At 51.0% G+C, this 287,431-nt stretch overlaps 3 protein-coding genes and 2 long non-coding RNA genes across 7 annotated transcripts; 2 read left to right on the top strand and 3 right to left on the bottom strand.

Annotated features, from left to right (window-relative positions):
• Positions 1-17,980: 17,980 nt before the first annotated feature.
• Positions 17,981-18,964, top strand: LOC137214458 (uncharacterized). Its single transcript, XR_010938918.1, has 3 exons — positions 17,981-18,463; positions 18,580-18,677; positions 18,773-18,964. It is a non-coding gene; the product is annotated as an uncharacterized lncRNA (long non-coding RNA).
• A 7,452-nt stretch (positions 18,965-26,416) lies between these two features.
• On the bottom strand, positions 26,417-29,021 carry CEBPA (CCAAT enhancer binding protein alpha). The gene has a single exon (XM_067718073.1). It carries the CDS (start codon positions 28,887-28,889, stop codon positions 27,813-27,815), a length of 1,077 nt encoding a protein of 358 aa, XP_067574174.1. The 5' UTR covers positions 28,890-29,021; the 3' UTR covers positions 26,417-27,812.
• A 39,961-nt stretch (positions 29,022-68,982) lies between these two features.
• LOC137214669 (uncharacterized) lies at positions 68,983-97,170 on the bottom strand. The gene is made up of 3 exons (XR_010938980.1): positions 97,009-97,170; positions 96,534-96,666; positions 68,983-70,746 (listed from the first exon to the last, which is right to left on the bottom strand). It is a non-coding gene; the product is annotated as an uncharacterized lncRNA (long non-coding RNA).
• A 171-nt stretch (positions 97,171-97,341) lies between these two features.
• On the top strand, positions 97,342-107,039 carry CEBPG (CCAAT enhancer binding protein gamma). Of its 3 annotated transcripts, none has more exons than XM_067720952.1 (2): positions 97,342-97,508; positions 103,500-107,039. In XM_067720952.1, exon 2 carries the CDS (start codon positions 103,589-103,591, stop codon positions 104,036-104,038), a length of 450 nt encoding a protein of 149 aa, XP_067577053.1. In that variant the 5' UTR covers positions 97,342-97,508; positions 103,500-103,588; the 3' UTR covers positions 104,039-107,039. The 3 variants fall into 3 exon arrangements, with proteins under 3 accessions (XP_067577053.1, XP_067577055.1, XP_067577054.1); XM_067720954.1 differs by lacking the exon at positions 97,342-97,508 and adding an exon at positions 97,755-97,973; XM_067720953.1 differs by lacking the exon at positions 97,342-97,508 and adding an exon at positions 97,999-98,286.
• Positions 107,040-110,003: 2,964 nt separating this feature from the next.
• Positions 110,004-224,554, bottom strand: PEPD (peptidase D). Its single transcript, XM_067720967.1, has 15 exons — positions 224,458-224,554; positions 215,845-216,028; positions 213,780-213,907; positions 206,079-206,142; positions 200,262-200,309; positions 198,768-198,829; positions 190,221-190,265; positions 179,930-180,005; positions 178,976-179,022; positions 134,320-134,388; positions 132,793-132,870; positions 122,533-122,681; positions 114,471-114,655; positions 110,944-111,135; positions 110,004-110,486 (listed from the first exon to the last, which is right to left on the bottom strand). Exons 1-15 carry the CDS (start codon positions 224,472-224,474, stop codon positions 110,349-110,351), a joined length of 1,482 nt encoding a protein of 493 aa, XP_067577068.1. The 5' UTR covers positions 224,475-224,554; the 3' UTR covers positions 110,004-110,348.
• Between the last annotated feature and the right edge of the window lie 62,877 nt (positions 224,555-287,431).

The raw sequence follows: 287,431 nt of genomic DNA, 5'->3' as shown, positions 1-287,431 counted from the left end.
TCTGGGTGAGCAGGTTCGGGGGGCACCGTCTCTTCCCAGCCGCATCCTGCATGCTGGGGGTGTAGCCTCCCCGCCACGTAAAGCTGAGCTGTGTCCTGCCAAGTCCCTGAGCTCACCCTCGGGAGGCACAGGGCGAGGCAGTGGGCTTGCCGCCCCCAGGGAGTCCTTGGGTGTGCCTAAGGTGAGGGGTGGGGCATGGTCATGCACAGGGAGGGTGCCCAGGGCAGTCCTCAAGTTGCCACCTTGGGACCACCCTGACCCACTGAGGATGTGAGATCATGCTCACCTTGTGAACACCCTGGGCCGGGGGTGGGGCGTCGGGGTGAACGTGGGCAGCACTGCTGAGAGGCCGGGCTAGCGTCCACTTCCCTGATCATCCAGCTGACCGGGGATGGAGCGGAGGATTCAAATGCTTCCTCCCAGGGGCTGGGGCAGGGGTCAAGGTCAGGACAGTGCCACTCCACCAGAGCTTCTGCTCCGGCATTTCCTGAGCACTAGCTACAGGCCAGGGGTCCCCTTCACTGTCTGATGACCAGTACTGTCACTTACAGATGAGCAGGCTGAGGCCGTGTGGTCAGGAGGCTGGGGCTCCAGGACCCAAAGCTGGTGACCGCACTACAGGGATGCACACCAGACTCAGGGCCTGGCCACCTCCCTCCCTGGGGACGGCTCCACAGGGAGGTAGCAAGGGGAACTCAAGAGCCCAGGGTCACCCGGTTCCACTCCTCGGCACCTGGCTTGTGTTCCCCTGAAAACTGAAAGGAGGCGTAGAACAAACACTCAATGACTGTTTACACTGAGGCCTCCAGGCCATAATTAAGACTCCGGGGATCGGGCCTTTATCGGCCAGGTACAGCCTCCGAAGGGGAAAAATCCCGGAGCATCTAGTGAAGGAAAGTTGGACGGGTTGGAAGACTTTCTTAAACCGTGAAGAATGGGCTTTTGTTGCCAGCTCCCCTCTTGTGGCAGCCTGCCTGGTCCCTGGACTCTTGCCAGGGGAAGGACCAGGCGGCCCCAGCCCTGGCAGCCCACAACCTGCTGGGCTGAGCCCCTCGGCCCCGACCACCAGCTGGCTCCTCCTTTTCCACTGGCACCGCTGGCTGTGGGCAGGGCCCCAGGTGTGGGGTCCTAAGGATGCCCTTCCCCTGCCCTCAAGGCCCCACCTCACCCTGCCACATCCTGACATCCGCCTTTGGTGGGCACTGCTGCCAGCCTGGAGCCAAACCCAGGTGGGGGTGGGGTGGGACCGGCGATGAGGGGTGACCTCTGATGGACCAAAGCCCTGCATTACCTGGCTCCATGCCACCTCCATCGGGTCTCGGCCTGCCCCTCTCTCAGCCTCTGCACCTTTGCTAAAGCTGTTCCTTCCACCCAGAACGCTTTTCCCTGTTCCTTTTCCCCTAGCAAATGTCTACTTATATTTTAGGACGTAGCCTGGGCATCACTCCCCCGGGAGCCTTCTCTGCACTCCAGGCCAGGTTCCCTGACCCTCCTCTGTATCCACTCCCGGCTAAATGGTCGGTCTCCACACCCCCGGGTATGTGTCCCTTGAGGGCAGGTCTTGCGTGTCAGGCCAGCTAACTAAGTGCTTAGTTTCTTAAAGGGAAAAAATAAAAAGAAGAGTGAGCAGGGGGCAGCCGTGTCACCCAGTGACAGACTGTAAACCCTGGAGTCCTCACGGCCGTTCTCTGACGGAAGAGCCTTCGTGCCACGGTACAGAGAGGGAAGCTGAGAGCTGGGAGCAGAGGTGATTTGCCCGCAGCCAGCCGGGTGGTGGGTGGAGAGTCTAGGGCAGCGAGCAGCGAACACTCTTTGTAAAAGGCCAGGCAGCACATTTTTTGGGCTTTGTGGGCCCCTCGGTTGCAGTGGCAACTTTTCTGCTGCCACCGCAGGGTAACAGCAGCCACAGACGGGGCACACGCGAAAGGGCGTGTCTGTGCGTCAGTAAAACTTTATTTACGGATTTCATATCATTTTCATGTGTAACGAAATGTGATTCTTCTGTTGATTTTTTTCTAGCCATTAAAAAATGTAAAAAGTCATTTGCTCACAGGCTGTGTAAAAACTGGCGGCAAGCCTGATTCAGGCTGGGGGCTGTGGTTGACTGATCCTTGGTCCAGGGTGAGAACAAAACTCTGCCCTCTCTGAGCCCGGCCTGGTCAGTGGTCCCTTGGGGCCCCCATTCAAACACGGTATGTGCTCAACAAATGGAGGGAACAAACGAATGAGAGAGCTAACTAACCAACTAACCAGTTAACTAAGCCCTTATCTCCTGGGTTCAGAGTAACCCCCTTCTCATCTCTGGGCTTCTCTAGACCTGACTGATCCCTTGTCCCCTGACCTATCCCACTCTCCTCTTGCCCAACCGCCATCTTTCTGCCCTCTGGCCAGGCCTGTCATCAACCTTCAAGCTGCCCGAGGTGGTGAAGAGAAGCCTAGGAAGTGCCCAGGGACTTCTAACGGGCACTCACCACTGCCAGGCTAAGGGTGCCGCCTGGCAGAGGAGCTCAGGGTGGCTCTGTGTGGTGGGGAGAGGGCTTTGGGGCTGAGACGGGGTTTGGCTGTACCCTGGGGGTAGGGCAGTGTTGTCCGGGCAGGCAGAGGACACACTCCAGACAAAGGTTCCAGGGGTAAGAGCTGTCAGAATGCATGAGCCATAGTAAATCCAGGGGAGTTGATCCTCTCTGTACAGGGCTGGGAGCAGCCAGGGCAGAGCCTAGTCCCATCAGGGGCCTAGGGCGCGGGCCCCAATCCCAGTCCTAGCCCTGACCCACTCGGCTGGGTCTGCCCATGTGGTGTGAGTGAACCAGGAGGCCCCCCCAGGAGACCCAACATGCCTGTTGTAGACCTGTCCCCACACCTGACACATGACCCTTTCTATTTCAGACTCATGAGTTTGGGTTCAGTATTGCCCCGTCTCGGTCATTTATTCACTCAACAAACATTGGTGCGCCTCCCACCGACTACCTGCCGGACAGACCCCCTTCGGGATTCAAAAAATACAGACAAGGTCCTTGTTTCATGGGACTGACATTCCAGCAGGAAGACAGATAATGGACAAGCAAGTAAGGCCAAGAACAGGGCCATTTCTAAGAGCACGAGGAACTGGGAGTACAGCATAGCAGGACAATGTTACTGGGCAGTGACTGGGGCCTGCTTCAGGAGGGCTTCCCTGGGGCAGGGGCAGTAGATCCCAAACCTGATTGAGGAAAAGGGCCAGCCAAGCAAAGGCCCAGAAGGAACCACAGTACAAAGTCCCGGACAGGAGCAAGCTGCTTGGGGGACAGCCCAGAAGGAGGGGCAGAGTGACAAGCGTGGGACAGAGAGGTGGCCTGGCCACGCAGGACCTTACAGGACACTGTGGGGAGGGCAGCAGATATAAGGGCCTGGAGAGCTTTGGGGAAGCCAGGCCAGGAACATGATCAGATTGACATTTGCAAAGATCTGAGGGTGGGAACTGCGGACAGGACACCTGTCCCCAAGTGTGCTGGGAGGCTGGTGTGTGGACGGGAGTCTGGGTCCTACAGGGGAGTCAAGGGCTGGGTCTCGTGCCGGAGCAGGCGCAGAAGCCTGGGCGAGACGTGGGCGGTGGGCAGGCCCTGAGACTCCGCTCTTGGCCTGGCTCTGGCGTTGGTTTGGCGTGCCGCAGCCAGGGAGCCGTGTACGGGCACGTCCCAGGGCTGCCCGCCTGCCACCCCAGAGACAGGAGCCTTGGGTAGGCTCTCAGCACTGCGGAGTGAGGCGCGTGGCAGGGCAGCAGAGGCCTCCCTGCGGAAGCCAGCCCAGAGGACCTAGATCTCCTGCACCCTCACCAGGCTGTTGTCCATCTGTCCAACCACTCCGTAACAAGGGCCCACTGTGCACCAGACACAGCCCCATCCCAGGATCTGTCTAGCCAGGCAGACCTGCAGGAAGTGAGCGTCTGGTCTGATGGGATGGGTGCCCTCTCCCACAGCAGGGTCTTGGGCACCTCCAACCCCAGCCCAGTCCCAGCTGAGGGGTGTCAGCTGCTGCCTCTCCTTCTCCCAGTCCGCATTTCGCCAGTGGTGCCAGGACATCCAGGACAGCATCTGGCCCCAAAGACAGAGCCCTGTGTGAGGTTCAGGTACTCAGTCCTGGTCTCAAACTTCCTAGGCTGCCAGGCGTGGGCTCCTGGTGGCTGGTGTCTTCAAGGGAGGGCACCAAACGGTGTGGAGGCCACCGGGCAAGCAGAGCAGAGTGCTGTGTGTGGGTCTGCGTCTGTGTGTGTGTGCACGGGTTTGGGGGCAGGAAGGCCCGTGTGTGCGTGTGTCTGTGTGTACACGTGTGAATCTGAGGGTATGCGTGTGCGTGCAGGTGAATGGTGAGGATGCACGGGTGCTTCTGTATCTGTGTGTGTGTATCTGTGTGCGTGTGTGTGTCTGTGTGTGCGTGTGAGACTATAAGTGGTGCGGGGGCTACGAGTGTGTGTGCATGGCGTCTTCGTGTATACGTGTGACTGTGAGCTCATGAGGAGGGCCTGTGTGCACCCGTGTGCATATCTTTGTGAGTGTCAGTGTGTGTGTGTGTGGTCTGCACTCCTGGGGCTGGTGTGGCTCAAGCCGCGTCCCGAGGCCTGTTTTCCTTCTCCCCCGCCCTCCTTCTCCGCGAGTGTTGACTCAGGGAGGGAACGGCAGCCTTAGTTCAGGATTTCCTGGTTGGGCAGAAGTGGTGTCTTGAAAAGGGAACAATTGTATCCCGAAGTGGATGCTGAAGGGTTTGGGCTGTGCAGTGCTCCGTGGGGCCCAAGGCCGCACACCCTCCTGGACTGGCTTTCCAGAGGCAGCTATAGAAACGCTATGCCCCTGAGTGGACCTGTAGGACTTGCCCTAAAACCCTTCCCAATGCTCCGCGGATGCATGGGAGCCTCACAGGCTGTGGGCTCTGGGCCTGGATGCCCCCTTTACAGCCTGCAGGGGAGGATGGCACAGTGTGAGCGAAGGGTGCCTCCAACACCCCCAGGCTCTGGCTGTCCTAGGTGCCCCGCCAGGCTGGGCCAGGATATCTGGTTCCCTGGCCCATTTATCCCTCCACTGGCCCCATCCACCAAAGGCTCATTCATTTTTCATAAAAATGAAAAACTTCTAAGGCGGATTGTCTCAGTCTAGGAGTGAGTGGAAAGCCCCAGGAGAGCTCTGCCGTGCGGGGGCCTCTCTGAAGCATTGCCTCTCTCAGGGGCTCCAGGAGCTTTGGGCCCGCTGGACGCTCCTGAGAAATGCAGAGTCCTGGGCTGCGGACCTGCTGAGTCAGCCCCTGGGCTTCAACAGGCTTCCCTCCAGGTGCTGCTGTCACCTTGCAAGAGAAGCATTGGGTGGTGACCCGGCCCTGTCACCCCAGTCCCCCTGGTGAGACCTGTCTCTTGGGTGGGATGAGGGCAAGGCCACCCGGGGCCAGGAGGCTGAGAGGGTGGGCTCTGGGAGGCCTGGCTGGAGCCAGAGAGGTGGGCAGCCAGCCCTGCCCCTGCACTCACTCCCTTCTCCACGCCCCGTGCGAGGGCCTGAGTGGGGATTTGTGGCTCAAAAGCTGCTAATTCGGCTATAGCTCCTCTGTCAGCACCTACTCCCTGGAGAGGGAAGAAGCCTCCCCAGGGCACAGGGAGCCACCTGCCCTGGCTCATTTGGGACACTGATACTAGGAACTCAGCTGTCCCTGCGCAGGGTCAACACAAGCGACGGTCCAGGAGAACCTCCAGCTCAGTCCTCGGGTGCCCTTCCCCCTCAGATACTGCCACCAAATCTGTCCCCTGCAAGAAAAACAGGCTTCACTCTGGCCTGAGCTGGGGAGGAGGGTGTCAGAGTTGCCGGAGGCTGCAGAGGCAGTGCCTTTTGAGGCTGAGGGGCGGGGAACGCTCCAGGGCCCCCCTTGCACAGGGTGGCAGCAGGGAGCTGGGGGGCGGTGGGGGTGCCTGGGCTCCCGTCTCCGGCCTCTACCACACCGGGCAGCCACGAGCCAGGTGGCCGTTAATAATTAACCCTGGGCCTGGGCCTTGACCTCGTGGGCCTCTGAGTAAACAGGCCTTTCTGGCCAAGCGTCCTCAGCCTGCTGGAGCCCGCTGGGCCCCTCATGGCCTCTCCACCCCTTGACCTCTTCTGACCTCGTGGGCCAGGCCCACCCCCACCCCCCGCCCTCTTCAGCTGCAAGCTGGAGCAGAAGCCAGTGGTCTGGATGCCTGGGCCTCTCTGACCCCCACCCCAGATCGGCCTACTACCTTTTCCTGCCCCAGCGCTTTGCACATTGCCCCCCCACGCCCCTGGCCTTTGAGGTGAGGGCCTCTTCTTGGACTAGGGTTTGCTGATGGAGTGTCTCAGCCCCTGCATCAGCACTGCTAGGACCTGTTGAGCCCAGAGCCCCCAGCACAGCCTCCAGCCCATCAATGCTGACCTTCTGTGATGTGATTCGTGTGGACACTGACGTTTGGGACCTGCATCCCAGGTCTGACCGGTTGGTCTGGGATGGACATCACAGGCCGGTAAATCAGAATCTCCCAGGCGGGCAACATGCAGCTTGGGCTGCATTGAACACCCCCGTGTAGACAGTCAGGATCAGCTGTCCAAAGGCTGCTGTTCTAGTTCCAGCTTTGCGCTGTGTGACCCTGACCCTCTGGGCCTCAGTTTCCCCATGTGCACTACAAGAAATGGCACAGAAATCCAAGGCTTGCCAGCTCCAGGATCTTAGACTGCATTCTGTCTTGGAGGGAGACCTAGGGCAGGAACAGTGCATGCCCCACCCTGCCCCAGGTCATCACTCGTGGACAGAGTCATCTGGGCCAACTGTGTTCCTAGCTGCCATCAAATACTTTCTTCCTCTAGAGCAGCCCTGGTGCTCCTCTGGGGAACCAGCCCTCTCCTTCTCTCAGACCACGTGGCTCAGGCAGGGCTGCTGCAGCCCAGGCCTCTGGAAGTGGGACACATGTCCGGGGCCTGCCCAGTGGGTGTCAGCCCTGAGACTTCTGCTGGAAATACTGGGAAAAACCATTTTCTTTTTCTTAGGTGGCAAAGCAGAGGAATGTAAGCCTAGAGGCTGTCCTGCTGGGAGCCTGCCAGAAGGTGGAGGAGCACGACGGGTAGTAGGGCTGCGAGAGGGGTACGGATTTGCACAGCTGAAGGCCCGCTGTGCCTGAAGCAGGTACCGTCCGGGGCTCTTCCATCACAAGAGCTGATCAATTTCTTTCCTGCTCAAAGCAATGCAGAGTGGGTTTCTTCCCTGATTTGCACATTCTCACACCTGACTCAGACCATGCAGGGAAGATGCCACAAACACACACTAGCTTCAGGTACACACACTGCTAAACTTCTGCGTAGAAAATGTGAATGCAGACCAGGTCCAGTGAGGGAACCAGCCTGGCTGTAGTGAGGGGGTTGAGGGAGGAATTAGTGAGCATGAAGGAAGGGTTGGGCCAGGCCAGGTAGTGACAGGCAGAGACCTTGGTACCCGGGCTCTTGGGAGCCACTGGAAGTTCTGGGTGAGGGGATGTGGTCTGGGTGAGGCTGACAGGCTGGAGCTCACCAACAAGGGAACGAATGTGAACGTTTGTGCTTGTGTGTCTGTGTGTGCCACACTGATCTTTGCATGCAACAAACATTCTGGGGCTCAGTCCAGGAGCCTTTGAGAGGAGCCAGAGGCCTGGAGCTGACTCTGCACGTGAGTGGGTCAGAGGCCTCTGGTAAGTCAGGCCCCTCCACCTGTGGCTGTGTGGTTCCTGGGAGCCCAAGAACCACTTGAGTGGGGGGAGCCCAGGGAGAAGGGGCTGCGTCTTCTGCTCCACAGGGTGGGAAGGACATCTGGGAGGGCCTCTGGAGGGTTGCCCCAGGGCCGCCAAGGACGGCTGCCTCATGGGGCTGGGCTCAGAGAGAGGCCTTGTTCTGGTGCTTGGCCAACCCCAAGACTCTGCGCAGTCGAGAGCCTTAGAGGCAGAGGGCTTCAGAAACATGGTACACACCACACACACACACACACACACACACACACACACACACACACGATAACACACAGATGACACTCACAGATGATGGCCATCTAGTGTGAGCCCTGGGGTGGGGAAGGTGGGGGGCCTCTGTGTGGACGGGAGCAGGGTCTATAAACGGGGAGCCCCACCTCCAGGGCTCCTGCCTGACTCCTGGGCTCCTGCCTGGAGAAAGCCTCTGTACTAGTAGTGGGACCCCCTGGACAGGGGACCTCTCCCAGCTGCTCCTCTGATGCTCTTTCTCTGTTCCTCTCCCTTTCCCTGCCTTGGCCGTGGCCTCTTTCAGCCCCTTCCCCATTTTCAGCTCTCCTCTGTCTATTGCTCTCACGTTCTGCTGCCCGGAAGGGGGCACCCAGGGGAGGGGCTGAGCCTGGAGCTGGGGCTCAGGCCCCTTGGTCACTCCGCGCAGCTCTCATCTTCACGCTGCTCCCTGCCCTGCTTCCTTGCTCTGGCCAGAGTGTCTTGCCCTTTGTCCTGGAACTGCCAGCACCCAAGGGGGCCGATAGCCTCGCCTCCTCCCCCCAGCCTTTGCGGCCCCTGCTCCTCTCCCGGGAGGCTGGCCAGCAGGCTGGACCGTGGGGAGGCCACAGAGCCAGGACACGTGTCCTGGCCCCAGGCAGAACCCGAGCCCTGGCCGCAGAGCCACACCGGCCAGGCCCAACTCTGTTGCCTGAAGTTCCCGGAGCAAGTAGAGGGCAAGGCTCCTCCGCTGGGTAGTGTGGACCCCCGACCCACCCCAGCTCGGAGCAGGAGTCCCCGTGAAGCAAGATGTGGGATGGCCCCCAGCAGAATCGAGGTCCAGCCAGCAATAGCCCTGTCATCCCCCTCAGTGGGACCTCAGGGAAGAGCCTTCCCTGGAAGGGCAAATGAGAAACAGGGATCCTCTCACAGCTGTGGATCTAGCCAGGGTGGGAGCTGACACAGGGGTGTCCATTGGGAGGATGGATGGGGAGGAGTGTCTTCCAGCCTGGGCAGTCACTGTCCTGGGGGCCCTTATTGTGCTCAGTGCTGTCATTCAGTCCAGAGCCTGCTGGTGCCCACCTCCAGGAAGCCCACCTGGGCTGAACCAGAAGTGGGAGGACCCCCGATCACCCGGCCTTCTTCCTCATCAAGCACCCAGACCAGCACATGTCCTCATCACGCTCCTTAGGCTAGAAGTCGCAGGAACAGGGCTGAGTCCTCCACTCTTGGAAGACCTAATCTGCCACCCCGCTTTCTTGGGCCTCAGGGCTGGGCTGGACACTGGGAGCCAGGGCTGCACTGGAGATGTCCCAACTTGACATCTCAGAATCCAGGGCAAGGCCCAGCTTCTGATCGCCAATGGGCTGGCGTCTGAGCAGGGCCTCTACAGAGAAACCCTCAGCCCTTGCTGGGCCCAGAGCTGCAAGTTTCTGCGGCAGATGAGCCCAGATAGTGTCAGGAGGTGCCAGGGGTTGGAGAAAGGGCAGGTGGGGGCAGTGATCAGTGTCTACCATGGCTGCCTGGGTTTGCACCTGGCTGTGCTTTTCCCTCTAGGAGTCTCAGCTAATAACTGGAGTGGGTTGTGAGGTAACGTGCATATGTGCCCAGCCTGCTGCGTTGGAACAAACTGAGCCTTCAATCAGCGTAGCCAGTTAGCCTCGTTCACGTCAACAGGCTCAGAGGGCTGAGAATCCAAGTCATTTCTGCACACCTGGGCAAGGCCTGCCACCAGGCAAAGGGAAACAATCGTGACTAAACCTCCCCTTCCTGGTCCCCAGTCTCCTCCAGGCACAAACATGTACTTGTGCGCGCAAGTGTGCGCGCACACACACATACACACACGCGTGTGCACGCACGCACACACACACATGCGCATGCACGCACACACACACATACATGCGCGTGCACGCACGCACACACATACACACCTGGCTTCACTCCCCAGGACCCAACCACCTGCTGGAAAACCAAAAGCTGCCTTTTCAAAATAATGATTAAGAATCAGCATTGACTATTCAAATCGAAACTCCCCAAGCCCCTCTCTGGGGTATCAGCTCCTCTGGAGCCTGTGGGTAAAAAGCTCTTACCATAGTGGAAAAAGTAGTGTGCTGAAACAGATATCTTCCTCAATTTAGCTGAGTCATTTTCTTATGGTTAAGGAAGTCCAGGTCGCCTCTGGCCCTTCCCCTGATGCCCATGGCCCAGCCAGCCTGGGGGACCCCAATTCACACTCCCCCCATGCCTGCTCCCAGCTAACCCCAAGGTCCTCCCAGCAGAGCCCTTGACGGTAGGATACCCCAGCCCACCTGCTGCTTCCCACAGCCGCTTTCCGCTCCTAGGTGGGAGTCCAGAGCCCTGGAGAACCAGGAACCCAGTTCACATCCCACTGTGGACTGTGGGCTCCAGTGGAGTGAGAAGTGAGCAGCTCTCGGGGGGCTGTGCTCTGCGCGCTCACTGGCCCATCGTCTTGGGCCCCAGGGAGGTTTGCTGCAGCCAGGAGGTGGGGCCTCTGTCTCACCCTGGATCTGAGGCGCCTGAGCCCGTGGGCTGAGATGCCCGGCCCAGGAGAGGCAGGGTCCTGCCCAGCTTGGGCTCTCAGTTCAATGGAAGCTCGTGATGGTTGGTGCCCCTGCCTGGCCACAGGCTACTGCCCCTCCCTTGGAGACCTTAGGAAGCTTCCAGAGGCCGTCCTCTGGGAAGGTGGAGGGATGGCGTGGGCAGCCACCTGAGTGCTGTGTGGAGGGCCTTGAATGCTCCAGTTGCCTGGAAGGAAGGGGAGGCCGGCTCTACGGGCTGGGTGTTCTCTAGGTGTGTGTGTGCCACGTGCCAGAAACCAGGGGCCTCCTGGGATGGCCCTCCGACCGAGCCCTGCGCTTCCGACCGGGGTGCTCTTCCGGGGCTGTCTGGGATTCAGCAGGAGATGTGAGGCTGCTCCCTTGTCTGCCCTCAGGCCTCCCTCAGCTGCCGCGGGTCACATGCTCTCCTTGGCTCCTCTTCCTGCCGAGAAATGGGGATGCCGCTGCCCCCGGTTCAGGATTGTTGGGAAATGAAAGGAACGGCAGAGTGAGAGGGAGTCAAGAGACCAAGCCCCAGGGTGTGTGGGGGGTCATCGAAAGCCCTGATGTACCTGGGGGAACGGAGGACACCTATACTTCACTCGCAGGGTCCCAGGGGCGGTGAGACTCAGCACCGCTCTTTGCTGGCCTGGGGAGGAGCAGTGTGGCCCTGAGGGCTGGGGCGAAGCCCAGCTGGGTGTCTGAGGTCACCTCGGGGGCAACCCTTAGGCGAGAGTAGCAGGGTGGGGAGGAACCAGCCAGGCATTACCTGTGTCCCGGGAACTCTGGAGAGACTGCAAGGCTTGGAGCGGGTGTGGGGGCCCACGCGGGACCCCAAACCAGAAGGATCAGGGGCATTGCGGCAGATGCCGGGGAGGCCCACCTCCCTGGAGGGCCCCTTGGCCCGTCTCCATGCCCAGCAGGCATCCGCTGGCCTGGCCCTGGGGGCTGTGTGGACCAGAGTCATCCCACACCCACTTGGACTGGGTCCTCCTGAGGCTCTGGCGGCCAGCGTTTGGGAAATTAGGTGAGGGGGGTCTGGGACGAGGGTGAGGAAGGGAACAATTTATGTCTAAAAGTCATCCTGAAATTTTCAACATATTTTTTATTTTTCAAAACAAAAGCTCTACACGTGCTGGGGGGTGGGGGTTGAACCTCGCTTTGTGGGAAATGAGTCAGACGGCCATAAAATGTGTTTTTCTGAGCCGAGGGGATTATTTTACATCTTGTGGCACGAAGACACTGAGAGGAAGCCCTCCTCCTTGTCCCTGGCAGGGCTCCCCACTTGCCAGCCTGGGCCACAGTGCCGCCCTCCCTTCCTGAGCTGGGGGCTCTCACCCTACCAGAAGAGATGGGTGCTGTGCTGCTTCTGACGGCCTCTGCCTCTGCCTCCCTGACCTCACCGTTCATTCTATTCGGCAGGACGGAGGCTGGGGAGGGAGGCAGCCTCATGGTGGGTACCGGCTTCCCCATTTATAGTTAGAGAATCTGGATGAAGTCCAGTGGACCTCGGCAGCCTCCTACCTCTCCTCCCATGGACAGGCTGGTGTGGGGCCATCCCTGGAGCAGCTGAGAAACTTACAAAAGCATCTGCAGGCCACTGGTACCCAGTGAAAGGCTTTCCTTCCCCACCATCAAGCAGCATCCGTGAGTACAGGTGACAAGGAGTGTGAGGGCTCACCTGTTCCTCTGGAGGTTCTTCCTAAAGCCAGAAGGGCAGGAGTCCTCTCCTAACCTCCCCTACGTAGCCAGCACCCCCATCCCCCTACCATACTCCTTCCCCCTCCCCCAGCTCTTGTCCTAGGGATCAGGAGGCAGAATTCCCACCCCAGGGCTGGAGGCCTCAGAAGGGCTAAGATCAAGGTATTGCAGGGGCCCACGGGGGACAGGAGCCAGTGACCCCAGAGGCCTCGGGTTATACCTCTCAGCCTCTCATCTCCCCCCCCAGGTAGGTATTGGGTGGGAGCAGTACGGGAGGGCTTCTGCCTGGAGCCCCTCTGAAGTCTCTCTTGGGACAGCTGTCCATTGCCCCGTGTGTCCCTAGCAGCCCCGCCTCCATGGGCTAGAGTCACAGATCTCAGGGATAGCCTGGAGCCCAGAGGACCTGTGTTGCCTGTGGGGAGAGGTTGCTGGTAGCCTGAGGTGGGGCAGAAGTAAGGAAGGGATCTGGGGCCTGAATCACAGCAGCTGTTGCCAGAAACCCCCCACTTGCCTCCACCAGGGTGGTGAACTTGCTTTTTCTTTGGAAGTGAGGAGTCACCCTGAGTCATCTTCACTCTCCACGGGCTCTATTTCTTTCAGGGACACCGGTACAGTGGACACCAGCTGTTTTGCCTGCCTCATTTTCTCTCATTCCAGCCCAAACACCTGGATTTCCTTGGAGGCCCTCCCTCTCCCCCCTCTCATTCCTTGCAGTATGAGTGAGGCTGGCTCCGCCTCCCAAAGGGTTTATGGCAGGGGTAAGAACATGACTCAGGATTGGCCAGTTAGTGTCTTCCATCCTCCTGGAGATAGTAGCTGTTCAGTGAGGAGCCTATGGTCCAAGAGAATCTAGTTCCAGGATTTTTGATGGAACTATTCAAAAACTGGAACTTCCCTGGTGGCGCAGTGGTTAAGAATCCTCCTGCCAATGCAGGGGACACGGGTTCAATCCCTGGTCCGGGAAGATCCCACATGCCGCAGAGCAACTAAGCCCGTGCGCCACAACTACTGAGCCCACAGCTACTGAAGCCCACGCGCCCTAGAGCCCTCACGCCGCAACTACTGAGCCTGCGTGCTGCAACTACTGAAGCCCGTGTGCCTAGAGCCTGCGCACCGCAACAAAGAGTAGCCCCCACTCGCCACAACTAGAGAAAGCCCACGTGCTGCAACGAAGACCCAACACAGCCAAAAATTTAAAGAAAAAGAAACTGAAGCTCGATTCTGGGATGCTGGGTGTCTGTTTGGAGGCCTTGGGTCACTGGGAACCTCTAACAGGAGACTGAAGGCAGCACAGAGGATGGTAAACCAGGAAATGGCACGAGAGAGGACTCTTGATGACATAGTCAGGCTGCTGGATCCAGCTGTGCCTGAAGACACGTCTGGCCAAGTTTTGTCCTCCTCACTGCACTTGGCCCTATGCCTGGGTCCCTGGCACAGAGGCAGGATTTGGGGTGAGATGTGCCAGTGTCATATGCTCCTTTCTCCTTAGATCACTCAAGCTAGGATTCTGCGAGCATTTGGAAGCCTGTTACCTAGAGCTAAGGACCAGCCTGGAGTGAGGGCCCGGTCAGAGCAACCAGCACACAGCTAGGCCCGCCAACCATGGAAGCCTAGGTATGTGGGTGAGAGGGGAGTCAAGGGCAACCCATACTGCAAGTGGCTCCCCACGGAGACCACCCTCAGGGGTAAATTTGGGAGCAGACTTCACGGGAAGTAGCTTATGATTTTCCAATTACTAAATTTAGAAATTTTGGCTTCATCTTTCTATCTGTCCAACGGGCACCTTGACTTGTCAAGGGCACTGAGAGTGGAGAGTTAGTTAATTTTATTAGACACGTGTCGGCATTTCTAACAGTGGAATGTAAGCTCCATGAGGGCAGAAGTTCTGCTAAGCGTAGCTCATTGCTGTGCCCTGGAGCCGAGGAGGGTAACTCAGTAAATATTTGGTGAATGAAGGAAAAAGTCTGGACCCTGTCCCTCCCATGCTTAAAATCCTCTGATGACTTCCCATTGTCATTAAAATACGAAAAATCTAGATTTCTTTGCCCTACCCTATAAGTAGGGTGACTGTGTCATTTATTGAATAAGCAGGGGTACTTTGTGAGTCAAAGGGGATGCTATAAACAGTTATGCTGGGACAGGGGAGTAAGCTAGGGCTGCTTCATGTCATCTGGGACGTGGGGCTGCCCCACTCCAAGGCCACCAGAGGGGTGGTCTCTGCCCAGCTCTCCGGCCTCATCTTCTGCCCCTCCCCCTCATCTGGCTCGATGACCCTCCCCTGGACCTTTGCTCTGTTTCTCTACCTGGAGAAGTCCTCTGAGTGCCTGGATCTTTCTCGTTACCTTGGTCTCCCCTGAACACTGCCTCCCCGGGGGACCTTCCCTGACCCGCCCTCCCCCCCCCACCTCCACCCAGGCAACCTCTGCCATGAGGATGCGTTTTGTTTTTCTCGCCTTCCCCTCGGCTCTGTGCCCGAGTGCCCAGCACAGAGGCCGGCGGGGAAGGGGCAGGAATGAACCCAGGGTGTCTGGGAGCCCATTTCTCAACATCTGTCAACCTCTGAGTAGAGGCTCACATCCCCAGCACACATCTCCAAAGTGAAAGTGAAGGGAAGGAGCTTCAACCCTGGAGCGAGGCGAGGCGGGTGGAAGCAGGAGACAGAGGGGAGGGAGGGAAAGAGCAGGGAGAGGGGGTGTGGGTTCTTCCGGAACTGCACTCAGCACTGGGCCCATCACATCCACCCCAGAAATCAGATGCACTTTGACCCCCGCCGCTCGGACACTTTTTTTTAAGAAGTGTCTGGAACCTGACTGCGACTGCAGATTGGAAAGCAACGCCTCTGGAGCTCCCAGCGGCCAAACAGAAGACACCAGATATGTTTATGATTTTCCTAATTACCTCTGTCCTCTCTGATACTGGGGCTCTATAAAATTGTCACAGCCGTGGTTGTCACTGGGCTCTGGCTCACCCTGCGCGCACGCGGGTGTTTGTTTATGGAACACAGATGGCGGCAGGGCCTTCATGTGGCTCGGACACTACCCCTTTGGCTGCCACGAGGGACTGGCCCCTCTCCAGGATTCCCAGACAGATTTGCTTCTCCAGATTCTTTAAAGCAAAAAAAACCTGAGTATTGATGGTCACTCAAGGGTCCTTGGCAGAGAACCAGACTCAGTCTGGATGCTTCCAATAGAGGGATGTTAACAAAGGGACCATTCGTGGAGTGTGAGCCGGGTCGAGGGAATCAAGGAGGGACGTCAAGGTCCCCAGAGACTAGCCACAGCAGCAGTGGTCACCAGCCTAGGGCTCCAGGGGTGAGGCGAGGAGTTCATGCTTCCAGAGCCCCATGAGAGCTGGACCCATGGAGGGCAGAGCACAGGCTTACCCGAGGGGGGCTGTAGTCTTGTGGACAGGCAGATGGGGTGCTGAAGCCGAAAGAGAGCAGAGATAAAACGCCCCAATCTCTCCCTTCTTCCTCCCTCTGATCTCCGGCTGGTACCTACCATTGGCCAAACCCAACAGGAAGCCAGAGGCCCGGGAGGTCCTCAGTGTGGCCCACACAGGCCAGGCTCCCAGGGCAGAGAGGAGGTGTCGCGTGGACCCGAGAGCAAATGAAGAATACCCAGCGGGATCCGGGAAGACATCCTGGGACAGCTCTGAGGTCAAACTGGGTGGAAATCCTTCTTCTCTTATCCCCGAAACATCTCTCGAATCCGTCCACCTCTGTGCTGCAAAGCCCCTTCGCTGGCCTGACTGATGCCCTTTCACATCCCCCACACTTCAGCAGAGGGTTGGTAATAAGCAAGCCTGACCTTGACGTTCTCCACGGCTCTTATTGCACTTGGCATATTGACCAAAGTCTGAAGCCCTGCTTGTGAGAGACTGATCGTCTGACCCAGCTGCCTTCTGGCCTCACCTCTCATCCTCCGCCCACCGTGCCAGGTACAGTGGCCACATTGGGTGTTCTTCAGTACCTAGAATGTCATGCTCCTTCCTACTGCTGCGATCTGTATATGCTGTTCCCTCTGCCTGGATTCTCTCGATCCAGCCCCCGACTGCTTATAAATCCCACCGATTCTTCCGATCTCAGCTTAAAAATCCTATCCCTCGGGGATGACTTCCCTGAGCCCACGAAGCGAGCAAGGGCTCCTTCTCATCACCCCTGAGCTTCCGTACTTCACAATCCTCATCACAGCTGTAATTAACTAACCAGTTGAGTAACTCTCTGTTTATTGTCTGTCTCCCTAGAGGGACGGTGAGCACCACAAAAGCCCCCTCTGTCTGTCTGGTTTGCTGATCTGCCCAGCACAGTGCCGGGCACACACTAGGCACCTCACCAATGCTTGCTGAGTGACTGACAGAGAACTTCCAGCTTCCAGTAATGAACGGCAGGCTAAATGATTTGGGCCCATCCTCGCACTGAAAACAACTGAAAATGCTGGATAACATTTTTTAAAACATTCGAAGCACTGAAGAGTCGGCAGTACCAAAGGGAATTGTCAGGCCTGACTTGGGGGGAACAGGAATCCGGACAGGTAAGCAAGAGGAAAAGCCACTTGTTTTCCTTGAGGCGTTGTCTGATACCAACAAATTTGAATTTCATTTTGACGGCCTCATGAAATGAGAGAGACAGAAATCAAACCTCAGGGCTCACACAGGTGGGGCCATGTAACAAGACACCATCCCACATTGATGTGGAACTCCAAAGTGCTACACCCTCAGGATATGGGTGAACCAGAAGTAGACCAGCCCTCACATGATCTTGCAATCTAAGCCTCATCTCCTAGGTGGGCTATCCTCAAAGGTGGGTTAAGGTGGTCCTGAGCTAGTGGTGTTCCTCGATGTTTGGTGATAAATCAAAAATTTTTCTTGCAAACAATTTTTTCTAAAACAATGACCTAAACATAGTCAAAGATCAGACTCACAAGAAAATAAGGCACTAGAGCAAAACCTAGAAGAATCAACAGAAAACAGAAATAGACCCTTACGACGCAAATTATTAACTATGAAAGAACTGTGCATATCACGTTTAAAGAAATATGACATGTTTAAAAGTAATTGCAGGGAATGGGAATCTACGAAAAGTAACATAGCATATCTGCAAAAGAATCAAGTTGATCTCTAGATGTGAAAGCTACAATAACCAAAATTAAGAACTCCATGGACAGGTTTAATAGCTGAGGAAACACAGCTGAGAAGAGAATTAGGAAATTATAAGAGAAGTCAGAAGAAATTATCACAAATGTAGCACACAGAGACAAAAAGAAGACACGATGGAAGAGATCATATGAGATAAAGAGGAAGAGAAGGTATAACATGTGATTAATATTGTCCCTGATGGAGAGGAGAGAGGAAATGGAGCAGAAGCAATGTTTTAAGGATTAATGGGTAAGAATTTTCTGGAACCAATGAATGAATGTATGAGGGATGCACTGAACCATCTGATGGTTAGTTGTGCTTTGGTAACACAGCTCCGTGTTTCAGGCAACCCAGAGTTCAAAGGATACTGATGAGAGATACTGGACCCAGTGTGCTCTTGGCCAAGGGCCATGATGTTGTACAATGCCAAGTTCAATAGAGCAAAAGACACAAGAAACAGGTGAAAAATCAACCTTTGCCTTTCCCCTGCCCCTACAGCTCACCCCTGCCTTCTTAGCAACTATTTGGGCAGCCCTGAGATGACCACAGCTGCAGCCTCCTGTTCCTTCTTCCCTCTTGCAGACCTTGCTGACCAGTCACTGGGAGATAGCAGAACGCCATTCCCTAGGGTCCCTCCACAGTCAACGGGGGGTGCAGTGGCATGGGTGGGTGGGTGTCCTACCCTGATTCGGTACAGACGGTGACCTCCTCTTCCTAGATTCTATGTGTCTTCTCTCCCCTGACCCTGGTCTCCTTGTGGCTGGGCTCCCATCTCAGCCCTCAGGGGTGCTCGACGGAGACTTACTGACTCACTGGCTGATATGGTCTGATCCCGGCTGGGGTGGGGGGATCTGAAAGAGGAGGTGATGCTGGAGTGTCCCGCCATAGCTGAAGAAATCTTGATGATGCCATCGCCACCTGAGGGTCCTTCAACCCCAGGCCCCAAGATAAACCAAGGAGCACTGACGTCCCTGATTGAACAGCCCGCCAGCATCACCTACAACCCGAATGGCAAGGATCTAGAAGCTGGGCTCCAGAGGCAGGAGGAGCAACACCCAACCCTCGATCTTGCAGCCCTCTGGCTTCCAAGCCTGAGCTCTCTTGGGCAGGAAAGAGACCTGGCTGGCAGGTGGGTAGTTTGTTTCTGACTCACCCTCCCCTCTCCGCTGCCAGGTGGCCCAGTCCTGGTCCTCCTTCGTGTGACTCGTCCTGGGATCAGGTTCTTGTGGTTGCTCTGTTCTGCAGGGACACCCATTCATCATCTTGCTTCTGGGAATCTCGGCACACCTCTCAGACACGCTCAAACGGAGAGGCTGCCAAACCTGGGATTGGTCACACAGCAGGTGTGCGGTGAGGCGAGGGCACTTATGGTCTCACGCCTCCGGTGGGTGGGGATGCAGACCCAGCCCTTGCGTAACCATTCCCCCACTCCCAGCAGCAGGTCCCTTCAAACCGCTGTGCTGTGGGGGCGGCCATCCTGAGGCTTGTCTCATGCCGAAAGCAGAAAGAGATCTCTCAGGCCATGATGAGTGAAGACGGGGGATGGGTCGTGCGGGCCCCCTAACCTGGCTCTGCAATGTCTCTGGCATGCCATTCCAATTTCTGAAATTCTCAAAGATGTTCCAAACAACGTGCAGTTGATTTAATTTCAAAAATTAAAAACTCAAGTAAATTAAGTTGAGGAATGTTGGGTGGAGGCAGGGGAGGGGGAGGGTGGCATGGAATACAGCCAGTAAGGAGAGTCTTAGGAACACATGAGCGTTTCACTCCCCTGGATGGATCTGGGGTTGGAGAGGGTGAAACTCTCCCACTGGATGCGGAGTGTAGGGGCCCAGGTGCAGATCCTGCCCCTGCCCTGGTCTCATCCCTGGTCCTGGCAGACTGGGCTCCTTGGCGAGCACCTGGGCCTCCGGGGAGCCTGGGGTGCAGCCCGGTTGGCGAGTAGAGAACAGGAGAGAGCTGTTCTCCTTTCTAGCTCGGTTCGCACACACCCTGGGCAGTGCTGCCCCACATAATTACATAAACGGCACGTCACTCAGGACGCTCATCTTGCCTCTGACACAATTCGGGCTCGGAGCCCTTGTCCCCAGCTCCCCTCGGTTCAGGGGCCTGGCTCATTACTCACGTGCCTCTCCCTCTGCCAGAAGAGATGCTCCTCAAATAGAGGTCGGGCCGTGGTGCGCTTCAGAATTGCTCTCGGGAGGACCCTTCACCCCTCCTGGGCCTGAAGGCGCCTCCAGCCCAAGGCTCAGAATTGGCGTCGAGGTTGTATGCTCACGGCTCACACCTGTACCTGTGCCCACACCCCATGGCCACCCTCTCCCCAGGGAGTTGCCCCAGACCGGACCTGCCCTCTCTCCTTTCCAGGACCAAGCCCAGCTGACCCGGCTGTGGACGACCCATCCCTGACAGGTGGCATTCCCTTCCCTCCCTCTTCCCGTGGTGGGGGTGTCCCAGAGGAAGGCTACCTTCCTTCCTCACCTGCGGGGCTTGCTTGTCAACCCAAATTACCCTCGTGGTGGCGTTCCCAGCAGCCAAGGGAGAAGCAGGGTAGGTTCCAGAGCTCTTTCCTACTGGTGGCCCCAGCTCTGGGGAAGGCTTCCTCACCCCTCCAGGACCCCAGGGGCTGCCTTGGTCGTGTGTGAGCTCAGCCAGGCCGCCCCACAGGGCAGAGGCCAGCCTCCCTCCTCACTTCCTGGGCTCGAGCTGGGTTGGCAAATGGGAACCAGCTGGTTGGCCAAGCGCTGCTATGACCCAGCGGGGAACCGAGGGAGACAAGGGGGGGTTGCCGACAGACGCACAAGTGTACCTTCCACTCCCATCCACCAGTAATGGGGGAGGCAGGGCCACCCTAGTCGCTGAGGTCCCAGCCTCCCAAATGGAGAGGAGTTAGTGGGGAGGCCCAGCGGAGCAGGACGGGGTGTCTTTCAGGCTCTGAGGAGGCTGATGCCCCCCAGGTGTGAGAATGCTTGTCCTCACTGACCAGGACTCATCCCCTGGGATTCTGCACTGGTATCAAGAATCTTTTACTGCGACAAGCGCAAGGGGCGTTCTTGCCTGCTCTGTGAGAGCAGTGGAGGAGGGTTTGCCCCCCGGCTCAGCCTTCAAGGTCACTGGCAAGAGGGTTGTGCACCCAGGAGGAACTTGTTAAGTGTTTCCTAAGCAAGTGGAAGGTATCCTGGAAAAAAGAAAAATCTAAGCAACGGTAAAAGGACTTCGGTAACTTGGTTGTTCTGGGTACGAGGATTTTGCCCTAAATTATCCAGACGACCGTCTCCTTCCAGGAGAGTTTTCAGGGGCTGGGCGTGGCCTCTGTGCCCACTTTGCCTCCTGCCCTAACACACAGCGATGGCAATCTCCTTAGACTGAGCCAAGCGTCTCACAAGCTTTGCCTGTTTACCTTTCACAACAACCGGATGATGTGGGGCTAGTTTTGCATATGTTTTGCATAAAAGGAAACGGAAGCCCAGAGAAACGAAGAGACTTGGTGAGGGCCCCACAGACAGTAAGAGGCAAAGCCAGGAGCTGGTTGGTGCCGGAGCCACAGGCACACCTCCCGTGGCCCGTTCCGATCACAGGATGGGAGAAAGAGGAAACTTCTATTTATCACGCGTGAACAAATTGCTTTCCTCTAGCACCCAGCTCAGCGGTGGGTGCATCGTGCCAGGACAACTGGGCTGGATGCCCCTGCTCAACGAGGACCATTGACCTACTATGTGCCAGGGCTGTGCAGAAGAGCAGTGTGGTCTTCAGCCCACACTCACTGTTACTGGCCCCAGGCGAGTGGCACTTGCAAGGCTCAATTAGACGTATAGTTAAGCAGTACACGCTCCAGTGTCTTCCAATTGTCCTAGGATAAATCCTTTGTCCTGTGGACTCCTGGGTTAAGGCCAATTGAACTGCTGCCAGGTAAGGCTTATTCCCTATAAATCAGTGGGAATGTGGTCACACGAATTTTAACTATCAGATTAAAATCAAATTAGTGGGAAAATTTGGAACAAATTGACTTCAAGTACAGTGAATGAGTCTATTTTTAAAACGTTGCCGCACCAGGCAAAACAGTGAAGCAAACACATTTCCTGACAGCGCGTAGACACCGTGGTGTTCGGAGTGTTTTGTCATGCTGAGTCACTGTAATTGCTCCAGCAAAGCTGAGGAATCAAATAAAACGTGTTTGCAAATTGTAAATCACTTGAGGAGGCTACTTCAGACGGGTCCGAACTTGACTTTGAAGGCCACAGTGGCTCCCTTTGGGGTAGGCACCCCAGCCCTGACACCCCCCCATCCACGTTCTCTGGGTAGGGACTGTGCTGTCGCATCCAGCCGAGATGACTGCCCAGCGTGCCTGCGAGAAGGGCCGCCATAAATCAGCCACGTTTCCTCACCAGCCAGAGCGGCTCAGATTCCTGGGGGGCACCGGGGACAGGGGAGAGCGCTTAGGTTGGCTGGGGGAAGGGACGGACTCGCTAAGGCTTCCTTGTCTGGGTGGGGTGGGACCAGGGGCTGCTCAGGAAGGACAGGCTTGCTTTCTGGTGAAAGTCTGGCTGTCATCGCCAAGAAGCAGAATTATTTTCGTATCCAAGAGGGCTTGGGACTGGCCCCGCTTGTTCCCTTTCAACCCTGTCCTGGTCGTCGGGTGACATGTCCTGGCCCTAGGCCACCTGATGTTCCTGGTCCCTGATGTTCCCACTCTCGGGCCTGTCTGTCAAAAATGACTTTGCCAGTCATCCTATAGAGACACAAAAGGGGAGACACAAAGGCTGATAGACCTTTACAGCAGAAACGCTGTGGCCCCAGCTGCCCGGCGTCTCTGAGCAGCCCCGGCAGGCTTGGGGCGCATTGCACTGCCTCGTCCTCCTCTCCCCCGTCTCCCTGGAATCCCAGCTTCTCCCTGTACCCTCCCCACGAGCATGACCATCTCGTTGGGGCCTGGCTAGACCTGGTGGTAAGCTAATCACTCAGAGGTGTTGGGGATTATCTAGAACTGGATAAATTACCTTTCTTAGGATTCCTGCATTTAAAAATTAACTTTGTAGAAGCAGCAGCTCCCCTAAAGAGGGCCGTCACAGTGGAGCCTTAGCTCCGGTGCCCTTGTGTTGCCTCCCAGCCCTCAAGCCCCTGCTTGGTGGACCTCAGGCCAACCCCACAGACCCCTGCATGAAGAGGAGAGCGTGTGAATGTTTTTTAAAGGAGAGAGATGAGTTGCAGAGAGATCTGTGCTTTCAGACACACGTGTTGAAGACCTGCTGTGGGCCAGACACTGGACGTCCACTGGGGCCAAATTCAGCCAGAGGCCAAGAAAGGCAGGATCCCAGGCGAGTCCACGTGATTGACTCCCGGAGCTCATGGTGACCTTGGGGAGAACAGTTTCCAGTGGGGGTGAGGGTGAAGGTGAGGGTGGAGGGTGGGGACAGGGAAGGAGAAGATGAAGTTCAGAAAGCGGCTCTTTGGGTATGTAAGAAACAAAGGATGTTTGTAAAACACAAACTCCCATCCCAACTTGATGGATATAAGAAAACCACACCTTTAAGTCCGCGCTGGGTGGGGCTCCAAACCATGGTGTGAAAAACGGGGCTATGGAAGACTCTGTCTTGGCTCTGCCTAGAAGAGGCTTCAGAGCAGCAGAAGGTTCTTTTCCTGTGGTTCTCATTCAGCCCCTTCTGTGTCCCACAAGGCCGCCAGGCGGTATGGACCCCTGCTCCCCTAGCAACCATGCCAGCTTCTGAGAGCTCATCTGGTCCTGCCAGAGCTGCCTGCCATTCTGTAATCTAAGGGGAGCCCCTGGGGTTCAGGCCCCACTGAGGTCCCCAACCCCAGTGGGGAACCCACTGTCCTCAGGTATGGGCAGTAGGTTTGGACACAGCTAATGAAGAGAAAGTGCAGCTTTGGGAGACATGCACCTGGGGAGGTCTGTTTCAGATGGGTGGGGTCAGAAGGCTAGAAAACTAAATACAAATAAAAGTGAAGAGAAGCAAAGCTCTTGGGTGCCAGAATGGGGCTGGCCGAGGCTGTGGCTGCCTGGGTAATGGGTTCCACATTTGTCTGGCTCCGTCTACAGTGCCCAGGATCCAGGATGCACCGTGGGCCTTTGAGGGGCTAGAGGGGACAGCCCAACTGTGGCCAGACCTAGACATACATGCTTTTTGTGATGGCCTCATCCCTGGTTAGCCACAACGTGGCTGAGACCTTGCTTTAAGCTCACGCTCCAGCACCCCAGCCTCCCCCCGCCCCCGCCCACAGCCCCTGGGTCCCTGCTGGCCTGCACAGATTGTTTGCGTTATTAATGCCGTTTTCCCAGAGATTCCATCTGGCTTTTTAATTGCTCTGGGATGGGGCTAGGATGCTTTGATAGTGAATTGGTATCTTTCCTGTGTCTCTGCTTACGTCAAATCCTCCATCCACAGACAGGGGTATGGGGGAGGGGGAGAAGCAGGGATGTCCAGAGAAGGGAGAGAGCACAAGTCTCTCACAGAGACAAGAAATCTTTCAAAGGTGCTTGTGGTTTAGTTTCGTTTAAAGAACAGAAGAGTAAAGCCTTGCCCTTCCCGCCAGCGTAGGAAAGAAAGAAACGGGATATCGCCTCTGCCCAGGCAAGGATGCTGCCCCGTGTCTGTGGAAGGCCTGAGGGTGCCTGGAAGGTGAGGTTTCATGGCCGAGCAAGGTCCGGGTTTCTGCTCCCCCTTGACCTGTTCCGTGAGTGGCTTCCTGCTTCCTCCCCCCCCCCCCCAGCCCCCGCCGCACTGCCCCCTCTCCTCCCATGAGGAGCTCTTGGAGGAGGCCGGGCAGGTTCCTGCCTGGGAAGGAGGGGGCGGAAGACCTGGGAGGGGCAGACACTCCTCATCAGTCCCAATGGCTCATCACAGGTGTCAGGGCCAAACCCCATGTTCACAGATTCCCAGGAGATCCAAGAGATAAGGGTGACATCGTGACACTGCTCAACCATTAGGAGGCATCTGGTGCAAAGGGGCGCCTCCCTCTCTCCCTTCTGCCCTTGCTCCTTCCCTGGAGGCTGGCTCTCCTGAACAGTGCTTTCAGGGGACAATGGGCTCGAGTGGCCTACTGAGGACGTGAGGTCCCTGTTGCCTCCCATGGGAGAGTACAAGAGAGAGGCATCCAGGCATGTTGGACTTGGTCCGTGGCCAGGTCTTGGTCAAAGCTGCTGCCTCCAGGAAGCCTTCCTTGGTGGCCTCTACTCACACTTTGAACTTCCCCTTATTGCCCTGTCACCCTTGAAGCTCATCTTGGGCCCACAAGGTTGTGCATTTCCCCTGGTACACAGTAGGCGTCCAATAAATGCTTGGTGTGTGTTCGGTGCCCTGCACTTGAAGTGGGTCTTCATGAAGGCTGCAGTCAGGAGGGGAACCGTGGGGGGCCCTTCAGGAAGCAGTGAGGGGTGAGGAGCCACCCACTTGGGGACCCCTCTGACTGGGCACAGAGCACGTGCTGGGCAGGTTCACCCCATGCTGCCCTCTCCCCGCAAGCAGGCTTCTCTGTCTACTGGGGACCCCACTGGCCCCATCCCTTTCCTGGGGCTGACTTGTCCCCAACAAAGCCTGCCTTGGACCTCAGGATCTGCGGCAGGAGCGTTGCCCTTTTGTGAGCTGACGGCTTTGAAAGAGGAAACCCCTGGAGGTGGGATAGTGGGACACGAGGGGGAGGAGTGAGGGCAAGAGGGGTGCCCCTCCCCCACTTGTCTTGGGATCTGTTCTGGGGGCAAAGGGGGAAGCCGAGGCTTGGCCCCCTCAAACAAGAAAAACTGGAATTAGCACTGAACTCAGAGAGGGTTTGCTGGGGCCTAGCAAGCTGTGGCCTGCCCCAGGCCTCTAGGCAGGCGGTGGGGCTCTGCGTCCTTGGTTCCCAGGCGGCGGGGCAGGCTGCCGCCTCCTCACCAGGGCTCGCGGCCCTTCTTCCGCCGAGGGCGGCCATGGGTGTGGAGGAGGCAGGACACCGGACGGGGAGACAGAGGGCGGCCGAGGGGGTGGGGGAGTGGGGCGGGAAGGGGGCAAGTCACCCGGCTAACCACACAGGCAAAAACTTTCAGAATTTGAAAAGAATGTGTAATTTCTTGAAACGGTCACAGCCCACATTGGCGTATACTGTCAGCTGCTCAAGTGAACGCTCTGCAGGGGAAAACAGAAGGTAAAGGGTTTTGCCTTTTACCCTCAGAGAGGGTCAACTCTGAAAGCCCTGCCAGCCTCCTGGGCTACCTCCCCCCAAGGCCCTGGTTTTTCAGGCCTAAGGGCGTGCCCTCCCTTGGTTGGCCATCACCGCTGCTAAGGGGCTTCCGGGTGCCTGTCCTCACGGGGCAGTCATTGGAGTGGGGGGCTTGGTCCAGGGTGGGCACAGTGGGGAGGCACTTGCTGGGGCTGGCTCCTTGCCGGGCAGTAGGTGAGGAAGGGCCGGACATCCGGCGCAGGCCTGCGGTGGGTCCCCCTTCTTGGGTGGGCTGGGGCAGGGCAGGTGAGGAAGGCCGGGTGGAGGGCTCCCTTCAGGGCCCCGCTGGGACAGGCTGCAGCCACGTGGGCCGGAGCTAGTGGGGAGGGGTGGACGGTCCTACCGCGTGTGGCCTCTACCTGCCCGCCCACGGCCCCGCCAGAGGGCTGGGGCAAAGGAAGGTGTGAGCGGCGCTGCTCCTGAGCTGGAGCTGTCAGTGATCTGGAAGTAAGTGTGGTCAAAGGGCCCCTGGAGCCTGGAACCCTGAGGCAGGCCTGCCCGAGTCCCAGAGAGGCCGTGGCAGCTTCAGGCAGAGGGCCCCCCCTTCGAGTCCCTCTCCTCCTCCCAGGGGCCGATGAGAGGCCACACCAAGGCCCCGTGACACCCCACACGCCCCTCCCCCTGCCACACACCCAGAGACTCTTCAGGCCTCGGCCTTCTCTGCTCGGAGCCTCGTCCTCCTTTGGGCATTTATTTGCCTTGCTTGGGAGAAGTCACCCCTTTAACGTAGAGAGGGGCTCAGGATGGGTGGAGAGCTAATGAGAGTCAGGCTCGCAGCCAGAGAACATGCTGTGATCATTTACAAATGTGACCTGGCCCACAGAAAACCCTGGAAGTAGCTTTTCTGGTTTTAAAAAGACACCAAAACTGACTTTGATATGTTTATATTATAGATATAATACATAAAACATCTAGCATGAAACTCTATGTTCTCCCCAAAGAAGAGAACCAAGCCAGCCTTCCCTGCTCCCAGGCCCAGCGATCTGATCTGTGAGTGCTGGCTGAGGACGCCTCCCTTCCAGACCGGGAGCCAGGGCCTCTGCGGGGGACAAAGCTGTGGGCAGCCCGGGCTGGAGGGGACCGAGGCCCACAGCCACCCCCAGGGAAAGCTGAGGGGAAAGCGGAGGCCCACCTCACCTCTTCGGTTCCCCTGGGAGCAAAAGCAATCCCAAAACCAAAAGGCAAGAGAGCCGCAGACCCTCCCTGCAGCGGCTGACGGAGAGTCTCATTTTGGCAAGTATCTGAGCAAAACCAAAACAAAACAAAAACCAAATAAAATGGTGGTTTAGCATAGACGTGCACATGCACATTGCACAAGGCACCGCTGGGACACAGAGAGGCCAGATACAAGTGTTGATATCGGCTGATAAAGCAAAATATTTGGAAAGCTTCTCATAACTTCGGTCCCTCTGGGATGGACTGATTGTGCTTCATGTTTGTATGGCAACGCTGGCGACATACAGTACAGACAAGGCTGATGGTCCCAGTGTCCCTTCACCACCCCCCTGCTAACCCCTAGACCAGATCTCTAGGTCCCCCTCTCCCACCAGGCCACCACTCCCATGAACACACATCCTCATACCTAACCCACGACCTGGCTTTCTGATCTGACTGGGGGCGGGAGGCTCCCACTGGTCACCCGGTGACGCCCATCTCGGTGAGTTCTGCCCAGAAGAGCCCAGCCTGTTGCAGGCTGGGAGTTTAGAGGCAAGGAACTAGGGACCCTCCACCTTCATGTAGAACTAGGGGAACAACCTTAGGTTCAAAGCCCCAAGTCCCTGTGTTTCCTCCCCTCCAAGGATAGGCGCTCAGGAGCGGCTGGGGACGGCTTATCGGGATCTCTGCTCCCTGAACCTTCCTCCTGCCGGGGGTTGGGGGGGGCCTGCACCCCTTCTTCTCTCGCGAGGTCAGGAACCCTCCAAATAAAATGACAAGGCACATATTTGCTCCCCCTACTCGGTAGGAATCGGAGCCGTGAGTTTGCGTTTCCAAGGCACAGGGTTATTCCTTTAATACTAGAGTTGCCGGGCTCCCGGCTCTGCCCCACGGCGCTTCTCCTCTCTGTCTGACCCCTCATCTTAGACGCACCGTGTCGGGCGCAGAGGAAGGCCAGGGGTACGCGCGGCAGGCCAGGCTCTCAGGCTGCACCGGAATCTCCTAGTCCTGGCTTGCGCGGCTCGGGCAGTCTTGAGATCCGGCGACCCGAAACCACTCCCTGGGTCCCAGCCAGCGGCCGGCCCAGGGCGGTCCCGCCGCCGCGCGCCTCACGCGCAGTTGCCCATGGCCTTGACCAGGGAGCTCTCAGGCAGCTGGCGGAAGATGCCCCGCAGCGTGTCCAGTTCGCGGCTCAGTTGTTCCACCCGCTTGCGCAGGCGGTCATTGTCACTGGTCAGCTCCAGCACCTTCTGCTGCGTCTCCACGTTGCGCTGCTTGGCCTTGTCCCGGCTCTTGCGCACCGCGATGTTGTTGCGCTCGCGCCGCACCCGGTACTCGTTGCTGTTCTTGTCCACGGACTTCTTGCCTTTGCCCGCGCCGCCGCCGCCGCCGCCGCCGCCGCCCGCGCGGATGTCTGGGTGCCCGACGGCCAGCCCCTTGAGCGCACCGCCGGGGCCTGGCAGGCCAGCGGCGCCGAGCGCGGGCGCTGGGTGCGGGCTGGGCACGGGCGTGGGCGGCGGCGTGGGGTGGCCGGGCTGCAGGTGCATGGTGGTCTGGCCGCAGTGCGCGATCTGGAACTGCAGGTGCGGGGCGGCCAGGTGAGCGGGCGGCGGGTGTGAGTGCTGTGGTGGCGGCGGCGGCGGAGGCTGGTAGGGAAAGAGGCCGGCCAGCGCCAGCTGCTTCGCCTCGTCCTCCTCGCGCGGCTCCTGCTTGATCACCAGCGGCCGTAGAGCCGGCGCCCCGACGCGCTCGTACAGGGGTTCCAGCCTGCCGTCCAGGTAGCCGGCCGCCGAGCAGCCGTAGCCGGGCGGGGGGCCGTGCGCCCCTCCGGGCATGACGGCGCCGCCGGGGCCCACGGGGGCGCCCGGGTAGTCAAAGTCGCCGCCGCCTCCTGCGGGGGCCGCGGCCGCCTTGGCCTTCTCCTGCTGCCGGCTGTGCTGGAACAGGTCGGCCAGGAACTCGTCGTTGAAGGCGGCCGGGTCGATGTAGGCGCTGATGTCGATGGACGTCTCGTGTTCGCAGATGCCGCCCAGCGGCTCCGGGGCGGCAGGTGGGGCTGGGGGCTGCGCGGGACCCGCGCCCCGGAGAAAGCCGAAAGCGGCGCTGCTGGGCGCGTGCGGGGGGCTCTGGAGGTGGCTGCTCATCGGGGGCCGCGGCTCCGCCTCGTAGAAGTCGGCCGACTCCATGGGGGAGCTAAAGTCCTCCCGGCATGGCGAGCCTCGGCGGCCTCCAGCCTGCGCGGGGCGCCGCTGCTGCCGCCGCCCACCCGGAGGCCCTACTCGCTCGCGCCCGCTCAGCTCCCGGTCGCGAATGGCCAGGCCCGCGCGGGCCCAGCATTTATACCGGGTTGGTGGTCGCCCTCTAGTGTCCAAACCCGCCGTGGACCTTCGGCGACGACGGAGCAGCACCTCCTGGGTCTTAGCGCCTGCGGTCTTCAGAGGGCGGCGAGTGAGGCTAGAGCGCAGCGCTGGCGGGGAGGGGCTGCGGTGCAACGCCCACTACCTCCTGCGCCGCCAGCCTAACCACGACCGGCGCGCGGTGCCCCACCCTCGGCAGAGTTGTCGTCCCCGCGCACACGTGGTCGGTGGCAGGGCCCCCTCCTCTAGCCTCCGCAGGGCACCCAACTCCAGCAAACGGTCGGGGAGTCCGGGAGCACCCAGGCGCCGCGCAGGGGGGTGGGATTGGTTGGGGGGGGTGGGGTGGGCAAGTCTTCGTCTCTGAGCTTCTCTGGCGCAGACTCGCTTTAAAAGCTAGAACTAGTCCTGTCCGGGTCCGGGCTCTCCGGAAGGCGGCGGCGTAGAGAAGGGGTGGGGGGCAGCTTGGGACGTGCGGCCCAGCGGACACTGCCTCGTGGAGAGGCCGAGGGCAGAGGCCCGGAGCGCGGGGATTTTGCGACTCTCTCTGATCTCCAGGGTCCTCACCGACTCCGCGCAAAAGTACCTCTCCCCCGCTCCGCCCCTCCCAGTACTCCGGGGTCCCACGGCCCCGTAGTGCAGGGCGCTAGGACCCCGCGGGGAGCGGAGGGAAGGAGAGGCGGCCGCGGCCGGGCTGAGGACCCGGCTGGTCCACCCGCCTGGGCTGGAAAACCTTTTCTTTTTGATTACTTCTCCTAGCTGGAGCTCTAGGTGTTGCTACGTGCACGGAGTTGGCGCTGCTACCCGGCGCGGGGCCGCCAACTTTTTCCTGCGGGACGGGCCGAACTGGATTCCCCGGCTGGGGTGCCGGGGCGAGGGGGGACGTACAGAGGGAGGAGGCGAATTTGACTCCCAGACGGGGATCCCGAAGCGGGGCCGGCGGTCAACGGCGCTGGAATCCACAGCCTTCTCCCCTACGCCCCATTCAGGTGCTCTCCAAGGCGGGAGCAGGGGTGTGGAGGGAGCCGGGGCCTGCTAGTCTCTGCGGCCCAGGGTCCGAGCACCTAATGAGAGAACCCTGCAGGGTGGTTCGCGGGGCGCTGGGTCCCCGGAATCCTGGGGAACAAGGCGGTCCGGCCCCGGTGACCCCTGGGCGCCACGCCGCCTCCGCACTCGCTGCTGCCGGAGGAAGGGGTTCAAGGCAGCGCTTTCCCCAGCCACGTGGCGCCTCGCGCGTTCTGCTTCGGGATCGCGGGGACAGCCGTCTCCCAAGGGGCCTCGTGGGCCCGCAAGTCGCTCACGCCTGTACCCCCTATTGCCCCTTACGGACTAAGTGCCCTGAAGCCCAATGCCACCTGGTTGCTGTTTGGAAGTTTGCCTGCTTGAGAATCGCCGGGCTGCGCTGGTCAAGACCCCTCCCGGACAGCGGCCTTCAAAAGGCTGGCAAGACGCCACAACCGGCCCAGGAGCCCTCAAGGAGGCGCAGCGTAAAAGCAAGGCCCGGGGAGCCTGAGCTTCCACTGTGGTCACATTAAAGAAGCAACGTCGTCTGGGGGAACGCCTACTGTGCTTTAATCAAGTTCCTATTCAACGTATTCCCGATGATTAATGGCTCAACGGCTTCATGCTTTGGTCCAGAGCTTGATGGTTTTGGACTGGAGTAGAAGTAGATACATTAAATAAATAGCCCGTGTGAGCTGGGGAGCTACTCTCTGGGCCCGGGTGTAGGGCCATTTATACACCATGCACCTGTGGACACCCGGAGGGAAACCCAAAAACATGGCATTGGGATTTGCATTTTTGCTGCAGTGCTAAAAATAACGGTCTGCTCCAGTGCGGGAACAAAGAAAGGGCTACGGAAAGTGACCTGTTCTAGCGTGTACACCTGCTCTCCTGCGCAGGCAGCAGGAAGGTCTCCTCTTAGGATCCGAGGAAACCGCAGAGGCTCCTGGGGCTGGGGAAATATTGGAATAAGGCCTTGTCCAGCCTGCAGCTGCAGGTCCTCCCATAGCAGAAGCGGAAAGCTCCCCACGAGGCCAGCTCTGTGCAAGGTGCCTAGTGCCCAGAGGTGAGTGAGAAGTGGCCCCTGCCTTCTCAGAGCTCTGGGCACAGCTGGGGAGACAGACAGGTTATCACACAAAATCTGCTGAGAGAAAAGGGCCTCCTCACAGAGGAGGTGATGCTGAAGGAGCAGGAAATGGAACTGGGTAGAGGCACGGAGTCCATTAATTCATCAAATGTCTGTTAGGAGACACAAATGCGGATGAAGGATGAATGTGCTGTGACAAAGGGATGTCCTGCTCTAGCAAATATGGCTTTGGAGGAGGGTGTAACCAACTTCGTCTGAGGAGGTGCTATGGGCTAAATTGTGTCCTCCTCAAATTCATATGTTGAAGCCATGACCCCTAACGTAACTATATTTGGAGATGGAGTTTTCAGGAGGTAATTAAGGTTCAATAAAGTCAGAAGGATGGGGTCCTAATCTGATTAGGATTGGTGGGCTTATAGGAAGAGGACAAGAGGGAGATTCTCTCTCCCTCTGCCCCATGCGAGGACATAGGGAGAAGGTGGCATCCGCAAGCCAGGAAGGGCGCCCTCACAAGAACCTGACCATGCTGGCACCCTGATCTCAGACTTCCAGCCTCCAGAACTGCGAGAAAACTCATTTCTGTTGTTTAAGCGCCCAGTCTGTGGCATTTTGTTATGGCAGCTTGAGCTGACTGAGATAGGAGGTTGGAGAGGGCTTCGTGCAGGAGTGGACCTTTGAGCCCCAGCTTGAAGGATGAGCAGGAATTGGCTAGAAGGATAGGTGCAGTTTGCAGAATGGCAGGTGCAAAGGTGGAGCAGCGGCAAGGGCAAGACATGTTCTGGTAACAAAGGACAAGGCGTTTGACGGGCTGGAGCGCAGGGATTGCTGAGGAGGGGCCTAGATAAGGCTGGATCCACAGACAGGGTTTGATTCATGGCCAAGGCGGCTCCAGGTGAAGGAGAGAGAGCCTCTCAGTCTTTTGCCATCCAGCTTTTAGCAGGGGAGTGCTGTGATCCAATCTGGGTTCCTGAAAGGCCACTCTGGTAGGGGCTGGAGAGGGGAGGGTGGATCAGATGAGAAGCAGTGGAGGCCTGAGGCCCCAGGATGGGGGACAGAGGGCAGGGATGGGTTTGAGTGAGATGTCAGGGCTCGGGAGTCTGGGTGGGCGCTGAATGCCTGGCTTCTGGCTGGGGTCACCATCCCCCAACATATGTGATGCAGGGAAAATAGAGGGTCCCCTCCAAGCCCCTGGGGGTCATGGGGTCTCACCACCCACAGGACACCCCCTGCGTGATTTGCGATTCTGGAGGAGAGGACCATGACCCAAGAACAGCCGCCAGGATCCACCTCCACAGTCTAGTCTTTCCTTTGAGGTCCAAGCGAACACCTTGGGGTGAGGAGGAAGCGGTTTAGAGGGCAAGTAGTGGGTTTGTGTGTGGGCTGCGCAGGGGTGAGGGAGAGTCCTGGGGCCCTCTAAGCCGTGAAACAAGAATGGGCTGCAGAACCTGGGAGAGACCCCAGGGCTGGTGGAGCCACTTTCCCTGGGAGGTGCCCACGGCTGGAAGGGGGCTGTGGCCTGATAGGACACGTGGGCAGCCAGCGTTTGGCTGGGATCACTTGGGAGGAAAATGGCTCTGTGGCTCACGCTCGGTTGAGACAGAGGCAGTAAAAAAAAGGAGCTCGTAAATCTGACCACCTTTACGATCCTGATCCTCCTGCTTCATCTTAATTGACGGTACTTGGCCGTGCTTGAGGGAACAGAGGGAGAGCTTTCTCATAAGCCCTGGCCTCAGTGCGCTCGGCAGGGGGGCATGGGGCAGGGACCCCCAGCTCTGAGGCCACCAGCTCAGCCGGCCTGACTTCTGCCATCGCATGAGTCCGGGGAGAGGAGAAGGCGTGCTCTGGCTCTACTTTTTTTTTTTTTACATCTTTATTGGAGTATAATTGCTTTACAATGGTGTGTTCGTTTCTGCTTTATAACAAAGTGAATCTTTTTGACGAAGGAGAAAATCAGCCACAGAAGTGAAAATGCATTTCGTTGGTGTGAATTATGCCCCAGACAGCTCAGGAGAGAAGGCTGCTGAGCCCGGCGCGGCAGGCCCGGTGGGGAGCGAGTGGGCGGGAGCCCTCCCCTCCGTGAACTGTGGTCCTGAGTTTGGGGTGCTCCGGAATGGAGCCTAGTTCCAGAGTCGTTCACAGTGTTAACCATTCTGAGAAGACAGAGCGAGGAAGTTTCTATTTGACTTTGATTCAACCTTCCTAATGCAACGCATCCAAGAGATTAGTACCTACGTTTGAAAATCAATTGAATTCTGAAGAGCAAAGCTGGAAGGAACCCTTCTGATTTAGTTTCTAACTTTATCTACAGCTAAATGGATGTAGGATTGGTCACTCCAAAGCAGGACTAGTTAAGGTAATTAATAAGGGCAGATTAAGATAAATGACAAGTATTATATGTTCAGTTTGCCCTCTGGCTAATATAGGATATCTAATAGTGATTCAATAGAATACTCGCAGAGACCTTCCTAAAACTTAGACAAACAAAACGAAACACCGGTTACTTTTTGTCAGTACAAATGCACTGGCTAGTGAGTTTTATACTAATTCGTCTTATGCTTTAGGTATTGACAGGTAAAGCATATGAACTCAGTGGACACTCAGCCAGGAGTCTAGTGTTTCTTACAAACAGATTCTGGGTACTTGGAGAAGACATTCTTATTACCCTGAGATTACGTGTTCTATCTCACAGGAGGTCCGGTGGTGTGTGGGATTCCTCAGACCTGTTAAAACCCCTACTTCAACATTCGCTAGGGTGACCTTGGGAAAGTTATTGAATTTCTCTGAGCCTTTGTTTTCTTTTCTGTAAATTGGGGGCAATAATTCACTGGAGTGCATTCTCAGCTTGTTCTAGGACAAAGCACTGAGAAGGCACATGGAATGTTACAAGGCATAATTAATTCTGTCACCGTGAGCTAGAAGTGATTTAACTGATAGGAAAGATGACTATATATGTATATGTATGTAACCATATGAAATCACAACCATGAATACTTAGGTCCATAAAGAATCCACACTGTCAGATTCAGCTGTTTCCAGTTTTCTCTCCGTTTTCACCTACTCTAGTGTGTATGGGGTTTGTTATGTTTTCTCTTTGTGCGCTCGCAGCTGCTGGCAGATAAGCGGTGGCAGGCAGCAATGATTTTAGAAAGAGAAAAGTTGAGTCAAAATGAAAGGTTCAGAAAGTTCCATCCATTATCTTAATTTTCCTTAGCGAATTGGGAAAAGTCCTTTAGGTTGGTAAACCCCTTTGGTAGATAACGGATCCCAGCACTAGCCATTGAGCATTTGGGGAACACTGCAGAAAGCAAGGTGCAGTGGATGTGGGTGGGCCCAGCACCCCATATTTTTGTGGGATCCGGAACAAGATTACAAGTGGCAGCCTCCATACTGTCTGTTTAAACATTAAAAGTTATCAATCCAATAAGAAACTTAGATAAAATATGTCTACCTTTCTGACTTGACAAATAAAGCTTCATAACGTCCTAGAAGGCCGGATTTATATTTAGAAATGGACTCTGGGACACGGCGGTGCCGGCAGAGCAAGCCACCCCCTTCTCTTCCCACCCCTTGTGCCATCCCCCACCAGGAGGTCCTTAGTCAGCGGGGTGTAGATTCCCAGCACAGGACTCCAGCGTTACCCATACTCCCTGAAAATTGCCCTCCTCCCGTCACCCTTGATCTAGGGGTGTGCATACTGCCAAGTGCCTGGAAAAGCGGCCCGTGAGGGCCCAGGCAGCTGGCCCTGGGCTGTTTGGGCAGGAAATTCCTTGGCCTGTAGGGTCCTCACACAGAGGGAAGGGAGAAGCCAGAGGAGGGCACGAGTGGGTCCCTCTAATGTCGGGGGTCCAGCTTGAGGGTCCCTCTCAGGGGCCCCCATACCTGAGTTGAAGGATGATATGGGAGATCCACCAGGCAGGGTCTCAGCACCCTGGTGGGGCAGGCACCCATGCAGTGCAAACAGGAGGGTGTGATGCCACTGCTTCTGGCCTTGTCTGGAGGCCCCAGGCCCTGCTTCTGTGCGAGGACATGTCAGTCAGCAGTAATCCCAAAGCTGTATCCCAGTTCATGGCTTCTCTCCATCTCACTGCAGACATCCTGGTCCCACACACTCTCACCTGGACCACACAGCAGGCCTCTAAGCGTCTCGTCGCTGCCCTTCTTGCTCCTTGCCCCCCAGCTCTCCCCCACGGAGCAGCCTAAGTTACCCTTTAAACATGCAGTTGGGTCATGACACTCACCTGCTTCACCCTCCCGTGACCGCCCGTCGCGTGTGGAAGAGGACGTGCAGCATCTCGGCCTGACCCCAAGGCCCTGCAAGGCTTGGCCCTCACCTCTCCTTACACCTCAGACCCTCCCTGGCTGCCCACTGGGCTCCCAGCCTCGGGGCACTGCATTCTGCTCTGCCGGCGCCCTGGAATGATCTTCCCAGATGTTGGCAAGACTCCTTCCTTCCCGTCATTTGAGCCTCACCTTCTCCAAGAGGTTCCTCTCAGGTACGCGTTGCACACGAGCCACCTCTCCCATCACTCATTAGGCCATTGTGCGTTTTACTTATCCTCCTGGAAAATGGTCTTGTTTACTCATTTGACTTGTTCCCTGTCTGGCTCCCCCCACTTAGAATGCCAGCTCCACAAAGACTGGACCTTGTCTGTCCTGTTCTGCCTACTTCCAGAGCTAGAACAGGCCCTGGCATATGGTGGCGCCTCAAATATTTGTTGAATGAACACAGAATGGATTCTATTCAGGAAAACTGCTACCCGGCCACCCTCCCAGAACTCAGTTTGTTCCCAAAGCCTAGGAGGGCAGCTCAAGGGTGGGCCCGAAGGATGCTGGGGAAGACCCGACCCCCCTAGGTCAGGGCTGCCCAGGGCAGACCCATCTGGAGCCTCCTGAAGCTCTGCCAGACAAGACTGCCGGGGCTTGGAGTTTGCTTAGTGCCTCTGAGCTGACTCGGAGGAAGCCTCCCTCAGGCACATGCAGCCCCCCGGGGTCAGGCTGAGCAGAAAGTTGGGAGGAAAAAGGGCTCTTTTCTCTGGAGAGATGCAGCCAGGCCAGGACACAAGGCCTGGTGAGCGGACGCCTCCTGCATCGGAGTCGTTTGTGTAGCGCAAACTTTTCAGCCCTGCAAGACGACCCTGGAGCTCTCCCTCCACCTTGGCTCCAGAGCACCTGCTATCTGTAGGGCAATTCTGGGAGGGGGCCCCAGGAGAGCAAGACAGTCCTTGGAGGTGACTGGACATCAGATCCACCTGGGAGAACAGGCCGGCCTCCTGCAGGCCCACGCAGGAGGCAGGGGCTGATCCAGGGTGCAGACCAGACAACCCCACTTCTCGAGGAACGGGGTGAGGCTCCTTGGAGCCTACTTCCGTGCACCCACCATTTTGACCCCCTTCTTTCTCTTTGCTGATTCCAAGGACTTATGCAAAGTGCATCTTAAAAAACAAAACCCCTTAAATTAGGTGAGAAGACAAATCTTTTGAAAATCAAAATGAGTTTTTAGGTGCTGGCTCGTGAAGACCTCAGTTGGAGCCCTTTTTCCTTGGGATTAGACGCAGCAGCCCCTTCCAGTCTAAGCACCCCCAAGTATGTATAAAACGTCCCCCAGGTGCAGACGTCGGAGCTACAGGAGGAATGATTTGCATACAGTGAGCTATTTGATAGGTCTCCACAGGCCTTATCTGTTCTAGCCAATTAGCTGGGGCTGGATTACTCCCAAAGGAAGCCCTATCTGTGGTGATATACTGTCAACTTACAGGGTTAAAAAACTGATTTTCAAAAGTTACCATTCTTGACATCCAAGATTAATCCTTAACTGAAAAAAAATCAAGTTACAGAACAGCATGTAGCGTCCACTTTTTGAGGAAAAAATTATTTAAATACATATTGTTGGTGTATGGAAAGCAGTTAGGAGGAATACACACCAAACTGTTAACAGGGGGGCTGCCTTGGTAGGAAGAGAGAGAACTTGTACTTTTAAATTTACACACTTATGTATATTGGACTTTTAAAAACAGATGAGTATATATTTATGGCTTTTATAAACTATAAAAATATTTTGTCACGTACATTTTATACTTTTATAATTTTTATAGTTTTATAAACTATAAAATGTTTTAAAGTCAACTTTAATTTACTCTGCAAACATGTAATGCCATAATAGATAGCATAGTTTTGTAAATTACTTCAAAATGCTTTTTAATGAGCATACTTTCCAAATAAAAAAAATCTGGAAACATGCTCTAAGAATGAATTGTTCCTGATTTATGAATTTGCTCATCTGAAGAACCACACCTAGTTATAGACACAGAATCACATCTAGTTCTACATTTAACAAGTCATCTTTACTTTTTTTTTTTTGCTGATAATTCATTTCAACTTTTATTCTTTTTTTTAACTTTTTTTTTTTATTGGAGTATAGTTAATTAGCAATGCTGTGATAGTTTCAGGTGTACAGCAAGGTGATTCAGTTATACATAGACATTCTGTTTCAAATTCTTTTCCCATTTAGGTTGTTACATAATAAGGTCATCTTTACTTAAAATGAGGAAAGCTCATTTATTTTAGAAATTATAATATATATTTTATATATAAAGAACTTCTACAAATCAATATGAAAAAGAATCACATTCCAAAGGAAAATAGGCATGGTCAGGGAGTTTATTAAAAAAAAAAAGAAAAAAAACAGTAAGTGCAAATGGATTTTAAACATGTTTAAAAGTGCTAATACTCTGAATAAAAGGTATACATTAAAACGACACCAGTTGGATAGGTGTAATGTGCTGTACTGATAAATGGGTAGGGCAAACAGGTAGGATTGTATATTGATTAATACAATCTCTTTGGAGGCCAAGTTAGCAACGCCTATCTAATTTGAAAGTGTTATTAACCTTTCACCTAGTAATCCCACTTACAGAAATTTAATCTCATGAACTCTCATATGTGCACAAAGAGGTACATACATGGGTATTGACCGAAACATTGCTTAGAGTCGTGAAAGACTAGAAACAATGGAATGTCTGTCTATTAATATAAGACTGGTTAAATAACCATGGGATAGCTGGTTAATGATCCTCTGTATCTCTGTTAAGAAGAAGGAAAATCTGTCTATGAACACATAGAGCTCTGATATATTCATTCATATATACATATGTGTAAAATACACTTGCACACGTGTGTATATGAATATATATTATACATATACACCCAGTGCAGTAAATGTGCTTCCATTAGTGTAAAAAGAGGGAGGGTCTACATGTATGCTGTCTTTGTCTAGAACATCTCAGCAAGGGAGCATAAGCAGGGAAACTAGAGAGGAAATTGCAAATGGGTGAGAATTTTTATTATACATAAAGATATATAAAAGAATTAAACAATAATTAAATAATAAGGAATTGGGATTGCTCCAAAAATCCCAAAACATATGACTGCTGAATAGACCCTGACAACGCTAGCCTTGGGATAATGAGACAGGGATTTAGTTTAGTTTTCATATACTTGAACAGGAATAAATGACCATAAAAGCCCAAACAATACTTTATTTTCATTTTTGTCACCAAGAAAATCTATAAACCAGTCAGTTACAGTAAAACTCTTTTATTCAACATGAGCCCATTTCCCCCAACTATGGATCTGAGTTTCCTGTCCATATTGATTTAGCAGTTCAGGGACTGCAGGCGGGCAGGGTTATCCCTTCCATCCCTCCAACTGGTTTCGTCTCTACCATTTTCAGTCAAAATTCCAAAGGTCACTTGAAAAGCACATAACACACTAAGCTTTCCAGACACTCCCTTTTGGCTAGATAACCCTCCAAGGCCCAGATCCCAACGTAGAGTCCCAGGAACCAGGGCAGCACTGTTATAAATCATTGTCTACTTGGCCAAAAATTGGAGGTGACACTGAACAAATTGAAAGTTTCAACAAGTATATCTTTAGAATGCAATTTTTATTATAATAACTAGAAAATCTAGCTTACATTCCAAATGCCGTCATTTTATCATAGTCAAGGTGCAATAACAGTTAAACGAAAACCAGCATGAGTCATGCTCGCATAAAACCGTCTACTTGCAGAGTTTGGCTTTTCTCTAAACGGGGAAAACTCAAAGTCAGGCAGCATAGAAAGGGGTTGTTCGGGCCTCTTGCTGGGAGAAATTATTTTAAGAAAAGCAGGTCACACGGAATTTGCCCAATGGCTCACTGACACGGAATGTGCACATCCGTTGAACTCTTTGGTTGCCCAGCCTCCTTCGTGGCTGGGATGAGGCACGAGAGGAAGGATCTGACAACACACACGCTGGTGAGAGCCGTCAGGGCATCAGTGAAAGGTATAAGGAGCAGGTGCTCCTCGGCTTCACTCTGCGGAGGGCGGCCAAGAGACAGCCAGTGTCCGGGTGCTGTGGGCATTGTAAGCAGCTGCACTTAAAGCTGGCCCCCATACCGGACCCTCGGGCCCTCCTAGAGATGTTGCCAACTACCCAACATCCTCTTGAACTCTTCTTGGACTTCATTCTTGTTAACTAGGGTGGATTCTGTTGGTTATGCCCAACTGGGATAAGCCTCTGACTTGGATGACTAGCAAGGACTGGGCCAAGATCAAAGTCATAGATGACTCCTTCCACCTTCGTCCTCGAGCTATGGCCTTGGTCCTGAAAACTTGCCCTCATAGCCAGGGTAAGCTGTGTCTTTTAGCCAGATTGAGAAAGAAGACGGGCTGTAGAGTGAGCAGCCCTTTTGAATGCCACTCATGCGCAGTGGCTTTGATAAGCGGCTTAATCTCTCCTGCTAAATTTTCTCATCTGTAAAACAGGGATAACAAAGCCATCTTCCCCATAGAGTAGTTGTGAGAATTAAATAAAATAACCCATGAATTTAATAGTGCTTAAATAAATGTTGAGGATTAGCTGTCCCAGTAAGGAAATAAAATAAGACTAAAGTGTGGGGAGTTAGAAAATCATATTATATGGGATAAAAATAACAATCCCTTTAACAGTGAGATCAGGGATTCCTAGCCATTTTTTTCTGACCATAGACTTCTTTACAATCAATCAACAAAATCCAATGATATCCAACTATAAACTCTAAACAAAATCTAAACATTGGCTATCTGAAAATGATGGAGAATGAAATGAAAATGAAACAATGAAATGAAAAAATGAAAATGAAAAAAGCAGGCAGACGCTGGAAAGAAGCTGACACTTGGAAGAAAACCATAATTCAAAAAGAGTCATGTACCAAAATGTTCATTGCAGCTCTATTTACAATAGCCCGGAGATGGAAACAACCTAAGTGTCCATCATCAGATGAATGGATAAAGAAGATGTGGCACATATATACAACGGAATATTACTCAGCCATAAAAAGAAACGAAATTGAGCTATTTGTAATGAGGTGGATAGACCTAGAGTCTGTCCTACAGAGTGAAGTAAGTCAGAAAGAGAAAGACAAATACCGTATGCTAACACATATATATGGAATTTAAGAGAAAAAAAAATGTCATGAAGAACCTAGGGGTAAGACAGGAATAAAGACACAGACCTACTAGAGAATGGACTTGAGGATATGGGGAGGGGGAAGGGTAAGCTATGACAAAGTGAGAGAGTGTCATGGACATATATACACTACCAAACGTAAGGTAGATAGCTAGTGGGAAGCAGCCACATAGCACAGGGAGATCAGCTCAGTGCTTTGTGACCACCTAGAGGGGTGGGATAGGGAGGGTGGGAGGGAGGGAGACGCAAGAGGGAAGAGATGTGGGAACATATGTATATGTATAACTGATTCACTTTGTTATAAAGCAGAAACTAACACACAATTTTAAAGCAATTATACTCCAATAAAGATGTAAAAAAAAAAAAAAAAGGACTTCACAAAGTTTCTTTCTTTTTAAGTAACATTTAGCCTGAAGGCAGGCCCCAGCGTATGCATATAAGACAGGTAAAAGTCTGACAGAAAAACCTGAATTATTATTGGTTTGATGAACCAGAGGACGCTGTTTAGGGCAACCACAGTTCCTGGAGAGTGAGGAGAGGGGAACCCAAAAAAGGAGAGAGGGAGCACAAATCTCTGGTTGACACCTAAGCGGCAAATAGATGGGGCAGACACCAAGCAGCCAGCTAAGGCTAAGAAAATTGCACTTAAACTTGAGCTGCTACCCACCACAGGGGAGAGACAAAATTTACAGTTTGAATTCAGTCAAGTTAACTACAAGCTAAAATCTAAACCAATTTTCTTCAGAGAAACATAACAGAATCCAGAGACTCTACAATGCATCATTCATAACACCAGGATACAATCAAAATTCCCTGATATACCAAAAAACAAGAAAACACAACAATCTAAGAAAAAACATAGCCAGTGAAGACCAACTCCAAGATGATTCAGATACTAGAATAGCAGACAAGGATTTAAAAGCAGCTATTACAACTATGTCAAAGGACATAAATAAATGTATTTGCCATAAATAAAAGAGTAGAAAATCTCAGCAGAATAGTAACTATAAAAAAGAACAAACTGGAAATTCTCAAAATATCTCAGAAAAGTCAACATCACAAATGAAAATTTCAATATCATATATAATATCACTGGGTGGCTTTAAGAGCAGAAGAAAGATTACAGAAGACTTAGTAAAGTTGAAGGTAGATCAATAGAAATTATCCATTCTGAAGGACATACACATTAAAAAAAAATGAGCAGCACTTCGAGGACGTGTGGGGCAATGTCAAAATGTCTAACATACGTGTAACTGGTGTCCTAGAAGGAAAAGAGGAAAAATGGGACAGAAAATGCTTGAAAAAAGAATTTTAAGAAATGGCTACATTTGGTAAAGGTGTAAATCTATAGATTCAAAAAGCTCAGGATACTCCCAAGCAGGATTTTAAAAACAACAGCAACAGCACACCTGGAGACATTATAGTCAAATTTCTGAAAATGAAATAAAGATAAAATCTTGAAAGTAGTCAGAGATAACAACACATTGTTATCTCTGTGTACAGGGGGACAAAGTCTCAAATAACCTGAGACTTCTTTCAGAAACAAAGGAGGTCAGAAGACTGGCACCACATCTTTAAAGTACAGGGGGGAAAAAACCCTGTCATTCCAGGATTCTATACTTAGTGATTATATCCTGCAAGAATAAAGGTGAAAAACAGATTTTTAGACTAAAGGAAATCTAAGAGAATATGTCAGCAGCAGACCAGCACTACGGGAAATGCTAAAGGAAGTTCTTCAGACAGAAGGAAAATGAAACAAGATAAACACTCAAATCTACAGGATGGAATGAAGATCATTGAGAATGGTAAATAGGTGGATAACTATAAAAGATTATTTTGTCATCTTAATTTCTTTAAAATACAAATAATTGTTTAAATAAAAATTATAACATTGTATTATGGGGTTTATGATGTATGTGGATGTAATAATTTTAACAACTATGCATGAAGGACGGGGGATGTAAATGGACCTACATGGTTGCAACCTTTCTACATTTCATGTGAAGTGGTATAATATTAACTCTGAGAAGATTGTGAAAAGTTAGGGATGTATTTTATAACTTTAGAGCAGAGATGGAGAAGGAAGCATGGTTTTGAAAGATACATAGGAAGCAGTATAGTGAGAATTTGGCAACTCCGGATCTAGATGATGACACACACTGATATTTGTTAACTCCCACAAGCTGAGTCTCATGAAACCACTCGATGAAGTGCTACTTTATTCTTATTTCTCATAGAATAATAATAACACCATAACAAGATCTACTATTTTAAAAGTTCATTTTATTCAGTGCAATCCCTAACAGAATCTCAGCTGGTTCCTTGTAGGAATTGATGCACTGATCATTAAATTCACATGAAACTCAAGGAACACAATAGCCAAAATAATCTTGAAAAGAAGAACAATGTTTAGAGCACTTACACACTTTGATTTCAAAACTTACCACGAAGCAAAAGTAACCAAGATAGTGTGGTACTGGCAGAAGATAGATGTATAGATCAATAGAAGAGAATTGAGAGTCCAAAAATAAACCCATATCTCTGTGGTAAATCAATTTTTTAATAATGGTGCCAAGACCATTCAGTGGGGAAAGAATAGTCTCTTCAACAAATGGTGCTGGGACAACTGGATATCTATGCAAAAAAAATGAAATTGGACCCCTATCTCACACCGTATACACGAATTAACTCAAAATGGATCAAAGACCTAGATGTAAGAGCAAAAACTATAAAACTCTTAGAAGATACCATACGGGTAAATCTTTGTGACCTTGGATAAGGAAATAGTTTCTTAGATATGACACCAAAAGCACAAGCAACAAAAGATTAACAAATTCAACTTCATCAGTACTAACAAAATTTAACAAAAAATTAACAAATTTGACTTCATCAGAATTAAAAATTTTGTGTTTCAAATGACACTATTAAGAAAGTGAAAAGACAATCTATACAATGGGAGAAAATGTGTGCAAATCATACATCCGATAAAGGATCTGTATCTGGAATATATGAAGAACTCTTACAACTCAACAATAAAAGTAATCTAATTTTATTAATTAGATTAATAATTAATGGGTTAATTAAATGTTATTCAGATCAAGCATTTCTCCAAAGAAGATATACAAAGGGCCAAAAAGTACATGAAAAGATGTTCTACTTCGTTAGTCATCAGGGAATACAAATCGAAACCACAATGAGATATTACATCACATCCACTAGTAATCAAAAAGGCAAATAATTTAAGTGTTTGTGAGTATGTGGAGAAATCGGAACCTTCATACGCTGTTGGTAGGAGTGTAAAATGGTGCAGCCACTTTGGAAAAGTTTGTCAGTTACTCAAATAATTGCACATAGGTATACCATCTGACCCAGCAATTCCACACCTGCATATATACCTAAGAGAAATGAAAATATATGTCCACACAGAAACTTGTACATGAATATTTTATAGTAGCATTATTGCTAATAGCCAAAAGGTGGAACCAACCTAAATGCCCACCACCTGTTGAATGGATAAACTAAACAAGGTACATATATCCATCCAATGGAATATTATTTGGCTATAAAAAGGAATGAAGTATTGATACATACTACAACATGGGTAAACCTTGAAAACATTATACTCAGTGAAAGAAGCCAGTTACAAAAGATGACATATTATGTGATTCCATATATATGAAGTGTCCAGAAAAGGCAATTCTACAGAGAGAGAAAATGGATTAATGGTTGCCTAGGACTGGGGGGGATGGGAGGACTGGAGAACGGGTGATAACTGAAGGCTTTTTTTAAAAAAAAATGTTTATTGGAGTATAGTTGCTCTACAATGTTGTGTTAGTTTCTACTGTATAGCAAAGTGAATCAGCTATATGTATACATTTATCCCCTATTTTTTGGATTTCCTTTCCATTTAGGTCACCGCACAGCATTGAGTAGAGTTCCTTGTGCTACACAGTAGTTCTCATTAGTTATCTATTTTATACATAGTATAAATAGTGTATTGTCAATCCCCATCTCCCAATTCATCCCACCTCCCCCTTCCCCTCTTGGTGTTCATACGTTTGTTCTCTACGTCTGTGTCTCTATTTCTGCTTTGCCAATAAGATAATCTATACCATTTTTCTAGATTCCAAATATATGCGTTAATATACGATATGCTTTTCTCTTTCTGACTTACTTCACTCTGTATGACAGACTCTAGGTCCATCCACGTCTCTACAAATGACCCCATTTCATTCCTTTTTATGGCTAAGTAATACTGCATTCTATATATGTACCACATTTTCTTTATCCATTCCTCTATTGATGGACATTTAGGTTCCTTCCATGTCCTGGCTATTGTAAACAGCTAAAGGCTTTTTTTGAGGGTGAAGAAAATGTTCTGATTACAATGATGGTTGCACAACTCTGTGAATATACTAAAAACCATTAAATTGTACACTTTAAGTGGGTGAACTGTGTGGTATGGGAATTATGTCTCAGTAAAACGGTTACCAAAAACTATACATATATCGATACAAAACAATTTTTAAAGTTCATTTTGTTTTGAATTTTTAAAGTTATATAGTTTATGTATGTATATTTTATGTTTAAGAAATCCAAAATATATCAGGGTATAGAGGAAAATAATTTCATTTACCTTCTTATTCTAAACTTTTTTTTTTTTTTTCCTGTACGCGGGCCTCTCACTGCTGTGTCCTCTCCCACTGCAGAGCACAGGCTCTGGACGCGCAGGCCCAGCGGCCATGGCTCACAGGCCCAGCCGCTCCGCGGCAGGTGGGATCCTCCCGGACCGGGGCATGAACCCGTGTCCCCTGCATCGGCAGGCGGACTCTCAATCACTGCGCCACCAGGGAAGCCCCAACCTTCTTATTCTAAACTTTTAATCCTACTTTTAATCCTGAGAGGAAGCCACTGTTATCAGTTTAATACAAATCTTTCTTCACACTTTTCTTTGTGTTTGCATAAGCATTGGGTTGGCCAAAAGGTTCCTTCATTGTTTTTCCCATAAGATGGCTCTAGTAGCACTTTAACTTCATCGAAACAATTTTGTTAGGTTGTATGGTGACAGCTGTCATATCAGTGTGCCTTTAAAAAACGACGTATCAAGATTAGTGAATTTTTGTGTAGTCATTTTAATATTGAAGATGGAAGAAAAAAAGCAACGTTTTCGGCATATTATGCTTTATTATTTCAAGGGAGGTCGAAATGCAGCAGAAACACGAAAAAGATTCGTTCAGTGTATGGAGAAGATGCTGTGACCCAATCGAACATGTCAAAAGTGGTTTGCGAAGTTTTGTGCTGAAGATTTCTCGCTGGACGAAGCTCCACGGTTGGGTAGACCAGTTGAAGTTGATAGTGATTAAATAGAGACATTAATTGAGAACAGTCAACTTTACACCACGCGGGAGATAGCTGACATACTCAAACTATCCAACTCAAGTGCTGAAAATCATTTGCACCAGCTTGGTTATGTTAATCGCGTTGATGTTTGGGTTCCACATAAGTTAAGCAAAGAAAACCTCCTTGACCGTATTTCCGCATGAGATTCTCTACCTAAACGTAATGAAAACGTTCCGTTTTTAAAACAAATTGTGATGGGTGATGAAAAGTGGATACTGTACAATAAGGTGGAACGGAAGAGATCATGGGGCAAGCGAAATGAACCACCACCAACCACACCAAAGGCTGGTCTTCATCCGAGGAAGATCATGTAATGTGTATGGTGGGATTGGAAGGGAGTCCTCTACTGTGAGCTCCTCTATTGTGAAAACCAAATGATTAATTCCAACAAGTACTGCTCCCAATTAGACCAACTGAAAGCAGCACTCCACGAAAAGCGTCCAGAGTTAGTCAACAGAAAACGCATAATCTTCCATCAGGATAACGCAAGACTGCCTGTTTCTTTCATGACCAGGCAAAAACTGTTACAGCTTGGCTGAGAATTTCTGATTTATCCACCATACTCACCAGACATTGCACCTTTGAATTTCCATTTATTTCAGTCTTTACAAAATTCTCTTAATGGAAAAAATTTCAATTCCCTGGAAGACTGTAAAAGGCACCTAGAACAGTTCTTTGCTCAGAAAGATAAAAAGTTTTGGGAAGATGGAATTATGAAGTTGCCTGAAAAACAGCAGAAGGTAGTGGAACAAAAGGGTGAATATGTTGTTCAATAAGGTTCTTGGTGAAAATGAAAAATGTGTCTTTTGTTTTTATTTAAAAACCAAAGGCACTTTTTGGCCAACCCAATATGAACATAAGTTGTAGATATATAATTTAGTTCTGTAATTTAAAAAATAAGAGGGCTCATGCTGTATGTATTCTTCTGCTGCTTGCTTTTTTCAGTTAACGTTGTTTTGGAAATCCTTCCATATTATTATGTATAGATGTTCCTCTTTAAAAGTTCTGCATAGTATTCACATCATATTGCATTAGTAAAGATTATGTAGGCTGAATATTTGATAGTGAAATTGTTGGGTCAAATGGTGTGGGCTTTACAGTTTAACAAATACTGTGAATTGTCCCCCGAAAGGGTGTACAATTTCACACACCCAACAATAGTGAATACATATACCCTTCCCTACACCCATGCAAACAATGTATGTTATTAATATTTTAAAATTTTGTTTGTTTGATATCTCATTGTTTTAACTTCTCTTTTCTTGGTTACTTATAAGGTTAGTTGAATATGAAATTCCCTAACATTTTCACCCTGAATTATTTTTCTTAGGATATCCGGTATATTTGTTACATCCCTTTTTAGAGTTTTAAAATTCTCTCTGTTTATCCTTTTATATTGATTTTTACTTTGTTTTGTCCATGTCTCCTGTAAATAGCAAATAGCTAGGTTTTCTTGATTGTAATTCTAACAGAATTTACCTGATCTGAGAGCTGGAAAAAAAGGAAACTTGCAAAACCCAAAGAGTTTGTTATTGACAAATCGCTAAGACTAATGTTATTTAAAAGTCTGTCTGTATAGCTGTATATTAACTTTGTTTAGTATATCATCATGTTTTGCTGTAGAATTGAAGTTTTAAAATTTGTTTATATAGTACATTCTTGGTTTTATCATGAAGAATTCCACTTGGTTATTATGATGGGTTTAAAACTTGCCCACAAACTCTTTGACCCTTCTCTCAAAAAGGGTGGACCCTAATTCTCCTCCCCTGGAATATTAGCTGGCCTTAGTGACTCACCTCCAACAAACAGATTGAAGTGATGCTGTGTGACTTCCAGCTTCCCCTGGCTCCTTTTCTCGTGGGATGCTTGCGCTTGGAGCCCAGCCACCATGTGGTGAGGAAGCCCAGGCTACATGGAGAGGAAATGAGGCCCCCAGTCAACAGCCAGCACCAGCTGCCAGACATGTGAGTGAAAAGTTTTTGACACTTTCAACTGAGGCCCCAAACGTCGGGAGAAAAGACAGGCCACCTCCCTCCACTGCACCCTGCCCCAATTCCTGCTACGTAGAGTCCACAAGCAAAAGAAATAGTTGTTTTATACCACTACACTTTGGGTAATTATACAGCCATGGTAAGTAGTACATTTATTAATAAAGATAGTCTTAGAGGTATTCCTCAGCACCTTCCAACTGGGGTGGAAAAGAGAAGATAACCTCGCTCAGAAATTTTATTATGTTTCTCTAATAACTCATTCCTCAATTCCTCAGTGAGATATGTTCAGCACCCTTTATACCATCTTCTTTGGGGTTTTCTATTTCTGAATACAATTATTTCTTTTCTCTTGCCTTTCTTCCCTTCCCCCCTTTTTAAGAATCTTTTATTTTCCTTGAATTAATAGGTTTTTGTTGTTGTTTTTCCATTCTTTCCTTCTGGGGATTAGAATATATAGACAGTATACATCTTCTATTCTTTTTAGGATTATGATTACATTTAACACACATTTTCCTTCAATAACTAGAGGTAATCAGTATCTATTTCCTCCTCTGAATGAGATGAAGAACTTAGCGGACTTTCACTTCCCTCCTCTCTCTCTTCACCCCACCTCTCATGTTTATAATCAGCTGAACTTGAGTTTCAGACTGCCTTCAGACTGCCTTAAAAAAAACGGGCAGCAGTAAGTTATACTTAATTATAAGCACACCCTTTACCCCCGTTCTTTGCTCATCATTGTTTTTAATATCACATATATCTCTCATGGATTCATTTTCTGACTTGCTGGGAAATTTTCAGGGATGTGTCTATGAGTGTAAACTTTATGAATCTTTGGATGATTGAAAATATCTTTATTTTGTCCTTTCCATTTGAAAGCTTGTTTGACTTGGTATAGAGCTCTGGGTTCAAAAATTAAACTTCTCTTGGAACTATCTATCTGTTGTTCCAGTGTTTTCTAGCATCCAGTGTTGCCAACGAGAGAGATACGATGCTCATAGGATTATCATTCCCTTTTGCGTGATCTGGTTCTCTCTCTCTCTCTCTGTTTTGGAAATTTTCTCTTTATTTTTGGTATTCTGAAATTTCATGAGATGGGCTTTGTCTTCACTCTTCTTAGCAATCTAAGAACTGGTTTCTTTCCTTCACTCTGTAAATATTTCTCTCTCTCCATTCCCCTCCTGCTTCCCTTCCTGCCAGCATCCCTCCCTCAACTCCCACCGGACAGGACCCCTCTCACCTTCCTACCATCTAATCTACAGGCTTCTCACATCTGCATCTTCTCCTTCACCTCCTTCTATTGTGCCAAGGGAGGTGGCCTCCTCCTGCCCTAAGTCAAGCCCTTTCCCCGTGCTCTGGACCCGTTCCTCTCACATTCTCAGTATCCCACCCCCATCTCATTCAGCACACCCTTTCTTCACACCTCCCTATTTCTCACTCTTTATTCACAACGGAGCTTCCTGACAGAGTTGTCTCTCTATGCCATCTCTACTTCCTCACCTTTTATGAATTTTCCAACTCATTCCGATATAGTCACCACGCTCCCACACACTTACTGAAACTGCTTTTAGTAAGGTGTCTTCTGGGCTCCAAGATCCAATAGTCTCCTTTATCGGCACCTCCTTTAAATACCATCTGTTGAATTTTTGCTGCTTATTTCCAAGTTTGTGTCTCCAACCCAGACACCAAGTCTGAGCTCCATCCTCCAACATCTCACCTCTCCATCTGACTGTTTCACAGGTGGCTCAGAGTTGACAAGTCTAAGACTGAATCTTGTTTTCCTTCTGAACTCCCCTCCCAATCAGATCCTCCTATCCAGTGATTTAAGCCAGAATCCCAGGAGTTAAATCTCTACATCTCCATCTCACCACTCCGTGTCCGATCTCTTAGCATAATCTATTGACAATGTTAACCCTTCATTATGGCTCAAAATGTGTCTATCAACCTCTCCGTTACCCACAGCCAGTACCCTAGTCCAAACCACCACTGTCTCTCACCTGGACCACAATCATATCCTCCTAACTGGGCTCCTTGCTTCGAGTCCTGCTCTCTTAGTGCATGTTCCACCCAGCAGCTACAAGCATCCTTTCAAAAACATAATCCAGCTCACACCTTCCTTTTGCACTTAAAATAAATCTTACAAGGCCCTGCATGACCCAGCTCCTGCTTCATCTCTCCAGTCACGTTCCTCAGTCCCATCCCCCACACCTTCATTCATTCAGGGGCTCTGGCCTTTCACACCAACAAAGACACTTAGGCATCACTCTATTTTGAAGGGAATTAGCCCATTCAGGAGGAGGTGAACGGTGGGGCGAGGTGCCCAAGGAAGCAGCAGATTGGATGCATTCTCCTGTGCCATGACAAATGACATTTCATCTTCTGACTCAGGACTAGGGGTGAGGAGGGGCTGAGAGATCTGTAATGGGGAAGCACTTGCAGTACACATGGCCGATGCAGGGTTAAAATCTTCAGTACACGAAGACCCACACTTTGGGAGGAAAAATAATCCAATAGAAAAATAGAGAAGGTATTTAATAGGCTTTTCAGAGGAAGAGAAATTCAAATAATGAATAAACATGTGAAGAAACTGAGGTACCTTTTTTTTTTTTTTTTTTTTTTTTTTTGCGGTACGCGGGCCTCTCACTGTTGTGGCCTCTCCCGTTTCGGAGCACAGGCTCCGGAGGCGCAGGCTCAGCAGCCATGGCTCACGGGCCTAGCCGCTCCGTGGCATGTGGGATCTTCCCGGACCGGGGCACGAACCCGTGTCCCCTGCATCGGCAGGCGGACTCTCAACCACTGCGCCACCAGGGAAGCCCAACTGAGGTACCTTTTTAAATGAAAAAAACCACTCATCAGATTGGCAAAAATGAAAGAGTGGCTGGTAAGAATACGTGAAATCAGACAGTCTGGTACATTGCTGGTAGAAATGTGAATTGGAGCAATGCTTTGGGGAAATGATCGGGCAATGTTACTAACAAAATAGAAGATTATTCCCTATATCATGTTAAGTAAAATAAGAAGATTCAAAATTCTATCAACATTACTGTAAGTCTGTAAACATGGACTAAGCGTATAGACAAGGACTAGAGGATATCATGGATGTACACAAACCCATGAGACTGTGGGGAATTTTTGCCTTGAATTTTTGTTGTTAAAATAATGTTTTGTCTGGGACTTCCCTGGTGGCACAGTGGTTAAGAATCTGCCTACCAATGCAGGGGGCACGGGTTCGATCCTTGGCCCAGGAAGATCCCATATGCTGCAAAGCAACTAAGCCTGTGCACGGCAACTACTGAGCCTGCGCTCTAGAGCCCGCGAGTCACAACTACTGAGGCTGTGCGTGCCACAACTACTGAGCCCGCGTGCCACAACTACTGAAGCCCGCATGCCTAGAGCCCATGCTCTGCAACAAGAGAAGCCACCACAATGAGAGGAACCCGTGCACTGCAACGAAGGGTAGCCCCCGCTCGCCACAACTACAGAAAGCCCGCGGGCAGCGACGAAGACCCAACGCAGCCATAAATAAATTAATTAATTAATTAATTTTAAAAAATAATAATACTGTCTTGTCAATATTGTAACTTATAAAAAACACATATGGTGAATCCGGGAAGCAGTGATTGTTTATGGGTTGGAGGTTAATTTGCCTTGAAGTTCATTTAAAAGTTTTCAGGCTACTCCTTGGGAAACCAGGAGCTGACGACGGGTTGGTGCTTGACCAGCTGTAGAGCAGTGGATGGTGTGGCAGCCTTGAGGCCTGGGAGTGCTGGATGGATGGAGGCTGGAGACTAGAGGTGAGCCGGGAAGTTGCTGCCACAGGCTATAGATAAGCCTGGGGAGAGGATCAGGTCTGGGGCAGAGGAGAATGAGGCAGGTTCAGAAAGCAAGTCAGAAGGAGAAACCACCTACCGGGTAAGTGAAGGGGAGGAGGTGTGAAGGTGATTCCAAAGGGCAGGAGGGGTGGCAGGGCAGCCACTCAGCTGCGGAGGGAAAGCTGTGGTATCAGGGGAATTTTTCAAAGAGGTGGAGTGGGAGGGGAGGAAGAGTATGAGTTGGATTTCAGGCATGCTGTATTTGAACTTTGAGAGTTTTCTGAAATAATTGGGAATAGGGAAATGTGAAAATGACAAAGTTTAAAATATATATATATACATATACATATATATATATATATATATATATATATATACACATATATATATATCTCAAAGAAGCCAGGGACTGAACATTCTTCTGTTACTGGATTGATCTGTAGAAAGATTGAACTTTCCCTCCAATAAGACACACTTCTTTCAGTAGAGGGAGTTCCAAAAATAGTACTTCCTCACTTTCTGGTGAAACCATTCCTCATTTTGTATAGCTTTATCTTAATATTTTTTTTGGTCTAATATTGAACTCAGATTCTCCTTTTTAAGTCTTTGCCATATTGCTAGTATATTTTCCATTTTTAAAGCATCCCTTTTCTTAAAAAAAATTCCCTTGTTGGTTTTGCCCATGTTTGTAAACAGCGGACACTGATGACCCAAACTACCCCTTGGAGCTTTCGTCTTTGCTCTGGACCAATTCCGCCATTCTTTTAATAACTTTGGTTCCTCTTTGGGCCCTGCCAGCCTTTTCTCTACATACTTGTGGTAGAAAACAGCCCTAACTAAGCACAGTTTTCTGGGTGTGGCTCTACTGTACTTCCCTCATCTGGGCAGTCATGGCTCCTGCCAGCTCTTTCAGGTTCTCTGGCACTAGGTGGTCTGTGACCTTCTCTTCTCTGGCACTAGCTGGTCAGTACCCTCTGCCACAGGTTATAGATCTACATTTTCCAAATCAGATGTGAGCATTAAAACATCCCAGCTCACCTCTTAGGATGGCTATAATAATTTTTAAAAGGAAAATATTAAGTGTTCTTGAGGATGTGGAGAAGTTGGAACACTCATGCATTGCTGGTGGGAAAGAAAAATGGTGCAGCTGTTGTGAAAAGCAGTATGGCGGTTCCTCAAAAACTTAAAAATAGAATTACCATATGATCCAGAAATTCCACTTTAAGGTATATAACTGAAAGAATTGAAAGCAGGGTCTCAAAGAGATTGTTCTACACCCAGGTTTACAGCAACATTATTCACAATAGCCAAAAGGTGGAAACAACCCAAGAATCCATCAATGGATGAATGGATAACAATGTGGATGAATGTGGTATTTCCGTACGATGGAATATTATTCAGCCTTAAAAAAGAAGGTAATTCTGAGACATGTTATAACCTGGATGAACCTTGAGGGCATTATGCTAAGGGAAATAAGCCAGTCATAAAAAGACAAATGATGTATGATTCCACCTATAGGAGTTACATAATAATAGAGGACTCAGATTTATACAAACAGAAAGTAGAATGGTGGTTGCCAGGGGCTGGGAGGAGGAGGGAGTAGGGAGTTATTAATGGGTATAGAGTTTCAGTTTTGCAAGATGAAAGAGTTCTGGAGATCGATTGCACACATCGTGAATGTACTTAACACTTCCAAACTGTACACTTAAAAATGGTAATTTTACATTATGTGTATTTTACCAAAATAAAAAAATTTGGGAGGAAAAAGGTCAGAAAGAGAAAAAGAAGTAGTGGAGCTAGGATCCAAATCCAGGTCATCTGATGACAGTGCCTGCTCTTAACACTAGGCTACGCTAGTCCTGCAGGTAAGGGGACCCACAGGCCTTAGAAGGCAGATTATCTGTCACCCGCTCTCGCCAGAACATGCCCCTCGGAGGTCTCATTTCCCCAACCCAAGCAGTTTATCAGTGGATTCCTTATATGTACATTCAGAGCACCTTCCCCTGCCCCGCCCCTGCCTGGAGGTGTTTGTCTTCTCATGATTGGTGCCCCAGCAGCCAGCTGGCTGGGCCAATCAGATTTAAGAAAAGGAGCACATCCTCTAACACATATTAAAGTTGAAGCTTTGCAAGTGGCTAGCACGCAGCCTTGGTACCCACTCCAAGGAGTTCACTCATCTTTATTATTTTGTGTTTGTTTGGCTCCCTGATGTCAGTATAAGTTCACCTGTATCTGGGGAACCCTTGTTCCATGCCTGAGCTCACAAAAGCTTTTCTATGTGGACCAAGAATTCTGTATTTTCATTCTTTTACCTAATACGCTCTGTGAAGGTAGAACTTTGTCTTGTACGTCCCATAATATTGCCACCATCTCATACATGAGAGGCATTTAAAAAAGGACAACTTTTAGAAATTTTCAAACTTCACAAAAGTAGAGAAAAGAGTACAGTGAACACCTGTGTACTCATCCCTCTACATTGACATGTTGCCATTCTCATTAACTAATAAGCATGTAATAAATATATAGTGAGATAATAACATTAAATGGATATTGTCCCAAAATTGAGAATTTTAAATTAGATGTAAAGGAAGAACTTCTTGGGAGAACTTCTTGGCAGGTACACTCAGTTTTTAAATAGGTGACATTATGGGATACACTATTTCCGCTTAGCTAAGCCAGATTTCACCTTTCTGAGATCATTTATACCTGATTCTGCCCAATGATAATAAACAGATGGGCTAAATTACCTCTAATGTATTTTCTCGTGTTAAGTCGGAATGCAGCAGGGTCTTTGTTTACAAGCAACAGAAACTGAGTCTGGTTAACTTGAACCAAACAATCTGTTGAAAGGATTTGGAGAAGCTCATGGAATCCAAGGAAAAAATAGAATAACCTTGTAAGGGAGACCATCCAGGACAACTCCAGGGCTCCAGAGAGCAAGAACTAACTGACCATCTATTCTGGGTGCAGCTGCTGTTGAGGTGAATCAGCTCCCACCACTCTCTGACCTTGTCACTCCTGTCACCATTCGGATTCCCAACAGATGACATCAGTTGCACTAGCCTGGGTCATGTGGCCATGCATACATTCAACCAATTACTATGACTCCAATTTGGCCAGGCCAGGCTGGTACCCCAAAGAAGAAACTTGTACTAATACCAAAAGAATAAAGAAGGAATAACAAGGATGAGCAGAGTCTACCCCGAAGTCCCAATAGCACTTCTGGGCACACCTTCCAGCTCAGCATCTTGTGAATTAATTTGTCTTATGCAGCTTCAGATATGGCTTTAATTTTTTTTAAATGTTAGGTAGTTTTAAACTAACCCCTAAAATACTAACACCCTCTGTGATATTGCCTCTCTGTCCACCCAGACCTTTTGGAGAATGAACAATGTCCAAAAGAGTAAAAATCCACTCCATCCATTTTTACCCCAACTTCGGTTTATTTATATAATTGGTAAATGTTTGTATTCTATATGCAAATAACTTTAGTTTGGCAAATCAAGTTATATTTTCCTATTACTTTACTAATAATATCAAAGTTTTGTCATCCTCATGTTTGACTGTTCTTTAGTAAGTGGTGGACATGACAATGGGATTCTCTTTATGACTTAAGTGATGCTCTGTTCAAAGACTACTCTTGTATGAGATCCTAAAATGAATACTTAGTAAAGAAAATTTCTGTAAAGTGAAACATTCTTCTCGCTCTTTTTCCAAAAAAAAGTATTTGTTTGAGCTTCATTCATTTTTAAAAGAACACTTGTAAATAGATATTTTAGGGACAGGAGGTAGAAAAAACTGAATTAGCAGAATAATTATAAAAAATTTCCATTTTCCTTTTCTATGTCATTACTCAATTTAACTTTAGTCCTCTGGTTTCTGAACTCAGAAGGTCTTTAAGTCAAACATTTGTGGACTGGATTAAACACTTCCAATTATGATAAACCTGCATTTACCCCATCAATTAAAATTGGAATTGTTGCAAAGAAGATTCCAGGTTGCTGGTAGAATCTGTTGTTCAGAATCCCCTTGTGTTGTTTCTTTTCCTTTTTGTGCCTTTTTTCCTTTGCTTATAGACATTTGCTTTCAAAGTTTTTCCAAATCTTCTTGTTGTAGACATTCTCAGGGAACATCTGCTCTATTCTCCTGGCTTCAGACAAGGCATCTAAACTCACTCTGATCCTTCATTACTTTATTCAGCACTATCTAGGTTCAGTATTTCCAGGATGGACTAGACTTGACCCATCATCCAAAAAAGAATACACCGAAATGCACAGAATTACAGGGTTAGTTCCATGAAGGGTAAGAATATTGTGCCACTGGTGAGAACTATGGATTCTGGGGGGATGAGGTACTGAGTTCCTTACCCACCTTAGAATCTCTAGACAAATGGATAATTTTATCAACACATTATTTTATTCTTTACGTTTTCCATGAGCTAGCTTCTCCCGTTGTGCCTCCCACCCATTGGCTGATAAAACCTGGTTCTTTTGGTTGATGCATGCATTCAGAAACACAGGCTTGGGCCATTTTAGACCAGTGGTGTCCTATAGAAATGGAACACGAGGCACATATGTAATTTAAAATTTCCTGATAGCTACATTTAAAAAGTTAAAAGAGAGGCTTCCCTGGTGGCGCAGTGGTTGAGAGTCTGTCTGCCGATGCAGGGGACGCGGGTTCGTGCCCCGGTCCGGGAAGATCCCACATGCCGCGGAGCGGCTGGGCCCGTGAGCCATGGCCGCTGAGCCTGTGCGTCCGGAGCCTGTGCTCCGCAACGGGAGAGGCCACGGCAGTGAGAGGCCCGCGTACCACAAAAAAAAAAAAAAATTAAAAAGCTATCGTGAATTTGACAGGGTAAATTTGCCATTACCTATCCAAATGTAGAACACGTACCCTCTGACCCACACATTTCCACTTCTAGACATCTATTCTACAGAAACACACAATTATACACATACACAGAGAGCATAGCAATTATATATGTTCAATGATATTCATTGCAGCCTTGTTTGTAAAAGCAAAATATTGGAAATGCTGTAAATGTCCATTAATAAGTGTTCTAATAAGTTATGATGTCTCCTTTACCACAAAACACTGTAGAGCTGTTAAAAGAAATGAAGTAGATCTATATACAATAACATGGAAGTATGTCCAGGATGTGTTGCTAATTGAAAATACAGAGAGTTGCAGAACAGCATGTTCTCACTTAAAAAATTGAAAACACACATGTGCAAACACGCACACACACAACCCAAATTAGCTCAGTGATTACTCATGTGCAAGTAAGAGTTGGGGGAAAGAGGTAGAAAGGACAGCGAACTTTCACTCTTTGCTTTAAATCTTTCTGTATTATAATAATATTTCAACAGGCATGTACCGTCTCTGTAAAGCTCCTACGTGTGCCCTGAAGGAGAACCTTAACTCCTGCAGCTGCAGGGCTGAGATTGCTGAAAATCAAACACAGAATCTCATCCTGTGATTGGCTGAATTACAACACAAGCTGAACTCGCAGCCTGCACTTATGGCAAGGGGAGATCCCTACCGTCAGTTGACAGAGGAAGAGAAGACTTGGGCCTGGTTTATAGATGGTTCTGCACGATATGCAGGTACCACCTGAAACTGGACAGCTGCAGTGCTACAGCACCTCTCTGAGCCATCCTTGAAGGAGCAGTTTTCCCGGTGGGCAGAACTTTTAGCTGTGCACCTGGTTCATTTTGCTTGGAACGGTTAGATGTGCGATTCTACTGATTCATGAGCTGTGGCCAATGGTTTAGCTGTATGGGCAGGAACTTGGAAGGAACATAATTGGAAAATCGGTGACAAGGACATTTGGGAAAGAGGTGTGTGGATAGACCTCTCTAATGGGTAAAAAATGTGAAGATATTTTTATCCCATGTGGATGTTCACCAAAGAATGACCTCAGAGGAGATTTTAATAATCAAGTGGATAGGATGACTGGTTCTATGGATACCAGTCAGCCTCTGGAGACCCCTAGCCACTCCTTGCCGTCACCCAATGGGCTCTTGAACAAAGTAGTCACGGTGGCAGGGATGGAGTTCTGCATGGGCTCAGTGACATGGGCTTCCACTCACCAAGGCCAGACTAGCTACTGCCACCACTGACTGCCCAATCTGCTAGGAGACCAACACTCAGTCCTGGGTATGGCACTATTCCCTGGGGTGATCAGCCAGCTACCTGATGGCAGGTTGATTGCACTGAACTGCTTCCATCATATAAGGGGCGATGTTTTGTTCTTACTAAAATAGACACTGTCTCTGGAAATGGATTTTCATCCCCTGCACACGATGCTTCGGCCCAAACTACTATCTGTGGACTAACAGAATATCTTATTCATCATTCACACAGCACTGCTTCTGATCTAGGAACTCACTTCACAGCAAAAGCAGTGTGGCAATGGGCCCATGCTCATGGATTTCACTGGTCTTACCGTGTTTCCCACCATCCTGAAGCAGCTGGTTTGATAGAATGGTGGAACGGCCTTTTGAAGACTCAATTACAGCACTAGCTAGGTGGCAATATCTTACGATGTTGGGGCAAGGTTCTCAAGGGTGTAAATGCTTTGAATCAACATCCAAAATATGGTGCTGTTTCCCCCATAGCCCGGATTCACAGGTCCAGGAATCAAGGAGAGGAAATGGGAGTGGCACCACTCACTATTACCCCTGGTGACCCACTAGCAAAATGTTTGTCTCCTGCTCCTGCAAGTGTATGCTCTGCTGGCCGAGACGTCTTAGTTCCATGGGAGGAATGCTTCTACCAGGAGACACAACAATGATTCCACCTGGTCGTTTTGGACTCCTCATGTCTCTGAATCAACAGGCAAAGAAAGGAATGACTGCACTTGTGTTGACTGGGGTGATCAATCCTGACTACCAAGGGGACATTGGACTGCTACTCCACAGCAGAGGTAAGGAAGAAATGTCTGGAATACAGGAGATCCCTTAAGGCATCTCTTAGTATTACCATGACCTGTGATCAAGGTCAATGGAAAACTACAACAACCAAATCAGGTCGGACTACTAATGGCCCAGACCCTTCAGGAATAAAATGTTTGGGTCACCCGACCAGCTAAAGAACCATGCCCAGCTGAGGTGCTTGCCAAAAGCAGAAGGAATACAAAAAGGGCAGCAGAGGAAGGTAGTTATAAATACCAGCTACTGCCACATGGCCAGTGCAGAAATGAGGACTGTAATTATCATGAGTATTTCCTCCTTATTTTAAATCATATTTTAAGCTAAAGGTTATCAAGGAGAAGAGCAAACATCACTCAAGGACTTTACCTCCTCTTCTGGGGAAGGAGGTTTTTAGTTTTTTGTGTGTTTGTAGTTGTATGCAGAATTGTTGTATCATATAAGGTGGAACTATGACCTTGTTATTGTCTTTATTTGGAGCTAAAGTATGGTTTAAGAGATCCTTGTGGGTGCCAAGTTGACAAGGGGTGTACTTGTGGTTGTTAATTTTATGTGTATGAGGAGAGAGAAAAAATGGGAAATACAGAAAATAATGTAAAAGACATGTGAAAAATGTTCAACATCATATACTTGGGGTCCCAGAACAAGAGGAAAGAGAGAAATGAATCCCAAGCTAGATATATACAAAGAAAGCCACAGCTAGGTACATCATAGTGAAGATGTTAAATTTAAAACAAAGAGAAATCTTAAAAGTATCTAGAGAAAAAAGGCTAATTCTCTCCAAAAGAAACAATGAAATTGATAGCTGAGTGTTTTATAGAAAGGATAGAAGGCAGAAGAAAACTGAATAAGATCTTTAATGTGCTGAAAGAAAATAATGGCCAGCCTGGAATTCCAGATCCAGAGAAAATACGCTTCAGAAATGACGGTAAAATGAAGAAATGTTTAGACAAAGAATAACACTTAGAGAGAATTAGTTGCTTGTATACTCACTCTAGAAGAAATGCTAAAAGGAGTTATTCAAGCATAAGAAAAATTATTCCAGAGTTAAGGGCAGAAATTCAGGAAGGATTAAAGAGTGGCAGAAAGAGAAAATGTGTGTGTAAATCTAAGTGAATACTGATTGCATAAAACAAAAATAATGACTTACGGGGACTTCCCTGGTGGTCCAGTGGTTAAGACTCTGCGCTTCCATTGCAAGGGGGCACAGGTTTGATCCCCGGTCGGGGAACTAAGATCCCACATGCCATGCTGTGTGGCAAAGAAACCCACCAAAATAACGTCTTATGAATCTTATAGACACACAGAATAAAAGAATATATGACAGCAATATCACAAATGGTGGAAAGGGAGTTTACCACAGCAGCCCCTGAAACAAAGATCTGAGTTCAAATCACTTATTTGGGGAGTTAACCCAGATAATATCAGTATGGGACTGGTGAAGTGAGGTCGGGTAAGGAGAGAACCAATGAAGCGTGTATAATCTAGCAAAGCATCACCAGGGGCAACTGGAGCTTAATCCTGCTTGGAAACTGTGGGACCAGAGGAGACCAGGCACCTCAGAGTTACGCCCACCTGAAGGGCAAAGAAGCTGGGGTATTTATTACCATTTCTGATCAGTAATTCGTTGAGGACTGCTCTTCAGGGAGTTTTAAATTTCTAGGCACTTCTAGTCTGCTTGGCACTCAGCATCCAAAGAAGCCCTCAGGCCAAGTTGGGTCACAGATGTTGGGAGTTGTCAGTTGTGCCAACATGCATGGAAATGGTGCCAAAGGGGTTTAGGTGGGGCACAGAAAGCATCCACTACTGGTAAAAAAAGGGAGTTAAAAAATTAAAAATTTAGTTTTAATCATCCAGGAAGAAATAAATGTACTAATTTACATTAGGCTCTAATAAATAGAAGATGCATATTGTAATCTCCAGATTTTAAAGAGTAAAATAATGTGGATTTGACAAGTTAGTAGAGGGAGAAAAAGGATTGATAAAAATGACCTGTTAATCCAAAAATGTTAAAAAGTTGAAAAAATGAACATAGGAGAATGGAAAGAATTGAAAACAAATACTAAGATGGTAGATTTTAATCTTGATGTATCATTAATTGTGCAAATGTAAAATGATGAAATATTCCAATTAAAAGACAAAGATTAGCAGATTAAGTAATAAAGCACAATACAACTAAATGTTGCTTACAATACACTTTCAATATAGGATACAGAACAACTGAAAATAAAAAGATGGGAAATATAGACAGCACAAACATCAACCAAAACAGAGTGGGTGCAGCTATATAAATGTCAGACAAAATATATGTTAAGATGGGCTTCCCTGGTGGCGCAGTGGTTGAGAGTCCACCTGCCGATGCAGGGGACGTGGGTTCGTGCCCCAGTCCGGGAAGATCCCACATGCCGCGGGGCGGCTGGGCCCGTGAGCCGTGGCTGCTGGGCCTGCGCGTCCGGAGCCTGTGCTCCGCAACGGGAGAGGCCACAACAGAGAGAGGCCCGCGTACTGCAAAAAAAAAAAAAAAAAATATATATATATATATATATATATATATATATATATATATATGTTAAGACAGGAAGCATTACTAGGTCTAAAGAAGGATAATGAGAAAGGAGTCAATCACCAAGAAGATATGACAATTTAAATTTATATGCATCTAATAACACAGCCTCACTATGTATAAGGCAAATGAGCAGAACTAAAAGGTGAAAGAGACAAATTCACATTCATCGTGAGAAATGTTTAGTGCATCTCTCTCAGTAACTGATAGGATGCACAGAACCAATAAGGATATATAAGATGTAAACAAAAATAACAAACTTAATCCAATTAACACATACAAATATTGCTCCCAACAACTGCAGAGTACACATTCTTTTCAAGAATACTATAACATTCACCAAAATTGGCCAGATTTGGGGCCATAAAGCAAATCTGGACAAATTTTAAAGAACTAAAATCATACAGAATATGTTTTCTTATTATAATATAATTAAGCTAGAAATCAATAATTAAAAAACAAAAAAAAAAAAACAAAAAACAGCCCAAATCCCCAGTTCCAGAAATTAAGAAACACTTTCAAAAATCTAATGAGTGAAAGAAGAAATTGCAATAAAAGTTAGAAAATATTTTGAACTGAATGATAATCAAAATATGACCATGAAAGTATTGGATGCAGATAAAACTGTTTTTTATACCTTAAACGTTTATGTTAAAAAGAAGGCTGAGGGAATTCCCTGGTGGTCTAGTGGTTAGGGCTGGACTTTCACTGCCATGGGCCCACGGTTTGATGCCTAGTCAGGGAACTAAGATCCCGCAAGCTGTGCGGTGTGGCCAAAAAAAAGAAAGAAAAAAAGAAATAGTAAATACCTGAATAAATATTTTTAAAAAGAATATTAAAAAAATAAAAACGTTTTAAAAAAACAAAAAAAGAAAAGAAGGATGAAAATCCACAATGTAAGTATCCATTTCAAATACTAGAAAAAGAACAGCAAGTATATAAACCCAAAGAAAGTGGAAGGAAGGAAAAAATAAAGATTAGAATAGAAACCAGTGAAATTAAAAACAAATGTATATTAAAGAAACGAAGACAAAAATTAGTTCTTTGAAAAGAGTATTGAAATCTATAAACTCCTAGTGAGACTTATCAGAAAAGAGAGAAAAATCACAAATTACCATTATAAGACCGACAAAGAGGATGTCACAGACAATCTTCAGACATTGAAAAGACAAGAAGAGGGCTTCCCTGGTGGCGCAGTGGTTGAGAGTCCACCTGCCGATACAGGGGACGCGGGTTCGTGCCCCGGTCCGGGAAGATCCCACATGCCGCGGAGCGGCTGGGCCCGTGAGCCATGGCCGCTGAGCCTGCGCGTCCAGAGCCTGTGCTCCGCGACGGGAGAGGCCACAAAAGTGAGAGGCCAGCATACCGCAAGATAAGAAGATAAAAATTTTTATGCCAATGAAATTTAGAAAAAAACCCCCACAACCTACCAAAAGTGACAAAAGCAGAAACAGAAAAATCTGAATAAACTTACATCTATTTAATAAATTGAATCCATGATTAAAACCATCCCACAAAGAAAACTCCAAGTCCAGATGGCTTCACTAGTGAATTTTGCTAACCATTCAAGGAGAATAAATATTTATTTTTCGGGGACTACTTAAAGAGGGAGCACTTCCCAACTTGTTTTATGAGGACAAAATAACCTTGATCCTAGAACTGACAAGGATATTATAAGAAAAGTATAAGCCAATCTCTCCCATGAATTTAGATGTAAAAATCCTAAACAAAACATTATTAAACTAAATCCAGCATTATACTATACAAAGACCAAGAAATAAAAGATTGGTTTAATCAACTGATATAATTTCACACAATCACTAAAGGAGAAACTCATGGGATCATATCAATAGATGCGGAAGAATCGTATAATAAAATTCAATACACTCTTTGTAAAGATTCTTAGCAAACTAATAAAAACATGGAAACATCCTTTTGCAGGGTATCTAAAAATACCTGCAGAAAAGTGAAATACTGAAATCACCATCAGAAATTGGTAACGAGAAGAATACAGATCTTCTTCAACTTATAATGAGATTACATCCTAATAAACCCATTGTAAGTTGAAAATATCATAAGTTGAAAATGCATTTAAAATACCAAACCTACCATCGAAGCTTAGCTGAGCCGACCTAAAACATGCTCAGAACACTTATATTAGCCTACAGTTGGGCAAAATCATCTAACAAAAAGCCTATTTTATAATAAAATGTGGAGTATCTCATGTAATTTATTGAACACTTGTACTGAAAGTGAAAAACAGAATGATTGTATGGGTACGGAATGGTTGTAAGTGTATTGGTTGTTTATCCTTGTGATTGCATGGCTGACAGGGATGACCCTTGGATTGCACTGATGCTGCCTGCCCAGCATGACAAAAGAATGTCTAACCACACGTCGCCAGCCTGGGAAAAGATCAAAATTCAAACTACGGTTTCTGCTGAATGCATATCCCTTTCACACTTTCATAAGGTAGAAACATCGTAAGTGGAGCCATGGTAAGTCAGGGACCATCTGTGTAATGGCTATCACCACTTATATTCAACATTGTGCTAGAGGGCCTAAGCAATGCAAAAAAAGCAAGAAAAGCAAACAAAAGGCGTAAGGATTAAAAAGGAAGAAATAAAACTGCTATTATTTACAAACAATATGATCGTATTCACAGGAAACCCAAAGAATCACGGATAAATTGTTAAGATCAATAAATAAGTGTGACAAGGTTATGGGATGTGAAATCAACAAACAAAATTTAATTATGGGACTTCCCTTATCGTCCAGTGGGTAGAACTCTGTACTTCCAATGCAGGGGGCTGGATTCAGTCCCTGGTCCAGGAACTAGATCCCGCATGCATGCCGCAACTAAGAAGTCTGCATGCTGTAACTAAGAAGCCGGTATGCCGCAAGTACAGATCCCGCATGCTGCAACTAAGACCCAGCACAGCCTAAATAAATAATATTTTTGAAAAAAGAATTTCAAAAATTAGTTATATTTCTATGTTCAGCAACAGACAATTAGACAATAAAATTGTAAAAGACAAGTGACATTTATAATAGTATAAAATAGCCAATAATTAGGTATATATCAAATGAAAGGTATAGAAGACTTCTGCAGTGACAGTAAAAAGTCATTATTGAGATAAAAAAAATATCTAAGTCAATGTAGGGATATGCCATGTTCATGAACTGGAACACTCAATTTTGTAAATGTCAATTCTCTCCAAATTCAAAGCAGTCCAAATAAAACTCCCAGCAGATGTATAGAAACTTGGCAAGCTGATTCTAAATTTATGTAATACAAAGTGCTAAAAATAGCAGAGACAGCCTGGAAGAAGAATGAATGAATTTGGAGGATTTATTCTGCCAGACGTTAAGACTTACCATAATGTTAAAATAATGTGACAGTGTGATATTAGCACAAAGATAGACCAATGAACAGAACAGAGAGTCTGGAAATAAATCCACACACATATAGATACTTAATTTATTATAAAGATGCAAATGCAGAACAGTAAGGAAAGGATGGCTTTTTCAATAAATGGTGCTAGATCAGTTGGATATCTTCAGGGGGAAAAAAATGAATCTTGACCACTACCTCAGATCATTCATAAAAATGAAGTCCTGGACTTCCCTGGTGGCACAGTGGTTAAGAATCCGCCTGCCAATGCAGAGGACACGGTTTCGAGCCCTGCTCCGGGAAGATCCCACATGCCGCAGAGCAACTAAGCCTGTGCGCCACAACTACTGAGCCTGCATGCTGCAGCTACTGAAGCCTGCGTGCCTACAGCCCGTGCTCCACAACAAGACAAGCTGCCGCAATGAGAAGCCTGAGCACTGCAACAAAGAGTAGCTCCCACTCGCTGCAACTAGAGAAAGCCCGTGCGCAGCAACGAAAACCCAACGCGGCCAAAAAAAAAAAAAAAAAAAAAAAATCCACGTGCTGTAGATCTTAAAAAAAAAAAAAAGAATTCCTCTCATATCAGTGATCTAGATGTGAAAGTTAGACAATGCTTCTAGGAGAAAATACAGGAGAAAATCTACATTACCATGAGGTAAAGCTTTTTAAAATAGAACATAAAATATAAAGAAAAAGATTGATAAATTAGATTACATTAAAATTATGAACTTCTGCTCATCAAAAGACATTACTAAAAGAATAATAAGACAAGCCACAGAATGGGAGATGACATTTGCTGACATATGTCTGACAAAGGACTTAAACACAGAATGTGAAAGAACTCTTACAAATCAAAAAAGACATCCCAATAGAAGACTTGAATTGGCAGTTCACCAAAGAGGATCTCCAAATGGTCAATAAACATAGAAGAATTTGCTCTATTTCATGAGGTCTCAGGGAGATGCAAATTAATAGAACAATGAACGATCAGTACACCCTCCAACCAGAATGGCTAAAACGAAAATGATTGATAATACCACGTGTTGGTGAAGGTGTGGAAGGGAGTCCTTTGGTTTGCTGGGGCTGCTGTAACAAAGTACCAGAGACTGGGTGGATTAAACAACAGCAATTCATTTCCTCACAATCCTGGAGGCTAGAAGTCCAAGATCAAGGTGTCAGCAGAGTTGGTTTCTTCTGAAGGCCTCTCTCCTTGGCTCGTGGGTGACCATCTTCTCCCTGTGTCTTCACATGGTCCTTCCTCTGTGTGTATCTGTGTCCTAATTTCCTCTTCTTCTAAGGACAGCAGTCATTGGACAAATAGGCCACCCTGATGACCTTATTTAATTACCTTTTTAAAGACCCTATATCCAAATACAGTCACATTCTAAAGTGCTGGGAGTTAGGACCTCAACATATGACTTTTAGGAAGATATAATTCAGCCCGTAACCTGGAGCAACTGGACCTCTCATATACTGGAAATATAAATCGACGTAACTGCTTTGGAAAATGGTTGGACAACATGTACTGAAGTGGAGCAGACATGCATCCTGTGCCCCAGGGATGATTCATTTCTAGGTGGATATACAACAGAAACACAGACATTTGTACATCAAAAGACATGTACAAGAATGTTTATGGAGACCTTCATAACCGCTTCAACTGGAAACAAACCAAATATCCCCAGTGGATAAGTGGATAGATAAATGTTGGTATATTCATGCAATAGAATTCTATAGAAAAATGATCTATTGCTACTCCCAACATAGCTGAATCTCATGAACATAATGTCGAGTGAATGGAGCCAGATATGAAAACGTACATTCTGTACAATCTATAGAATTGCATTAACTTCAAGTTCAGAACTAGGCAAACTACTGCATGGTGCTGGAAGAAGTAGGTTAGTGACTGGGGGTAGGGAACCACGAGGGGGCTTCTGTCCCTTGATCTGCGTCTTCACTTTGTGCAACTTTCCTCAGTATCTCAGTTCATTAAAGAAAGCGAAGCACCTCAGGCCAGCCTGATACTGGTCTGCAATTGATTTTTTTTTTAATATTTATTTATTGATTGATTGATTGCTGTGTTGGGTCTTCATTTCTGTGCGAGGGCTTTCTCTAGTTGCGGCAAGTGGGGGCCACTCTTCATCACGGTGCACGGGCCTCTCACTATCGCGGCCTCTCTTGTTGTGGAGCACAGGCTCCAGACGCGCAGGCTCGGTAATTGTGGCTCACGGGCCCAGTTGCTCTGCAGCATGTGGGATCTTCCCAGACCAGGGCTTGAACCCGTGTCCCCTGCACTGGCAGGCAGGCTCTCAACCACTGCGCCACCAGGGAAGCCCTGCAATTGATTTTTAAATCACCACCTCGGCCAGGAAATTGCGATGTCCCTATTGTCTGTCCATGCCAGGTAGGAGGTAACAAATAACAAATGGGCGTTATTCTCTCCGAGCTGCTGACTGCATTTGTAACACAGCTCCTCAGCAACAGTTTGGAAAACTTCTCGCTAAAGACTACAGTTCCCATGGTCAAAAGAACATTACATTGACTATTCTTAGAAAGAGGAGCTTAGATAAGGGACTGCTTTTTATTATGGAATTCAGAAGGGATTCAGAAGAGAAAACAACTTGCTTAAACAGAACAAGAAGAGAGTCCAGCAAATTTACCCAGACACTGTCTTGATCCCAGAAGGATCAAAAATGAATTTTCAGCACAGGTCCCTCTTAAGGACTTCGTTTCTTCGTTCCCAACTGATTATTTAGCTGAACTGGGGCATTCGTTGTCCCAAAGCTAGCTGAGTTTGCAGTGACCATTCCCAAACCCCTCTCTTCTCCTCTCTCTGCCTGGATACCATGGAGACCAGTAATCAAAAGCAAGGTTTCCCCTCCTCTTCCATATCCCATGGGGCAGAGCACTCAGAGCTGCAGGTTTGGATTCCTCTAGTTTAGATGTAACAGAAAAAAAAATTGAGCTAACTGGAGAGTTACCCTTCGAACTCTGAAGATTTGGCATCTGTGTACTTCACGTGGTTCTGGGAGAACTCTGTACCAAAACCAGAATTTTTTTTTATGATAGTCTCAGTTTTATGAATATCCCAGTAATTGCAGGTGGGGATTTCCTCCTACCCTGGTGACTCGCTGGCCCAGTGCCACGACCCTTTTGCTCTTCTAGGCTCAGGAGGACAAAATCCTGGCTCAAGGGAGCTTTTGGAAATAGGTGTGGTGGTTACTAAACCCATATACAACAGGACACACTCTATTCCCAGGTGTATCCCACTCACTCTTGTTTGGACCTGTTTTGGATCGATAGGCCCCTTTAAAAAAAATAATTCACTAAGTATGAAATTTGAGTGGGTTTCACTTAAATTTCAAATCAGAAAAATATTTCCCTGCAGGAACAAATGTCTTGTTAAGCGAAAGGAACTTACTTTTTTCCCCAGCATACATCTGGCTGCCTCTCTGAGCACATATCCTATATATAATGCTTGAAAAGAAGGGTGGGGAGGAGGGGCAGAGACATTTTCCAAAAGAATGACTGTGATTACATCTACCATACAATGTCCTAAGAGAAAAAAAAAAAAAAACCAAACCTGTCAGTTTTCAGAGTAATGGGACACCTGTAGAAAACCATTCTAGATCATTTTGTTCTCACGGCACATTTTGGGGGCTTTGATTCTCTTGGACTCTCTAAGTCTACTCCCACGTGGGGCACCTCACCCAAGCCACCCTATTTAGATGCACTCAATCCTATGCCCAGTCCTCCTTACACTCCTCCACTGCCCTCTCCTCCACTTTCCCCCCACCTTTTAATATAGTGTTCAGTTTAACTCTGTTTTCTGTCTATTGTTGGTGGTCTGTCTCCCCCTGCTAGAAGGTGACACCAGGAAGGCAGGGATCTCCCTCTGGTTTGTTCCCCAGTGCATACTAAATGCTGGGGACCATCCCCTGCACACAGTGAGCACTCAATAGTTGTTGACAATTTGAAAATTCAGCACCTTAATTAACCAGGTGCCAAGCCTTTTCACCTTCTTGCCCCAAATCACACTACAATTTTTGATTAAAACGTCTTTGCTGGTATCCCAAAAGATACTGCAACATATTTTCCAGACAGAATTGGGTTGCACTATCTCTTTTCATCATACCATTTTAAAGCCAATTATGAATGAATGCTAATCTTCTAATATCAAGGTCTAAAACTCCTGGAAATTAAAAAAAAGTATGTATGTCACACACACATACTCTATGATGTAAAGCAAATTGGGGGTTAATCGAAGATTCTCTAAAGGAGAACTTAAAGACAAAACATATTTGTCCTTAATCAAGGCATGAAGTGTCTGTTTAAGGAACAGCACATGAAAAGTCCATATCTAATTACAATTGTTAAAACTTGTATGTTGGATGCCTGGTATGTGCCAGATGTTTTGCCTATATTGCCTCTAATTTTCCCAACAAGCTTTTAAGGTAGGTATTATCATCCACATCCATAGATGAGGAAACTGAGGCCCAGAAAGGAGAAATAACTGGCTCAAGGTCACACGGATCTCAGATGAGAACATGGGCTTACTCAACCCCACAGACACTGTGCTAGTTCTCCAGAAAACAGCGTAATGTGACTTTATGAGATACTCACATATGTCATTGGTTTCAATATTCTTAGTCAACACATATGTTTCGAGTAATTGTTATGTTCATAGCACTGTGTCAGCTTCCTTGGAGATTGCTGTAAGAAGCTTGCCATCTCGCTGGGAGATACTCATGAAACCCGGGCAGAGGATGTGACGTGATGAGTGGGATCCACGCAGGTGCTGTGGCAGCGCTGAAGTGGAAGAAGCCCTCCTGGGCTGGGCTCCTAGAGCCCAAGCACAGGCTGGCCCTCTGCCTTCTCAGTCAGGTCGGGGCTGCTGTCTGGATCTGGCTGCCCAGCTGCTATCCGGACTCATAGTGTACCTCATTTCTCAGCAGAAGTGACCTTTCCCCTACCGCGTGATCTCAGCACAGGGGTAACTATAGGTTGCTGCCTCACTCGCATTCCAGCCTCTGTGGAAGCTGGAGAGGCAAATGCTTCCTCTCTCCAATGATGGGGGGAAGTGGGGAGGCATGGGACCCACACTCGGCCAATTGCAGGCCAGTTGCCCGTGACCTTGGATCTTTTATAAACTTAATTTATTTATTTTAATATTTTTTGGCTGCTACGAGTGACATGCAGGATCTTAGTTCCCCGACCAGGGATCGAACCTGCGCTCCCTGCAGTGGAAGCGGAGTCTGAACCACTGGACCACCAGGGAAGTCTCCTTTTATATTTGCCGTGACCTTGGATCTTGAGTGAATGACGCAAGGATGGCGGACCATCTGCTGGCAGTAAAGACTGTGGTGGACAGAGGCCAGACTGAAGCAGCCACATCCTGATTGGGCTGCTCCAGGGATGAGGAAGTGACACATTTCCCTGAGAGCAGGTTTGTCTCCCATCAGGTCTGAGCGCCCACGAGAGCTTCCCGTAAACCTTCCAGTAGTTGATACAGTCCTAAATTTATTGTCCAATGTTTACCGGAAAAAATATCTTTTACTTTACCCTTTACCCCTGCATTTCACATTGATGGATATATAGTTCATGAAAAAAAAAAAAAAACCAAAACACTAAAAACAAACTTTCTAGGGACAATCATCACTGAATCAGAAAGTGAAATCTGCTTTTAGGAAATTGTTGTTTACCTGCTCCGATGCTTTCTCCACAGCCTGAAGAGTGTCTGATGCTTACCTAATGAAGTTGAGAAATTCAGTGCTTTCTTCATTCCTCTGAAGTTACCTAAAGCTTAGTAATCACACAAGAAGCCACCAGGAGTCGTGGAGTCACGGGAGACGTCGGGCCATCCAGGTAGAGGGGGCTTTGGCTGAGGTGTGGAGGAGGGTGATGCCAGAGCACTGGATGCCCTGCTGGTTTTGCTCTGTGGGATGATGCAGGGAGAGGCTTCTCTGTATTTTGGCTCAGAACACTGGCAAGATCTCAGCTGCAAAACCACAGCACCATGCCTGGTCCTGAAACGACGAAAGAATTAAGCCTAGGATAACCCACTTACTGGGTGAATGCTGAACCTCTCAGCACTGTTCATTATCTTCCACAGTGCGACTGGCTAATTCACAGAGTATATTTTTAGAGCACACCTGTCCCTTTAAACTCTCTTCCATAGTTACGGTGCAGAACTGGAACTTGAATTCACCAAAGCCAATTATTCCAGTTCCTTTTTCTTTTCAACTCGGAGTTTTTCATTTAAAAGTTGTCATGGGAAAATAACTCAATAAATCCCTTTAAGTATAGGGAACTAGGGCAATTACTGACATTTTAAAGAATTATTGAAACATTTTAAAGCTTTTTGATTTATGTTCTAAAGGACATAAGTAATCCTTTTTTCGTTTTGGAAGGGCTTCAGTTAATTTCAAGAACAGACACTGGCCCACAGACTGTTCAAATCTAATTAATTATCTGGCTGTGCCCACAACAGTCATACCTTCAAAACATTGTGGTTGTAGCTAATCATCTGAGATTCTCCCACACTGAAATAATTGCACACACCCTTTTGGCCCATGACAGATATATGTACGGGGTGAATTACAAGAAGGGAAGGTGCACTCCCAGAGGGAGATCAAGTTATGTGTGTTTATTAGTGACTCATCAATTTAGTCATGCATTAAATATTCAATACCTGATGTAAAACATTTGAAATCCTGAGGTAGTTCCCTGAAGCGAAACTACACAAGTCAGGTTAACCAATCACATTAGCAGCTTTGTACCAGAAATTAAATTAGAAAATCCCACAGCTGGGAAGAGCCATGGGGGAAGGATCCCAGGGATGGTGTGGCTCAGAAATCCATGGGTGAACAAACCCGCCAAGTCTGGGTGGTGAGTTTCTTTCAGTTTACGATCAACAGGAAGCTGAGGGCCAGTCACCTTCGGCCACTAGAGACAATAACCCTTGCCCAGTGGCATTCACTTGGAGTTGAGTTACTGCCTCATGTGTACATCCAAAAATGAACAGAGAGTTTATGATTCATTCTCGCATTTAACCTAAAAACTTTACTTTTCCACACACTGATAAACTTTAACACATAGGAGAAAAGAAAAAAATACTTGACCCTGAAACTTCTCTTGGAAAAGCTATTTAGGTTACCTGTAGTGAAGCAAAAGATCAAATGTGGCAGCCACACGTCAATCATTGCTGAGACCAAACCCTTTCTATTTCCCCATATAAAGACGTATTATACCACGTTTTAAAGAAATACCACAAGTCTTATCAGAGTCACAGTTGAGTAGTGGTATGTAGGTCTACAGTGCAAATACAAAAATAAGTGCTAGAGCAGGCCATGACATGCCACGTGCCCCATCAGATGCGTGTTTTCTTTCACACAGAAGTTTGGAATTCACCACTCCAGGGAAAAAAGACTGCTTGTCAGTCCGAAGCCTGGACACCGATCCTGGGGACCAGTTCAATGATAACGTTCATGTGTGACTCAAGTGGTTTCTAAAAGGCAAGAGAGCATCCCTCTGGGGCTCAGGTACTGTTGCCCTGTTTCCTACAGGTATCAGCTATGATCAAGAGAAGCTGGTTTCTTCGGAGGAGGACGCCCTGTGTGAGGTAAGAGAGAGGTGCGTGGCTGAGCTAAGGTGTATTAACAGAAAAGCTGGACCGAGCAGGCCAAAAGATGGACTTCCGCACAGTTTTCATTGATGATTCAAGGGAAATCGGCGTTTGGACCTGAATGTCTGAGAATTACTGCAGTTCTGTCAGCAGGGTCTGTGACTTGTCTAGGGCTAATCTTCCGTTTTCCAGTGCCCTATATGCCAGACAAAACTGAAGTTGGCATTGTGTGCCCCAGACGAAGAGGGCTCTTCCAGCACCAGCTCCATCTCTGAGTTGCTCCACTAGTTCCACAATGCCCCCAGCTTTTTGCCTTCACCTTTTCAGCCACCAGAAAAAGAAATTCATGCTAAGGAACCAATTGCTGGTGAAAGATTAATTTGTGTGTGTGTGTGGCAGGGGCTGAGGGTGGGTGCTCATTATTCTAGGAAAAATAGTACCAAAAAAAAAGGGAATTGTAGTGAATCCATTTAAAACAGGAGCCAAAATTTCACATGACAGGGAAGAAAAGATATGATTAGGGCTTTGCCTTGAAAATTAAACAAGCATTACAAAAAGTTTTATTTTATATTTCAGAAAATGGGTTATAATTGCAGTCATGAACAGTTCTTACAATGAACAAAGAATGAGTCAGGTGGTGCTGGGGGAGGTTCTGTTTATGATGTGTGCTGACACTCTGTGGATTTCCCTTTAGACTGTCACAGTGTGAGGACAAAGAAGGTGACTTTATTAATTATCCCAAGAGACTCCCTTTGCTACTTAACTCATTCTCTTTCATGTCGGTACACTTTATCCATTGATTTCCCTTCCTCAGTTGTTAACCTGTCTCAATCATGCCCCATCCACCTCTGACAATGGCTTTGCTTGTGATACAAACAATCAATATGACTTACACAGACTGTTTGAAATCTGGCCGCTTTGTTTTTCTCTCAATTTCACTTCGTGGTAGATCTGTTGTATGTATATCCCATTCCATTGCCAAGAAGACACTGACCCCTCAAAATGGTAACATGAAAGGCAAAATGGCTCCCTTGTTGGGTCAGGAGATGTGTAAGTGAGGGTTTATTTTAACCATGGCCAACCCTTTTACCATGGCCATTTATATTTCCATGTTATGATTACTTCAGATTCCCTGAGCAACTTCATAAATATCAAAGTTCAGATAAAGAAATCCCCCTTCTACTTCTCAGAACCGAATGATCGCCCCTTTATTCTTTTCCAATAATACAAGCCTTTAAAACTGTGAATTTTCCCGAGTAACTAGATCTATATTCTCAAAATTTAATATGTACTTTTCTATAATTATTTTCTAAGCATAAGTGAAATTGCCATTTTTATTATATCCAAAGATATGTTACATCCAAAAGGTTCTTAAAGACTGTTTGATTTTGATTTATAAGTTTGATTATTGTGTTGATCCTTTTTATTTATCATTTAGTTTTATTGCATTGTGGACACTGGAAGTTCTGTTTTTGGGGAATATATTCACATTTCTTTTATTGCCTAATGTAAATTTGTGTGTGTGTGTGTGAGTGTGTGTGTGTGTGTGTGTGAATATTCCATGGGCATTTGGAAAGAATGCATGTTCTTTGGCCAATTGATATATTTTATCTATTAGTTCAGAGTTATATGTTATTATTCAGATCTTCCATGTCTTTTTAAAATACATTTATTGAGGTATAATTAACATACCATACAATTTACTGACTTAAGGTATACAATTCAGTGTTTTTTGGTATACTCACAGAGTTGTACAAAAATTACCATATTCTAATTTTAGCCTAATTTATCAAAATCAACTTCAGATTTGTAATGATTCAGTTCTAGTTAAATATAGAAACCTTACTCTTAAAAAGCTCCACTCCATCTCCTCTTTATGCAATTATTGTTATAAATGTTATGTCTTTTGTTGACCTAAGATAGACTGCTAGATATTTCTTCAGCAAAGATGAGTTTATTTGAGATCAACAGAGAATTGCAATTCGGGGTCTGCAGCCATGGCGAGCCACATGCAAGTCCTCACACAGCAAGGAAAGAAGAACATCTTTATAGAGGGGAAAAGGAAGTTGGGAGTGCTCTAGTAAACAGAGAGTCCATGCCTCTTCATTGGCTGAGTCCTTGCCAGGAAAGAAGAGGAGTCTTTGTCCTTCCTGTTGGGCTCTGCTATTGTCACAGGGCATGAGAGCTCCCCCTTCTGGTCTATCGACACTATTTAATTGAGGTTTCTGATTATTAATTTTTTACACTTTATATGTTAAAACCCAACAATACATTATTATAATTAACTTTATGTAGTATCATATATTTTAAAGGAACAGAGAAGAAAGGTAAGCAAGTATATATTTATAGAGCTGTTATATTACCTCCTTACCCTTTCTTTTCTATTCATTTATTACTACAGATTTGGGTTGTCACCTTGTATGTTGCCTTACCCCAGTATACTTTGCTACCACCTTCCTTCTAGGTAATGTTATTGTCAAATATATTGTATGTCTGTATGTTATAAACCCAACAATACAATTATATTCACATTGTTTTATAATTCAGTTTAGGGAACACAGGAGAAGAAATATACAATTATGTATTGTTTTGAAATTACTACATAATTACCTTTACCAGCACTCTCTGAGTGTGTGTGTGTGTTTGTGTATTCAAATTACTGTCTGGGGTCACTTGCTCTCTGCCTGAATATTTCTTGTCATACAAGCGTGCTATCAGTAAATTCTCTCAGGTTTTGTTTATCTGGGAATGTCTTTCTTTTGTCTTCATTTTTTTAGAGATAATTTTACTGGGTATAAGATTCGTGTTTGACAATATTTTACTGTCAGCACTTTGAATATATCATCTCAGGCTGAGATGCTCTCCATTGTTTCTTATGAAAAGTCTGCTGTTAATCTTACTAGGGAGTCTGTGTGTGATGAGTTGTTTTCTTTTGCTGCTTTCATGATTTTATCTTTGTCTTAAAACATTTTAACTATGATATGTGTGAGTGTGAATCTCTTTCTTTATCATACTTGGAGTTGGTTAAGCTTCTTGGCATACACACACATATAATGGTGTGTCACATTTTTCTGAGGCTCTGTTAGTTTTTCTTCTTTATTTTATTTTATTTTTTACTCTGTACTTCTGATAGGATAATCAATACTGACCTATCTTCAATTTCACTGATTTTATTTCTGCCAGTGGAAATCTTTTGTTGAGCCTCTCTAGTGAAGTTTTTATTTTAATTATTTTACTTTTCAGCTCCAGAATTTCTCTGTTGCTGTTTAAGTAATTTTATCTGTTTGTTGATGTTCTCTATTTGATGAGACAATGTTATCCTTTCCTTTAATTCTTTACGTATGGCTTCTTTTCATTCTTTGAACATATTTATAATGGCTGTTTTGGAGTTTTTGTCTGCTATTTCACCATGGGGGTCCCTTCAATTCCATGCATTTTTCCTTGGCCTGTCAAAGAATAAAGGTATATTAAACTATCCCACTGAAAATGTGGTTTTGTACATTTTCACCTTTTGTTTTTAACTTTTAACTCTATAAAATTTAATGCTGTTACTATAGTAAGCACATAAAAGGTTTTTTTCTGCTATAGGGTTATTGAGTATTAAGCAGCTACAAATTAATATTTGTAAAATATGAGTTATAAATAACTATTGATATAACAAATATCAGAGTATGTACCCATCAAATTTAAGAAAAATAACATTATCACCAATTTTTCACTTTGTATTTTGAAGAATGATTTTGGAGAATTTATATTACTAGATGTAAAAACTTATCATTTTACCCTAATATGACAGTGTATTAGCACAAGGGCAGACAAACAGACTAATGGAACAGAACAGAGAGTCTGGAAATAAATCAGCACACATGTGGACACAATATATGATAAATGTGACAAATGTAGAGCAGTAGATTTGAGTTGTGGAAACTCATATATTAACCCTGTGTATATTATATAGTTACAAATATTTCCCCCTAGTTTGTACCTTATCTTTTAAACTTTTAGTTTAAACTTTTTCTTTTTTCTTTTCTTCCTTTTTTTTTTATTACACAGGGTTTTTTGGAGGTTTTTTTTTAGTTTTTTAATTTGTATGTCATCAAATCTGTTGATATTTTCTTCTTTGGAGTCTAGGTCTCATGAATTATTTAGGAAAACTTCTGCAATCCAGGCTCATAAAAAATATTTTCCTCCAATGATTTAGAAAGGTGTGTGTATATATATATATATATATATATATATATATATATTTTTTAGACCCTCAATTCATCCAGAACTTCCTTTCATGTATAGTGTGTGGTAGGCATCTAACAAATAGCCCCTGTCACTTTCCTATTTGTTGACTGATCCTTTCTTTTCCCAGTAATTTAAAGGGCCACCTTTTTCATCTCCTAAATTTCTGTCTCAGCTTTGGGGTTCTTTGTCTAACCTTGGGCCAATATCACATTGTTTTAATAGCTATAAATTAATAGTCTATTTTGATTTCTGGTAAGACAAGTATCTATCTCTTCAGTATTTTTTCCCAAACCTGTAGTGAATTCAGAGGGCACCCTTTAAGGTCTTCTGAGTCTAGATGCACAGGCTGAAATCAGGCAGAGCACCCAGATAAGGTTCTAGAGAAACATCTTTGGTGCTGTGCTCCATAGAAACAAACATAAAACACACTGAACAGAATTACGATCTTCAGCTTCTACTGGGCCCCATGCTGCTCTGAAGTCTCATTTTTCCAGAATCAATTCTCTGTCCTGTTCTTCTTAGCTTCAATTTTACACTTAAACCATCCCTCCTCCATTTACTCCTCCAGGATGTACTTCCCTTCTTTGTTACAAAATAAAAACAAACCATAATATGGGGTATTAAAATGGAGAGAGAGAGTCCTGCCCTCTTCCTCCCAAGCTCTGTTAAGTGAGATCTGGTCCCATCCCCTCCCATCCCCTTAGGGAATAGCTCCTTTCTGCCCTGTGTTTCAACATGCCTATCCCTCTCACCCTAACACACACACACACACACACACACACACACACACACACTCTTTCACTTCAGATTTCCTTGCAGCTGTCGTACTATCTCCTCTTGTTCAAAACCGCATTTCTAGAACAAGTTGTGTAAACTCATCATTTCTTCTCCTCCCACTCATTCCTCATTCTACTCAAAGGTCACCTGTCACTTCCTTATTGTTTAATCTTTGCTCATATTTCTGCCTCTGGTCTTGTTCTCCTTCAATCTGTTTCTCACTGTAGCAGCCAGAATAATCCTTTTAAGATGCCAATTTGAACACACGATTCCCCTCCTTAAAAAGCTTTCATGACTTCTTATTGATCTCAAGAAAAGATCCAAACTCTTTGAGGAGGCCTCCATTTTCCGTCTCCTCGGCCCTCTCCAGCCCTAAACTCTGGTCACACCATGTTTCTCACTGTCCCTGACTTCCTCACTGTGGCTTCACCTGGTCTTTCCTTCTGAACCTCTGCGTGGCTAATGCATACTTACCTTCATTACTCCAGCGTGAAGATGGGAAGGCTTTCCTGACCACCACTCCAAGACCAGAGGAAGCGCCCCTTCTTGGTGTTTCCCTAGCAGCTGGTACTTATCCCTATTATGTGGAGCCCATATCACACTGTTTGTTTTTCTCTGTCTCCAACTAGGCTGAAAGCTCTTGAGAGCAGGGATCATTTCTTAATCATCATCTAGCCCCAACATTAGGTAAAGTGCCTAGCACATAGCACATGGACTATAGATATTGAAATGAATGAATAAATAGCTCCTCTATTAGCTTGAGAGTTCAGCATCATCTGTTTTTTTTTAAAGTAAAGATGTTTTTTTTTTAAAGTAAAGATACTTTAAAGTAAAGTAAAGATCAAACAACAGTTCCTCTTTGCCTCTTACCCCCAGCTCCTGGTAACCACCCTTCTACTTCCCATATCTACGAATTTGGCTACTTTAGATACCTCATATAATGGGATTGTATAGTATTTGTCCTTTTGTGACTGGCTATTTTCACTTAGCCTAATGTCTTCAGGGTTTATACATGTATGAAGAGGGAACACTTCTGAACTCATTCTATGAGGCCACCATCACCCTGATACCAAAATGAGACAAAGATATCACAAAAAAAGAAAATTATAGGCCAATATCACTGATGAACATAGATGCAAAAATCCTCAACAAAATACTAGCAAACCAAATCCAAAATACATTAAAAGGTTCATATACCATAATCAAGTGGCATTTATCCCAGGATGCAAGACTTTTTCAATATCTGCAAATCAATCAGTGTGATACACCACATTAACAAATTGAAGAATAAAAAACATATGATCATATCAATAGATGCAGAAAAAACTTGATAAAATTCAACATCCATTTATGATTAAAAAAAAAAAAACTCTTCAGAAAGTGGGCATAGAGGAAACATACTTCAACATAAAAAAGGCCATATATGACAAACCCATAGCTAACATCATACTCAATGGTGAAAAGCTGAAAACATTACCTCAAGAGCAGCAACAAGACAAGGATGCCCACTCTCACCACTTTTATTCAACATGGTTTTGGAAGTCCTAGCCACAGCAATCAGAGAAGAAAAAGAAATAAAAGGAATCCAAATCGCAAAGGAAGAAGTAAAACTGTCACTGTTTGCAGATGTCATGATACTATACATAGAAATTCCTAAAGATGCCACCAGAAAACTACTAGAGGTCATCAGTGAATTTGGTAAAGTTGCAGGATACAAAATTAACATACAGAAATCTGTTGCATTTCTATACACTAACAATGAAATAGCAGAAAGAAATTAAGGAAACAATTCCATTCACCATCACATCAAAAAGAATAAAATATCTAGGAATAAACTTATTTAAAGAGGCAAAAGACGTGTACTCTGAAAACTATAAGACACTGATGAAAGAAATTGAAGATGACACAAACAGATGGAAAGATATAACATGTTCTTGGATTGGAAGAATCAATATTGTTAATATGACCATACTACCCAAGGCAATCTACAGACTGAATGCAATCCCTATCAAAATACCAATGGCATTTTTCACAGAACTAAAACAAGTAATTTTAAAATTTGTATGGAAACACAAAAGACCCCAAATAGCCAAAACAATCTTCAGAAAGAAGACCAGAGATGGAGGAATCATACTCCCTGACCTCAGACTATGCTACAAAGCTACAGTAAGCAAAACAGTATGGTGCTGGCACAAAAACACATTGATCAATGGAACAGGATAGAAAGCCCAGAAATAAACCCACACACTTATGGTCAATTAATCTACAACAAAAGAGGCAAGATTGTATAACGGAGAAACAACAGTCTCTTCAATAAGTGGTGCTGGGAAAACTGAAAAGCTACATGTAAAAGAATGAAATTAGAACATGTTCTAACAACATACACAAAAATAAACTCAAAATGGCTTAAAGACCTGAATGTAAGACCAGATACTATAAAACCCCTAGAGGAAAACTTAGGCAGAACACTCTTTGACATAAATTGAAGCAATGCTTTTTTGGATCTGTCTCCTAAAGTAAAGGAAATAAAAGCAAAAATAAACAAATGAGATCTAATTAAACTTAAAAGTTTTTGCACAGCAAAGGAAACCACTGACAGAATGAAAAGAAACCTACTGAATGAGAGAAAATATTTGCAAATGATATGACTGATAAGGGATTAACATCCAGTATATATAAACAGAAACAGCTCATACAACTCAACATCAAAAACAAAAAACCCAACCTAAAAATAGGCAGAAGGTTTGGGAGCTTCAAGATGGTGGAAGAGTAAGTCATGGAGATCACCTTCCTCCCCACAAATACATCAGAAATACATCTACATGTGGAACAACTCCTACAGAACACCTACTGAATGCTGGTAGAAGACCTCAGACCTCCCAAAAGGCAAGAAACTCCCCAAGTACCTGCGTAGGGCAGAAGAAAAAAGAAAAAACAGAGACAAAAGAATAGGGACAGGACCTGTGCCTCTGGGAGGGAGCTGTGAAGGAGGAAAAGTTTCCACACACTAGGAAACGCCTTCACTGGCGGAGACGGGGTGGGGGGGGGGGGGCGGGGGGCGGGGGGGTGCGGTTGGCGGCGGGAGCTTCAGAGCCATGGAGGAGAGCGCAGCAACAGAGTTGCAGACGGCAAAGCAGAGAGATTCCACACAGAAGATCTGTGCTGACCAGCACTCACCAGCCCAAGAGGCTTGTCTGCTCACCCGCCGGCTGGGATGGGTGGGGGCTGGGAGCTGAGGCTTGGGCTTCGGAGGTCAGATCCCAGGGAGAGGACTGGGTTTGGCTGCGTGAACACAGCCTGAAGGGGGCTAGTGCCCCACAGCTAGCTGGGAGGGAGTCTGGGAAAAAGTCTGGACCTGCCTAAGAGGCAAGAGACCATTGTTTCAGGGTGCGCGAGGAGAGGGGATTCAGACAACCACCTAAACGAGCTCCAGAGATGGGCGCAAGCCACGGCTATCAGCGCGGACACCAGAGACAGGCATGAAATGCTAAGGCTGCTGCTGCAGCCACCAAGAAGCCTGTGTGCAAGCACAGGTCACTATCCACACCTCCCCTCCCGGGAGCCTGTGCAGCCCCCACTCCCAGGGTCCCGTGAACCAGGGACAACTTGCCCAGGAGAACACACGGTGCGCCTCAGGCTGTTGCAATGTCATGCCGGCCTCTGCCACCACAGTCTCGCCCCACATTCTGTACCCCTCCCTCCCCGCCCCCCCCCCCCAGCCTGAGTGAGCCAGAGCCCCCTAATTAGCTGCTACTTTAACTCCATCCTGTCTGGCAGGGGGCGGGGTGGGGGGGAAGATGGCCTCAGGCGACCTACACACAGAGATGGAGTCAAATCCAAAGCGGAAGCCCAGGACCTGTGAGAACAAAGAAGAGAAAGGGAAATCTCTCCCAGCAGCCTTAGGAGCAGCAGATTAAATCTCCACAAACAACTTGATGTACCCTGCATCTGTGGAATACATGAATAGACAATGAATCATCCCAAAATTGAGGCGGTGGACTTTGGGAGCAACGATATATATATATTTTTCCTTTTTCCCTTTTTGTGAGTGTGTATGTGTATGCCTCTTTGCATGATTTTGTCTGTATAGCTTTGCTTTTACAATTTGTCCTAGGGTTCTGTCTGTCCATTGTTTTTTTGTTTCTTTTTTTAGTATAGATTTTAGTGCTTGTTATCATTGATGGATTTGTTTTTTGGTTTGGTTGCTCTCTTCTTTCCTTTCCTTTTATTATTACTTTTTAATTTTTTTATTTTTAATAATTATTTTTTACTTTAATAACTTTATTTTGTTTTATTTATTTTTCTTTCTTTCTTTTTTTTTCTCCCTTTTATTCTGAGCCGTGTGGCTGACAGGGTCTTGGTGCTCCTGCCGGGTGTCAGGCCTGTGCCTCTAAGGTGGGAGAGCTGAGTTCAGGACATTGGTCCACCAGAGACCTGCCAGCTCCACATAATATCAAACAGCGAAAGCTCTCCCAGAGATCTTCATCTCAATGCTAAGACTCAGCTCCACTCAATGACCAGCAAGCTACAGTGCTGACACCCTATGCCAAACAACTAGCAAGACAGGAACACAACCTCACCCATTAGCACAGATGCTGCCTAAAATCATAATAAGGTCACAGACACCGCAGACACACCAATGGTTGTGGCCCTGTCCACCAGAAAGACAAGACCCAGCCTCATCCACCAGAACACAGGCACCAGTCCCCTCCACCAGGAAGCCTACCCAACCCACTGAACCAACCTTAGCCACTGGGGGCAGACTCCAAAAACAACAGGAACTACGAACCTGCAGGCTGTGAAGAGGAGACCCCAAACACAGTAAGTTAAGCAAAATGAGAAGACAGAGAAACACACAGCAGATGAAGGAGCAAGGTAAAAACCTACCAGACCAAATAAATGAAGAGGAAATAGTCAGTCTACCTCAAAAAGAATTCAGAACAATGATAGTAAAGATGATCCAAAATCTAGGAAATAGAATGGAGAAAATACAAGAAACGTTTAAAAAGGACCTAGAAGAACTAAAGAGCAAACAAACAATGATGAACAACACAATAAATGAAATTAAAAATTCTCTAGAAGGAATCAATAGCAGAATAACTGAGGCAGAAGAACGGATAAGTGACCTGGAAGATAAAATAGGGGTAATAACTACTGCAGAGCAGAATAAAGAAAAAAGAATGAAAAGAATTGAGGACAGTCTCAGAGACCTCTGGAACAACATTAAATGCACCAACATTAGAATTATAGGGGTCCCAGAAGAAGAAGAGAAAAAGAAAGGGACTGAGAAAATATTTGAAGAGATTATAGTTGAAAGCTTCCCTAATACGGGAAAGGAAATAGTTAATCAAGTCCAGGAAGCATAGAGAGTCCCATACAGGATAAATCCAAGGAGAAACGTGCCAAGACACATATTAATCAAACTATCAAAAATTAAATACAAAGAAAAAATATTAAAAGCAGCAAGGGGAAAACAACAAATAACATACAAGGGAATCCCCATAAGGTTAACAGCTGATCTTTCAGCAGAAACTCTGCAAGCCAGAAGGGAGTGACAGGACATATTTAAAGTGATGAAAGGGAAAAACCTACAACCAACATTACTCTACCCTGCAAGGATCTCATTCAGATTCGACAGAGAAATTAAAACCTTTACAAACAAGCAAAAGCTAAGAGAATTCAGCACCACCAAACCAGCTTTACAACAAATGCTAAAGGAACTTCTATAGGCAGGAAACACAAGAGGAGAAAAAGACCTACAATAACAAACCCAAAACTATTAAGAAAATGGTATTAGGAACATACATATCAATAATTACCTTAAATGTAAATGGATTAAATGCTCCAAACAAAAGACATAGAATGGCTGAATGGATACAAAAACAATACCCGTATATATGCTGTGTGCAAGACACCCACTTCAGACCTAGGGACACATACAGACTGAAAGTGAGGGGATGGAAAAGAATATTCCATGCAAATGGAAATTAAAAGAAAGCTGGAGTAGCAATTCTCATATCAGACAAAATAGACTTTAAAATAAAGACTATTACAAGAGACAAAGAAGAACACGACATAATGATCAAGGGATCAATCCAAGAAGAAGATATAACAATTGTAAATATTTACGCACCCAACATAGGAGCATTGCCTCAATACGTGAGGCAAATGCTAACAGCCATAAAAGGGGAAATCGACAGTAACACAATCATAGTAGGGGACTTTAATAACACCCCACTTTCACCCATGGACAGATCATCCAAAATGAAAATAAATAAGGAAACACAAGCTATAAATGATACATTCAACAAGACGGACTTAATTGATATTTATAATTGATATTTATAGGACATTTATAGGACATTCCATCCAAAAACAACAGAATACACTTTCTTCTAAAGTGCCCCTGTAACATTCTCCAGGATAGATCATTTCTTGGGTCATAAAAACATTCTCCAGGATAGATCATTTCTTGGGTCATAAATCAAGCCTTGGTAAATTTAAGAAAATTGAAATTGTATCAAGTATATTTTCTGACAACAATGTTATGAGACTAGACATCAATTACACGAAAAATATCTGTAAAAAATACAAACACATGGAGGCTAAAAAATACACTACTTAATAACCAAAAGATCACTGAAGAAATCAAAGAGGACATCAACAAATATCTAGAAACAAATGACAATGAAAACACGATGACCCAAAACCTATGGGTTGCAGCAAAAGCAGTTCTAAGAGGGAAGTTTATAGCAATACAATCCTACCTCAAGAAACAAGAAACAACTCAAATAAACCATCTAAACTTATACCTAAAGCAATTAGAGAAAGAAGAACAAAAAAACCCTAAAGTTAGCAGAAGGAAAGAAATCATAAAAATCAAATCAGAAATAAATGAAAAAGAAATGAAGGAAACAATAGCAAAGATCAATAAAACTAAAAGCTGGTTCTTTGAGAAGATAAACAAAATTGATAAACCATTAGCCAGACTCATCAAGAAAAAAAGGGAGAAGACTCAAATCAATAGAATTAGAAATGAAAAAGGAGAAGTAACAACTGACACTGCAGAAATACAAAGGATCATGAGAGATTACTACAAGCAACTATATGCCAATAAAATGGACAACCTGGAAGAAATAGACAAATTCTTAGAAAAGCACAACCTTCCAAGACTGAACCAGGAAGAAATAGAAAATATAAGCAGACCAATCACAAGCACTGAAATTGAGACTGTGATTAAAAATCTTCCAAAAACAACAGCCCAGGACCAGATGGCTTCAAGGCGAATTCTAACAAACGTTTAGAGAAGAGCTAACACCTGTCCTTCTCAAACTCTTCCAAAATATAGCAGAGGGAGGAACACTCCCAAACTCATTCTATGAGGCCACCATCACCCTGATACCAAAACCAGACAAAGATGTCACAAAGAAAGGAAAGTACAGGCCAATATCACTGATGAACATAGATGCAAAAATCCTCAACAAAATACTAGCAAGCAGAATCCAACAGCACAATAAAGGGATCATACACCATGATCAAGTGGGGTTTATCCCAGGAATGCAAGGATTCTTCAATATACACAAATCAATCAACGTGATAAACCATATTAACAAACTGAAGGATAAAAACCATATGATCATCTCAATAGATGCAGGAAAAGCTTTTGACAAAATTCAACACCGATTTATGATAAAAACCCTCCAGAAAGTAGGCATAGAGGGAACTTACCTCAACACAATAAAGGCCATATATGACAAGCCCACAGCCAACATTGTTCTCAATGGTGAAAAACTGAAACCATTTCCACCAAGATCAGGAACAAGACAAGGCTGTCCACTCTCACCACTATTATTCAACTTAGTTTTGGAAGTTTTAGCCACAGCGATCAGAGAAGAAAAGAAATAAAAGGAATCCAAATTGGAAAAGAAGAAGTAAAGCTGTCACTGTTTGCAGATGACATGATACTATACATAGCGAATCCTAAAGACGCTACCAGAAAACGACTAGAGCTAATCAATGAATTTGGTAAAGTAGCAAGATACAAAATTAACTCACAGGAATCTCTTGCATTCCTATATATTAATGATGAAAAAGCTGAAAGAGAAATTAGGGAAACACTCCCATTTACCAGTGCAACAAAAAGAATAAAATACCTAGGAATAAACCTACCTAAGGAGACAAAAGACCTGTATGCAGTAAACTATAGGACACTGACGAAAGAAATTAAAGATGATACAAATAGATAGAGAGATATACCATGTTCTTAGATTGGAAGAATCAACATTGTGAAAATGACTATATGACCCAAAGCAATCTACAAATTCAGTGTAATCCCTATCAAACTACCAATGGCATTTTCCACAGAACTAGAATGAAAAATTTCACAACTTGTATGGAAACACAAAAGACCCTGAATAGCCAAAGCAATCTTGGGAAAGAAAAATGTAGCTGGAGGAATCAGGTTCCCAGACTTCAGACTATACTACAAAGCTACAGTAATCAAGACAGTATGGTACTGGCACAAAAACAAAAAAATAGATCAATGGAATAGGATAGAAAGCCGAGAGATAAATCCACACACATATGGTCACCTTATTTTTGATAAAGGAGGCAAGAATATACAATGGAGAAAAGACAGCCTCTTCAATAAGTGGTGCTGGGAAAACCGGACAGCTACATGTAAAAGAATGAAATTAGAACACTCCTTAGCAACATACACAAAAATAAACTGAAAATGGATTAAAGACTTAAATGTAAGGCCAGACACTATAAAACTCTTAGAGGAAAACATAGGCAGAACACTCTATGATATAATTCACAGCAAAATCCTTTTTGACCCACCTCCTAGAGAAATGGAAATAAAAATAAACAAATGGGATCTAATGAAACTTAAAAACTTTTGCACAGCAAAGGAAACCATAAACAAGACAAAAAGACAACCCTCAATGGGAGAAAATATTTGCAAATGAAGCAACTGACAAACGATTAATCTCCAAAATTTACAAGCAGCTCATGCAGCTCAATATCAAAAAAACAAACAACCCAATCCAAAACCAGGCAGAAGACCTAAATAGACATTTCTCCAAAGAAGATATACAGATTGCTAACAAACACATGAAAGGATGCTCAACATCATTAATCATTAGAGAAATGCAAATTAAAACTACAATGAGGTATCACCTCACACCAGTCAGAATGGCCATCATCAAAAAATCTACAAACAATAAATGCTGGAGAGGGTGTGGAGAAAAGGGAACCCTCTCCCACTGTTGGTGGGAATGTAAATTGATACAGCCACTATGGAGAAGAGTATGGAGGTTCCTTAAAAAACTAAAAATAGAATTACTGTATGACACAGCAATCCCACTACTGGGCATATACCCTGAGAGAACCATAATTCAAAAAAAGTCATGTACCACAATGTTCATTGCAGCTCTATTTACAATAGCCAGGACATGGAAGCACCCTAAGTGTCCATCGACAGATGAATGGATAAAGAAGCTGTGGTATATATACATATATATATATATATATATATATATATATATACACACACACACACACAATGGAATTCTACTCAGCCATTAAAAAAAGGAAGTTTTAAAAAAAAAAAAAAGAAAAAAAAAAAAAAGGAAGTTTTGCCATTTGCAGCAACATGGATGAACTTGGAGGGCATTATCCTAAGTGAAATAAGTCAGACAGAGAAAGACAAATACTGCATGATATCACTTATGTGGAATCTAAAAAATATAAAAAACTAGTGAATATAACAAAACAGAAGCAGACTCACAGATATAGAGAACAAACTAGTGGTTACCAGGGGGGAGGGGGGAGGGGCAATGTAGGGGTGGGAGAATAGGAGGTACAAACTTTTGGATGTAAGATAGGCTCAAGGATGTACTGTACAACACAGAGGATATACTCAATATTTTGTAGTAACTGTAAGTGGAAAGTAACCTTTAAAAATTGTATAAAAATTTTTTTTAATTAAAATAAAGTTTCATGCATGTAGCATGTTAGAGTATTTCCTTCCGTTTTGAGGCTGTCTAGTATTCCATTGTATGTATATACCACTTTTTGTTTGTCCATTCATCCACTTATGGACGTTTGTGTTGCCTCCATACATCAGTGATTTTTTATGATTTTCTACAGTATTTATAATTCTGTTTTTTCACAAGTTTCTGAACCTACAACATTCAAATTCTAGATAATATATGCAAGTATATGCTTTATAGAAATAAAAAGAGCTTTATTAAATATAAGCTTTTGTTACTACTATAAAGTTATTCACACTTTTTCTAATAAAAAAACTCATCATTAAAATGTATACATTTTAATATGTATTTCATTGTATAAATCCTCATTAAAAATAAGAAACACTTATGTAAGATTTGGTATCAGTCTAATTTATACAGAAGAATGGATCCAATAAGACTGATCTTTGTAAGTCAATTTTTAAACTTAGAAGTATAAAAATCTTGAGAGTCATGAATACATTAATGAATGAACATTCATTTAGAATATATATATATTATATATATATATTCCAAAGCTGTGTGTATATCTTTTTGAAAGAAAGAACACAAGTCATTATTCTTGGTTTTGTTCAAATACCAGACAGCCCGGAGGAGTACATTTTTAATCAACACCTAAGATCAGGTGGGATGGATAGAGTTCTCTGCCCTAATGGTCCAATTACAGTGCAATCCATGCAAATAGGCATTTAGTTCCTCAAGGGATAAGAAGAGAAAAGAAAGAAAGGTGACCAAAAAAAATCCAATAATAGTCCCAGATATAATCCTGTTACTTTAAGGCAATTACCTATGTTAGGCATATCTTTTCTTCCAAACATCACCTTCATTCCTTCTTGTTGATTTTGAGAAATGGGTCACCACTAGTTGGGGCTCATCTGAATGGACATTTAGATGAAATCTCTCTTTCTCTGCTATTGTAAACATTATGTAATATACTTCCTTGTATTTTTGCATGCATGTATGATGATCTTCTTAGAATAAATGACTAAATTGGAATGGCCATGTCAAAGGGTACACCACACACTTCTAGGGTTTTTACTGCAAATTGCCAAGTGGCCTTCCAGAAAGGTTTTACCAAACTACTTTCCCACTGACCATATGTGAAGTGCCAATTTCCTTACCTTCTCGCTAACATCATTTATTAACATTCTTTTTGGTGATTTATAATCAAAGACAAAATTTGCTATCTTATTGATTTAATTGCATTTGTTTGATGATAATAAGGTAATTTATTTTCCAAGTCTCAGTCCATTTGTGTTTTTTGTGAAATGCTTGTCCATGTCCCTTGCCCTTTTTTATATTGTGGTGTTCATCTTTTGATTATTGATTTTTTTAAATTTAATTTAATTTATTTTTTATACAGCAGGTTCTTATTAGTTATCTATTTTATACATATTAGTGTATATATGTCCATCCCAATCTCCTAATTCATCCCACCACCACCACCCTGCCTCCCCGTTCTCCCCCTTGGTGTCCATACATTAGTTCTCTACATCTGTGTCTCTGTTTCTGCCCTGCAAACCAGCTCAGCTGTACCATTTTTCTAGATTCCACATATATGCGTTAATATACGATATTTGTTTTTTTCTTTCTGACTTACTTCACTCTGAATGACATTCTCTCAGTCTGTTGACATCTCTACAAATGACCCAATTTCGTTCCTTTTTATGGCTGAGTAATATTCCTGTATATTGATTATTGATTTTTAAGAGTTACTTGTATGATAAGGAAATTTATTATATGTTCCAAATATTTCTCCAGTTTCTCCTTTTTTACTAATTTTATTTATGGTGTATTTTTATATCCAAAAGTTTCAAGTATTTACGTGGTCAACTCTATGAATTGTTTTCTTTGTCTTTTTTGATTTGGAAGTCAATTTTATGTAAACTCCGTGTGGCAGGTTTCTATCCTGTAAGGGAGCAACTTGCTAACCTCTGTGATAGCCTTAGGGCAGGGCTTGAGTGCTAATCAGGGAAATTTTTCTTACTGTCCTGTGTACTTGGGGAGCCTTAACTCCTGCTGGCCTTTGGCTCCTCTCTGGCCATGATAACCGTTGGTATCTGCCTAGAACACAGGCAGAGGGAGGGGTGCCTGTCTCTTTACACAATGGCTGCTTCCACTCCCAACACCCCAGCAAAAACGCTGGTCTGACCATAGAACACTGGTCAAAATTAGGAAATTAACATTGACACAATACGTACTATTACCAAATCTATAGGCTCAATCAGATTTTCTCCAGTTATCCCACTAATGTCCTTTTGCTGGTCCAGAATCCAATGCAGCATCCTGTGTTGCCTTTGGTTGTCATGTCTCCTTAGTCTCCTCCAACCTGAGACAATTTCTCAGCTTTTCTTTGTCTTCCACGACCTTGACATTTTTGAAGAGTACTGGTCAGTTGTTTCATAGAAAGTCCTTCAATTTGTATCTGAAATTTTCGTATGATTGGATTGAGGTTATTTATACATTTTCACAGGAATGCCTTTCTCAATGCCTCATAACAGGGGTTCATGAGGTCAATGTGTCTTAGTCCTGCTGATGTTAACTTTGATTACTTGGTGGTAATCTTCCAGGTTTCTGGTAGTATCTTCCAGGTTTATGGAAGTTATTTTTCCCATTGTAATTAGTAAGTATCTTGTGAGAAGATACTTTGAGAATATAGAGATATTTTGTTTCTCATTATACTTTCACCCATTGGTTTTAACATTAATTGATGATTCGTGCCTGCAACAATTATACTGCTGTGCTTATCTAATGGTGACTTGCTGTTTCAGCCATTCTTTCTACATTTATTTTTTTTTTTTCCCCTTTTTTTCTTTGCGGTACGCGGGTCTCTCACTGCCACGGCCCCTCCCGCTGCGGAGCACAGGCTCTGGACGCGCAGGCCCAGCGGCCACGGCTCACGGGTCCAGCCGCTCCGCGGCACGCGGGATCCTCCCGGACCGGGGCACGAACCCGCGTCCCCTGCATCGGCAGGCGGACCCTCAACCACTGCGCCACCAGGGAAGCCCATTCTTTCTACATTTATTAATTGGGCTTTGTGGTAAGGAAGAGCTGTTTCTTCTCTGCCATTTATTTGTTTAATTATTTATATCAGTATAAAGTAATAGATATTTATTTTATTCTGTGAATTATAATCTATTGTTATTATTTATTTCGTTAATCAAATTGTACCAGATTTGGTCATTGGGAACTTCTTCAAATTAACACATATGTTCTTTTGATATACTCCTACCATTTTTTTTTTTTTTTTTTTTTTTTTTTAGCATTTCTTTACTTCCTGGAACCACAAGGTATGCCAGATTCTTCTTGTCTTTTCCCTGCCCAACTCTGGAATCAACCACTTCTCCAATGAGCCCTAGTTCTTCTCATTAAAGAAAGATATTTAGAAACCATGATTTGGTCTCTAGGTAGGATCATTGCTACTGGGGTGTCATTGCTTTTAGAGAACAAAATCCAGAGAACACATAGAGAGAACATATATATCCTCACACACACACACCTACACACACATCTGTATTTATTTATATATCTATCAATCTATGAATAGACTACAAATCATGAATTCATTCTGATAGCCTCTGATTCCAACACCACAGGGTTCATTCTAGTCTTGCTCTTTTTTTATTTGTAACTCCTTTCTCCAAAGTGGAAACCTGTTCTCATTATCCAAATGTATTTACTTAATTGATCAGTCCTAACATATACATAAAATAGTTTCGGAATTTCTAACCAATACCCCTTTGAAAAACTTAGTAACTAGTGCATATCATCGGTGTACAGTTCTTTTTGTATTTTGCCTATCCAATCAAAATACTGTGTTCTGAAGCTACTCAGGTTAGGTCCTTTCTTTCTTTCTTAATATTAATTTATTTATTTGGCTGCGCCGGTCTTTGTTGCCGCACACGGGATCTTCGTTGCTGCGTGTGGGATCTTTAGTTGTGGCATGTGGGATCTCAGTTGAAGTATGCACGTGGGATCTAGTTCCCTGACCAGGGATCAAACCCGGGCCCCCTGCATTGGGAGCATGGAGTCTTAACCACTGGACAACCAAGGAAGTCCCTTCGCCACAGTGTGGTTGTGCTGTTCATTTGTAGTACAGTTAGGTTATTGGTTACTGTTTGTACAACATTTCATTTTGGGTTCCTCCCACATCCTGGTTAGTGTTAACTATTTGTTTCTGGGGTTTGTGAAACCTCACCACAGTTCTCAGAGTCAGAGATATACAAAAAGGTATATTCACAGAAGTATCACTCGCTCCCTCATCCCTCCTACCCGCTTCCTACTCTCCATTCTTTCTATCTCAGTCCCATCCACCCCTCATAGGTAACCAATATCATTAGTTTCTGATTTATTTGTCCAGTGTTTCCTTTGCGTGACTGATCCCCTGCCACTCTTGATGGTAAATGGACAAGAGCAGCGGCCAAAGTCTTAAAAGGTCATGGAAATGAAGGTGAAGGTTACCCCAACAGGTAAGTTTCTTAGACTAGGAGACGTGCTGGCCAAGGCTGAGGGGACTCTAGAAGGGGGACTGATAAATTTGATACAATATCCAATAAAGTCCCTACTTTATTTGTATTTCCTTAGTTTTTACCCAATGTCCTTTTTCTGTTCTAGGATCCCACCCAGGATACCACATTACATTTGGTTGTCACGTCCCCTTAGGATTCTCCAGACTTCCTCTGACTTTCCTTGTTTTCGATGACCTTGACAGTTTTGAGGTGTGCTGGTCAGATAACACTTTGTAGAATGCCCTTCTATTGGAATTTGTGTGGAGTTTTTCTCATAGTTAGACTACCGTGAGTTCTTGGGAGGTCAAGTGCCCTTTTCATCTCATTATAGCAACATGGCTTATGTCTAATTGATGGTGACCTTGCTCACCTGGCTGAGGTAGTGTTTGTCAGGTTTCTCCACTATGAAGTTTCTCTTTATTTTTCCCTTTCATGCTCTGCTCTTCAGAAGGAAGTCACTATGTGCAGCCCGTACATAAGGAGTGAAGAATGATTCTCCCCCATCTGAGGGCAGAGCATCTACATAAATTATTTGGAATTCTTCTGCACGGGAGACTCATCTCTTCTCCAACATTTATTTATTTACCTCAACATGGACTCTTGGGTATTTCTTTTATACTCTGGGTTATAATTCAATACTACATTAGTTGTTTTCCACTCAAATTGGTATTAGGACTCTTTGGGCATTAGGGCCTCTTCCATTTGCTTCCTGTTTCCCTTTGACACGCTATTTTGGACTGAATGTTTGTGTCTTACCCTTCCCCTGCCACATTCATATGTTGACCCCCTAATCCCAAATATGTTGGTATTTAGAGATGGGCATTTGGGCAGTAATTAGGGTTAGATGAGCTCATGAGGACCCTCTTATAATGGGATTAGTGCCTTTATAAGAAGAGACACTGGAGAGCATGTCTCTCTCTCTCCCAGCACTCACACAAAGATCACGTGAGCACACAGTGAGATGGTGGCCGCCTACATACCAAGAGAAGAGGCCTTGGAATAAAATCTACCTTGTTGGCACTTTGATCTTGGACTTGCCAGCCTCCAGAACCGTGAGAAAGAAATCTCTATTGTTTAAGCCACCCAGTCTATGATGCTTTGTTATGGCAGCCTGAGCTAAGACACATACCCTCATTGTCTTACTTTTTGAGTGTTCGTTACTTTCTGGCATTGCAAGATGCTCCAGGTTCATCTTGTGTATTTCCTGCGTCAATCCTAGAATCAGCCATTTCTCCAAGGAGCCCAGGTGCTATTACTGGAGAATGTTATTAGAAACCAAGAACAGAGTCCTAGGTAGCAAATTCTTTTTGGATGGACAGATTATTTTGTACCTGCTATGTGCCAGGCACTAGGTCAGCTTCTTTTCATGTCAGTTTACTTGATCCTCATAACAATTCGATGAGGAATTTACTGTTAACCCTCTCTACAGATGGGGAACAGAGGTTTAGCTAGGTAAATGCTAGCCAGCATCACCTTGTTCTGTCTCCAAAACCCATCACACCACTGTGATGGAGACTGGTATCACATATGTCACAAATAGACAAACCAAGAAACCCTCTGTTTATCTTCAATTTTGTGCTTCATGGGCACTGGAATAACTTGCATTACAATCAATATGTAACAGGTAACCATTGCTTATTCAGTGGGGTGACGATATAAGAATAAGACCCTCCTAGGCCCACAACATGACACGGATTACCTCTCCTGATATGTACAGATGTCACGCCACTCTTATGAGCACAGATGCATGCAGCTCTCCTCATGTGTGCAGTCTGTACCTAACTTCATGTGCTCACAAGGTACACACCACAGTACACACCGATCCTTGTGTGCACAGATGACATGTACTACCCTTAAATGTACAGGTGACATGTCTTAACTCACAAAATAATGAAATCCGACACGTGGAAAAGTGCCTTATAATGGACATTCACCCTATTTGCCACCCGTTCAAGTTTAAACTATGTCAGATTTTTCTCTTTCACGCACAGGACCTGCTTATGAAATTTGGGGATGTCCTAAGACAACTGTTTAGCATCTTAGCTGTTATGATTCTAAATAGTGCTTCCAAAGGTAAAACTGGAGGTTTAAATTTTGCCCTCAAGGATGGAGAATCATATGATACAGGAAAGGACAGATCAGATAACCAGAGTGATCAAGGCTCTGTCAGAGTGACCACGGTGTGAGCTGGTGTTTGAAGTGGATATTGATGGATTCGTCTGCTCAGCACTCCCTTTTCCTCTGGAAAGTGCCTCTGCCATTCCATCCACAGCTGCCATGTTAGTACATCGTGACCTGGTCCTGGCCATGTGATCATTCCAGGGAAGAGCACTTGATCCAGCTGGACCAACCCCAGAGTCCTTGCCTAGGACTTTTGTAACAGGAACTTAAAAGGTGAGTGGGCCTTTCTCTAGTGACCAAAGCTGTGAACACGGAGGCTGTTAGTGGCCGTGTGAAGAAAGAATAATGCCCTAAAATCTTTGACCAAATCCTTCTTTATGCTAAGCCTACTCGGGGATGGTTTTCAGTTACTTCCTATCAAAACAGCCCTAACCAATGCAGAATGATGGCCAATCACTGTCCTGTGATTGCTAACATACCAGAAAACATATCTACTGAGACTCAAACCTGTGACAGATACTATCTCAATTCTCAAAATGCTATATAGCTATAGTCCAGATCTGTCAAAGGTGGTAAATTTGGTATATTAATTTTTCAGAAATTTTCCAAATACACATTTATGATACTTAAGTATTATCCTAAGTACTTAAGACACATTTAAGATAAATACTTAAGTATGCATAGTAAACGTCTATTGATCTGGCTTTCAAACAGTAAGAGATTTCAAATTACTAAACTTTTTCTCCACTCTGCGGAAAGAAGTGAAATGATAAGATGTGGTAACTAAGGGGATTATTCTAAAAACGACTTTTGAGATACCCTAACGAGTCAACATCACCTTCAATATTGTGAAGATTTCAGTGCCTGAATCATCAAAGCAATATTAAGCACAGCACGACTTTGTTTTGAAGTGTATTTTAGTCTATTACAATTCTATGGATATAATTTGTTTATAATTCATGAATGAGCATCATGGTAATCACAGCTAATACTTTTGAGCTCCTGCCATGTATCAGTAGGGCAGTGTTCTAGAGCACTTTTATCAACTCCTTAATCCTCACAACAATTCTATTGGATAGACACTGTTCTGCCCATTTGCAGAAGACAGAGAGGTTAAGTAATTTGCCTGAGGTCACACACCAGTAAGAGGTGAAGCTGTGAACAGAACAGCCTGACCCTAGAGTCCATACCTGTTAGGTAACTAAGTAGTTAACTGTAGTAGCTCTCGGGTAACTAGCCTATTCAATTAGCAGGAGATCCTACTTCTCAAGTCCTTTGGAGGGGATTTTAATGTACTACTTCTTTACAAATTCTTTGGATTTGCAGACTACGTATCAGGTATCAGTGAGGCAGAGATCCATGCAGGAAATTTTTCTTTGATTATAGTGACTTGCGTCCCTGTGACTTGCAAGACACAACATGGTGGATCTCCTCAAACTAGAGACAGCTCCACCAGGCTCTCTTCATTTCCTTATGGTGAGAGCAAGTCTTTCAGAGGATTCCCATCTCTCTTAGGGTAAGAATCTGAACTCTTCTCAGGCCACAAGTCCCTGTCCATCTCATCAGTCTCCTCCGGGGCACTGTGCTTCAGCCAAAGAAAGGTGTTTCTCCCATCTCAAGACCTTTAGATAAGACAGTCCCTCTAACTTGAAGGCACATGCACTTCATCTGCGCCACCTAGGCAAATGCTGCTCATCTTACAGTGTTTCCATAACCCACAGACCAGGTTTGATTCCCTTCTTATAATCTCTCGCAGCATCTTGTACTTCCTTCTTGTAATAGCTGTGAAAATGGTAATTAGAAAATTGTGCGGTTACTGAATGTCTGTCTCCCTGCCTCTAAGTGTAAGCTCCATGTGGACAGGGACTGCTTGTCTTGTTTGTTGCTGATTCCCCACAGCTTAGCATATAGTTGGCACCAAATAAATATTTGTAAACTGAGAAGACAGAATTACCAGCTACCAGCTGAAGAGGAAATAAATACTCTAGTCTCCTTGGCATTGACTAATCCGCTGAGTGTGGAAGAAGGCCTGCCCAGACAGACACAGAGCAGCTTGGCAAAGTGGTTAGCAAACCAGGGGATAAATGAACATCTCTATATGGTTGTGTTTTTTTTTTCTATATAATTTTTAAAGTGATTAGGACATGGTGAGTGTAAAATTATAATTTTGTGAGCAACAAAATCGAATCCAGTTTTAATAGTGCTAAAATCTTGATCAAAGAAATTTCAACTCAAAACACTAAGGGCCAAAGTGAAAGAAACGTACTGGTTTTGATGATATTGTGTCATTCTACCAAGTCTGCTTCTGTGGTATTCAGTGTTCACGTTTAGTTGCAGCCCTCTTAATTTTTATATCTTTATTTTTTTCGCAAATGTTTTATCACCTCTTTACTGATTCCTCGAAACCGTCTTATACGGAGAGGTGATGCCATGGCCTGGGTGATGAAGAAACCTTTCCCCTTTCAAAGACTCCAGTTTTTAGACGATAAGAATTGCTAAAAAGGAAGCAATCAAACCTGTCTGCCTCCACCCAGCGCGCTGCTTCCCAGTTGTAATACGCTTTCAGATCCTCCTGTGAATCGTCTTAGATAAATAAGGCTGGTTTGCCATCCATTTTTTTTTTGAGTTCACGTCTCTCAATCTGTTCACCTGGAGGATAGCACAAGGGAATTGATCGTGTAAATTCATTTCTCCGTAACCACAGTCAGCACCAGTGACATCAACACTAATCCTACGCTGGGAAAATTTTGCACCCTTCGTCTTTCAACAAGTTTGCAGCTGCCTTCAAGAGCCGTGAGGTCCAGGACTTCTCTCCAGGCTCCCTCCGAGGGGCGCGGGCCGTCGGCAGTGAAGCGACCGTCGGGCGCCCCGCGTCCCGGGAGGCGAGTCTGGTGGGCCGTTCCGGGAAAATGTCCCCGGCAGCGACTCTGAGGCGGGGCTCCCCGAGGTCTTGGTGAAACCAAAACAGAAATCGATGGTTCAAAACATCACCTCAGCAAATTGTGTTTTCCAAAGACAGGTGTTGCCTTCACGAGGCTACGGTTCTCCAATGCCTCCAACTTTCACAGAACCCTTCTCGCAGCGGGTCGCCTACCGCTGGGGTGCCGCCCCGCGCAATAGGCCGGGGAACCCCAGTCCGTCGCTCCCGCCTCGCCCGCCCCACCGCTCAGTGGGCTACGCCTCCGCCACGTGCCCGCCTCCCGCGGCCAGACCGCCTGCGATTGGCTGGCGGCGCTGTCCGTCGCGGAGGGAGGGCGCGTCCCCCGCAAGCCGGCGCTCCCATTGGTTATGGCGGCGGCGGGCGCGGCCGGGCGCGCGGCCGCGGCGAGGAGGGGAACCCGGTGGCGCTGGCGGCGGCAGCGGAACGGGCGGAGGCTGCCGGTTTCGTAACCGTCGCTCTGACTCGCGGGCCGCGAGGCCTGGGTCGGGCCGCGCCGTGCGGGGCCGCTGGGAGTGGAGGCCTCTTGGGGGCGGGCGGGTTGGAGGCGCAGGTAAGGAGGCTGCGGGCGGGCTGAGGGAGGAGGAGGAGGCCGCGGCGCCGCCGGCCGCTCGCGTGGGCGCGGCCCCGGCCCGAGGAGACCCGGCCCGGCCCTGGGCGGCCGGCTTGCCGGGAAGGCCCCGCGCGGCCCGCGGCGCGGGCGGCGGCCCCGCGCGGCGTGTGATTCAGAGGACCCGGCGGGGCCGCTGATCTCATCCTTGGCTCCGGCCCAGCGCCGCGGCGCCACCCGCAGAGCCCCGCGCTCCCCCAGCGCCCTTGCTGCCGGCCCGGGACGGGATGCGAGCCGGGCTGTGCCCCCTCCAGAACCCGGCCCTCTGTTTGTGCAACGTGCAGTGTGACCAGCCAGGCTCGTATTGGCCTCTGGGGATAAAGGGTGTTCCCAGAATAGCAGAAGGTGGACGGTATCTTTAGTGCCACCTGGGATATTTCCTGCGCCTGCAAAACTGCTCGGTGTCGGGTAATCGAGAATCCTTTTTAGAAGTTAGTCGAGTAGTCAGGGAAGGCAGTAGAGTTTTAAATATGTGACTTTACACAAATAATATTGTGCTTCCTTATGGAGCTGTACTTTGAATATCCTTCAGGTGACTGTTGAACACAGGTTGGATGAACGTGCAGCAACCACGAGTTGACTAGAACAGAAAAGGGCAAAAAAAAGAAGTGCTTCGTTAGTATGCTTGGAGGGAACACAGTAAGGAAAATTGCCAGCAGAGGTGTCTAGATGGAGAGGATGGAAATGCATGTTTGAGGGGAAGGAGAATCTGTTCTTCCAAGTAAGCTCGTGTGTTTTTATTCTTCAGAAGGTTTAATTGCTGGGCTTTCCTCTGGTCTGAAGTTTGTGCTGTCATCTGGCATCTTAAAATGTGTCCGTTTCAGAATGGTTTTAACCTTGGTGGGTTACACAAAAATTGGTAGTTCTCTCTCCCAGTGTACACTCACTCAGTTGAATTCTTATTGGAAGAGATTGTCCTTTAATTCAGATAGGATGTGGGACGCTCAAAGAAACTTTTGAAATAAAATAGTATAAAGGTTTGCTTTACTAAGAAATTCTGCATCTAAAAGCCCTTGACAGTTAAAAGTTAAAATCTGGTCAGCTGTTACAACTTGAGTAGTATTTGGGATAAGCTATTAAAGCTGAAGCACTGTTTTGGAAAAACTTAGTGTAAACAAGGCGAAATAATTACAGGATGCTAGTGAGCTGAAGAATTTTTCAGTTCGAGTCCTGCTTCTGGTGGGCACACTTGGTGGATTCAGTCATTTTAATACCTCCCTGAAAAACATAGGTGGAAGCAAAACTTAATATTTTTTCCCCCAGAATATCCTCTAAATTCTCAAGGTCACATCATGACTGTCAGCAAGGTTGTCTGATCTTGGACAGGTGGTTTCATCCCTTGGGATTTAAACAGCACCTGGTGAGTCCTAGGTAAAGATAAATAGGACCTCATGGGGCTGAGTTTGGTCTTATGGCCTAAGATCGCCTCACGTGATCACAGAAATGGTAAACGCAGGTAGCCACAATTCCAGGTTTATTGTGTATTCTTAGGAGGGGGTGCTTCCATGGGCTCTTATACTGGTAGGTACATTGGTCTCCTGTCTTTTTGGCTTTCCAGACCTATCAGTTAAAAAAGAAAAAAAAAAGAAAAAAGAATTGAGCATGACTCCTTAATAGATGTATATTTATAAACAATGTGTGTGTATTAGTTTGTGTGTGTTGTTAATGGCACTAAAAGTAGAGTAAAAAGATGACATTAAAAAAAGACAAAAGAGCATACATTTTTTTCTCATACTCCAGTGGACCACTTATGTACTCCCTGAAGGGATGTACCCTCCTTCATGGACCCCTGCTTTGGGTCATGAAACCAGCAGTGGCAAATAAATAGAAATCCTGCTCATTTGGGTGTTTGTTAACTTTGCTTACCTTCACTTCACTTGTAGTACAGAGTTGTCAGACGCTGGCAACATATGTCTAAGAACTTGAGGTTATGGGAAGTATAACTGGGCAAAATGGAAAATAAAGGTTCTCTACTGATATGAAGCAAAGACCAGACAAGAATGATATTCACTGTATAGGCTGGGGGCTAGAAGTAGCAAATGTTTTAATTTTCCTGTGTACCATTAAGAAAGATGAGGAACTTTAGGTGGTGAGACCATAATATCTTAGTAACAGTCTTGATTTAATTATGGTTGTTATAAGAGATTTTAATGCTAGAGAATCTCATTTTTATGTAAGACATTTGTAAAAATAAGTGTTTTGTTTTAGGCTTTTGAGGCTGTATTCAACAGATATTTCTTGAGCACCACCGCTAGATGCTGGGCATATGGTGATAAAGACAGAGTTCTGTCTCTAGTTTACTCTACAGGGAGGCACACTATCGAGCTGGCATTGACCAAGAAACTGGGGGAACAAATTGGGCAGAAGCACAAAGAAAAGATAATGTGCAGGCAGAGGAGGCTGTGCCCCTGAGAGATGATGTCAGCCTGAGGTAATTCTGTGGCATTGGGATGGAGACGCATAGTAGAGGTGAGGTGTTTTGGGGGGGTGGGGGGTGGGTAGAATTGTCAGATACCAGTGATTTGAACAGATTTGGAATAAGGGACAAACATCTGAATATTTTGGAGTGTAGACCTTCGTTGAGGAAATTGGAGTTAAAAATTTATTTGGGGCGGCAGGGGAGGAATATCTGGTTGTACACATGTGAAGAAAATGACAAGAGGGTTAGGAAAATCCTTGAGAGGTTTATTTTCCCAAGTGAAACTTGAGAAAATTTTCATTTTGTTTTACTCATTTTAACGTTTTGAGTTGTCACTGTGTCATTGATTTGAACGAACATTACTTGAATTAAGGAATTTGAATTTAAAAAATGTTACCCACTCAGTCCACCTTTCTTAAGGTCCATGGTTGATTTGTAGCAGTGGCTGTCAAACTTCAGTGTCATCAGAATCACTTGGAGGTCCTGTTAAAACAAGATCGCCCAGCCCTATTCCTAGAGCTCCTGATTCCTAGGTCTGGGGCAGCCCGAGAATTTGCATTTCTAACAAGGTGATGCTGCTGCTGCTGCCGCCGGTTCAGGGACCACACTTTGAGAACCACTGCTTTTCAGTTTTTATCCTGCTTCCTGCTTGAATGATTCACAGCAAGGAAACGAGGTGCCACTCTGCTTCCTGGAGACTGAACTTTGGAATAGTATTTGTCCACATAGGAGCCAGACTTTCATTTAGGGTTGAATATCCAGGTTTGAAATAAACTTATTTTCTTTTTGTGCATTGTAGGTGCTCAGTAAATGTTAGTGGAAGAAACAAAAGCACAGATAACTGTGTAAACTAAAATATGTAACTTATAGAGGCAGCTGTTTTGCTCAGTGTAAAAAACAAAATTGATAATATGTTTGGCGTTAAGTCTTAGACCACTTAGCTCTGACCCCTTCCTTAGTGGATAGCTCTTCACTTTAAGAGCTACTTTATTGGCTTGTCTTCGGTTGGAGAACTTAAAAAACAAAAAACAATTGGAGTTCTTTTCATTATCTCCAAGTTTCCTTTTCTTACATTTTTACCAGTTTGATGATTACTCTTTGTTTTACAAGCCGAAGGACTCATTTTCAAAACCTTGCCTACTGTGTTCAGCCTACTACCTTGAGTCAGACGGAGGTAAAAGAGCCCTTCCCTGTTCCGGTATCTTTTTTTTTTTTTTTCTTTTTATTTGCGGTACGCGGACCTCTCACTGCTGTGGCCTCTCCCGTTGCGGAGCACAGGCTCCGGACGTGCAGGCGCAGCGGCCATGGCTCACGGGCCCAGCCGCTCCGCGGCATGTGGGATCTTCCCGGACCGGGGCACGAACCCGTGTCCCCTGCATCGGCAGGTGGACTCTCAACCACTGCGCCACCAGGGAAGCCCTCCGGTATCTGAGAACAAAAATGAGCATGAACATCACTAAATTTGGAGGCTATAATAAGAGTTTTTGGTGACTGAAGTTCGTGGTATATTGTCAAAGTCAGAAGGCATTTTACCATTTTACGTCCCTCATTTGCAGATGGGGAAATCGAGGCTCACAGAGGGAAGGGATATGTCCAAAGTGAAACAGGGCAAGTCAGAGCCAAGACAAGAACTGACTTGGTTCCTGGTTTGTACTTCTTTGGATCATTGTTACCTCTGAGTTTATTAGAGAGTAGCTTTAAAGACTAAAAACCTAATTGACATATAAAACATAAAAAAGAAGATAAATAAGATGAACATAATCATGATTGTTGAGATATTCCCAGGAGACATGGTAAACAAGTTCATAAAAATTGAGTAAACACTTTTCACTTCATACCAAATAGATAAGCAATGGTATAGACGACCTTTAACACTATTAGTGGTAAGTGTAGCTCAAATTATACTGAACTGCCACTTTTTAACTGGAAGAAAAAATAGGCAACATGATAAATTATCAAGGGAAATGTGAAATATCCATTACTGAAGATAGACTTGGAGTAGATATCCATCATGGTTTTGGAAGGAAGCTTTTGGTGTTTCCTTAGCACTGAAGTGAGAACAGATGACCGGCTAGCTCAGGGCTGCCTGTGTGGCTTGAAAAAACAATGGAAAGTAATGACATATGGCCTTTTTAAAAGCAAAGATTTTTAAAAAGCAGACCAGTAAATGGTGTTTATACAGAAATGCCTAGCTAAAGGTTTGGGTGAAGCTACTGGTGTTTACTAACTGAGCTTTGCTTAAGAACTGTAAGGTGTACTCATTTGAGGCAGTTCATAATTCTGGCTGCAGGTTTTTTTTCCACTGATGCAGTTTTAGCAGTTTTGTGAGAAGAGAACGGGATAGTTTTATGGTTCCTAACACTGCTTTCTCAGTTTCCAAGAGTGCTGTGACTTCTTGGTGGGCACGCTTCACTCAGCTTAGTTTGCCTTGAAGTGGCCTCACGATGATAGGATAGGTCTGCTTTTGACACATCTTGAGGCAGTTGTAGCGAACTGGTTGAATTCATAGTAATCCAAATATGACTAGTTCTGAAACTGTGACTTCATTTCTACGGGCAGCACTGCCGCAATATTTCAGAATCGGCGTTTCCTCTGTGCTCCTTGAGCAGTGTCAAGTGGGTGCAGGCGCTGCAGCTGCTCTGGCTCTTGGTCCAGCCTGAGTCCCAGTGCTTGCACCTCCTTGGATGCATCATCAGGGCTTTTGTTTCTTTCCTTGTGGTTTTAGGCTGACTGTGTTTGGATGTGTTTACTAATTATGTCGAGAATTTAAAAAACACTGTGAGAAGCATGATGGGATGGGGAAGCAAATTGGGTATCTCAGAGCTCCTAAATCTGTGATCCAAGAAACTAACTTAAAAAAATCTCTGTAAACTACTCTCATTTGAAGTCATTGAAAAAAATAAAAACAAGCAAAAAACACCTTTTCAAAATATCCTGTAAAGATTCTTACGCTCTGGGAGAGAAGTCAAGTCCTTGATGACTCAGTCTCTGCATATTAGAGTAAGGACCATGCGGAGATCGTAGTGCAGTGCTTCCTGATGAGCACTGGAGACTGGGCTGGGCGCTCTGCTCCAGCCTTCTACTTTGACTTGAGCCAACAGTTGAAACTTTTTCCCTCTTTTATTGCAGGGTCTCTCCTATCATAATTGAACTCATTGTGTTTAAACCAAACATAGCACATTTCTCTCTTGCAGATTGCCAAGTGCTATTGGTTCATATGTGCTACCTAATTAGTGGTATTCTTTTGTTTTTCCTCCCATTTTTGATAACAAGCACAGATGGGCAGTACCCTCAGGGGTTCAGGTGGGTTGAATTTGGCCGTATGGTGCGTCTGTATTAACTTACCTCTCTAAATTACGTGACTTAGACTTCTGAAACATTGGAGCAGTTGGCAGTTGTCATAGACTTTTCTCAGCATAATCAATTAATATTGGCCTGCTAGTAGGTACATGCAAGTTTAATGTTATTTTATCTTGTCATTTCAAATATTTTAATGCAGTTTATTTTTTAACTAGGTACATGTGAAGATTTCTTGGCAGATCAAACCATTGATCACCTTGTCTTCATTTCTACTTGTTCTGTGTTGACAAAGGAGCGTGCCCAAATGAGCAAGGTATCACAGCAGAACACTACCCCGGGCGTGAATGGAATAAGTGTCATCCATACTCAGGCTCATGCCAGCGGCTTACAGCAGGTTCCTCAGCTGGTGCCCGCCGGCCCTGGAGGCGGAGGCAAAGCTGTGCCTCCGAGCAAGCAGAGCAAAAAGAGTTTGCCCGTGGATCGCAGCAGTGACGAGTATCGCCAGCGCAGAGAGAGGAACAACATGGCGGTGAAAAAGAGCCGGTTGAAAAGCAAGCAGAAAGCGCAGGATACGCTGCAGAGAGTGAATCAGCTCAAGGAAGAGAATGAACGGTTGGAAGCAAAAATTAAATTGCTGACTAAGGAATTAAGTGTACTGAAAGATTTATTTCTTGAGCATGCACACAACCTCGCAGATAATGTGCAACCCAGTAGCACTGAAAATACGACAGATTCTGATAATGCAGGACAGTAGACCTCACCCCTTTCAAACGTCACAACTTGTGGCTTGAACGTTAAAGGTGTGACTACCTACACTACTCGTATCAGCGGCTGAATCTCCATTATTCAAAGATCCATTGAAGGTTGTTTTCTAGAATCAGCACTGAAGAGTTGATTAGCTAAAAATGTTAGCCATATAATTTGAATATCTGGTTTTAAATGATAAGGATTTTTGTGGGGATAAAAAACAGTTTTAAAGGTATATGGTTAAAAAAAAAAAAAAATGCCCTGGAGCTTGATGTTCTTAATAAATCCTGACTTCCCAAGAAATGTTTCTTTTCTAGGTTGACAAAAGGAATGGGGAACTGGCAAGTCATGCAGAAGGGTCTTGGTTTTCATAGATACGGTTAATTGGATGAAAGAAAGTTGAATGCCATCTCTCTTTATCTATGTGTGACTTTTTCCTAAATTATGTATTAAAAATGCTTAGAGCTATAGAAACCAATCACTTTATAATTTGGAGTGATTTTATGTATAGCATAAACCTTGTTTTAGCATAATTAGTACCATTTTCCCCGGCAAGTACAAGTTTTTGAATAGTGATGTCAGGTTAAGTAAAGAAACTCCATTGCATTTTAAAGGCAGTATGCAGCCAACTGGCTTAAAAATATAAATAGCATTTAGGAAGCAAATAGTTTTTTAAAAGTAAAAGCAAAGCATTTGGGATACCTTCGGGTTATTGCATTGGCATTATTTTGTTAAAATTAAAAAAAAACTCAGTGGTTTAGAGAAACTTATGTACCAAAATTTTAGTTTCTGCAGATGCTAGTAAAGTAAGCATTTTTTTTTTTAACATACCATTTGGACAGCCAAGTTAGTAAACAAAACGTCTTAACAGTTTATGGCCACACAAGTTACCCATTAGGATTTTGAATATTAATTTCAGCAGGTAGTTTCTCCTGTGTTCAGATACACTGCAGTGGGGCTGTGGTTTTTAAAAGCAAAAATTTCTTGTGAACCATCACTTGGTATTTGATCTTAAACAACTGATTATTAGAAAAATACATCATCAACTCCATGCCATTTCCCAAAATAATAGTCTAAGAAAACTTGAAAGTGTAAGGTTTAACCTTTAATTTATTTCACTTAAACACATCGTTTTATATTGTTTTTGCGACATTTTCTAGCTAGTGGGCTGTTCTTCCAGACTTGTGTACCACTTTTTATTCATTTGTATGCATTTATGTCCCATAAATTATTTTAGCAAGAAAATACTGATAAAACTCAGGATATTGACATTTTTGTTAAGACTAAAAAGTGGCAGTCACTGAAGATGGAAATCTCTAGGGTCTGGCTTATATAAGTGTTGGTAGTTTTGATTGTCCTTGTTGACTTTTTTTTTTTTTTTAAAGAACAATTCTAGCTCAAATTTGTGTTTTTCTCTTTTTTTGGTTTTTGCTTTTGGGTGACCTAGGCTGGTGACAAGAGACTGAGTCACATCAGATTAAAAAGTTACCAGGTATCTTATTTGAACATGGTCATTTTGGGCCACATTGTTGTTTCCTACTAGGACCTGGGACAGTGTAACCAGGATGTAACTCAAGTTGCACCCTTGGGTTGGTGGAAGAGTGCTGTCTGTGCCCTTCTGGGCGGAAGAAGACATCACAGTGCCCTGCAACTCAGCAAAGCCATTATTAAAGGCCAAGAGTCCCTTCTGCATGTGACAAGAGCCCTGTATTGTTCCATGAGAGTGACTGTCCCAGGACGGTTAACTCCCTATAGATCCAGGAGACAGGATAGGGCTTCCTGTTAGGGTCCAACATTGGTTTACTGTGGTTGGAGTACGGATCTACTTGTAGGTTGATAGATGTTTGAAACAACTAACTAGGAGATACCCACAGAATCCTACTGAATCTTTAATAGCACCTCATTGGAGATGCAGTTAGGTCACTTGAATCTTTAAGCACCTATAAGAGGTGCTACAGACATTTTAAATCTCTCATTTACTAAACAGTATCTTTCAGAAATGGTTGTCCCCATGGAATTTATTGTTACCAATTATGTGAATTGACTTAAGTCTCTTGGAAAAGAAGCTTTAGGGAAATCATCAGGTATGTACTCAATTATTTCAAATAAGAAAATAAGATTGTACCTTTTGGAAAAATTCAGGCTTTCCTTTTACCTATGCAAATCAAAACTAGCACCAGCAGTCATGCATAGAACAGAAATGTTAACCGTTGTCTTGACTATCTCACTGAAGTGTTTGGGAATGAAAGTTTTTAGTTTGATAGATTTAACAGTATAAAATGGAGGGAAACCAAGTATGGGGAATGGGTAAGTTTGGGAATTGTATATGACTTCTGTAACTTTTGTCCTGTAGGTTACATATGAACCATTAGGATATGATCTGCCTTTGCTGGCAGGTCTAGTGATTTAGGAATTAGGCTTTAGTATAAATTTCTAGCTGCATGTGAGTCTTCCGGGATGGGTGTTTTCTGACAGGTCTTGGCTGCAGGTGGTGCGATCCAACAGTTCTTCCTGCTGTCTGGCCCCTTTTAGTTACTGGGATGTGAGCTCAGTTACTTTGGACATTCTTACCAAGAAGTAGTAAGATTTTAATAAAATATGACCAGATTTTTGAAATTCAGGTCACGAGTGTGAAATTCTCAAATTTACATAAGTAGAAGTATGTACAATTTAATGTTTGGTGTTACAACAAAGGAAATCGTAGCAGCTTTTGATGTTTCTTGATCCCCCTTAGAGGGCTTGAAGCTTTGTACCTGAACAACCCAGTTGAAACACTCAAGAGTGTTTTTGATGCCTTAGAAATAGGAAAAAATTTTTTGTTTGACAAAAGCTAGGAAGGAAGAAAGTCCGTCCTATAGCTGTTAGATCTGCCTCTCAGGAAGAAGTACCTAACTTGTTCTTTTTGTTCCTGGCTTTCCTCAGTTTGTGAGATTACTCTATTTTTTTAAATATAATTTTATTTCTTTCAGTGAATTTGAAATAAAAATAACTTTGGAATAATGACTGTATTTCATTGTGGGTTTCTTTATGTTAGATACCAAGAATGTAGTGCAAATGTGGACCAGCTCTGAGGAGCAGGCAGATGCCCTGCTGCCTTTCTGTTCCCAGCCCAGGGCGGGGGGTGAGGTGGGCATGGGGGCACGCAGAGGCACTGTTGTCCCAAGTCTAGACTTCCCTTAATGATAGGAACCTAGTTTGCTCTGAATTTAGAATGCCTTTCAGTAATATTCTTTGTCCCCTAGTCTAGTGTAGAAATGTATACCAGAATAGAGGAAGCAATAACTCGCATCCTGCTTAGACAGCTGACGTCTCAGAGTGTGGTCTCCACCTACAGAGTGGTAGGAAATAAGTTCTGAGGCTTTGAGGTTGACGGAATGTCAAAGTAAAGCCTTTCCCCTAACGGTACAGTTTATAGTATGTGCGTCGTGCGTCGTCTTCGTTTACACAATGCCATAGGGTGTCTGTCGAAATGAATTCATACATAAGAGTCCGAGAAGCTGATTTGAGTGTTTCAAGGGAAAATGCCATAGATACTTGTCTTCTGTGATCCTTCAGTGACTTTCGTGTCTTGGGAAATAGATTTCTATCTATTGCATCTTGGTGAAAATTGTAGTACGGTAATTATTTCTGTGGGTAATACGTCCCATTTCATTTTTATGAATTAGTTGTAATTTAGAATCCAGGGAACTTTATATCGACGTGATTGTGAGGGTGCTGGCTCTTTTTCAGTAAAAGCACTTTAGACCTACTGCTCTTTGGCTGCCTGTGAGTATCTGAAGAGTTCATATGCGTTTTACACGTACTCAAAGGAGAGCAGCAACCCTGAATATCCTTTGACTGCAACATCCCACTCCTCCCAGAGCTGTAGACCTGAAGGTTGTGCAGGGGTGTCCAGAGAACCGGGCGCGAGGCTGGCACACGTCACACTTTTCTGCAGCCCAGTTACCCGAGTCTTGTTTCCTCTGAAGCAGCTGTTGGAGCCAGGTGCCTTTGTACATCACCACCGTTCAGTTCTGCCTCCTAAATGAATCCTGTGACATTTGCTTCACCTCCCCTTCCCCACCTTGTGCAGAGCCATCACCCTCTTTTGCCTGGCTTCTGTCTTCCTGGACCGTTGCACGCTCTCCAGAACCTTCATGGTTCTCCGGTGCACTCCGTGTGAGACCCAGTCTCCGCGGGATGTGGCTCTGCTCGTGCTGCCTTCATTCCCCTCCACCCTCCTGCATCACTTTGCTTTGGCTGCAGGGCTCTTCTCAGCACTTTTTAGCCCAGGGCCGGCTGCCTTAGGACAGCTCCTTACGTCTGGAATGCTTTATCTCCTCTTGCTTTTTCACTTCCCTCCCTTCCCGTCAGCCCCCCTGGCTTTCTAGATAAGGTCAATCCTGTTACTTTCCTTCTTGGCACGTTCTAATGTTTGAGATGATCTATTTGTGCGTGTTTAAGGGGAAGCCTCTCTCAGGAGACTGGGCTCTGAGAGCAGGGGTCATGTCTTTATGCCACGTTGGTACATAGCAGATGCTCATTTCTTGAACGAATACCTAGATCTTTCCTGGTTTTGGAAGAGCTTTCGGCACTGTATGGCTTTCTGGAAGGGTCTCTAATATATTTCTGAAGCTGTACAAATTTCTGCAGAATTTGGAGACTTAGGAATTGGACCATTCTCTAGAACATGGGGCACAGTAGGTGGCTACTGCGGTTCCCTGAGACCTGTACCTGCAAAGAATGCCTTTGACTCGCCTACCTGGGCCCAAGCAGCCAGTTCTGTCCCCAGTGTCCTTCTCGGACAAACAGCATTTAGTTCCTGAGATTTCTCCTTCTTTCCTGTCGACCTGATAATCAGAGCAAACATTTATGTGAAATGGGCAGTCTTGGTATAAAACGTCTGAAGGAGAGGAAGGAGAAAGATGTGTGTGTTTTTTAGTTAACACAGCTAAACTAAACTGTCTACAACCTAACTTTATAACTTTAACTGTTTTTATCCTGGGGGTGGGGGAACCTGAAACCCTGCGCACTAGAGCATGGCTCGCAGATACAGCTGGGGGACAGAAGGATTTGGCAAACTCAAACTCCTGACCCGCAGGCGATCATTACTCAAACTGCTTAATACCACAGATAACTTAGGGAATATATCTGCGCACCAGGAGGGAACCTTAAAAGATGGTATGTAAATCTAAGGGGTAAGAAGAAGACAAATGGTGATTTGAAACTAATGCTGCTTTAATGTGGCCCCATCACGAGCACTTCTGCGCTACTGCCATAGGAAGAAATCAGTTTACTCACCTCTTCAGTGACTTCAGCGGTCTCTGGCTTGGGCTACAGAGGTTCCCCACCCTATTAAGGTTTCATCTCTGACGTCCGTCCTTCTCACCTGCCCTTCACCTTGGCTCGGATGAGAGAACCCTAGAATGGTGTGCAGAATTCTCGAAGCCCGCTGCAGGGGTGGGGGCGGTTCTGTGGGACCGTGGGAGAGGTGGGCAGGCAGAGGAAGGCCAGGTGTTCTGCCACTGGCAGGGACTGGGCCCAGGTGGCCCTGGATGGCTCCACAGCCTCAGAGTGGAGTTCAGCCAGTGGGCTTCCACTTAGGGGAGACAAATGGACTTGGCCGACGTGGAAGGAACCAGAAAGCTCACCTTTGCCATGGTGCTGCCTTAGGCGGCAGCGTCTCTCAAACAGATGCCGGCTTTGCTAGCCTGTCCCGCATGAGAAGGAAATCACAGACAAGGAACCTGCGAGTCTCATGTTGTCGATAACTGTACCTTAAGGGCTGCGTAATTCTGCCCCCCTTCGGAAATCCAGCTTTGAGGCAGTAACCGTACCAAAAAGGCTTCCTGCTCTAGAGCCCTCTTCACGTGGGCAGAGGCCCAGCCCCACCTATGCCCAGACTCCCGGGTCTCTGCAGGGCCAGTTTCCAGGTCTAACCCTGCAGTGCTCACCTGCAAAGGGACAAATGGAGAGGGAGCCGGGCACAAAGGTCCATTTTAGGAAATCTTTTATTGCAAATTCCATTCCGTGTACTGATTTTGAGAGAAAACACGAGAAAGGCATCTTTCCTGAGCAGCATACAAATGACGGCAAGGTACACATTTAGTTGCTAGTGAAGAACAGGATTTTTCAAAATAACGGGATAATTGAAAATTAGCATTTTAAAAGCCGCTGTCTAAGAACAGATTAAGGGTGTGATCCCACAGAAGGTTAATAAAAAAGTTTCTCCCTGGGAAACAGCATATTTGGTGTGATCAAAGCCGACGCCGCATGTCTGAGCACCGCTGGGGGCCAACCGCCAGGCCGCCGTCCATGAGGTGAGCTTGCCCGGGGCTCTACTTTGGGCCAGAGAAGGGAGCAAAGGCCTTGTCACGGCCTGCCATGCATTCTTCAACCTCTTCCACTGTGCGGGGCACACAGGTCAGCAGCTCCATGCCACTGTCCGTCACCACGACGTCCTCCTCGATCCGGACCTGGTCAGAACGACACGCTCGTTATTTCTGAGCTGGCCTCACACGCTAAGTTTGAGGGTTGGGCCCGACGGCTCCAGGCTGACCCCCGCCGAGAGGGAAGAGCCCTTTCTGAGGAGTGGTCAGTACTGCCGGGGGCGGGGGGCTGGCCTCAAGGCCTCTGTGGGCAGCTGCTGGGAGGAAGGCGCCTCCCACAGGGACCTGCTCGTGCCACCTGCCCACCCTGGCCTTGCCCCTTGCCCGGCGGCTGGGAGCCCCTGGAGTGGGCAGGGGTTTTGTAGGAATCTGAGTTGCTTGTGTTGAGGGCTGAGGCTCCTGTTAGGTGACAGACCATGAGAAAGGATAAGCCAGGTCCCTCTCCAGTGAGGAAGTCAAGACTGTGCCTCCTGTCCTGGAGGACAAAGAGGTGACACGCAGCAAGGAGCAAGGGAGCAAAGACGCGGGGCCCACCAGCACTCACCCCGCCAAAACCACGGAAGCGTCGCAGGACCTCGCGGTTAAAGAAGCAGGCGCGGGCCGGGTCAGCCAGGGCCTCGTCCAGGAGGTGGTCAATGAAGTAGATGCCGGGCTCCACGGTGAGCACCATGCCCGGCTCCAGGTGCCGAGCGGTGCGCAGGTGCCGCAGGCCGGGCTCGTCCACCCGGTCCACGCCCTGGGGGAGAGGACAGTGAGGGGGATCCAGGAGGGCGCAGCCCCAGCCCAGGGCCACCGCATCGGTGGGAGGAAGATGGAAACAGGTGAGCGTGCGGGGCACCTGCCCTGCCCATGCAGGCGTCCACACGTGGGGCCCGGCTCCGGCCCCATGGGTCCCCCTGGAGCTGCAGGAGGCTCTGTGACCGTGGGGGTCTCCAGCCCAGACTCAGCTTTGCTGTGTTGTCCACGGCACTCCAGATAAAACCCTCCGCTCTCTGCACGCTCCCCTAGATTTCTCACATCCCTGCCCCTGTTTCTCCTCAGAACCGTGCCCCGTGGACACCCGTGCGCACACACCCAGGTCACGCTGCCCCTGCTGGCCCATGGGGCTGGCTGGGGGTCCGGCTGCCTCAACCAGGCCCTCTCCCCGCGAGAGGAACAGTAGAAGCCAAACTTGTGCAGCTTTTAAGAAGGCCTGCGGGGCCTCCCAGGCTACGCGCTTTCTTCTAGGCAGCTCAGGTGGAAACCAGCCCCAGAAGTGCTGGACCTGGGTCCCCCCACAAGCCAAGTCCTAGGTTTTCCACGTGGCCTTCCAGGAGGAGGGACAGGTGCTGTCGGCAGGGCGGGCCGTCAGTACGAGCTCTGGCTCGTGTGTGCACAAAGACACGCTCACCCCGTGTGCATGGCCTGGGGGTGTGGGCCCCAAGAAGCGCACGTGGGCGGCTCCACGCCATGCCCATGTGCTGGGCCCCCACTGACCCATGGGGACCGGCTCTCAGCCCTGCAGGGGCACCACCCCCCCTCCCCTGCCAACACTCACATGGGCGTGGCCACCGGGGCCAGGAGGGCAGGTGGTACCTAGGACACTTGCAGAAATCTCCCTGCCTTCCCCAGGTCCCAGAGGCACCCATCCATCCTTGGCCAAGGCCTGTGAGTGAGTGGGGCAGCAGGCAAGCTTTCTGGTCGGGCTCTGAGCTTGCCCTGCCCCGCTCGCAGCTCTCCCCTGGAAGCCCAGCTGCTGGAGATGGAGCTGTCATTTCTGACTGTTTGGGGGCCAAGAACATCAGACTTCAATTAGTGGTTCATGTAAGGTAACCAGAAACGGGCTGGCTCAGCCTCCATCCACGGCTGGGCACAGCAGGGAAGGCTGTGAGCGTGATTCCATGAGGGCGGGGACAGCGGGGCATGTAGAAACTGGTACGCGCAGCCGCCCTGACCTGGTGTGAGTCAGGCTGGGACGGAGGTGATGAGGGGACACTAAGGCCCTGTGACCCCTGATGGGTCATGCTCTGGGCCCAGAAGCCTGTCTGGTGTGGTACCTGACCCCAAAACACTACTATGTGCCTGGAGGAGCTAGGCAGGAAGGCAGGGGACATAGAAGGGCACAGTCTGGGATGACAGTCCCTGTGCTCAGGTGGGAGGTGCTGGTGGGGCGGGGCGGGGCCCTGTCTCCTGCCATCTGAAGCCCCGTGCCTGCCCCTGGGCAGCCCCTCCTGTCCCTTCCCTTCGTGCTGCCCCCCAGGTGCTGTCACCTTCTCTCTACTACAAGGTTGTCAAAGCCAGGGGCCTGGCGGAGGCAGAGACTGACAAAGTCCCCCTGACCTCCTTGGTCACCGTGGGCTCCCTGCTGCCCCAGAGCTGTGTACCGAGGGTGGAGGGTCTGCTCCAACTTGTACAGACAGCCTTCCCTCCGGAAGAGTTCAGGACCACGACTCAGACTGGGGGTGAGGGGAGCATGGAAGGGATCCCGTGGGGCATAGGAGAATGTGCGTGCCCCGGCCCACTGACCATGATCCCCCACCCCCCTTCAGAGCGCTAGCTCTCGGGAGTCTGCCCTATGGGGTCCACCAGGAACGGCCAGATCAGGGCTGGGAGAAGGATGGAGGCCGAGCTGAGTGGGGAGAAGACCCCTAAAAGGGAAGCAGCTGAGCGCCCAGCCCCTCGTGCCCGGGGACTTCAGCCTTGTTGGGGCTCAGGGGCCCCTGCCCATGCTGGGTCCATGCTGGCTTCTGCCTGGGCTCAGGGCTCAACGGGGCCTCAACTTTACTGGGCTCCTGGCAGAAGAGACCCAGATGTGTCTATAGGCCTGAAATAAAACAAATGACTTTTATAGGAAAAGCCATATTTTTTCCACAATGTTTATCTGTCAGAAGAATAGACTCCGAGCACAAAGGACTGCTTACTGGAAAAGATGAAAACAGTTTGCTGCCAATTTTCTCTGGTGGAAAAAAAGTGCTTTGGAGACTAATGAATAACGAACCTCAGTTAACAATGTCTGGAAGGCCCAGCTCTTGGCTCCCTACGCACAATGTGATGGATAGAAATTAGGAAATTAAAACCGATTTTGTTTCTCCAAATTTAACTGTTTACACTTGAGGAAAAAATAATTGAATAATAATGCTTCTCTTGAGCAATTCCGCCCCCCCCCCAACCCCCAAATATCGTTCTTAGAGCTTTCAAAATACCCTGCAGCTAAGAGGCCAAGCCCAGTCTTGGCTAAGTGGCTGGTGGGCCCCAGGGCGTGCACCGATTGCATAACCCGCCCCCTGCACTGCGGGCACCAGGCCAGACGGCAGGGCCGGGCTCACCCACACCCACCGGCCAGGGAGGCTGCAGCCACCTGCCCCGCAAGGCTGCGGCAGGGCCTCCCAAAGCCACAAGCACCGTCTGGGTGGTCCTTTCAAGGGTCGGTCGGTAGGAGGGGGAGGGGAAAGCCTGGCCTGGAGACGCCCACACAAGCCTTCCTCCCCTGCCAAGGGTACGTCCTAGAGACAAGGAGGCCAGCAGAGCGTGCTGGCCCAGGGGCCTGGGGCCCCGGCAGAGGTTGCACCAAGGAGGAAGCAGGAGTGGGACCTGTGAGGGGCGCGGGGCTCAGCTAGTCCCAGGAGGGACCAGGGCCAGCCACCAGCTGGCGGAGCCTCATCACCCCGTCTGAATGAAGCCAGAGGCACGAGGACATGACGGGTGCAGTGCCAGCCCCATCACTAAGACCCAGCTTTGCGGCTCCTGCTGCCCTGTGGGGACCCCGTGCACTGCACACTGACACTCTACCACCTTTCAGGACAGGCGCTGCCCCCAGCGCACAGCCCGGGGCTCTGTGCAGAGCACGCCCATCCCACACCAGGTCCTGTGGAGGCAGCCACGGTGGGGAGGCGTTGGGCACGGAGGGCATCAGGGCAGCGACCTGGGCCAGGACCAACCAATGGGTGAAGGGGGAGGAGGGGCAGCAGGCCTCACCGGGACCCCATTCCTCCTCACCCCCGCCGTCTCCCAGAGCCCCAGCCCAGCCCAGGGAGGGCCAAGCCCAGCTACGGCTCACAGGCAGGCCACTCGGGCTGATGCGCCCACACTGACCTCGGGGTAGCCTCCCACGTCATGCACGTCGATGCCCATGAAGTGGCCGAGTCCATGAGGCATGAACACGGCTCCCAGGTGGGCCTGGACCATGGCGTCCACGCTGCCGGTCAGGATGCCGATGCGGGTCAGCTCCTCCAGATGGATGCGGTCGGCCAGGCGGTGCATGTCGGGCCACCAGACGCCTGTGGCTCAGAAGGAGGTTGCAATGAGCTGCGGAGTCTGGCAGCCTGGCCAGGGCTTCCCCGGGCAAGGTTTCGGGGGACACACGATGCCCTCGCACTGGCTGAGGCCGTAAGGGCCTGAGGTGAGGGGCAAGAGTGGCGTGTCCCGGGCAGCCCTTCATGCAGGGCTTTCCCAGCACAGCTCTGGACTTGAGACCCTTCCTTTCTCTCCACTGTGCCCTCAGGGGCAGGCTCCTGTCACCCACGGTCACCACAGGGGCCCAGCCCCTGTCGTGTCTGCTCCTGGGGCCAGGGGAGCCCAGTAAGGTCCTTGGCGTCAGGAGGAGAAAAGCGTTATGTCCCCGACAGCGGACGTGGGGCGGCCTCAGTGAGCCCCAGACTGAGGCTCAGGTCCAACGTTGTTCCAGCACCTCAGGCTGGGGGTGGGGGGCGTCCCTGCACACCCCCGCATGGAGCTGAATCATCCCTGGAGCCTCCGTGGGGAGCAAAGGTTTCTGGGGTGAAAATGCAGCTGGCACTACCTCATGGGCAAACTGGTAGGGGTCTGTGGCCCTGTCTGCTACAAGCGCTAGGGGACCACCTCCGTGGCAGCCCAGATGTCCAAGCCCCAGGCTGCTAATCAAACTCATCTTGGCCCCATCCTTCTGGGGCAAAGGTCACCATGCAGAGTACCCCCAGTAACCAACTTTCGAGGAGAGCAGGCTGTGCAGAGCTCAGGGGCTCAGCCCTGCCTGGCGCCCAGGGAGGCCCTTAGGGGCTGGAGCCTAGGGCCCTCAGGGAGCCGCCTCTAGGAGCCTCGGCCGTCACTGGGGCACGGCCGCCTTGGCCACTGGGCTCCATGGATTCCCCACCTTCAGCCTCACTCGAGGGTGCTGGGCGCTCAGCCTGAGCACCAGACAAGGTCTTAGGCTGGCACCCCCCCCCCCCGCCCCATCCTACGAGGGTGGAGTTGGGGGCAGGCCATGCGTTGGCGAGGCTAGCAGCCCCAGGACACTCAGGGCCAGGTGGACAGGGTGGGACCGGCACCCAGAGAGGGTGGCCAGTGCCGGTCCCTGCGGTCCCCTCCATGTGGGGAGTAACCCTGGCTCCCAAGGGGCCTCCCAGCCATCCCCTGATGATCACGGGAGCACTGGGACCCCACACCCTCAGAGGCCTTGTTGGACCCTGTGCTGGTGAGGGTTAGGCCACCAGGGTCTGAACCTCTGGCTGGCAGAGGGCAGAGGATGGGCCCAAGGGGTACAAGGAAATGAGAGCCCATCCTGGGACACACCCCCCCCTCTCAGATGCTCTTGCTGGGCACCAGTCCCCCACGTGGGGGCCCCCTTTCCTGCCAGAGACAGTGGGCCCACGGCTGGGGTCTTGGGCTGGCTGGAGGCCCAGGGCTGATCCAACATCCGGATCCCCAGGCTCTAGGCTCTGAGCAGGTGGTGCTGTGGCCTGGCCAGTTCACAGGAGAGTGGCCCGCCCCCGGCCCAAGCTGCAGGGAGGCCAAGGGTGTCCCCAAGGCTGAGCCTCCTTGGAATCCAGCTCCTGAGTCCAGCCCCGTTCTACCTGCCCGGGCCCACCACATGGGGGGGCATCCTGGGGTCTGGAGTCTGGCTATAACCACGTCAGCGTGCACCCCTGAGGGTGGAGCCGGCATGGGGGACTTTCCTCTGATGGTCTGGCATCCTGAAATGGAGACCTGGGTAACCGGGTCCCACCTTGGCCGCTCACCTGCCGTGTGACCTGGCCAAACCTTCACTTCTATGAGCCTCAGACGCCTCTGTCAAACAGGGCCACAACGCTGGCCCCAGAAAGCTGGCTGTAGAGGCTCTGGCACCTACTGGGGGACTAGCTCACTAATCCCCCCAAACTGTCATTGGCCACCTGTGGCCAGCCAGACCCTCGCTTGGACACGTGACAGTTCGCTGCGGTCCTGGGGCGCAAGCCAAGCCTGCCCCAGCCGCGGCTGCCGCTCTTCTTCTAAGACCGACCCACCCACCTCAACCTCCTCAGGTCAGGCCACCTGTGTTCCAGAAGCACACTGAGGTCTCTGCACGTCAGACCCTTTGCAGACCTGGCTGGCCTGTGACTCCTCATCCTCGAGGTCTCAGCGGAAACGTCAGCCCCTCCTGGGGTGACACCTTCCACCCCACCCCCGCCGTCGTCCTCTCTCTGCTGTCCTGGCTACTCCTCTCATCTCCGTGCACCTTGTTCCTGTCCAGCAGGTGTGCTTCCTTGCTTCTAGGGTCTCTCCACCAGAAAGGTGGCTGCCTCCCCCGGGCACACCAGAGCCTGGTGGAGCGGGTGCCGGTTCAGGGCTGAGCGCGTAGCACACTCTTTTCTAAGGTCTGCTCCCGCCTGGGGCTCTGGGCCTAAAGAGCCCCCAAACAGCCCAGCGAACTCGGCTCCTGTCACTCAGCCTGGCCCCTGGGACTGAGGAAGGGCCGATGCCCCAACCCCCGGGCAGCTCCATCTCTCTTGGGCAGGGCCTTTTCCGGTGGCCAAGAGAGAGGCCCGGGAAGCAGTCTGACTTCAAACCTGGCTAACTTCCACGGCGGGGCTGCGGTCTCGGCCCAGCCGCAGCAGAGGGTGGGAACCAGGTATAAATCAAGCTCCGTGCTGGCAGCTCGGCTCTCCTCCTGTCCTCGTGGCCCCTTGTGGGGGCCGGACGTGCAGGCCCCAGCGGTCCCCACGGCGCCTCTAGTCTTCCTTGCCTGCGTGCCCTTGGGGAAGGCCTTGCACACAGCTCTCTTGGCCGGGAGTGGGAGTTTCTGCCTGCGCGTGGTTAGGGTTGTGACAGTGATTAAACCTCCAGCAACTTGGCCCCAGCGTCTGGCCCGGATGGTGGTTACGACACCCACGGCCAGGGCAGGGGCCCCTGAAGTGTGTGGAGGTTACTGTCCTAGGGCTAGGCTGGAGGGGTGGGCACAGGCCAGAGGGCCTCCCTGCCCACCTAACGCCCCGACGCCCGGGTTCCTCAACCTCTGCAGCCCGCAGGCACCTCTGAGCCCACACGCCCGGCCAGGGGCATCGGCAGTCCCCCAGGCCTGCTCCTACTGGGGATGCCACGCCGGGGATCACACTGCAGAGACTGGGCACCATCTGCCCCGCCCACCCTCCCACCTCCAGCAAGCACCAAGGCTCGTCCCGTCTTCCCGAAACGTCTCCTGAACCCGGTGACTCTGTGGGCCCCCACCTCTCCTGGACCCCTGCCTGGTTCCTCCCCAGTCCTCGCAATGCCTCACCCCCGCTGTATGCTGCACAAGGCCGGGACACCAGGACAGCTGGAACATGGAACAGACCATGCCAGTCCCCCCCCCGCGCCAAGGACAGAGCCCCGAGCTCCTCGGCCCGGCTTCCCGCTCCAGCCCCATCCCTCACCCACTCCTGAGTGCTGGTGCCCCCGTGCCTTCCACCTGCCGTTCCCTCAGCTAGGACCACCCCCCTCCAGGGCCCTCGCCTTCCCAGTCTCACTCCCATTCCTCCTATGGGCCTTTGTGTTGAGGCTTTCTCCAGGAAGCCCTCTCTGACTGCCCCTTCCCGTGCTGCCAGAGCTAAGCACACGGGCACAGCCATGGCAGGTCGTGGTCTCTGAACCCTGAGAAGGCGGGGCCTATGCCCTGCTCCGAGGCTGGTAACCGTTTGGCCTGACCGGGAGCCCCTTCCTCCCTCGTGGCTCTCTTGCAGCCAGTGCTGTGACCTCATGGGCCCAGGATTCAGGTGTGCCCCCCACCCCGCTCCTCTGTGCACTCAGACCCCAGGGTGGCAGGGCAGCATCCGGGTTTGTGCCGCGTCACCTGCCTTTCAGCTCAGAGGAAGCAGAGTCCCAGTGCCCAGGCCCCACTACGTATCCAGAGCAGCCCCTGGTCCCTGGCTGGTCTCCTGTGCCCACCTGGCCCCCCTCAGACCACACCTTCCCCTGCTGGGCCGGGAGCCTGCTGGGCCTGCTGCCTGGGCAAGGAGCCTCGCAGCATCCGTCACAGGCTGGAGGCCTCCTGCCCAGAGCGTGACAGCCCTGGGGGCCCTGAGGCCCTGAGCCGAGCTGGGAAGGCAGCAGAGGGCCCCGGGAGCTACATCCTCACAGCCTCATCCAGACAAAGAGCTCACTTCATTTGAAGACAATGGCCCTCGGGGGATGCTAGCGCGCCAGGCCCTGGGGGTGCAGGAGGGCAGGCTCAGGGCCAGGGTCCCAGGGCAGGCCCCACGGGCTGCAGGGAACCGTCTGGCAGGCCGCACTGGCGCAGGGCTGAGGGCTTCCAGTCCACCCCACCACACAGCCCGCCTGCTGCCAGGACCTCTGGGGACCCGCTCGCCCTGCAGGAGGACGGGGGCAGCACGTGCCCAGGCTGCAGGCGCCTCGATGCCGAGTTAAGCGTGGCTGCCTCACGTGGTCTCCGCGTGGTCCCTCCCCGCCCGCCCTGGCGGGGAAGCCAGCGAGGGCGGGGACTCACCCACTGCCCTTCGGCCAGCAAGGGAGCCTCTCAGGCCAGAGTGGGGACACAGGGCCCTCACCAAACACAGCCCTCCCTGTCCTGGCTTCTGCCAGAGGGCGCTCACGATCTGGATGGCGCGGTCTCCCAGCACCTCTGTCTGCCAGAGCCCTGCGTTCCGCACCATGTCTAAGGCGAGGCCTGCGGGGAGTCCTGCTGCTGCAGCCCCTGCCCGCCCCCCACAGGGAGTGAGGCAGAGCAGACCCCGGGAGTCTGCAGAACTGCCCCGCCCTGCACCTGCGGCCAGCTCAGACACTGGCTCTGGCCCCAGGCTTCCCCACAGTGCCTCCTCCCCTCATGCAGGCCGGGGCGGAGGCGGGGGTGGTCCCATCGGCAAGCTCCTGGGTGTCCGCGGAGACGGGGTTGGGGGGGCGGACACGGAAGCCTTGGAGAGCTTCGACTGCACCCGGCCAGAAGCCGGCACGTGGCCGCCGCATCCCCTCCCGCGGGGCAGATGAGGGTGGCGTTCTCCCAGGTGTGGCAGCTGCCTGGCCTGCCCCTGCCACCTCGTGCGGCCCCCTGAGTGAGCTCAGCCCTCCTTCCCTGGCTGAGTGGCAGTGAGGGATGCTCCCCCTCTGACCCCAGGCCTGCTTTCCTCAATCCCGGGGCAGTAGGCCAGGATCTGGTATGCTCCGAGCACTGGTCCCTGCCTCTCCTCTGGGCATCTTGCTGTGACCCCGGCCGCCTTTATTTACTCTTCCCTGGAAGGCTCAGGAAGCAGTCACGCAGTCTCAGCGGGTGTTTGTCTTGGCCCAGGAGCCAAACCCACAAACCAGGGGCATTTCCGCTAGGATAGGGCACAGGGCTGACCTGGCCACGGCCTCTGAGCTGCCCGTGGGGAGGCGACCTGCCCCGACGTGAGAGCAGCTCTGTGGGCAGGACCCCCATCCCGCCCAGCCTGTACCGCATGTGGCCCCTGGGGAACTGTGTGTCACAACCCTGAAGCACGGGGTGTGGGCTGGGGGAGCTTTGCAGGGGCTCTGCTTCAACCCCCAACAAGGGAACTTCGAAGCCCCACTGTGCGCCGGGGGAGGCCTGCCTCCGTCTGCAGGGACCAGCTCAGCTGAGCCCAGCCTGGCCGGGCCTGAAGCCTTATAACTAACTGCCCCTGAAGTGACATGGCCAGGAAGCCCCACGGGACCTCGGTGCCAGGACCACGCACCAGGCCCTTTTAGTGCACTGTGTGGCCCCGGGGACCTGCCTGTGGGCCCGGCCACCTTCTGGGCAGAGTTGGCATTGCTTGGTTGGCCGACTGAGCTGGCCGGGTCCTGCCCAGGCCGCAGCAGGTTTTCCTGTGGGTCGGTGGGGTCAGCCAGGCCTTGGCTGCCACCCGTCTCAGCACAGGGACGGGGCTAAGCAGTGCTAGGGACATGAAGCCCGGAGCTCCAAGGTGAGCGAAGAGCCCCAGGGGAGACACTGTCCCTCCAAATCCCTACCTGCCCGACATCCCGCCAACCTCCCCCCCCCCACCGCCATATGCCTTGGCCTCACTCTGCCCGCCCCTTTGTCTCCAGCGTGGAGTGCGGCAGCAGCCCTCCATCCTGCCGTACCGCGGCCCGGCGCCAGGCTCGGGTCCACGCAGGTCCACGCCACGCTCCCAGAGGGACCCGCCATGGGGCGTGGGTGCACAGGGGTCACGGGGCTCACCCAGAAGAGCATCCACCTCAGGGGCCAGGCACCTCCACCCACTCTCACTGGCCCAAACCTCTTGCTACACCTGGAACGCTTATCACTTAAACGACCGATGTTCAAAGCTGGGCAGAACTGTCTATTCCTTCTCTCCCTGGGGTAAAGCGAGGGTGTCAAGGGAGGAGGAGGAGATGTCCCTTGCTCAGGGTGACTGCCCCACACAGGCCGGGTTTTACAGGTCACAGGTCACAGGTCACACATTCTGAGGTTTAAAGGTCAAAAAGTATAAAAAGGCTCCTGGTGAACACTCTCCCTTCTCCCCACGCCCCGCCCTGTCTGTCTGGTTCCCTTCCTGCACCTCTTCTGTGGATTTCCAAGCATATGTGCATCCACGTTCTCGCCGTCCTGTTTTTCACAGAAGGGGGCCCCCTGGCCACCCCCTCCTGCACTTCTGTGTCTTCGTGCAACGGTTCGTCCTGGACGTGTCTGTACTAATTCCTACCTAGAGGGAGCTGCTTTTTTTTTTTTTTTTTTTGCGGTACGCGGGCCTCTCACTGCTGTGGCCTCTCCCGTTGCGGAGCACAGGCTCCGGACGCGCAGGCCCAGCGGCCATGGCTCACGGGCCCAGCCGCTCCGCGGCATGTGGGATCCTCCCAGACCGGGGCACGAACCCGTGTCCCCTGCATCGGCAGGCGGACTCTCAATCACTTGCGCCACCAGGGAAGCCCGCTGCTGCTTTTTAAACACAGTTATAGCACAAGATGCTGTTTTCTTTCCCAGCCGCTAAACCAGGCAAGTCTCGTCGACACTGTCGCCCGGCAGGAGCTTAGCTTTGAGGTTTCCTTCCTTGTCTCCTTTCTGGGGTGTATGTGAGTTCCTCATCCTTGGACTCATCTGGTCACCAAGCCCTGTTCCCTCTCGACACAGGGTGCAGGCCCATCACCCCTCCAGGGCTCCCTGGCTTCTGGTGGGCCCCAGTGCTGGATGGGGGCATCCACAAAGCCCTGCTGACAATCTGCCTCCCCTGAAGGGGGCAGCTGCAGAGGACCCTCACGATCAGCACCTGGCCCGCAATAACTGGCCACGGGGCCGTAGAGGCCAAGAACCGAGCCATCAGATTCTGGGCCCGAAAGGGGCCACACACTGGGGCCTTACAGTCTGGGGGCTCAGGATCTTTTCTTCTTTTTCTCTTTGTAAAAAAAAAAGCTCCATGGAGGGATACAAATCTGACTGCCACAGTGCCCAATTTCAGCACCCAGAGCCCAGCCCTCAAGGCCTGTCACGCCAGGTGCTCAGGTGGCCCCGCAACCTCCTCTCACCATTCCCCCAATACCGGAGAGACATTCAGCTCCCGCCAACCCAGCCGCAGCCGGCAGCCGCGAACGAGGGTGCTCCACGCGCAACCAGAGGCCGGTGTCCAAGCTGCCAAACCCTCTGGAACAGACTCTGCTTTGGGACAGGGCAGAGGACATGCTGACATCCCAGTGGCCAGTGTGCAAAGGAAGAGGTGCAGGCGGAGGTCAGATGGGATGTGGGGTGACCTTGGGATGAGCTCCCCGATCCCCAGCTGTCCCTGCTTGGTGGTCAGACCCCTTTCCCAGGAAGGATGCTGGGGACCCGCCAGCATCTGGAGCCTTGCTGGCTGAGCACGAGAGGGGGCGACAGATTCAGGTCGCAGAGTGCGGGACCTGCTTCTCCGAGGTGCCCTGCCACCTGGCCATCTGCATCCCCACACCAGGTGGTCCTCCCTGCAGGCCCCGCCCCTGCCCTTACCTGGCTTCATGGTGTTCATGACGGCCCGGCAGCTCCGCAGCACCGCCTCATAGATGGCCTTCTGGTCCAGGGTGAACTTGCCGTTGGCGGGAAAGGAGCACGTGATGTCCGAAGCAAAGCAGTAATACTCACCGCCCATGTCGAAAACGCTGCAGGAGGAGTGGGGCGTGAGGCCAGGGGGACACTCAGGGGCACCTGTCCCCTCCAACCACGCTGCCCTCCCACCCGGCGCCCGAGGCCGCTGAGCCTGAGCCTTCTTGCAATGTGGCCGGTGCAGGCAGCAGCTTGGGGCCCTCCGACCCTGCTGTCTCCTCATGGTACACGAGCGGCCAAGGAACCACGGGGCGTCCCAGGAGACCTCCGACTCCAGAGCAGGAAGGCTGGGGGCAGGGGGCTGCCCACACACCTCCCCTCACAGCCTCTGCTGGCCAGGCCTCTGGATGCCCAGCTGTGGGGAGGGGGAGGGGCGGAGATGTCCCCAGGCCCCCGCCTGCCACCTGGCCTCCACAAGGGCATTCTGACAGACCCTCCCGGGGCCACCCGGCACCCAGCATGGGGCACAGCTGCAGGCCACGAGGCAATGCTCATGGGAGCTGGACGGGTCCTTGGAACAGGTGCACCCGTCTGACAGAAGACGTGGGCTGAGCCGCACTGCCTGCTTCTTGCAGGCCCCAGTGTCCTAGTGAAAACCCAGCTGACAGCTCTGCTCCAGCTCTGGGGTCCCCTTGGCCAGAGAAGCGTGGCCCTCTCCCCACTGGAGTGGGACAGTGTGCTCTCCCAGGGCCCGGCTGGCCAAGACCCCGACTCGGGGGCCATCTGGCCCCCAGCATCTCCAGGTGACAGAGTGGAGACCAGGAGGCACAGAAGGTGGGAGTAGAGAGGGGGAGGAAAGAAGAAGCTGGAGCTGGGAGCACGAGCCAGCAGAGGCAGGACGGTGCTGGGACAGGCAGGCAGGCTGCTGAGTCAGGAGGACGGGTCAGCTGAGCCTGCCCTCTGGACACCCCGTGACAGGGCCCCGGTACAGCAGGGATGGGAGGGAGAGGAGGGAGCCTCGCTCCCACACCCTTGCTGCCTGACCACGCGCTCACACCCTTTACTGGTCAAGGACGGGTAAGAATCCTGCCCTAAGCATCCTCCACGGTGAGATAAGACAAAATAAGTGAGGGGCTGCTGGGTCCAAGCCTGGCTCCCACGGGGTCACCCACGCTGAGGGGAGTGGGGTGCCCAGACTGAGCGGCCTCCACATCCTGTCCCGCCCCAGCAGGCTGCTCGACTGCAGGCACAGAGCAGGGACCCACCAGCCCTCTGACCCCATCACGGGGTCAGGGCCAAGTCAGGATGCTGACAGTGACAGAACCGACAGAGGGACATCAGCCCAGCCTCAGGTCTGGACCCCCGCGGTGTCTTCAGGACCAGGTGGGGTGGAGGCGGTGAGGGCTGTCCTCTCTGTGCCTGGCTCTGCCCCTTGGGGGGCAGTCTGTAGCCGCACAAATCCTGGCAAGTCTGAGCCGGGGAGGGGGGTGGGGAGCGGGGCAGAGCCACGCCTTCCGTGACAAGGGCTTCTCACCCAAACCCAAATTCTAATGGTAAACACGATGGCTCAACCAACATTCCAGAAGCTGCCTGTGTGCCTGTCTCTGGGCACCCCTACCCCCAGCAACTGGCCCTACAAGTGGAGCAAGGAGTTGGGCCACGCGGCCTGACGGCAGCACCGGGGACACCACAGAAACAGACCTAAAGGAAAAACGCGAGCGCTCGGGATCCGCAGACGCCCTGCTGGAATCCAAAGTCCCCAGTCGGGCACTTTTTAATCTCCTGTCTTTTTCTGATTGCAAAACACCATAAACAGTGTCAATAGTGCAAAAAGCATCAGATAACAGCTCAGGTGATTCTCAGGGGGCGGGGGAAGAGCCCCACTGGCACGGCAGGGGAGACCGCGTTGGGTCAAAGTCACAGACTCTGGGGGACCCTGCCTGGGGCAGGCCAACGGAAGGGGCACTTGGCCTCACTTGAGGGCACCCGCCCAGGCCCGGTGTGGGAACCGAGGACCGAATGTCGAGAAGCCCCCAGCAGACATGCCCAGGCATCTGCTCTCCAGGATGCGCCAGATGCACCCGGGTGCTAGGGCTGACGGCTGTCTGCAGCCTTACTCCCGCCCGGGGCACATCCCCACTCCCCTCCCGCCCCCCTCCCAGCTGGCCAGGAGGGTGGGGCGTATCTTAGCCCTAAACTGCAGGGAAACTGAGGCTCTGAACACTGGGCCAGCAAAGTCCCAAGTCGATGGTCAGCAGTTCAGAGCCCAGGGATGGGCTCTCCTGTCCTGGCTCTGGCCCTCAGCCTTCAGGGCCTCAGTTTTCCCACTTTTAAAATGCGGACGCCACCACTGCTGCATGTTCACGTCCGCCAGGGCCAGCATGCAGACAGGCCTGGGGAGTGGAACCGCATGGGGCCGCGGCCTAGCTTCACCCGGGGAGCAGAGCATTCTCATTTGGGCTCCTCAGAAGCAACAAAGGAAAACCGTCTGTGGTTTGTTGATTCAGAAGGCCCAGGAACGGCCTGAGCAGACAGGACAGAGCCAGGGGCGTGGGGACGTGGATTCCTGGGGGCCACCACATCAGAGGGCAACCTGTAGCAGCGCCCCCGGCAGAAATTTCTATCGGACTGTGCAGATCTCAAACAAAAACAGAAATTAAACTATTTAAAAAGCCAGGAAGCCCACAGGAGCAGGCCAAACACTGGAGTCACCCAGAGCAGTGAAAACAGGACTCTTCCCCAGGACAGACGAGACTCCTGACCAAGTTCTCAGAAACAAAAATGTGGGAAGGTGGGTGCTTGGAGTTCCTCAGCCAGTCTGGCTTTATTGTTCAGGTTCTAGAAAACTTCAGCTGTATTTTCTGTTTTAAAATCATCCGCTTTCTGGAGAAGGAAGTGCACACCCAGCTGGCCAGCTCCATCCTGCCCAGCGACGCTCAGGCACAGGGCTGACGTCTATTTTTGTGCTCTCAGTTCCCTATCTTTTTTCGCTCTTTTTTTTTTTTTTTAAATCCCCCTCAGAGTTCCTACATGTATAAGTTATTCAGATTTTAAGCCATTCTGGAATCCAGGGATGAAAGCCATTGCCTTTTATAAATCATCTCCTCTGTGTCCACTCCATCCGTCCTCTGAATGCACGCTGATGATGGAGAATTCGCTCATACTTTGGCTCAACCGAGAACGCCGGATCCGTCCTCCCCGGCTGCCTGGGGACACCCACCGGGGACCTTACCATCTCTGGCCGAGTGAACGTGTGTGATAATCTAAGCCATCTGGGGAGATATTACACATCTCCGAGCAATATGCTGGCGTCTCAATCCTCACATGTGTTCATCTGGTTCTATTTCTGGCTCAGATGAGAGGTTCTGTCTTCCGCTGGCTCCTCCTGGGCAGCTTCAGGCCCGGGCTACCTGCCACCATTGGCCCACCCAGGCCCTCCTCAGTCCCCCTGGCTCCACCGCAGGCAGAAGGCCTACGAGACGGTTCGGCCAGTGATGTGAGGCCTGGGGAGGGTTTGGGGGAAATGCTGCAGTGTTTATACGAGGGCCGCTGTGTACGCAGGCTGCAGCTTCATTCTAAGCTCCAGGGCCGTTGCCTCGCTCTCAGCTACCTCTCACCCCAGATAAGGCACTGCGCATGCACCCGTGTGTGCATGCACTAGCTCAACGACCTATGCATCACAGTCGCAGCATTTCAGACCCCAACTTGCAACCGCCCCAGTCTGCGTTCCAGACCAGGCTGGGGGATTTCTGAGCTGCGGGAAACTCCTGCTTCCCTCCAGACCTCAGCATGAGACAGAGAGGGAGGCGTACTGGTCACTTTCCCGTTCATGTGCCGCAGGCCAGACAAGACCCAAGGGCCACCCACTGGCTCCCAGCCAGACCTCTGGTGCAATGCCGAGCCCCAGGTGTGGCCGGCGGGGCAAAGGCCACCACTCGGAGCCTGGAGGCTCCCTCCGTACCACAGGCTGACTCACCAAGCTGCTCTCTCCCCAGAGAGACTGCCTTCTGGGCATCCCTGTTCCCCAACCCAGTCACGGGACAGCTGTTCCTGTGGGGCCCGGGCAGACAGGGAGGTCACCTAGGCAACCAGCTCCAGGACCCCCAGAGCCAGCACTCGCCAGCACACACGGTGACAAGAGCAGGCACGTGCTGTGGGCCTCCTGTGTCCAGTGGAACTGTTGTTACCTTTCTACAGATGACATGGGGAGAAGCAGAGCACCAGTGTGGGCTGCGTCCCCAGGAAGGACATTACTCGGTACCCGTCTGACCTATGTGTGGGACACGGCGGGCGCCCACCCGGGGTTGGCTGCTGCCACAGCACAGCGGGGCGAGGGCTGGGCGTCAGGGCCGTGGCCTCCGCGGGGGAGGCAGTGAGTCGGTGTCACGCGCACAGCACATGCTTCGTTCCACTTTCCGGTAAGTGGTGTCCCATGGTATCTGCGAGCACCCGGGCTGTCTGGACTGGTGCTTTCACACTGTGAGTCGTGACGTCAACTGTGTGGGATACAGGGAAGGAGCATAAACAGACAACACAGAACGGACAGAAACCCCGTGGTGAGGGTGCCTGGTTACCATCTAGGCATGTCTGTTCCCCTGGTCCTGGGTTATAACGTAAAGGCTGCTTCAACCTGGACGGCAGGTGGAAGGCCACGGCCACTGGTCTGGACAGATGGCTGACCAGGGCCTGTGCCCTCCTGAGAGTGTTCTCTTGCCCCAGGACTGGGGCATGTCCTTAAGACCATCCAATCCTCAGGAGGGGGCTGCCTGGTGACAGCTGCGTTGTCCTCTGAGGAGACAGCCAGGCGGGTGCGGGCGGGGTGGGGGTGCGTCTGGGCCGGACCTGGCATCAGGAAGCTGGGCCTGGAGGTGACACTCATTCCCTAAAGCTGACCGAGGCCTCAGGCACCAGGACAACGGGGGCTTGGGGACACCTCAATGTGGCCTCTCTGCCAGCCGGGGAGGAGCCCTAGGCATGACTCGCCCCTCCGTGGGCAGCAGCACACAGATGCCGGAAAGACATCAGACCAAGTGGCCCCCAGGAGTGGGCAGGATCGTCCCATCCTTGCCTGAGATGCCAAGGGGGCTGCCGGGACCCTGGGTGAGCAGCGGGCACCCCGCAGCCCGCAGGGGTCGGGGTGGGATGTCGATGACGGAGACACAGGCTGTCGTCCCGGGCGCCATGTGACGGAGGGGGTGAGGCGGGGCCACGCTTCCCAAGCAGTTTACACTAACATCTAGTCCACACCAAACCTGTGGGACGAACAGGGAACTAACTCGAGAGAAGGGCAGGGAGAAGCCAGCCGGTAGTGGTGTCAGTGGCAGGAGGAGGGTGGCCAGGAGGAGAGAGAGCTGCCCCAGCCGTGCCCCCTCGTGGGCCTGGCTCCTCCTCTGTGGCAGGAAAGGACGGGGCAACCCGGGCAGCCCTGCAGACAGTGTCTGACACCACCTCAACTCGGGGAGCAGCAGCACGCACCACCCTCAGGCCAGCGACACTTCGGGTGTCTTCCGGGGCCTCCCTGGGAGAAAGTGAGTAGCCCTTATTTCTCTGGGCTTCGGTGCAGGAGTGCTGTGTCAGCCCTCCGCCAGGCAGCAGGGCAAAGCCGGGGCTTCAGGCTGACCATCATCGGGGCAAGGAGACGGAAGGGGCCCTCGTCCCACTACAGGGCAGGAGAGGAAATGACACAGGCTGGCTGCTGAGGGACGCGCTGGGACAGGCGTCTGTCTCCCCCACTAACCGAGCTGGCCGCCCCCCTCCCATGCCCCAGGACACAGAGACCACAGCCAGCAGAGATGAGCCCGGCAAGCACGTCCTGAGGCAACGCTGCCCTCTTCTGGCCAGTGGTGGGAGGTCCGGCTCGCCACCCACCAGCCACCTGCTGTCTGCCGCTGGGCAACCCAGGCCGGGGCATCCTTCGACTGGGGCAGCTAGAAGGTTCTGATAGGGGCCACAGGGCACGCTATCCCAGGGACCACTCCTCCGCCACCTGATCAGATGGTGGGAGAGGGAGGAGGTGGCAGGCGAGGAGCGGTGTCCCAGCTGTTTTCCAAATCAGACCCCACTGGACGCAGACCCTGGACCCTCCCTACCTCTGCCCCCTGGGGTGTGCCTGCTGGGCCCAGAGGAGGCGGGGAGTCTAGTGCAAGAGTGCATCCAACTCTGGGTGCACTGCTTCCTTGGGGGCTTAAACGTGGACAGTGGCGCTCCCTGGTGGCCCACGGGCAGGGCACCAGCCCTTGGGGCTTCTACCCACCTTTGGAGACTCTGGTTTCCAAAGCCCAGGCTGGTTCTGGGAGGAGAGGGCGGTGCGTGAGGGCTCAGAGGACCGTCACCCCAGCCACTCCTGTGCTCACAGGGTCAGGACTGATTTGGTGGTGAGGGGTTCTCCTGGGGCTCCCACCCAGGAAGGGCCTTCGATGACGTTCGACACTGTCCCGTGTGAACTCGGCAAGAGCATTAATTAGAAGCGCGCCGCACTCCTGTTACCCTGCTTGCTTTTGCCTTAAAATGAAAACAGCAGCTACTGGCTTCTCTAGGACAGCAACTTGGTGACGGGGTTCATGGTGAACCCCGAGGGCCACAGCAGGAAAGGGCTCTCAGAGGCAACAGCAAAGCCCCGAGAGGCCCCACAAGAGGCCTTGTGCCTCTGAACCAGGCAAGAGGGAGGAATGTGGGGACCTGAGGCCACGTCAAATCCAGTTCCCCACCCCGGGGTCCATGCAGAGTAGGCGGGGCAGCATCCAGCCGAGGTGAATGGCGGGGGCTGGCGTGGCGCGAGGAGGGGTCCCCCAAATCCTCTTCTCAGCTCTCGGGGGACGCTGCTGATGTGGAGTAAGAACCAGCGCATCTAACTTACGGGGCCCCGATTTCCCGGCCCAGCTCCCGGGAGGCGCCTGGTTTCAGAAGGACAGAGGAGCAGACGGTGGCCCTGGCCGGCTACATGCTCCACCTGGCACGCGCCTCGAGGACAGTTTGGGGGCTGAAAACACAGAGCAGGCGACCACGTGACCAGAGAGCTGCCTGAATACACTGGGCCCGGCACACGCTCTGCTGGTGGCTCTCGCCTCCGGCCTCCGTCCTGGAACCAGCTGCTGGAAGGCGGGCCTCAGGGGCACAGGTGCGCTGCTGGCTCTGGGGATGTCGCCGTGTTGCAGCTCTCTCCTGCCAGGAGCCACCTGTGCCGGGCTCCACACTCAACGTTTTGCCCTCATTATCCCAGTCCTCAGAGCTGGGTGCTGTCTCTCCCCCAACGATGGATGGAGAAACTGAGGCTCAGGGGGATGGCCATTCAGCTAGGGAGGGGGAGGGCAGGGACTTGAACTGGGGACCTTCTGTGTTCATCATCACACGTCTGGGACCAGAGGGAGAGGGATGGGAAGGGCTGGCTGCCCCCTCGGCATCTACTCCTCACTTTCTCCAGCAGAGTCTGACTGTCCTGGACCAGCTCCGGCCCCCAAACGGCCCCACTCCTAAATGTTAAACTCTCTCTGGGGCATTTTCACCCGACATCAAGGAATGGAGACCCAGAGCGTACCACCCGATGGGCACCTGGAAAACGGTCATGGCTCTGGGCGACGCTCAGCTTCAGGGAAAATTCTGCACCATGCTTGTATTTTGGTTTTGTACCTTATGATGAAGTGCTGTGGATTTTATGTTGGGATAACAGAGCGCTCTGTTATTTACCAAACACAGTGGGCGCTTGGCAGATCAATTTCAATAAAACAATGGATTATAAATGCCGCCAGCAACCTGGCAGTAGCAGTAATCAACAAAACATGTTGTTCTAAATGCTGCCTAATAAATTGACTATAACAAACTCATAATTACTCTACTGGCTACATTTCAGAGTTGGCACCAGAAAACTAAAATCACCAGCTTGGGCTTGGCATTAACATCCGTGGGATTCCCTGGATCACTCCTGTCTCTAAAGCTGCAACCAGGAGACACAGGTGCCGCACACTGCCCGGGAGGGCCGAGGCCACAGCGTCTGGACGTGTGGAGGAGGCCTGCTGCGTGGCACCCCTGGTCAGCCAGGCCCCACCGCGCCAAGGGCCCCCGGAGCCAGCCTCTCGTTGGGGGAGGACTGTCATAGGACGCATAAAGAGAAGAGGGGAGAAGCAGTCCTTTCCTCTGGGCCGTGCCAAACGCACAGAGAAGAAAGACTCAGAGCCACGTGGCCCTGCTGCAGAACCCTCCGACAGGGACAGCTGGGGCCTGCTGGTGTGGCTGGGGTCTGCCTCTGCCTGGGGACTAGGTTTCCACATCCTGGCCCAACCAGAAGGGGCCGCAGAGTCAAAAGCGTTAGGAAAGGTTCTAGGAAGCATGAGTCCCTGAAGACACCAGGCGATCTTCCTTTGGGGCCACCAAAGGGAAGGACCCCCCCCCACTTTCCTTAGTCTCCAGCTGAGTCAAGCCGGAGGCAGCCGACCCCACCCCCAAATCCTCTGGCTCTGCACCTGGACGCTCCTGTGTCTCAGTGACCTTGCCTACATGTTGCGGGGGGAGGGGGGGTTGGGAGTGAGGGGAGGGGGAGACACCCACTTCATGGGATCAAGGTGAGCAAATCTACATAAAGAGCGGTCCCTGGCACCAGGCACAGGGGAGAACCCTGTCAAAGTTGCTGCACGCCCTTGGCCCCTATGCCAGGAAGGGCGTTAGACACTCTGGGGGTGGGGGGTGGGGGTGCAGTGAGCGGCAGTGGTCTCTGTGTCCACATTGGGTGTCCCCCTCTGCGTGCTCCCGTCCCTGTCCTGCTGACCCAGGCCCCTGAGAGAGCGTGTGTCCACCTAGCACTTGTGGTCCCAACGTGTCCCTGCTGCCGCCCAGTGCAGTGCCAAGTGCTGTGTGCTGTCTCCACCGACAGCAAGTAAACTGAGGCTCAGAGTGGGAATTAAGAGGCTTTGTTTCCTCCCAGAAGGCTGAGCTGGGCTCCTGCCAACAGGGGCCAGGGCCAGAACATCCATCCAGCTCCTGACCCTGGGTGAGTGAACACCGCAGCCAGTGGGTGCCTGGTGCACCCTGCAGCAGGGGCACCCTGGGCTTGGGCGGGTTTCTGAAAACACCGGGCAGTGACAGCTCAGAAGCAGGCATCCCTTGGCTCACATCCCCCGGTGGCTGCGGGCCAGGGAACCCCGTGTGCAGCCTTCCCCACTCCCTGCGTGAGGCTGGTTCCTGGCCAGTGTTGCAGGCAGGACCGGAATGCCAGCTCGGGATGGAGCCTAGCAGGGCACGTGTACGACCCGAGAGGGGGCACGGCACTGGCGGGAAGCAGTGCGATGGAGCCTGGCTCAGGTGCCTCAGCAACAGGAGGGAAAGGCACCAAAGGACCAGGTGGGACAGTGCGCACCCCTCCTGCCCTCCTCTGCGGGTCGGTGACCACAGCAAGATGTCTGCAGGCCAAGACAGGTGGTCCCGTGGGGCTGGTGGCCTCCGGACGGCTCTCGGGAGCCCTTGGCAGCCTGGACTGGCTCTGCCCGACATCTGGGTGATGGAGAGAACAGGCGGGCCGTGCGAGCGCCCGTGAGCGGAGGACAGGGCCGGTCCAGGTCAGTGAGGCGCCCACAGGCCCCTGCCAAGGCCGGAGCGCCTACCCAAGAGAGGGGCGCGTACGCCCAGCACGAGCTCTACACACTGGGGTCTGGGAGCAGGGTCTGCGATTCCGCCTGCTGGGCACAGTCCATTGGAGGGCTGGAGGCTGTGGGTCCTACCCACGTCTGCTCAGTCACGGCTCCATGGGGAGCAGGGAGCACATCACACTATGCTCAGCAAAGCCCTGCCAACAGCCTTGAGGGCCAAGCACCACCTCTGACCTCCGCTTGTGCCAAGGAGCCTTGAGGCAGGAGCTGGCAGGTTCAGAGGGCGGGGGACTCCCTAGGGGTCTTCTCCGCTCCGAACTGAGATGCCCACCCTCCCAGCACCAAGCCAGAGAAGTGAGCGTGGTGGGTGCTGGGAGACGGCACAGGCCCTCCTGAGGTGGTGCCTCACCCACACGACACAGGGCCCCGCTCCCCTCTCTCAGGGCCGCCTTGGTCCCGGAGAGGAGGCTACGTGTAGGCCAAAGTCTTGGCACAGAAGTCTGGACCCAGAGCAACGGGGGGACCTCACCGTGGTCCGCCTTCTCAGGGTGGGACCGAGAGGCCGTGGTCAGCCACCTTTGGGGCTGAGGCCCACTGCAGCCGCGCTGTTCACACGCAGAACCAGGGCAGCTTGGGGGCTGGCGTCACTCACCACATGTCTCCGTCCTGGATGGTCTTGTCATTGGGGGCCCCGGCGTGTCCGTAGTGCAGCACGGCCGAGTTCTCACCACTGCAGAGTACCAGGGGGAGGTCAGCAGCCCATCCTCACCCAGCAGGCCCCGGGCGCCAGCACCCCAACTCCCTGCCCCAAGGGCAGTGCTGTCCACCTTGCAGCAGGGGCCCAGGGCCGCTGGACCAGGTCCACAGCCTGAGGTGGGGGTGAGGGGCAAGGTGGCCCTGGCCTAGTGCAGTCACACGGCTCTTGGCCAACCTCTGGGCTCACGGCGGTGGCGCTGGCAGCGCTCCCCTGGCTGAGGTGTTCGGGTAGGTGGCCTCGGCGCTGGGGATGTGGGCCTGATGTGGGAGCGAGGGCCTGCGGGCCCGGGTAAGAGACTCCAAAGAAGCCCTTATTTCCTGGTGACTAGCGGAGAGGGGAGGCCCAGTGGGAAGGGCCAGGCTGTGTCAGGGGGCTGCCATGGAGGTCCGCCAGGCCAGGGCCACAGACGGTGAGCAGTGGCACCTCGCCCCTCTGCTTGAGAACACTTCCCTAATGAGCGATGCCTTTAAGAAAAAAAAACTTTTAAGTCTGTCGAAAGGGAAAAAAACCCACTGGGTGTAATATTTATGGTCCTGTTTGGGAGTCTTAGGAATCATAAAAGTAGAAATAATGATTTTTCTCTCTATCCGCCAGAGAAGAACATTTCCAAGGACTGAGATGTTCACATGTATTATTCATGTGCCGAGGACGTGCACAGCAGCAGAGCTGCCGGCTCCATCCCGGCTGGACAGGGGCCAGACCCTCTGACCCAAGGGGAGAGCACAAGGAGACTAGACGGGGTGAGCCTGGGGGACGAGGGGGCCGCCCACACCCAGGACGTGCCCCTCAAAGCCACGCAGCAGTGCAAACTCACGGCCATGAGCTGCCCCTATACTCGTGGTCATTTCCACCCTGTACCTCCAAAGCACACCCGGCCAAGTGCGGGTGACACACAGGACGTACAGAGCCCCCGCCCCCAGCCACAACGTGCCACACACACACACGCCTACAGTGACACCCTGCACGACAGAGCCCCAGACCCACCCACGGCTGTGCTGTTCCCCGCCCGGCCACACACGCAAAACCGCAGCCTCCGGCACTGACCCAGCTCCTTCTGCACCGCCGGCACACAGAAGCTGGCATAGCCTGAGGTCACGGCCCGGTCCCCCATGCTGGGAGCGTGCCTGTGTGGAGGGGGCGAGGAAGGCCAGCCCCAGGAGAAGCAGCCAGCTGGAGACGGGAAGGGAGGGCACGGCAGCGGGCAGGCCGGCTCCCCTCCTCACCCGGCACTGCCCAGGACGGGCAGAAGCAACCTCTGCTCCCAGAGCCTTAGGAGGGGAGAGCGACTTCTAAGGCTTAGGTGGGCACTGCCTCGGGCATAGGAGCAACAGGTGCGTTTAAGCTGGGAGGACGGTGGGGTCCCCTCGCTCTCCCTAACCTCCTCCCGTGATCATTCCCACGCGGCCCAGGAGGTACGCTTACCTGCCGCAGATGCAGGTGTAGGAGCTGTGGCGCATGCCACCCCGGGAGAAGCAGTAGTGCTCGAAGAGGCTGCGGGGGAAGGAAGACACGTCAGAGTAGAGTCACTGGAGCACGCACGCCCCCCGCCCCCATGCAAATCTTCAGCCCAGGCCCTGCTCAGCTGCACCTGCAGGAAGGCCTGAACTCCCCAGCGTGGATCTGTGGCTGGTAACCTGTAGCCCACAGGCCACCGAAGCACAGAGGTCAGCGCGGAGCGGGGACAAGGCTGGAAGAGCTCGCCACTTCCAGTGCCACGGCGCTGCCCAGCCTTGCAGGCCCATCAGGAAGACAGCCCTGGTCCTGCAGGGAGATGGGCTAGGGCAGGGGCCACCTGCCTCTGCAGGGCGGGAGAGGGCGTCTCCCTGTGACCCCTTCTCCAGTGGCCACATCCTCCCACACGAGGAGGGGCTGGATGCACAGCCAGGGAGGGACGAGAGCTCTCCCAGCCCCAGTGCTGGACTCACCCAGGCCCTGAGGCTGAGCCCAGGGAGGGGCGCAGGGAAAGGAGAGCGGGAGCCACTGGGCTCTGGCCTAGAGGACGGCGTTGAGGGGCAGGTCCGTGTGCAGGTGGAGAAAGGCAGGGTCTGGGGGCAGGCCCAGCTTTTCCCTACTTGTGCCAAGTAGCAAACCGGCTGGCCCCCTGGATGAGCTCCCACCTGGAGGAGGGGAGGCCAGGAGAAGGTCTAGAGGGAAAGACGAGACCTCAGAGCAGGTCGCCGGTAGCCCACCCTTGGGCTGAGCCTAGACAGAGACAGAGCCAGGGGAGGCCTCCAGGAGCTCGGAGGTCAGCAGAGCCTGGCAAGCCCCGGGGTGTGACAGAGGTCAGAGGATGAGCCACTGCCACATCAACACCGTACGAGCAGTGCTGAACCCTCGGGAGACCACACTGCCAACGGCTCTGGAGATGCCAGGACCCTGCCCCTCCCCTCACCATACACTGCAGGACCTGGGGGGGTGGGAGGTCATCTGGGCGTGGGACTCGGCGCTCCAAGGCCCTGGCCTCTGCAGAACCCAGCCGGGGAGGGGGGCAACGGTGGGGGGCTGCCCTCACCCCCTCCCTGAGGCCTGGGCGAGAGCTCGAGCCCAGCCTTCCGGATGGCCTTGGTTGGGAAGCAGGTCCAGGTGGACCCCACCCTACCCACTGACCGCCAGGGCAGGGAAGGCCGACCACAGGGCTGTGCTCAGAACACCAAGGCTACCCGTGGGCACACTACGTGGCAATCCTGCCCTGCGTGTTCTAGGCCTGTTTTAGAGCACGTCTGTACGGAGGCGTCTAATCTTCCAGGCACTATAAACACAAATTATGCATAATTGTTATGATTCGGTATTAAGGAGCTGTTATGCACGAACAGTTCTGCTATATTCAATCAGCTTTCAGACTTGCTTTACAAATCCCACAGAATAATTGTGTATCTGCAAGCGAAATATTTCCTCAACACAAAGGATTTCAGGAACCGCCCAGGGAGGTGAGGAAAGCCACGTACGGCATCAGCTGCCGCCGTATTCATGGCGGGAGCGTTCAGGCGGCTGCCCCCAACTTCAGCCTCAGGACGGCCAGGCCAAGTCAGGGCCCTGAGGCGGCTCCACACCGCCCACCCAGACAACGGGGCCTCAGACACTGGGACTCCGCACAGCAGCCCACGGTGAGTGGGGGACGCCGACGGGCCACGGAGCCACAGGGCTCCCTGAGCCTTGGGGGGACGATGCCCTGTCCAGACAGAAGCAGGGTTCTGGGGGGCAGCAGCCACTCTCCAGGTGACGGGGACAGCAGGGGACAGGCAGAGGGGTGGTGAATGAACAAATCAGAAGGTTCAGCCTGGGGAAACGGGGTGGCATCGGTTCCCCCACCTGCAGCCAGTCTCAGAAGCAGGTGTTTCCCTAACTCGTCATCTACTCAGTAGAAACAGCCTTCATCGCATGCCTTGGCTTCTAAGGAAAAAGCCTTTGAAAGGCCTGACTCACAGAAGCACCAGACTAAGGAACGGCCCACCCAGTTTTCACCTGCAAACTGCAGCGCGGATTACCTGTCAGCCACACGATGCCACACCCACAAGGAAGAGCTGGAAAGAGGAGGGGAAACGCCACACGCTGGAAAGTCCCTCTCCCTTAAAAGGGTTTAAGTCCTTCACGCTGGACTTCAGCATCTGATTTTGTTTCAAAGGAACCTGTCTGACACGATACAAGAACACACTGATGCTCTAGCGGCATAACACGTGGACTCGACGGGCTGCGCTTTTTGCTCACACACCTCAAGGGCCCCTCTCCCTGGGACCTCAGCCTTGGGCCGTGGACACGTAAAGGCGCCCAAGTTCTGGGGCAAGTGTAGTGGCCCAGGACCCTGGGTCTGACATATTTCTGATTCTCAAGGCATGGGGAGCTAAGGATGCTCCAAACTGGGGCCACAGGCTCGACGTGAGGCTCCCGCACAGCCCGGTCAGAGCTCAGCAAGAAAAGGCCTGGACGACAGACGGCAGCGGCAGAGGCGCCCCATTCCCACTGGATGGCTCACAGACCAAGCAGCAACGGGAGGACACGTCATAAAGACCCACTAGACCTTTACGGAGAATACGGCAAACTGTGAACCAGGTGAGGGTCCAGCTGACGCATAACCTGAGGGGCTGACACACGTCTATGGCTGCATTCGGCTGCGAGCTACCCATCAGCCCCTTGGGAGCCACAGTGAGATGAAGGTAGAGGATGCAGCTAACAGCCTTCCCACCCCCAACACTCAGAGGTGCTGGTTAAAAATCATCAGCAGAGCCACGTCCACAGGACAAAAGCAAAGTGTGGCCAGAAGAGACGAGGAAGCTGCTGGTCTTGCTAACCTGGAGGCCTTGGCATTCGTTGCCGTGTGGGGACAGTGAGAAGGCCCCGGACAAACCAGAGGTACGGGGCCAGAACTGAGAGCCCTCCCCAACATAAAGCTGGGGGCTGGGCAGGGATGCACAGCCTTGGAGAAAATGCACCAGCACGGCAGGAGGCAATCAGGAAGCTTCCCGGGCTCCGGGAAAAAATTAATGAACGTTCCCTCAGAATTCGCAGCATGGGTCTGTCCTCCACGGGGTTCAGGTTCAAGTGTGAACGACCTGTATGGTTTGGAAACCCCGAAGCCAGGAAACTAACAAAAAACTTGGTCCCTGACTGGTGATACCTGGAGCCAAACTGAGCGGCCACACTCTCAACCCAGGCAGGAGAGCCGTGATCTGCCACAATCTCTGCGTGTGCACACACATGTACGGACACACGTGCACATACGTCTACACACACATGCACGTACATATACACATATATATACACACACCCCACACACTGAAGATGAACCCACAGTCTGAAAATAGTCCACAAGAGCTGTCAGACACAGCAAGCAGCAGGCTAGACCCTCCCAGGACTTCTGATAAAAGAACCATCAGATAGACACCATAAACAAATATTAGATAATTAACACCTAAAAGTACAGTATGAAAACACAGCAGGCAGATTTTACAGTCACAACAGAACTGCTAGAAACGACTGGTCTATCCATAAGAGGGCAGCAGTCAGAAAGACAGGCAGCAGTGTCCGCAGCCCCCGACAGCAGCCCCGCCTGCCCTTTCAGACAATCGGACTCTCACGTGCAGCGCGAGGGTCAGGTGGGCCTAACCACCCCAGCTTCTTCCTGCTCACCTGGACGGAGGGTGGGTGGGGGGCACTCCGACCAGGCACATGGCCCACAGCCTCCCCAGGCAGCAGGAGGGGCTTCCTGACGAGCAGAGGGAAGGGCAGGGTCTGCCCAAAGCCCTGCTACCCGCCTTGCGGTGGTCCCTGAAGCTCCCCGACATGGCCATCCCTCTAACACTCTTGCCTATAAATTTTTCCCAAGCAAGACACAGGTAGAAAATGCTTTGTATCCAGGCATAAATGAGAACCTTTAAGTAACCTGGGAGAGTCTGTGCTGTGAATAACGACGTCGATGGGGTTCCTGTAGCGACAGTGTGGCAGGCCCATCCATCGGTGCCTGGAGAGGGGTTAACAGGGCAGGGACAGCAGATTCCAAGGCCCAGATCTCCAGGGACAGTACTGCTGGGACTCCCCAGGTGCCCGCAAATCCAGCCCATGGAGCCTTCCTGGCCGCATGGCTTAGCTTCTGCCCTCTGAGGTGTATCATCTGATGAGGAGATAGCCACAGCCCTATACAAAATGCATTAGCTGCCCAAGATTATGGCAGAAGGGCTGCCCCAGGCAGCAAGGGTCGCCCAACTCTCAGTGTGAGCGTGAGTGCCAGCAGACGGGGCCAGCCAGGGAGGTCAGGGGCTGTGGGTGGCATCAGGCACCTCATGCCCTCCCAGGTTGGGCCTCGATGCATGTCCGGTTCCCAGGAGGCCGAGCCAGGAACAGGAGTGTGCAAGAGAAGATGGGCATGGTGGTGGAGGCCACCTGGATGAGCAGAGGGTCTAGGAGGGCAGGCGGTTAGGACACAGGGTTACGAAGGCGGGCAGGGCCAGAGCGTGAGGGCCTTCTTGCGGGAGGGAGGTACCGGGACTCGGTGGTAGACCGGGGGGGCTGCCCTGTCCCCCTCCTTCCGCAGGCCCCCTGGTGAAGAAAGACACAGAGCACACCAGGGAGCCACCACGGAGAGGCTCCGAGCACGTTTTAAAAGAGCAAGTAGCATTCACACGGAATGACATCAAGAAGGGACGGATTTAAAGCCTTGGATAAACCCAGAAATGCATTATTAATAAAAACCAGTGCTCAGAACAGCTTCGTGGCCCAGCCTGCACCGACGCAGCACCACCAGGGACAAAGGGCCACCTGCAGCCCTGGCCGGATGGGGGGTGCTGCCGCCTTCTCATCCAGGACCTCCCACAGGCCTGGCCAGCGAGAAGGCCCAACAGCTGCCTGCGGCGTTCGGCGTTTAGGACAATCCTTCGGGGGAGGAGAGGGTTTCCTACTTTGCTGATGAGGAAACTGCAGGTCAGTGTGGTGATGTGCTGTGGTCAGGAAAGCCCTCAAAACAGTCCCTTTGAGCCTGGGGTCCATGTAGGGTTTCTGACCCCGATCTGTCGGCGGTGGGGGCACTTGGCGGGGCAAGGCTCTCTGTTCCCCGAACATCAGTGGTGGAGGATGCTGTGCTACGCCTTCCAGGGCCCCGGACTCTAGTCTGTGCATGGGGCCCAGACTGAGCAGGAACGGGTCTGCCGGGACAAATGGCCCACCGATCCCAGGGACAGGGCACCAGGCCAGCCTGTGGAAAGCAGGAGCTGGTGCTCCAGGAGGGGCCGCTGGGGTGCAGAGATCCTGGAAGGGGAAAGCTCGCCTGCCAGAGGCAAGGGCAGCGTAAAGACGGCGGTGGTCAGGGCACGAGGAGAGGCAGTGCCGGGGAGAAGCCACTCTCTCTCTCCGCGAGAGCGGCCTTATCAAGGTATGAGATGATTAGCATTTTAATTGGATACTTGGGAATTCTGAATTGCCTGTCTTGTATGAGGCATAACTGAGGACATAACATGACATTCAATTAACAAATATTCCCCTTTATTCTTGACGTGCTCGATTAGGTGGAGTTCCTGAGTTCCTCGGTATCAACTCTGGGATAAAGCACTACATCCTTTCAGCTGGCAAAGCCCTGGCCGCATCAGACTGCTAATAAACTTCAGACGTATGTGTGTGTGTGTGTGTGTGTGTGTGTGAGAGTGTGTGAGTGTGTGTGTGTGTGCGTGTGTGCGTGTGTGCGTGTGTGTGTGTGTATGGAAGAGATTTTAGAAATTTTCTACACAGAGGAAAAAAAATTAAAATCATCCATAATCTTATCTCCTAGAAACAATCTCTATCAAATATTTTGTTGAACATCCTTCCAGACAATATTTTTAGTGCATAAACACAGATTTTTAAAATAATAATTAACCAAACTTTTAAAAAGTCACCTCTTGACTGAAGTCTGACACACATACAGAAAAGGACCAGAATCATGAGGGCTCGGCACAATGGCCTGTCACAAAGTGCGCATCTCTGTGCCCAGAGGCCCCTCCCTGTCGGTCTTCCTGCCCACGGGGAGCCTGACTTCCAAGACCACAGGTTAGATTTGCCTGTTTTTGAACCTGCTGTAAATGGAATAAAACACCAAGACCTCTTTGAGTCTGGCTTCTCCCCCTGCTCCACGTCACGCTGGTGAGCCACCCCCCACGGTGGGTCACTGTCATTGGTTCCTTCTCAGCGCTGGCAGGGCTCCGCCGGGTGAGTGTGTCCCAGTCTTCTGGTGGTGAGCGTGCCTGCTGTTTCCGGATCGCAGCCATCATGAATAGTGCTGCCGAGGGCCTTGTGCAGTCTTCAAGGGCAGGTGCACACACATCCCCCACCGAGCACGCAGCCGGGAGTGGAAATGCTGTGTTGCTGGATTCTGTGCAGGTTCAGCTGCAGCAGATAAAGCCAATCTTCCCAGGTAACTGGATCTGTGTATTCACTGGCCTCTTCCACTTCATACCTATGCGTGGGGCCCAACTGAGCTGAAGAGGTTCTGCAAGGACCAATGGCCCCACCCAGCCTGGGATGAGGGCCGGAACGTGCCAGGGAAGCTTCCTTCTAAAGCAAGAACGTTGTTCCCTGTCAACAGATACGTGTTTCCACTATGCCCAGAATCTGACACTTCTCCCCACTGCCTGCCCCTGGTGCAGGCCACCATCTTCTCTTAAAGATGGTGACAGTGGGGCTTCCCTGGTGGTGCAGTGGTTGAGAGTCCGCCTGCCGATGCAGGGGACATGGGTTCGTGCCCCGGTCCGGGAGGATCCCACACGCCGCGGAGCAGCTGGGCCCGTGAGCCATGGCCACTGAGCCTGCGCGTCCGGAGCCTGTGCTCCGCAACGGGAGAGGCCACAACAGTGAGAGGCTTGCGTATCGCAAAAAAAAAAAAAAAAGATGGTGACGGTGCCTGGTCGATGGTGACAGTGGTGGAGCTGGCTCCCCTGCTTCAGTCCTCATCTCCCCACAGAGTGTCCTCCTTTAAAAATGTACGTAGGCCCCCAGGACTCCTCTGTTCAAACCCTGCCTTCCCATGAGCAGACTGCCTCCCTCTCGTTCCCCCATCTTCTCTCACCTCCCAATCTGCCTCCTTGCTACTCATGGGATCACCAGCCAAGCTCCCACCTCAGGGCCACCAGGTGAGCCCTGTTCTCTCTGCCTGGAACGTCTGTCCACAGGTCCACAGCTTGCTCTCTCTCCTTCAGGCTTCTCCTTCATGTTTCCTACTCAGGAACACCTGTCCTGAGCCCCCTGGGTAAAGAATACTCCTTCACCAATATACGACCTATTATCCATCCCCCCATCCATCCATCCATTCTTCCATCCTTCCATCCATCCATCCATCCTTCCATCCCCCCATCCATCCATCCATCCTCTCTCACTTCCCATTAGGCTGGGTTTTGTCTATTCTGTTCACCGCAGAATCCCCAGGGCCTGGAATAGTGCCTGGCACACAGGAAGTTTTCAGTACATCTGTGAAGTGACGGAATAAGTAAATGGTTGCATGAGCAGGACCACAGCCTATAAGTTACCTAACCGATTTCACGCTGTTAGACACCTCGGTTGCTTCCACCTCCGTGTTACGATGGACACCCGTGGCCATATGCCTTTTCACTATCTTTGGGCTAAATTCCTAGAAGGAGAATTCCTGAGCATCTGCAGTTTTGAGCCTCAGGGCGTGTTCTGCCAAAAGGACCCCAGAAAGCTCATGAGGATTTTCAGGGTCCTGAGACGTGTACCATGGGGCCTGTTTGCCACTGGACTTGTGAATCTGGTAGGCAAAACAGAAAGGATTTCATTGTCTCATTAACTGGCAAGTTTGGAAATGTTTATACGTTTAGTTCCTCATATTTCTTCCTTTCTGAATGGCCTGCTTCTATTTTAGAAAACTGAATGTTCATCTTTTCCTCACTGATCTTTAAGGGATTTATCTATGAAAGATACTAGCTAATGGTTTTGACCATCACCTACGTGGCAAGCGGCCGGCCTGTTCTGACCCTCTCCAGCTCCTTCTTTGTCTGGAAAAAGAACGGGGTGCCTGGGGCAGGAGCTGCAGACACAGGCAGGGCATTACTGGTGCCCAGGATGGTGACGACACACAGGAGGATGAAACCTGGACCCCACAGCACATGGCTCCAGTGGGAAATTCTAGATCTGTAGATCCAGACCTCTTTAGGGCTGGCACTCTCCAGCATGTGAGAGGCCCCAGCTTTGGAAGGTCCTGGAAGAACCAGGTAAACACAGGGACAATTTGCCAACTGGTCTCTGCCTTCCTCAGAGACCAACATCTGCTCTCATCTGACCCCATCTAACTGGTTCCTGCCGATGTCAACAAGAACACCTCTCTCGGCCCCAAACCCAAACTCCCCCTTTAAAACTGCACCAGGTCGCCCTAGGCATCAGCCAGGGAGGACCAAACTGCAGGACCAGGAAGGGGTGGAGGGAGATAATCCTCGTTCACCACGATCTAGAGCCTACCTTCCCTCCAAGGGATGCCAGCACCCCCTCCTCCCCTCCCCGGGAAGGTGCAGGGCAGGGAAGCCCATACACAGGGAGTCTTCTTGGGGAGTGGAGGGAAGGGATTTTCTTTGAGCTAGTGTTTCCCAAAGCATGACATGGGTCCATGAGATGACATCATGGGACGGGGTTCACTGATAAACGTGTGTGATGCATTAGGTATTTATTTTAAAGTCACCTTCCTGCAAATTATACTGGGTTTCACTCGTGACAGGAACACAAAGCTTTCTTTTAAAATATATCTCAAAAAAAAGTAAAGAAACTATTAAGCAAATAATACAAGGATTTGGCAGAAGTTCTCTGAAGAAAAGCCTGTTTTCAGTTCTGGGTGGGAGGACAGTCCAGAAGCTCCCCGTCCCCAGACGTCCCCCAAACCTGCCGGTCTTTGGAAAACAGCTGGTGTGAGGACTCCAAGAGAACCTAGGCTCTTTCCAGTGCCCCCACCTGCTCCTGTCCCCAGCTCAGCAGCCTTGGACACCAGGCTAGTGTGGACCCCGGGGACAAAGGCCCAATGGGCCCTCCGTCCTTAGCACCGGGGATGCCGAGGGGTCTCAGGGAACAAAGCCACCCCCAGAAAACCTGGCTGCCGAGGGCCTCGGACACGCAGATGCCCAGCTCGTAACCATGATGCTCTGCTCCCCTACCAAGTGCAGGCGAGTGACAGCTTCCCTTTAGGACAAGCAGATGCCCAGCTCGTAACCACGATGCTCTGCTCCCCTACCAAGTGCAGGCGAGTGACAGCTTCCCTTTAGCGCAGAATCCTGGCCGGAGTCTCGCTTGGCAATGTTCCTACCTTCCTTTATTTAATAGCTCCTCATAAGGCCGGGGCACTGATAGAGCCTGGTCAGGGCAATGACTGTCTGTCTGGGGCTCTGGGATCTCGGGACCACCGAGTACAGCACCTTGGGTGCCTGGTAGCTGCCCTACTCCACCCTGGGGTATCCTTGGGGGTACCACCTGCTACAACTCTCCCCACTCCATGAGTTCCCCTCCCATCCCCAGTGGAAGAAACAAAACCTGGAATCTTCCACCAAACAAGTGCTTCCTAAATGCTAATCCTGCAGGAGACAAGGGCCCCGGATTCCACCCAGTGCAGGCAGGACAGGATGACTAACCCTTATTGCTGAATTTCTCTGGGCTTTGCTTTCCGAATCCCTCTAGGGTGTTGTGTTTTGTTTCCACAGAGCCCAGTGCTACTTTACTTCCAAACATCGAATTCCTTTCTCAGCCTTATAATCTTAAAATATTTCACAAAAGTGTCATATCAGATAGAACTTCCTTTGGAAAGCACCATTTTATATCACTGCCTTTCTAACGCGGCAGTCCCAAGCACTGGTTCCCTCTCCCCGGGCAGGCTCCGGCTCTGGGCGGTCCCCCGTGGCCCTCATCTTCCGAGGGGCTGAGCCGCAGCTGGGCCCCGGCTTACTCTGGTTCTTCTTCTGGTCTCGTGTCCACGTCCTCCCTCCCAGCTGCCCTCGGCTCAGGCTCTGAGGGGAGAGGAGCAGCAGGGGGGGCCCAAGCCAGGCCCACCTGCACACAAACCCCTCTAGGTGTGTTAATTAAGCACAGGGCACCGAAGACGGGGAACCGCTCATCCGGGCGGTAAGTGTGCAGCAGCAGGCCGGGGTCACCCCGAGGCTGGAGGGACCCAGGGAGCTGCGTCCCTGCGGCCCGGGACTGCAGGCTACCTGCAGGAAGCGAGAACCGTGGGTGCTTCACCAGGCAGCCGCTACCCCAGGTTCCTGCGACATGATGTCTCTCCTTTGAGAAGGCTCTCCCAAGGCCCCAGGAGCCACAAAGCCCAGGTCGAAGTCAAAACAGCGGTGGATGGAGGCCCAGACACTGTCCGACAAGGCCTGGGGACCCTTGGTGCAAACGGCCCTTCCCACCCTGCGCGTGGCTGTGCTTTTTGGCAGCATATCGGCTGCTTGGTGTGAGCTGCCGAAGACCCCTCTCCTAATGAGCTTTCCCATCCTCACTCACGACTCCAAACGTTATTTTAGTCACAGTCGGCTGAAGAAACAACAGAGGACTCTACTTATCACTTTGAAAGTCGTCATCCACTAAAGACGATAAATGCGGGTTGCACTCATGCTGCCCCTGGAGAAAGATCAGCCCTGAAAAGAGGAGGTGCTGCCGGTGCGGACACTCTGCAAGCACGGGGCGGGGGCGTAGAGGGAGGCCTGGCCTGGCCAGCGGCGTCTCCAGCACGGCGGGGACCGCGTCGGTGCTCCCGCGGGAACTTAGCAGTGGGGCCTCAGCCGAGGTTCGGCACGGCGAGGACACGGTCGGAGAATGATGCCACCTTCCGTCGCCACAGCGCTCCCCACTGTCCCCAAGCTGCTGCAGGATGTCCACTCTGGGTCCAAGGGGACGGGAGAGGTGATTTAAGAATTCACTTCCATGCTCTGAACCTTTCTCCAACTGACACCCCAGAGTTGCAGGGCAGGCTCCTAAAAGTACGCCTCTAACCCCCATGAATTAAATATTTTGGTAACTTAAACCTACTTATCAACAGCTAATTAATAAGGTCTAAGTCCTCTGATGACAGGGTGATTAAATTGTTTTTGAAATAATCCATTTTTAATTAAAATGCTACCCTCTTTTGGTTTCTGGATAGATTCAAAAGAAAGCCTTAACAGGTGACTTGTTTTAAAATGCACATTCTATAAAACCAATAATTAGAAGAATTCATGCTTTTAATTATATTTTAATAATTCTTTGCCTGTTGATGCGAAGTTAAACCATCTTTCTTCATGGTACTAACGCTGCTAACCAAAGCCAGCAGGCAAGTGGCAGGAATTCTTCTGGGTGTGAAATCCCATTTCAGGGAGCAAAGGTACTTGCAGGAACTCCTCGTCCTCATCCTGGCAGATGGCAATCTAATTACAGTGAACTGCCTGGTCCGGAAGTGCTCGCCGGCTCCCGGCCTGTGACAGCCACACTCCAAGGCGGACACACCAGTTACGTGATGAGGGCCTGGGTTTCCCCTTCTGCTGTGTAGCCACCAGGCAGAAAAGTCCCTTGACTTCTCCACTCCCCTCCCTGTACACCCTGCAAAGCATCTCACCAGTGACCTGCAGGAACAACCGAATCACCTGCCAAAATTCAGAAAGCTACGAAACACAGTGAGGACTGAGAGGATGAGGAAGAGGGGACCGCCCCGAGAGGTGTGCTTTCCCACCTGCCACGCTGACCACTGCAGGGGGCACGGCACCCTCATACTGGTCAGTGCACCCTGAGCTCTCCCCCCCAGGCTCCACCTCCAGCACCACCCACTGCCAGCACCCTGTCAGGTCCCCTCTCCCCAGGACCACTGCGGTCCCTCCTCACGGCTCCCGCCAGGCCACCTGGCTACCCTGCTAGCCTTACGCAGGTCCCCTTAGGGCCCACTCGGTAGCCTCCCCCTCCTCTCCCCATCGAAAGTTCTTCATAGGTGAGGCCCCTTCCTCCCCACTTCCTCCCCACCCTCTCTCTCTCTCTCACACACACACACACACGTGCACACCCTCTCATGGCTGTTAGCCTTGCACGTGGCTGTGCCACAGTGCCTGCCTTTTCCCCCTCCAGTCTCAGAGGGAACTCCCTAGAAGCAGGCCCAAGTCACCCTGTACCCAAGGCTGGGCACAGTGAGGAGCGCACGGTCGGTCCTCAGTAAACATCTGGGGAAAGGGTAACAGGAGGCAGGGATGGTTGGCCTGCACACGCCTAACGACCAAAACAGAATGCGCGCGCGCGCGCGCGCGCACACACACACACACACACACACACACACACACACACACACACACACACAGCCTTACGCCCTGCCTGTCTAGGCGGAGCCCCAGGTGGAGACCTGGCCGTGCGCTCACCCCTCCACTTCCTCCTTCCGGGCACATTTTTCAGGCTCCCTGCAGTCAGGCTGGGACCAGGGACTGACTCTCGCCAATGGGAGTACAAGGGGAAGGGACGTGTGCTGCTTCTCAGCAAGACTTTTAAGTGGATGTACGTTCTCTGTGCTTTCTCTCTCCCCTCTCAAAGGGGGCAGCGTTGGGCAATGAAGCAGCCCCTCCCCATGTCTGGAGGAGAGACATGGGGCCACTCAGACTGTAACATGAGCCAGAAATAAACTGTCCCTAGGCTGAGCCACTGAGATCTGGGGTTTTGTTGTTACGGCAGCAAAGGCTATCCTATGCTGACTAACACACATAGGAGATTAGAATATGGTAAAGGTGAAATTATCAGTCAGTGGGGCAAAGACATTATTCCAAAGACAGGGGATCGACTACTCATTTCAAGAGGGCAAAAGTGCCAGGGTCCTTGCTCGCTCACCACTTTAAATGCACTTTAGATAAAGAGTTAACAACTTAAAAATGAAATCACATGGATACATGGCTATGCTACACTATACATACCAGCATCGAAATATTTTGTAACCGTACAGAAGATATTTTTTAAAAGAAAATCATAAAAGTAGAAGAAAACATATGCAAATAATTGAATTGTATTGAGGTGCTAGAAACGGTCTATGTAACTATGCAAAAGGCATAAACTATACAAGAAAGGCTCAATTTGACTATTATATTTTACAATTCCTGTATATCAAATTGGGAAAAGTATTTTGACCAACAGAACTGTAATATGAACAGCCCTATTATAAAGTGTTCTTGTAGATCAGTAAGTCAGCCTACACATGTCAAGAGCAAATTGTGCCAAGGACAGACAAGCCACGAAGGCAAATGCCCAGGAAACACCTGTAAGAGAAGTTTAACCTTGCCAGTAGACAAAGAAGTACAAATAAAGGTGGGATATTACTTCTCCCTTATCAGACTGGTAAAGATGATTAATAATAAAAACCATACTAATTAACTTTACTGTCCGAGTGGGCCCGCAGGCACTATGGATGTATATGTATGTGTGTGTGTGTGTTTGTCCGGCTCAGTAGCTGAGAACTCGGTTTCTGGAGAGAGGCCACCTGGCTCCTCTAAGACCCATCTGTCCACCATGGGATCTTGGGCAGTTCCTTAAAGCCTTCCTGGCTCTGTGTGCTATAAAGCAAAGATGCCATCCCCACCTCATGAGATTAAATGAGAAAATCCACAGGAAGCCCGTAGTATGTGCTCACCAGACATTGACACGGACACTATGCAAGCTGTGTGGGAGAACAACTTTTAGAAGGCAGTTAGGCTTTGTGTATCAAAATTCCCCCCAGAAATTCCATTAGCAGGAATCTACCCCAAAGAGATTATCAGTTAAACACCCAAGAGGCGGATAGATAAGGCTGATCAGCACAGTGTCGTTCACGCTGTAAAGTCAGAAACCACCTGGCCGCCCCGGCAGAGGGCTCGATAAGCGGATTATGGTGCAGCCCCGCAGCCCCGCAGGTGCAGCGGGTCCTGGTTCACTGACGGAAGAGATTTCCACTTCACAGAGGAGGAGGGACAACTCCGCCTAGTGTGATCCCAGCAGAACCGAGTCTGTCTGTCTGTGCCCCCGGAGAGATCCAGAACGCGACTGCTAAAGCAACAGGGATTAGCGAACCTCTGCATCACAGGATATTTCTCATATCTTGTCTATAATGCTCTGTGCTGATTGAACTTCCTGCTGGCTCACATAATATCTTTTTATCCGAGAAAGCTGTTTTCATTTTGAAAATATTTTTTGGAAGAAATGAAAGCTACTTGTTAAAGACCAGCTCCCCTGCAGCCAGCCTTGCCCCATTGGCTCCACCAGGCCTCTTTCCCACGTGGACAGAACCCACACGGCCACGATCCGGGACAATGCTGCGATGCTGCCACGAGGGGTCGCTAGTGCGCACCGCCCGCCACCCACACTGAGAACCTTGAGAAGCCTTCAGCCTGGCTTGAGGGATCACAGTTCAGAAACAAATGCTGTAGGAAGGCCCTCTGGTATGGAGTGTGAAGAGCCCAAGCCACAAGAATGTCTGCTCAGCCCTGCTTCAAAAGCCCACTTATCTGTCTTCTCTGGAATGGGATTCTGTCTGCGCGAGGAGGCATCCCTCCTGCAGCCTAAGTTGGGGACGACAGAGACTGGCTGGAAAACAGCCTCACCTGCTTCCTCTGGCTGCCCACACCGTACACACTGCCCTCCGTGGACCACCCCCCCCCCCACCTCGGGAAACTCACAGGGCTTGGCCTCCCGCTGAGTGGAGGGGGCCAGAGACAGGCTGGGGCCGTACATGCAGCTCTGAAGGGCCAAATTAAGAAGCGAGTTTGCCCCTGGTCCTGCTACTGGGAAGCCCCAGCTCTCCATCTCCCCTGGGAGCAGGAGGACGCTCCTCTGCCCAGGGCACTGAGCTGCTCCGTGGAAGCGAGCCTGCTACTATAAAGAGATTCAGCATGCACAGGCAAAACCTCACCCAGGACACAGAAAGCGTGAGATACCAGCGCCAGATGCCCCTGGAAAGAGCACGCAGATTCAGTAAACAGCTCAGATACGGACGGATTTACATTCACAGCTTCTAAATCCCCAGTGCAATGCACTGCTGCAGGCAAAGGGGGGAAGTTGGGGCTCCCTGCACGTGTAACCCGGAGACAGTGGCCCTGATGTTGCCTGAATCAAATGCACACACGTCTCCCGGGAGCCTCTGGTCCCCCTCTGCCGTACCGCCTGCAGCTATGGCTGGGAACATGGCATCAGACCCTCCCGCCCACCTGCCCCCCGCAGCAGGGTGTTCTGGAGGAAGACACTTCCTGCCCGCATCCTCCCCCACCCCGGTTCTGGGACAAATGGTGGTCCCCGGGGCCCCGGGAGCTACACGACACTTGTATGCAGCTCCCAACCCATCCCACCCCATGGGAGTCCGGCTCTCTCTCCTGGCCTTCCTTGCCTCAGGTACAGGACAAGGATCATGAGGCCGCAAAGTACCAGCTTCCTCAGAAACGCTGACAACCAGCGAAGAGACTTCTTGATGAAATTTCTGTGGTCTGGTCGCCGGTTCCTGCCTCTTCCAGCATGAGCAGGTGTTTCATCCCTAAATACGGAGCCGAGCGCTCCCCTCCCTGCTGGGCATTCCCACCCCACACACAGGGCACAGAGAGACCCTTCAGACGGTCTTAGAATAATGATGCCCACTTGGTACCTCCAGGGGACTTAACTAATTTATAAGGCAATTTTAATAATAACTATATATTAATTTTACATTCCCTTTTTACCTATTTCAGTGACTATGAACTGTTAGGAATTAGGTAATATATTACAACAGGCTTCTGGGGACTTTTTATTAACTAATGCCCCATATTTTAAAATCTTCCTGTCAAGTGAGAAACATTAAAAAATGCTGTCCCTTTTATAATTGCTTCTAATAGACTCAATATTCAGGTCCTGGCCTTACCAGACAGCCTGGGCGGTACTTCCCCAAATTACACTTAACTTTTCATTTTCTTTCTGTCACTGGCCAATGGACTAATTCTGAAAACACACAAACGGTCATCTTACCGTGTCAGCCTGTAGCTCCTGAGATGCCTATAAATTTGGAAGGCACGAGGCCCACGCAGTACAGAGACATGCGGCAGCCTTCCTGCCCAGACTGTCACCGCCACAGCGCTGCTTTCGTAGAGCTGTTTGTTTTGTTTTGGGGGTTGGGGGGTAAACCTATTTATTGAAATATAACATACATAAAGTAAAACGCACACATCATAGGTGTCCAGATTGATGAGATTTCACAAATGTACCCTTTAGATCAAGACGCAGAACATTTCTAGTCCCCTGGCAGGTGCCACCACTGCCCCCTCTCTCTGCCCCCATCTGCTCCTCCATCACCAGAGTTCTGCCTGTTGGGGAACTTCATGGAATGGAACAATTCTCCTTTCTCTCAACACTGACCCCACGGGGGCCGCCTGACCTTGGTCTCGTGTGCAGAGACCTGTGATTCCCACTGCTCAACGGTACTCATCATGTGAACACACCGTAGTCCACCTCCACGGGCGGGCTTTGGGTCCCCGCGGCTTTCGAGAACCCCCAGCCCGCATACACAGTGTTCTCACGTGTGGCTCTTGGCGTGTCTGCTGTATGCCAAGTGGAACTGTTGGTCACCAGGGGGATGCTCAGCTTTGGTGGACGCTGCCAGTCGTCCTCCAGTGTCTCTGGTTTTCATGTTTTTCCCTGGCGGAGAAGAAACTTTCAAGCCCATCGCTTTATGACCTAGAGGCTTGAACCCGAGAGGGAGGCCTCAGAGCGCCCCACCAGACCTGGGTCCTGCCTCTCTCGGTCATCTCGGGCAAAGCTGGCAGAAACCGCCTTCTCCTAAAGCCAGACCTACCCCGTGGGATGACGGCACATCTAGCCTTCCCCCCAGCCCCAAAGGTGGGGTCACATGCTCCTGAGAAATGGAGCTGCAGATGGACTCTGACGCCCCCTCATCTACGAGTAGAGACCTCTGCAGAAATGGAAACTGGATTGGGGATGAGGCAGAGGGAGTGAAAAACACAAACCCTTTCAAGTAGGGGAGAAAGGTACCAGCTGGGGGCATCCAGAAGTGGCTGGGAAAGGTCATGCCCTTTTTTTTTTTTTTTTTTTGCGGTACACGGGCCTCTCACTGTTGTGGCCTCTCCCGTTGCGGAGCACAGGCTCCGGACGCGCAGGTTCAGCGGCCATGGCTCACGGGCCCAGCCGCTCCGCAGCATGTGGGATCTTCCCGGACCGGGACACGAACCCGTGTCCCCTGCATCGGCAGGCGGACTCTCAACCACTGCGCCACCATGGAAGCCCGGTCATGCCCTTTGAGTGGCCGCTCGGCCTCAGGAACGGGGTCGGAAAGCAGCAGGAGGAAGCTCAGCAAGTGGCTTGCGAGGTCCAGCCCTTCCTGCTTTGAGTGCAGACTGAGACAGGGCAGTCAGAGGCCGCGCAGACACCGGACAGGCAAACATTTGAGGATAACCGGAGAGAGGGAGCAGAGAGAGACATCAACTTCCCCAGGGAAGGAGCCCCAGGGTGCAGGCCCACTGCAGCATGAGGGACAGGGACTATCAGAACACAGGCCAGAACTGATGATGAGGGACGAGGAGGGACAGAGGAGGTGGCAGACAGCCCCCAGCACTGGGGGCGGCCAAGTGCGGGCAGTTGAGGTGACAGCTTCATATCCACCCTGCACTTCCAGGGAGAGAAGAGAAGAAGCCCAGCCTCCCAGGGCTGCTGGAAAGCCACCAAGCTGGGGGTCCTTTGTTTTCATTTCCAAATTCAAAGGCCCTGGGCTGGCGTCAGCCAGCATCTGATCCCGACTCAAAGCCACAGCGGATCCCTGGTGAGCCCAACACAGAGCCTCAGCTGTGCCAGCCTCGGGGAGCTTGGAAAATTAAGGCCCCAGAAGCCAGTTTTAGAAGTTTATGAATAATAAATGCAATTAATGTGATAGAAAACAGAATCTGGAAGCTGAGGGGAGGCCTCGGGATGGGTGACTCAGCAAGTGGCCTCCCTGGTCACTTCCGGCTGCCCAGCCCCTCAGAATGGACAGGTGGTCAGGAGGTGGGGGTGCCAGGCCCCTCCCTCACCTGGCCACAGCCCAGAACAATGAACAATTGGGGCCTGGGTCTGGCTGGGAGACAAAGGCCCCCAGAACCCTCCCCCTGGTTCAGCCCCAGGCCGGGTCCGCCCTGGTGCTGGGGTCCTGGCCCCAGAGCGTGCCTCTCTGGCCTTCACCACACTTTTGACTAGATGTTGTCACATAAGTGCTGATCCTATGACCCTCCGCTCTCACTCACATCAGCATCCTGGGGGTCCGAATCGCCAAGGGCTGCAGGCCAAGGGCTGCACCACATTCCCACGGGTCCCCTGCCTGGTCTTGTGCTAGTCCAAGGCCCATCTGCAGGTCGGTGTGCCCCCCAGAGCTCTCAGCAGGTCCTCTGCCTTCCCAGTGCCTGGCACTGAATATCCCTCAACGAACATCACTGGAAGGTAGGGCAGGTGTGGAGGAAGAAAGAGGCTGGCCTCCAGGAAGCAGTGAGGAGGAAGAAAGGTGGGCTCCAGCTGGGGAGGCAAGGAAAACCTGAAGTCAAACTGGCCCAGAGCCCCCCAGCACCACTTCTCGGCTCCCAGCTTGGTTTCAGGGTTGCTTCTGGAGAGAGGAGCGGGAGAGGGGAGGAGGGAAGAGGCGGGAGGGCCCAGACGGGCAGCCTTCCCAGTGGGCCCCCAGAGCCCCACCTGGAGGCTAGAGTGAGCCTTCTCCAGCACCTCCCGCTGGCGAGGACAGGCTGCTCCTGCCTGAACAAGACCAGCGCAATCCAGAGCTCCAGTGCCCCCCAGGCTGAGGAGGCACCTGCCCTCATGGGCCATGAGACTAGTGCCCACCAGGGAGGCCTCGGGGGCTGCCCCAGATGAGGTCACCAGAGAGACTCTGTCCACCAGCCCTGTAGGGACTCAGGGGCCCATCAGTGAAGATGGGTGAGGAATTGCCAGGAAGCTTCTTTCACTTACTATAAATTGCACCTTTATGGGAAAATCAATGATATTGCCTCCTCGATCTTCCACACTTGTTGCTGGTCTAAAGTAATTACTCCACAGGGTGACAGGCCAAAACCGGTGATTCCCGAGAGCCCGCCTGCCTCACGCCTGCATCCCAGGAGGGCCTGGGATGGGAAGCTGCCGGGAGAGATTCATCACACCCAGCTCCCCGGCTTGTCCATCAGGCCCCTGAGCAATACCATTCGCACACCTACTATGCGCCAGCCGTGACATACTGTGACCATAACAGGATGAGTGAGGCAGACCCAGGCCCTCGTCCACGGAGAGACAGACATCACCTGATTAAATGTGACAGTGGGAAGTTGGACAAAGCAGAAGCCATGTGAGGCAGAGCACAGCCAAAGTGACGGGACTCACAGGAAGACTTCCTGGAGGAGGGGGTCTGCAGCAGAGGGCAGAGCAAGTGGGAAATTCAGAGGCGGAGAGAAGCAGGGCATGCGAGAGGAGCAGCAACAAGGCCCGAGGAAGCAGCCAGGGCTCCGGGGGCTCTGACCCTCAGAACGCCTGTGTCGCCCGTTCCTGGCACTCTGAACGTTAACTTCTTCAAACAGTCTACTTTTTCCTCTTTCAAGGTTCTTTTAAATGATAGCTTGTTTAACTACCAACATCAATTGGCCAGCCATTCCATGAACAAATGGTTCTCTGCTTATCTCTGCGTTCAATCACTTTTATTTGTCCCCAAGTATTCGGCAGGAACCGGTTACATCAATAAAGAAACGTCAATTTTTAACTGCCACGTGAGATGCAAAAGCTTCAGATGGATTTTCCATCAGCAAACAGGGTGCCTGGAGGACTATTATTAACAGCCATTAGAGACACACAGGCAGGCCCGGGAGACAGGGCTCTAGATTTAGACGGGATTAAGGAGATGCTGTAGACGCCGGACCTCTCGGCATCATAAATAATGCTGAAATTTTAGACCGTGGTTGAACTCTCCGTTGTCACAATCGTTTAGGCCACGGTGTGTCTGATGTTGTATAGCAAAATGACAAATATCTTGCTCAGCTGCTAAGTGCATAGAGCCACAGGAATAAATCCAACCAAATTGCCCAGTACAGGTAAGGAGACATGACATGACGGGGGTGGGGGGTGGGGGGGCGGGGGCGGGGGGGCGGCTGGTATCAGAAGCAACTCAGACAGTGATTTCCAGAGGTGTGTGGGCCGTGTGGAGAGGGGCCTGTTTTCTAGCTGACTCTCACCACTTCCTGTCGTGTCACCTCACTGTTGGAAGAGGTGGGGTTCCCAACCCTCGATAACATGTGGGGTCTGATTCCCAGCTCTCCCCAACAACCACCACGTCGCAGCAGAGCCAATGACATGGGCAGAAAAAAAAGAACGCAGGAAGGATGATGGAGTGAAGCGTCTAACTGTGAAATATAAGGAGAGAAGTGCATTAAAGCCACGGGCGATCCTCCCGGACAGCTGGAAATCGCCCTCCACGTCCCGCTGGCTGGCCCACTGCCCAAAGGCAAGCCCCCAAGGATGTCACCAACCAGCAAGACTTTCTGCAACGTCCAGAAACCGGGGAGGGCGCTCAGAGGGCAGCCTCTGGGCTTCTGGCTGGGTACAGGGTGAACAGACCCATCTGCCCCTGGACCTGGAAAATAACTGTCCCAGGGGCAGGGATGCCACATCGCAACACCCATGCCGTGCCCGTTCTACAGGAGAAACGATGCCCATCTTATGATCCTGCCCCAGCTTGGAGCCCCAACCAACACGCTGGGCCGCTCCCTCTCTTGGGCCAGACCCGCCTGATTTTGTGGTTGCCAGAAAATGAAGACTGCAGGGCATCGAGAGAAGAGGCAGGTCAAAGCTCCACTGGCCCTTTAGCCCTATTCCTCGCAAAACCAAGATCTTTGCTGGAGCCCGTGACACCCCCAGCCTTGCCAGATGGTGAGCTCTTCCACTGTCCAGCCGGCCAGGCCAAACTAGAGTGGCCCCCGGGTGATGGAGGTGGGTACGGCAGGGTCCTGCTCGCATCGATAGCTGGCCCCGGCGGGGCAGCTGTCCTGAAGGAAAACATTCTTCCTGCACTGGTCGCTCTCCCTGGAGCAGAACTGTGGAGCCAAACCAATGACGTGTCTGGGACTGAGGTGTGCTTCTATAAGAACACAGGAAACAAGGAGAATGCTCTCTAACAAAGAGGGACCTGTGCTCCAGGACAGCCCAGTGACACACTTCTCCTCCCTGCTGCTCTCGGAGGGGACCTGACGTAGAGGTTTGAGGGGCTGCTCCACACCCCAGACAAGTCATGGCCTGGGTAGGGAAAATCGTGACCTGGCCAGGGCTCTCATAACCTGCCATGTCCCACAGGCATCCACAGGCCCCAGAGGGGCCTACACCTCCCGGCCCCGCCTCCCCTCGGCTGGGCACCTAGGACAAGGGGCCCCAGCTGTTGGTGGCCATGACTTTTTTTTTTTTTAAACAGCTTCTGCAAATGCTAGAAGCTACTGCTTATCTTTTGTTTTGGTTTTTTATTATTATTATTTATTTATTTTTGGCTGCCTTGGGTCTTTGTTGCTGTGCGTGGGCTTTCTCTTAGTTGTGGCAAGCGGGGGCTAGCTACTCTTTGTTGTGGTGCGTGGGCTTCTCATTGCAGTGGCTTCTCTTATTGCGGAGCACGGGCTTCAGTAGTTGTGGCGCGCGGGCTCAGTGGTTGTGCCTCGCGGGCTCTAGAGTGCAGGCTCAGTAGTTGTGGTGCACGGGCTTAGTTGCTCTGCGGCATGTGGGATCTTCCCGGACCAGGGATCGAACCCGTGTCCCCTGCATTGGCAGGCGGATTCTTAACCACTGCGCCACCAGGGAAGTCCTGGCCATGACTTCTGCCAGGACTGCGGGGCACCACTAGACCGTCCAAATCCTCTCCTGGAGGAGCCAAACCTTAGACAAAGGCGGGTCGGCACAAAGACTTTCTCCCCTGTGCACAGGGGCAGTGGGGAGGGGGACCAGGCACAGGGCAGGCTGGCATGCCCGTCGAGCCTCCCCAAGAAGCAGGGTCTCTGAAGGTGACCTGGCAGGGCCCCCGGGGCCCAGGCAGTTGGCTTTAGCTCCCTGGGGGCTCACCAAAAAGAAGATTCCCCAGTGAGAGGGCTCGGCCCAGAGACGACCACTACAGCTGGCTCGTCGGGGTCTGCGGGTCACGCAGCCCAGCAGCATCCTCGTGAAGGGCGGCTGGCGCCCCCCCCCCCCCCCCCCCCCCGTCAGCATCCGGGACTAAATCAGACCACAGCCTCTCAGGTGCTGCCACCCTCAGGCCTTGATTAATGCCTTTCATACGTTCCTTGGAGCAAACCAAACCTTACAAGAAGACGGTTCCAAGAAATGCTCTGAATGACTGTATGCTAGCTTTTCCTCAAGCATAGCAATGGTTCATGTATAAAAATTCTACACGACGTCCAGTGGGAACTGTCACAAGACGGGTGACCCTGGCTGGAGATGAACCTTTCCCCTCTGCTGCCTCGATCTCCCCAGGCACAGGTGGTCCGGACTCTTCTAGCCATTTAATAGCAAGTCCATCCTTCCAGGTACTCACGTCGAAAACCCTGCAGTCACCCTTGATCTGACAACGAATCCTGCTGGCTCTACATTCCAAATCAGACAGGACCAGATTCCACGATAACCTCCGAGCCTTCGGGTTCACCTGATCCAGCATAAAATACACCCAGAACCTGTCTGTTTCTCCCCTCAAACATTCTGACCCCAGACTGGGGCCCTGTCACCTCTCACCACTGCAGGGGCCTCCTCGTGGGGACTGCTGCTGCCGCCCTTGCCCCGCTGCTGTCTCTGCTCAGCACAGCTGCCAAAGGCTACTCTCCATTATCAGACAGTCCCTCCGCTGCCCGACCTGTCGCCCCTCGGCCCTCACCCCCCGGCCCTCTCGTCTCTGCCCCTCGGGCCTCTGCACTCCTCCTCTCCTCTGCCACCCCTGGGCTCGGCCCCCAGCCCCACTGGGTCGTACCCAACCTCTCTGCGAGGCTGCGATGCCCCCCAACTCAAAACCGCGGATCACTCCTAGGACTCCCTCTATCACTTTTCACGGTTTTCCGTTTTCTGTAGTATTTGTCACCGTCGAATATTCTGTACATTTTACTTAGTTATTTTGTTTCTCTTCCCTCTAGAGCTTCGCAGATAGGTTTCCCTCTGTTCTGTCTCTCTGCTCCTAGAACACTGCTTGGCACCTGTAGTGCCCCCAATAAATGTTTGTAATCCAACCAACTGGCACAGGCAAGCTGGGAATGCGCCAGTACTTGCTGGCCGGCGGGCAGGACGGGCCCAGGGGTGGCCTGTTGGCCGAGGACAGGCGGTGTGTGTGGGACCATCTGTCAGCCGGCTCGGCCAAGAGCAGCGGGAGGGTTCAGAGGGCTTCCGCTGCCCACCCCCCCCCCCCGCCCCCCGGCGAGCCCTCTGAATGGTCAAATCAGAACGCTCTGCGACGGAAAACGCTAAACGTAGTTCTGAGCCAGTTTTCACCGCACAGACTATATCTGGAAATGACTTTGGAAAATCCTGGTCTTGAAGGGACAGTGAAGCTGGTTTCTGTAGGTTCCGCCAAGCCCAGCGAGGTCAGCTCTGGCTGTCCCAGGCCTGCGGAGGTGACCTGGACAGCCTGCCGTACGAACATCCTCCTGGCGAGGCCGGCCTTTGTCTGGCCTCGAGACCACCTGTGAACGACCGCGCCTCACTGCGACACCAACACGCCTCTTATCTGCCAGCGCAGGGGCGCAGACCCAATTCCTCGATAAGCACTGGGCTGTCAGGTCGCCAGGGCCAGCGACCACATCCACAGGAAGCCAGGCTGCTGGGAAGAGGGCATGGCTGTGGGTGAGGTGGGGTGGGGTGGGGTGGGGGTGGGATGTGATCTTGCTCTGACATGCACGACTTTGGCCCCAGCTGGCCTGGAGACTCCCTGGCCCCTGAATCCTCCAAGGGTTGAGTGAGGAGCCTGCGGAGTCCTCCTCTTCCTCAGGAACATTTACTGAGCACGTGCTACGTACCAGGCCGCCATAGGCCCTGAGGCAGGGCCTGTTCTCTCTGCCCTGTCTGCAGTCCAGAACCGTCCATCCCTGCTGGTGACCTCTGCCCCCTCCCGCATGTCTACCCTGCTCCGTGGTCTCTAAAGGGCCACAGAGAATGTTTCTAGAAGCTGGAGCAACCTCTGAAGGCCACACCCTAGCCTCTAGACAATGGCCCCTGGGCTTCCCGGTTGAGATTGACCTTGACCCAGGATGTGGGGTGGGGGGGAGGGGGGGTTTGCATGCCCTGCCATTTCTTAGGCACTTCAGGAGGCCATTTCTTCCACTTTAGGAGGCAGAACCCCTTCCTTCCTGGTTGGCCAGATTCCCCCCCACCCCGATTCTGGCATTAGGTTATATGTCATCATAATTCATAAAGTGATAGGTCTTTATCATTTAAAATTTGCAGAGGTAATTTAAAAAATCAGAACTCCCATAAAAGACACCTGGGCCTTTCTGGCACCCTGCACTGTACAATGATCGCTGCCAGGATGAAAGAAGCAGGCCCCCGTCCATCGGGCAGAGGTCGCCATGGCCGAACGGCAAAGGTCAAGCACTCAACGGATTGGCCTCTTGTCAATGGTATGGGCTCGGACAAGTTGCTCAGCCTCTTTGCTCCTCACTTTCCTTGCCTATAAAAGAGTCAGTTGTGCCTATGTGCAGACGGTTGCTGTGAGGGTGAAATGCATCGTACCCTTATTTGATGGCAGAAGGTGGAAAAGCCCAGGCCTCTGGAAACGCCTGAGGGGCTGCCGCTGGGCCAATGCCCATGGCCTCCCTCTCCCAGAACTAGCTCCAGGGTAAAGGGCCTCCTTCACTGCTGGATCCCCAGGGCTCAGAACAGTGTCTGGCACACAGTTTGTGCTTAAGAAATGCTTGCAGAACAAAAGAATGGGCTGAAAGAGGAACGAACAGCTGAGGGAACTCGCCCCGGCCTCAGGGGTTTTGTGTCTTACACGCTGGACCAAGAACTTCTGATCCCCAAAGCCCCTTTGCCCCTCCCTGAGAACCACCACCTTCCTGTCCGCACAGGTCACTGGCAGATCATTTCTAAGACCCCAGACCCACTGCCCCAGTTCCTCCTCACTCCTCCACCTGGTCGTCAGTCCCACGAATGGCTCTGTCCCTCCAAAGATCTGTCTGGCCCACCCCACCTCCTGCCCGTGGTCTAAAGGGACCTGCAAGGGCCAGGCCTGTGTGCTCTCAGGCAGGCAGAGTGAGGGGGCGTGCTTAATGGGTGTGCACACCCCTCCACACAAACACAGCACACACGAATACATTACACACAACACACACACACACACACACACACACCCCCACCCCACACGCACTTAAGGCAGGGACATGAAATACAGCCAGGCCCTGAATGGAAGTGCAGAGCCAGGCCCCTAAGGAGCGCTCTCCCATCCAAACGCACGGATGTCATAAAAGCACAGCCCTGAGGCAGAGCCTGTTTCAGGCCGGGAGGCAGGAGGCGAGAGAAGAAGAAGCAAGCAGTCTGGAAGCGGCACCCGGGGCTGCCTGGACCAGACTCGCCTGTAAGGGGACAGGCGAGGGGCGTCGGGGAAGCGCGACGGCCTGCACTGCCTGGCTCGGCACCACGAGGCCGCAAGTCTGAAGCCTGGGACTCCCACCATTCCTTCTCTTCCCTCACCCCCACGTGCCATCCCTCAGCAAGCCCTCAGCTCCAGCTCCAGCCTCAAACATCCTCCAACCCATCCTTTCCTCTCACGGCCCTGCCACCTCCTCACTGCCCGCCTGTGGCCGCCTCTGTCCACTTGCCACCTAAAGCCACAGCCTCAGCAGGTTAAGTCACGCCAGTCACAGACATCTCCGAGGGGCGCCTCACTGAGACCTGGCCTGCCACCCGCTCCTCTCTTACCCACCGGGCCCCGGTCCCTGTGCCCCTCGCCAGGTGGGTCAGTGCCGGGCTGGCTCCTCAGCCCCTCTCGGCCTCGGTGCGAGGGTCACGCTGGGCCGTCACTCCCTGTTCTCTCCTGGACTCCAACTTATCACCACATGTATTGATAACTCTCCTGCTTGTCTATCTTCCCCTCTGGAATGTCAGTGGTGAACTCCCATGGGCTGAGTTGTGTGCCCCCCAAATTCCTATGTTGAAGCCCTAACCCCAGTGCCTTAGAATGTGACGGTATGGAGACAGGGCCTTTAAAGGGGTGATTAAATTAAACTGAAGCCATTATGGGCACCTTCATCCAATCTGACTGACATCCTTATAGGAGGAGGAGATTAGGACACAGACACACCAGGAATGTGCACCCACTGAGGAAAGACCATGTGAGGATACAGCAAGAGGGTGGCCATCTGCAAGCCAAGGAGAGAGGCCTCAGGAGAAACCAAACCTGCCCGCACCTTGATTTTGGTCTCTTCCAGCTTCAACACTGCATGACTATAAACTTCTATCGCTGAAGCCCCCAGTCTGTGATCTTTTATTATGGCAGCCCCAGCAAACTAATACAGACACCTTCAGGCCAGAAGGATGAGAGGCCTCCAGACGCTCTCAGGGAGGCTGTGATCACAAAGCACCAGAGCCTGAATCGCCCATAACCTAAAAGCTGAACCAGAGTCCCGCCAGGGTCAAAGCCAAGACCTCAGAGGCCAGAGAGAGGACGTGAGCAGCCACTCCCCCAGGCTGGCTCCAGCCACAGCTTTGCTGCCTGCCAGGAGGGGCCTGTGTCTTCATGGCCGAAGAGAGATGCAGAGCCCTACCCCCAGCCTGCCCCCGGCTGAAGTTCTGGCGCCCACCCCCACTCCCACCCCAAGGAAGGGCTGCCCTTCGGAACCATCCAGGCTGCAGCCTCTCGGAGATTCATCTCCTTCCTCTTCAAAGCATTATAGATTGATTGCCGAGTCTTGCCGTAAATCAAAAGAAAGTCACTACTCATTACCTACTTAGAATTCTCTAAGTCCTTCCTGGGAAACCATTTCTCAGCTGTTTGATCTCTGAGCCACCAGCACCATCTGCAAGCACGCCACCCATCACGGCAGCCACCAGGCACTTTTTCCTTCCAGGCTCCTTTCTCAGCACCTAGACGAATTTTTACCTTTCTCCAGTTTCAAGAAGAGCTGGCAAGATAAATGATTCAAAGACTCCAGCTCATGCCGAAAATATATGGGCTGCGTCGAGCCTATTCTGAGTAACCCCACGCTGGGGAGAAAGGCACCGACCACACTCATTGGATGGGCTGTGCTGGCAGCCGGACCCCAGACTCACGCAGGCACCTGCACACTCCTTCCTGTGTCTTTTCACCTGCGGGACAGGGACTCGTCCGGCTGCAGCCAGCACCAGCTGCCCATGCCTCCGTCAAGCCCTTCCTACCCCTCAGCAGAATGTCACCCAGGGCCCCAGGGACACGCGCCACCTGGCTGTGGCTAGTGGGACCAACACGGTACCCCATTTGCAAATGAGGTGCCCCAGGAGGACCCTCTTTCCCCAGCCCTGCAGCTGGTACCTCTCTCCCAAGGAATCCCTACCCCACAAAAGGGCTACTCACCACCCAAGGGGGCAGGGCCCAGCCAATGCCAGCCTCCCCAACCCAGGGTGCCCATCTCCAGAGCCACCAGCCCAGTTCCAGGTCGAGCAGTCAAATCCCACTTCTCTTGCTGGGATGAGCAGCAAGATAAAGTGAAACAGCAAAAACAGGGGCTTCCCTGGTGGTCCAGTAGTAAAGAATCCGCCTTCCAATGCAGGGGACATGGGTTCGATCCCTGGTCGGGGAACTAAGATCCCACATGATGCAGGGCAACTAAGCCCACACGCCACAACTACGGAGCCCACATGCACGCACCACAACTAGAGAGAAGCCCGCGGGCCACAATGAAAATCCCGTGTGTTGCAACTAAGACCTGACGCAGCCAAAAATTTTAAAAATAAATAAATGTTAAACAAAAAAACCCCCAAACACAGCAAAAACAAGCCCAGCCAGGCACTGACCCTAACAGCCACCAGGCGTCTACTGTGCGAGGGGCTAGACGGGCATAGCTCTCCACCAACAAGCCCCAGTCACCCCAGGCTGGAGGGATGGCTATAGAGCACCTGGCCCTTGCCAGGACACCCAGGAGAGCCGCCGGGCAGGCCACAGTGCCACTCCTCAAGGTCAGGATATGAGAACAGCCCCACCTCAGGCCCAGACACAGAAGGTAGGGGACCGCACCCACAAGCAAGGGGACCCAAAGTGCTGTCACAAGTGCAGGCCACCTGGCTGGCGGGGGTGTGGCACGTTCATGGAGGATGGCCCTGGGGGAAGGCACAGCTGCATGATGCTGGAGCAGAAGGGGATAAGGAGACGTGGCTGCCACAGAACTGGGTTTTCTAACGGAACAGTGGAATTAACATAAACGCAGCCGGCTGGGTCTGTAAGCAGCGGTAACCACACCAGGTTCCCGCAGGTGCTGGCCGGGAGATGCCAGCCTTTGTGGCCAGGGCTGCACCCATGGGCAGGGGCCGTCGTCTTATTCTGCTCAGAGAAGAATGGAACAGGAAGGGACTTGGGTCATGGCAGTACTGGGGCCTGAAGGAACCCAGGACACTCCGCAGTGACGACATGCTAGCCCAGACCCCTGGCCCGAGGCCTGTCACCAACACCGGACACGGCCCGCAGCCAGGCAGAAGCAGCCTGGTTCCTGGACATCCTTGTCTCTTCTGAGCCTCAAGCACAGTGTGCGGAGAGTCCCGGCTCCACGGGAGCTGCAGGAGCCCATCTCCTGACCGTCCACCTGACCCTGCACCCCTCCTCACCCTGTTCTGGGGCCGCTGTGGGAGGAGGAGGCCGCAGCCAGGACCGTGGCAGCCCCTTTGACAACCGTAGAAGCTCAAAGGCCCACACGGCCCACCCTCCACGCCAGAGTCCCGGTCCAGGGCACAGAGGCCGGCCTGGCCTGGCGGGGGGGGGCTCGTGTGGGACACAACTGTGGCTTCAGAGCAGCCCCTGTTGTTGAAACCTCTAAGTGGGAAACCCTCTCTGTGGTTCCACCATCAATAACCTCCGGGTTTTAAAAGCATACGTGCCTGCTAGCAGATACGGGAATGGGCTTTCAGAGTTCCTGGACTAAACCCTTCGTGACATCTACAGAATTCAGAGCTAGGAGGGAAAAACTCCCAGCCCAGAATAATTGCTCCCACAGGGAGCATCTTTCTGCACCAGAATGTAATAGGTCTGGATGAGAATTTTCTAAAAACCAGCAGCAAACCTTGCAGCAAAATCACAACTGTCTGCTTGTTCTGGGGCCAAACCGAAATAACAGCTCCTACAGGATAATTCCTCACCAGACGCTCCTGAGACCCAGAGCAATGCTTTCTGACCATCGGACCCACACAGGGCACACTGCCCTCCGAGATGGGCCCCTGGTCCACGCACCACATCCTCACCCGTTCCTATCTGCCATGGGGCTCCTCCTGTACGGAAAAGCAGAAAGGCCGCTCCAGGGCCGGGGTGAGGGTGCCAGCTCAGAGGCCTAGGGGCGCCCGGCAGGTAACTTGTAAAGGACTGAAGCTGACAAGAGATTTACACACAAAATATGAGAAAGAGCCCTTTCATCTTCCCCACAGCGCTCCCATGTTTCTTGAAATACATGACCCTTTTGACTAGTTTTCCTCTTTCCTTCTTTTGATAGAGACACTGGTATGAGAAATCTTTCTCAACTACGAAAGAACCAATGTCATGAGAGCCATGAGAAAAGGTGGTGGAAAGGGTCCGCCTCAGTGCTGGGGGAGGCATCAGGGAGGGGTGGGGCCTGCAGCATGTGCCCCAGAGGCTACTCTGCCCGACTGCACTGCTGCTCTATGGGAGTTTCAGCCCAAGGATACTATCAATTTCAATATCTAGGGAAACCCAGAGAAGTCTCCTGATTTTTAACTGTTGACTTAGAACAACCAAAACAAGCCCAAAAATTCCACCGTGTGGGTCAAACTAACATTGCTTACGCCCTGGGTCTAGCCCAAAGGCTACCCACCAGTTTACAACCTCTGGACTTTGTCTTGCTAGAAAATTCCTCCTGGGGAGTAAGAAGTAGGGACACCAGAGATTCCACTCCCCGCAAGACCCTAACCTGACAGAGGCTTCTGGAAAGCCACAGGCTCTGCAGCCCATTCTCACCAGGGCCCCCGGGGGAAGGCAGGCCAGCTAATGGGGTATGGCCAAAGCCCGCTCCAGCCGCAGCCAGTGCAGGGGAGATGCCTCCCACTGCCAGAGCGCGAAGGCCTGCTGCACACCCGGCGTGGCTCACGCCCTCCTCCTTTTGAGCTCCTGTGGGTGGCTCAACTTGACAGTGAATCCACAGGCAACCCAAACCTTCCTCTCCTTTTCTTCTGGGCCTGAGCCATTTCAGTGGCACCCTGCATCTCAGGGTCAATCAGACAGCTCTCGTTCAGCTGTGCAGAAGGAGCCAGAGCACGTCCCCCTTCGGGAAACCAGAGGCAACTTAGAGTCTCTGGCCCACGTTTTTATGGGCTCCACAGGGTCAGCACATCTGAAGGGCAAGAGCCAACAGTCATGGACGGAGAAGGGGCCACGATGGAAGGGGCTCTCTAAGACCACAGACGCGGTGGCCAAGTTATAAATGAGCGTAATAAGGGAGGAGCAGAGCTTCTGGAAGGGGGTCACAGGAAGTGAATGAGAAGACAAGCTTGCGAACTTTCCATCGACGCAGAAGTGGGGATTATGAGAGAAAAGAGGAGAGCCCCGAGGCAGGGACAACCCCAGGCCTGTCTACACAGCTGCTGGCACCCAATGGGTCACCATGTTAGCTCCTGTAACCAAGAAGGAAGTCACAGAGAGACCAGGCAGTGAAATCTGTCCAGGGTGGCGTGATATATAATTACAGGTCTCAGAAAACATGACCCAAGGGGATAAATGCCTGTCCCTGGGGAGTGACCAGCGGGACAAGAGACAGGAGATACAGAGCGTGTGGCATTCTCACTTGAGTGTGCACGCGGCCACTGCCTCTGGCCTGTCCTGGCTGGTGGCCCAGCTGTTCCTGACTCCACAGCGCTGTTGCTGGCATCACCGGAACTGTCACCTGGATCAGTCAACAGGCTGCGTCCTCCTCCACCTCGTCTGCTCTGTGTCTAGGCGTGACTGCTTCTCTGCTCTACCTTGCACTGGCTTAGGTCAGAATACACCTTATCTGAGTCTTGCCACTTGAGTTGTGCTGCCCTCCGCACCCACCCGCGCTGCCTGGCTGAAGAGCTGTCGGCTAACACGAGGCCCTTCTCAAGGAGCCACCTCCAGGGCCTCCCACCCAGCTGGTGAGGCTAGTGGGATCCATGACTCCCAAAGCAGGGCTGAAGCACAGAACCGAGAGAGATCCTCGGGAAATACTACTGTGTTCAAGTCCTAAAAACATCAGGCAAGAAAATTAGAAGCTCCCTACAAAAGAGAAAGAATATGATTGGCCTAAGATCTCCAGCAACAATGGAGGGAACGTTTTCATAGAACAGAGATTCAATACCCAGTAAAGCCCTCCTTCACGTAGGAGGCAACACAAGGACTCTCCAATGTGCGGGGTCAAATTAAATGCTTTAGAGGAAAGGGAAAACGCAGTACAAAATAGGGGTCCACACTGGATTCAGTAAGACAGTGACATCTAAATAACTGTTATTAAAATGATTAACTTCTTAACACCAACTTTCCAACGAGAAAAAAAATTTTCTTTCAAAGCCAGAACAAAAACCAGAAAGCACCAAAGGAGCCTCTGGATGAAAAACCAAACACACTGGTCATCACCACAGACGCGAATGGCCCTCCTGACACTGGGAGGGGCTCAATTTGGAACAAGTAAACTGCAACCAATGAACAAAATTCAAAATAAAGGAGTAAGCAAAGATACATCAGGCAAATGCAACAAAAGTAAACATTTAATAGCAAAACCAGTATCAGTTAAAGTCAGATTCAAGATAAAAAGGATTAATTAGGTCAAAATGGTTCTTAAAAGCTGTAAAAAGGTAAAATGTCACAATAAAGTCTTAATCATCAACCTTTATACGTCAAACAACTTGGGATGGAAATGAATAAAACAAAAGCTACTAAGAATCACAAAGAGAAATTCATCAAACCACCTCTCTTAATCTTAAATATACAAAAATAAGGAAGGAGGCAGAGGACTGGAATACGGTAAGAAATCTGATTTCATGTACACCAAAGTACACTCTACTTTTGTTTATTAAAAAATAAACATTTTCCAGTATTCCATAAAAGACTGACAAAGAATATGTCTAAACAGGCCACAAAGAAATATCTCAAAATTTACATAGACTATAACCTCTCACTATAAAAATGATAAAACCAGAAACTAACAATAAAAAGTTAACAAACCACACATCTACCTAGAAATCAAAAGAAATGCTCTTAGTTCGTTTCTTGGGTTAAAAAACAAATCAATCAAAACCTCTTAGGATATGGTCAAAGCAGCATTAAAAAATATATTAGCTAAAATTCACTTACTACTGAAGAGGAAAAAATAAAAAACGAAGATTCAACTAAACAAGTTAAAAGATGGATGTTCAAAACAAGGTCAGGAAGGGGGGAGAAAGAAATCAATAATAAAACTGGGAATCCATGAGTTAGACAAGCAGAACCAATAAATATATTTAATAACTGATTTTATGAAAATACCAATAAAACTGGTATAATTCTGGAAATGCTAATCAATAGAAAAAGAACACAAACACATAATGTTAGGAATGAGAAAGGAAATACAACTACAGTTATAGAGAATTTCTTAGCGGGGTGGGGAGCTGCGCTATGTGGCTTGCAGGACCTTCGTTCCCTGACCACAGGTCAAACCTGGGCCTGGGGAAGTGAAAGCACTGGGTCCTAACCACTGGACCGCCAGGGAATTCCCTAGAGCACATATTTTTTAAAATTAAGAGAGTAAAATTGATAACTCGGTTCTAAGAAGTTTAAAATTCTTGATGAAAACAAAAATTTTCCAGGAAAAACCTGAAAAGGTATCAAAGAAATTCTCCCCAAAGTAACAGTAGGTTCTGACAGCTTCAAAAGACTTCTTTATACCTTCAAGGAACAGACAGCCCCTATGCTTTCTAAATTGTTCCAAAAAATGGAAAAACGTGGAGAGCTTCCCAGATCGTGATCTCAGAAACTCTCATCTTAAAATATGACTAAGAAGTTAAAAAAAAAAAAAAGTCTACCTCAATCCCCTATTTTGAACCTATATACAATGCCAGTAAAATAACATCAAAACAATCATTACGTCCTATACACTAATGATGAAAAATCTGAAAGAGAAATTAAGGAAACACTCCCGTTTACCACTGCAACAAAAAGAATAAAATACCTCGGAATAAACCTACCTAAGGAGACAAAACACCTGTATGCAGAAATCTATAAGACACTGATGAAAGAAATTAAAGATGATACAAACAGATGGAGAGATATATCATGTTCTTGGGTCAGAGGAATCAACATTGTGAAAATGACTATACTACCCAAAGCAATCTACAGATTCAATGCAATCCCTATCAAACTACCAATGGCATTTTTCACAGAACTAGAACAAAAAACTTCACAATTTGTATGGAAACACAAAAGACCCCGAAAAGCCAAAGCAATCTTGAGAATGAAAAACGGAGCTGGAGGGCTTTCCTGGTGGCTCAGTGGTTGAGAGTCCGCCTGCCAATGCAGGGGACATGGGTTCGTGCCCCGGTCCGGGAGGATCCCACAAGCAGCGGAGCGGCTGGGCCCGTGAGCCGTGGCCACTGAGCCTGCGCGTTCGGAGCCTGTGCTCTGCAGCAGGAGAGGCCACGACAGTGAGAGGCCTGCGTACCGCAAAAAAAAAAAAACTGGAGCTGGAGGAATCAGGCTCCTGGACTTCAGACTATACTACAAAGCTACAGTAATCAAGACAGTATGGTACTGGCACAAAAACAGAAATATAGATCAATGGTACAGGATAGAAAGCCCAGAGATAAACCCATGCACATATGGTCACCTTATTTTTGATAAAGGAGGCAAGAATATACAATGGAGAAAAGACAGCCTCTTCAACAAGTGACGCTGGGAAAACTGGACAGCTACATGTAAAAGAATGAAATTAGAACACTTCCTAACACCATACACAAAAATAAACTCAAAATGGATTAAAGACTTATATGTAAGGCCAGACACTATAAAACTCTTAGAGGAAAACATAGGCAGAACACTCTATGACATAAATCTAAGCAAGATCCTTTTTGACCCACTTCCTAGAAAAATGGAAATAAAAACAAAAATAAACAAATGGGACCTAATGAAACTTAAAAGCTTTTGCACAGCAAAGGAAACCATAAACAAGACGAAAAGACAACCTTCAGAATGGGAGAAAATATTTGCAAGTGAAGCAACTGACAAAGAATTAATCTCCAAAATTTACAAGCAGCTCATGCAGCTCAATATCAAAAAAAAAAAACAACCCAATTCAAAACCAGGCAGAAGACCTAAATAGACATTTCTCCAAAGGAGATATACAGATTGCCAACAAACCCATGAAAGGATGCTCAACATCATTAATCATTAGAGAAATGCAAATCAAAACTACAATGAGGTATCACCTCACACCAGTCAGAATGGCCATCATCAAAAAAATCTACAAACAATAAATGCTGGAGAGGGTGTAGAGAAAAGGGAACCCTCTTGCACTGTTGGTGGGAATGTAAATTGATACAGCCACTATGGAGAACAGTATGGAGGTTCCTTAAAAGACTAAAAATAGAACTACCATATGACCCAGCAATCCCACTACTGGGCACATACCCTGAGAAAATCATAATTAAAAAAGAGTCATGTACCAAAATGTTCATTGCAGCTCTATTTACAATAGCCAGGACATGGAAGCACCCTAAGTGTCCATCGACAGATGAATGGATAAAGAAGATGTGGCACGTATATACAATGGAATATTACTCAGCCATAAAAAGAAACGAAATTGAGTTATTTGTAGTGAGGTGGATGGACCTAGAGACTGTCATACAGAGTGAAGTAAGTCAGAAAGAGAAAAACAAATACCGTATGCTAACACATGTATATATATATGGAATCTAAAAAAAAAATGTTTCTGAAGAACCTAGGGGCAGGACAGGAATAAAGACGCAGATGTAGAGAATGGACTTGAGGACACGGGGAGGGGGAAGGGTAAGCTGGGACGAAGTGAGAGAGTGGCATGGACATACACGCACTATCAAATGTAAAATAGATAGCTCATGGAAAGCAGCTGTATAGCACAGGGAGATCAGCTCAGTGCTTTGTGACCACCTAGAGGGGTGCGATAGGGAGGGTGGGAGGGAGATGCAAGAGGGAAGAGATATGGGGATATATGTATATGTATAGCTGATTCACTTTGTTATAAAGCAGAAACTAACACACCATTGTGAAGCAAGTATACTCCAATAAAGATGTTAAATAAATACATAAAACAATCATTATGATGCTTACTAGATATACTGTTCTATATACTATACATATATTAATTCACCAAATCCTCCCAACTATCCTATGAAGTGCTATTATTATCCTTTCTTCCAGATGAGGAAACTGAGGCACAGTAAGTGGCGCAACTGGGACCCAAACCCAGGACACCAGTCTCTAGAGACCGTTCCCTAACCTCTAAAGTGGACTGCCTCCCCATTTCAATCCTGCAGCTTATTAAAGCAGTAATCCACCACAACAAAGTAGGGTGTGCCGGGGACGCCCGGCTGGCTCTGCACCAGGAAGTCTAGTCATAAAATTAATCTAAAGAACACCCAGTGCCCAATCTCGGTATCTGATACCATGATCCAATAAAAGGAACGAGAGCTCCTCGGAGAAATGGCTGATTCAAGGGCTGGAGCAAGGGATATACAAGATGAGCCTGGAGCACCCTGCAGTGCCAGAAACTAAGAAAGTGTTCAAAAAGCAAAATTATGCAGTGTGTCAGAGGGACACAGGAGCCTGTGTGAAAGAGGCCCCAGTGGCCAAGCTGGAACAATTTAAGTAACAAAATAATGTATTGATAATATTGGTGTATAACCCAAAGTAGAAAATATATATCTATGAGTCCATACAGATATAAGTAAATAAACGATTGAATAAATAAACAGGAGACAAGAGACAAACCTTCCGTACAGAAGAATTACAAATAGTGTATGTAGATAATTCCCCGCTCAAGGAGACAGAGTATAACTCCCCACTCCTTAAGTGTGGGCTGTGTATTCTGCCTTCTGAAAATTACAGTATGGAAAGGGGGAAAACAGGTACGTTTACAATGGAGAAACTTGACAAATACCAGCTCAGTTAGGTGATCAAGGTCAACATCAATGATAAGTCAGTTCACTAACCTGTACCCTTGAAACAATGAGATATCCAAGTGGCACCTTACCTCTGGGGTCCTCCTCCCAATGACACATATCTCCAATCTAACCATGACGAAAACATCAGAAAAACTAAAACCGAGGGACGGTCTACAAAATACCTGACCTGTACCCCTCAAAACTGTTAAGGTCACTGAAAACAAGGAAAGTCAGAGAACTGGCCACAGCCCAGGGCAGCCGAAATGTAATGTGGGATCCTGGGTGGGATCCTGGAACAGAAAAAGGTTATTAGGGAAAAGTATGGACTTTTGACAATAATAACATATCAACACGGTTCATGGCCTTCCCTGGTGGTGCAGTGGTTGGGAGTCTGCCTGCCAATGCAGGGATCATGGGTTTGATCCCTGGTCCGGGAAGATCCCACATGCCGCAGAGCAACTAAGCCCATGTGCCGCAACTACTGAAGCCCGCGCACCCTAGAGCCAGCGCACCGCAACTACTAAGCCTGTGTGCTGCAACTACTGAAGCCCACACACCTAGAGCCTGTGCTCTGCAACAGGAGAAGCCACCGCAATGAGAAGCCCACGCACCGCAACGAAGAGCAGCCCCTACTCATTGCAACTAGAGGAAGCCCGCACACAGCAACAAAGACCCAACACAGACACAAAAAAACAAAACAAAAACAAAAAAAACACTGTTCATGAGTGGTGACAATGGATCACAATCACATTAACAACAGGGGAAAAAGAGAACTGTCTGTAATATTCCTGTACCTTTTCTGTGATCTAAACCTGTTCTGAAGTCAAAAGTTTATTAATTGCTTAAAACACAGACACACAAGGCTGATAAAATTCAACATCCTTTCCTGATAAAATCTCCTAGTAAGCCAGGAAGAAGACACTACTTCCTTAAACTTACGATAAATATTTATCGAAAATCAACAGCACCACTTTCAATGGTGAAACACTAGAGGCAAATCCATGAAGATGCCTGCTGGCGCCACTGTTACCTAATGGGTTCTCCAGGGGCAATTCCCCCGGCATCTGAAAAGAAAAGGTCTATTTCTGTTGGCTTTGCCCCCCAAAAGCTCTAATTAGGGTTGCATCAACCAGGGTGCACATTTGCAGGAAGTCCTTCCCTCTGGTTCTTTGCCCAGCTTTCTGGCTGGATATCACGCTAGTTTATGTCCTAAATGTGCCCATTTCTCAGTTACTTTTTTTTTTTCTTTTTTTTTCGGTACGCAGGCCTCTCACTGTTGTGGCCTCTCCCATTGCGGAGGACAGGCTCCGGACGCACAGGCTCAGCGGCCATGGCTCATGGGCCCAGCCGCTCTGCGGCATGCAGGATCCTCCCGGACCAGGGCACGCACCTGAGTCCCCTGCATCGGCAGGCGGACTCCCAACCACTGCGCCACCAGGGAAGCCCCTCAGTTACTTTTTAAGCAAAATGAGCTATCCGGGCTTTAAGCCACAGATCCCCACGACCCCTAAGACCCAGCTATACCCCCAGACACCGGGCTCTGCAGAATCTCTTGGTTCTCCTCTCTGATGTCAGGTCTGCAGACAGAGCAGGCTGGGTGGGCACACAGGACCCGCCCTGCCTGGTATCCGGGGGCCCAGGATGAGGTAAAGCCTGCTCAAAAGCCCAGGAATTCTCCATCCAAGACGGCCCTGACTCTTCTGTCAGAAAGGGCTCAGCTCAAATACACCGAGGTGCGGCGGGGTGCAGGACTCATGGGCTGCCTTCCTGAGGGGTGCACCAAACAGATGGGGGTTTCCTGACCCTTTCGTGGTGGGCTGGCAGGAAAGCCGCAGCAGCCGCGCAGCGCAGGCAAAGAGCCGGCTGGGCCGCACCCAGACCTGGGGGTCTCAGCAGGCCAGGCGCAGCCTAATCCCTCAACGTGGCCAGCGAGAGTGAGTGCCGTGTCTGCTGTGGAGGGTGCAGGGCACTCACTGCCCAGACAGTGACAGGCCCACGGCGGAGGGCCCATCACAGCTGTTCTTACCCAGGGGCTCTGGTCTCAGTGGTTGCCTGGACCCAGAGCTGCCGCAAAGGCCCCAGGCAAAATCTAGCACCTGCCTGAGGTAGATAACTGAGGGCAGCCTCCCTGAGGCCCAGGCTTGCCTAGGTTGAGACCAGATTACGCTGGACCTCTCCAGGGAACGTCTCCAGGACCTCCGGAAAGCGGGAAGTAATGAGGGCCTCCTGGTGCTGTGCATCACCAACGACACCTGGATCCCAGCATGACCCATGGGGGTGCTCAGAGGTACACAGGGCATGTCTGACCACCACACCCAGCAGGCCAGGCAGAGAGAGACCCAGAGTGAGAGGAGGGCCACGCAGGCCCAGGCGTCTAAGAGATGGCCCCGCAGGGGTTACAGTGCACCAGGAGGGATGGGCAGAGAAAGAAGAGGATGCTAACCTGAGAGCAGGAGATGCAGCTCCTGCAGATCTGACAGAGAAGCTGGTCCAGACGAGAAGCGGGTGGGGTGGCAATGCCAAGGGTGAGGGGTGGGCTCAGGGGTAGCTGTGCTGCGGAGGCCTGGGCGGGAGAGACAGAAAAGGTCCGACACACCCGCCTACGCTCGCTGCAGACACAATCACCACGGCTTAGTAGGGGTGCAGGGTTTCCTGTAAACTCTCCCACCTTCCAATTACCCTCACTACAGTTAAATCTTCTAATCCTCAGGAAAAACAAAACGACAGGCCTTTTTTAACAAGAACACAGCAAGGATTTTTGCAGCCTGCTCCCTGGGTGGATAATCTGAAAAATCAACCACCGATCAAGCCACCGATCCAGCACCACGCGGCTTGGATGGAATCTGTGTGCGAGTGTGTGGCATGTGCATGTGATGCGGGACATGTGTGTGTGTGGTATGTGGTGGGAGTGGTGGGAGTGGTGGGAGTGTGTGTGTGTGTGTGTGTGTGTGGTTTGGAGTGTATGTGTGTGTGTGGTGTGTGGTATGAGTGGGTGGTGGGGAGTGTTTGTGTTTGTGTGTTTGTTTTGGGGAATGTGTGTGTGTGTGTGTGAGTGTATGGTATGGGTGGTGGGGAGTGTGTGTGGTGTGTGTGTGTGTGTGTGTGGTGTGTGGTATGAGTGGTGGGGAGTGTGTGTGTGTGTGTGTGTGTGTGTGAGTGTATGGTATGGGTGGTGGGGAGTGTGTGTGGTGTGTGTGTGTGTGTGTGTGTGTGGTGTGTGGTATGAGTGGTGGGGAGTGTGTGTGTGTGTGTGTGTGTGTGTGTGTGGTATGTGGTGTGAGTAGTGGGGGCTTATCTATAGGGGGGAGACCCCCACCCTGCAGCCCTGGGGAGAAGACCCTCAGGCCTGGCCCTGTCTCCCTGCCCCCAATCCGGGCCCAGTGGCCACACTGAACACACAGATTCCTGACTCGCTCCTTCCGGCCAAAGGGGAGAAAAAAGCAAGGCGACTCTGAGCACGGAGTAGCCCAGCCGTGCAGTTCAGCATTAACAAATGACTGAAAGAAGTGAGAGAGTGGCATGGACATATACACACTACCAAATGTAAAATCCATAGCTAGTGGGAAGTAGCCACATAGCACAGGGAGATCAGCTCGGTGCTTTGTGACCACCTAGAGGGGTGGGATAGGGAGAGTGGGAGGGAGGGAGACGCAAGAGGGACGAGATATGGGAACATATGTTTATGTATAACTGATTCACTTTGTTATAAAGCAGAAAGTAACACACCATGTAAAGCAATTATACTCCAATAAAGATGTTAAAAAAAAAAAAGACAAAGAAAACAGGAGACTCTTATTGTGGGCTGATGCCTGTGATGGAGCACAGGGAAACCCAGGCCTTGACAGGGGTCTCCAGATGCGGTCCGGTTGTCTTCCAAGAAGGACGCCAGCCGGGGGAGGAGGACAACGCCGTGCTGTCCCCTAGTATACCTCACAGACCCCTCAGCCTGTTAACTGACTCCCACACTCCCCACGGGAGCTGCCGGGAAAGGGCCCGAAATGCCCCGTTCACAGCTTGGAGAGAAGGAGAGCGTCATTTCAGGTAAGGTCCCAGACTGTCAAAAACATCAAGTTATTAATCTCCTTGTGGCAAATGTGAACTGGGACCTGCTTACACAGCCAATTGAGCATGCTCTAAATTAGTGTTTGCCGGTAATTGATTCAGCTGCCAGCCCCATGCCAGCCGGCTGTAAGCCGGTGACGCCACGAACATTAAGTAACATGAGGAGGTAAGATGCATCGCCTGGTTGGGCCTGCAGTCAGATGCCATTAGCATCCGATTTACCCAAACATTAACGTCTTATTGGTTTAACACAATTCACCACACCTCAATTGCAGAAACTGATTTTCATGTTCCCTGGAACCCTGCTCGCAGGCACAGCACAGAGGAGGAGTCTTAATAAATACCACCAGCTGGCTTCCTTGTTTCTAACATGCCTTCCAGATTTTATGACAAACCTTTGATGATAAAACAAAAAGATGAGGCTTACAACTGGGTCTCCTGGCCAGCGGCCCTCGTCTGAGTCTGAGCGCCGTTGTGCCGGTGGTATGCCCGCCTCCCAGAAAATCAACCCCAATCTCCCCCCCACCCCCACCCCCAGGAGTCCCTGCCCTTCCTGCCCTGTGTCCCTCCGTGGGGCTGGAGCTGGCCATGCTCTCAGCAGAACGTCCGGAAGGTTCTAGGGCTGCTCTTCTAAGCCAGGGGTCGGTGGCCTGCCCGGGAGTCGCTGCCCTGGACCTTCCTGGGCATCGGTCCAGCCTGTGTTAAGGAGGCCACACCTCCTGGGGCGCCCCCACCTGCTTTAGACATGATCTCATACTCCTACTTGGTTAAGAGAAGAATGCTGAAGTTCACAGCGGGAGAGAAGACAGGAAATAGTAGCTCAGGACATTTTCTTCTCTCTCCTGCCCATCCACCTAATCCGCCCACACGTATTTCCTGATACCAACTGTGGGGCAGACACTGCAGATTAACGAGATGGGGCCTCCGAGAGAAAGTTCCCAGGCTCCAAGGACACAGGCCACAAAACAGCATCCCAGGCTACCTGGGCAGTGACATGCCTGCGGGGACAGAGAAAGTGACGTCGGCCCCCTCACCACTACAGACGCCCCGGGCTCAGGCTGGCACTGGCAGTGGGTGATGCCCTCCTCAAATCTGGCCAGGGACACCTCAATGTCCCGGGAGGACCATCTTCCCACTGTCTCCAGGGGGTGACACCATCTGCCTCCCAGGGTCACCCCTCCTACCTGCCCTTCGGGAACAGACTCTGGCTCTTGTCCTCATCATCTCTGCCTCAGCTTTTAAAACCCCTCCCCACACTCCACCCCAGGAACCTCCCTGCTCTCAGGTCTCAGGGACCCAGAGATCAGATGGCCCCCCTGCCAGGCTGAGGGTGCGAGGGTAGCCACTGCTTCCCCCCTGTACCCCCTATGGCGAGCCGCAGGGTGGGCATGACGCACAGTAGGTGCACAACAGGGCACACACCTGGCACGTTGAGCTGGATTAATGCCACTCAGCGCCCTCAGGGCGGCTGCTTCTGGCCCAGAGCCTCAGGATCATTTCTCCGAGGGCCGCCCCTGGTCCACAGAGGAGGCAGCAGTGGGGCCAACCTGGGACGCAGGGTGGAGCGGAAGGCTGAGCAATTTGCAGACAAAAGTAAGATCTCCCCGGAGCTCAGCTCAACAAGAGGGTCTCCTCCAAACAATAGCCAACCGCAACGTGTAGACCCTGAATCCCAACTCATACAAACCAGTTCTAAAAAGATAGTTTTAGACAACATGAACTAGACATTTACAACATTAAGGATTACTGTTAACTTACTCAGACGTGATAAGGACACAGCGGTTACATGAAAAGGAAAACAATACCATCATCCGCTGAGACACCCACTGACGTATTTACAGGTAAAATGACACCATGTCTGGGGTTTGGTTTTAAATACTCCAGGAAAACAAAACCAAACAGAAAACCCTGATGGGGACTTCGACGTTCATTATACTCTTTGACGTGCGGGTGGTGGGTATTTGAAATTCGTCATTAAAAGAAAAAAAAAGACCTCTGTTACCTTGGGTTGGGAAGTAGGGAGCTGGGGGAGGTATGCTGAGTGACCAGCCCCTGGCCCAGAACTCACACCCAGGCTGATCTGGCTCTGGGACACCGAGGAGCTCCTGCCAGGAGCCACCTTCAGAGCTGGACTCCCCGCAGTTTCGGGCACAGTGCAGCAGTCAGCGTGGCTCCACACTGGAGCAAGCGAGTCCTGCTCCAGTTTCTCGGTCGTTTTATTTGAAGCATCAACTGTGGGTCACTACGGGCCAATTCAGCTGGGAACAGGTTTCTGGGCCAGTGCCAATCTGAGGGACCCACTGCCCAGCCCACCTCCCTGGCAGCCCCGCAGAACTTCTCCTGTCCCAGGTTGGGGGTGGGGGCAAGGACCCGGGAATCCCAGAGCACGGAGGCAAGAGCTAGAGGGCTCTGCCCCTTCCCTCGTCCTCCTTGAGCTGAGCTGGGTCCTTGATGACTCATTCGTTCCATGCCCCCTCCTGGGCAGGCACAGCAGCGGGGCCTCCGAGGTCATGTTAACCTCTTACCTCCCAGGGTAAGGGGAAAGAAATATAGAGGCTCCCTGTTCAGGGCTCCTTTAAGGGTTATTAGACTTTGAGAAAAGCCGCCTACCCCCAAGCCATGTGATGGTGATTGTAAACGCCCAAGGTGCCCGCTGCCGACTCTGTCTGTACCTCGCCCTCACTCTGCACTGCTAAGGTGTGGAGGCAGAGCGGGCCCTGAGGGTACCTGGGGCAGACACGGGCCCTGCAAGGTGGGGAAGGGGCAGCGGCACCAAGCTCTGACAAGGCCAGGCAGGAAAGGGCAGCTCAGGGTGGAGGGTACAAGGTAAAACGCTTTTTCGTACTCACAACACTTCCGGTAGCAAATATGTAGGTTTTCCACACTAAGCAATTGTCCACTTCTCTGCGGACACCTTCTGACACTAAGTAACTGCCACAGTTAGTGCGGACCCCACAGGCTAAGGGCTCAGTCCCACGAAACTGCCCCCTCTTCAGGCACCAACCACAAGCCCAGGCCTCTTTACCTCTGACCCATCGGCCTTAAATCAGGGGTTCCCACAAAACCTAGCCTCGGGTTTCATAATTTGCTAGAACGGCTCGCAGAACTCAGGAGAGTGCTTTCCTTACTGATATCACTTTATTAGGAAGAATACAACTCAGGAGGAGCCAAATGGAAGAGAGGCAGAGGGCAAGGTGTGGGGGAGGGGTGTGGAGCTGCCAAACCCTCTCCAGGGATGCCAGCCTCCCAGCACCTCCACGCGTTCACCAACCTAGACGCTTTCCACACCCTTTGGTTTAGGGCTTATGCAAGGGCCATTACCTCCTTAGATACAGGATTGATTCAATCACTGGTCAGAACTCAATCTCCATCTCTACTCCTTCTCTTCTCCCAGGAGGTCGGGGCCTCCGAGAGGCCCTCATTAGCATAAACTCAAGTGCGGTGGAAAGGAGCTTATTATAAAGGACAACAGATGCTCCTCTATCAGGGAATTTCAAAGGTTTTACAAGCTCCGTGCCAGGAACTGGGGGCAGAGACCAAATACACATTTCCTATTATGTCACAGGGGGAGAACCGGCAGCTTCGGTGTCTTCTCCCCACAGGGACTCCCACGCGGCGCAGTCACTGGTGACAGTCGGGAATGGGGGCTTCCTGCCCCGGGAGGTGGCCGGGAGGGGAGCCACTGGGGCAGTTTGGGTCTGACCCCAGGGCTTCTTCACGCTGTGGGCAGCAGCACGCTAACGGACCCCTGGGTCCTGGAGCGGGGCTGAGGAGCTGGCCAGCCCACACCCAGCACAGCAGGGCAGCCGTGGGAAGGCCCCGGGTGGCAACAGGCTCCCTGCAGCCTAACTGGAGCTGCAGGATGATGGAGCTCTCCAGAATGCTTTATGAGCCACTTAACCAACCCGCAACCCGGTCGTCCGAGCACAGCAGACATAATGGCAGTGTTTACACATAAAAACGGCAAAAGCTGTTTTACTAGCGGCTTTCAGAGTCTCCATAGCAGCTGTTTGGTAGCTTCCTGCAAATTGCAGCAACAAAGTCCACGAGTGGAATGATGGGGCACTAAACGACCCTGAAAAGTAATCAAAGACCATTACCATCCAACACTCTGCCAGGAGCCGGGGAGGTGGCCACAGTCGGAAGAAAAATCGTCTCTGCCCACGCCGCCGAAGCCCTACTCCTAATCCCCGCTCAACCCGTGTGCCAGGCTGCCGCGCCTCATCTGTTACTTGCTCGGCGAACGTAAATTACTGTTTTTTACATTTTAATCTTTACCCAGAGAAACACAGCAGCTTACCTTTCCATCTCATATTCTTTCATTCCCACTTTTACAGCCTTCATTACCTGGAGGATGGATATTAAGCAAAGACATTTGTATTAAGGAGATAAGTAACACCACCTTATACATAATGTATAGCATTTTTTCAAAAGAATCTCTTCTTTAAAAAAAAAAAAAGAATGATACACGCACACAGTGGTGCAGAAATGTGACAAATTAGAACTTTTTTAAAGCTCCAAAGTCATACAGTTTATTTAAACCACTCCGGAGCACTTCTGTTCAGAAGTCGATAAACACCTTGGGAGGCAAGTGAAGATTTAGCCAAGACGTGTTTGGTGAATACTTAATGCTCAGAAGCCTATGACAACTATCCTAAGAGGTTTCCTTCCTTATAAAACACAGAGAAAATGAACTCGGAGAAGAGATTGTGTTGCCCCCAATGACCCCCATCTGTCTCCTGACGCAACACTGCAATGTCAGTAAGCAGGTACTGGGCTATCCCAGTGACCTGGACCCATTTCAAAAAATAAACTTCCTTATTTGCTTCTGCTCCTCAGGTAAAGTGGGAAGGTTTGGGAAAGAACCAGGTGAGGGTGTTTTCAAAACCTGGGTGATAGTAATAAACGTGCTTGAATCTTGGTTAAGGACCACAGATTCTTTCAAAGGAACTGGGACTGCCAGAACGCGAGGAGGGAAAGCTCTACTGTCCTGGAAGTCGGGACTTCTTGCTGCGAAGTTCCCTGAGGGTGGGTACCTTAAGGTGAGGACAGGCCTTCCCTGCCCTGTCCCCGCTGGGGAACAGTAAACAACCAGCACTGTATCTTGGGTCTGCAGTGACACTTCCTGCCGGCTGGGGACCAGCGCCCCCCCAAGACCGTCCACCTCGACACCGCCGTCTTGCCCTACACAGAGCAATGCTACTTCCCCAGCCCACCCAGAACGGCAGGTCCAGTGAGCCAGCGCCCAGCTTACCTCCTGGTGGGCCTCGCTGGAAATTTTATTGGTGTAGCGCAAAACCTCCAGCTCCATGTCTGTCTTGAAGACCCGGCTGCAGAAAGGAGAAAAACGAAGCAGCAAGTCAGCGACTTCCAGCAGGAGCTGGCAGACACCTCCAGGGAAACCTCCACACCCTGCACAGCCTGGGAAGGAGCCCAGGGCTGCAGATGGGCCGCCTGAGCAGAGGATGGGGGCAGGATGGGCCCCCAAGCCCCGGGAGTGATGAGCTACACTAAGCATGGCCCATCCCAACCCAACGCCAGCCTCAGGAGTGCAGGCTGTTTCCAGTTACAAGATCGGGAAGCCGCTGTGGGTGGCAGAAACCCAGATTCTGTAGCCGGACACACGGTGCCTCACTGAGACTCAGTTTCCTCATCCACTAAATGGGGATACAATCCACATGGCAAGGCTGCTGGACCTCAATCTTAAGTGTGCTGACTCCCAGGGCTCTGCCCAGATGGCTGAAGAGTTCTCCCATTTCCCCCCACCACACCCACCTGTCCAGGCAGCCTTGGAAAGTGACTCAGGCCCCCTGCGTGAGATAGGGTCAAGCTGGGAATGGGGATGGAGCGGTGCAAACAACAGACCCTGCCATCCTTTCAAGGCTCCGCTGCACCTCCTGCCAGCTGGACTCCAGGGGGGTACTGGGGTTCTCGCAATAAGCTCATGTTAATTTGCCCAGAATTGGTTAGGTTTCTGGTCCTTGCAATCAATCTCAACCCCAAGGAAGCCTCCCGTAGAGAAGCTAAATAAATATTCTTTTTCTACTTCTACCCATTTCAAATAAGCACCTCCAGCTCACGGCATGTAAGTGGCAGTGGGCCCAGTCCTTAAGCGCATGGAGTCCTCAGTGAATCCCTCATGGCTGATGCTGCTCCCTTTGTGAAGGTGACCTGCCTTCACCAAAGCCCCCTCAAGATCGGCAAAGCGGAGTGTCACGATGGCAGATCAGCGCCTGCCCCTCCGTCCACAGCGCACCCCTCGTCCAGCCACTGTCCACCTCTGAGGCCTGACGGTCCTGAGCCAGCCTCAGACGAGGCATCTGAGGATGGCAAGGAAGGCGCTCCCACCTGCACCAGAGGCAGCTATGATGCCCACGTGGGACAGCCAGCCATTCGTCGCTGGGAGGGGAGGAAGGCATCGTACAGCACAGGGACACCTTCCAGGGGATGTAGGAAAGACAAAGCCCCAATCCACTGAGCCTGTCTCCAGATGAACATGCCTGCTTTTTTCTGGGGCAGACCCTGAAGCCTAAGTTTGCTCTTTACCATCATAAAGGTGCTCTGGCTCCACCTCGGGGCGCTGGGAGCAGTTCTACCCCCCGGAGGGTGTGGTCCAAATCCACTCACAGATAACCTAGCGGCCCCTGACGCTTCCTTCCTGCCCTGCTCCGCACCAGCCCAAGGATCTGTGAGCTGGGAGCGGGTCTCTCTATTCTCCGACGTGGTGACGGTGACGACCAGAGTGACAACACAGGTGGGAACCAGGCCCAGGCTACAACCGCCTCTGACCCCCTGCCTCTCTCTTCAGCCTAGAGCCCTGCTCCAGCCCTCTAGCCACCACTCCAGACAACACTTTAGACCCCCTAGGACTTGTGCCCTTCGATCCACACAGGCTCGGCCGAACGCCCGCAAGGGATGAACCAAAGCCCAGGCCTGTGTGTGCAGGACACGGGGGCTGAGGGGGAAAGCACTCAGCTGGGCGGACGGCACAGCAAGCTGCCACCTGCCTCCACACACCCCAGCTCTGCCGGGAGTCACAGGGGGAGCGTGCAGGCTCCTCTCAACTTCCTCCACCCCGGGGCCCTCCCAGGGCTCCCTGTCACATGAACGAACTCATCCCCTACTTCCTGGAGAACACAGAAGCCAGCAGGTGGGTGTACTCTCACCTCTTCACCAAACTCCCAAGGCTTCCCCACCCCCATCCTCCCCTCTCTCCCCGCCTACGAGGGAAGGGGTGCCCTCTTGTCAGTGAGGCTCAGCCCCCCAACACACACACATGGGCTCAGATCCCAGCCCCCAAGCGCCTCTGTGCACCTGCCACTCTTACTGGAAGCTCCATGACCACTCACTTCCCCGTCCAGCCAAGCCTTCCCCCCACCACCCAGCCACGTTTCCAGAAAGGACACCCTGACAGTCCTTGCCTCCGGAGAGGAGGGACAGCAGCTTTTACGAACCTCCTCCCCATCTTCTCACTAACCCTCTCCCCTCCCCTCTTCTCCCTTCAGCCCCTGCCACTCTGCCAGCACTGCCTCACCAACAACCCCCAGGGTGCCAAACCCAGAGGCATTCCATGACTTCCCGCGACGCCTGCCTCTGCTGGCATGTGCTTGGCTGCTTCCCCTCCTCCAGCTCTGACAGGCCCTCCCCTCCCTGCCCCCCAGCCTTGCCGCTGCACCTGCCCCCAAAGCCCCAGCTCCGGCACAGGCCTCTCAGCTGCGTCGCACCTGCAGGACCCCCCCAGGCACCTCCAGCTCAGCAGGACAGAGACTCCCACCCTTCCGCAGGCTCCCATCTCCAGCCACACCTCCCCACCTCCCACTGCTTAATGCAGACACCTGGGCACCTCCCTCTCATCCGTCCATCACTCCCACATCCAACCGACGACCAAGGGCGGCAATTCCACCTCCACAACCTCTCACACCTCCCCTTTCTCTCTCTCCGTCCAGACCCCACTCTCTCCAGCCTGGACATCCTCTCCTGGCTCTTCTGGCCTCCAGCCCTGTCCGCTCCCCAACCACAGCTGTGGCTCTTCGGGCAATGCAAACCAGACCAGGCTTCCCTGGCTTCAAACCTTTAGTAGCCTCTAGATGTCGTCCAGATGAAGTTAAAACTCTATCCAGCGGCCAGGAGGCTCTCTAGGCCACACCCTGCCTGTCTCCACCACGTACCCCCTCACCCCGACAGAGACTCCTCTGCCTGGAACCGGCTCCTGCAAATTCATCCTCTAGCCCCTTTCTCAGAAAGCAGGGAAGGGCTCCCTCCAGCCCCCTACCAGGCTAAATCCCTCCCTCTATTCCCTGGGCAGTCTATGTGAATCCTCAGTAAGCTATCACGCTTGTAATTTCCTTTTCATTTAAGCCTCCCCCTAAAAGCCCACAGCCCTGGGGGGCAGCGTCCCAGGGCTAGAACACTGCCTGGCCCAGAGCAGACACACCGTAACTACGGGTTAGGAACAGTACCTGGGCATTGCAGCAAAGCTGGGAAACATCTTCCTTCCAACCAGGAGACAGAATGGTTCATCTCAAAAAGAAAAGGAGGCCTCCTCCACCCCCGCCCTCCCTGGGCTGTTCACCAGGTCATCGTGGGATGTCGCACAGCCTGGCAGGCCCCAGTCAGGACAGGGCGTGGGGAACAGCCTCCCCAGGCCTCAGCAGTCCAAACTCCCACCACCACTGCCTCACCCCCAGCCACAAAGGCAGGAAGAGGCAGCCCCAGCCGCAGAAGCCCACTCCACAGGCTCTCCACTCGCCTCCTCCCTGCCCCGTAGGCACCCTCAGTCTTGAAAAGAGCCGGGAGAAAGACTCCATCAGGGCTTCCCTGGTGGCGCAGTGGTTGAGAGTCCGCCTGCCGATGCAGGGGACACGGGTTCATGCCCCGGTCCAGGAAGATCCCACATGCCGCGGAGCGGCTGGGCCCGTGCGCCGTGGCCGGACCATGCTCCCTGCCTATCAGAGATGATCAGCATGTTGGGCCACCAAGGCCCAGAGTCCTGCTTTCTTTCCTAATTTCACTTTGGGGAAGATGACAAACTAGGCCTCTAGCTGGTTGCCTCAGGACTTACTTTTTTTAGTCATGTTAAAAAAAAAAGAAGAAAAAATCTAACTGAACCAGGGCAAAGGCAGTTCTCCAGTGAAGCCGGCCTGGCTGAGCACTGGCGTGGCCCAGTTGAACCCAAGCCTTAAGGGCCCTGAAAGTAAAGGCTGCTGTGTGCCGGCTCACCCAACCGTCCACAGGGCACTCTGGGGCTGAAGTCTCGCCCCAGTGCCAGGCGTCCCTGCCTGGCCCCGTTATCTCCACAACACAAGCACCAGAAACCGTTTTTAAGATCACAGCAGAAAACAGTAAGACTTTCCGGCATTCTGCACAGTTTCTCCTCATCTGCAGGAAGAATTCACCGCCCTGAATCTGAGGAGGCTATTTCCTTTACTCCCAAGCACAAAAAGGCATGGTAGGGGGATTCTGCTGCGGTGCAGCCTCTGTAGGCCCAGTCGCCTTGGAGTGAGGGATTCTGGGTGTCACACTCAGCCCCCGCTTTGTCCAGCCCAAGGACATGTGGGGTGGTGGTTAGAAATATCATCTGCAAGGCTTCTATCCCCAGGGGAGGACGAAGGTCACCTCCTCCAGGAAGCATCAGAGGACCAAGGCTCAGGACAGGACAGCACTGATGCCACTTAAGACGTCTGCACAGGATTCCCCTGGTGGTGCAGTGGTTAAGAATCCACCTGCCAATGCAGGGGACACGGGTTTGAGCCCTCGTCTGGGAAGCAGCTAAGCCCACGAGCCACAACTACTGGGCCCACGTGCCACAATTACTGAAGCCTGCCCGCCTAGAGCCCGTGCTCCGCAACAAGAGAAGCAACCACAATGAGAAGCCCCTGCACTGCAATGAAGGGTAGCCTCTGCTCGCCACAACTAGACAAAGCCCGTGCGCAGCAACAAAGACCCAGAACAGCCAAAAATAAAAGGTAATTAATTAATTAAAAAAAAAAAGACATCTGGGCAGAAGGCAACTCAGGCTCTTCCGGCAGCAAGAGGAGGTGCCCGACGTGTGCAGGACCTGAGGCAGAGTCCCCAGCTCATGGCCAGGCCTGTGAGCATCACCACATCAAGGGGGCTGCTCAGGGAGAAAGGCAGCACCACGGGCAGGGGGGCGGGGGTGAAGGCACAGAGTCCCCTGCTACTGGCCTGAAATGACAAAGACTGGACCAAGCTGAGATTCATGTGTGCAATCTTCTTCTTCCTGAAATATTCACAGGTCACAAAACTGCCTCTGGGCACTAAATGAAGGATTAAGGCATCAATTAAGTGAGGTCTGAATGCTCCACTGATTAAAGTAGTAGCAAGACAGGATGAAGTATTTCCAGAATCAGTCTCTAGGCATCAAAGTGCCACAGTGTTGCACAAAACCCATTTGAAGGGACAGGAATTCCATCTCTCCCGGAGATGAGCGTGCAGGGGCTTCTGCGGGAGAGGAGTGCGGGAATTCCATACCGCATGACCCCCATGGCCGTTCCTTCCCTACCCTGTGAGCCAGGGATTCAAAGGGTAAAACCCCAGCACAACGGAAGGGACAGAAAGGAAAGAGCTGGTTGGGATTACATATCCTCGGGAAGCTCAATCCCTAAGTCCTCTCAGAGAAACCAGGGCCAGGAAGAAAACAGTGGTTCAGCCCGTGGTAAGCTGAGTGTGCCTGAGACCTGGCCGGGGCCAGGCGGTCGTGAGCCACGTGCAGGGAGAGCTGGGACCAGGGCCTGACTGTTCCCACACCCTGGGTCCAGCCTCCCGGTGCACAGTAAGCCAGGCTCTCCCCACTGCTCTCAGGTCCCCACTTTCCACTTGGCTGTCTCGTTGACTCAGGGTTAAGTGCCTGTCCACCGGGAGACAAAGACAGCGAGCCCACTGGAGCACCTTTCCTATACACACCAAGAGTCTTCGTCATCATCTAGGTGCCTTTTCTGATTTGGGACACACTACCCCGGATGCAGGATCCTGGGGCGTGTCTGCCCCGAATCATCCACCCCTCACCGTCTCCCATGCACAGAAAGGCAGGGGAACGGCAATAGACAGCTTACCTCGCTGCCTGATGAATACACGCAGGCCACCTCCGCCCCGTGTACCTAACAGCTCTAACCCTGGCATGACACCGACTCAAGTTAACACGGCCTCACTTAAAACCCGAGAAGGCGCGTGGCAACGGCTGACGTGCTTGCTTTTCTGTGAGGCTTCCAGAGGTGCTTAACTGAAATCCACAGTGCCGAGCTATTAGACAGCACAGAGGTATCTCCTTTTATTTCCTACCCCACCTTCAGATCAATTTAATCATCTGCTGAACAGGAATGCAGAACCACAGACTAAATTATGGAAGTGAGATACGCCTGCTCTTATTAAGTTTCAACTTTTGACCTCCACGTTCAAACTGCAAGACCTAGCACAAGGAAAGAAATGATCAGCTATGATCTCATGTTTGTGGGGAAGAAGAGTAGGATTAGAGAGGAATTTACAGAAAATCAGAAAGGTACTGCTTGAGAGAATGGAAAACAATAAAGCCGTCACCGAAAGGAAATGAATGACACCCAAACACAAACGAGAAGTGAAGCCTCCCCTGTGCTGGGAGAGGCTGCCTGTGGCCTCCTAATCAGACAGGCTCTGGGAAGGATCCCAAACCCCCAGCTCAGCCGCCACCTGGGAGCTGGGGTACGTGTGGGTGGCAGGGGGTGCTGGGGGAGGCTTAGCTGCACGTCCCCAGGCCCTCCACCCCACCACACCCTGGCCTCCACGAGATCTCTTCTGTGGGTTCTGAGCAGGTTGGATGGCCAAGAATGAACCGAGAGAGAGGCTGACATGCAGGCAGCACCCCCCACTCCTCAGGGTACTCCTCAGAGCCACATGGGGCAGCATCAGAGCCTGGAACCATTGGCCTGGGCTCAGCTCCTGGCTTTTTCTTGGTCAAATCACTTTCCTGTGCCTCAGTTTGCTCACCTGTAACATGGGGATAATCAGAGTCCTACCTTATAACATAAATAAAATACCTCTTTAAATAAGGTGACGTGTGTCAAGTGCTTAGCATAGCACCTTGGATAAAGGAAGTCTCAAAAGGTGACAGCACGATTACTAGGATGTGCTGTCACTTGACTTCTGCTCTCACTCAATCCTTGAGCCATCCACCAAGGGAGACCACGACCACTCTGCAGGTGTGGAAACTGAGGCTTGCTGTTATACACTGAACACTGCGTTGCCCCCAAATTCACAGGTTGATACCTATCCCCAGTGTGATAGTATCTGGAGGCAGGATCTTTGGGGGGTGCTTAGGTCATGAGGGTGGAACCCTCATGAATGGGATTGGTACCCTTATAAAAGAGACCCTAGAGAATTCCCTCACCCCTTCTGCCATCTGAGGACACAGAAAGAAGACGGCCGTCTATGAACCAGAAAGTGGGTCCTCACCTTGGCCTTGGACCTCCCAGCCTCCAGAACTGTGAGAAATGAATTTCTGCTGCTCATAAGCCACCCGCTCTATGGTAATTGTTAGACAGCATGAATCTTCACGTCCATGCTGTGAGTTAGGCATTACTACGTCCCCATTTTATAGATGAAGAAGCTGAGGCTCAGAGAAGTTAAGTGACTTCCCGAGGTGGGTGGGCTGGGGTGAGAATTTGGATATGCCCAACTGGATAGTTTTTCCATTACCCCAGGTAACTTCTCTCCACGGGCCGAGAGGGGGGCGTTGGAAAAAGCATCCAGGACAGGGGCCCAAAGATACATCAATGAGCCATAATTTAATACCATGGAAACCCAGTCTCTCCTGTAAATGAGGGGCCTGCCCGCCATTCCACCCAGAATCCTTCCTTCAGTTCCCAGAGGAGGGCGATGACGGTGACTCACGTGGCTCCCACCGAGAATGACGGCAGTCACTACAGAGGCCAGAACACACGCTGCTAAAACACACCCCTGAGGCAGTAAGGACAATGTGACATTTCTAAAATAGTTCTACTGCCATCAAATGCCAAATAAGTCCTTTCTGCTGCTGGCTTTAATAAAACTGGGAAGTATCTTATTAACGCAGAATCTACCTCAGCGCCTTGGAAATGTCACCAGAATTAAAGCATGCTCGTCCCAAAGTGACGAACTAATGGCTTGTCCCTCAGGAGATGCTGGGGTGCACAACCCAGCCCTGGTCTCCAAAGCACTCAGAATGTAAGCGGCCACAAGGGATGCCACATCTGGGACACAGGTGGACGCGGCCCCTGAGTATCCAGGGTTTATTCTTCTGCCAGCTGGGGGCTATGGAAGGGCCAGGCATCTGTTACTTCATCAAAACAAGAGGAGGTGGCTGTGAACTGGAAGGACACAAGCCCCCACGCTCACAGTGTGCGGCCAGGATGGGCACCGGGTCAGGGCTGCCGACAGAGCTGCCGGCCCGCCCACCCTCCAGCTCTCGCAAGGGTCAGTATCGATGCCTGTCGACAGCCCTCAGATCTTCGCCTCTGGCCCAGCCTCTCTCCCGCCGGCACCTGCCTCAAACTCAACACACCACAGCAGTCCCTCACCTGCCAGAGCACCTGCCCCATCTTGGTGACATACCACCCAGCTGTTCAGGACAAGAACAGAGTCACATTCAACTCCACCCTTCACTCAGGCGTCAAGGCCGGTTCCTCCCAGGAGCGTTCCCCTTGACTGCCCCTCACTCTCAACTCCGTCACCTACCCCTCCACAGCCACCTGGACCCTGCAGCAGCCTCCTAACTGGCAGCCTGCTCCCACTCCTGCCCCACAGCTTTAAAAAACGCTAACCTGGGCTTCCCTGGTGGCTCAGTGGTTAAGAATCTGCCTGCCAATGCAGGCGACATGGGTTCAAGCCCTGGCCCTGGAAGATCCCACATGCCGCGGAGCAACTAAGCCCACGCGCCACAACTACCGAACCCACATGCCACAACTAGTGAAGCCCATGCGCCTAGAGCCCATGCTCCACAAGAGAAGCCACAACAATGAGAAGCCTGCGCACCACAACGAAGAGTAGCCCCCGCTTTCCGCAACTAGAGAAAGCCCGCGCGCAGCAACGAAGACCCAACAAAGCCAAACATTTTTAAAAAACAAAAAACAACAACAAAAAAGCAAGCCTGATCCTACCATTCTCCTGCCTAAATCCTTGAAGGTTTCCCCTGGTTCCCATTTCTCTCAAGACAAAGTCCAGGCAGACACCACGGCCCACCCGGCCCCTGCCCGTCTCTCTAACCAACCTCAGGGGCCACTTCCGCAGTGTGTGGCTCTAGTCTGGCCACACAAAGCCACCAACCTTTCTTGTCTCCAGCCTTTGAACAAGTGGCCCCTTGGCCTGGATCACACTCTCCTTCTCCCCTCTCTGCGCTTCCCCCAAACTCAACGGCTGACTCATCCTCGTCCTCAGGCCACAGTGTTCCCAAGTGCTTCAAGACAGGTGAGCAAGGTCTCCCAACTAGACAGGGAACCTGACGCATGGCCTTAGGATCAGATGTGAGGAGTCCACACGCCTCCCAGTCAGGGGATGACACAACCAAAGCCCTGCCTCTCCGCTCTCCTACATTCAGAATAAGTGCAGCCATACAACAAATAAAACACGTTTTAGTGCTATAAAAGAGCAACTCGAGGACTTCCCTGGTGGCGCAGTGGTTAAGAATCCGCCTGCCAACGCAGGGAACACGGGTTCGAGCCCTGGTCCGGGAAGATCCCACATGCTGCAGAGCAACTAAGCCCGTGCGCCACAACTACTGAGCCCGCGCTCTAGAGCCCGCGAGCCACAACTACTGAGCCCGTGTGCCACAACTACTGAAGCCCGCGCACCTAGAGCCTGTGCTCTGCAATAAGAGAAGCCACCACAATGAGGAGCCCGCACACCTCAACGAAGAGTAGCCCCCGCTCGCCACAACTAGACAAGCCCGTGCGCAGCAACGAAGACCCAACGCAGACAAAAATAAACCAATAAAATAAATAAATTTTATAAATAAATAAGTTAAAAAAAACCCAAACAACTCAATGGCTTAGGAAGAAAACTGGCAGCACATCGGTGGAGGGTCTCTTCAAGGGCCCACAGAGGCACCTCACCCTGCTGCGAACCAGCAGAAAACACACTGCAGGCAGGGCTATCAGTACCAGCAGAAAAAGAGCGCAGGCAACATAAGACACGTAAAAAGGATGCCAACTAGTCGTGACATATGCGTGACATGAGGAAAACATGTTTACCTTTCTGGTAATAGGATCATGTATGGTGTTTATTTTTATTCTTTTTCACTATCTACTTTAACTGAGCTATATACGTTTGGCTCATTTATGGTAAGATTTCTTTTAAAAACTCCTAAAGAAAAAGAAATTTAATTGACATTCGAGTGACGTGTGCCCTTTTGGAAAAACAGACCAACTGACAAACAAAAAATACAAAACAAAAGAGGCTGAGAGAGAAGAGTTCTAGGGACCAGCTTGTCTGAGGGGTTCTCTGAGATGGAGTGGGCGGGAACAGCAGGGTCTCTCACCTTCCTGGGCTGAGCTCAACAAACAGCCACAAGCCATACTCACCATTCCACAATCTCCGGATGAAGAATGGTGTTGTTGACATTGAACCTACAGAAAGAAAACAAGGCAAGTCCATTAGTTCCATGGTCTATCATCTCCCAGCAAGAAATACTTCATTCGAGACATACCAAGAGAAAGCCTGACCAAGAGAACTTTAACTTCATGACTCCCTGGACAACAGAAGGCCTGCTGCTGCTCACGTCCTGCAGCAGACTTGGCAGTCCAGGCCATGTCCTCCAGGTGTAGTCAGCTGGAGAACAAGCTGCTTGGCTGCAAAACGTCACCCTCCACCCTCGCTAGGCAGACAGCATAGCCTCTTCCATCAAGTGTACCAACATATACATAATAGGAGTCCCAGAAGAAAAGGAGAGAGCTAATGGAGCAGAAGAATATTTGAAAATATAATGGCCAGAAACTTTGCCGATTTAATGAAAAACATCAAGGTAAACATCCATAAAGCTCAATGAACTCCAAGTGGGATAAACTCAAAAGAGATCCACACGCAGACACATAATCAAACTGTCAAAAGAAAACCTTAAAAGCAGTAAGAGAAAATCAATTCATCACATGCAAAGGATCTTCAGTAAGATTAATGGCTGATTTCTCATCAGAAACTACAGAGGCCAGAAGGCAGAATACAGGATGACATATTCCAATTGCTAAAAGAAAACCATCTGTCAACGAAGATTCCATATGCAGCAAAGCTATGCTTCATAAATGAAAGAGAAATTAAAACAGTACCAGATAAACAAAAACTGAGAGAATTCATCACTAGAAGACCTAGCTTATAAGAAATACTAAAAGGAATCTTTCAGACTATAGTGAAAGGAGTTTCTAGAGAGTAACTAGGATCCATATAAGGAGAAAAGGGGCACTGGTAAAGGTAATTACGTAGGCAAGTACGGAAACAGTGTAAATGTATTCTTTGTTTGTAAGTCCTATCTGATTTAAAAGATAACTGCATAAAGCAATAATTATAATGATAAACCTGTGTAGGTCACTGCGAAATGTATAAAGATGCAATCTGTATGCAATAACAGCACAAAGGAAGGGAGCATAATTTCTGTGTACCATTGAAATCAACTGATATTAATGCGAACTAGATTATTACAAGTTTAAGAAGTCATTTGTAATTCTCTGGGTAACCACTAAGAAAACTAAAATATACAGAAAATGAAATAAAAAAGGAATCAAAACTGTATACTGCAAAAAAGTCAATTAAACACAAAAGAAGGGAGTAATGGAGAAACTGAGGAACAAAAACAATACATGACACAGAAAACTAATAACAAAATGGCAGAAAAAAGGTCTTCCTTATCAGTAATTATGTTAGATGTAAATGGATTAAATTTTCCAATTAAAAGACAAGGATTGGGCTTCCCTGGTGGCGCAGTGGTTGAGAGTCCGCCTGCCTATGCAGGGGACATGGGTTCATGCCCCGGTCCAGGAAGATCCCACGTGCCACAGAGTGGCTGGGCCCATGAGCCATGGCCACTGAGCCTTCGTGTCCAGAGACTGTGCTCCGCAACGGGAGAGACCACAACAGTGAAAGGCCCGCGTACCGCAAAAAAAAAAAAAAGACAAGGATTGGCAGAATAGATGGATAAAAAAAGATTCAATCATATGCTCTAAAGAGACACTTTAGGGCTTCCCTGGTGGCGCAGTGGTTGAGCGTCCACCTGCCGATGCAGGGGACACGGGTTCGTGCCCCGGTCTGGGAAGATCCCACGTGCCGCGGAGTGGCTGGGCCTGTGAGCCGTGGCCGCTGGGCCTGCGCATCCGGAGCCTGTGCTCCGCAACGGGAGAGGCCACAGCAGTGAGAGGCCTGCGTACCACAAAAAAAAAAAGAGAGACACTTTAGACTCAAAGACACAAGATGAAAGTGAAAGGATGGGAAAAGATATATTATGCAAACAGAAACCAATATATCCATAGACTGGAATATTTCTCAGCCATAAAAATGACCAAAGTACTGATTCATGCTACAACATGGATGAATTTTGAAAACACAGTTAGTGAATGAAGCCACATATAAAAGGCCACATACTGCATGACTCCATTTACATCAAATGCTAAAGTAGGCAAATCCATAGACAGAAAATAGATTAGTGGTGGCCAAGGGAATGACTGCTAATGGGTACAGGGTTTCTTCTTGGGTGATGAAAATATTCTAAAATTGATTGTGATGATGACTGCACAAACCTATAGACATACAAAAAGGCATTTTAGTTGTACAGTTTAAGTGGGTCAGTTGTATAAGGTATGTGAATTATATTCTGACAAAGCTGTTTTTAAAAACTTACTGAATTATACACATAATGAATTTTATTGTATATAAATTTTATTCTAATAAAATTGATTTATAAAAATTGACAGAAATGAGAAACAGATAAATCGACAAGCATAGTTTCAGATTTTCACATACCTCTTCTGATGACAGAACAAGCAAACAGAGAAATCAGTAAAGTTGCAGAAGATACAAACAATACAATTAACCGACTTAATTTTATTGACATATACAGAACACTACAGCCAACAACTGCAGACTACGTGCTCTCTAAGTATACATGAAACACTTATCATGAAACAATATCATATGTTGGAAGTTTCAACAAATTTCAAAGCGTTGAAATACAGAGAATATTCATTGATTACAGTAGAATTAAACTAGAAATCAGTAACAGAAAAATATAAAATCCAAAATTGTTTGGGAATTAAGCAATAAACTTCTAAATACCTACAGTTCAAAGAAGAGAAAATAATAAAATCAGAAAATAAAACCATGAAATATCGTAACTGGTGAAATGCCGCTAAAGCAGTGCTTAGAGGAAAATTTATAGCTCTAAAGGTAGGCAGTAGAAAAGAACATTGAAAATCAATGATCTAAACTTCCATCCCGGGACATCCCTGGTGGCGCAGTGGTTAAGAATCCACCTGCCAATGCAGGGAACACAGGTTCGACCCCTGGTCCAGGAAGAGCCCACATGCCACAGAGCTACCGGGCCCACGTGCCGCAACTACCGAAGCCTGCATGATGCAACTACTGAGCCTGCATGCTGCAACTACTGAAGCCCACGCACCTAGAGCCCGTGCTCCGCAACAAGAGAAGTCACTGCAATGAGAAGCCCATGCACCACAAGGAAGAGCGGGCCCCCGCTTGGCGCAAGTAGAGAAAGCCCATGTGCAGCAACGAAGACCCAACGCAGCCAAATAAATAAATAAATAAAAATAAACTTCCATCCCAGAAATATCTTTCTTCTTTCTCAATGAACTAGAGAAAGAACAAATAAAACCTAAAGAGATTAGAACATTTTTAAAGCAAAAGATCAATGAAATAAAAAGCAAACATACAACAGAGACAAATCTACAAAGCCAAAAGTTCTTTGATAAGATGAACATAACTGAAAAGGGAACCCAGGAGACAAAAGGATCAGGTTGGGGCACATCCCTGACACTTCTGTCATGCGTGACTCAGAGCTCAAGCTATCAGTGAGACAGCTAGGTAAGCGCCATGTGGCCCAGCACAATGTATGGGCCTCAGCAGAGAAGCCTTGGGAAGCCTTCAATCCTCAGGATTCTGAGCCCTGCTCTATCTCAAGCCAGGATATCACACAGGGCATACAGGATTGTGACCCACCAGGAATCCTCCATGGCCTCACTGATGGGTGTTCGAAAACACCTATCTAATGCTGTCGTTGTGCAGCTGGTACCCCCACTTCTGGCTGAAGGAGGGACAAGGACGAGGAGAGGGAAGGAGGTGTTAGCAGGCTGAAAGGATTCCAGATCTTCAAAGCTTTCGGGATCCCTAACTATAAAAATAAGACTACTAAATTCAAAGTCTACCAAAGTGTTGTAGAATCAAGCCCTACTTGTGAAATATCAAAGAGATCACAGAGAGCCAACCTGGCTCAGAGTGAAGAACAGAGCAGGAGATGACATAAATAAAGACGGCAATATAGACCGTCTCCCATTCTGCCAAATATCACTTTGACGCTAGGAAAAGCAATGGCCTATCTCCTCAAAAGCCAAACACGCCAGTAAAATCTCACGTTACAAAACATACGTACATACACACACATGCACACACACACACAAACAGCAAGGTGACCAGGCACAAAGACAAAGATGCAAACACACAGACACACACAGAGACAGGCATACGCTTAGAAAAGAGGCGCAGGCAGACACACACAGATATATATTCATGGACACAGGCAAATACATGCACACACACACACAAAGGCATAAACATGGACTAACACCCAAATATACACACAAACAGAAACACACAGACTCACACAAATGCACATTCAGACAGAGAAACACCCTCAGACACACACATAAGAGTCCAAAAGACATTCACGGCCATGTCAGTGGTTTAACTTAGGTAACGAAATTTGAACATTCCTTGCTTTCGCCTCTGTGCTAGTTAGAGCTTTCTATGCCGAGCATGTAATAATTGTGTAAAAACAACAACAAAGCCCACCAGAGCCCATGAAGGTGGGCAATGTCCTGGGAGCTGAGGGTACCTCCCTGGTGGGCTCTAGCTGTGGGCTGGGTGATAGACAGTGAGTAGGTGAGCCCAGCCAGCCCTGCTCCAGCCCCCGGGCTCCTCCCTGCAGTTTCTAACTGGAAGATGGAGAACAGGTCCCAGAAGGCCCCCACTCCACCCACACTGGGGGCTGGGGCGGGTTCTCGTCTCCTCAGGAGACTCGGAGATTCCATGAGCCATAATCAGAACCTCAATCCAAACTGTTAACTTGATACATAAGTTAACAGTAACCAGAAAGCCACTGGTCCCCACACCACAGACTGGCATTTTATTGTAACTGTCGAGTTTTAATAATGTCCCTCTACTTCTTGGGTTTGAAAATTCACACCCCTGAACATTAATATTCCTGCATTAATAACCCCCAAATTCAGCAATTTCATACTTAACTGCTTATTTAAATGGAATTAATTTGTAACCAATCATCGTCAAATATGCAAGGCAATTTAAGTAAATGCCACAAGATAAGAAATGTGCTTATCCTGAATAACCAGCTAATGTAAAACAGCGACCATATTTCTCCGTCAGACAACGGCGTGAAACAGAGCGCTCTCTACTCGCTGCCCCCACCCAGGGCTCCTGGGCAGTCTGCCTGCCTTGGACGGAACTGCCTCAGGCCAAGAAGGCGGCCCATAGGCCACCTGGCCCCCCACAGATAATCTCTTTCCCTTCACAGCCAGGGTCTGTCCGTCTGTCTGTCTGAGGAAAACCTGCTCTCAAGTCCAGCACCTGGCGACGAGCACCTGACCCTGTCCTCTGGCCGGAGCCCACCACAGGCCCTGCTCCTTCCACCCCTTCCCTGGGAGCTGTCCGGGTGCCAATCCCGCCGTACAGGGAGCTGTGGCCGGGGCTGGAGTCAAACTCAGCACGAGGCCTACAGACTGTCCCCACCTGCTCCCTTCACCCCAGCATAATCACACCCTGGCTCCCCAGGGAGGACGAGGCCACACCCCTTGGTGAGCCCAGGGGCCCCTGGCCATGGGGAGATCCCAGTGCATGTCTACCGCCCCACCCCGCCTCTGCCTCCCTGCTCCCAGTCCCCTGCGACCCCACCACTGTGACACCTGGCACACCCCCTGCCGTGGGCAGCAGGCGGCCTGGCCCTGATATGGGAAGGCCAAGGGAGGTCTGAGGGCTCCCAGGACCAAAGCCACAGTCCCACCGAGGTGACAGGCCCAAGGCAGCCGACCCTGAGGAGCCACGTCTGGAGAGGTCACAGCTGGGTGGACAGGTGAGGCCACTGTTCCATCACAAGCTCCCTCCTGCCCCCAGGCCAAGGGATAAAGGTGGCCTGGGGCGGCCCATCAGGACAAACCGAGAGGCCAAAACCTGAACATCTGCCAGACCAGGTCAGTGAAGGATCCAAGATGGGAGGTGTTGCAGAGAAGTTCAAAAGGGTCAAAAGCAAAAATTCCAGGAATAAGGCGCTTCATTAGGGCAGTGAGAAGCGGCCGAGGATAGAAGCAGCTGAGTGAGTATTAGAAAGTAGGACGACGGCAAGATTCATCTTGCATAGGAAACAGGCTATTATTATCCCTGCAAACAGCGGGAGGTGCTCACAGCTGGCAGGTGAATGCGGTCACTGAGCCGCAGCGGCTCTGGAGGACAAGGGCCTCTCCAGCCTGGCGCAGGGTCCGAAAAGTGGCAGAGCTGGGGTGGCTGGGAGACAGGGGGCTGAGCTGCACCCAGACCCCAGGAATACAGACACGACTTTCTGCAGGGAAGGCGCTGGCAGGGGGCCCGAGGTCAGTGGCCACAGTGCGCCGCAAGGTGCTGATGGGGGGGCGGTACCCAAATGGAGCAACCCCTAAGGGCAGAGCTACACAAAGGGTGCCACAGTGGGATATAAGGCCCAGAACAGGTGTGAGGGGACAGGAGGGGAGGCAGTACCACAGAGGGGCCGGGGGACCCCAAGGCAGGGAGGGCTCTCACCTGCGATACTTCAGCCAAGTCAGAAAACTCAGCCTGCCACATGGGTGTGGAAACGAATCCCCCCAGCATGGGGGCAGGTGCTCAGCCCAGCAGCGAGGGGCCTGGGGAGCAGCTCACAGCCAGCCCCCGTCTGCACTGGACCATGGGTTGGAGAGGGCCAGCCGGGAGAGTGTGCAAAGTTAAGGCTCTCCAAAAACACTCCCAAGGTGGGGTGGGGTGTTGGCCAAGCACAGGCTCCTCTGGGCTCTTGGCAGGGGCCACGGGGACTCAGGGAGCAGCAGGGCACAGAGGCTGGGGTCTGCTCAGTGGAGGGAGAGGTCAGTTCACAGTGGCACTCCTCCCGGGGGAGTGGGGACAAGGCCTCAACTTCCACTGCTCACAGAGAGTGATGATGCCCCTGGAGTCCCCCACCGCTCCCCCAGAAAACCTGGGCCCCGGGTGCTTGAGAAGGCGTTCTCTGCAGCAGAGACCTCGGCTGGGAGGTGGGGCAAGAAAGACCCCACAGCTCACTGACATCCAGGAGTCTTGTCATCGGACATCCTGAAGTCTGCTGGCCCACTACACAGCTGGGGAAACTGACGCTCAGAGGGGCACTGGGGCGTGATGGGGGCTTGCTCGGGGGCAACTGTTTATTAAGCACCAGCTCCACGCCAGGCTCTGGACAAGCGGGATCTCATTTCATCCCACGGCAAGCCCGAGCAGCACCATGCTTCCCGCGGGAGAGCTGAGGCTCAGAGGCAAGTTCTGCTAAGGTCACAGAACAGGTCGGCGTGGCAGCCTCCAGGGCTCCCTCCTTCTAGCTCAGGGCTTCCCCACAAGGCAGTGAGACCCAAGTCGAGACTGCACAGGCCAGCCCACGGGACCAGAGTGTAGGCAGGTGAGCAGGGCACAGGAGCCGCCCCGCACCGGGCGGTGCTGGGGGATGAGGGGAGGCTCGGATCAGGACAGGCAGCAGGAAGCTGTGCCCCGTACCACTCCCCTCAAGGGCCTGGAGGAAGACAGCGGCTCCACGGCCAGCATCTCAACAAGCTGGGCTAATCGCTGCTGGTGTGGGAGGCGAGGCCGCTCTGGGGAGCTCCCAAGAGGATGCGGAGATGCGTGCGACGAGAAGAAGCACACCTGATGCCCCACCGCTCTTATCACTGGGGGAAGTGACACATATTTATGAGCTCATAATCCCTCCTCATCACATCACACATCACACATACAGATTCCCGCGGCTCGGGCTCATACATAATTACAAGGCACTTCCTCGGTCCACCAAGGACAGAGGATGCCGGGGCGCAGAGTACAGGCTGGGGTGGGGGAGGGGCCCGGGCCGGAGAAACAGGAGACCAGGCGAGCTGTCCACACTCAGCAGCCCCAAGGAGCAGGTGCCTCCCCTCAAGGGCTCATCTGCTGCAGCCTCGGGTCCTACAGACCGCTCCCCGCAGGGCCAGGCAGCAGCCAGCCCGGGGACACAGGCATGGCTGGCAGGCGGCACTCTCCAGGGGCCAGGGCAGGAGGGTGGCAAGGCGGGAGAGGTGCTGGCTCCCTGTGCCCAACACCTGCCCTCCTGCCTGGGGAGGCCTAGAAGGGGGAACAGAGCTGGGGGGCTGGGCCTGGGGCTACGCTGGGGAGCGAGGGCAGGTAAGGGGGCAGCCATCTGGGACTGGGGCAGCAGGGGACAAGGGGAAGCTATGAGCCAGGCTGGGGGAGGTCAGGGGCTAGGAGTGAGGGCAGGGGGCTGATAAAAACGAAGACCACGGAGCTCAGAGCAGGTCCCTGGAAGGAAAACAGCCGCCCCACGTGTGTGCACGGTTGCCCAGGCTTCCCTAAGCACGTGGCGGGCCTGTGCTTTCACAGTAGAGCTTGACAGGGAAGTGGCATCGATCCTTAAAGTCAAGGTTGGAGTGAATTTAGGCAAATTATTTTTCTAAGCATGTCCTCGCATCACCCAATCTAACCCCTTTGTAGCATCCTCCTGTTTGTGTGTTTTGTGTCTAGTCTGTAGACTGGGCCAGCCTGCTGGTGAAGATGTGAGCTGATGGAGGATGAAAGGAGACGGTTCCCGGGGCCCCAGGACTCACTTGCTGATGCCCTCGAAGGAGGCCTCCCTGCAGATGCTGCCGCTGTCAGTGTTGACGCCGCGCTGGAGAGAGAGAGGGAACGTGAGGGCGCAGACCCGCCACACGGGGCGACGACAGGGAGCCCCCGCCTCAGCCCAGCCAACCCATCCCTTCCCGCCTTTCAGGTAACTCCAGGCCGGGCCCCAGCACAAGGGCAGCCCTTCTTTCTCTACTGCAGCTTGAAAAGGAGAGAAAGCAAGGCCTCCTCCGTCCAAGCACCTTGCTGACCCCAGCTCAGGCTGCCTGGGCACAGGTGGAGGCTGGGCGAGAAGACCTCGGACCGGGACCACCTCCAACCACAAATCCCCCCGCTGCCCCAAGGCTGGCTGGTCTCCCTGTGCACGTGTGTGCACACACGCTCCCCACAGACAGTGTCCTGAAAAGCACTGTCAAATCCGGCCCTTCCAGAGATGCGGGTGTGACCCGACTCAGGCAGGAGGGGCCTTTCTCCGTGACACCGAGACTCTGTGTTACATTCCTCTCCTTTCCCTAATTGTAAGGAGACTCCAACTGGAACTTAGACAGGAGCGGAGACAAAACAAAAGATTCAGAGGAAAACGTGCCATGCCCAGAGAGGCCAGGCCTTTTAAATCGCCTTTTAATTCTTCCTCAAGACCTACAGGTCGATGTCTAACTGTATCCCCCCCCAAAAAACACACTGAACCCTCCGTGACCACAATCATAACGTTTCTTCTCAGCCATCAAAACTGCAGGGTGGAAAAAAGAGATCACGTGTAGCGCTAACAAAAATAACTGAGGAAAACTATTTCGGTAAAAATCAATTAACAAAGGAGAGAAGGGTCACTTTGGGAGGGTGGAAGGGCTGCATACTCTTCACATTTGAAGCTCCCCAAGGTTGAAGTATAAGAAAGCAGACTTCTCCTCGGAGCCATTTCACAGCCTCAGCACCCTCGCCCCGCCCTGCGAGGGTGCGCCGTGCACCCCTGCCTGCCCCAGGCTGCAGCAGGCCCTCCGTCATTTAGTGCCCCGAGTCCAAAATCTGATGCCACACAGCCCAGCACCCTCATGGGCAGATGCAAAGGGTGTGTTCACCGACACACTCTACGCTGCACATTATTTGAAGTGCACGTTTTGATACGTTCTCTATCAACAACGGAGGAGAGACAGTGTGGAAGCAAATTGATATTCTACGTCCACAAACCCCAAGAGCTCAACCTGACACAAATACATCCTCCAGTCAGGTTTTAACCCTCGGAGTATGCGTGGCGTCTCGTCCACAGTGGCCTCGGGACAGGACACAGCCCAGGTCGACTGGAGAATGGAGGACGTGGTCCTGGACACGTTTAGCAATTCAGACTGAGCTGTCACTATTTATCAGCAATGACCCTTGTTTTCAATCCTCCCCACGGCCCTGACCTCTGCAGGGGCAAGCGGCTCCCTAAAGCCCCTCCCCGTACTGAAACGCTGCCTGGTCCCTGAACACCAGCCACTTACCAAAGTGAGGAGGACGGAGGGGCTCCGTGATGTCAGGACGCTGGCGATCTGAAAGGTCAGAAAGAAAAATCCACTTTAGTGCCACCACGTGAAGCCTGACGGCGAGGACGTACCAGCGTTATTAAATACTGACAGCTCATCCTTAAGGCAGAAGTTTACAGAGAATGAGGGATTTCTGAAAGCCACACAGCTATCAGGTAACAGAGAGGGACTCAAACCTAAACCCGGCTTCCCCACGTGCTGCCCTGGCTCCGAGCCCCACACAGATCCCAGCTCCTAAGAGCCAGACCCACTCGCCCTCCAAGGCTAGCACCTCTGTTCATCTGCCTGGTCCCTCATGAAAGACCCACTGAGGCAATCTCTTCGGCACTGGTGCCCAGGGTAGACACCCTCCTCCCTGCCCCCTTCATCCCCCTGACCACATGGACTTGCCACCCCCAACCCCACATCCTCGCTTTCCATCCCTCCACGGCCCACTCAGGGCCCTGCACGCTGGCTGCTTCCCACCCGACCCCCTGAACGAGCTTGCCACGCAAGCTCACCTCCCCATGCCTCTGCCTGGGCTCACCTCTGCCTGGGACGCCTTCTCCCCATCGTAGCCGCTTCCTCAATTTGAGCTCAGGACTGAGGTCTCTGGTCCCCTGGCGGGTTGGTCCACTCCCTCCTCTACTGCCCCCCGGCCGGTCACACTGCCTCGGCCATGACATCCTCACCCCAAGGGGGCGGGCCACCCCGGTGGGACCACCTTCTTCCTCTCCTGGCCCTACCCCTCAGTCTGCTCTGCATCTTGGCCACTGCAGCTCCTACTGTACTGAGCCCCCTCCCCACGCTCCCACCTGACACAGGGCGGGGGTGAGGATTTGTTTGTTGTTTCAACAGCTTTACTGAGTCATCACCGACATACTCTACACCGCACCTTATTTGAAGTGCACGTTTTGATAAGTTCTGACATATATGTATACATGCTTTTTAATACTGAGAGGCTCCCAGAGAAAACCTGGAAGATACCAAAAACTATAAAAAGATAAAATACACCTACAAAACCATCCCCTGAGACTTTTTATCTCTGCACATAAAAACAGAGATCTGTAATGACATTTGGATCATATGAAGTTACATGCTTCGCTTACTTCCTGTCATTAAATATTCTTCAAACACGCCATTTTTACCAGTCACTACTGCGGGGGATGGTAAACGTCCAGGGAACGCCTGATTACACAGCCTGTGCCACTCACTGCAGGCTCATCTCATGGAACCACCCAGGAAGCTGGTACTGCAAATGTCCAGATTTCACCAGTGAAAAGGCTTATGGGTTAATCTGCCCATAGTTAAAAGAGAGCACAGTGGTGGCTGTGTCATATTCTCTTAACAGATCTGGCATAGTTTATTTATTCATTCCTCTACTGGGCACTTAACGTTATTTCTAATGATTAACTTTACAAAGTATGCCCTGATGGGCATCCTGATATAAAGTCTTTACTTCCTTAAAAAAATAAATGACTTCCTTAAAAAAAAAAAAAAAATTGACCCAGTGAAACTGCTGGGTGACAAGCCCCATACTTTGTCAAGGTTTTGATGCTCACGGCCACATGACTCACCCTCCCACCCACAAGCCCAATGCTCCATCTCCCTGGACCCTCCTCGTTTGCTCAGTAACTGCTCTGAGAATGACTGAAGCCCAGCCTCTGAGCTGCACACACAAGGGCGTGGTGAGTCGCTAGCACGCCCCAGGCCCTCTGCGAGGAGGGGGCGGCTCATTAGAAGGAACCAGAGCCGCACTTGGCCCTGGGTGTGCTGTTACGGCGACTGAAGGGTCTATATTCATCAGCACAGAGCGGTCCGTCGATTGCGGCAGCACAACCAGAGCACGAGTAGGCACTTGGGGACTGTATGTGCTATTGTCCTTGGAAGAGGGGAGCAGGATAACAAACGTGTGGGCTGCTGGTTTTTCTCTCGGCTGTGACTCAGGACGTGCTGCTTGGGGATAACGGAGGAGAAAGCAGCCCTCTCAATGCCACCCGATGTGCACACGGATGGAGGCGGCCTGACGCAGCAGGCCGGGCGTCTGCTGGTCCTGGCAGGGCAGCATCTTTTATTGATCGTGAACACTTGAGTGGGCCCTGGTTACCTCTGCGGCTGCAAAACCTCCCCCAGCCAGGCCGCTGCACCTGCCCTTCCCCGTGGAGACCAATCAGTGCTACCCTCTCGTCAGCACACCCTGATTCCCTGCCTCCGAAATTAAGGCGACGGACGTGAGGCAGCTATGCGTCACAGGTGGGAACTACAGCTCCGCACACAGGACGACATGGCTCTGTCCACACGGGGCCTCGTTTCCGTGGACCAGTGGTCACTGGGGACCCACCAGCTCTCATGAACCAGCGCTGTTAAACGCCTTGCCTTGCTTCATGCCGCAGCATCAGTTTCCCAGGTAGCCTGGCCTCTCCGGCAGGTCGCAGTGGACGGCACACACAGAACTCTCCAGCGCCCTGTGGACCAGGATCCTCCCCTGGGGACAGTCAGAGGCTTCCCGTGGAGGCCTCACGCACCCTCGTGCCCAAAGCTCCCACCAGGCCTGCTGGCCACTCTTCAAGGGTGACGATCCAGAGAAAGGGGCTGGACAATCCTTGACCAGTGCTGTCAAGAGAGCCTGCACTGCTCCGGGAGCTGGGCTTCACTGTGCAGAAAGCAAAGCTTTTAAAACTGAACCTTCTTCACGGCAGTCTGAAACAGGGCTGAACGCTGGTGGCCGGCAATGCATTTAAAATGTTCAATTTGGGGGTAATTCCTTGGCAGTCCAGTGGTTGGGACTCCGCACTCTCACTGCCAAGGGTCCGGGTTCGATCCCTAGTCAGGGAACTAGGATCCCACAAGCCACGTGGTGCAGCCAAAATAAATAGCTAAATAAAAATCTAAAAATAAAAATTTCAATTTGTTTCTAAAATTTAAATATTGGGAAAGACCACGAACAACATGGATTTGCAGCTACTCGTGAACAACTGGTGCATCTAGTAACCTGGGGCGAGCAGTCCCACACAGCATTCAGAGGGCCCGCCGCAGACCCCACCACTCCCTGACGCCTCTACCCACCGAGGCAGAGGCAGGCAGCATCCATCACTGTGCTGCCACCAAGGTCTCTTACATGCGAGCCAGTGACCCTGGCAACATCTGCCTGGTGCTATGAAGGAGAACACAAAACGTGCCCTCCGCCTGGCCAACTCCCGCCCCCTGCATACCAGCCACCGCACCGCACCTTGACGGCAATGCCTAGTAGCCCCTCTCAAGGTTCTCCTGAGCTCCCCCCTCTCGGGGAGCCACCATTCACTCTACCTTCTCAATAAACTCAGGATCACCTACAGGAGGCGGGAAACTAGATAGCCAGGTTTGCTACATCAGACACCTGTGCTGTACATGTGGTATCGAGTGACGGGCCGCGGCCTGGGGTGGGGGCTTCCTGCCCTCTTTCACAGGAGACAAGTGTCAGCTGCTTCTCGTCTGTGATTTGTGGCCAAGGCTGCCCAAGGTTGTTAGATCAAGCTGAGCACCACAGAACTGGTCCAGGGAACCCTTCCCCAACATAAAGGGCTTCCTGTCGCTTTCCATGATGGAGTAGCCCCAGGCACCCTCGAGTGCCTCCCAGCCCAGGTGTCTGTACTTGAGTCGGGCTCCATTTCAAGCCACAGAAAATCAAAGGCACTTGGGAGCCTTGTCCCCTCTGGAGGCGTGTCCTGCAGCATCCGCTCACTTCTGACAGGGCAAAGGCGGAGGTGGAGGGCGAGCTGCCGGGGTCCAAAGTTGGTGGGGTCAAATCCCAACCCTGGTACTCCATGGCCACGCAGCCGTGCACGAGGCCCTTCACTGCTCGGAGCCTTGGATTCCTCTCGACGGGGTGAGACTGTGGTCCACCATGGGACAGGGCAGAGGGAGGAGGGGATCTGTGTGAGCTGCCGAGGTTGCTGGAACCTGCAGGTGCCATCCTGGAGTGGAGCGCCTGTCCCACGGTCCACAGGAGCCCTCGCTTCCAATAAGATGCACAGCAGTAATCATCACAACAGGGCCGATTAACGATGACGGTGATGACGGCGCGGCCCCGCAGAAAGCACCGTGCTCTCACCGCCACTGAAGCCTTCACTTCAGATTCTGCTTCATAAATACAGACTCAGGTGAGCTGGTCTGCGGGGCTCTAATTCTACACTATCATGACAGGCTTTCCTGGCCTGACACTCAAGACCTCCTCTGTTTTACCTCATTTGGAGGCCGGCTCTCCTTCTCCCCAGAAATCACTGTGTAAATGGAGCTGAGTTCACGGCCACCGCCCCCCTACCTGCCCACCCCGGTCATAAAAGCAAAAACACCAGACTGTGGCTGGGAGGCTGCGGCAGAGAGACGCTCTGACTCGAGGCGCTGGGCCTCAGGGCCCATCCCAGGCTGCCCCCTCCAGGTTTCACACCGAGGAGACCCAGAAGGTCAAGGTCCCAAAGAGCAATAATGTTAAGATGCAGTTTACAAAGGTAGGAGGGATACACCCACCAAAGGAGAGGGTCAGAACAAAATCACAACTAAGGATGGGCATCCCTCTCTCTCTAGCACTTCAAAAATACAAGGTACAGTAAGTCCCCTACATATGAACCTTCAAGTTGCAAACTTTCAAAGATGCATAAGTACATTCCATCAACATCAGGCGTGAGTGAAATTGCAGCTTGCCCTGCATCTCCTATTGCTGATCTTTCAGCTCTACCATCTCCCACCTCCTCTCCCTCCTCCAGTCAGTAACTCCTCCTGCCTCTTCACTCAATGCCAGCCTGGCTCTTAGTGTATGACGACCTCTGTCTGGGGAAATGTGGCACGGAGGGGCTCCGTGCAGCCGGTCCTGCCAGGCCAGGGCTGCACCTCGGGCGGCGGGCACTCACCTCGGGGTGTTGCTGTTCTACCCAGCACCGATCTGCACAGAGGATGGGGCTTATGACAGCACCCAGGGACAAGCAGAGGCCTCCTGTGCGCCTGGCAGTGGTGCAGTATCAGGGGGACTTGGTCCCCCAAGGAGACGAGGGGGGCACATGGCTGTGCTCTCACCTTTGCCACGGCCTGGCCCTAACAGCAGTGGAAGTCAGGGGCAGCCCCTTTTTTTTTTTTTTGCGGTACGTGGGCCTCTTACTGCTGTGGCCTCTCCCGTTGCGGAGCATAGACTCCGGACACGCAGGCTCAGCGGCCATGGCTCACAGGCCCAGCCGCTCCACGGCATGTGGGATCTCCCCAGACCGGGGCACGAACCCGTGTCCCCTGCATCGGCAGGCAGACCCTCAACCACTGCGCCACCAGGGAAGCCCAGGGGCAGCCCCTTTTGACTGCCTGGATTGGGGGACAGATTGATAGCCCCAGGAAGATAGTCACATACACACCCAGGCCACATGCCACTGGGCAATCATGCTGGGAAGAGGATTAAAGCCAGGGGTCCTCCAAGCCCACCCCATCCCGCAGGCCTCTCGCTGTCTGGGGCTCTTCTGACAGCGGCACCTACAGCTGGTGAGGGCCTGTGGGAAGGGCCTCCCAACGCGCGAAGGCCCATCCAAGCCTAATCAGACCTTCACAGAGACGCCCTTCCTCCGAGCAGCTCAGCGGCCACATCCAAGGTGTAAGACACCGGCGACCAGGTCGGGCACTGCCCCAGCGAAGCAGGGGCCTCCCAGGGAGGTCTGAGAGGCATGTTTCTTGCCTGCTCTCTCCAAACAAGGGCACTGCTGAGGGGGCTGGTGGCTGGACCGTGCTGTCCCGCGATGTCCAGCCAGGCTGTTGCAAGGGGAGGAGTCGGCCACTACTGACCTCGTCTGTGTACTGGACGTCGTCCACGGCGTACTTCTGCTTGAAGTGCTCCTTGGAGTGGATCCTCAAAAAGAAGCACAGAAAACGCCAGCGTCAGGGTTTGGCCGCAGCTGGGTCCAGGCTGCCTTCTGAGCTCAGGCCAAGAAGCCCCGGGCCCATCCCTGCCCCAGCCGGCACCTGGCACCGAGCCGGTCTGCCCAACACAGGCTTGGAGGGCAAAGGACACTGGGCCAGAGTGACTGCTGAACCCCACCTGCATCCCTCCCCCCTCCCCCAGCCAACCTCTGCTCCTCCTGCGAGCTCGTGACCCCGGCCGCCTGGGGCCAGCAGCTGAGGACAAACCTCCCTCTACTACCAATGAGAGCCCACCCACGCCGGGCAGCCAGCCAGCCCACCCACGCTGCCTCCCAGGCCCCCACAGAGCCTCTTTTAAAGAAAAGTTTAAAAGTTAACATTTTAAAGAAGCCAGTAACAGTATTACTCACTGTGATGAGAAACATTCAAGCTTACTCATCGTCCCTGAAAAATCAGCCAGTGAGAAGACAAAGACGCAGGGCGGAGGAGGCTGGGTAGCCCTTGCCCGCCTCACAAAGGGCTCCTGGTCACGGCTGCACTGAGCAGGGCTGGTGGGTCCAGCGAGCACCATCCCCACCCCCACAGCCTCTTGGTAGGCAGATGAGTCAATGTCACTGCTGGTGACAGAGCTCACATCAGGAGCTCTAGCCGCCTGGAGGAAGGATGTCCAAGATGCACACACACACACAGACACACACACACAGACACACACACACACACACACACACACACACACACACACCCCGTCCCACGCCTGGGCACCACATCAGCATGGGGGATTCACTCCCATCCTGCCTGTGATTGCATGATATTCTAGTCACCAAGTGTCAGATCTGAAAGAAGCCTCAGAGGAAGTAGCAGATGGTTTTCAGATTGTGCTTCCTGGGCTCTCAAGGGTAAGCAGACGACAGGCAGGTGGAGGTGCCAAGGACGGTGTACCTGGGGAGGCCCGTAGGGGACAGGGAGGGAGAGCACTTTGGGACTCGGAAATGACCCCTCTAAAAGCAAGCTCCACGTGCCTCTGCAACACCACTGATCAACCAGCACCGCTACCCAGGGAACAGATTCCCACTCCCCTCTCTGAGCCCTGCGCCGTTTTCCTCTCTGCCCCAACAGGCGTCCCAGGCCGGACTGTGGCCCGGAAACACAGAGCACAAACCAGGGACGGATGGGTGGCCTTGGGGGTCAGCAGCAGGGAGCTCACAGCCGTAGGCAGCGAGCCAGGCCGGGGAGACAGTGGTCCGCTAAGACCGGCGGCCTGGTGCCCCGAACCCTTTTTGCTTTACTGCCCTCTTGGCTTCTCTGAAGCGGGCACTGGGTATCAAGCTCCCGCTGGTAATTAACTCTGCACGATCCAATTGCATTAGCTTCTGCGATTGAGATGGGACTCAAAGTTAAAGGGCCAAAGGCTGTGCCTCCATTAGCACTGCCTGTAGCAGCCACGTGGGGCAGGAACTGATGACAAGCACCTTGCCTGGATGCTGGAGGCCCCGGCTCCAGGGCTTACTGCAAAGAGCTCGCTGACCCTTTGCTACCAAGCACTGACACCCTCAGCACAGCTGACCCTGCAGCCATTCACAAAAGCACGTGCCAGAAAGGCAAGAGGCAGGGCCACCGGTGTCATCACCACATTCACGCTGACTGCCCCGGCTCCAGTCCCCGCTCAGGACAGATGCCCGAATTCTCGGCAGCTCCCCAATTCACCCCTGGTCCCCAGTCACTTCATCCCCTCCAGCTGTGACAGGCATCAAAGGCAAACCCCCAAAATATTCAGGAAGAGCCAAGGACGTGCTTTCGAGACCAGCCTCAATGGTCTCTACAGAGGGGCGTCTCGGCCATTAGCCTGGACACTGGCCTTTCACCTCACCTCCCGTCGGGGACACGAACTCTCCCAAGCTGTCTTGCCAAAGGACACCTCAGGAAACGTGCTCCTGCCTGCCCTACCTGGGAGTCTTGGCAGTCAGGACTCAGCAGAGACCCAGGAGGCTTCAGACCTGGGAACATCTCCGTGTATTCAGCCTGAGGTCAACGTCTTGACAAGGTGGAACCAGAGGAGGTGGGGGGACAAGGGGGAAAAGGAGAGGAGAACACGAGGCAGCTGTGATCTGTGGGCGGCCCCAGGGCTGTGCGCTTGCCTGTCCACCCCTCACCTACCAGCCACGAGCCACTTCACCTGCCACGGGAGCCAAGGAGTGGCAAGGGCCAGCCAGCCCATGGGGGAGCCGGCTGAAGCCATCCCAAAGTCCAGGAGCAAGTGAGCCCAGGGGCCAGCTTCACCAAATGCCCTTTGCCCACCTCGACGCACACTGGGCCTCAAGGGCCCCAGATCGCCCAACTAGCCACAGGCCTGGTTCTCAGCAAGAATAACAATTTGACAGATACAACCCGAAAAGCGGGGAGCATCTTTTCCGGCACTTTGCGTGTCATTTTTTCTTCTAAAGGGCAGAGATAATTAAGTTTGAATAGTACTTATTTTTCTTGTTTGGGGGCCAATTATAGTAAAAATCATTTAAATGTCACCCTAAGAGGTAAGGGTGCCATGCCACCACGTCAAGCCAGCCAGCAGAGGGGCAGGAGGAGGAGTGGCATGTGCCTGTGAGCCCTACAGAGCTGGCTGGAGTGCCGGGCCCACAGCAGCCTCACAGAGGGCTGCATGGAGCCCTGACTGCAGTTTAGGGTCCAGCAGGGCAGCTCATGCCAGACCCCGTCGTGTGGGAGATCCAAGTAGAAGCAACTGGATGGGAGAGGATGGGTCAGTAGGGAAGCCGACCCTACCCCAGAAACTCTTCCCTTCAAAAGGAAGGGGCAGCTCTGGCAGGAGAGAGGAGGGAGGGTGCCACTCAAAAGGGTTTGTGTCTTCAAGAAGGAGCCAGTGTCTGGGAACCCGGCCCACGCAGGCCTCTTTCACAGGCAGCTGGGCCCAGCATGCGACAGGGGAGGCCTTTCCCAGAACTCAGGGTCAGGGCAGGCGCAGCGAGTGCCCACACCCCGCGCGGGCCCTCCTGTGAGAAGGAGACTCTCAATTAATGCCCACGGTGCAGACACAGTGGAGCCCTCTAGGAAATGAAATTTCCAAGCGCAGGTCTAGCTGGCAAGCTGGGGCTAATGAATAAGTAACAGGGCCAAATCACAGCCGTCACCATCCATCTCCAGCGGCCGGAGCTGCCCGCAGCCACGTACAACGCAGCGGCCTCTCCTCCGGCTCACCGCCCGGCACCCCGCACTTGCCCCAGAAGGAAGTCGGCAACCATGTCAAGGCTCTATTAGCTTGTTAGAGAAAAGCAGGGCTCTCCAAAGCTATGCAGGCGCCTGAACCTGGGCGGCGAGGCAGCACTTCCCAGAGAGGCCGGTGAGGAGAGCAGAGGTGATGGAGAGGAGGCCCGTGGGCAGCAGAGGCCGGGGAGAGGGGCCAAACGCCTCGCCAGGCCTCAGGCTGACCGGGGTCAGGCTCCCCGCAAACCGCCTGGGGTCAGAGCCAAAGGAATTCCCTTGGCCCTCCTCAGGAAGGCCTGCACCCCTCATCAGTGCCCGGGGCGCCTTCCCTAAAGACGGGGGAGCCGGGGCCAGGCCGTCAGGCTGGCTGAGGCAGCCTTCGTCCTGTGACCCAGCTGTGTGTATGGGGTGGGGGCAGTGACTGTGAAAAAGTACACCCCAAACACCCCACAGACACACCACCCCACAACCCTACACCACACACACACACACACACACACACACACACACGCCAAACACCCCACAGACACACCACCCCACAACCCTACACCACACACACACACACACACACACACACATACACACACCCCAAACACCCCACAGACACACCACCCCACAACCCTACACCACACACACACACACACACACACACTCCACCCCGCCCACACACCACCCAGCACACACACTACACCACACCATACCCCAACAAACATACCCACACACATCACACATGCACACACACTGCAGACACATACACACGCACCACAGCGCACATCAGCCCCCATCCCAGAAAGTGCAGTGCTCGGGGCCTCAGCTCTGGGGACAGCCCCTCCTCCCTACAAAGCCCAGGCCAGCCACACTGTCTCACGTTCCAAGCCCGAGGCCTCAGCCAGGGATGGGAGCAGAAAACCGCCAAGGCTCCAAAGGTTCTAGGAGGGTCGCCCAACCTGGCCCAAAGTTGCTCACCCTCTGTCAGTGCTGCAACTGCCCAAGGAGGCAATTTCCCACCTGCTTAGAGGACCCCAGACACCCCAGCAGCCAAAACTGCCATCAGCTGAGGCCGATTCTGACGCAAATGATGGGAAACACTCTCACATCAAAAAGACACCTGGGCTTCCCTGGTGGCGCAGTGGTTGAGAGTCCGCCTGCCAATGCAGGGGACACGGGTTCGTGCCCCGGTCTGGGAAGATCCCACGTGCCGCAGAGCGGCTGGGCCCATGAGCCACGGCCACTGAGCCTGCGCGTCTGGAGCCTGTGCTCCGCAACGGAAGAGGCCACAACAGTGAGAGGCCCGCGTACAGCAAAAAAAAGACACCAAACTTTTGTAAGCAAAGACCCCAAATAAAAACAAAATAGAAGCTCCCACACTCCTGTCCCCACAAAGGCCCGGGGTGAGGAACAGGCGGAGCACCAGGCTGCCCACGAGCCCCCGGCGTCTGCAGCCCTGACAACAGGACAGGCTGTTTACACGGAAAGCGGCAGATCTACAGACAGGGGTGTTGTTTCCCTGGATGACTTTGGACTGCAGTGTCTGCCAGATGGATTTTCAAAAGCCATCAGACAGAGACTCAGAAGGAAGCTGGGGAGCTGAAGCTCAAACGTTCAGTCCAGTGGGTCTGGACTGCAAAGGCCAGGTAATCCCATCAGCCTCGCTCCCGCCCTATTGATCATGAGCGTCTGGAAACAGCTACACACATCACATCTGGCTGCTCCCCACCTCCAGCCCCAGACAACCAACCCCTTCCACTGCCCTGTTCCCATCGTGCCTTCTCTTCCAAAGGCTTGGGACGTGGGGACTAGGGGAGGGTCACACCAGAGCAGAGGAAGGGAAAGGCCTGCCGGGGATGGGCACGGAGGGGAGCCAGGTCGGCAAGAGACAAGGGGCGAGCTATCTGCTGCAGAGCTGGAACGCCCGTTGGGACCAGCTTGCGTGGTCTGGCCTGCCCAGCGCATACATGGAGCCTTTCCAAGAGGGAGACCCACCTTACAGACCCATTTGTACCCTCCAAGGTCCGTACCAGACAATCAGCTGCCCTGGCAAAGCAGGGACAGACTAAATGAGAACTTTTTAACAGTGGCTCTAAAACCCAGCTGCGGTCAAAGTGCAGAACATCATTCCTGTATTATTGGAGATTATGCTCTAGAACAGCCAACCGATAACAGCTGCTCCCCGACCAATCAGGTCCTGGGTTTTAGACCCTCAAATCGGGACCTCCCTGGTGGTCCAATGGTTAAGACTCTGCACTTCCACTGCAGGGGGCACGGGTTCCATCCCTGGTCAGGGAACTAAGATCCCACATGCCGTGCAGCTTGGCCAAAACAAAACAAAAACCCTCAAGTCAAGTGCTGTTTGGCTCCCCAGATGATGGCTGTGAGGAGGCAGGGTGAGATTTGCTCAGCTTCCCCCAATGGAGTGTGCAGTCCCCCAGGCAGGGGCCACGCCCTGGAGGATGTCCACCCTGCCCCACGGACAGGCACTCCCTGACTTAGAGTTAGCTCTGCATAAGCAGCGGCAGCAGCAGTCAGAAGAGGGGACGCACTCAGAGCCCCTCCACACCTCCTGACAGAAACTCACCACCGTCCACGCCCACGTCTCACCGTGCTGCATCTCTGACTGCAGCGCTGCTGAGTAGTGGGCATCTCAGCACGCCCTGAGCCAAGAGGCGGGGCCACAGGGAGGCTGAGAGGGCAGCCAGGCCAAAGCCATGGGTGCCGCCCAGGCACAGGAGCCACTGGTAGGACGGGCTGAGGCTATAGCTCTGTGATCACCTCAAGGTGCGGGGAGGGCTCCGGGACAATCTCCTCACGGAGACCAGATCTAAACTCTCACCAGGAAACTCCTCCAGCTACCAGGCTTTGTGACAAATCACCCTGACACGGCAGCGGAGTAAAAAAGCATGTGTCACGTCCACGGACTCGGAAGGTCGGTGCTCGGAACAAAGCCCTGAGGGACTGGGGCTTGGAGTCACCCGCTCCAGCGGGCGGTGCTGGCTGTCAGCGGGGCCTCTGGTCCCTCCACGTGGGTGAGTTTGGGTTCCTCACTGAGTGGCGGCTGGGCTTGAGGAGCGAGAACCAGGTGGAAACCGTAGCACACTTCACAGTCTAGCCTCAGAGGTCACACGGTGACACGGCCACGTTCACGCATCGAGGCAGTCACCCGGGTCCTGGCTGAGCGCGGGAGGAGGGAAAAGGTTCCAGCTCTCCATAGGGAGTGGCCACAATACTGTGGACGTTACTAGCTGCCTGTCCCCAGCACCCTCGCCGCCCATTTCAGTGTCACAGATGTAACCACTCCACAGTGACCATGATGTGACCATGATGTCACAGATGTAACCGCTCCCCAGTGACCACCACTGTGACCATGATGTCACAGATGTAACCACACCACTGTGACCACAGCCCTGCGATGCCTCACGAGGGCATCACCGCCGTTCCACAGATAAGGCATCGGAGGCCCGACAGTGGCCAGACCCGCTCCCCGGAGAAGCCCGCTGAGCTGTGGGAGCCCTTCCCTGGCCCTCTGCACAGAGCAATGTCCCTGCAGCAGCCGGCTGCCTTATCATTCAAACCAGCCGCAGACCCACCAGCCTACCTGGTACTGAGTATTTTGGGCCCACGAGGCAGCAAAGGCTGCAATGTATACATTAGCCCAGAATAAGCACTCTCCTGGCAGAAACGACACGCTGGAAGGCGGCGAGCATTTGGCAGGATCCTCTGATCGCCTCAAGCATCCCCAGTTAAGTACAGCTTCTGCCTCAGTGCCTCTGAGCAGGCAGGAACGGCTTCCGCGAGGGGTGGACAGGGCCAAGGGCCCTGAAGCTGGCAGGCACCACAGATGATGAGGGAGGCAGCCGCTCAGGCTCACCCAGGCCTCTGGCCTCACACTTCTCCCACAGCACGGCCCTAGAGCACGACCCTGTCTCCCAGGTGAGCCAGCTGAGGCAGGGCCTACATCCTGGGAGCCACAGAGCCTAGCCCAGAGGCCGGCAGGCGGGAGGCACACAGTAACGCCCTGCACTGCACGTCAGTGATGGGCTTCAGAGAAGGGCCCCAGGCTGCCCTCCCCACCACGCCCAGGGAGGGGCTGCCTCCCAATGACCCAGGCCAAAGCCTCGGGCATCTTAACAAAGCTGGGAATCCGGAATTTCAAGATTAATAATTAATAGTACCTCCGAACAAACGTGACCGTGACCGTGGTCTGTGTCTCCAGCTCTGACACTCCTTCCCAGCAAAGGGTAACAGGCTCTGGCCCAGAGTAGGCTGTTAGCGGGCCTGCTCACTAACCCTCCCCCTTGCTAATTCTGCCTCCCGCCCCCCGCCGCTTGACACCCACAGCCCAGGCCCTGCACCCACCCCCACCCCAGCCAGCCAGCAGTCAACAGGCACGGTCACACGCCCCGGGGTGCTCCGTACTTTCCCATCCAGGTGGCATGGCTGGCAGGTAACCTGGGCACGAAGAGCGTCGACATCCCAGTGTCCACGTCCATCGTGCCGTAGCAGCCTGGCTCGGTGACACCGAAGGCCCAGTGAAAGAAGGACTCCTGTGGCGGGAACAAGGACCCAGGTCACCCCGTCAGCAGGACAGCAACGTGAGGTGCAAGGAGAGAGGTGGGGTATCTGACCGAGCGCTTTCCTCCCCGCACCCTGGAGAGTCAGCTCGGGCTCCCTGGCTCTCGGAGCCTGACCCCCAGCCTCACACCACCCTCCACCACAGCACTCTGCCCCCCTGCACCAGCTGCAGGCTGCCGTCCCCTCCTTCCTCCTGGCTGGCTGCTCAGAACCTGCTTCAGGCCCGTGCCCCAGCCCCACCTGCACCCCACCTCACCGGCCACCCGCGTCAGGTCCCAGACAGGGCAGGTTAAGACACGGGTGCCCAGGAGCACCACAGGTTCGTCTCCGCCTTGCCCGCACTCCCCTCCCTCCCCCCACCTCTCTGCTACCCCCACTGCCTGCAGGCAGGCAAGATGCCACCTTGACTTAGACGCCCAGGCCAGGCATCTGCTCAGAAACGGACTCCTCCGTTTAGGACTTCTTCCTTCCTTCTCCCACCCCCGGGGCAGCTGATGACTTCAGTGTTTAGCATTAAACACGGAGCTAAAATAGCGTTACAAAGGTATGAAGCGGAGGAGGCGCTCTTCTAAAATTAATCTTGCATAGCACCAGTAAGAGAGCCAACAGCTGAGTTTAGGAGATCGGTTTTTAAGCCACAGACTATGGAAACCTCAAGAAGCATCAAGACTAGTCCGAGAAAACCTATTTAGACCCGCACGTCTCCAGCAACAGGGACGGCAGGCTTGCAGCTGCAAGAACGGCGCGGCAGAGGGAAGCCCTGCAGGAGGAGGTGCTTTCCACGGAAAACACTGGGCCGTGGCTCCCGGCAGTGGATCTCCGCCCGTGCCCTGCGGGGTGGACGCTGTCCAGCTGCAGAGGCCACGCCTTACCACCCGCTCTCCACACTTAGCTACCCTCTGGTTCCCCTGCCTCCTCCCTGACCCGGATGCTGGACGCCCATGTCCTCTCGGCTCTGCCTGCCCCTGGGGAGTTCCCAGCGCATCAGACCTCCAGTCAGGGCAGCGCAGGGAGGAGAGGAGAGCGCTAGACTTGGGGTCGGGAGATGGGTTCTAAATAATCCCAGCTCCACCTCTAGCAAGTCATTTTCCTCTGAGCCTGTTTCTTCATCTGTAAAGTGGGGCCGGCTCAGGGCCCTCCTGGCTTTCTGGGTGAGCTCCTCTGTCCAGTGTCCTCGTTCTCGTTCCTGGGAACCGAGTGATGCCAGTGATTCTCAGCTGAGGCCACCACATCCAAGCTGGCTTCCTGCAGCTGGGCCACCCCTGCCCCACAGGGTTCCAGAACCTCGAGGAGCCCCTGGACCACTTCCCAGAGGAGGAAACCAAACCCCAGTGAGGGTCACAGGGTCGGCACCGGCCAAGCCGGGACCAATGCCCGGGCTGCCGACTCCTGCTCAGACCCTGCTCACATGCCTCCTCCCAGGACCTCTGCAGCCCCCGTCCTCCTTGCTGTGGCAGAATCTGGCCCCAGGAACTCAGCCCGCCCCATCTGCACCTCTCCCGGGCCAGGGAAGGCTGCCCAGCCCGCCCTCTGAGGTCCAATCCTGTGGATACTACCCCCGAGCCCAGAAAGCCCATCCCAAGCTCCACCAGTCAGAATTCATGCCGGCCTTCAGGGCTCACACCAAATACTGCCTCCTCCACGAAGCCTTGCCTGCTTGCTCTCCCAGGAGCATCGTCTCTCCAGACTCTGACCTGAGAGAGCTGAGGCTGGCTGGCGACAGCCCTGACCCCTACAGAGGGGGCTCCCTGGGGACCCAAGCCTCGGCCTGCTTTCAGAGAGCCTCTTCAGGGTCCCCCAGGGGGCAGAGCTGCCCAGGCCCACCAGGCCTGATGCTGGAGGAGGGCAGACAGCCCACAGCGGGCCTAGTGCACACTCAGAGATGTGGGAGGCTGCCGGCTGGGCTCACCTGGCGGAAGACGACCCCGGTGTCGGTGCAGTAGCGCTGAGTCTCCTCCCCTCCCTGCAGCACCACGACAGAGCCAGCCTGCACCGCCGGGTTCTTTCGCAGACGCTCACACAGGCGCTGCCTGTTCAGGGCAAAGAGCGCCAGCGGCACCTTCAGGGTTTCGTTCCCCAGCCAAAATGAGGGTCTGCAAAGACACAAGCACAGGCCGCCACGCAGGCTTCTGTTAGCATCACCAGGCGCGTCCCCCACCCAGAGGCAGGGCCCCCATTAGCACGTGGCAAGCCGGTCCAAGCTCAGCCTGCCCGTGACCTAGAAACAGCCCCTCACTGGGCCGCCGGAGGACCACGGGGGCTTGTCAACCACACCCTCCCCTCCTGTCCCTGGGCACTGGACCACAAGCGGGGAGGAGAGGCAGCTGGGTCTGTGTGACTGGTAGACGGGTGCAGCTCACGGAAGGAAAGTCTGCAGTGGTGTGCAGACACACCCCCAACCCCCAATTCCAGCCCTCAAGGAGCTTCCCATCCACGCGAGATCTGGCCCAGACGACACTGGATCCCTGCCCATGTGTCTGCAGGCCGCCATCCTCTCTGCAAGTCACAGACCCAGCAGCCTGGCCTGTTCCTCACCTGAGCCGGGACACCCACCTGTCCCCAACACATACACAACACACACACACACACCGAGGGCACGCAGCACCAGGCCCTAAGCTGAGCCAGGCTCGCAGGTGCCACACGAGCAAGGAGGAGGCACAACACGGTGCACCCGGAGCGGCAGCCCTCGGGGTGCTGGCCCTGAGGACGGCGGGCAGCAGGCACTGAAGGCCAGGCGGAGCCAGGCCTGGCACAGCAGGCGGGTGTCCCTCCTCACGCCCACACTGGCTTCCCTTTTCACTGAGAAAACACCCCCTATCCTCCTAGCACCCACTCTCCAGACCCCTCCTCCTTGGGCCCCTCTAGACAGCTGCTCCCACCCGAGGCTGCCCCTCCACCTGGGCATGGCCTGCCCCACCCCTCGCCTTTCTCCCCACCCCCGCCCCCCAAGTTGCTCCAGCATCAATTTTCCCCTCTCAGGACCATTCTCAGCATCCAGACATACAGGACCCTCACCCGGCTTGAAAATAAATAGATAAAAGCACTCCCCTTGACCCCCGTGCTCGCCAGCCGTCTGTTTCTCTCTCCCTTTGCAATAAATATGCTCTGAAGAGTCACCCAGCCCATCCCCGTGTCCTGGCCGCCCGTGCTCTCCTCAATCCACGCCAGCAGACCTTGGCCCACCCCCTCCTGCACTACAGCCCCTGCCAGGCCACAATGGCCCCGTGCTCCTGAATCTGCAGGTGGCTTCCCAGTCCTCAGGGGGCCTCGGTGCCCAGGACACTGGAGGCCACGCTCTCTGCTGAAACCCGGCCCCGCACCGGCCCCTCCGGGACCCCCTCCGTCCTCAGCTCACCTCCAAGCTGGAGCCCAGACCATGTGGCTCATCCCCATCTCCCACCCGGACAACTGCAGGATCTCTTAGCTGCTCCCGGCCCCAGCCTCTGCCACAGCCTGGTCTGCACCCACCCAGAGGGACCCTTGAAAAGTGGCAATCCCAGCAGGCATTACCCTGCTCAACCCCTCCCCGCCTTCTACTGCCCTTACAACATGGTGCAGACTTACTCCCAGCCACAGGCGCTGAGGGGAGCCGCACAGGCATCCCACCCTTCCCTGACCTGCGAGGACGCTCCCACTGGGGGCCTCCACTGCTGCTGTTCCCTGTGAGGAATGCTCTCTCCCAGGGCCTACCAGGCTCACATTCTTGCTTTACCCAGGCCTCTGGAGAAATGCTCCCCCTTCCCGGGAGCTTTTCCGATAACCCCATCCAAACCTATCCGCTACTCTCTTCCCGCCTCTCTAGAACCAGCATCGCTGCCGAACAGTATATATTCACTTGCTTGTTGTCTCCCCGGGTAAAGTGTAAGCTCTGTGAGGGCAGGGACCTTGCCTCCTTCCCGGCACCTAAAATAGTGCCATGTGAATGACTAAACAAAGGAAGGAAGTGCAGTCGTAGCAAGCGGGCCGGGGGCCAGCAGTCAGGCAGTGGGTGTGACGTGTGTTCGAGGGAGGCCCTGCAGGCTCTCTGGCCCGCAGGCAGCAGGCATGGAGGTCCAAGAGGGGAGGGACAGCCCAGAGCTGGTGCAAGGGAGGGGGCTCTGCCTGGGGCTGCAGTGAGAGTTGGGCAGATGGCACCTGCCCTCACGGCCCCGGGGCACCTCCCACACTCACCTGGCCATGGGACCCTCAGAGGAAGGTGACACCTCCTGCACGTCTTGGCTCCAATGGTACTTTCTCAGGATAGCTTTCCCTGGCTTCCCTCTCTAACCTTGCATCTCTCTCCCCGGCCTGTCCCCCCACTTAGCCCTGGGCCAGGCTTCCCCCACTCGTGTCCCCAAATCCACTCGCCCACTCTGTCCAGGCCTGGCCCACGAGGACCTCGTTAGCTCCAGGAGGATTTGGTGACTGCGAGGCAGAGCAAGAGGCTGGAGAGTGGGAAGAGATGGCGGAGGACAGAGAATCCATTCCCGGCTCCCTCCCTGGGGAAGCCTGGAGCTACAAAGGCCGCTCATTCTCCCCCCGCCCAGCCTGCCCACGGCTGTGTAAGCCCACCCTGCATTACACTCTCTTCAGTCACCCCTCGGACTGAGGCTCGTCCAAGTCCCTGCTGAAAGGACGCGTTCACTCTCCCACATAAATGTGTACTGGTGCTCGCTGGTGAGGTCCGCCTCTGTCCACTAGAATGGAAAGCCCACGAACAGAGAGATCTGGGTCTGCTCTGGTCCCTGCCGCCCCGTGCTAGCACTATGTTTAGCACACAGCAAGTACTCAATAAATATCTGCTGAGTGAACCACTGTCACAAGGTGGGGCCACCCACAGAGCTGTGCGAAGTTGCCACATCAGCCCCAGAGGGGCAGGAAGCAGAACCCTTGGGCCAGCCTGGCCAGGAAGGGTGGAGGGGTCTTGCCCACCCCGCACATGCTGACAGGACTATAGCCTCCCTGCTGTCCCCCTTCCCGGGCATGGGCCCCACTCACCCTCCTGGGCGGGTGGACACAAGCAGCCAGGGCTTCCTCTAAGCTGTGCCACTTGCTTGCCACGCTCAGCCACAGGGATGAAAGGACAGAGGTGACAGCTCACAAACATGCCAGCGCCCCAGCTGGCCGTGCTATCAGGAACTGAAAGTGCAGCCACCAGCACCCGTGCACAGAGTCCCCCAAGCTCCCTCCCATTCTTTCCCCTCACTCAGCAAAGCCCATGGAGGGGCTGGGCTCAGGGAAGAGCCTCGTCTCTACAGACTCCCAGCGGCCCAGAGTGAACAGCACCAAGGCACTCCTGCAGATGGCCTCGGCCAAAGGTGCCTAGACCCGTGCAGACTCAACAGCACAACTGCCTGAAAGTGCCCAGCCTCGGCCAGCGGCCTGCACAGCCCCACCCACCTCATCCCCCCCACCCCCCCCATGCCTCACGCCCCACACACCTTCTTCCTTAAACACACCAGCTACCGGGTCCACCTGGACTGCCACCACGTCCCCACCTGGAAGGCTCTCAGAAGGGCTGGGCTTTGTCTTATCCAGAACCTTCTGAGAGACCCAAATTCCTCAGGGCACCCAGACAGGACCTTTGTGGCCCAAGGGCCAAGCAGCCCAGGTCAAGACAGGAAACTCAATATGCTCCCCCCTCCTGTGAGCATCAGCTGCTCCTGCAAAATCTACAACACTATCTAGTCGTCCATGGGCTCAGCCGGAACAGAGGAAGGCAGCCTGGCCAGAGCCCCCAGGCACGCCGACGGCTGCAGTCATTCATTACGGCAGGGTACCCCAGAATCAAGGTTGATAGAGACATGCCCTTTGATTTCTCATGACATAAACCAACCCCTCAGAGAGAATGTTGGGCCCAGAGCCATCGCAGGTGGCTTCTCCCTGCAAGTTCAGCAAAAGCAGCACCCATAAAACATCCCCAACCGGTTTCTGCCGGAGCTTTTGCTAACTGGCACCCGGAATCCAAAAGGCAAAAGCCAGGTCGTCCCCAAGTCCAAGTATAAATAAGGCACTTTACTGCAGGCAGCCAAGGGCACAGGCAACGCCCAGGGAAGACCGCAGGGGCTGGCAGACGAGGGCTCCAGGGTATCAAAGAGACACACAGAACAAGCTCCAGCCCCCATGGGCCAGCCCGCCCCCTGCCAACTGCTAGAGCCCAGGACACGGCCAGTGACCAGCCCCCGCGGGAGGTGTGATACCACTGCTCCGAAACTCTCCCCTGTCCCCCAAATCAGTACTGAGTCAGCCCCTCCTTTGACCTCAATGGCCACCTGCAGGGTTCTCACCCAAGGGATTCATGCACAGTGTTCAGGGAGTCCACCTACTTGGATGGGAAAAAAAATTATGTCTTTAGTTTTTCTAACCTCACCTTTAACATTTTCTTCAACTATTAATGTAAGCAACAAACCACAACAGTATCGGCAGTGTGTGAATCTGTCACCAACAGAAATCAGAGGTATTTTCATGTCACCTTACTGACGTCACAGTACCTCAAAATACCACTTTCACTCATCACTACTTCAACACTAAGGTGGTTCTTAGACCTGCTGCTTTTATTATTTAATGTATAAAGAAGCATATACTACTATACCACAAATTTATTTCTTAACATCTTTATAATTGTATTTCCATATAATTGGTTTTCCCTGTAATCCTCTGTATGTTATTTCGTCACGCTGAGAGTCATGTAAAGGTCTCACGGATGCCCATGGGGTCCACAGCACAGACAAGGACAAGATCCCTGCACTAGGATGTGACACCACTTCTGGATGGGGCCATGCTGCTAAGCTTCCGGCAAGAGAGGCCAGTCAAGGACCGCCTGCTTCCTTGGCCACAGCCTCCAGCTCAGGCCAGGCACCGAGCCCACCGAGCCCTCCGGCTGCCTGGCAGCAGGGCCAGACCGCTCACCCTGGCTGGAGGGGCCTCACGGCAGCTGGTCAGCATCTCCCACCCTGCCTACCTTTCTCCTGAGGAGGGTCGAGGGGCTAAGCACACACAGGGACCTGTGTGGAGTCAGACCAGGCCTGGGGAAGGGCATGGGATGGCAAAGGGGCACTCAGTGGCCAGCCTGCCTCCCACAGACCCACCCCTCCCCCCAGCCCCCAAGGTCAACCCAATGCGTCTTCTCCAAGAGCACCAGGTTCATATCAGGGTGGGGACGGGCTCTGATCCAGAACCTGGCTCCTCCAGATACTTGCCCTCCAGAAATGCTGACTCCAGCGTGAACTATGACCCCACAGGCACACACCCAGGGCAGCTCACCTGCTGCTTATCACTGGGCAAAAGCCCTCTGGGCAGCAGCTCCCTGAGAGTCACTCAGTTAAAGAATTAAAGATACTCCTTCAGAGATACGGGGATATATGTTTATGTAGAGCTGATTCACTTCGTTATACAGCAGAAACTAACACACCATTGTAAAGCAGTTATACTCCAATAAAGGTGTTTTAAAAAAAAAAGATACTCCTTCACCCTATTCAGAGTTCTGTTCCCACTCCCACCCACAGCTCCTTTCATCAATCACTGAGGGCTCCGTGCAAAGCAGGATGGCATGTTGGACTAGTGTAAAGTAAATCCTCCTCTTATTCATTAGGCACTGTGTCACCTAGCACCAATCACTGGGCGGCCACAGGGCCCTGGAGACACAAACTGAACTGGTCCCTGGGCTCCAAGGATGCCGGAGAGACATGAAGGGGAGCAACCTCTCACCCAACCATGATGGGCAGGAGCGCAGATGTAGAAGAGCATCCTCCTGCCAGTGGGAAAAACTGGGATTCTCTGGAATATTGAGCAGGAAGCCTTGACTGGAGGTCAGGAGGGAGGGGGGTCAGGAAAGACTTCTAGGAGGAGGAACCATCTGAGCTGAGTCTGCAAGTATGTGAACAATATGTCAGAGGATGAGGACTCTCCAGGGCCAGCCGGTGAGTGGGCAAAGGGAGGTGGAGAAAGGAAAAAGCCATGTGGGGGAGCCGATGCAGCAGGTCTGGCAACAGCAGAGAAGTCTCATCTCTGTCCATGGGAAGCTCGAGGCATGACTCAAGGGGAAGGCAGGGCTCCCTCCCACCAAGTGATATTGGATTAGGGGAGGGGCTGGAGACGACCTCACGGCAGACTCTCTGGGGGCTGTGGGACCCTCTGTCTCAAACTTGAAGTCCCTGCCCAGGCTGGCAGGACAGAGCAGGATCAGCCCTTAAACACTGCCCAGAAGAGCTTCTCAAGTTTCTAGTTGAATCTGAGATACCAGCTTAGGGCTTCCACTACTCCCCCCATCACGTGGAGCACACTCCAAGCACCCAGGCCTCCCTGGGCCCAGGGTCTAGAAGGACTCTCCAGGCAACCAAATCCAACTTCTGGGGAGCCTGTGGCTGTGACTTGACGGTATGGTGCCTCATTATGCCTGACACTCTGATCTGTCCTGTGTATGCAGCTGGGCACCGAGCTTTGCTGGAAACACACTGGAAGCCTCTTCCACTTAAAGAATCTGCTGGGCTCTAAGTGTCCAGCAGGGTAACCCATACCAGCCTGGGACGGCTCTTGCCAAGCAGATCCTGCCAATCGCTGGAGGCTACCTGCACCTGTCAGGTCTCCCTTCCGATTACACACCTCTCCAAGGCCTCTGTCACTCAGTTTTCCTGCTCCATGGCCCAGAGAATCAGTTTTGCTATAAGGGCCCTCCTTCCAGGATTCAGCCAGCTCTGGACTCACGCCCATCCAATCACCAGCCTGGCTCCCTGTCTCTTCAGGAGAGCAGCAGACCTCAAGCCAGCATGGAGCCCTGAATCCAAATGCAGCCCCTGGAACTCCCTGTGACCACCTGGTGGCCCAGATATAGGGGTAATTGACCAACATCTGGGCACTGGCCTACACCTACTGCTCACTCTGCTCTTTAAGACAGGGTCACAGCATTTCCCTGGTGGCGCAGTGGTTGAGAGTCCGCCTGCCGATGCAGGGGACACGGGTTCGTGCCCCGGTCCGTGAAGATCCCACATGCCGTGGAGCGGCTAGGCCCGTGAGCCATGGCCGCTGAGCCTGCGCGTCCAGAGCCTGTGCTCCGCAATGGGAGAGGCCACAACAGTGAGGGGCCCGCATACCGCAAAAAAAAAGACAGGGTCACAGGCTGGGTTCAAGGATCTGGCCCTAGATTCCTTGACACTCATCTGGGACTTTGCAAGCATAGCTCTCTGCCTCAGGGGTGCTCAAGGACTAGCACAAATGTCATCCAGGGAGTGAAGCCTACCCACACTCTCCTCTGAGCTCAGAATCCATGCCCGTCAATGGCACACACCAAGACTAAAGGCATGACATCTACCCCAGTGGCCCATGAACACGTAAGGGTAGGCCCAGTACTGTTCCTGGAATACAGCAGGTGCCTATTAAGTGTTTGATTTGCATGTCCTAAGCTCTCCCAACCTTGGAGTTGGGGGCCAACTGAGGGGGCCATTTTCTGTTGCCACTCTCCCTACCTTCCAAAAACAGAGATGCATTTAGTCCACCAGTTCCCCCATTCTGATCTCATTTCCAGCCTGGCATCTGGGGCACTGCCCTCTCTCTACCACTCCCCTTCCCAGCCCCCAGCATCTCCAGGCCCAAATGCCGCCCCCATAATTGGCCCTTGCCCTGAACTCATATATAGCCCAGGGGATAGTCTTCTCAAAAGCAGATCTGAGCAGATTAAAAACCCTTGGAAGTTTCCAGTCCCTTAGGACAAAGTCTGGAAAAGCCAGCTGGGACACTGCCCTCCAGCACAGGGACACGCTCCACTGTCCCCCGTCCCCAGAACACTCTGAACTCTCGACCTTTGTTCAGATGTTCTTTCATCAGGGACACTCCCCAACGCTTCAGTGAGCCCACCTGTCCACATTTCCTGCCACTAGGACCATTCACCATTCTTTCATTCAGCAGAATTTATGAAGCATCTACTGCGTGCAAGACATGTACTAACAAGGTCCAGGAGCACAGCAGACAAAGGCCCTGACCTCACACTTTAAATGGAGAGAAGACAAGAAACGAGTTGTTTCTTTTTTTGTTGTTATGTACTATATAATTCACCAGGTGGTGATAAGAGTAGGATAGGTGCTTAGGGAAGTCTTCTCTGAGGAAGTTCCATCTGGCCCTGAAGGAAGAGGAGAAGTGCCCCGCTAGGGAGGGGATTCCACGCCCATCTCAAACGCTGCCTCCTCCCGAGGGCCCCCAGGTCCCCAGCGCCCTGGCAACGCAGTCTTCCCATCTGAGGGTCGTGACCGTGAATGTGAGCGTGGGCCCCACCTCGGCCGCACAGTGGGGACTCCACACGCGCGGGTGGGGCCTGAACGCCACTGCGGCCCCGAGGGAAGTGGGCAGTGGACAGGCAGCTGACTCGGACGCGCAGCCAGACGCCCCGCGCTGGACGCCCAACCCGCGCGAAGAAGCGCGCTGGCCGCGGCCACACTGCACGCCCGGCGGGGACGCGGCCCTGCAACGGGGCTCTCAGCCACTGTCCAGCCGGGAGGGCCAAGCCCCCGCTCCGCGCCGCCATGCAAGGGCCGGGGACAGAAGCAGCACTCACCCGGTGGCCGCCGCCATGCTTGCCCGGCTCCAGCGTCACGTGAAGTGAGGCGTCAGCTGAGCCCCACCGGGTCCCACTTCGCGGGGCGGGGCCTGGGCGGGGCCGGGAGCCATTGCCCCACCTCCTCTAGTGAAAAGGCTCCGCAGGACCCGGAGGGGCGGAGCCCTGAAGGAGGAGATGAATCTATCTACTCGCCGGCCCCCGGCTGCAGGCGAGGGGCGGGGCTCGGGTGGAGGCAGAGGCCTTTCCAGAATAGGAGGGAACTTCCCGGCCCAGTGGATACCTTGATTCTGACCCTGACCTGGCGTCCCAGCCTGCCCAGGGGAAGGACACCTTGGGAGAGGGAGCCTCTGACCCAGTCTAGGGACGGGGCAGAGGTGACAGCTGTTGTTTAAGAAGGGAAATGGCTGGAGCAAAGGCCAGGGCAATTGGAATAAACTAAAAGTTCAGTGTCCAGGAGGGGGGTGTGGGAGTGAGAGGTGCAGCCTCAGAGGTAAGCAAGGGTCAGATCTTGCACCGCCTTGAATATGGGGCTGGGGAGTTAGGTCTGTTGGGCCCTTTCCAAGCTCCCTCAACTGCAGAATGGAGAAGGACCTGGGGACAGGGAGGCCAGTGAGGAGGGCTGGGGAGAAGTGGGCACAGGGAGGGCACAGTTCAGGAGAACTGTGGGCATCCCCCTCTGCCCTGCTGGGTACTCTTGTTGGGTGCAGTGTCCTCCAGAAGGCTGGGGAGTGGGACAGGAAGGGTGGTGGTAAGTAGATGTTCCAGGGGAGCTCCCTGTGTTGCCGGTGCCTTAGAATAATAGTAATACTAACAGGTACGGAGCACTCAGTGTGCCCCAGTGCTTTACAAATGTCAGTTCACTGAATCCTCACAATAGCCCTGTGAGGTAGGCTCTGTCCTTAATGCCGTTTTACAGATGAGGAAACCGAGGCCCAGAGAGGTAGGTAACTCACCTGAGTTCACACAGGGGCTGACCTCATGCAGTAGTGACTTGATAGTGATTCACACTGGCTCAGTAAAGGAAGGGGCCCCAGGGCTGGTGGGAGAGGTTACCCCTTGAGTCCCAGCCCCCACGAGGGTTATGCAGATGTGTGTGGACAGGATGTGAGGCCCAGCACGTGCCCATGGGCTTCTTTACCCCACCCCCAGCTATCTCACAGCTGGAAGTAGCTTCTCTTTGAAGACCTTGGGTTTGGGAGTGCCTCTTGTTTCTTTGTCAGAACAAGGATGTGGGTCACCATGGCTGAGCTAGGGAGGCCCCAGGGACTCGGAGATGGAGAAGCAGCTGTTGTTTGTTCCCACAAAGCTGGGAAGAGAGCAGGCCCCTTAAAGAGGGGGAGGAATCAAACCAGAGCATAAGCAGGGTGGGTGACACAGCGTGCCTGCTTCAAGTCCTAGCACCATCCCGGGTTTACTCATCTGACAGGTGGGGGCTAATGGTATCGCCTCACGGGGCTGCTGTAGGGTTTCATGAGCAGACATCCAGGCACCTTCAGCCTGTGGCACAGCTAAAACGGCCAAAGCCATGAGGAGGAAGGTGGCACCTCCAGACAGCCCTTCCCACCTCCCTGACCGAGATAAGACCAAGGAGAGTTGATGGAAGAGGGAAACTCCATCCTTCCTCCCCCTTCCCGCTTCCTCCAGGCAGGACCCCAGAGACGATCTGTCCACCCTCTTGCCAGTTTCCAGGGAGGAGAGCAGAGGTATAAGCCCCACACCCCACTGCCCAGCCCATTGCCCTGAGAACTTGGACCCACCCCCCACTTCCTATTAAGCAGTTTCCCACCTTCAGCTAAAGAGACTGGACACTTTTTAAAAATAACGAAGGGTGAGCAGAATGAGCTTCTCGTGCTCTTTTTTTTTTTTTGCGGTACGCGGGCCTTTCACTGTTGTGGCCTCTCCCGTTGCCGCTCCGCGGCATGTGGGATCTTCCCGGACCGGAGCACGAACCCGTGTCCCCTGCATTGGCAGGCAGACTCTCAACCACTGCGCCACCAGGGAAGCCCCTCATGCTCTTTTGTGGAAGGAAAACCTGCCCGGGAGCTAATCACAGCCCCTGCACCATTTATTTTGACAAAAAATATGTGAAAATTAAGCCAACTGCCAGCTCTGCGTGTTTATTAATATGAAAAAGAAGTAATTATCCTAAACAGCCACAAGATAATAGGGGGAGGGCACCTACCAGCTGAGTGGAGCTCCCTTGTTTGTGGGCAGTGCTGGGGGGTGGGAGCGGCCTGCCCCTGATTCCTGCCCACCCTGGTCTGTCTGGATGGAGGGTTTACCCTGCCAGTGAGCCTGGCACAGAGGGCTGCCCTGCTACTGCTCACGCCTCCCCATCAGAGACTCTGGCAGGACTGTCCCCACCCGCCCCCCACCCCTGATCAGGGCTCTGGCAGGGGCTCCAGGAGAAGCAGCCTTGGGAGTGGGTGAAGATTACTCATGCAGGGCCGACCCTGAACGCTGCAGGAAGCCAGGAGGCAATTGGGAAAAGATTGATTTTAGAGAGTTGGAGCCAGAGAGTATAAATCAGCAAGGGAGAGCTCCAGCCAGCACACTCAGGCCTCACACAGCGTCCCCTCTGAGGTCATAGACTGTTGGTTGAAACAGTCTCCCCTCATCGTGACCTACAAGTGGCTGGGAAGCGTTTGCGCTCAGCCAGCCCAGTGGCCAGGGCATCACGACTCTCAGGAAGTGCCCTGCCCCAGCCAGAGACCACAGAGAAACTTGGTCCCAGGAAGGCTTCTCCTGGGAGCTCCCGTGGCTCCCTTTGTCCCTGTGACACTGCCAGGTTTCCCTGCTCTGCCCGCACCGCTCGACCTGGGCACAAAGCTCTCGCAGCTCCATGGACCCTGCTGATGGCTGGCTGCCTGGAGATGGTTGGCCCAGAGGTGGTGACCAGCCAGGCTCTGACTTGGGGCCTCGCAGGGGCATCCCTGCAAGAGCAGGACACGGGCCCCTTCCATCTTCTGCTCCATCTGAGGATGCTGGTCTGCCGGAAGGCTCTGTGTGACCACACTGGATGCCAGCTCTGCCCTTACTACCAAGCGGTCTCACGTGCCAGTCTGGGAGGGGATGGGGCCCAGACCCGGCGCTGGAGGTCTGGGCCGAGGAGGAAGAGGGGCCCTCCGCACTGGCCCCAAGGAGCCCACCATCTGGGAGGGCCGAGAGCAGGGCTGTGTGACGAGTTGGGGGTTCCTGAGAGATTCTGAGCAGGAGAGCAGTGGGGTCCGAGCCCATATCTGGCGCAGGAGGTGCTGGCAAGAGGCTCTGTGCTAACTGCATGGGGGCACCAGCCTCGGTGGTGAAACCCACACAGGGCGGCATGTGGGGTTTTTGTGACTATTTGCTTCTGCTGACGATAGAAGACTGGGCTCAGGAAACTAGCACCGAAGAGACTGAACAGAAGGAAGAGAAGGGTACAGGCATGTGCGGGTGGGAGAGGGGAGATGGGGGTGGCAAAGTCTAACCCAAGCTCTTCCCTAGTAGGGAAGGAAGGAGCGTGATAGAAATGAAATGCCCAGGAGACCACCTCTCCATCACAGATCTGGCGGATCCCAGCCCTCAGCCTTTGCAACATCGCCACAGCCGTCACCACCATCCCTCAGCACCCCCAGAGGAGCCCCACACCACGTCACACTCCTCCTGCCCTTCCTGGCCCCGCCCAGCCCTCCTGGGTATCCATCTTCCTGCAGGAAAGAGGCAGGCAGCAGCCCGGGGGGGGGGGGGTGGGGTGGGGGGGGTGCCTTCCCTAGGAAGCCCCATCACTGCCTCAAATGAAGTGGTCCCTGCTGAGCACTTTGCCAAGGTCTATGAGGCAGTTCAAGATGAGAAATGGAACGGTGCCTTCGGAAAGGCAAACCATTCCAACAGCACCTTAAAAACATCGAAGGAAACAAGCTCTTTGTGTGTGTGTGTGTGTGTCTGTGTGCGTGTGTGTGTGTGAAAATGGGAGTATATTGTTTTTCACTGTTTGAAAGACTGTTTTCTCATCTTGAAATCACAAGCTGTTTTCTTCCAGAGAGACTTATAAATACATCCAATTATCGACGTTCAATATAGGAAATAAAGTTCCGAAATGGTTTTCTTGCGCGCACGCGGAGTGGGCTGGCCAGGTTGCACAGGTGATAATTACTTTTATCTCTTCCGAGTCGTACCAGGGTCGAGTGGCTTGTCTCTCCACCTTTTATTGCTTTCACTTTTATTGCATTTCCCATGTTGTGTGGGGCTATTCATTGGTGTAACTTTATTACCACGTTCCAAGATCTTGATAAAATGAATGAAATTCAAAAGTATGAGTGTTGGGTTCTGTGGCTTGTGTTTTGTGGCTTGTGTCCTGGAGAGAAATCTCCCCGGGGGATGGGCTGTCCCTCTGCCCCGCTCCAAGTTGTTGAATGTCTCTGATGTTCCTGCTGACATTCACAACTGCCCCTCTCGTGGGTTTCCATCAGGGTGTCATTTTAAGGGGGATGCCTTCTGCCCTTCATGAAATCACCCACAGACTATGTCCCCAGCAGCCACCTAACCTGTCTGTGCCACCAGCAAAACTGGGGTCACCTGCGACTCCTCATTCTCCTGACCTCACATCTGTCCGCTTTTCCTCCTCAGTGCCTTGTCCCCCCCCCCCCGCCATGTCCCCCACCTCTTCCTCCCTGCAGCCCCTTCCCACTTCCCCATGTCAACGCCAAGCCTCCGGGGCTGCCTGCCTGCAGTCTCTTCCCATTTTAAGCCCCATGCTCATCAGCGTTCTTTGTAACAAAGAGCCCCTGAGTCTGGTCATCCTCAAGTAGAGGATGTGTCAGGAGGGGGTTAGGAGGCACATCTGAAGGAGAGGCAGACTCAGAAAACAGAAGGGAACCAGGCAGGCTGGTAGCTAAGTGCACAGCCAGGCCACACCACACACTGCTGCCCTTAATTGTTGCCACTACCCCTACTCTTGGACATCACCTTGGACTGACACAGCATCCAGCATCCCGGCTTCACTCCCTGCATGGCCAAAGCCCTTGGCGGGCAGTGTAGCCACTGACAGAGCCCAAGCCTCACGCCCGTGCTCTGGCCATCTTGTCCCTTTGGGCTCCTGCAGAGGGGAAGGAAGGGTTGGGAGCCCGGCATCTCACTAAATCCAATTCTCCCAACAGGTGGGTGTTAAGATGCTGGGAGATATACACAAATCCCTGTGACACACAATATTGTGGGTACCAATTTGGGGTGCCAGCAGCTCCCCCCAAATAAAACCTTGAAAAGGTCAACTTGGACAAACTAGTCCTGAGTATTGCAATCAAAAATTCTAGAAGGCAGCGATTTTCATTTCAGCACAAGTGTGAGTTCCTTGTTTCATGGTTTTTCTGTTCAGTTTACATGAGAGGATACATCATCTTCATTTCTTTAGCTCTAAAGGTCTTACCTAGCCCTGCCTCCATATCATTGCCTAATAAATATCCCCAAGCACGAACAGCCTGTTAGAAATCATGTGGCGGAGAAAGAAAAGAAGTGCATGGACTTCAGAATCAGAAGCCTGGGTCCCCTGGCTTCTCTGGTCCTCACTTTTGCCATTTGGAGACAACAGGGTGCTTTTGCTTCCCGTAAGAGGCAGTTCTAAGGGGCAGAGGAGACCTTGGACACCAGGGCTCTTGGGGAACAGTTTAGCACTATACAAATATAGCAGTGGCCACTTTCCTTATTATGATACTTATTATCCGAGAGCGTGTACACGGAGGTTAGGAATGTGGATGCAGGAACCTAGATCCCATTCCTGGCTTTTTTACTTTACTCACTGTGTGGTGCTGGGCAACTTACCCAACCTCTGTGAGCCTCAGCTTCTGCCTTGGTAAAATGGGGCTGATGGGTCTCTGCTCAGAGGATTGTTGAAGAGATTAGATGGGTGATCCCGTAAGACCCTCAGCACAGCCCCTGGCTCAGGATGGCTGCCATCCTTATTTCAGTGGTCATGTGAGAAGTAGGGACAGCAGGAAAGCACCAGGACCCTCATCCTCAAGGAGTGAAGGTGGGCGAGATGCCCCATGACGTCACTCTTAACCCTGCCCACCTACAGAACAACTTTGACACAAATGGGTGAGTCCATAGCCCCAAGCCAAGATGGTCAGTGCTTATTCCCTTCAAGAGGACTGGCTGGCTCTTGGGGCTGCCTAGCCACTGCGAGCCAGCCCTGCTCCCTATACATGAGCTGGCAGTCCAGCCAAACACAGAGATGCTGAAGAGATGCAGGAAAACGGATGAGTGGGGAAGGCTGCCGAGAGAGCATCCCTGCTGCACCCAGGGCTTTTGGCCCTGCCTATGAAGCCAGCAGGGCTCTGTTCATAGGCATGGGTTTGCACGTAGGGAAGAGGGGCTGCAAGGAGTTGTGTGAGAGTGGTTAGGGACACACAGTAGATTGCAAAATCGGTCTCAAATTCTCCTTGCTGTGTCCATGTCCTTGCTTAGTGATGCTGCCGCCCCTCCCATCCAGAAGTACAGTCTATTTCACCAGCCCTTGAATCTGGATTGGCCACGTGACTCACCTTGGATAATAAGACATTCACAAAAGCAGAGGCCTCGGCAAGGGCTCACCCACCGGGGCCGACCCTCCTGCCACGCTTGGGAGCCCTGCCACCGGATGAAGATGCCCTAGTTAGCCTGCCAGAATGTAACATGCCCGTTCGACAGCCTGCCAACCAGCAGACACACAGGCAAGGCTGGCTTGAACTATCAGCCTCCCACCAACCCAAGGACTGGCTGCAGACCCACGAATGAGTCCAGCTGAGACCGGCCGTGCCGGCCCCAGCATCCCGAGCCGTGTAAACGGTTGTTCTGAGCCATTACACTGGATGATTTGTTATGCCGGGTTATCACACGGGGCAGAGGGAGGAGAGCCTGAAACTAACACCTCGGAGGGGAGGCTGGGGACAGAGGCCGCAGGGGCTGCTTTCACGTGGAACTCTGGGAGGTGCAGGGTCCCAGCAGCACCTGCTGTGGGGCCCTGGGGAGAGAGTGTGACCATCAACTCACCTCTACCTGGAGCGCAGTCTGGCTGCCGGGACCTCGATTCTGCCTGGCACCGTGAGGTTGCACCACCTTGGGGGCATGGAAAGGCACCACCCTCACGTAGCTCCGTTTCTGCACGAGGGAGACTGGGCAGCGGTGGTGCAGAGACATGGTGCCCCCAGTGGAGCTTTCTGGGCAGCCCACTTGAAGCACAGGAAGTGGGAGGACTCTGAGTTTCCTTAAGAATCCCTCTGGGGACCCCACCAGGAATACCTGAAAGAGACTTTTAAGGGGGCTGGAGGGCCCCTGTAACAGAGATGGTGCTGGAGCGAATTAAATCCAAACGATTATGCCAGTGGCGCCTCGTGTGCACCTTGGGTGCAGCAAAAGCCAGTGAGCCCGGCCTGGGAACTTGGCCTGCACTGTCACACCCCAAAGCAAGGCCAACGTGGGGCGCACATAGCATGGGGTTGTACCTGGGTAGCCTGGAGGGGTAGCTGAGAGGTGACAGTCAGCAGGGAGTTCACCCCAAGGCTAGCCTTGCTCAGACAGACCCAAACCTTGTGGGAGACCGAGCACAGAGGGTGAGGAGAGCCCTGCTCTTTCCAAAGCAAAGCACCTTCTCACCCAGATGAAGACAAGCGTCCCGCTGCAGAGACGCCTGCCCAGGTCCAAGGCTTGGACTGTCCAAGCTGAGCGCCTGCCCCACTTCCAAGAGCTGGTCATTCTATCCGGGGCATCTTTTACAAAGATTAATAGGTACCCAAGACGTTGCTGCCGCTGTGCTCAGTCCAGACAGTAGCACAGTCTCCGAATCAGATGCCAAGTTCACCGGCAACTTCAGAAGCTGGCAGGGGTCTCACTCGCTTCCCCATCCTGTCTGGACATTCCGTTCAAACAGTCTTTGGGAAAATTACAATTTTATTTCCAGAGCTCGGAGATCAATATTCAGGGCTTGAGGGAGAATTTACTGAAAATCATCTCACAGTGGAAACGCCAGAAGCAGGAGCTTCAGCACATGGGGCTCCTCCTAGATCACGAATCCGCCCGCAGGACCAGCTGCTGGCCCAGCACGGGGCCTCTGTCAGCTTCCTCCGGGGGAGGCTGGGCGGCCGACCAGGGCAGCAGTGCCGGTCGTGGGTGGGCAGCCAGGCCTTCTTTATGGGGGGTCTGGGAGGAGAATGGACCTGGCGTCTCCCCCGGCCACCACCTCTGCTTGAGGGAGAAGGAGGCCTAAACTGGGATGAGAAGAGCTCCCAGAATCTTTGTGGAGGCTCACTGAGCTCCGTCTGCAGCACTGGCTGCACGGAGAACCAGTTTTAACTTGGGATCTAGCAGACTCTGTCCCTTCTGTCACCAAGGGCACTTGCCATGTGAAGAGTAAGGACCTCCTTCTGAGGAGGTCCAAGTCCCCTGGGGACAGCCCACCCAGCATAGGACAGGCTGCAGGCCCTCTCTGTGTTGTCGTTGGGGCCATGAGGGGCGGGACAGACATGTCACCCACCCCTCAGAGATCTGGATTTGGTGGGCTGAGAGGCGACCCAGCCACGTGGATCTCTAGCCAACACGCTAGCCACCAGTAGTCTGTGGCGGGTTGGGGTTTATTGTGTGACAGCCACCCAAGGTAGCGAAACCTCTCTCGTGACCTCAGGTCACTCGCAGTCCTATGCCGGCCTGTCAGCTGCCTCTCCAGGGAGGAGGCATGAGCGCCGGGCATCGATCCTGAGCTCATCACCCCCATCACCCACACATTTATTCCCATCCTTCCTCCCATCGAGGGCCCTTTCACGCCCCACTTTCCAGTGAGGTCCCCTCCTCCTGCCCTTCCCACGGCCCAATCAGAAAAGCTCACTGGTCTGGCCAAGGGACCCCTGGTGTCCACGGGGCCCCAGCCCCTGCTGGCTAAAGAGCCCATAGCCCATCACTCTCACCCCAAGATGGGCGTCGAGTAAAAGCGGCTGTGGGGAAATAAACTGGAACTTCCACATTGGCGAGTACCTTGGAAATAGCAATAAACCGCCCAAATTTAAAACAAAGCCTTCTGACCTGTAATTGCAATTCTCATTATCTACCCTCAAGAAATCCTGCCTCATGAAAACGGGAGGCCACAAACCAGAAAGTTCACTGAAGAAGTATTTGTGATAGCGAAAAACTAGAAGCAGTCTGCGCGTTCACCCACGTGAGAAAACTTGTCTGCTCCTGCACTTGGGACCCGTTAAGAGGAATGTCCTAGATCTACAGGTATCAACTTGGAGAACTCTCAACAGCATTGCGTTGAGTGAAAAGTTGAAGAACGGTGCATACTGTATTATGTCATTACGTTTATAAACCGATAAAACAATGCACAGTTCTATGAATTCTCTGCAGACACGTGTATGTGTTGTAAAAGTGCTTAAAAGGTCTGGAGGAAGATAAACCAGGGATGTCTTCAGGGATGAGGGAGGGAATTATGAGACAACTTGGAGGGGCTATACCTTTATCTAATGGCCGAATGTTTTGTTTTTTTTTTAAAGGAGAATATATTCAGGCATTTGTGTAATTAATAAATAAATAAAACCACTGTAAAAAAAGAAAAAACAACACCTCTGTCTCGGGAATGCCTTGCAGCCTATGGGGCTCCTTTGAAAACTGGGGAGCTTGCTTTCATCTGGGGCCCTGGAATCTGTTGGAGCCACCACTGATGCCCTCTGCACCTCCTACTCTGTCCAAGAGGGGAGGTTGTTCGGTTTGTGACTTTTTTTTTTAATTGACATAAAGTTGATTTACAATGGTGTGCTAATTTCTGCTGTACAGCAAAGTGACTCAGTTATACACACATATATACATTTTTTTTTATATTCTTTTCCATTATGGTTTATCCTAGGAGATTGGATATAGTTCCCTGTGCTATACAGTAGGACCTTGTTGTTTATCCATTCTAAATGTGATAGTTTGCATCTACTAACCCCCAAGCTCCCAGTTCATCCCTTTCCCTCCCCCACTCCCACCCTGGGCAACCACAAGTCTGCTCTCTATGCCCGTGAGTTTGTTTCTGTTTTGTAGATAGGTCCATTTGTGACATATTTTAGATTCCACATACAAGTGATATCATATGGTATCTGTCTTTCTCTTTCTGACTTACTTCACTTAGTATGATAATCTCTTGTTGCATCCATGTTGCTGCAAATGGCATTATTTTGTTCTTTCTTATGGCTGAGTAATATTCCATTGTATGTATGTACCACATCTTCTTTATCCATTCATCTGTTGTTGGACATTTAGGTTGTTTCCATGTGTTGGCTATTCTGAATAGAGCTGCTATGAACAGAGGGGTCATGTATCTTTTTGAATAATAGTTTTGTCTGGGTATATGCCCAGGAGTGGGACTGCTGGATCATTTGGTAGTCCTATTTTTAGTTTTCTGAGGAACCTCCATACTGTTTTCCATAGTGGCTCCACCAACTTACATTCCCAGGTTGGTTTGTGTTTTGCAGGAAAAGGTCTGGTTATTATTGACAAGGATCACAGACAGAGGACTGCAGGGCAGTGCCAAGAGGACAGTTGGGAAGTTGGGGCCATTCGGTAGGGGGACGACCCTGGCTCACGGGAGCCCAGACCGTGTGGCCAGCCCCATCTCCCCACCCCCTGACTCCCAACTCTCCATCCCTACCTCCCAACTCTGCCTCTCCCCACTATTGACCCCCATTTCCCAACCTCCAGTCCCAGAGCCCTGACCCCTGAGCCCCAATCCACACACCCACCACAGCCTGCTCCCCAGGCCTTTCTCCCCTCCCCTGACCCTTGCCTCCCCCGTCGCCGGGGCCTGCTGGCTCCCCCCCAGAGCAGCAATCCCTCTCCTGCTCTCCGTTCTATGTTCTGGTGAGAAATGGGGGCCAGTCCCTCCCCAGTGGGGGGGCTACCAGTGAGAGAAAAATGATGCTTTTGGATTTTACTCATCAAGGAAAGTAACACCCCCCTCACCCTCCCCAGGATTTGCAAAACAGTGCTCAGCCCTTCCTCCCTTCTGATTTCTGCCTCCTCTGTGGTTTCCATGGATTCAGAGATTGCTCCCACCACCTGAGCCCGGAGTGAGGGGGAGGGAAGTGAGGGAAGTGGCCCCGTCAGCTGGCCCGGGGTGGGGGGGCGGTGGAGCTGCTCCACAGCAGCTCCCACAGGCCCCCTTCCCAGAGACCTCAGAGGTCGGAGGGGCACCTGGCCTCCCAGGGCGTTTGCTGGGGACTCCCTGGGAACCTGACATGTCTCATCCTCCCAGGTGGCCCGTGGGGAAACATGCTCTACCCTGACTGACCTCAAAGCCAGCTCACTGAGGGACGGTCACCTCCAGGCAGCAAATGGCAACAGTGACCACGGCAAGAGAGGACACTGTCCAGACTGGCTGCTAAAGGTCACGCTGTCGGTGAGAAGAGCAGGATAGTTTAGGGAAGGGGCCGAGGACACTGCGGGTTGGTTTCTGCTCTGCTGGACCCGGGGTCCCAGCCAAGAGCTCACGTGGGTCCCCTGTGTCTTGGGGCTTTAGTGCTCCTGCAGAATCTGGGCCACTGGAGAGAAGGTGAGAAAGGGCCATGGTGGGGAGTCCCAGACCATCATCCCCTGGGCAGTGTCCATCCTGCCCAGTTTAGCCCCTTCCAGAACAGGTAGAGCATTCCCCACCCCGCCTCCACCCTGCCAGAGCCCACTGTCACTGTGGCTGCCCTGTGCCTCACACCCTTTGTCTTTCGAGGGCTGCTGGGTGTACAGGCCCAAGCCCAGCCAGGCCGGTGCCCTGCCTAGCGTGCAGCTCAGGCAGAAAAGGTTCACGGTGGCTGCAGCAGGGCCGCCGTCAGAGCCGGCACAGGCAGCTGGGCAGGCTGTGAAGGGAGCAGTACCGGAGGCTGCCCGCCATGGGCTCCTCCCCAGCCCAGGTCTCAGGAGGTTCTGAGAGATGCCTCACACCCTTCCAAGGGCGTCCTTTCAGTATACCTTGGCTTAAGTCCATTTTTGTTGTTTACATCCGGGAGCCCTGAGTGACACAATGTCTGCCAGTGGGGGGGTGGTCTTCAGTGGGCAGTTAGATTCTTGGGGGCCAGCTGTGATCTCACATGACCACTACCACATGAGGCCCAGTGGTCCTCTTCCCTGGCTTTCACTGGAATCTCCTGGACAGTCTTTAAAAGATGCTAGTACCTGCGCTTTACGCAGAACAACTGAATCAGAATTTCCAGGAATGGCGATAGAACACTGGGATTTTTGCAAACTCCCTGGTTGATCCTCCTGGAAGCCAGGATCGAGAAAGCTTCAAGACAGAGTCGACGGGGACGGTGGGGTCCCACAGAGGGAAGGCAAGCGTGGTCCCCAGGCAGGACCTTCCGACTCCCAACCAATTCATACCAGTTCCCCACGGAGTCCCCACCCCCACTCTGCTCCTGTCTCCTGACGGCTGCCCATGTGCCCTGCCCCTTCATCCTCTTTGTCCCTCCACAATTCACCACAAATTCTGTCTCCGTCTTTACATTCAGCTTGGATGACTCACGAAACCTAGAATGGAAGCTGTTCGTTTGAAACCTTAAGACCGAGTGCCCACCTCTGACCTAGTGCCTCCATTCCCTGGTGCACACCCAGCAGAAGCATGAGCATCTGTCCATCGGCAGACACGGGCAAGGCTGCTCATAGCTGCCCTGTTCAGAAAAGCCCTGAGCTAGAACTACCCAAATGCCCATCAGCAGCAGATTGGATGGATAGAGTGGTGCTGTCATGCAATGGATCTATGCCACAAGGAGGATGAATCTCAGAAACCCGGTGTTGAGCGAGATCCGCCTGGCACAGGGCAGGTGCTGTGTGAGTCTATGGCTGCTTTTGCATGACAACGGCAGAACTGAGTAATTGCAACAGAGGCTGCGGGGCCTGCAAGCCTGAAATATTGATTATCTGGCCTTTTTCAGAAAAAGAGTTTTCCGTCTCATGATCTATAAGGTAGGGGGGATGGAAAAGGACAAGGGTAGAAGCCAGACTTCTCAATGGGCACACTCTTTTATAGCGTTTTGGTCTTTGAACTGTTAAAAGAAAAAAAAAAAAAGAGGAAACAACAGGCTAAAATGGAGTCACTTGTGCTAAGCCCTGACATCAGCAAACTAAGACTTAATACCTAACTTAATTGCAGTTTCAGCCTCTCCCAGGAAAGTGACCCTTAACCGGTCAATCTGGAATTACTTGGTCAGCATTAGTGAGATAGACGTCCCCTCCCCCACAGGAAGGTGACCTTGCCTGAAACAATCCGCTCTTTGCTAGAATAACTTCCTTGCCTGCCTCCTTCTGCCATAAAAGTCTTCCATTTTGTACATCTCCTTGGAGCTCCTTTCTATCTGCTGGACGGGATGCTGCCCAATGCATGTTTCACTGAGTAGAGCCAGTTAGATCTCCAAATTTACTAGGTAGAATGTTTCTTTTTTAAGAGAACTTAGGAAGCAATGTATTGCCTGTTTATAAAAAAGAAATATTAATAAAATAAAAACAAAATAAATGAAAAACAAAAAAGTTAAAAAGAACACTGGAAAACTCATCTAAACAGTTGCAAGTCAAAATCATGGTTACCTGTGGCCAGTAGTGCCTGGAAGGGGGGACAGGAGAGACTTCTGGGGCCAATGAGGTTGGGTTGGACTCATCTGGGTGGTTCCACGGGTGTATTCAGTTTGTGAAACTGCACGGAGCTGCACGCTTAGGGTATGTGCACTTTTCAGTCTGTAAAATGTTGCTATAATTAACTAGGCTGCCCTTGAGGAGGATACTAGGCTGCCCTTGAGGGAAAAAAATTGCATTCCCTCTTCCTAAGGCAGGAAAGGAGAAGACACCTAAACTCCGACGTTTCCTTATTAAAGGCAGCTGAACGTTTACATCCTGCTGGAGATCTCTCCCTCTGTGTGCCCAAAGCTGCCTTTTACCCTGACACCTGGGCTGCCTGGGGCTCCAGTAAGCAAGCCTCAGCCTGGGGGCCAGGAGTGGGGACAGGAGGAGAGCCAGCCCACGCTCTTTGTCCCTCCAGATCCACCAGACGCCTTTCAGCCTCATCCTACGCGTCCTCTTGGCACTTTAGGGCGCTGGGGATAACTCACTCCTTGTTGAAACTCTCTCTTGCTTTGTCTCCCAGCTGCCCACCCTCTCCTGGCTTCCTCCTGCCTCTCTGGATGGTCTTTTCCCAACTGCTGAGATTCAGCCCATGCCTCAAAAAACGAAGCCCCCCCCCCCCCCCACCGCCAGGGGCCCTCTGTCGCAGGCCCTCTATCCTCTAACTGCTGCCCACGTGCTGGCAACTGCAGCACCTTCATCCCAGGTCAGACTCTCTCCTTGGCTCTATTTCTGTATCTCCCAACAGCACCACTCAGGTATCACTGGGCAAGACAAACAGCCTCACGTGTCACTACTTGATGGCCCGAATTCCAATTGTGATTCCCCATCTCAGTGACCATCCAGCCAGCTGTCCACACAGAAATCTGGTGTCACCTCACCTTCACAGGTACATCCCACCTGTCATCAAATGCTTCCAGTTCTCCTCCAAGTACCGCTGGAATCCCTCCTCCCTCCCAAGCCCACTGCCATGGACCAGGCTCCCTCTTCTCTCCCTGGGTTATTGCTAGAACATTCAATGAGGCTCTCCCAGCTTCTGCCCAGCGAACTTTTAAATGAAAGAGACCTCATCTTGTCCCTCCCGGCTGCTCACAGCCCTTCAGGGATGCCACATTACCCTTAAGCTAAAGCCGTCAGGTCTCAAGCAGGGCTGCATCTTAGAATCGCCCGGAGAGCGTATAGCGATGCTGTATCTGGTCCCACCTCCAGGCAGGGGCCCGAATGCTGGTACAACTCCACCTGCCCCCTGTTGTCAGCCCAGGCCCCATCTTCCACTGCCCCCGCCCACCTCCCCTAATTCCACATCCCTGATTCACCGGCTTTTCTGCTTCCCAGCCTCACGCATCACATATGCTGTTCCCCAGCCACCCTCCCTGCCCCCTCTGCCTCCACCACCTTCAGGTCCAGCCTGGACTTTCCCTCCTTCCCTGACGGCCCTGCCTTCTGTCCGCTCAGATGTCTCTCTTCCACGTGCCCCCTACTCCCGCACCTTCCCCATCACCGCCTACTCCCCATTGATTTGGCTGTCTTCCCCACTAGAACTCCATGCTGGGAGGGCTGGGCTCGCATCTGCCTCCACCTCCTTGACAAAGACTCTCTCTTTGACCAAACTCAGGCTCCTCTGAGCCCTCTTGTCCACTGGCCCCAACCTTGGCCTGTAAGGACGGCAGCCTCTCAGGACAAACAATTTCATCCACTCCCCGCACTGAGAGACATCACCAAACAAGCTCAAGGCCGTATCCCTGGGACAGCCCGCTCCCCCCACCCCCTTAATTTCCTGCCTTGGAAAGCTCAAGGCTGTAAAAAAATGTACTGTCCATTCCAGCCAACGCCTGAAGACAGGGCCCCTGTCTCCCCATCTCTGGGGGAGGGTAGGAGCCGACGTCCATAAGCTCCAGGGAGCAAACCCAGGGGCCTAATCACATTGACCAACCCCCACCTGCTTTTTGCACTTTTCACTTCCCCAGTTCTGCCTCCGCCCCTGCCTGTTCCCCCTCCCTATCCCCCATCTTCCCTCTAAAACGCCCAGTGGCCTCTACATCGAGGACTTGAGCTCAGCTCTACCCCGGAGTCTCTTTCTCCTACTACAGTGGTTCCTGAAGATCTGTCTTTACTGCCTTTATCATCCGCTAGAACGCACACCTGAGTGGAAGGCAGGCAGCATGTGAGCAGACTCATCCCCACCTCTACCAGGATGATGCCGCTGCACTTGACCAAGCCCACCCAGGAGAAAGTGACCCATGACTGGCTGAGACCCTGCCCTTAGATGGGCTCCCCAGATGTATTGATTTCCTAGGGCTGCTGTAACAAATTACCTTACGCTGGGTGACTTAAAACAACAGAAATTTATTCTTTCATGGTTTTGGAAGCCAGAAGTCCAAAATCAAGCTGTCTTGATTGGTTGGTTCCTTCTGGAGGCTCTGAGAGGGGATCGTTCCATGCCTCTCTCCTAGGTTCTGGGGGCCGCTGGAAGATCTTGACGTTCTTTGGTTTGCAGTGGCGTAACTCTAGTTTCTTTCTTTTTTTTTTTAATTAAACTTTTTTAAATATAAATTTATTTAGTTGTATTTATTTTTGGCTGTGTTGGGTCTTCGTTGCTGCGCACGGGCTTTCTCTAGTTCTGGTGAGCAGGGGCTACTCTTCGATGCGGTGCACAGGCTTCTCATTGCAGTGGCTTCTCTTTGTTGTGGAGCACGGGCTCTAGCTGCGCGGGCTTAGTAGTTGCGGCTCGCGGTCTCTAGAGCGCAGGCTCTAGAGCACAGGCTCAATAGCTGTGGTGCAAGGACTTAGTTGCTCCACGACATGTGGGATCTTCCCGGACGAGGGATCGAACCCATGTCCCCTGAATTGGCAGGTGGATTCTTAACTACTCTGCCACCAGGGAAGCCCCGTAACTCCAGTTTCTGCCTCCATCTTCACGTGGGCTTTTCCCTCAGGCTGTGTCTCCTCTTTTTCTGTTCTCATAAGGGCCTTTATCATTGGATTTATGATCACATCTTGAGATTCCTAATAACATCGGCAAAGACCTTTATTCCAAATCAGGTCATATTCAGAGATTCCAGGTGAACGTATCTTTGGGGGAAACACAACTCACCCCATGACATCCAGGTTCCTTAGACACCCACCCTTCTTCCTGGCACTCATGCTGGCATTCCCCAGGATGATAAGACAGATCCATGGGAAGAGGGCTGGTCAGGGAAGTCTCAGGAGTGTGGAAAAAACTGAGACCCCCAAATTCAGGCCAACCCACCCTTCCAGTCTCTGTCAACTCCTCCCCAAAGATAAGCGCTTGGCTCAGAGTCAGGAGGCCTGGATTCAGGGCCTGGCTCTGCCCCTCGACTTGCTGTGTGATCTCTGGCACGCGGGTCCCCTCTCTGGGCAGAGATGATGCTCCAGTCCCTCCTGCAGCGCAGGCTCTGGGACTGTGCATGTGAGCTACAGCAACACCTGTTCACATCTCAGACAGCCTGGCATCCCATACATACCCCAGCCTAGGAAGCTATTGAATGAGTGGCTCGGTGTGCCTGGAGGTGGGATGTGCCTGAACTGGGCATGTGGCAGGCTTTGGGAAGCCCCTGAGCTTCCCAGATGGTCGTGTCCCCACTGTGGCTGTGTTTCTTCCAGCATCAGTTGCGTTCCCTGCAGATGGTGAAGGCTGACACATGGTGACCAAGCACAGAGCAGGATGTAGGAAGCCAGACGTCATAGGGAGGCCAGTTCCTCTGGTAACAAGGGTGGAACTGTGAGCCCTCACAGCTGGGCCTCCTGAAAAGCCACAAAGGGGTATGATGTCCACATCAGTACGTCAGGGGACTCGCCTTCAAAGGAGTCTGTGGGGCAGGGAGGACCTGGGAGGAAACAGGAGATTCATTCCCAAGACACTTGTATTGTATTGACTGCAGACCCATCCTAAGGTGTGCAGAGAGAGAGAGAGAGCGTGCACCTGTCCACTGCACCTCCACAAGAGACATGCAGCCTTTCTGTGCGGAGGTGACACTCCCCTCCCAATACACCATTGGTGGCTCTTGCTGGAGGACTCAGGACACGGCGCACAGCCAGGATCAGAGGTGTGTGGCCATGCACGTGCAGTGGCTAAGGCAGGGGGGCAAGGAGAGGACCAGTATTTCTCAGTTCCACTTCATTCCAGTCTCCTAATATATTGATGAAATAGGTACCATTGTTATCCCCATTTTACAGATGAAGAAACTGAAGCTCAGAGAGGCTAAGTAACTTGCCCAGATCACACAGTTCTTAAACTGTACAGAGCAGGACCCCAGACTGGTTGGTCTGGCTTCAGAGTCATTCTTTATACCCCACCGTCGCCTCTGAGGGACCCAGAGTGAGCCACGACTGGACTAATGAACACGTCACACCCGTTCATCAACCACACCAAAGACTCTGCCAACATATTCCCCAGATTATACCTTTAACAACGGTTGTATTAGGATTGTGGGCTTATGAAGGCTATTCTTCTGCTTTCCAAATGTTTGTTAGTATGCTTATATTATCTCTCAGGATGATCGTCATTCAGAAGAACTTGTTCAGGGGACAAGTCAACCAATCACAGATTCTCCAGGCCCTGGAAAGTCACACACCGCCACTGGGTTTCTCTGCTTTCACACACAGCTATTTTTACCAAACTACATCTAAATGCCCAGCCACTGTTTGACCCTCATGTCCTTCATAGCCTCACCACAGCTCTGAGAACCCTGGAGCAGAGAAGGCATTGTGCCCATTTCATGGATGAATACACTGAGGCCAAGCTGAACTAATGGTGTCTCTCCTAAGGACTCACAAGGAGCTGATGGCAGAACCAGGGCAGAGTCCAGGTCTGAGACCTGTTAAGAAATACACCCACTGTTTCCACCCCATGGCTTGTGGCCCTGTGCACAGCAGACCACCAGCACCAACAAGCTAGGCACCCTCACCCAACTCCCCCCGTGCAGCCGGCCAGGGTCCAGGGTCCATGGCTTAGGGGTACCGGGCTCCCTCAGCAGGGGAGGGGTGGAGGCAAGCCTCCCATGTGGACAGGGACCTGTGGCCACTGCTGGGACAGCATTGAAGACATCTTTCTTACACCTGATAGTTTGTACCTCCCACTCCTGAGATTCTTAATCATTTTTATCTTTGAATTTGTGCTTTGTAAGTGAAGTTCAAAGGGATAATGGAACACGTGTTGGAGCTTAGAGTCCCCTCCTTCCACCACCTCCCACATGCCAGCTGCCTACTCCGCACCCTCCCCAGCGACTGCTGTCACCCTCCACTCCTGGGAACCTGAGCACAGGCAATGGGAGGCCAGGTTAGGCACTAAGTTGTAGGGTGGGACCCCAGGTGCCCATGAGGATCTGCATTCTCCCCACAAGGTTCCCCATGCCCAAGGGAGGGCTGCATTAAATAGCAAATTTAAAAAGACCATGACACGTGGCCAGAGAGACTGTTGACGAACAGAGGAAGCTTTTTCCTGCTCTTTGAACAAGGGGCCCTGTGTTTTCATTTCGTTCTGGGCCCGCAATTACGGAGCCGCCCTGCCACCAGGGGCCACTGACGGTGCTGGTGCGGACCGTCCTGAACTCCATCCCGGGCTTCCTACTGGCTGCACTGCGACCCCTTCCCCGAGGGCTTCCTCTGGGGGAGGATGGGGGTTGCTCTTCTGGGGCAACCTTACCCCCAGCTGCAGGAGACCACCCCCAATGCCCCGTCAACCTCTCTGAGCTCATGTCCCCCACTTTCCCCTCATCCGCACCCCCACCTCCTTCCCATCCTCCCCAACCCCTCACTTCTCCCTTTGTTTGATCTGCTCCTTCCTGCCTTTTCCACTGCTGGGTCCTTGGGCTTCCACTTCCAATGCCGCCTTTCCAAGGGGCCCTCCCGAGCCCTGTCGCATTTCCTCCATAGCACATCTGTCTCTGAAGTTCCTTTCCTGTTGACTTGATTACGTGCCTGTGGCACCCTGCCCCTCACGTTCCCTCCACACTCCCCGAGGGCAGGGCTCTTTCTGTTGGGTTCATTGATGTGTCCCCAGAACAGTCCCAGACACACGGTAGGAGCCCAGTAAATATTGGGGGAAGGTGAGAGCAGAAGTCTGGCTTAGCATCTGGGCTGTGAGTCTGTCTAAGGGGTGACTTACAAGGTGATGGGCCAAGACCAAGCTGGATGGACCCCCATTGGGCTGACCACAGCAGGGTGCTGTGTGAGCTGACAGGACTCCCTGCAAAATGCCCACCTCGTTCTGTAACCCATACTCGGCAAGGTGATCGCGAACATCGGTAGCGCAGAGGGAAAACCAGGGCTGCTTCAGCTCGAATGACGAGCGAGGAGGTGAGGTGTTGGACGTACTCAGTTATCACCTCAAACCCTATCATCGATCATCATCTGCCAGAGATGAATCACAGGCAGGTAATTATTATGTCAGGCCAGGTAGCAGAGAGGAGTTTTCAAACAGCAATCAAAGAACTTCCTGGTTAATTCAAATCCATCCTGCCTCCCTCCGGGGGACTAAAGTGCTTTTGTAGAATTGACCAGGCGTAGAGAAATGGGATTGCTCCATGCAGAATGGGGACTCATGGACTTAATGTTTCTCTCTGTCAAGTTTCAGAATAGCACACCTGCCAGGAGTCCTAAATCAATGATCACCCACTTGGAGTAAATTATATCACGGTGATGTCCTATTTCCTGGGTGTCAAATCCAAACTCCCCAGGCTGTAGCAGCCTCTGCTCCGGCCAGGCGTCAGGACCCAGGCCTCCTCACTTTGTCTGGCCTCAGGCCTTTGGCCCCTGGGTGTCCCACACCAGCATGCTCTCCCCCATCCAAATGCTACCAAGGCCCAGCTCAAGCCACTTTGCCCCCAGGCGTCCTGCTCCCCAGGCAGTCTTGAGGTCCATCCCTGGATCTGCCTTAAGAGTTCCCACCTGCCGTCTGGACCCTCAGAGGACAATGCTGGGTTTCTCTGTCCCTGCACTGGAGCTGGCTCCAGGGTCTTCCCAGAGCTGGGTCTCCCCATTCTTGTCCATTTGAACACAGCAGTGCTCTGGGGCCAGCTCCTCCACCCAGCAGCAGAAACCCTTTTGGGCTAAATTAAGCCAGAAAAGGGGGCAGTTACTGGAAGGATGCTGGGCATGGGGAGGTCTCTTGGGGTGGCAAGGGTCAGGATACCCAGCCCACTATGGGTTGAGCAGATCCCATCCAGAGCAGACTGGCCTCAGGCAGGGCTGGACTCAGCCACTAACTCTGGAATCTAGACTCTGGACTCTGGTTGACTCTGTTGGTGATATTCATGGGCTCCACGTGGCGGTCAGGTAGTTTCTCACATCTGTCCAGGTGCACGTCCATTAGGACATGGTGGGCCCTGCGTCCCAGTGGCTCAGACAACACCCTGGGGTTAGTTCTAATGGGGCTGACCGTGTGGCCAGAGTCACATGTGTACTGCAGGGCCCATCATCGTGGCACAGGGGAGCAGTGTTCTGATGGGCTTGGGCCCTGGGTCACAAGCTGGCCCCATGTAAGGCACAGCTCCAGCCACATAGGCTGAGAACACAGGAGGAGCGAGACCTATGGGGAATCAGGACCCTGAGAAGAGGGAATGGGTGTTGGGCAGCCCCAAACTGACAAACACCATGACTTTGTCTCAGATTTCTAACGGGTCAAATCAAAATGCCAGTAATTTAGGGGCAGTGGACAATCCCCCAGAATGTCCTCAGTCCCTCTTCCCCCCAGCTGTGATCTTTCTTACATGAGCCCCTCATCCTCAGCCCGAGACCCTCCGGGTAAAGTTCAAGCTCATTACCTTGGGCATCCCTGCACAAACCCCCATCTGCCTGCAGCCTCGTGTCCTCTTCTGTCCAACGTGGAATCCTGCCCTGCTGGGACCCGGGACTTGGGCGGTCACTGCTCCTTTCACACCTCTGGGCTGCCGTCCCCCACCTGTTCCCCCCATCTTTCCGCCAGGTGACCCCTACCTGTCTCCCACCGCAGAGCCAAGTTGTAGAGGCCTCTCTCACCTTCAAGTCCAGCAGCACCCCCATTCCCGGCCAATCTCGCTGCACTGTGGGCAAGTCTCCTCCCGGCTCCTCCCTGGTCTTCCCTGGACCCCCAGTCACTGCGCTGGGTGTGGCCGGCAGTGAGGGCCCACTAACACGTGCTGGACGGAGGATCAGACGGCACAGCTGGGAGATGGGACCATGGTTCTATGGCCAGAACTCCGAGGATCACGGAGCCCCCATACCACCCCCCCGGCCTGCCAGCCCTTGTTAGAAAACACCCAGATGGGTCTTAAGTCGGGAAACAAGTTCATCCTTGTGGTCAGCACTGTGGCACCCAGGGGCCAGGGGCCCTCAAGAAGAGACACATGGGGACAAGCCAGGAAAATCTCCCTTGGAGCCCCTGCACAAGGGGGTGGAGGGATTGGCCGCCTCCACCCCCAGCCTGGCCCTGGAGTTCCCTGAGAAGGAAGAGAGTCCAGGGAGAGGTAAGGCATTTGGAACTGTGGGCATGCTGAGGACAGGAGCCCCAGCACCACTGGGGACGCTGACAGGTGTGCACAGGACCGTGGGCTCTTAGGGGCCCATCTCTGGGGCCTCAGTGAGAAGCTGGAGGTGACCCTTCTATCTGTGAGGGGTTTTTTTTGTTTTTGTTTTTGCGGTACGCGGGCCTCTCACTGCTGTGGCCTCTCCCATTGCGGAGCACAGGCTCCGGACGCACAGGCTCAGCGGCCATGGCTCACAGGCCCAGCCGCTCCGCGGCATGTGGGATCTTCCCGGACCGGGGCACGAACCCGTGTCCCCTGCATCGGCAGGCGGACTCTCAACCACTGCGCCACCAGGGAAGCCCTATCTGTGAGTTTTAAACAAGGGTACTTGGCCAGCATAATAAGACTGAAAGTGAAGAAAAGGAAAACCAAAGATTAGAAAGGAAGAAACCATATTCTCATTCCCGGTAAACAATATGTTTATGTTTAGCGGGAAGATCCAAGAAAGTTAATTGTACAACATTAGAGCCACTGAGAAAGCCTGGAAAAGTGGGCTGATGGAAGAGACACTGAGAAAAATCCACAGCTGCCCCTGTACCAGTGAATAACTGCCTGGGAAATGAAAAGAAAAAAAAAGAGCCTCCTTCACAACATCAGTAAAGCTACAAACTATATAAACTGAACATGAAACATGCAAGACCCAGACGAAGAAAACTCTAAAACATTGAAAGGACAAAAAGACAAGCCTGGTTAGAGAGAAATCATTCTTTCAGGGTTGGGAGGACTCGCTTTGTGAAAATCCTATTTCTCTCCAAGTTCATCTGTGTTCTTACCACAATTCCAATTTTCAAAATCCCCAAAACATTTCCATTGGAGTTTGAGAGACAAATGCTCAGGTTCATCAGAAAGAGCAGGAGTGGCTGGGTGGAGGGGCATTGCTGTCCCCATGCATCAGACTCACACCTGCCCTGCCCCAGCCCTGCAGGAACCTCACGGTCACGCATAGCCATTGTCACGGTGGGACTGGGAGTGTACCGGCGCTGAGGCCTCAGGCCCTGATGCCGTTCCCTGGGTGGGTGGCCCAAGTCAGATGGGGTCACCCACCATACGTACTGAATCTGCAATAGGAAGGGGAGTGTCTCCTGAGGGGAATGGCGGTGGGCCCAGGGCAGGGGCTCCATGGCTGAGTGCAGCTCAAAGTCTAGACCTGTGAGGATGGCTGCTTGGTGAGGTGACCTTGTCCTTGATGGGGCCGAGGGGACTGGGTTGGGCTCTCAGGGGTCTCAGCAGCTGCACAGATACTCAGAGGAGAAGGAGAGGGTGGGGCAAGGCAAGCAGGACCACGAGGCTTCCCTCCAAGGGCTGGCTGCCCCACCTCTGTCCTGTACTCTCCTGTGGCTCCCTGTGGCTGCCGGGACTGGGGACAGAGTCTTGGGGTCCCCTGTCTGCCACTTCTTTTGCTGTGTGACCCTGGACTATTCTTCCCCTCGGTGTCTCAGTTTCTCGATCGGTAATGTCGGGGGTTGGCTGGATCTCAGGGCCTGGGTGTCTCCAAATGGGTTGCCTTTGGAGACAGCAGGTGGAAACTGGCCTCTTGTAAAAGGGAACCTGGGTGTCAGGCTGGCTGGGAGGGCTGAGCGGGCCAGACTGGAGCTGAAGGTCCAGGAGAGTCTGGGAGCGCGGTCCAGAGCGGGGCTAGTCCAGACCCTGCAGGTCTTAGGCTGTAATAGAGGGACAGATGGAAAACCAGGCTGCAGGGTGGGGCGTGGACCCGTAAATGGGTCAGGTGTCCTCAACCCCATGAGCAGCCTTCCTGCAGGCCTGAAGACCTTCCCTCTCGCAGCAGGCCTGAGACAAGCTGTGGGAGTTGGGGCCTTGCACAGGCGACCCAGGTGCCCTCCGACCCCCTCCTCCCAGCCTGCTGCGCCCCCACTGGAATTAGGGACATTTTGCCGCAAGATTCGTGGCAAGCCCATACAGGAGCTTCTGCTTTTCTGCCTCAGAATTGAGGCTGCTGTCAGATTCATGGGAGCCATAAACCCTCGCCCCATTTCTGCTCTAACTGAGGCTATCCGTATTGTGACAAAAATAATCAGAGACAATTGCATTGGTAGATTAAAAAAAAATAATTACGTCCCCTATATTTAAGTTATGTAACTGCAGTGACCGTCCAGTTGGGGTCCCCAGGGCCCCAGCTTGGAGAGCCTGTGCTACAGGACCCTGTCTCACCCCAGCATCCTGCACCTCCCAAAATCAAGAGCAGAATTGATGCCGACAGAAATGGGTCCCCAAGGCCTGGATCACAGTCAGGGGCTTTCCAGGGGCCATGCAGTAAAGATCTGGGGGCAGGCATGCCAGCCCAGGGACCCCAGAGCACTGTAGGGAAGCAGAGAAAGGGGGCTCTGGCACCTCCGCAGGCCCTGGCTCAGATCTGGCTTTCGTGGTGAGCTTTGCCAGCCAGCCAGGAGTCATCGGCCTTCTGCTCACTCCATTCTCCTCTGGGGACTCCGCACTCCTTGTCGTCCTGTTTCTGGAGCAGCTGATTGCCCCTACCAACTCTGGGGTGGGCCAATCAGGGCATCACACTCCCCAGCCACTGTGATTGGTTCAGGGCTAAGCACGTGACTGTTCGGAGCCCTGGAGCTAGGGCTGTCCCCGGGATAGTTCGGATGCTCAAGCCAGTGCCTTCCACTTTTGCTTAAGCCTATTTGAGCTGGGCTTTAGTCCCTGTGATCAAAAGAGTTATAATTGGACTTCCCTGGTGGCACAGTGGTTAAGAATCCGCCTGCCAATGCAGGGGACACGGGTTCGAGCCCTGGTGCAGGAAGATCCCACATGCCGCAGAGCAATTAAGCCCACGAGCCACAACTACTGAGCATGCATGCCGCAACTACCGAAGCCCGCGCGCCTAGATCCCGTGCTCCGCAACAAGAGAAGCCACCGCAATGGGGAGTCCGTGCACCGAAACGAAGAGTAGCCGCGGCTCACCACAACTAGAGAAAGCCTGCGCAGCAACGAAGACCTAACGCGGCCAAAAATACATAAAATTAATTCATTAATTAAAAAAATAGAAAGCTCAAATTTTAACAGCAACAAAGAGTTATAATTGATGTAAGTTCTCTGAAGGGGGAGAGCGGTAGCACCCATCCCGCGGGTTTGTTATGAAGGTGCACGGGGAGGTGCTCGTACAGCACCAAGCAGAGCGCCCCCCTAAACTGTGGCCATGGCTCTTGTCAGAGGCAGCGTGGAGCATGGACGCTTGTCACCCGTGTAAGGAAGAGAGACCAGGGAGAGCCTAGGAGGTGACTCTGCAGCCCGGGAGGGGCCTGGGTCTTGCTGGGAGGCCCTAGCCCACATGCTGTGGGTGGCGGGAGCAGCTCTTCTGCTGGCTTGGAGCGCTTGCTGGTCTTCTCCATCAGCGTCCCTCCCGCGTGGGCCGGGGTACCGGGTCATAGGAGGCGCCCGCCAGGCAACCTCTCCCCCTTCCCCCTCAGCGCCTGCCGGCTCAGCTGAGCTGGCGGATACCTCAGCATTCCCTCCACACTGCTAAGCCTCCGGGCCCTGCATTCAGAGCTAAGCGGCCCTGAGTGCCCCCCAGCCCCACAACACCACAAGCCACTGTGGCCAGAAGTGTCTGAAGCCCCACCCACTCTGAGCAGGTTTTCTCTCCCCAAACAGCCTCTCGCTCCAAGAAGCCGCATCTGTCACAGCTGCTAACAGGCAGCGGGAGCCGTGCCACGCTGCCCCAAGAAAGCCTTTTCTCCCTTTGCTGGACTCAGACCACCTTGGTCCTAAACAGCAGTTGGAGCCGAGGGGAAAGCCCCAACTGTCTACCTGGGGGAAGCAACACGTTCCATTCCTGGGGCTTATCCGATGGGTCCACTGCTCAGGGGAGGAAGGGCCGAGAGGGATGCCGGGGCTGGATCACCAGCTGGCTCCTGGGACTCTTGGCCCCCCAGACTGCATGGTTCAGTGGAGACACCCACACTTGCACACGTGCACGCACACATACACTGCACACACATGCACACTCACGTGCCCCAAAGCACATGCCTTTGCTCCCGGTGCCAGAGCAGAGGGAGCCAGGCAGATGCCGCGCTGAGGGCCTCTGCAGCAGCCCCAAGCCCCAGGCATGCGGGATGTCAGCCCAGGAGACCACCTTCTCCTGGAGGGCCGTTTCCTCCCAGTCCACAGGGTCCCCAGCCTGAGGGGTGGGTCAGATCCAGCATCCGTTGGTCCTTGCAAACATGGGCCCCACCTCCCCAGTGGGACGTTCTCTCTACCTGGCCCCAGGAGCCTCACCAGAGGTCCCTGACTTCGAATATTCTTTTCTGTTGTCAGCCCTCAGGTGCCACAGATGTCTTTGAAAATCCAGCCACCCTCACAGGTCCAGACATCAAGGTGCAGAGGACACCAGGCCCAGGAGGACATAAAATCCTTGCAGTTACAGGGAGATGAGCAGACCCGGGGACACCTGCAGTACAGCCAAGCCCCTGGAGCTCAGCGTGTGTGTCTGGTCGAGGCACCCCCACCCCACCTCTGGGTCTGGGTTATAGGCGCCCCCTGCTTTGGGTCCTAGAGGACACAGACTGGCAATGGGGCATCCCTCGCTCCCCGAGCTATGACCTGGCATTCCTCTCCCCACAGTGATGACCCCAGGGATTCCCAGCCGCTACCCCTCCCTCCGGACCACCCCCCAGGTCCCACGAAGCCATCATCCAGACAAGTGGACACGTGGACCCTTCCCATCCCCATCTGCGCACCCAGGACAGACAATGCCCCATCCAAGGCACTGAGGAGCGTCCCCTCTGCCCCCTGTTGTCACTGTGGGTAAAGGACATGAGTCTAACTGATCTCAGACCAGAGTGGGCACCTGCCAGTATACTCCCGGAAGACCTCCCCTCTCCACCCCAGTGCAGCCCCCTTAGGGGGACCCTTGTGTCTCCTGCCCATAGCCAGTCTGCTCAGTTCTTCCCTAACTCCAGTGTGGCAGCAATTGACAAAGACGAGAGTGCCCTGGGACACCTGGCAAGCCAAGATTTCCTCATGGAGGAAGGCCGCCCCATCCCTTGGCCTCCAGGCCAGCAGGAGGCCTGGGTCAGGATGGTCAACAGGCACCGGAGGGTGTGCAGCCTCAGGCGGTTGGCAGGGAGCTTGGCCTGCAGGAGCTCGGGCCCCTGATGTGGGCTCGTCAGGGGGCCCTGGGAGACATCACCTATGTCCCTGCTGTTGGGAGGTTACACACACAACCTTGAAGTGCCTGGAAGAAAGAGAGGGAGAAGGAGACCCTCGGAGAAGCTGATGTGCACACTGGGGGTTGGAGAGGTATAAGGGGAGTCCAGGTGGGGTTCCTAGAAGGACAGACAGACAACGAACTGGACCACCACCCCTGGCCCCCCATCTGGGCCCCATGGGAGATGAATAGGTCCATCTCTAAAAGGGCCCCAGGAAGACTCTGCTCCCAGGATGTCTTTGCCAACAGCCCTAAAGACCCCACCCCACCCCATCCCACTCCCTGTTTAGAGCAGGAAACTGAGACCCAGAGGCAGACAGAGCTGCTCTGGGTGACACTGTGGACTGTGGGTGTCTAGAACCCAGACCTGCAGGCTCCCAGTCCTGTACTGGGCTCTCACAAGTGACTGCCCCAAACCACGGTGCCTTTCCATCCCTCAGCTGTCCTCACCTACAGAATGGGGGCATTGGGCCAGAAGCTTGCAGGTGCCCTTTCTGGCTTGGATACCTAGACACTTAGGACCCATCCCTCCGAGTCTTTGGGAGTCCAACAGGACCCCTTCCTCTGCTCTCACCACTCAGCACCGGACCCTTTTTAAAAGTCAGCTCTGTCAATTACAAAAGTCACCACCTGCCGGCTTGTTACCCTTTTGCAAACAGCACAGAAGATACAGGGCGGAAGCTGGAAGTGCCTCCCAGCCCAGCCCATCTCCATCAGGAGCCCTGAGGTCTGCACAAATGGAGCAAACCCTTCGCTGTCTCTCTAAGCCCCTCTCCCCTCAGAGTCAAGGAGGACAGCCTGGAGTGCGTGAGCCCGGGACAGCCCTGAGCCCAGCTCAGCGATCCCACCCAGGTCAGCCCCTGCCCGCACCGGCCCCTCCCTGCGCAGCCCCCCTCCTCCTACGTCAGCCCCCTGCGCAGAGCCCAGGGACGGGGGCTCATTATCCCATCCTGTCTGCCTTGGATGCCGCAGAGTGACAGCTGTTCCGTGTTTAATTACTGATGGGCTGCAGCTATGCCAACCCACGAATAAAATTACAGTTGTTCTGCAATGCAAATACCGCGGCACCCGAGTCTGTGGCTCTGTGAGGTGCTTATTTTGATTGGCTGGCTTTTTTAATGAGAAAAGTTTTATTACATTTTAAAGAACATTAGTAATGATGAAACTCGTACACCTAAAGATTTATATAGCGCCGCAAACAAGTAGCAGGGAGAAAGGAAGTTATTTATAACTTCAAATACACTGCTGCCTTCTGATTGCATTGTTTTAGGGAACAGGGTATTTTGAGCTGCTAATCGTTTTAATGATAAATGTGGAAACTCAAGAACCAAAATATCCAAAGCGTCTTGAAAAGGCAAAAGCCTCAGCTAAGATGGGGGTGAGTTGACCTTACTTAGGGGAGAGGGTGGTGGAAGGGGAGCTTGCCCTCCCCAGGGCACGTGGGATAAGAAGATGTTACAGATACTGGGCACTGGCAGAGGTCAGTCACCTGCGGTGCCCACTGGGCACAGGTTCAGCCTATGGAAATGGGAACGGAGACGTGACCTCTTCCTGTTGGAGCCATCACCACGGGAATATCTCTCCTCTGCTGGTGTTGAACGTTTCCCTTCAGAGTGGTGTGTCCGTGCTCTGCGTGACTTGAGATCTCATCTGAGCCGCAGCTGGGTGATAACACAAAGTTTTGAGTCAGTGATCCGAATTCATATATATTTGAATACAGAACGTCTGATTCCACATTTTTCACTTAGAGGATGGAATTTCCCGAGGATTTATGAGGCTGGGAGATGGCATTTTCCTCGCTAAGTTTTCCCTGCAGATCCTTCCCTCTGGGGACACTGCTGAACTCAAAACAGTAGAGCAGAGAGGGTGGGTTCTCCAGCCGGCCGAGGCCCCTGTCTCCAAACAGAACAGAACTGACTTCAACTTAGCAGCATGGGTGCGTTCATCTGTTGATTCATTCCGCCAACACATATTTATTGAGGGCTTACCACAGTCAGGCTCCTGGCACGTTCAGACGAGGAGGATGGAGCCTGCGCTTCCAGAAGGGGTTTATTGGGATGGCAGAGACAACAGAGCAGCAGTACATGACACTGTGAGCAGGACAGTCGTGGAGGTATGGATGCCCAGCTCAGGGACAGCAGAGGACAGGGCCCAGTTCTGCCTGCTGGGGGCGGGGGCGTCAGAGAAGGGGCCATCCAAGCCAGCCTGGAGCAGACACCCACCGCCTAGAGGTCTGGGGGCAGGGAGGGGGGCTTGGAGGGCCTGGAGCGTGGGGGTGGAGGGTGGGGTGGGGTGGGGTGGTGTCCGGGAGGGGAGCAATTTGGGGTGACACAGGCAGCAAGCCGAAGTGCCTGGGCTCTGAGCACCTGTGCAGCTCAGAGCTGGGGTTCAGAGTGACCTGGAGGCCATCTACAGGGTGGGGGGAGGAGCCTGGAGAGAGGACCAGCGCGTGTGAAAAATAGTTAGAAGGCAGAATCAGCGTTTTCCGCTTCCCTTCTTTTGGAGGTCAGCCGAGTCAGGGTGTCTCCTGTGCATTCAGACAAGGGCCCCAGCCTGGAAGGAGCGGGCCCAGGAAGACAGGGCAGGAATCGCAAACCAGCTTCGGCGTATGTGTGCGTGCCGCCCGGTTTCTACGCACGTGCTCACCTGTGTGCCTGCCTCTCTATGTGTGTGTGTACATGCCTATACACGTTTGTGTTTGTGCTGTGCATGTGTGTGTGTGTGTGTGCATGTGTGTGTGTGGAAATGTGTATGGAGTGCTCTCATCTGTGTGAGCACTTTATCTCTCATGTGTGAGTGTGCATGCTTGCGAGTGTGCTCACGTATGCCATTGAGGATTTGTGTGTGTAAGTGTGTGTGTGTGTGTGTGTGTGTGTGTGTGTTCATCACACAGGTTTTTTTTAATAAAGTCTGACACTCTGGAACTGACACAGTCTGACACCACCACCACTGGAGCTTCTCAAATGAATCTCATACAGCTCTGCGCACCGCTCATACCCTTGGGCCGCTCATGTTGCAGAGGCCTCCTTGGTGAGAAGAAAATGGAAAATGAAATCACAGCACTGCCTCCTGGGACTGCCCAGGCCAGGCTCGGGGGGTTGTAGGGGGCAAGAGGGCATCTAAGGACAGTCAGGTGCCAGGGACAGCCTCGGGGCAGACAGGAAAGGTACCCACAGATGCCTGTGGGTCTGTGTACGTGCACATGGATGTGTGTGGTGCAGGTGTGTACCTACATGTAAGTGTGCGCACGTGCACATCTGTGAGGGGTGTGTATGCACAAGTGCGTGTGCACACGGATAAGCATATTGGTGCCTGTATTTGGACGTGCTCACGACCTGTGTTTCCTGTTCCAGGAACACCGATCTTTGTTGACCACAGAGTTACCCTAAGTTGCATCCAAAGAGGGTGGGGATGGGGGAGGGGGGAGGGCACATATCTGCACCTGCCCCCCACCTCCTTGCTGGCCCTCTCATCTGCCAGCCTCAGTGCTGTCCAGGGAACAGACTGTGCTAAGGGCTGGAGAGATTGCCCAGCAGGTGCAGGACACCGCCCAAGCACTCTGTCCCGCGCCACAGGGGGATGGGAATGGGAATTCACTGCCTGCCCTGAAGGTCTGTTCTCTTCTTAACGGCTTGTTGGGGGTTAGCTGATGGCAGGGCCTGCAGGTGCAGGGTCATCACCAGGTTTAAGGAATCTTCCTTGAGCTCTGTTTCACTTCCCTCATCCAAGCTGAAGGAGGTGGAGGGGCTGGGAACGGGGGGGGGTAGCTGAGGGATCTGGTGATTAAGTGGAACCTGCCAACTTTGGTGAAAAGAGCCGGGCGGTGGCACAGCAGCCTGAGTGGGCCAGGGAATGTTGGGAGGGGAGTAGGTGGAGACACGAGTGTGGTCCATCTGCAGAGCGCTTCTCCCCATAGATGCCCTCTTTATCCAGGAGTGGTGCTGTGAGCCCATTTCACAGATCAGGAAACCAAAGCTCAGAAAGGTTGTGCAGCTGCCTGTGGCCTGCACCGAGGTCAGCTGAGCCCACAGCACCACTTCCTCCATGCAGCCCTCCTCTCCTGCCACTGCAGACAGACAGCAGGGCCCGACCAGGACCTCAGGGTGCTGAGACCTTCCAGCTCAGGGTCCAGAGATGGGGAAACAACCTGGTGCAGACACTGAGCAGCTGTGATATTGCAAAATGCACAAGGTTTCTCTTTGATCTCAGCCCCATCCCTGTTTGCAGAGTTGTCTCTATTTGCTCTAGTTGTCTCTATTTGCTCCGAGGGGAAGAAAAAAAGTTCTTTATTTTGAATTTTAGGAAAATGGTGGAGCTCTGGGCTGCATTCCAGGATTCAGAGGCTCTGAGGGAAGAAGGGCCTGACTCTGGGTCCCAAATTACATTCAATATGGTTGTAAAGGGTTAAAAGATTAGGTATAAATTAGTCCCTCTAAAGTCATTATTGGGACTTCCCTGGTGGTCCAGTAGTTAAGACTCTGTGCTCCCAGTGCAGGGGGCCCGGGTTCAATCCCTGGTTGGGGAACTAGATACCGCATGCTGCAGCTAAGAGTGTGCATGCCACAACTAAGGAGCCTGCCTGTTGCAACTAAAGATCCCATATGCTGCAATGAAGATCCTGCATGCTGCAGCTAAGACCCGACACAGCCGAAGTAAATAAATAAATAAATAATTTTAAAAAAATAATAAAGTCATTACTGTGTGTGTATATGCATATGTGCATATATAATATACGTGTATATATAACATATATATGTGCACGTACACATATATTTGTGTGTATATACACATATATAAATTACATATACATATTTTTCATATCTATTTACATACATAAAATATACACACGTATATGTGTGTATCTATGCTTGTATCCATATATGCGTATATATGTGTGGGTGTATATATAACTTATTATTCCTAGATGACTCAGGGACAAGATTAGTTTTATGGGATAAGCCTAAATATCTCAGTGGTCTTTTATTTCCCCTCGGAAGAGGTATACTTATCCACTGATGTTCTTTAGTAAAAATTTGAATTTGAGGTAAGGCGATCATCCCAACCTTAGGCCATCTGTATCTTGAAGACTCACAGCATACATCACGGTAAACACAGAATGTGCTTTCATGATAAGCAGTGATTTAACCAAACAAGGTCGTGTTGGAACAGGAGTCAGAGTGACGATTTTTATTATAATAAATAAGGCCTAAGCACCACTTATTGATCACTTCCACTTGCCAGGCACTGTTCTAAGGGCTTCACAGATATTGATTGTCTTAATTGATTCAAGCCACAGAACCTGACATAGGTGTTGTTATTTTCCTGTCTTCAGATAAAGAAGCTGTGCTTTCTTTATCTCCGCATTTCCCACAGACAAAACAAAAATTTTTTCTGTCCCTTATTCAAGTTTCGCTGGAATAATGACTCATCGATCTCTTTAGCCATTGACATGCGTGATTCAAAAGTGTCCAAAGGGCTGTGAAGGACACAGCCCACAACTTAGGCGTGAGATGTGTGAAGGGAGCGCAAGGAAAAGGCCTCATATCTCCCTCCCTGAAATGAAAACATGCAAAAAAGATAACAAAAATCAGGCAAGCCCTGCTGAAACTTAAGGAGAGCAGCAGCTGCGTTTTACAGACTTGAAGGAGTCTCTGCAAGGTGAGACCAGGTGGGCAGGTGGGCAGCTGAGACCAGGGTGAGGTGTTGGCTTGAAGGAGACCCACAGCCCTCCTTCCTGAGTATGGAAAGAAGTGAAAAAAATGTGTGGTGTCAGGAAAGTAAGTAAAGGAGATGCTGGTGGAGCATCACACACGTCCTTTCCTCTCCAGATGAGGCACACAGTGAGCACACTCGTGGGGGACGTGGGGGGCAGTGCCAACCATGTTCCAAGGGCCTTCAGAGACCCCAGCCGCAGAGCCATGAGCACGGTCTTGGTTGCACAGAGACGCAGCCCTGGGGTGCTTGAAGCTCTCTCTGACCTGGCCATTTACTGGTGTGGAAGAACTCCTTCCTGAACCCCCTAACTCGGAGGGGTCCACTAGAGGCATGAGTATTCTTTGTCCCCGAGGACCACTTGCCACAAGGAGGCTGTGCTGAGCCTGCAAGGGCTGAGTTTCCCACCAGGCAGAATTCCGTGGTCAGGGCTCTTCTCCAACTGCCCCTTCACCACTGCCATGGGCTCAGTCGGCCCTCAGCGACCCTGCCCTGAACGAGAGAGATATACCACACTCACACGATAGATGGAGCACGCCCAACTTGGCAGGAAGAAACCTGGGCATGAGAGTGAACTCAGCCGTATAGCACCGGAAGAAAAGGTGGACGGAGCAGAAAACCGTATCGAAATAATACCAAGGAAGGGGAAAAAATGTGAATTTTGAAAATATTTTCTCCGAGAAACAGATGAAGACTTCTTTTTCAAAATGAAAATATTGACTCTAAAAACCAAGAGATGGAGAGAGAATGACAACAAACTGTAATCAAAATGAAGCTGGAAGTTGAGCAAACCATCTGAGGACACAAATGACACCACAGCAGACTTTTTAAAAGACATCAGCGACAGTAAAAGTCTGGAGAGGGCCTGTGGACAACTGATGCAGTGACACGGAGAGTGAGTTTGAGACACTTTTTCAGGATGCAGCAAAAAAGGACAAGGGAAGTTGGAAGTAATCAGAGAGAAGGCAACATCTTTGGAGACAAGATATTGGAAATCAAATAAGGGTAAGAGGTGTGATGAAGTACAGAACACAGCTAGCAGAAAAGAAAAAGCATTCAAAAATAAAATCGAGGAGAACCTTGCTGAACTGAAGACAGTGTAGATCTGTAGGTTGAAAACATTTATTCTGTACCAGGCAAAACGAATGAACATCAAAAGAGAGCTGGTGAAATGATCTAATCTCCTGGATGAATGAAGAATAAGTACCCACAAAGAGGTCAATACCAGGCTGGCCATAGAGTTTTTCCCTCCACCCCTACCACCCTGCCCTCCTTGAGTGGAACCTTACCCTGAACTTTCAGTCTCTTTCTCTGCTTTCTTGATGACCCCTCCCTTCTCCTGCTCTAGGTCCATCATCAGTTAATCCCAGGTGAGATAAACTTGCACGTCCAGTGGCCCTGCCCTCAGGCTGCTCAGATGCCCCAGGGAGTAGAAGCGTCCTCAGGGACCAGAGGCTGGCCATCCCCATAAGCTGAGTCTCAGCCATTCAGGCTTTCCCAGAAGGGGGTTCCTATCTTCAAATGGAATTTGGACAGACAGAGGAGAGAGACCTGTCCTCCTGCAAATTCAGGTCAATCGATGAGATAAGCCCTGAATGGCAAAAGCCACGTAACTACTGGGCCACATTTTAGACCAAATGTGTACCTTGCTCTCCTGATCCAGGAAGGCCCACTGGGAACTTGCCCAGGTTAAACTGGATGACACCTAGCCGGGCTGCCCAGTCCCTGACCACATACCTATCCTATGACCCAAGGAGAAACCAGCTGGTCTCCTCTGCAGCAAATGTTGCCTGGAAGGTTGAGAAACATAATTAAAATCTCAGGTGTTTTTTCCCAAGGGTCATTCCAGCTGGAGAGCCTAAATATCACACAGGGTATGAATGTGCTGCATTTATTATTTTCACCATGGAGACATCCAAGAAAATCGACCTTTTCAGCTTCAATAAAAACGGATTTTCCTGTAGGTCCTTTGACAGCAGCTGCGATCATGAGCAGGGCTGAAACTCAATATTAAACACAAACAACAGAAAAAGGAGGTCCCTTCCCTTGTCCTGTGAGGGTACTGCTACCTGTTTGCAGTTAGATTCAGGAAAGTGTGTGGGGGCCTGAGACCTGCTCAGAGGAGAGGCCCACTACTTCTCTTGAATCCTAAAGGCTCAGGCATCCTCCCAGCATCAGAGGTGGCTGTTATTCATTCATTCAATTCAAGGCAGGTGAGACTAAGAACAAAGCCACAGTAGCAAGCTGCTCTGGAATTCAGCAGGACTGCGTACTGGCATGATTAGAATTCAGTGTCCCCTCCAGGAATATGTCCACGAGTCCCCAGACATCCCACTTTGACTCATCTTCCCCTAAATGAAACTCAGGGCTGGCTATCTTGCCATTACTTGGCTACACTGTTGACCAAACCCTTGCAAACTTCCTATTCCACCATTTCTCCTGACCATGATAGTCAATACATAGAAGGACACAATGACAGTCAAATGGTAACAGTGCTGCCTTGCAATGGAACAAGGTGTTTAGCAGTAGCAAAACCTGGAGTGAGTGCCTATTAAAAACAAGTGGCTTGACCTCAGGCATCTTCTCCTGCCCATCCCAACCCTGCCACCATGAAAGTAAAGCAATTTTAAAAGGTATAAACCAACAAGGACAAAGACAGATGAGGGAATAGTAGCAGTGAGGGATTTCAATAAATTTTGGAAGGCAGAAAATAGAGGGAGGAGTGCATTCTGATTGAGCAGAGCAGAGAAAGTAATATCAGAGGCGTGTTGGAGGGGGATGTTGGTGAGCACGAGCCCATCAACCACAGAATTCCCAGGCTCAGTATTGGAGGGGATGGGCTCTGGAAGCTGGGGCTGGGAGTGGGGTTTTAGCATGATTAAAAACAGGGAGGGGGCTTCCCTGGTGGCGCAGTGGTTGAGAGTCCGCCTGCCGATGCAGGGGATATGGGTTCATGCCCCGGTCCGGGAAGATCCCACATGCCGCGGAGCGGCTGGGCCCGTGAGCCATGGCCGCTGAGCCTGTGCGCCCGGAACCTGTGCTCCACAACGGGAGAGGCCACAACAGTGAGAGGCCCGCGTACCGCAAAAAAAAAAAAAAAAAAAAGGGAGGTTGGGTAGTGTCACTGAAGATGGTAGTGTAGGAAGCTAAAGGAATCTGTCCCTCCATCCAAACAGCTATTGAGTTAGCTGGAGTTGTCTGAAGCAATCATTTTGGAACTCTGAAATCCAGTTGAACACTTGTAGTTTCCAGAGGAGAGCTTGATGAAGAGGCTGGTAAATTTTGGTAAATTCTCACATTTTATATAGTGGTTAGCATTCTCCAGCCACCAGCCCCTTGGCAGGCAGTCATGGGGATGGCAGCCCACATTCCTAGTATGGCTTGCTGGTGTCAGGATGGGCAATGAGGACCTTGTCCTACAAAAATAAGCGTTGTGTGTTTTGATTGCTGAATACTTTTTTGATCACTGAGGGGCTGGCACAGAGGCCAATCATTGTTTGAAGTCCCATGAACTAAAGCAGCTTTCCCACCATGAGGGAATTTAAAGAAAGAGTACCCCCCCACCCCCAGATATTTAAGAGAATATTTGTCAGGTCACTGAACAATCACAGAGACTATGGAACAGAAATTTCAGTGACTACACACAACAAAGAATACACACTTCACATAAATAGTTTGGAAAAAATCATAAATAGATGACCCCAGCCCTCAACATGCAAAAGCCAGAAATCCCTAAGAAGTGTGAAAATCTGAGTACCAGGGTTACCACATCATAATCCTCAGAATGTCCAGTTCTCAACAACAAAAAAAATTTAACAAGACATACAAAGAAACAGGGAAGTGTGGCCTATTCACAGGAAAAAAAGAATTTGATAGAAACTATCCCTGAGGAAGACCAGACATAGGAATTATTAGTCAAAGACATGAAGTCAACTGTCTTTAATATATTCAATGAACTAAAGGAAACCATGGACAAAGAACTAAAGGAATTCAGGAAAATTATGTCTTAAAAAATGAGAATTTCAATAAAGAGAAGTTATAAAAAGGAATCAAATAGAAAATTTAAAGCTGAAAAGTACAATAACTGAAATAAAAACTCACAGGAGGGGTTCAGCAGAAGATTTGAGTAGGCAGAAAAAAAGAATCAGCAAACTTGAAGATAAGACAATTGAAATTATTCAGTCTGAGGAGCAGAAAGAAAAAAGAATGAAGGAAAATAAACACAGACCAAGGGACCTATGGGACACCATCAATATAACAACATATGCGTCATAAGAATCACAGAAGAAGAGAGAGAAAAGCAGAAGAATATTTGCATAAATAATGGTGAAAAAGTCCCAAATCTGATGAAAGATATGAAGTAAACATCCAAGAAGCTTAACTAATCCAAGTAGGATAAACTCAAAGAGATCCACACCAAGATATATTATACTCAAATTGCTGAACCCAAAGACAAAGAGAATTTTTGAAAGCAACAAGAGATAACCAACTGGTCACATGCAAGAGATCTTCATAAAATTAACAGCTGATATCTCCTCAGAAACCATGGTGGTCAGAAGGCAGTGGGATTACATATTTCAAGTCCTGAAAGAAAAAAATGCAACCAAGAATTCTACATCTAGCAAAACTACCCTTCAAGAATGAGGGAGAAATTAAGACATTAATTAAGACATCCAGATAAAAGCTGAAGGAGAACACTACCAACAGAACTTGCCTACAAAAAATGCTGAAGAGAGTCCTTCAGGTTGAAGTAAAAATATACCAGACAGTAACTCAAAGCCATAAGAAGAAATAACACCGGTAAAATCAACTGCAAAGGTAAATATAAAAGCTACTATTATTGTACTTTTGATTTGGTTTGTAACTCCTCCTGTTTTCCTATATGACTTAAAAGGCAAATGCATAAATATTTTAAATCTATGTTAATAAGCACACATTGCATAAAAGTGTAATCTGTGACAATAATAATAATATAAAGGGGAGGGATGGACATGTATAGGAGCAGATGCTCGTGTATACTACTGAAACTAAGTTGGCATTATTCAAATTAGATTCTTATAAGTTTAAAATGTTAATTGTAATCCCAAGGTAATCACTAAGAGAATAACTAAAAAAATACCAAAAAAGGTAATCAAAATGGTACACTATAAAAAATCAATGAAATACAAAGAAGGCAGTCATGGGGGAATTAAGGAATGAAAACCATAGAAGACATACAGAAAACAAACAGATACATATTTGTTTCTATTTACAGAAATAGAAACAATACAGTAAATGGCAGAAGTAAATCCTTCTTTATCAGTAATCACATTAAATGTAAATGGATTAAACTCTCCTACTAAAAGAAAGAGATTGGAAGATTGGATAAATAAAACAAGATCCATTTATATGCTGTCTCTACAAGACTGTAGATATAGGGACACAAGAAGTTGAAAGTAAGAGGATGGGGAAAGATATTTCATGCAAACAATAACCAAAAGAGAGGTAAGGTGACTATATTACTGTCAAACAAAATAGACCTTAAATAAAAAAAGATTAAAAGAGACAAAGAACGACTAGAGAGAAAGAAAGATAGATAGATAGATAGATAGATAGATAGATAGATAGATAGATAAAAGCTTCAATACAATAAGATGTAACAATTATAAACATATATGCACCTAGTAAGAGAGCCTCAAAATATATGTGGCAGAATTGAAGGGATAAATAATTCTATAATAATAGTTGGAGACTTCAATGCCCCACTTTCAATAACAGATAGGAAAACGAGACAAAAGATCAATAACTTGATCTTGAACAACACTATAAAGCAATTAGAGTTAATAGCCATATACTGAACACTCCACTCAATAACAGCAGAATAAACATTCTTCTCAAATGCACATGGGGCATTCCCCAGGATAGATCATATGTTAGGCCACAAAACAAGTTTTAATACATTTTTAAATATTGAAATCATATAAGGTATCTTTTCTGATCACAGTGGAATGAAACTAGAAATCAGTAACAGAAGGAAAACTGGAAAATTCAAAAATATGTGGAAATTAAACAACACACTCTTAAACTACCAATGGGTCAAAGAAGAAACCACAAGGGAAATTAGAAAATACTTGAGACTAATGTAAACAAAAACACAACATACCAAAACTCATGGGATGCAATGAAAGCAGTGTTAAAAGTGAAATTTATAGAAGCCAATGCATATACTAATAAAAGGAGAAATATCTCAAATCAATAACCTTACTGTACACCTTAAGGAACTTGAAAAATAAAAGCAAATTAAACCCAAAGCAAGTAGAAGGATGAAAGAGTAAAGGTTAGAGGGGAGAGAAATAAAATAGAGAATAGAAAACTAAAATCAATAAAACCAAAATTGGTTCTTTGAAAAGATTAACAAAATTGACAAACCTTTAGCTAAAATAACTAGGAATAAAAAGAGAGAGACACAAGTTACTAAAATCAGAACTAAAATTAGGCACATTACTACAGATTTTACAGAAGTAAAGAAGATTATAAGAGAATGCTATGAATAAACAATTATAACCAACAAATTGGAAAACCTAGATGAAATGAATAAATTTCTAGAAGCACATAATCTACCAAAACAGACTCAAAAAGAAATATAAAATCTCATTAAACTCATAACTAGTAAGGAGATTAGATCAGTAATTTTTTAAAAAAAATCTCATAACAGAGAAAAGTTCAGGACCAGATGACCTCACTGGTGAATTCTATCAAACATTTAAAGAGGAATTAATGCCAATATTTCCTAAACTATTCCAAAAAATTGAAGAAGAGGGAACACTTCCTAACTTATTCTATGAGACCAGCTTTTTCATTACACCAAAGCCAGAAAAAGATACTACAAAAACAAGAAAACTATAGACCAACATCCCTAATGAATATCAATGCCAAAAATTTCAACAAAACACTAGCAAACCAAATTCAGCAGCATATTAAAAAGCCATCATGACCAATTAGAATTTATGCCCAGAATGTGAGGATGGCTCAACATTAGAAAAAAAAAAGAAAGAAAGGAAAAAAAAACAACAGAAAAACAAACCAAAAATCCACAAAGAAAACCAATCAATATAGTATACTACATTAATAGAATGAAGGGAAAAATACATGATTATTTCAATTGATGCAGAAAAAGCATTTGACAAAATTCAGCACCCTTTCATGACAAAAACACCCAGTAAGCAAGGAATAGAAGAGAACTTCCTCAACATGACCAAGGTCATTTAAGAAAAACCCACAGCTAACATCATACTCAGTGGTAAAAGGCTGAAAACTTTTCCCCTAAGACCAGGAACAAGATAAGGATGCCTGCTTTCAGCAGTTCTATTGAACTTCTATTCACAACTTCTAATCAGTAGTATTAGAAGTTCTAGGCAAAGCAATTATGCAAGAAAAAGAAAATGCATTCAAATTGGAAAGGAAGAAGTATAATGATCTCTGTTTACACATGACATGATCTTGTATGTAAAAATCTCTAAAGTAATAAAAAAATGTAGAGCTAATAAATAAATTTAGCAAAGTTGCAGGATATAAAATCAACATGCAAAAATCAGTTGTATTTTTGTACACTTGTCATGACCAATTTAAAAATGAAATTAAGAAAGAAATTCCCTTTATAATAGCATAAAATAATAAAATATTTAGGAATAAATGTAACCAAGGAAGTAAAAGATTTGTGAACTGAAAACTACCAAACATTGCTAAAAGAAATGAAAGGAGACCTGAATAAATGGAAAGACATCATATGCTCATGGATTGATATTATTAAGATGACAACACTACCAAAAGTGATCTACAGATGCAATGCAATCCCTATCAAAATCCCAATGGTACTTTTTACAGAAATAGAAAAACCCATTCTAAAATTCATATAGAATCTCAAGGGACTTGAATAGCCAAAATAATCTTGAAAAGAAGAAAGTTGGAAAACTCACACTTCCAGATTTCAAAACTTACTACAAAGCTACAGTAATCAAAACAGTGTGTTACCTGCATAAAGAAAGACATATAGACCAATGGAATAGAAGAGAGAGCCCAGAAATAAACTCTCACATACAGTCAATTGATTCTCAACCAGGGTGCCATAACTATTTAATGGAGAAAAGACAATGTTTTCAATAAATGTCATATAAAAAACTGGAAATTAGAATGACATCAGATTTTTCAATAGCAAAGGTAAAAACTAGAACACAATGGAGCAAAATTTTTTTAATTCTGAGGAAAAATTATTTTCAATATGAAATTCTATATCCAGCCAAACTAGCAACCAAAAATGAGAGAAGAATAAAGACATTTTCAGACCTTCATGCACTAAAAAGATTTATTTTCCAAATACCCTTTCTCAGGAAGCTGAAGAACCTGCTCCAGCAAGATGAGAAAGAACATGGAATCCAGGAAATGGAAGATCTACACAGGAATAGAGTGACGGTTGCTCCTAAAATGACAACTTCACAGCAGATTGTGACAAGAAGGAGAAAGTTCTGGAAGAGCCATCCTCAGGAGTGAGAAAGAATGTCTGTTAGAGAAGAGGTTCCCAGATTTTCTTGGTTCATGGTGTCCTTGTCTTAGTAATTTTTTCTTGATACTCCTAGGTTAAAAGAAATACCTAACAGTTCTGTTTATAAAATAGTTAGGCCTGAGCAACTTAATCAATGTTTATGTCCTAACAACCTATAGTAGCCTTTTGAAAAACCAGTACATATAAATTGAAATCAAAATATAAAAATTTCATTCTTTAATAATCACAGTTACTTCCTAATGAGATGTGTGCACCTGTTTGGACACTGCACAGCTTCTCAAATCTTTGAATCAGATTATACACCTCCACCCTCATTTTCTGTTTCACACTGATATTTACCCAGTACTTGCATATTATCCCAGTAAATGCTGAAAACCCAGCTTTGCAAAAATGTGACATCAGTTGAAGGAATGTAGTTCACACTGACACTGAAACAGTGAACTGCCTTATGCTAGTAGTTTGTGACAGCTAACAAATGTTGACTCTCACTGTATTTCTCTCAAAAATTTAAAATGCCCCATGATGCTTCTGAATGTTCACTGCAATATCCTGGTGTGCCCTGGTGCAGTTTGGTAACTGTGATATTAGCTTGTATCTAAAATTATTGTTAATAGACTGTGGCAGAGATTTCAAAATATGTGGAAAAAATTAATGATAGGTATGTTGAAAGCCAGGCAAATAAAAAAGTGAAGCAATTAATAACTCTAGAGGGAAAAAAACAAGGTTGGATAAGAAAGGAGATGAGATGATTATATATTCTTGACTCAACAATAAACCACATTTGCATAGTCAAAATAACATAAACACTGGCTGTAATTGTAACCGGAAGTGTGATAGGGGACGGTGGAGGAGAAGTAGGGAGGGGATGCCCTAGGAAAGCTGGGAACTCATTCGCAGGGTGGGATATCAAAATAGAATGACAGAACCAATGAAGGAAGAGGGGGCCATGGTTGTGAATGTGAATTGGAAACATGGAGGTGAATACAGGAGGGAGCAGGCCCAGGAGGTAAAAACGTTGTCTCTGGGAACAAGACTGGGATGTAGGGAAGTATTGCTCCTTATTAGAAATCTTTTGGTAATATTTGACTTTTTGAACTATGTGCATGCATTGCGTTACTAACAACTTGTAAAAATTAAACAAAACAATACTAAAACCTAACGAATGTAACCCAGCTGCCCCTTAGGATCGAAATAATATTTCACATGCAACAGAAAGCCTAAGAACTCTACTGAGATTTCTGCAAAGCTGAGCCTGAGAGTAGGGGGTGAATTATATTCTCATGTCGTTCCTGCTCCACTTGCCACCTCTGCTGAATTCTTGTCGTCTGCTCCCGATCATGCCGTGATGACCGTGATTTAGTCACCATGGTCCACCTTCCCCAGCCTCTCCAAATCAACTAAGAATGCAAGCTGAGGCCTGCGAGTTTGTGGACCTTGGAGGAGGGGCTGCTTGTTAGACACCCCTTTTCTCCATGTCAGGCCTGGGTTCCTGGCTTCTGGTCTCTGACCCCCACCTCCATCCCAGAGGCGGCTGCCCCCGGGAGTACAAGCTCTTTCTCCTACAGCTGGCTCCAGGGACACCATGGATGTGCGCAAGCGTACACACGCGCGGGCGCACACACACACACACACACACACACACACACACACACACACACGAGGGTCACTGGGGCAGAACAAAGAGCAGGCCCTCTGAGAAGAACAGCAGAGACCCTGGAATGATCATCTTTCCCTCACAAGCTCCATCCTCCCAGAAGAGAGCGTCAGTTTGAAGCAGCATTTTTTTCCTCCACTGCGCATTATTCCCCCTACCTTGATAAGCGAAGAAAACAGCAGCTGTGTATTGTGACAGACTCACAGTGGTCTGAGGATATGATGATAACAAAGCTCATTCCTGGAAACTGGTGATGCCCACTCCCCGTGTGTGTGCGTGCAGGGAGCCGTGCAGTGTGGCCTGGCCGCCGTACACTTTAGCAGAATGCTAAGATGAACGATTAACGCACTGATGCACAGACTTAAATTTCGGCAATCCCAGATAGCTCACTCCATAGGCTCCTGGTGGGAAGCCCGTGGTCAGATGTTTGAGGTGTAAGGGCTTGTGCCTCACTCGCCCAGAACAGCTGAGATAGGACTCTGGATCCCTCTGCCGCTCCTGCCGTTCCTTCCCATGCGGGACAAGGACCCCAGTCTGAAGAAGCTTTCTCTGTCCCTGAAGCATAATCCTAAGCTCGTGGAGAGCAGCACTTTTGCATTTTTCTCCGTCTCCCTAGCAGCACTGGGTGGGCATCTGGAGTCCAGTCCCTCTTTGTGGGGTGGCCAGGACCCAGCTTCAGTCCTCCTGGGCTCCCTGAGGACACTGTCTACCAGATGTCCCAGAGACTTGCTGCCTGCATGGGGCCTGGACCCTCCAGGCGGCTGGCCCATGGGTGAAGCTGCAGGTTCCTCTTCTCCTGCAAGGGGCGCTGGCGGGGTTCCCAGAGGATGGGGCGCCTGCAGGAAGGGGCCCGATGGTGCCGGCCAGCACCCACGTCACTGGGCGACACATTTACGTCACCCATATGTAAATGGGCCTCTCCACCCTGCCCTGGGGGGCTGCGAGGAGAGGGCAGTGGAGGGCGCAAGGGAAACGCCCAGCCTCCAGGACGAGGACAAAGCTCCAGCGCTGGCAATGAAGGGAGCAGCCCCGTTAGAGCGCGCGCAGAGGCCACTCCCAGTGACCACTGGCCCGCTACGCCGGCCTCCACGCCAGCCTGAGGGTAGATATACCACCCTCCACTTTGGATTCCAGAGGATGAGGTCCAGGACAATAAAAGGGGACAGAGGCCAGCATGCCCTGGACAGCTAGGGCCTTCTTGGGCCTGGTGGGCCTGCTTTCCTCCAGATGCTGGCCGTCCCCTGCAAGCATCATCGTCCTGGGGGCCGTTGTCTGGAAGCCACATCTCAGGGCTTGTGCCTCATTTAGGATCTGCCTGCCCCCCCTCTCCCGCCTCCCAGCTGAGCACACACGGCCTTCTCCACTTGCCTGGACTTCCCTAAATGAGGCCCTGAAGGACACTGGAAACAGTCTTCACTTTAGGAAGAACCTCTGCCCCACCGACACCACACCCGCCCCCTCCTTACCAGGACCTGCTTCCAGAAAACCCAGCTGCCATGAGCCATGCGAAGGGGAGCTAAGAGCCACTGAGGATGGAATGCCAAAGTCCCATCACATCCGCATCTCAAATATTCTCCGTGGAGCAAGTCAGCCTTGCAGCCATCGTCGGAAACCTGAGGCACACAGGCTCTTGTCGTGCCCCGCCTGGTCATCCCACCAGCAGGACCTGTGCACTGGGCATGCCCTGGGCTGGGTGACTGATGCTCTCCTGAGCTGGATGCAATGGGCATGTTCCTTTCCATTTCTTGGAAGCCCCCTGCCCTGGCTCATAATTCCACGGAACCGCCTTTGGCTTGGAAACTGGGCTTGTGCCCCAAATGTACCAACTCTGACTGCCTGGGCCGCCAAGCCTGCCCCCCAGCTGAGCATAGGGCGTGGGGGAGCACATGCTGTCCTCAGATGTTCTTTTTTTTTTTTAATAAGTTTATTTATTTTATTAATTTATTTTTGGCTGTGCTGGGTCTTTGTTGCCGCACACGGGCTTTCTCTAGTTGTGGTGAGCGGGGGCTACTCTTTGTTTCGGTGCACGAGCTTCTCATTGTGGTGACTTCTCTTGTTGCAGAGCACGGGCTCTAGGTGCGCAGGCTTCAGTAGTCGTGGCGTGAGGGCTGAGTAGTTGTGGCTCGCGGGCTCTAGAGCACAGGCTCAGTAGTTGTGTTGCACGGGCTTCGTTGCTCTGCGGCATGTGGGATCTTCCTGGACCAGGGCTCGAACCCGTGACCCCTGCACTGGCAGGCGGATTCTTAACCACTGCGCCACCAGGGAAGTCCCCTGAGATGTTCTGCGTTGATTAAAACCTTCAGTGTCTACGAGGCAGGAAACTCGCCTTTCGCAAGTAAGCCTGGTTCTCACTGGCCTCCATGCCACTGCACGGCCAGGATCAATACCAGTGTGAGTGGAGCTCAGTCCTGAGTTGTTAGCTGTCCTTCCTGGTTTGGGGCATAATCCATAATGTTTGGCTCCCGGTGAACGGCTCCCTCTCAGACTCTGGGGTGACGTCAATGAGCAGGGTGTCCAGTCGAGGTGGAGGCACAGAGTCCTGGGGACAGTTTTGGGAGACCAGCGAGGGGCATGGGGGCTGAGCCTGGCTGCCCCTGATGTGGAGGCGCACAAACCGTCTCCCCTCAGCACCAAGGGCCTGGAATTTTCCCAGACCTCCTCATGGGCTGAACTGGCCACACGTCCCTGTCTGCTGAGGACAATTTGTTAAGAACCGTCTGTTCAGCCAGTAATGAGGCTCGGCCCTTCCGCTCCGGCCCTGGTCGGAGGTGTTTCAGGGAAACTAGATTTCCAGGGATGCTTAGGCAGGGCCGTGCCGTATCCTGGCAACCAGACCCAAAGCCAGGTCCCCCTGAGACCCCAGCTCCCGCCCAGCACTGGGCAGCATGGGGAATGGCAACAGTGCAGGCTGCCCTCACTGCCCACCCCACCCCTTGGCGGGACCCAAGGTGTGCAGGGGTCCACACCTCTCCTTGGGTGGCCACACCCTGACCTGCCTTGGTCTGCTTTTTCCATCACTGCCCCTCTGGGCTCCCAGAGCTGCCCTGGGCCGTGACCTCATCTGCAAAGGGGCAGGCGTGGGGACACAATTCCTCCAGCTCCTGCCCACGAGCCCTTGGCTGCCCGGCTGCCCACGCCCCTCTGCCACTTCTCGTTCTCAGGATAATTTGGTTAAAAGCAACAGCAGTTGAGGTGACTGGGATGGGGGTTTGGGACCAGAAACAAACCTCCCAATCTCAAGGCAGCCCTTCTCTCCAAGCTGGGCCAGGCCCAGGCATTCCTGGGCACCTCTCTCTGCTTTTCCGATCCAGCAGCTGGAAAGCGAAGCAGCAGGCTGCCAGCCACAGGCCCCCCACCCTCCATGGGAACCCTTCTCAAGAGGGTAAAGCTGCCCAGAGAGGGCCAGGGCTTTCACTGAAGCCTACCTTGCTCTGGCCCGCCAACCACTCCATCAGACTGCTACCCTAACCCTACAGCAGAGCTTGGGGGAGACAGAACCCAGGCTGGAGCACCCGCACGCCAGAGTTTCACCCTTGACCCTCGCCAGGTTTCTGAGAACATCTCCCCTGAGATCTCTCCCAGTGGCAGCTCTGCCAGGGAACCCAAGCTCCACGGAGCCCACAGGTAGGCCCCCCACCGCCCCAGGGTTCCACAGAGGGGACCTCCTTGAGGGTGAGTCCATCCCAATGGCCTTGGATCTGCGGCTCCCTGGGCTTGCCCTTGTCCCCTCTCCTTGGACAGTCACAGCAGATGGATGCCTCCAGGAGAGACTTTCCCATCCCCACATGGAGGGGACACTGTGGCGTGCCACCCAGACCTCCTCTCCAGCGCTGATGCCGCCACCCCTCGGGTGCTGGGAATTTCACTGTGTACTGAAGTGTTGTCCCAGCTCCAGAGCTCTCATGGGACTGGCCGAGGCCTTGGCTGTAATCCCACTGTGACTTCCCTCTCTGCCCACTCCTACACTCCTCACTTCCTTCCTGGGGGCCGTTCTGAGAGCCCTCAGCATAAAACCCCTGCCCCAAAGACATCTGGGCTCTGGGGCCAGCTGACTGTGGGTATGAGGGCCTGGGGCTCCCATCCTCTTGGAATTTTCACTGCAAGCTCAGAGTTTTAACTTCACGTCTTGACCTCCAGCTGACCGTGGCATTGATCTGACCTCCACAGGTCTCCCCTAGCTCCCGCCTCTGTGAAAGACTCCCTGTGTGGTAGACACAACTGATGCTCCTTCCAGAGCCTCTCAGATCCCCACACCTGGGCATCTGTGCCCCGATTCTATGAGCTGCACCCGCAGCTTCTCGGGATCTCCCTGGGTTACAGGAGCTGCTCTGCCCACAGGTGCATGTCCCTTGGGCAGCCCTTATTCGATGACTGACAGGGGCAGGAGTATGAAAGACCAGCTCCTTAACAAACCACATGGGTGCTCATCTTGGGGTCTGCTTTTAGGGAGCCCTACCTAAGACCCTCTTTTCTTATAGGAGAAAAAGTAGAGTCTGGAGAAAACCCACACGCACCCTTGAGCCTGTGGGCCTCAGATTTCGTAGTTTCCATGTCAGGCCTGGAAGGACTTTCTCGCACTCAAGGTCTGCCGTGTGAAGACCATTCACCCACGTTTCCTTCCATTATTTTTGAGAGCTTCAGTTGTTATAATTAAATCTTCAACCCACTACTTGGGACTTATTTTGGCGCATGGTATAAAGAAGGAAGCTAATTTAATATGTCCATAAACAATTAACTATCGCAGTGCCCACTTATTTATATATGTGATTTTTAAGTTAAAAATGAATTGGTAAAAGAAATTTAAAATCAATAAACAGTTGGTATATGAAATGATCTCCAAGATATTAAGTAAAAAAAGGGGCTTCCCTGGTGGCGCAGTGGTTGAGAGTCCGCCTGCCGATGCAGGGGACGCGGGTTTGTGCCCCGGTCCGGGAGGATCCCACATGCCGCGGAGCGGCTGAGCCCGTGAGCCATGGCCGCTGAGCCTGCGCGTCCGGAGCCTGTGCTCCACAACAGGAGAGGCCACAGCAGTGAGAAGCCCACGTACCGGAAAAAAAAAAAAAAAAAAAAAAAAAGAACAAAAATCAAAGTGCAGAACAGTGTGTATAATAAGCTCTTATTTGTTCAAAGAAAACTACATACATGTGCTTCTATACACATGGAAAGTTCCTGAAAGGGTTTATAGAAACCCTTTACATAAACTGTTAATGGTGGTTGGTTCCAGAGAAAAGGACAGGGGTCTGGAGTGGAAGGGAGAACTACTTTTTTTTTTATCGACTACCCTTTGACCTACTTGAATTTTTTAGCATGTTCAGTTATGACCTTTTCAGTACAAAATATATTAATTTTTAAAATTCAAGACTGTAAGTTGCAAGTAACAAAACACAGCTGAAGCTAACTTGAGCATAAGGGGGCCATATTTTGAAGGATGCAGTAGTTACCCATGGAGCCCAAGGCCAGGAGGGCAGCCAGTGCTGAAAGGCCTGGAACTAGGAATGTAAAGGTAACAGAACAGTCCCTCCTGCCTGTCCATCTGTCCCCATCCTAGATCAGAGGACTTCCTCCCAATGGAAAGGTGCCTAAACCCCACCTGTCCCTGTTCCCCGCCCCACCCAGGCAGCTGCGTGGCTCCTCTTCTCAGAGCTCACTTTCTTTTTGTAAGGAGCAGGTCACTCTACTACTCCATCTGTGCCTGGTGCCACCCTAGGCTGAGTAACAACTCATCCTATGGACAGTGGTGAGTTTCATTTATGAGACTGGGATACATCAAGAACATTCTTGAACAGAGATACACCCCACTCAGTTGCCAGTCCAAAGCAGATACCATTTCTTCCTGCCCAGAAAGGATCTGGGAGTGATGGGACCGGAGGTTTCTTGCCTTCAACAGTGCTTTGGTGGGTTGCTTCCCCGGCCAGCACCCATCCCAGGGGGGGATCTCCGGATCCAGCGTCCTGTGGGGACCCTCCAGAGAGAAGCCCTGGGGAAGATTCCCCCCAGGGGGTGACCGCCTCGATGGCTAGAGCCCAAGCTAAGAATTGTGGATTTCCCAAGAGACAGAAAATCCCAAGCCCCTGTTGGCCAGGCTTTCCTTTTCCTGGAAATATATCTCATGAAAACCTAAGCCGTCTAAGTGTAGGGATCCCCTACAGCCTTGTTCTCTGTTAGCCCCTAATCCTAGGCCCAGGAGCCAACAAGCATCATAATTGCTTCTCCAATATTTACCGCAGTTGGAAGGCTTCTCGGTGTTGGATGGGCCTTCCCACTGTGGTCATCCCCACTCTCATCCTGCCTCAGTCAGCTCACTGTCTTTCAAGGACTGTCTACTTGTAACTCCACTTCTGGTACCAAGGTTGATATTGCTTAATACTCTTCTGATTATACCATCCAACTAGAATAGGCTTAAACAAAAACATGGGTTTTTAAAGCCTGTAGAACCTGCAAACAGAAACCTCAGGAAGGTTCACCACTCAGAGCCTGGACTGGTTAAAAACAAGGCCACCCAGCTTTCCTGGCTGTGTAGGTTACTAGTTTAGCCACACAAAGGACTGACTTTCTCAAAAAAAAAAAAAAAGGGCTTCCCTGGTGGCGCAGTGGTTGAGTCCACCTGCCAATGCAGGGGATGCAGGTTCGTGAGCCTGCGCGTCCGGAGCCTGTGCTCCGCAATGGGAGAGGCCACAACAGTGAGAGGCCCGCACAGCAAAAAAAAAAAAAAAAAAGATAACTGGAAAGCACAAAAAACAGACAGCTCAAGTTAATGATCTTAGTGCTTTTCTAAGTATCGGAAAATGCAAGGACTCACTGAAATTATTCCTTAGATATACATCTTAACCATCTAGGGCCAGTATCCTGTTTTTCTTCATCCTGAATCCCCTCAGGGTGCCCTATGCTGGGGGGTAGCGGCAGCTGTAGTGGCTGATGGCTTGCCCCTTGTAGAACTGGAATGACGGGCAACTGTTGTTTACTGGAATGGCGGGCAATATTCTTTGTTTATGGGAATGGCAGGCAACATTCCCTGTCCACATTACCCGCCCCTGGTTCAGCCCCTCAGGCTTGCATGGAGGCAGGTTTGGGGATTGGGAGCATGTAAGCACATTGTACAAGACAGCTAGACCCCCACCAACATTGTCAAAATAAGGGGCGGGGATTAGAGATGATTTTGAGTTGAGGAGACACTTCTGAAAGGTAGACGAAAGTCTAATATTATAGAAGATTGCTTTTCTGTTTCAAGAGAAATATATGAAAATTACAGAAAAATCATAAAATTCAAGAAAACAGGAAACACCCTTGATTTCATTTATCCAATTAGCTTTTCAACTCTCCTGCCCCTCCTCCACTTGGATACACATCCCTCCAGTCTTTTTTCTCGGTTATTTATAGTAAATTTTTCATATATGTGGCAGCAGACTCTGCATGCTCAGCCTGCTTTATTAAAGAATCGAAGCTCTTTGATCTTCTTCCTCGTTTTGTTGCATTAGAGAGACAGAATGCAAATATTTCGTCTCTCCTCCGGGAAGGGTAGCATATTAAGTCCTTCCTGCCCTTGAGGAAAGAAAGGGCAACCAAGTTTTGGTTGCTAAATGATGGGCTTAATGGCTCATCCAATCAGACCTATTGTGAAAGAATGAGGGAAGATAAGGAAGAACGAGGGGTTTGTTGGCGTTTGAGGTGAGCAATAACAAGTTTCGAACCACCTGAAAAATAAAATTCAGTAATCAGACAGATGGAGATGAAATTGTCAGCTTTGGGTATGATGAGGCTGACGTGAATTCCCTAGGATCCCAACCCCTGTTGGGCTTCCCAATATTACACCCGCCACGAACACCCTCCCCAACAGCAGGGACAGTGTCTAGTGACACCCTCTGCATACGTATCTACAAAAGTGGGTCCTACCATATTCACTTTGCCCTGAAACCGGCTTTGTCCCTTTATTTTATGAATCTCCATTCACTGGCGTCAGAGTTGTTTTAACATGGAGACTATTATGAACACCCTTATTCATATATTGTTTTTAACCTGTTTGATGATTTCCTTATGATAAATTCCAAGAAGTGGATCACATTACAATTGTGTATGCATTCCTGCTATGTTGCTCTCAGAAAGACGGTAACAATTCAAAATCTGCCTAACAGTGTATGAACGTTCCTGTTTCTCCCCATGCTCGTCAACATTGGTAATTATCCTTTCTTACTCGTTGCAAATATGAAAGACCAGAAACAAATTGCGTTAATGTATATTTCTGATGACCATTAAAGTTGAACATCTTTTTTTTGTTTGTTTTTTGAACGTCTTTTTTTATTTTCATTTTTTGGCTGCGTTGGGTCTTTGCTGCTGCGCGTGGGCTTTCTCTAGTTGCGGCGAGCGGGGGCTACTCTTCGTTGCGGTGCGCCGGCTTCTCGTGGCGGTGGCTTCTCTTGTTGCGGAGCACGGGCTCCAGGCACGTGGGCTTCAGTAGTTGCAGCACATGGGCTCTAGAATGCAGGCTCAGTAGTTGTGGCGCACGGGCTTAGTTGCTCCGTAACATGTGGGATCTTCCCAGACCGGGGATCAGACTCGTGCCCCCTGCACTGGCAGGAGGACTCTTAACCACTGCACCACCAGGGAAGTCCAAAAGTTGAATGTCTTTTAATGTTTGTTGTGTATTTACATTTCTTTTGGAACTGATTGCATTTGTTTTTACATGTTTCTCTTATTGATTATTCAGAGCTGTCTGTACCTTGAGGATAACTTTTACTCATCATAACGCATTACAAATCTCTGTCCACATACACACTCCAGTCAAATTTTGTTTTGTGGTGGGTGGTGTACGGGAATCATTTGGAAAATTTTTCAGTATTCACATGCTGACTACATTTATTAAGTCTTTACTATACGACAGGCGCTGTTCTAATTGATTCACGTGTATTAACTTGTTGTAATCCGTACAACAATAACCCTATGAGACACATACTACTATTGTACCAGTTTTATAGGCAGAGAGACACCTTGCCCAAAGGCACACTGCCGGCAAGCGGGATTCAAGCCGTTGCCTGTCTACAGGATTCTTGCTCTAACCATGACCTAGTGCCACATGTATTCACTCTAAACCCTGGGGAGTCTGAAATGTCTCCTTGACATGTGACTGATGTATGCGTACTGAGAAAGCTCCCAGGCAGTTTTGACATACCCCCAGGGTAAGCACCAGTTGTTAGTGGTGTTTTATTTGTTTGTGTTTTGCTGTGTGGAAGTTTTACATTTTTTACCTAGTCAAATTTGCCCTATTTCTATTATCCGCAAAAAATGAATCAATCGTCAAACTAAGAAAGAAATGAAAAATTTTATTCGAGCCAAACCTGAGGATTATAACCCAGGAGACCATCTCTCAGAGAGCTCTGAGAGCCGTTCCAAAGAGGAGAAGGGGGAGGCCAGTATATGTGTGATTTTGACAAAGGGGCATGTGCAATTAAGCGCACATCTTGGTAGAAGGTTGCTACTAGCCACGAGGAACAGACATCTCAGTTAGTGGTTTTAGAGCTTTTCTAAGTATGGGAAGATGCAAGGAAACTAGGTTCACACGATCTTCTCCTGAAAATATCTGGCCCTATCTGAGGGCCAGTTCTGTCAGTTTTCTGGGGCACAAATTGTCTCATTCTGACCTTCACTCTGAATTCCTTTCAGGGTGTATTGTAGGCCAGTGACTGCAGTAGCTAATGACTTGACTCTTGTAGAACTGAATGGTGGGTGACATTCTTTATTTTATAATCTCTTCCTTTTTGGTCTTTACTTCAAGCAAGGTTTGGAAGGTATTTTATGACCAATTTGTCCCATGGTGCTAGGAATGCTTATTCCCAGGTCAGGTGAGGATTTTGCTGATAGGACACTCAGTGTGCTATTACTGGACTAGGCCCTGTTAACAGTAACCAAAGGCCTCTGGACCACCTGTCTTACTAGTCCGTTATGGTCCAGGAAGTGGTTCCCTCTTGTTGCTTCTTCCCATATTTAGAGTAACACTATTACAGTCACTGAACTTATAGAACTATATATATTTTTTGTTTGTTTGTTTTGTTTTGTTTTTTGGCCACCCCACATGGCTTGCAGGATCTCAGTTCCCCAACTAGGGATTGAACCCAGGCCACAGCATTGAAAGCCTGGAATCCTAACCACTAGGCCACCAGGGAACTCCCTAGAACTACATATATATATATATATATATATATATATATATATATATATATATTTTTTTTTTTTTTGCGGTATGCGGGCCTCTCACTGTTGTGGCCTCCTCCGTTGCGGAGCACAGGCTCCGGACGCGCAGGCTCAGCGGCCATGGCTCACGGGCCCAGCCGCTCCGCGGCATGTGGGATCTTCCCGGACCGGGGCACGAACCCGTGTCCCCTGCATCGGCAGGCGGACTCTCAACCACTGCGCCACCAGGGAAGCCCTAGAACTATATTTCTGAGCAATCATTTCAAGTCACCTAATTATCATTACTTTTATCTGAGGCTCGGTCACACTATTTGGCAATGCAAGAAGCATTACCAAATATCTTGTAAAATAGAATGCAAGTAATATAACTAGTGGCATTAATGAGGTCATAAGTAAATATTTAAGCTAAGAACTTCTGTTAGGTGTGGCCCAGTATCTGACCAGGTCATCTGACTAGTCTGTTCTGCACCAATCTCTATCTTTAAGAGAAATGATATATTGGCATCGTACATAAAGTTCACCAGAGATGTCTGCACATCCAAGGTGAGCGGTGGGTCAGCGTGATCCCTTACAGGATTGAGAAGGGATTGTTATCTTCTAAGGAGTTACATGGCTGGTGCCAGAAGAAGAAAAATTCATTTTTATGGTTGAGCAGGTATTTCTGCCATTAGGGAGATCTGGTTAATACATAATGCATGTGCGCAAGACACACTAGCGGGGAGGGAGGAGGCCAAAGGGCAGAGGAAAAGTTTTATGTTCATATTTTTCTTGTCTTGCCTTAAAATGTGAATTTTTATTTCATCACTATCTATTTTTCTTTACCACTACATTAAAAAAAAAAAACCCTTGCTTGGCCCAAATGTATCAGTTATCTACTCAGGTATCAGTGCTCGTCACTCTACTCCAAAGCATAGTGGCTTAAAATATTAACCATCTATTATTTTTTTATGATTCTCTGGATGGCATTTGGGTGGTTTCTCTGCTGGTCTCTCCTGGGATCACTCATATGACTAAAGCTGCAGTTGTTTCTGGCTGTAGGCTGGGGTGCCTCAGTTCTCCAACACATGCCCTCTCCTGCTCCAATAAGCTAGCCTGGTCTCCTTCATGGCATGGTGGTCTTAGGACTATGGGAGGGGTAAAGTAGAAGCTGTAACATCTCTTACATCAGAGGATCCACACCTGGCCCAGGGTCACTTCCCCGCCTTATATTGGCCAAAGCAATTTACGAGGCCGGCCTAACTTCAAGAGATGGGGAGACAGATTCCACTTCTTGATGGAAAGAACACCAAGGTCACATTGCTAAGGCGCACAGACACAGGAAGATGTGATTCAGTGGAGGCCAGTATAGTAACGCTCTACCCCAAGGTGTTAAAGTCACTCTTTCCACAGTGTCTTCTAGTACTTTTATTTTCTTAGGTAAAATTCACATGAGATAAAATTAACCATTAACCATTTTAAAGTGTACAATTCAATGGCATTTAGTATATTCACAATGTTGGGAAACCATCATCTCTATCCAGTTCCAAGACATTTTCATCACCCCAAAAGGAAAACCCATATTCATTGAGCGGTCACTCCCAAATCTCCTCCTACTTACTCTCAGCCCCTGGAAACCACTGCTTTCTATTTCTATAGATTTACCTATTCTGGATGTTTCATATAAATGCAGTCTTTCAATATGTGGCCTTTTGTGTCTGGTTTCTTTCACTCAGCATAATGTTTTCAAGGTTCATCTACATTGTAGCATGTATTAGTCTTTCATTCCTTTTCATGGGTGAATAATGTTCCATGGCATGGACTAGCCACATCTTGTTTATCCATTCATCAGTTGGTGGACGTTTGGGTTGTTTCCACCTTTTGGAGATTGTGAATAGTGATAAGCATCTAGTACCCTTGATTCTTCTTACATTGAAATCTTTCCCATATCTGGGATTCAATTTTGTACATGATCTGAGGTAGGAAATCTAATTCCATTTTCTTCCTTTTATCCCATCGATAGTCCCATAGACTATCCTTCTTAACCAACTTGATCTGTCACTCTCATCATAATGGTGTATGCCCTTGAGCAAGTTATTCAACTGCTTTGTGCTTTAGTTTCCTCATCTGTAACTTGGGTTAGTAATAGTAACCAACCTCCCAGAGCTGTTGTCAGGATTAAATGAATTAATACATGTAAAGGGCTTAGAACAGGGCCTGGCACATGGGATACTTACTCAGTAAGTATCCGTTTTTGTTCTTAGTAATATCAGTGTCTACATATGCAAGGATCCATTTGGGGAATCCTCTTTTCTCTTCTGTTGTTTTGTCTATTTCTATTTTTAAGAAGCATCCCTTTATATTCTGGTTCCATAGCCAGTAAACCAAAGATTTCATTGTTCCGCTTTAAAGAACAGTTCTTAGTTCATCTTGGTCATTTGGAAATCTTCCAACTGAATTTTATTATGTTCTTCTCCCTAAATCCTGCTGGGATTTTTTATTGGAGTTACATTTATAGATTCATTTAGGGAGAATTGAAATACTTTTATTACCAAGTCTTCCTATGCCATAACATGGCTCTTCATTTATTAAGCTCTTATTTTATATTTCACAGTACAGTTTTATAGATTTTTTTGGGTACAGTTATTGCATATTTCTTTTGGTTTATCCCTGGATATTTTATATATTTTGTTGCTATGGTAAATGGGATTTTTTTCATTATATTTAGCGAGTTACAATTTGTATATAGGGAAACTATGCATCTCAGTTCTTTTTTTGGTATCAACGTTCTAACAGTTTTCCATTTGTTTTTTTGAAATGCATATAATTTTCAAGTAATTACCTTCTTTTCTATTTTTTGCATCATTATACATATCTATATTTTTTTCTTGACTTATTGCACAGGCTAAGACTCTCAGAACAATATTGGGTGAGAGGCGGTAGCAAGCACAAGTGCGTACTGAGGCGTGGCAGTGGGTGGCAGGGGAGGCATTCCAGCAGAACAGTGTGAATGGGAGTAGGCAGGAAGAAAGCAGTGACGCATCCAGAGAATGGTGTAAAGAAAGGAGAAGTTGGTCTTAAACTCCCAGGGTGGGGATTGTGGATTTGACTTGACAAGTGGTAGACATCAGACTGGTATGGTCAGGCTGTATTTTAGAAGCATGACTCAGACTGTGGTGGAGGGTGGGCCAGAGGGATGTGAGACCCAGAATAGGTGACCAGTTAGGTCCTTACAAGTCATCAAAGGGGAGGTGGTGAGGACAGGACCTGTGTGGGAGTGTCTGCTGGTGTTCCCTGTGATAAGCAACACCAGGTCTTCTGTTGAGATTAGGTTTAAGTCCTAAAACTTTGGGGCCCTGTGTAGCATGGGGAGGTTTGTGCTTTCTCCCAAAGAAGTTCAAGTGTGGCAGGACAAAACTAATGATCCTCCCCAAGGGCAGCCTCTGTGCCTTCCCTGTCTCACCCTCCAGAAGAATGTCTACACCCTCAGTTATACTTCCAAGTGGGGATGGGGTCTTGTGGGATTTCCTTTTATTTTTGTTGTTAGTCATTGAATGTCACATAAATAGCAATCCATAAGAACTCAAGATTTCAGGCCTCAGAGGGCTATGGCCCCACACTTCAGTGTAACACCTGAAACATCAGAAAGTGGTCAAGCCTTCCCCACCCCCCATCCTCCATTTTCTGACCTTGGTTAGTTCAGCCCCATAAAAGTCTGGGACCTCAGTGAGCATCTCTAGGTTAGTGGGGATAGCTGGACCTCAAGGGTGTGGCATGAGAACGGGAAGCAGGCCTGGGAGACGGTGACTCACTCCCCACGGCGTCTCCAGGGAGGCATTCAGACCGCATTCTGACCCTGCCTATCCAGCTATCAGAGCAGCAGAAGAGCAAGAGGTGGCCAGAGGGTGAGCCCACATCTTGAGACCAGAGAGGAGAAGCCAGCTCAGCACCCACAGCGGCAGGGGCAACAAGGAACAGGCAGGCAGCAAGCAGGCAAGGGAGGAGGGATGGCCCTCGGGGGACAGAGAGGGGAGCAGGTGGATGGAGGCTGTCCCCGTGAGGAGTTTGGGAAGTGGGGTGTGTGGTTTTTTAAATTTTTTTATGGCTGTCTCACAATGCTGTTTATTGTAACTTTTAAAAAATAATTAGTACAGAACTTTTTTTAAAAACATATATTCACTCTTTTTAAGACTCTTTTCCCATATAGGTCATTGCAGAGTATTGGGTAGAGTTCTCTGTGCTATACAGTAGGTGCTTATTAGTTATCTATTTTATATATAGTAGTGTGTATATGTCAATCTCGATCTCCCAATTTATCCCGACCCCGACCCTGCTTTCCCCCTTGATAACCGAGAGTTTGTTTTCTACATCTGTGCCTCTATTTCTGTTTTGTAGATACGTTTATTTGTACCATTTTTTTAGATCCCACATATAAGTGATATCATATGATATTTGTCTTTCTCTGTCTGACTTACTTCATTCGGTATGACAATCTCCAGATCCATCCGTGCTGCGAATGGCATTATTTCGTTCTTTTTTATGGCTGAGTAATATTCTTTTGTATACATGTACCACATCTTCTTTATCCATGCATCCGTCAATGTGTTTAAAAATGGGTGTTTGACCAGGGAAACAGGAACCCCTCAAAGTCCTCAAGGGAAACCGGCACAGGAGGAGTCTGGGCAGAGAGCCCTTTGATCCTTTGACCCCAGACTCCACCAAGGAGCCCGAGCCCTAGTGGTGAGGAATCTATCCGGACCCCATTCCCAAACCTTACTCTGGGCTTTCTGCTGCCCCTAGTCGTCTTTACTGGCATGGACATGAAAGCATTGCTAGTGTCCGTGGCTTCTGGGACACCAAGGTCCGAGGATGATGGTGAACGGGAGATGGAGTCCGATTTTCTGCTTAAGCCCAGCCCTGAATTCCTGGCTGGGGACTCTGATTTGGTAGCTGGCAAACGGGTATCTGGTGGTGATGCAGGTGATGGGCTGCTGGATGGGCAGGACCGCTCCAACCACACCTGACGATGCTCACAGCCTCATCTGGCAGTGCCAACGCCTCACGTGGGCAAGGTAGAAACCTAGATCTATCTTTGGCGATACTAGGCGCAGTTTTCAGAGGCATCCAAAGCAGACCCCAGACTCCGAATAAGGTGGGAGACAACTCACCCTGGCAAGCTGCTTGTTCTGATTACAGGGACCAGGAACCCTTCTTCAAGGAGGACTCTGAAGTTGCAGCATCCTCCTCCTGTGCCAGACCTTGGCTCCTGGGCAGTGCCCCCACCCCCCGCCCCATCTCTGCTTGACCTGTTGCTCACAGTGGGCGTGAAGAACCAATACAAGTCTGATTTGGGCTTTTTTTGTGCACTCACGTCTGCTGGGAGAGCCTACTGGAAATCGGCATAGAGGGAGCATTTTAATTAACGTAGCTGGTGTGAAACATTAGGCTGATGCAACTTTGCTCCATGCTAAGGCTGATCACAGTTTAACATAGGGAGAAGGAAGCAATGAAGGAAATAGATCAGAGGAGGCAATATTGGGAGTTTATGAATCCTGTGCATTTTCTTGTGGCTTCACAGCGATTGCTTTCAAACTGGCTGTCACCCATGCATGAATTATGGCCTCAACCTGGGAGGATGGGGAGTCTGACAAGACATACATCCGCGCGTAGGACACCGGCACTCACCCGGCTCATAATTCCTTCTTATGCTGCAAAAGTGAAGACTGCTGTGATAGAAGAGAGAGATGTGACCCCTGTGATGTCTTCAGAAAAAAAAAAAAAAAAGACGGAAAACAACTTGGGGGCAGGGGAGGGAAGAGGAGAGCTAAGAAATAAATAACAAAGCAAGATGCTATTTACATATCCAGGGAAGAACTTTGAGACTGCGCTCAAGGGCTTGGATGTCAGTAATAACGCGGTGATGGAAATAAAGAGATTCTGCTGCAAACCCACATTGCCCGAGATGGTATCAGCACTGTTTTTCCCTTTGTTTCCGGACAAATTCCAGCACAGCAGTGGGCAAGACAGTCCCCCGTCAAAGGGAACAGTGGGGTGGGGTTGGGGCTGAGCCCGGTGGTCCCCATGAAAACTCAATTATGTTGGCTGTGAAGAGATTAATGAGAATTGAATTTTCTATTGATGTAAAACTGCCTTTTGCACCTGCTGCTGGCATCCTCATCACTGGTTTTCTATTACAGGGGATTATATGATGCAGTGAAATGAAGTTTATGCTTCCTGAGCGATGCTCTTAAAATAGGTTTACTGTACTTAACTGGTGGAGAAGAGGGTTACCTGAGAGAACTTTGATTTAACCCACTTTTTTCTTCTGCTTTTTATTAAACAAGGGAACCTCTAGCCACCTCTGGAAATCGCAAGGCACGGACGTTTGAATGTCCGCTGGGCAGGCGATAAGCTCTGTGAGGGGAGGTCTGGGCATGTCTTGCTCACTCTGTGCCTGACACTTCCTAGGAAGATGACGTGGAAGGAATTATCAGCTCCCTGTACTGGGAGGAGTCACAGCAAGTGACTCTGGAATAGGTGGCCCAGAGATCTGACTGTAGGGAACTGGAATCCCCGAGATTTCTAGAACTTATTTCTTGGGAAGCGGGTTGGAGGTGCATGTGGAAGGGCAGGTAGCATCCATGCTCTGGGAAGAGAACTGCAAATAAATGCCAGATGAGAGGAAACTGGCTCCAGTCCCATGAACCACCTGCTCATCCTTTCCAAAGTCAAGTTTGGGAGGCACCGGTCATGAGTGGGACCATCTATGGAAAACAGAGGCATCACCCTCAAGAGCCCTTACTCCTCTCCAACTGGAGTAATAACTAACCCTCTGGCTTCTGCTGTCCCAGCTGTTAAATGGGTATAAACTAGGATAAAGGGGGCTAAGGGAAGCAAATAATTCTCAGCGATTTCGTGTAAACCTAATTTCATCTAAGTCACTTTAAATGATGCTACCTTCCAAACACGCCCTGAATTTGGGTCTCCAAGGATCAAGGTTGTACCTCATGTTTGTATGTGGGTGCACCTGGAATCCCCGTGTTCTTGGGGACCCACAAGGGCAGGGATGGAAAGCAGAGCAGCAGAGGGCCTGCACACACCAGTGTCAGCCCATGCTGTCTTTCCCTGATGTTTTCAGAATGAACCCTCTTGAACCCTAGAGCCCACAGATATCTCTGCTTCTCCCATGGCAGTCACCGTGGCAAATGCTTCTCCAGGTAGGGGGAAGTGGGGACCGGTCCAAGGCATAGCTTCTCTTGTTCAAACTCTTGTTCAAAATGAAGGTGAAGGGATGATCCAGCCCCACCCCTGGCCTGGCCAGTCCTCTAGAAGCAGCAAGGCATCCTTCATCGTTGTGGTTCACCAAGGAGGTTCTCCCTGTTGGTGGAACGGATGGTGTCCAAAGGTGGGCCAGAAAATGACCTCAGAGATGTGGATATGTCCGACTCAGAAACAGGGAGGAGACGGGCCTTTTCGTGGTGGGGTCGCAGTATCTTTTATATGACCGAGTACACTATACATTTCTCCCCAACAAAGTGAAACCACTGAGTCCAGCTTCTGTCATACATTCATTCAAGGCATATTTATTGAGCACCTACTCCATGCCAGGTGCAGCAGTGAACACGGCAGGCACAGTCTCTGACCTTCTGGAGCATTTATTCTGGTGGGTCGTTGGGTCCTTCTAATTAGACACTCGGCATCCTTACTCTGGAGCCAGAGCCCTAAGGCATCATATTGGGAAATCAGTCACAGCCACAACCATTGCCTCGGGGCATGTGGAGAATGAGGATGAAACTAGGGATGGGAAGAATTTTTTAAAGAAGTATTTTCATTGTAAAATAAAACGGAAAAAATAAGCCCAACAAATGTATAGCTTAAGGAGTTATTATAACAACCACCACCCAGAGCAAGGAATAGAACTTCACCAACATCCCCAGCTGCGCCCTCATGTGTCTGCTTTCAATCTTAACTGCCTTCCTTCCTGCAGAAGTGACCCCTCGCCAGACTCTGATAGGAATCTGGTCTCTTGTCTTTCTTGACACTTGTATCACCCGAGTGCCTTCCTAGACATGTGCTGTAGTTTTGCTATTTTTCAAAATCCAATCTACCTTTTGAGTCTCTTTTAATCTAGAGCTTTCCCGGTCCATCCCTTTCTGTTCTTTATAATTTATCTGTTGAAGAATCTGAGCCTTTTGACCCAGTTTCCCACTGTCTGGGTTCTGCTGATTGATATCCTTGGTGGAGTTCAAGGTGTCCCTCTGTATTTTCCTGTAAAATTTGCAGCTGAATCCAGAGGCTGGATCAGACTCGGGTTCAGTTCTTTTGGCAGGACCACAGGTGGTGATGTGTTCTTTCATACGGAGACACATAATATCTGTTTGCCTCTCCTTTTGTGAGTTTAACAGCTGTTGCTGCACAATACCTAGCTCTGTTCATTCACAGGGGCTTTAAACTGGTGATAGTCTATCATTTCTCTTTCATATATTAACTTGAGTACTTCTATAAAAAGATGCTTCGTCTTCCCTGGTGGCGTAGAGGTTAAGAATCCGCCTGCCAGTGCAGGGGACACGGGTTCGAGCCCTAGTCCGGGAAGCTCCCACATGCCGCGGAGCAACCAAACCCGTGCGCTACAACTACTGAGCCTGCACTCTAAAGCCCGCGAGCCACAGCTACTGAGCCTGTGAGTCAAAACTACTGAAGCCCGTGTGCCTAGAGCCCGTGCTCCGCAACAAGAGAAGCCACCGCAATGAGAAGCCTGCGCACTGCAACGAAGAGTAGCCCCCCACTCACCGCAACTAGAGAAAGCCCACGCGCAGCAACGAAGACTTAACGCAGCCAAAAATAAATAAATTAAATTAATTAAAAAAAAAAAAAAGAAATGCTTCCACTCATACACTGTTTGGCTACCCAGTGGTACAGTTCACATATTAAAGGCAGGATAAATGTTTGATTCTTTCCCTTCATTTACCAGTTTTTGAGAGAATAAATTTGTTCTTTCTCCTCTGAAGGTGACTATGTTTTAAGTAGCTTTATGAATTAAAGGTTTCAATACATTTGATGGGTTTTAATTCATTACAATTATAAACTTTGTTGAAGCACAAATGGTTCCATATTTGGCCACCAAGAGCCTCTTACAGATGGTTTCCATCTCCTTTTGACATATCTTTTAGTACTGCCAGTCTCCTTGCTATCTGTACATAGTGGATTCTATCTAGCTAGCTATCTTTTTTAAAAAAATAAAATAAAATGTTAAGAAAATGAAAAGATAAACCATAGACTGGGACAAAATATTGTAAAATACATATCTGATAAAAGATTGTTGTCCAAAATATACAAAGAAATAAAAAGAATGAGCTATCAAGCCACGAAGAGACATGAAAGAAACTTAAACACATATTGCTAAGTGAGGGAAGCCAATTTGAAAAGGCTGCATCTGTATGATTCTGACTATAATACATTCTGGAAAAGGCAAAACCATGGAGATGGTAAAAAAGATCCGTGGTTGCCAGGGGTTCAGGGGAGGGAGGGAGGGAGGGAGGGACGAATAGGTGGAGCTCAGGGGATTTTTAGGGAAGTGAAAATATTCTGTATGATACTATAATGATAGATACATGCCACTATGCATTTGTCAAAAT

This window comes from Pseudorca crassidens, chromosome 20, assembly GCF_039906515.1.
Source record: "Pseudorca crassidens isolate mPseCra1 chromosome 20, mPseCra1.hap1, whole genome shotgun sequence".
Lineage (NCBI taxonomy): Eukaryota > Metazoa > Chordata > Mammalia > Artiodactyla > Delphinidae > Pseudorca > Pseudorca crassidens.
This window is presented reverse-complemented; position numbering and strand designations above follow the sequence as displayed.

What these genes read in the sequence shown, in the direction of transcription:
- PEPD (XM_067720967.1), bottom strand. An exon ending in CCGGGGTCGTCTTCCGCCAG is followed by an intron (nt 213,908 to 215,844) that starts GTGAGCCCAGCC and finishes TTCCCGCCACAG; the next exon opens with GAGTCCTTCTTTCACTGGGC. An exon ending in CATGCCACCTGGATGGGAAA is followed by an intron (nt 206,143 to 213,779) that starts GTACGGAGCACC and finishes CTTCTTTTTGAG; the next exon opens with GATCCACTCCAAGGAGCACT.
- CEBPA (XM_067718073.1), bottom strand. Translation starts at nt 28,889, where the DNA reads ATGGAGTCGGCCGACTTCTACGAGGCGGAGCCGCGGCCCCCGATGAGC.
- CEBPG (XM_067720952.1), top strand. Translation starts at nt 103,589, where the DNA reads ATGAGCAAGGTATCACAGCAGAACACTACCCCGGGCGTGAATGGAATA.